The sequence below is a fragment of the Microtus pennsylvanicus genome, chromosome 1, assembly GCF_037038515.1.
Source record: "Microtus pennsylvanicus isolate mMicPen1 chromosome 1, mMicPen1.hap1, whole genome shotgun sequence".
NCBI lineage: Eukaryota > Metazoa > Chordata > Mammalia > Rodentia > Cricetidae > Microtus > Microtus pennsylvanicus.
The window spans coordinates 178,659,703-178,948,060 of NC_134579.1; the positions used below are offsets into that span (position 1 = coordinate 178,659,703).

The 288,358-nt window shown below is 39.1% G+C and overlaps 2 protein-coding genes across 2 annotated transcripts; one reads left to right on the forward strand and one right to left on the reverse strand.

Moving 5' to 3' along the window:
- Positions 1 to 29,758: 29,758 nt before the first annotated feature.
- Tbc1d32 (TBC1 domain family member 32) lies at positions 29,759 to 230,293 on the reverse strand. The gene is made up of 33 exons (XM_075945999.1): positions 229,808 to 230,293; positions 227,156 to 227,317; positions 221,709 to 221,886; positions 212,759 to 212,827; positions 204,362 to 204,487; positions 201,682 to 201,760; positions 201,454 to 201,557; positions 201,303 to 201,364; positions 200,273 to 200,417; positions 196,755 to 196,814; positions 191,002 to 191,092; positions 182,864 to 183,004; positions 178,012 to 178,104; positions 174,505 to 174,647; positions 170,254 to 170,381; positions 162,939 to 163,140; positions 161,937 to 162,019; positions 157,079 to 157,217; positions 151,882 to 151,969; positions 149,248 to 149,366; positions 146,598 to 146,714; positions 140,050 to 140,138; positions 111,929 to 112,051; positions 110,785 to 110,893; positions 109,980 to 110,073; positions 90,759 to 90,884; positions 85,095 to 85,178; positions 67,205 to 67,274; positions 63,705 to 63,820; positions 63,205 to 63,359; positions 53,693 to 53,833; positions 49,134 to 49,322; positions 29,759 to 30,399 (listed from the first exon to the last, which is right to left on the reverse strand). Exons 1-33 carry the CDS (start codon positions 229,960 to 229,962, stop codon positions 30,280 to 30,282), a joined length of 3,900 nt encoding a protein of 1,299 aa, XP_075802114.1. The 5' UTR covers positions 229,963 to 230,293; the 3' UTR covers positions 29,759 to 30,279.
- On the forward strand, positions 126,434 to 131,905 carry LOC142834022 (MSL complex subunit 3B). Its single transcript, XM_075945987.1, has 2 exons — positions 126,434 to 126,587; positions 129,874 to 131,905. Exon 2 carries the CDS (start codon positions 130,218 to 130,220, stop codon positions 131,331 to 131,333), a length of 1,116 nt encoding a protein of 371 aa, XP_075802102.1. The 5' UTR covers positions 126,434 to 126,587; positions 129,874 to 130,217; the 3' UTR covers positions 131,334 to 131,905.
- Positions 230,294 to 288,358: the final 58,065 nt, after the last annotated feature.

Below are 288,358 nucleotides of genomic sequence, written 5' to 3' on the forward strand. Positions count from 1 at the left end.
TTGCAAAGCTGATGATGCAGCCATGCCACAGTAATGAAGCAGAGGACAGTTAGGGGTCATCTTGGATAGTCAAGTTTGTTTTCTCTGGACTGCAACAGCGTTGGCTTCTTCTCACATTACATCTTGCTTCCTTTCTGCTCTGCCTCTCAGGCATACATACCTCAGTACTGGTTGCCATTTAAGCTCCCATTTTTTGCCTGACTTCTTTGGAACAATGATTCTGAGTTCTCTGAGACTGTACTTCCCAAATTATGGTTTCTAATATTACTGTAGCCAGCAGCATAATACTTTGTCCTAGATCCAAATGTTTACATGCATAGAGAGAATGAAAAAAGGTACGGATGTGTGTTCATATGTATGCATGTATATTCAGTTTGGGGCAAAACTAGGAAAAAATGAAAGCTTTAATCTGTCTCTGCTTGTTACAGAACAGAGAAATGCTAAAACAAAAGACAGGGAATATTCATGTGCTGACTCCTGGATGAGCTCCAGTTAAGAGAACTTATAGGTAGACTTTTGATGGCAGGACTCTTAGATAAGCCATTCCCATGTCCAATATGGTACTTCCTGCAGCTGCCCTAATTGCTTGGATCAGCATTACATTAAGTATTCAAAGAGAATCTTTTTACTTTTGCAGTTTCTGAGTTTGTATTGCTCAGCAATACTAAAACATTGAGCTCACCAGGAAGATACAACAATATTCTAAACATACAAGCATAAATTTAAATACATTCAGATTAAAGTTACAAAGAAATCATGAAAGAAAAAGGAAGAAATTAAATCCACCATTGTGGTGGGAGATTGCAGCAAAGCTTTGAATAATTGCTGTGGCATAAGGAAAAGGAAATATGGGAAAAATACATCGTAACAACTGAAGAAAATAATTGCACATGCACTGTAGGGGTGGAAAACAAACGTTTATCAATCTTTCCTGGGTTCCTTAAAACAAAAGAGTAACAAGAAAAAAACATAATTTTTATTAACATGCATACCTAAAATATATATTCTGAGAAAAATAAGTGATCTCAATAAGATGGCTTTGGGCTCAAGCTAAGTGCCATTTTCAGCTCAAAAGAAAGGTATTGCAGGATACTAATGTCATTTATGGGATGGTGGCCTGGAAAAGTACAAGGGCCAGGCTCAATAGATAAGACTTCTCATGGGGACCTAACATGGTGTGTGCCACACTGCAAGTCTCTATCTCTAACCACTGTGAAGTTGCCAGTGCCATGAAGAAACATCTTTGCAACTGAAAATACCTTCTGTTAGTGTAATTTCCCCTAGCGGAGGGGTGGACATTCTTCTGTTTTCAGAGATACTCCTGTAACTGCTCTTTATCAACCTGTTTAGCACAAAGTCATCCTTACTGAAAAGGCATATTCTGATGCTGAGCCCTCGGACTTTAGGCTAACATACGCACATGTGTGTACATAAGCACACAGAGAAATGTCCGATGCATTGATCACATTCTCTGATGGCAATAGCAGACCTGGAAGTTAAAGCCAGCAAACAGAAAGATTACAAGACTTGAGATGCTCTGTAATCAAACGACTGTGATGCCAGTATTAAAATGCATAGAACTATAAGCTAATGGGTGCCAACATATCAAATCTTGAAAGATGCAGAGAAACAGACCTTCAAGGAAAAAATTCTTGCATTAAATTTACATTATAAAGGAGAAATTATGAATGCCACATGGTGGCACAGGCCTGCAGCACCAACATTTTGTAACTAGATTCCATGTTGAGGGACATCTGCGCGACATAGTGAAGTATCTCAAACAAAGAGAAAGAAGAGACATATTTGTGAAAATTAACAAAGAAAATGGCACATGTAAACATACATGGAGTCTGGTATGGTGATACAAATACAATTCTGCCACTTGGGAGGCAGAGGTAAGAATATCAGGAGCTTGCATGGCTCTCTGCTACAAGGCAAGTTCTAAGCCAGCCAAAGCTTACTAACATAAAATGCCATACATTCCCAAAATAGGGAAAGACAAGTTAGGAGAAGACAGTTTTACTCTTTTTAGTTGAAAACAGGGTCAGTCACAGTGAGGATCTCCAAAGAGGGTGAAAAAGGTCAAAACTTGGTTCATTGAAAAGAACGATGCCCTGTCAGACATGGCTAAACCATAACCCATGGGTCACATCTTCATGCCATCTAAGATATCTCGAAGTACAACCCAACACAAATCATAAACTCACTTAGAACACTGTGGGATGGTTCTGGGAGTTTGGGGGCAGGGTTGTTGGTATTGTTTATTTGTGACTTGATAATATGGTTCTTGCTCCAGTGTGACTTTTTGGAGATGCCAAGTGTCCTTTCACAATGTCTGTAACTTGAAGGTGACTGTGACCAGACTAGAACTGATAAAAAATATCATTTAAAAAAAAAGAGAAAATAGGAGAAGCACATATGAAAAGCTTTCTGTATGAAAATAAGGACAGGACCGCAAAAATAAGATTCTTAGGGCAAGTGAGAGGGCTTAGTGAAGAAAGGTGTGTGCAGCCAAGCCCTGAGAAAAGATTAGGCATCTAAAAAGAAATATATCAAAAATTTCCTGGGACCTTATTGCTAAACACTACAAAAACATTCTGAGTTTCTTTAAACACCTAAGAAAGAAAAATATTAGAGGTTTCAATACCAGAAAACAATCAGTTCTTTTCCAATTCATCAATGCAGCCAACGTAATAGCAGGGGAAATTTTCAGTACGTGGACAGAGTAGGAATTGATGAGTTGGTTCTAAAATGTGTAAGTTGATGGAGGAAGGTCATTGGTTAAAAAAATAAAGAAACTGCTTGGCTGGCCCTAATAGGTTAGAACACAGGTGGGTGGAATAAACAGAACAGAATGCTGGGAGGAAGAGGAAGTGAGCTCAGAGACTCGACAGCTCTCCTCTCGGGAGCAGATGCCTCAGCAGAGACACCATGCCCGGCTCCCGGGCAGACACACGCGATGAAGCTCTGACCCAGGATGGACATAGGCTAGAATCTTCCCGGTAAGACCGGTGCTCACAGATTATTAGAGATGGGTTGATCAGGATATCAGAATTAGCCAGTAAGGGCTAGAGCTAAAGGGCCAAGCAGTGTTTAAATGAATACAATTTGTGTGTTGTTGTTTTGGGGCATAAGCTAGCCAAGTGGCTAGCCCCGCCACTCTTATTACTACAGTAAGTTAATGCAAGAACTTAAAAATACTCAAGGAACTTGAAGAAGACCGTGGAAGTCCCTGCTATTTTTCCAGTTGTTGTGATAAAAAAAAATGCCCCAACAGAAGTAACTTAAGGAAGGGTCTGTTTTATTTTATTTATTATTTAATAATTTTTAAAATTCGTGATCTCCACTTAGGCCCACTAGTAGATACAGTGGGCAGAAACTCAGCTGCAATACTTAAAAACATCCCTGATTTTAGGTTGCACTACAGAATTATACAGTGTGATATGGACATGAAAACAGACATCTTGATGAATGGATTATAGCTGAAGACCCAGACATATGGCTACCCGGGGTTATATATATATGTATATTTATATGTCAGATTTTAGAAGCCAGAGGATATGGATGATGCCAAGGAAACAGTTTTTCCCAGATATAACTGGATGGACACACATCTCAACTCAAATTCACGTGGCATTATAGACAGCACCTGCACAGGTTCAAGCCAGCTAGGGTCCTGCAACTGAGAGGGGGAAACGAACATGATCTCACATCTCTAAACTAAACAAGACGGTATCTTCAACTGACACTGCTTGCCAAATAGAAAGTTTGTTTTCTCCAATGGAGTCTCACTGGAGATTTAAGGGAGGGCCCCACGCTCAGGAGTGGATGGCAACACAAAATAAATTCAATGGCATTCTCTAAAAAAAAAAATTATTTTTCTTTGTTTGGGAATTTTTGTATTACTGATCTTTTATTTCATATTATGGTTTCTGGTTTTGTCTTTTTATGGGGTGTGTCTTTTGGGGGATTCTTCTCTTTAAATTTTTATGGCTTACTTATTTTTGTTATTGTTGTTGTTACTTTAGGTTTATTCTGCTGCTTGTTTGTTTTCTAAAAGGAAAGAAAGAATGCATGGACTTGAATGGGTACGATCTGGGAGGAGACTGAGCAGGAGAAACCATAATCAAGAATGCTGTGTATGAAAAACAGCACTTAAAATAAAATATTCAACACTAAAAGTAATTTTTTATAATTATGATATCCTTCCTTACCTCTTCTCCTTCCAGCCCTTCTATTTTCTCCATTTCAAATTCATGGGCTCTTTTTCTTTAATTGTTCCCTTATGTATCCCTAAATACATGAATGTTGCCTGCGCTGTCTATACAATATTACTGTTTCCATTTCAGAGCTGTGAGAGAACATCTGAGGAGAAGTAATTTAAGGGGGCTGGAGAGATGGCTCAGTGGTTAAGAGCGCTGACTGCTCTTCCAGAGGACCGGGGTTCAGTTTCCCGCACCCATAAGGCAGTTTATAACCATCTATAACTCCAATTCTCAAGAATCTGATACACTCACCCGTGCAGATACAATAATTTCTTTAAAAAAAAAAAGTAACTTAACCAGAGGGCTCAGAAGTCATGAGTACTTACTGCTGTCAGAGGATCAGAGTTCAGATCCTGGTACTCACATGAGGCAGCTCACAAACACCGGAACTCTATCCCAAGGGTTTTAACACCTCCTCCTGACCTTTGTGGTACCCACATACACAGACAGGCACTCTTACAGTAATTTTAAAAATTTCTAAGAACAAACTAACACAAAGGAGCAAAGGCTGATTCCGCTTACAGTTCCAGGGGACACAGTCCATCGTGGGCCTGGGGACAGAAGCTCAAAGCTGCCTGCACACACTGCTTCTTTTAGGCATAAAATGCAGAGAGACCAGGAAGGGAACACAACGAAATCCCAAGACCCACCCTCAGTGACCCACTCCTCCCTCAAGACTGCACTCTCTGAAGGGATTATGGCCTTCCAGAACAACAGCTGGAGACCAAGTGTTCCAACAGGTGAGCCCATGGGTGGCATTTCACAGTCAAACCACAGCTGCACCTTCACCCACAGAGCTTATTACCCACTGATTTTAAGCTGTGGTTAGACAAATAATTTATATGCCGATGTCAGTACCATAATATTCACAAAACTGAGAAAGGTAGGGCTCTCTCTTGGTGGCTTTTCATAGGTAAGAACACAGCAGTGAGTCAGTCAAATCGCTAAGATGTTTAAAGCCACTTTCAGTGGTAGCAGAGAAGACAGAAGGTGTTTCATTGTGATAAATGACAGCATAAGCTAAATCTATTAAATTCAGGAGCGTCGTGCTCGTCGGTGATTATTTCAAGCAGCGACTGCCCAGAGGAAAAGTGGTCTCACCACTTCAGAAACTCACAGAGCAATAGCTCTTGGCCACTGTACAGATTTACAACGTTACAAAAGCTCATTACTTGAGGCTTTTCAGTTCTTCCTTCAAACACATACAGAGAGGATAATGAAATTGGACTAACTAGCCAGAAAGGAATGAGGAATGGGCTTCTGCAAGTGGCAATTACAGGTAGGGTTCAGGTTCAACTGAATATGAAGACTTTTGTTGATGGACCTTGTGCTGCCCAATTCTCAAAACTTTAGTTTGAAATTTTGTGTGTGACATGTTTGTCTATGTACCTCTGACATGTTTATAGGAGTGTGTGTGTGTGTGTGTGTGTGTGTGTGTGTGTGTGTGTGTGTGTGTCTGTGTCTGTGTCTATGTGTGGATAGAGAGGTTTCTGTCTTCATCACTCTCTACTTTACTTATTGAGGCAGGGGCTCTTACTGAGTCCAGAGTTTGCCAAATTCAAATCCCACCTAATCTAGCTAGCTTATCTCTATGACTCCCCCATCTCTAGTTCCCAACTGCTGGAGATTACCCTGCATCCCAGCACTTATGTACTGGGTCTAAATTCCAGTCCTCCTGATTGCACAGCCTATACTTCACTCATTGAGCCATCTCCCTGCCGCCAATAAGGAGGTCCTATAAATAGAAATCTGCTTTAACTGTAGGAGTTTATAGCAAAGAAAATCCTGTCAAAATAGAAGTCTTAGATAATTATAGACAAATATGTGTTTTTAACAGCACTAGCAGTAACAGTAATATTTTCAGTTGAGGAAAGGTAATTCCGTTCAAGCAAAACAAAATATGACACACAAAGAGATAAAAAGCCCACATTCAATCAGCTTTTTACAATCATTAAATTGCTAAATTTTTGACTATTTTATTTTTTCCAATTTTAGCTTTCCTCTGAAAAATGAAAATAAAAACATTCCAAACAGAAAACCTAGCAGTAGGATCTTGTTTGAATTTCTACAGTAGCTTCATTTACCTCCTTACGTCAGCTGTGGGTAAACACATGTATAAATTCATCCTGTAATTCCAGGACTGAGGAGGCTGGGGGATCTTCAGGTGAACACCTAAATGCATGATTTTAATATTAATTTGCCCCAAGTTACGATCACCTGGGGGAGGTGTCTCACTTGAAGAACTGTGCTAACTCTTTTAATTGATGTGGAAGACTTACCAAACGTAGACAGCACCTTCTAGTAGCAGCCCAGATTTTAATAGGTCATGGAAGAAGGAAGGTGGCTTTTTGTTCACTTGGCCTCTTCCCTTTCCCTGCTGGGTTAACTTATCCTGTTACTTCTGCTGATTCCTTCTCTGACATCAGAACCAGCATTTTCAGGCTTCCCATGTTAACTAAGGACCAGCAGCTCTCTTGAAATCTGCCAGGTTTCCAGCACCAGATTTGGACTGTTGAGGTACCCACGCCCAGGATTGAGAAACACTAGTTTTTCGGCTGCTCAAGTGTAAGATTTAGTTATTTTTACTATTTCAGAGATATACACATACATACTATATCTAAATCCTAACAGCCTGTTTTTCAAGAGATCCTAATGCATCCATCTTGTCTCTCAAAGCAAAATGAACAAAGAACCAAGCATCCCTTCCTGACTGGCACTGCTGCCTGTTCACTATAATTGATCACCATCTGTTATTTGCCATAAACGTATCTTCCTATCACACCATCCTTCTTCTCAAAATCCCAGCTGAATAGAAAATGAGTTTTCAGAAGATTTAATCCACAACAGCTTTGAGGTTTGTAGATGGGCATATTACAAGACCATGGAGCATTTAATTTCTGCAAAGATGGGAGTAAAGGACTGCACTGTCTGAGAAATTATGTTTAGAGGGAATCTGAACATACTTACATTAGAACATATGTCAAGGAAGACAGACCCAGAACACAAGCGATTCTCAGTACAAGCATTAGGTACGATAGTGACTATAACAGAAACCAAGACTGATATTTCTGAAAAGAGCATCCTAAATTTAGCAAGAGTGCAGGCAGAGAGAGTGCTGGTAAACATTTCGATAATACACCGAGCGGATGAAGGTAGACAAATGGCATGTGTCTAATAAATATTTATTATAAAAAATAATAAACGAATAGCCAAAGACTGCTTCAGTTACCTGCCAGTAATGAGGAGACTCAGTCACCTGAAGTGTGGTTTAGAACTTGGCCCCGGCCCCACATTGGAAACTCTGTCTTCTCAAGTGAGAATTAAAAGATCTGAGCAGAAATCTTTGGCTTGGCTCCCACTGCATGACACCCACATCAGTTCCCTTCTGCCCCTGGTCCACACTCAGGCACACTGTATGGCTGCCTGGAGAAGCCTGACTCCTTTCCAGTTGTTCCTAGTTATTCCGTGCTGTGGGTACTACTTCAGTGTTTCAACCCCTCCTCCTCGGGGGACCATAATTCCTCGTACATTGCCAGGGGAATCTCTGTGTGTGTGACACCGACTTCAGCTGACCTCAGGTAATTGGCGGCTCTTTTGTACTACCTACAGCAGCCATCTTATGAAGGTGATGCTACCTTCCTGAGGGATCAGGTTGAGGAGCTCTTTATGTGACATTCCAGACCTCTGCCTACCATGGTTAGATTTAGTAGCAATTACTTTGTCACCTGAGGGGATGCATAGGTCCAGAGTCTGCAGAAACTTCAGCTGTGTTTTGCTTTTACCTTGCATGATCAAATGGCTCTGCTCGGTCTCACAGACAGATATAATTTTATGTTATATAAATCTTCGCAACAAATTCTCTCAGTCCTAATATTTGTACACAATGGTCAATTTTAATCTCTCCTTCTCTATCCCCAAATACCTAGAAAATCTTAAGCACAAAGCACTTGAATGGCCTGCTTACATGTCGGTCAATCCTTCAAGTGAATGATCGTCTAAGCTAGACAAAATGACATGAACACTATATTCTGCTCAATACACCAAAGTTTTTCACTTTGGTAACTTACTAGCTGTACTATTTTCTTTTAAAAAATATATTTATTCTTTGAAATTTCCACACATGTATACATTGTATTCTGTCTGTATCTTTTTTTAATTTATTTATTTATTAAAGATTTCTGTCTCTTCCCCGCCACCGCCTCCCATTTCCCTCCTCCTCCCCCAGTTAAGTCCCCCCCCCAGCCTGAAAAGCAGTCAGGGTTCCCTGTACTGTGGGAAGTCCAAGGAACCCCCATCTCCATCCAGGTCTAGCAAGTTGAGCATCCAAACTGCCTAGGCTCCCACAAAGCCAGTGTCTGTATCTTTTATTGACTCCCTCTTATTCCCCCCAGAAACACCGCCTCACCATGTCTCACTCCCAATTTCATGTCTTTAAAATTATACTAACACTATTTCTTCACTTCCATTATTGTAACATGAACGGGTCTTGTTTGTTGTTGGGGTTTCTGTCCTGCCTGGTTCCCACAACTGTTTGGCCCCAAAGAAAATCACACATAGGTCTCCATAAATTATAAGCTGATTGGCCCATTAGCTCTAGCCTCTCACTGGCTAACTCTCACATCTTGATTAACCTGTTTTTCTGATCTATGTTAGCCATGTGGCTCAGTACCTTTTTTCAGTGGGGCAGCTCATATCTTGCTGCTTCTGTGGTCTAGGCAGGAGTGGGAGGAATCAACTTCCTCCTTCCCAGAATTCTCCTGTTCTCATTACATCATTTCTGCCTCCTGTCTGGTTTTCCCGCCTATATTTTCTGCCTGGCCAATCAGCACTTATTTATAACATGATTGACAGAATACAGACAATTCTCCCGCAGCACATTATCTCTCTTCAAACCCTTCTGTATACCCTGCCCTTGATCACTTTCAAATTTATGCCTCTTTGGCTTTAATTGTTGTTGTTGTTGTGTGTTATACCGTAAGTATATAAGAATAACTTGCTCAGTCGATGTAAATTCATGGCTGCATAAGCATAACCTGAACAAGGACAACGCTAACAGGCATCTGTAGTACTGCTTGCTTTTGTGTGTCGACTTGACACAAGCTAGAGTCATGGAAAAGGAAAGAGCCTCAGTTGAGGAAGTGCCTCCATGAGATTCAGCTGTAAGACATTTGTTTTCTCATTCAATGATCAACGGGGGAGAGTCTAGCCCATCTCTGGGCTGCTGGTCCGGAGTTCTATAAAAAGGTGGACTGAGCAAGCCATGGGAAGCAGCTCCCTCTACGGCCTCTGCATCAGTTCTTGCCTACAGTATCCTGTCCTATTTGAACAGGGTCCTGTTCTGACTTCCTTCATTAATGAACAGCAATGCTGAAGTGTAAGCCAAATAAACTTTTTTCCTTCCCAACTTGCCGTCTGGTTCTGGTGTTTGTTTCATCACAACAATAGAACCCTAACTAAGACAGCATGCTCACTTGGAAAGGGGAAAGCCCGCAAGGCTTCAACTACACATAAAGGCAACTAAAGAATCCTAAGAACAGGAGAAGAAGGCTTCCCCAGAAGAAAGCACACTAATTGGTTGTCTTCTATTTTTAATTATTAGAGCCACTTTAGCAACACAGTCTGGACTCTGTGAATGTAGCTGTTAGCCTGGCTTATTCACCTGTTCCCCTCTTTACTTGTTTATTTCTTAGGGTAAATTTTCTCACTTTTTAAAAATGATGTTTCTTTTTCTTTTTTCTTTTAATTTTTCGACATTGTAATTTAATGATGTTCCTCCCTTCAAACTCTTTCATACACCCTTCCCTACTCTCCTTCAAAACCACAATCTCTTCTTTCATTAATGGTTGTCTCATGGATATACGTATTTTCATACACACACACTTAATGTAACCTGCTGTATCTATGTATTACTTATATGCATGTCTTTGGGACTGACCATTGGCCTCTTACTTAGCCTCCCTTATCTCAGGTTTCCCTTGTGTTTCAAAGGCCCAGGTTTTTCTGCCAAGCTGATCCTGTTGTATTTCTCCAAGACTTAAAAACTCTACCAGGCAAAACCAGGGCTCTACAGGCCAAAAGATGTGAGGATTTCTGTGATAGTGAAATTTGAGCTAAAATATTTGTTCATGCTATGAACTTTGTTGCTTGGTCTTTTTTCCTATTGCTATAAAGTCTTGTTTGTTTTTTTCCTGTTTTGGGTATGTATGTATTAATTTTTAGCCATGTTAAAATATCTGTACCCTCAGTTACATTTAAATTAATATCCTGTAATTATCTTATTTTGTGATTTTATGATATACTTGTTTACACACACAGGTTTTGCTTAATGTAACAAAAAGGCCCACACATATAGAGTTTTGCACTCAAGGATACTTCATGGCAATCCTCTACATTGGCAGATGAAATGATTAGTGATCTTCAGACGCATCATGACTTAGGTAGCCCATCTACTGCAGAACATCCATGTTTCCAACACTGCATTATCCCCATTGATGTTGCTATTGATATCTTGTATGGATGGCTTTTGAAGGCTTGTTTCCAGAACTTTATTTCTCAACCATCTACACATATTGCATATACTTTAATTAAAAATACTGCTGTATACGTTTTCCTTACTAAAATGTACCATTAAGGACTAGTGAGATGGCCCAGTGGTTAAAAGCACTTGCTGTTCACACAGAGGGCCTGGGTTTGGTTCCCAGCACTCACATGGTGGCTCACCATGTGACTCTGTTTCAGAAGGAAACTGATATCCTTTTCTGGACTCTGAGTGTACTAGGCAAGGGTGAGATCCACATATACAGTTGAAAATAAAACACTCATACACATAAAATAAATAAATATTCAAAACAATTTAAATAAAGCATTTAAAATTTTAATCTTTGGTGTGTGTGTGTGTGTGTGCGCGCGTGTGTTGGAAACAGTCTTATATATCCCAGGCTGACCTCAACTCAGTCAGTAGCAAGGATGACCTTGAACTTCTGGTCTTCCTGCCTCTCTACTTCTAGTGCTAGGATCCCAGGCATGCATCACCTGCTCTATGTACTGCTGGAGATGGAACACAGAACTCAGTTCCTGCTAGGCAAGCACTCTACCAACTCAGCTGCACCCTGGGCCTAAACTGTCAACCTTACTAAATTTCAAACATTTAGTACCTTGAAAGACGAATTTGCATTGATAATGTTGTGTTCCATTAAACACTATTCAGTTCAAATAGTAAAAATCAAAAGCACTATCATTTCTCTCCCAAGTCTGTTCTCCCAATATTGTCATCAAATAAGGAAAGCAAAATAACGTAGATAGAAGGCTTTTTCTACTGTTTTCTTGAGCAATTAATATCCTCAGGAATTCAGTTTTCTGCCAAAGTTCCTATAATGGTTTAAAGTATTGCCTAATAGTATTGAGGTAATAAAAAATAGATCCTCTTTTTACCCCGTGCTAAAACTGATTTTACTGTTGGGGTTTTGTTTACATTAAAAATACAAAAAAAACAGGAACAAGATAAAACTGCATAATAACCTTTTGGCTATAAGGCATTTTCTAATACTCATCAATATTTCATTGTTATTAACATCCAAAGGCAAACTGAGATGACATTTTTAATACCTGAATATTATTTTTGACCTATGAAGTAAACATGGGTAAATGATAGTTATAGGTCATATTCCCAGAGACTTCAAATGTGTTTCACTATTGTATCAGTTCAAGGATAGAACAACCATATTGTAACAAATTGTCTTAAACAATGTTTTTTTTAAAGGGAAGTATACCTGTGTTTATATAATGTTGTAAGTTTCTACAGATGAAATGTAGGCCTCCAGTTTGATGGATACAGCCATTTTAGTTATAATTGTCATCTTGTTTTATTTGAAAATATTACATATTATAATCTATAATATAATAAAGTTTCTGGAAAATCAACCAAGTATCCCAGGCCTGCCACTAATATCTAGACTTTTTCTTAAGCGATGCTTGATATGTCAATAGTTTTTGGAAAAGTCTCTGTACAGTGCAGGTATCCACAGGCTAACTTTATTTTACTTAGCATAAGACCCCTTCCTACTGCTTTGGCCTGTGAAGATCTTGGCCTGTGTTGCTGCTACTGAAGACATACCTGGGTCCATAGTCCCCAGTAATGTGCATTTGTGCAGTCCTGGATCTATCTGTCTGCCTCTTTCTTTGGTCTCTTAGTATCCTTGACTTGTGGCAGGAGCATTTTCCCTGAAATGTAATAGAAATGTAGTAGACTATTATCTCCAATATTAGTTCACATCACATACTCTTCCTAAAAAAAGTCCTTTTAGTGAAGAAGGCATGTGTGCCTGGCATTTCAGTTCTATAACCTCGTTTAATATGCTTATTACAAAAATCCTAATAGAATTTGGTAATCATCTAAAACTTCCAAAAGTGATCTCTGTCTATTCTAGATTATGCCTCATTTAGGCTGGATGCCGAGAGGTCATCAGCCATCCTTGTCAGATCAGTGGATATTGATGGCGGAAAGACATTCAGGTGATGAGATGTAAAAATTATGTATTCATAATACCAAGACCAAAGTATGTGCTTATTGACATTCTGTCTTCATGTTTGCCATGTGCAATGTAATAATAAGGCAAGCAAGCAATGGGATAGCTTAGCAAACTGGAACTCCATTTGACTTGGGCTATGCATATACCCTCTCTTTACAAAACATCTAGCCATCTACCATCCTCATTTGCATTGGGCTACTCAACTCTGCACTTCAAACAATGGATTAAGTTACTCCTCCCTATCAACTATTAGTAATTCCCCCTCTGGTCACATTTGTGTAAATGTATTCTACAGCATATCTTGTATCAGTGGCAGGAGACCAGTCCAACATGAACTAGTTTTGGGCACGTGTACAGTAAGGCAAACTGTGTCTTCTGAGGAAACTGTTAGGGGAAACCTCCTACTTACCATCTATGACTATGCATAATTAGACATACATATGATAAAAAGTCAGATGCATCATGGGAAAAGAGATGCACAGTAAGCTAAAATTTAGAGAAATCAAGCTTGCCATTCAAAAACAGGGAGCCATGAAGTCCATGACCCTTAGCAACGCTTTTTCCTCTTAGATCCTAGAAAACAGCCACAGAACTATGATGCTCTAACCCTGAGCTGGTTGCTTACTTGCAGAGTCTCTGATCTACATTACCGCTTCACTTTAATAAAGTTATCTTTCTTTCCATTTCTCAGTTTGTGTATGTGCCTTTTAGTTCTCCAGATAAGACCCTAAGAACCCAGAAACACCAGATCCAGATAGCATGCCCAATTAACAATATGATAAAATTTGAAAGGAAATTCAAGTTAAAGTCAAGTGTGTATCTGTGGAAACTAGGGGAGTCTCAGAAGGAAATCAGTAAGGATCAAACAAATTGATTCTCTACAGAGTATCACCAGCAAATAAAGAGGAGGTGGGCAGGCAATGGAGGGGAATATTAATGACAAGGGTAACAAAGCCCTCACCAGTGTTGATGCCAATCCTGCAGCCTCACAGCATTAAAATGGTAGTAAATGTATTCCTCCAATAGTGAGGAAATCGTAGAAACAGGGGCTTTCAAGGTTACAGACATTCATCTACGCTCTTTGGCTGTTTTACAGCAGTCAAAAATATTCTGTACGGGGCTTTATTCTAGCTTTGCTCTCATTAAGAGCTCATAAGCTTAATTACTAAATATTCCTTAAGAAACACAGCTTGAAATAATTACTTCATTAGAGAAACTTAGCAGCGTTCACTCTAACTATCTTTAATAGATTCTTATTTTAGAATTGCTGAATGTTTTAACTTGTCCTTTTGTTCTGGCTGCAAACTTCTTACGTTCTCCAGAATTCCATTTAAAATACGATTCAAGGGGAAATTTGAAAATCTGGTATGTAGTCTTACTTGAAAAGTCCTCTTAATTAGCATAACCCACAGTTTAAGAACTAGAAACATATACTATTGGCAAATACAATAATAAAGAAGAGTTTGTTTTTTAAGAAAAAAAAACTGTTTTCAGCTGGGCCAGTGGAGGCACATGCCTTTAATCCCTTTACTGGGAAGGCAGAGCCAGGTGAATCTCTGTGAGCTGGAGGCCAGACTGGTCTACAGAACTAATTTCAAGACAGCCAAGGCTACACAGAGAAGTCCTGTCTCGAAAAACCTATAGATGATAGATAGATAGATAGATAGATAGATAGATAGATAGATAGATAGATAGATAGATAGATAGATAGATGGATGGATAGATAGAAGAGGAAGAAGAAGGAGAAGAAAAAAGAAAATTTAACAACATTTGAAGAAATAAATGGAAAATGACTTCAAAGCAGAACATTTTTAAAGAGAATAAATTTAAATGAATAAACTAGGTCAAATGTAGCTACTAGTATATTCTGGAACTTGTTTTAAATTTTGAGATGAAGTATTGCTGTATAGTGCTAATCTACCAATATTTATAACCTATAGCAGAAAGTCTGGGCAGTTGAGCAGTTTTAGTGTTTTTTCTGAAATAAACCTCTCCAGCAATCTTGGGGCTTGTGTGACTGTCAACTGCTGCAGTCTTTTTTGGGCTGTTTTCATCCTTCTCCGTACCTGTGCATCTTCGGGACATCCTTTCCTATCCCTCCTATCCATTCCTGCCCTTTCAGCAAAAATCTTGCTTCCTTCACACCTAACCAGCTCAAAGTTGTGTCTCCTCCTTCTGATCCTTCCTATGATTCATCTTCCTTTTTAAACCGGCGCAGGGAAACAAACTTGTAGCCCTTCCACATGTTCTGCAAGTTCTTTCTGGAGGTGTTAGTCACATGCTCAGGCCATCAGTCCCCCTTGATAAATGCTCAACATTTGCAAGTTCCAGTTTTTACCCTTGATTTTTGAACCACATAAAATGTTATGATTGTAGGGCATATTATAAACTCTTTGATTGTAGAAGCCATCATATATTTGATGCCTTATGTAACTTTGTCTGGGGAAGAAATCTGAATATGAAGAAAGCAAGCTCAGTCCTGAATTCACCAGTACTTTAAAAACCCGATTCTTGCCAGGTGATGGTGGCGCACGCCTTTTAATCCCAGCACTCGGGAGGCAGAGGCAGGCAGATCTCTGTTAGTTCAAGGCCAGCCTGGTCTACAAGAGCTAGTTCCAGAACAGGCTCCAAAACTAAAGAGAAACCCTGTCTCTGAAAAACAAAAGAAAACAAACAAACAAACAAACAACAACAACAAAAAACGATTCTTCCCAAAGTGGTGGTGAGGGGCGGGGAGAGGAAGAGGATTGGCTGAGTATATAGCCTGTATCCTAATTTGGAGATACTGAAAAGATACACAATTTAAAGAAAATTCATCAGAAATATTCTGTATTTTACGATGTTCTCGCAGGCTATACTTGCATGTGCATTTTATGATTACAGCTCTCGTAGAAATGGTCATTTTAACATTCAGTCCAATATTCCTTACAACTGAAATTTAATATTTTTGTTAGGACAAATTGTTCTGTAGATAGCTTTAAATTCCTTGCTTATTTCTCATTAATATCATAGTACAATCTGATCAACATATAAGGCTATAAATACACGACAAATAAGAACTACGTGTTCTTTACACATTATAGAATTCCATGACAATCACATTTTAATCAGCCATTGAGTATTTGAAAGTCTAGTTACAAAGCTAGAAATCCCCTAAAGTCTATAATCGTTTCTTTAACTAGAGATATATGGATGGATTGAGCGGGCTCTTTCTGATAAGGCTTGATGGTCCAATAATAAGTTAGTGGCAGTGTAAGCAACTGAACTTTCTTGAATATTGGGCCATATTTTGAGAAACAGCTGACCAATCAGCAACCACTATTTCTAAGTTAGTGGTGGGTAGATAACACACATAATTGTAGAAGGAGCTGCGGGCGGCTTCCCGCCGCCCGGCTCCCAGCCGCCTGGCTAGCTTATGCCCCGAAATAACAACATAGAAACTATATTCTTTTAAACATTGATTGACCCATTAGCTCTAGCCTCTTACTGGCTAACTCTCACATCTTGATTAACCCATGTCTAATAATGTGGATAGCACCATGAGGTGGTGTCTTACCGGGAAAGATTCAGCATGTTTGACCTGGTGGCTGGCTGCATCACATCTGGCACAGAGAGGAGAGGCATGGCGATTGTCTCACTTCCCTCTTCCTCCCAGCATTCTGTTCTGTCAACTCCACCCACCTAAGGGCTAGCCTATTAAATGGGCCAAGGCAGTTTCTTTATTAACCAATGACCTTCCTCCATCACATAATATGCTTCTGGTAATATGGACTTGTTGCTCCTGGCAAATTACTATATTCTTGACTAAATAAACCAGGGTCCTGTTTTTATTTTATGCATGTGCAAATTACTATATCCTTGACTGAATAAACTAGGGTCCTATCTTTATTTCATGTGTGGTGTGTGACAGGGCCAGCCTGGCAATCTTTAGCCCAACTGAAATATTCCTTTTCTGTTTACACATCAAAATATTTTCTAATTCACGTTGATTTAACAGGTCCCTGATGTGTGTGTGTGTGTGTGTCTGTGTATGTGTGTGTCTGTGTGTGTTACTAAGAACTAAATTGGGACACCCTACACTAGGCAAAGCACTTCTAGCATTCAGCCATGTCTTCACCCCTCTCTGAGAACAGTTCTTACTAAATTTCCCAGGCCAGCTTTTCTATAGTCAGGAAGGCTTTGGACTTGTAATCTTCCTGCCTCCGCTGAGATTATAGGCTTGCACCACTAGACCTGGAATATATTCTTTTCATATAAAATACTGGGGAGTTCTTTTTTCAGTCTACAAGTGATCCTAAGTATTCAAATTTAAAAAATAGAGGTGTTCTATATGAACAGCTTATCATACACACAAAATGCAGTAGTATGGTCAATATAAGTTCACTGGTATGATTAGAACCTTAACACGGTGTATGCTCAACTCTCACCCACAGACACAGGCTTCCTGACAGCACATGAATTTGTACGCAAACGGAGTCCATCGTGTTCATAAACCTGGTAATAGGCAAAACTGCCAGAGAGACTTTCTGAGCTGAGTTTGTACCTGATGGCTTTGTCTCACCCATGTTCACTTAAAGCATCAATATGAAATATAATAAAACATGATAAAATTAAAATGTTGGCTATCTGGGCTCATTCAAGGTTATTCAGGAAAATAACAACAGGGATAGGATATATTCAATGCTTATAATTTAGTCACATCACGTAAGGCTTCTTTCTTTGGTCACAAGGCTTTGCTCTTCATGAATTCAAGGAACCAGGTTCCAAGGGCACCGAGGAATGAGATAAAAAGCTTACACAGTTTTCTCTCCCATCTTGGACTGCTTTTTACCTTGGTGGAGCAGATTACCTGAGAAAGTCACTTGATGACCACTACCTCAGGCTCTGCCATACCCACCATCTCTTTCAGTGATGGGTTCTGAGAATCATGTTACTAACCAAAATATTAGTTTGGTGAATCTACTCAGAGGAAAACTGTTGGGAGCCATGTGGCCTAGTTTTGGATCAGCATATGAACGTTTGTCTGGTGTGTCTCCACGAGATAATACCCATGGAGATGGTCTCTCATCCAGCAAAAACCAGTAGACCTTGTCACACATCAGAATACTGCCAGGACCACACAAACTGCATGCTGTCTTCTCTGTCATAATGTTGATAATTCTCTAGCAGCTTATAGTTTCACTTTGTAAGTCATGCAGGGGACAGATATAATCATTCCCAGAAACCCCATTTATTCTCAAATATTTTCCCCTAAAATTCTTTGGTAATTGATGCTGCTCAGGTTTCTTATCTGGAAATACCAGCTCTTACTCCAGATTCTGGGAACTTTTCTGATTGAGTGCAGACAGGCTGAGGCAATAAAAGCAAATGGGCACACACATATCAGAAAGCAGTGCAGGTAACATTAACTACATCTCCTAATTCTGGGGGGAAAACCACATTAAGATGGAAGTGCATTACCAAAGTTCACTCTTTAAAGAGAGGCTTATGCATGTAGGACCCTTTTGTAGGATGATGTAAGAATTGGAGAAATACAAGCTAGCTGTATGGAAGCAATTTATGGCAAATCACCTTTATTTCTGTAAATATGCTTTGTTAAGTTTTTATAATATTGTGGTTCTTGAGAATGCCTATGTGTATCACCTTTTAGCTTTGTAAGGACAAGATGTGCCTGGATTGATATTTAGCCAAGCTAACAAAATGCTGAGCATTGTTTTTGGTTTAAAAGTTGTTTTGATGTAAAAGTTGGGAATAAACATATTTGATTTTTCCAGAGGATAATTCTGGATAGTGGGAAAAACAAGCTTGTTTTTGAAGTACAAATAAAGACAGCTTGAGATATTGCAGGGGAAGGGGGCAATCATTTGTGTGAAGCTCACCTGGTAGTCAGACAGGTCCTTCTTCATGCCCCTTTCCTGTTTCAGGACTGAACCCAGCTGTGGAGGCACTGTGGCAGAAAATGGAAAGCTTGGGAGATATTTTGACCAAATATAATTTTGGTTTTCATTATATGATTTAATTCCAATGAAGCTACATTTAATTATATCTGTTGTAAAATGATGATTACATTTGAAAAAAAAGATCTAAAAAGGAACTTTGGTAATTTTAGGAAAGGACTAAATATAAACGTGTTATTTGATAAAAAAAAAAAATATAGCCTAGATGTCTCCTGATAATAAATCCATGTTTAAATATTGGACTGAATGATCCAACTTTAAAAGCCAACATTTTAATAACTGTCTCTCCCAATGTACCTCAAATACACTCTATTAGCAAACATGACAGTCCAATTATCTCCATGGTGCTTAGCATTTCATGGTGGCCTATTGCCAACAACAAGATATAGGGTGGGAAACTTGCCAAAGAAGCTAACTGATTTTAAAAGCTAAAATACTGCTAGTGCTGAAAATTCAGGGTTTATGTAAGGCTAACTCCCCTCCCCCTGCTTAAATTCATCATATAAGTAAATATGTTAAATAAATAAGCACCTACTAAAATGAATAACTCTTTCCTTTTATATCCCGCAAGAGGGAAATGGAACCCAATAGTTCAATTTTATTACAAAGAATACATTAGCAAAATTTATGCTACATACAAAAGAAATATTCATTTTCCTTATCAATGGAGAGCATAAAACAATTAAAATGCCTTGATAATACATTACGTACTGACCTGGTCTGTATCATTAAATCAGGAATACAAATAAATTAGCCATATAAAAAGGATATATGGGTAAATTGGATTTCTACAAAAATACGTGTCCAACCACAGGTCATACCAGAATTTAATTTTTGTCGGTAGATAGCAAGGACAAGAAATCAGCTACTCCTCTGAAAGTCAAAATGAGTTTAAACACTAAAGCAAACCTAACAATATCCCATTCACAGTAAGGATCTGATGAAAGTATGAGTGGCTATATGAAAGAATAAATAATATAAAGAGAAGAGGACTGAACTCAAAGTCAGAGTAACTAAGTTGCAGGCTTTGTTAGTCTCATCTAGCTATACAACAAGTTAGAATAGCCATTATTGATAATATTCCTTCAAAAAGATGTTACTCCTATCTGTCCTACACCTTAAGTTTCTAAGGTAGGTACTAATGTACCCATTTTATCCACAAGAAAATCAAGGCATAGTAACTTTCTGATGTCAGAGTTGGGATTCAAATTTAGGTAAGGTTAATTTCTTCAGGATACCCACCACATTCGCTATCCTTTATATATCGTCTTAAGGACACATCTGAATAGTATTTTCATCATTGGTAACATGGTGGGCTTGGATTGCATGTCCCATTCAGTCCCCTCTCTTTCTAAAATTGTTATTCAGTCATCATGAATTCAGATTTAAATGTAAAATTAGTATTCTAAAGCACGTTGACCGATTTTTCTGTAAAGGACCAGGTAATGAATATTTTAAGCTTTGTAAGCTTAAATATTTTGCAAGCTGTCACAAATATTCAAATCAATTCTGCCATTGTAGCACAAAAAGTAGACATGGTGAATATATAAACACTGAGCACATAAAACACTGATTGGATATGTAGTCAGTATTTGTGTACCTACCTACCACAAGGATTCAATCCCCAACACTACAAATACACAATACAAGACATCCTTATTCAAAAACAGTGTCAACAAGAAAGGTTGTACCAGGATTGAATGGAAGGCTGTAGTGTGCACACCGTGTCCCAGTTATCACCTATCACAGCAGATACTTAAGCTAGGATTAGCAAGGACAAATTAAGACTCCATAAAGCATTGTGATAGCAGAAATCTTGAAACATAAGGTGCTCAGGTTTTCCACTGTCATACCGGTTTCTTTAGAATATATGACTGTCTCTTCTACATCATTATCTGGGAAGCGTCTACATGGATTCAAATCCCAGATTGATCTCTGTCAGTTTCCATATAAGAAAAGCATACATTTGCACGCATGCTGTATATCAAAAAGTAACATCGTTTCCAAATTATGACTGAGTTTCCAGGCTAGACTGCAGTCTGTCAGATGCATGGTGTAGTCCAGATAATGCCAACATATGTTACACATGTGTATTACTCCTACACAGATATGTTGTAGCTAACAAATGTGCTTACATAAAACTGAATGCACTATTATTTATATTAGCAATGCATCCCATAATAAGTGAGTTAAAATATATTTGTCAAGAAAACTGGTCAGTTCTTAAGGCAAATTTACTTTTATTTATGTGCATGTATGTTACATGTGTACAGGGGTGCCCCAGAGGCCAGAAGAGGGCATGCGATCCCCTTGAAGCTGGGGTTATAAGTAGTTGTGAGCCACCTCACATGAGTGTTGGGAACAGAACTCAGGTACTCTTCAAAAGCAGTCAGTCCTCTGAACTGCTGTGCCATGCATTCAGGCCTGGTCTAATGTCCTCAGACTTAATATTTCAATTGTGTCTGTTCTCAAATTCAAAATCAAGTTCTTTCATTCTTCATACTCTTGAATATTCTGTGAATACTACTAAGCTAAAATTTTTGAAAATAATAGAATTGAATATTTTCTTGTGCTTGTTAATATTTATAGGTATTTGTAAATTTACAAGTATTACAAAAATTAAGTATAGATATGATTTTTAAAAGTGTTTACTAACAGCATAACTGAATAAAATGCTAGCATTAAATAACGTATGCATTAAAATAACTCAGAATAAAATAATTTTTGAAACATAATCAACTTTCAATAAATTTAAAAGCATTAAAATTATACCAAGAACATTATTTTTTAAAGATGATTTATGTGTGTCTGTATATGTGTGTACAGGTATCCATGGAATCCACAAGAGGGTCTTGGGGTCCATGTAGTTGAAGTTGCAGGCAGCTGTGCATTTCCCATTGTTGGTGCTGGGCATCCAGGTTTTCTGGAAGGGGAAGCACTCTTAACTACTGCCCCAAGAATGTTCTTTCTAGGATTATACTTGAAACCAATTATAAGAGTATTACTGAGAAATTAAAAATTACTTTGGAAACTAAATACCATATTTCTAAATAACTTGTGGGTCAATGGAAATATAAAGAGATATGACAAGGTTTTAAATAAATGAGAAGGGGAAAATATCCCAAATCTGTAATGTGGCTAAGGCAGAACACAAGGAATTTCACAGCCTTAAATGCTTAGGCTAGAAGAGAAAGACCTTAAGTAAATGACTTAAAGAAGAAATGAAATGAAATTACAGGAAACATCCAAGATCCCAATGCAGATCAACGGAACTGAAAGTAGAAAAATAAAGGATGGCAGAGTAAAAGCATCAAACAATCATAAACATCAGCTGAATCAATCATATAAAAGCAGTGACACAAATACACATTCCTCTTCTGGGTGGAGTAATAAAGAACTCTCCTGAAATACTTGGTGCCAATGGCAACTTATTTAAATTTTAAATTAAAATTTTTGAGTTAAATTAAAATTATGATGCTTCTCCTTCCCTTTGCTCCCCCCACTTCCTCTCAAATTGATGGCCTATTCTCTTTCATTATTCATATATATATATATATATATATATATATATATATATATATATATATATATATCCTGCTAAGCTGGTTAGTGTGGCTTTGTGTAGGGCTGACCACTTTCTATCAGGTAACCAACCACCGGCCCCATCCTGAGGCGAGGCTAATTTTCCCCCTCTCAGTAGTCATTAATGCCCAGCAATTCTTTGTCTAGGAGTGGGACCTGGTGAGATTTTCCTTTTCCTCCTTAGCACTGAAAATTAAAATGAAATGGACAAACTCAGTAAAAGAAAGGCTTGCCGAAGTTCACTTAAAAAATAACTTGAATAGCCCTGAAGCTATTATACAAATTAAATTTTTAGTTAAAAAACTTATCATAAAAATTATAGGTTTCCATAAAGAATTCTATTAAACATCAAGGGGGAAATCATATTACTTATATGCAAGCTCTTACCAAAGAAGGAGACTGGAACTTTACCATACATTCACTTTAATGTATAGACATTCCCCATATACCAAAACCACAGAACTACAGATTTCTCATGCACATAGAAAATTCTTCTAACATATTAAATATGTGAAATCGGTAAGATGTTGTGATTAACTGAAGCTAAACTCAAGAATGCAAGGTTAGTTTATCACTAAAACATCAATGTTAATACATTCAGATGAAAAGCAAGGAAGATCTTAGAATCATCCTCCTTTGAAGGAGAAAAGATTCACTTATTTTGTATGTATGTGTGTTTGTGTGTGTGCCTGCATGAATGCAAGTGTGTAATGTGTGCACAAGTGCGGTGTCAGATCCCTTGAACTGAGATAACAGTTTCCGGCTGCCTGGTGTTGGTGCTGGGAACCAAATTCAGGCCCTCTGCAAGAGTAACAAGTGTTCTTATCAGTGAGCTGTCTCTCTAGCCTCAAGAATAACTTTCATATGAAGCAACCGAGTGAGCCACTTTTCAATGGAGACAATAGCTGACAAACGTGAAGTGAGCCGGAAGGAATCTGATGTGGTTCCATGGAAACCCTCAGCAAAGTGCTTATGCTGAGAGTCCTTCATATGACATTTTTGTCAGATTCTCTTTATAGAATTTTGTTTTGATATAGTCAGCTTTATTAAGGTGAAGTTTACAGCCCAAACTTTACTCGCTTTAAGTATATGTTTCAGTTTCTTTAAAAACATGTAGAGTATGTAAATGTCTTTATGGTATAAACCCCCACCCCCACCAAGCTTCCATACAGCCAGTCTTTATCTTCCACCAGTCCTTGAGAGCCACGAACACTCATTCCGTTACTCCAGACTCCTCCTCTAGAGCTCATGAGTGGGATCATAAGGCATGTTTTCTCCTGTCGGAGTTTTCTTTTTTCTTTCTTTTTTTTTTTTATTGAGAAAAAGAAAAAAAAAAGTTTCCCCCTCCTTCCAGCCTCCCATTTCCCTTCCCCTCCTCCTACCCTTCTCCCCCTGTCCCCACTCCTCTCCCCCTCCCTCTCCAGTCCAAGGAGCAGTCAGGGTTCCCTGCCCTGTGGAAAGTCCAAGGTCCTCCCCCCTCTGTCAATGTCTAGGAAGGTGAACATCCAAACTGGCTAGGCTCTCACAAAGCCCGAACATGAAGTAGGATCAAAACCCCATGCCATTGTCCTTGGCTTCTCATCATCCCTCATTGTTCTGCAGCTTGCTCTCCTCCAGAATTGCGTGGAAACCAAGTGATGTCATCCATATTGCTGAGTTAAAATTCAGATAACCACTTATCCATTCATTATTGGAAAGAAATATGGGGTGGTTCTCATTTTGTACCTACATGAGCAAAACTTTGCTGCTGGTGTGTAAGTCTTTGTATTTTTGTTGGAGAACACCTGGGAGGGACATGCTGTATCATGTTGTGAGATATACATCCAACTTCATTACAGACAACTGTATTTCAAAGACAATTTCCATTTACTGCAGTTTTCAAACAGGAAATGTGAGCTCTAGAGTTCCAACTGCCACACTAGAGACTTTGCACGTCTTTTTGTTGAGAATCGTGCTATGCATTTGTTGCAGAAATTTCCATGACTATGGAGTGTTTATGGAATCTCCTAGATTCCATTAACAGTTCCATTAAAATAGTGATCATACAGCTGGGCTATGGTGGTGCATGCCTTTAATCCCAGCACTCAGGAGGCAGAGGCAGGCAGGTCTCTGTGAGTTTGAGGCCAGCCTGATCTACAAGAGCTAGCTCCAGAACAGGCTTCAAAGCTACAGAGAAGCATGTCTCAAAAATAAAAATCATGATCATGCATACTTTTGAGTGTTACTTGAATATGTGTTTTTGATAAAGTATCTGTTAATACTTTATTTTATATTGTGATAGAGATGTAACTCACTGGCCTAGCACTTGTCTAGCAGAGGTGGATTCCATTTCTAGCAGTGAAAAATGTGCACAATATGTTTATGTATGTATTATTACAGTTTGGAATGTGTAGGTGTATATGTGCACATATTGTTTATTCTCTTATTTCTGAGTGGCTAGAAGCTCGATATAAGCTGAACAGAAAAGTTTTTACTAGAAATGCTCTGACCATTTCTTTTCTTATTACTTAACTTTCACTAGACAATACCTTATGTAATACTTCATCTTTTCCTAGTCAGAATGGCCAATGGAAGAATAAATAAAGCAGCAACAACAAATGACAGCCCATGCTGGTGAGAATGTGGGGAAAGGGGAACACATGTGCACTGCTGGTGGGAGTGTAAACTGGTGCAGCTACTATGGAAATCAGTAGAAGTTTCCTTAAACAGCTGAAAATGGATCTGCCCAAAGATCCAGCTATACCACGGTTGGGCATATACCTAAGGTCTCTCTGTCTTACCACAGAGATATGGGCTCTTCCACGTTCATTGCTGCTTTATTCACAACGGTCAGGAAATGGAAACACCAGAGATGCCCATTGAGTGGTGAACTGTTACTCAATTTGGTAAAGTTACACAATGCAATTATTAATGTGGCAGAAAAAAAAGTAAAATTTTAAGTAAATGAATAGAGCTAGAAATGATTATACTGAATGAGGTCCCCAGGTGTAGCAGAGGCTGCTTGTTCATTTCCCAGCCACTCAGACTCCCGAAATAGCCACACAGAAACTGTATTATTAAATCACTGCTTGGCCAATTAGCTCTAGCTTCTCATTACCTAACTCTTACAGCTTAATTTAACCCATTTCTATTAAACTTTTTATTGCCACGAGGCTGTGGCTTACAGGGTAAAGTTCTGGCATCCCTCTCCAGTGGGGCTACATGGCTTCTCCTGACTTTGCCTTCTTTCTCCCAGCATTCAGTTCTGCTCCGCCCTATCAGGCCAAGCCAGTTTCTTTACTCATTAACTAATAAAAGCAACACATATATAGAAGGACCTCCCACACCAACCAGGCTCCAGAAAGACAGAGATTACATGTTTTCTCACATGTGAATGTTAGCTTTCTTTTAAGTTTTAATGAGAACATTTCATTTGGAATACTCACACAGTTTAGGTAACTAGAAAAAGGCCCACAAGAAAAGAGGGGTTCATTCAAAGAAGGGGAAATAAAATACAGTATTTTAAATGGAGAAAGGCAAAAAAAAAATGGAAAGGATTAAATTCCCTCCTTTACCCTGTTCTCCCACTCTCTTCTCCATTTGATCCTAATTGTCTATTCACTGTATGGTCCCACAAAGAAAAGGGTGGTGGTGGTGGGAACATACAGCTTTGCCAACTCATCTTACAGTCACAGATTCATAACTGTACTGTTTTTCCCAGTTCACTTACTGTCCTTGACATTTCTATCACATACTCTCATTACCTAGAAATCCTACGAAATTGTTTTTCCTGTAAATGCCTACTATACATCTGTGTTCATTTACTATCTCAAGCTACTTTGAATTAAATATCCAGGATCTCAGCAGATGCTAATACTCCATGCATGCCCTAAGGCTCATGATGTTCTCTTCTACCTAAATACAGGATTCGTTTTAGTTCATCCTGGGTCTAAACCGTCAAGTTCTTTTGTGTGCTTCATCCTTACCCCAAAGTAAATGTAGTTCTATTTCCTATTTCAAAAATAAAATGATTAAAATAATTATGTTTGCACTCAAGCCTGTGTTAACTACTACTTGTTTTCTTTTATTTTGCAGTAATCCTCTATTCTATTAAACTCAACCCAATCAGTCTTTATCACTTATTACCTTATCAAACCTTCCTAATCCCGGGGGGAAACGCTCTTGTCATTTTTATATTACCATAGTTTAAAAATAATGCATCTCATGAAGATGTTAAACCCTTAATAGTGTCATATCTCACTTGTCTTCCAAGTTAAAAATTTTAGACTTATTTTTAATTTTTTATTAAGGGGTTACATGTATGTATGTTTACTGTGTGAATGCCTGGTACCTGTAGTGGTCGGAATGTCTAGATCCCATAGAACTGGAGTTATGGATGGCTGCAAGCTGCTGGGTGGGTACTGGGAAGTTAACCTGGGTCCTACGCAAACCAAGGGCTCTTAACTGCTGAGCCTATCTTAGATTTTTTTGCTGTCAACTATATTTATGTGCAGTGCTTAACTTGCCTGTGTAAACGAAAATAAAAGAGACTCCTTTAACATCTGAAAAACAGACAGTAGGACTGAGTATGACACAGTACTACTCACTAATCACAGATTTAGACAGGCTATTTTAGACAAGTTTCAATACTTCCCCGAGAGTTACTGTGTACTACCTTGACAGATACTTTACTAACTATAAGTGTGTTTTCAAGTTCTGGAGATGGAGTCCACAGCCTTCTGCATCCTGGAAAGCATCCAACCACTGAGCTATTATGCTTCTATGTACTAAAAATAAAAATTTGGAAACAGATGGCCAGAGATTTACATACTAATAAAGTTCTCTCAAGACAATTTATATCATAAATTTTATTTATATTTAAATTCTGAAAAATATATGAATTGGCTCTTCACAAATAAGAGACAAAGTCTGTCCCAAGAGCTCATACTTAGTTACACAGTTGAGGCAGGGCAGTATTCTTTAAGGCTATTATTCTTAAAATAAGTAGAGACACAAATCACAAGGGTAGCTACACAAATAATACTTCATGTTTCCTTCCATGAAACTAATGTAAGTCATCTTCTTAAGACATTTCCTGTTTTTAATTGTGAATTGTCTTTTAACCAAAAGACAATTTTTTATTTGTTAATTACATTGTTCTGGTGGGGCAGGTGTGGAGGGCAGGAGGCAACTTGTGAGAGTCAGCGCTGTTCTGCTATGGGGTAAGGTCATGGAAATCTAACTCAGGCTTTTAGGTTTGACCTCAAGCACCTTTCTGTTGAGACATCTTGCCCAGTCTCATTACTTTTTACTTACATATTTTTTTTTATCATTGTTTCTGAGATAGGGTTTCACCATGTAGTAGTAGTTGGTCTGAAACTTGCATTGATGGCCTGATTCTTGTTTCTTGGGTGCTGGGATCACAGGATTGAACAACCTTGTCCAATTCTGTTTCTATTTTTGTCAAAGAGAGAAATGAAAACCACCTTTTTCCAGATGAAGTCGCTGTCTGCAAAATGTGACTATCATAATTTAGATATTACCTGAACTTCCAGTAAGTCATCCATCACCAACAATGCAAATAATGTCCATCTGCAATGCAAACGCTTTCACATGAAGGCAGGCTGCAGTCTCTTGGAGCTAAGAGCATCACTCAGGAAGAGATGGCAGCTGGAACCTTCTGCATGCACTCTGCCTCCACACAAGCACACAGCACACAAAGCATGCATTAGGGTCATCTACTTCCCTCACTCACTCAGTGGGAGTCAAATGTGCAATGTGTCTAATTAACTTGCTCAATTTACCATCCGCCAATTTACAACGCCCTTTAACAGCATCATCATTGGAAAGCTATTGCTGGCATGCACAGTACAAAACCTGACTTGGGAAGAAGCATATTTTAAATGCCTAACTGTCCCCAAATTGATAACTGTATTGCACCTGTTGCCTCACACGCTGATGAAAATAAATTTAGGCATGGCTCATTTGGGTAGAAAGTTTTTTAAAAAGTAGTATTAGTTATAAAATGTGTGGTTATATAAGCAAAAAATACAAAATAACCTATAGGATTTTTTTAAAAAAACTGAAATTGGTAAATTAATAACATATTTGAGTATTGGCTTTCAAACAGTAAATGGACAGATATAAGAAAAAAGACCCCCACATGTTAAATCTATGGGCACAGAGACTTCTGTTCAAATAAAACACAGTATGAATCATTTCAATTTAGAAATCTATTGTTCTTAATGCTTTCAAGTTCAGTACAAATCAAATCTATCACCAAGAAATACCAAGAAATAAGAGCAGAATACTTATCAGCATGAGGGAGACAATCTGTCTTCTAAATGAGCAATGTGAGCCCAAATTTCCAATGGAAAGTTAGAAATTGATATCAGTCCAAAAAGCACCTCCTAGAAAGACAATTATGTCTGAGGACAATGTCCTGGTAGATGTGCTTTGTTCCACCACAGGGAAAATAAGCAACTTGCTGCTGCCTGTGTTTTTCCCTATGTACAGCTGTAAAAATGAAGAAAATAGGCTTTTGCCCATCTCTATGGACTCTTTCTGGTACTCAGGCCTTTTCTTCCTTCCTTCCTTCCTTCCTTCCTTCCTTCCTTCCTTCCTTCCTTCCTTCCTTCCTTCCTTCCTTCTTCCCTCCCTCCTTCCCTCCCTCCCTCCTCCTTTGCTCCCTCCCTCCTTCCCTTCCTTCCTTAGTAAAATTGTCTCTTCTTCCCAAGATCACCAGAAAAACTATTACTACACAGTAGAGATGATGTAGGTTGGGACATTTCATTCTATGCCCATTAATCACTGAGCCATGTCAGGGGCTCCTCACCCCTCCACTACTTTCTTATAATCCCCAGGCCTTTTATACTGCTCATCCTCTTAGTTTCATGCCCCACGCCGCAGCTTCCACACAGGAGACAGAACATGTGATGCTTTCCTTTAGGAGACTGGCTTTTATCAGCTAACATGGTCTCCAATTCTAGTTTCCTACAAATGCTTCATTTTGGTCTTCTCTATGACTGAGTAAAACTATATTGTGTACCTGCACTATCTACCTCGACTGATTCCAAACGTGGCTATTGTGAATAGAGATGTACAGGGATCTCCATGATAATCTGACATACATTTATTTATTTTATCACATATATTGTGTGGCTAGGTCAACTTAGTGAACTTTTTTTTTTTTGAGAAACCTCCATACTAAGTTCCATCTAGATCAGTCTACATTATAAATTACCACTAACAATTTATAATGACCGGCATTCCTTTTCTTGATGATAGCCATTTTAGTGAGATAATGTTGTTTCCATGGGCATTTTCCTTATGGATATATAGGTGGTGAGCCTTTCTTCATGTACCCGTTTTTAATGGGTGCTTCACCATCTGAAGCGTCTGCTCAGTTCCCTGCCCAGTTGCTGACTGGAGTCTTTTTGTTCTTTTACTATTTTGTAGTTTATTTAGTTTGGCATATATTCTAGATATTCGCCCTTCTCGGGTGAGTCATGACAACTCTTTTCCCCGATTTGTACCCTGCCTTCCTTTTCTTATACTTTACAAGTATGTAGTACAATTGTCTCTGCTTGCTTTCATTCCCTGAGTTCCTGGGATCTTATTCAGGAGTCGCTGCCTATTTCAAGTCAAGTGTTTTCCCTCTTTTCCTCTAGCAGTTTTGGATTTTTATGTTTTACATGAAGGTCTTTGATCTTTTTTGAAGTCAAACACAAACTAAAAGCTAGGACTGCTACTACAAATTTAAAGAACGAAAACCTTGCAAAAATGAACTCACTTCATTTCACAAACTGAGCCAAGAGCAACATGAATATATTGTGTTCCAAATCTCGACACTGACTGACAATGCCTGGACACACAAAGCACATGCTGCCGATGTAGACAGGACGCAATCACGCCGCCTTGTCTCCTTTAAAAATGAATATAACATAAAGTTGGGGCCGCCCTCCTCATCTATGTGCTCTGCACCCTCAGGCTGCGCATGTCTCGCAGCAGCACTGGTCGGTAGTTTTGCTCCAGAGTCTCCATGTATTCAAAGTAGTTGCTCACTCGAAACCCACGGAGTGCTTCTTCCTGCCAGGAAAATAGGAAGGGAAGTTCATTTGCTTAGAGAAAGATACACAGTTCCAAGTGAATAATGTTTAAGTAGCTGGAGTATCATTTGTTTTCTGCTGTAGATGCTGGGGCAGTTTACATAGCTCGTAAATGTATAATTGCTTTTCATTTGGGGAACCGTGTCTGTACCTGTCAGGAATGAATCATGGCCTCATGGGGGCAAGGTTATTTTAAAAAACAAAACTGCTTTACCACCAACAGCAGCAGCAGCAGCAATAGCAGCAGCTCTTCCTAACAAATTACATCCCATTTCAATAGTTAACCACGTAACTAGTAATGGCTCTCAACTCTCTCTGTGATGCTGGGATGTACACAAAATCTGTGCTGCAGCCACTGCTCATAAACCCCCATCACCTGTGCTTCACAAGGCTGGCACTGTGCATGTCAGCAGGCACGTTTGCTCTAATGGCTAGTGTCCCAAACGAGGCACTCAAGAATAAGCAGCATGAACATCTATTTATTATTTTAAGTCTCTGGGGACAGGGTTTGACTATGCCTCTCAGCACTCTCAAATATTATCTAACGGAGCATCTATCTGAAAGATTTAAAAAAAATCTTCGAAATAGCTATTCTCAATTCAACACACCCATGTTAGCTTTTGAGGATATAAAAATTTTAGACAATTCATGCCCTCACAAGTTTATAATTTAAAGATGAAAAATAACATAAACACAATAGCAGTCCCAAAAAATGAAAGGCAATGCATATTATATGCCACCTAGTTTGTTAGCAGTGATATGAGAGATGCATCAATGTAAGGTAGCTAAAAATACATACAATTTTTCACATAATGGATGACTTTAAAAGCTTCATATGTACTCATATTATATATATAAAATCTCATATATATTCACTTATGAGTAATAGTTCACAGCATGCATGTAGTTATGTATAACTTTATTATTAGTGTGCCACATGGCGCTCAAAATCTACACCATTTGAAAAAAAGATATAGACAATCTAAAACATTATTATTCCTCACCAGGGCTGACAGATGCTGAAGAAACTAAATGGTGTTTACTGAGGAATCCACTACTAACTCATCCAACACAAGCGTGTGAATTCCACTTTTCATTGTAAGGTGAAGGACTGTCTCATCCATTCTCTCACTGTTCACTCGTACATTCTACTAGCATGTGTAAGCTCTTGGTTGTGCACACAAGACACCAGAGTGACTGAAGTAAGAACTGTATCCTAGACCGTTAACACCCAAGGCAAACCGTGGCCTCCCATTAATAAACAAGAAACTTGTCTTAGGGTTATTATCACTGCATTGAAATGCCACAACCAAAGCAACTTGGGGAAGAAAGGGTTTATTTGGATTATAGTTCAGCATTGCTGTTCATCACCGAAGGAAGTCAGGGCAGGAACCCAGAGGCAGGAGCTGATGCAGAGGCCATGGAGGGGTGCTGCCTACTGACTTGCTTGCTCACAGGGCTTGTTCAGCCTTTCTTATAGAACCCAGAACCACAAGCCCAGGGATGGCACCACCCGCAGCAGGGCTGGGTCCTTCCTCATTGCTCACTAATTAAGAAAATGCCTTGCATCTGGATCTTATAGAGGCATTTTCTCAATTGAAGCTCCTCCACTCATGACTTCCACTCATAATTTGTGCCAAGTTGAGACAAATTATTCAGCATACAACTGAACCAAACAGAAGAGGTTCCAGTGTAGGGATAAGTCCCGCCCCTTAGGGGGCGTGTTCGCCTCGGGCTAATGTCTGCCTATAAATTTGGCGAGCATGCTCCGAGCTGCTTCTTCTACTTTCCTGGTCTCCACAGGAACGGTGGTTCTGTAAGTCTATCTCTACATTAAAACTATATATATTTTTACAAACTGCATTCGTTTACGCCGCTACATTTTGGCGTCCAACGTCGGGCTATTTTGCCCCCGACTCAAGCGGGTAGCCCGCTAGCTAACACAGCACCCTCCTGGGTGCTGTTTTTCAGTTCGTGACTCCTGCCCCAGTGCCGAGTCCGAGACATACTCGGCCACACAGGCCCATTCTGCCTGCCTTGGCTAAGTTTTACAGCGGAACTCCACTGCCTGAATTAGCGGAAGCTTAAGTACCTGCGGTTTTGCAACAAAAGCTGCCACAGCGGCAGATTTGGTTTGACACAAAGTGACTTGGCAGGGCAGTGGTGGCGCACGCTTTTGATACCAGCACTTGGGAGGCAGGGCAGGCGGATCTCTGTGAGTTTGAGGCCGGCCAGGCAGTGGTAGCACACGCCTTTAATCCCAGCACTTGGGAAGCAGAGGCAGACGGATCTCTGTGAGTTTGAGGCCTGCCAGGCCGTGGTAGTGCACGCCTTTAATCCCAGCACTTGGGAGGCAGAGACAGGCGGATCTCTGTGAGTTCGAGGCCAGCCTGGTCTACAAGAGCTAGTTCTAGGACAGGCTCCAAAAACACAGAGACCAACAACTGGCAGGAACCGATCATTGCAGGTAAAAAATTTTTTCTTTTATAAATAAAATGTCTGAACACATTACTGTTCAAGAATTTAACAGTTTTTTTAATTGTACCATGTGGGAGATTTTACAAGAGGTGTCTATCATGCCACCTCTATGGATCCTTCTGGGATTCACAGTTTTCATTGGCACCAAATGGTTTGATAATAGAAATATGATAAAGTCTTTACGAGACGAATCCAGGATTCTTAAGGCAGAGATAGAACGCTTAAAAACGATTGAGAATGATAACAATCTTCTCAAGAATCAGTTTGAAGTTTTCCAGACTGATAACAATCTTCTCAAGAATCGGTTTGAAGTTCTCCAGACTGATAACAATCTTCTCAAGAATCAGTTTGAAGTTCTCCAGACTGATAACAATCTTCTCAAGAATCAGTTTGGAGTTCTCCAGACTGATAACAATCTTCTCAAGAATCAGTTTGAGGTTCTCCAGGCTGATGTTAAGGAGAAATTCATTACTATGGAAGAGGGAACAGCTGATTTGGACAATAAGATTCAGTCCCTTTCTGTAGGAAATGAAACATTAACTGAGAGAATCAAAACTGCTGAATGTGACAATCGGATTTTGTCTAAAGCTTATGACAAATTGATGGAAAGATTGTCAATACAAGAAGGCATGGTTTATGCCATAAAAATTATGTCCAAAGATGAGATGTTATCTCTAACGGACAAACTTCATACTTTAGAATCCTCAATGAAGGCTTTGGAACATAATTCTGGACAGGAGATTCAGACATTGCAGAAGGCAATAGTGAATAGAATTGAAAAGATTGAGGAATTTCTAAATTCTGATGAAGAAGAGCAAAGGGTAGAAGGGCAAATTTTAACTACATCTGTGGGTAAATCTCTCCGGGACAATTTCCACAAAGCTCCACCGACAGCTCTATCTGCCTTTCCAGTAATAACAACAGAGAAGGTGGTTGGTTCCAGAAACCCTATGGTCATCAAGGAGGATACATGGGAGCCTGTCCGTATGAATGACCTCAAGGAAATTAAACAGGCTGTCATGACTTTTGGGATGCAAGCCTCTTTTATTAAAGAGATGCTAAGATCTTGGGCCACGACAAACAGAGCAACCCCCTTGGACTGGCTCCAGCTGAGCTCTGCAGTACTTGAGAGTGGATCACAATTGAAATGGCAATGCTTATTCAGGCAAGAGGCTAAACTCTTAGAACAGCAGGAAAAAGCAAAGGGAATTGACATTTCCCTAGATAAAATTCTAAGTGAAGGGCTCTTTTCCGACCCTCAGGAACAAGCTAATTTGGATGAAAACACACTCTCCATGTGTACTACAGCAGCCTTAAGGGCTTGGGACAGGGTACAAGACCCAGGACAGAGAATAGAATCATTTGTCAGAGTTAAACAGGGTCAGAGAGAACCCTTTAGTGACTTTTTACAAAGATTAACTAAGGCTGTACAAATAGGGATATCTGACCCAGAAGCAAGACGTATAATGATTGAGTCTTTGGCTTATGAAAATGCAAATGTGGAATGCAAAAGGATTTTGGGGCCTTTAAAGCTCAGATCAGCGCCTTTGGAAGAATGGGTCTTGCATACACTCAATGTTGATACATTTGATTATGGCACTGAAGCATGGGTAGAAGAAGCAATTTCCAATGGTAAAAGGAGACACCAGAATACCAAATGTTTTAATTGTGGCAAAATGGGTCATATGAAAAGGAATTGTAGACAACGGATTTTAAGAAATAATAATAATAATAATAATAATAATAATAATAATAATGCATCTTTCAGAAATAATAATAATAATAATACATCTTCTAGAAATAACAGAAATAGGAGGACTCAGCCTTCAGGTTTATGTAGAAGATGTGGAAAAGGCAGACATTGGACGAACGAATGCAGGTCTACAAGAGATAGACAAGGCAACCTGATACAGTCGGGAAACGTGAGAGGGGGGGCCTCACAGGCCCCCATGGCAAACATGGTTCAGTCATATCCAGTTTCTGCAGAGAACGTGCCTCATCAGGACAATTAGGAAGCCCCATGCCTACTGTTACAAGCAATAATGATCAGAAAGATAAGTTACGTGTGTTTTGGCAAACTTCTATAAATGATCAAAGACCTAAACTGAGAGTGTGTGTAAATGGCATTTTTATTACTGGCCTGCTGGACACAGGTGCTGATGTAAGTATCATTACCCCAGAATCTTGGCATCTGTATTGGCCTCTTCAGAATGTAAATGTTCAGCTCCTGGGAATTGGAACCCTATCTCGAGTAAGGCAGAGCACGAGATGGGTTGAATGTATAGGGCCAGAGGGACAAATAGGAAAATTAAAGCCATATGTAGCCAATATCGCAATGAATTTATGGGGTCGTGACCTATTACAACAATGGAATACCGAAATTAACATTCCTGCTACTTCTAGAGCCTATAGTTCTGAGAATAATATTAAAAGATATTACAAACGGAGAAAACCGGCCATTCGGGCTGTACAAGAACAAGCAATTGATGTCCCTTCAGAGATACCAACAGCCTTGCCTCTAAAATGGTTGACTGAGAAACCAATATGGACAAAGCAATGGCCTTTAGCTGAGGAAAAGTTACAGGCTTTAGAACAGCTGGTACAAGAACAATTAGATGCTGGACATATAGAAGAATCTACCAGCCCTTGGAATTCTCCTGTATTTGTGGTTAAGAAAAAATCAGGTAAATGGAGAATGGTGACAGATCTCAGGGCCATCAACAAGGTTATTCAACCTATGGGCCCTCTGCAATCTGGAATTCCTTTGCCCTCTTTATTACCAAAAGGATGGCCTCTCATAGTTATTGATTTAAAGGATTGTTTTTTCACTATACCTTTGCAAAAAGAAGATAGAGAAAAATTTGCCTTCACAGTGCCTACTTATAACAATTCTCAACCTTCGAGGAGGTACCACTGGACCGTTCTGCCCCAGGGTATGTTAAATAGTCCCTCCCTGTGCCAATATTTTGTGAACCAACCATTGCAAATAATACGCAAGAAATTTCCCAAATCTATAGTATACCATTACATGGACGACATCTTGTTATCCGATTCAAACATGGATACCTTGAACAGACTGTTTGAAGAAATAAAGATACTTTTACCTAAATGGGGATTGCAAATCGCTCCTGAAAAGATTCAGAAGGGAGATTCTGTTAATTATTTAGGTTATAAAATAGGTTTGCAAAAAATTAAGACACAAAAAGCACAAATTAGGAGAGATCGCCTACGGACTCTTAATGACTTTCAAAGACTGTTAGGAGACATTTCCAGTCTACGACCAGCTATTGGAATAACACCTGATCTAATAATTCATTTGAACAAAACCTTGGATGGTGATAAAGATTTAAACAGTCCCAGAGAATTAACAGCTGAAGCAGAAAAGGAACTGACAATGATTGAGGAAAAATTACAACAGGCACACGTGGACAGGGTGAATCCAGAGCTCGATTGTATTCTTGTCATACTACCATCAAAAATTTCTCCTACAGGAATTTTAATGCAGAGAGATGATATTATTTTGGAATGGATCTTTTAACCACATAAACCAAGTAAGAAACTGAAAACTTATGTGGAAAAAGTCTCTGAGTTAATTATAAAATGCAAGCTGAGACTTCGTCAACTAGCAGGCATAGACCCAGCAGAAATTATAGTGCCCTTCACTGCTGATGAACTAAAGAAATTATGGGAAGATAATGAACCATGGCAAAGAGCTTGTGCTAATTTTTTGGGAGACATTAATAACAACTATCCAAAAAGCAAGCGGCTTAACTTCATAAAGAGAACTTCTTGGATTCTTCCTCGAATCGTCCGTGATGCTCCAATAACTGGAGCCCGTACATTCTATACTGATGCCAATAAATCAGGGAAGGCAGGTTACAAATCAGAAGACTTGGATAAGGTGGAACAAAGTCCATATAATTCTGTCCAGAAGGCAGAATTATATGCCATTCTTATGGTGCTAAGGGATTTTAAAGAACCTATTAATATAGTTACAGATTCACAATATGCAGAAAGAGTTATTTTACATATTGAAACTGCTGAATTTATACCTGATGATACTGAACTAACCTCATTGTTTCTCCAGGTTCAAGATTTGATCAGGAACAGGCTTTGCCCTATGTACATAACACACATCCGATCCCATACGGGTCTGCCAGGTCCTCTAGCACAAGGTAATGCAGAAATTGATCAATTACTGATTGGTAGTGTGCTACAAGCCTCTGAATTTCATAAAAAACATCATGTTAATAGCAAAGGTTTGAAGAAAGAGTTTTCAATTACATGGCAACAAGCTAAGGAGATTGTAAAGAAATGCCCTACTTGCTCTTTCTATAACCAAACGCCACTGCCTGCAGGGGCTAATCCAAAGGGCACCCAAAGGAATGAAATCTGGCAGATGGATGTGTTCCACTTTGCAGAATATGGCAAATTAAAATATGTTCATCACACCATTGACACTTATTCAGGCTTTCAGTGGGCAACTGCTTTAAGTTCAGAAAAAGCTGATTCAGTAATCACTCATTTATTAGAAGTCATGGCTATCATGGGTATACCTACACAAATAAAAACGGACAATGGTCCTGCTTATGTTTCTAGGAAAATGAAACGGTTTTTTGATTATTACAATATCAAGCATGTTACAGGTATACCATACAATCCTACAGGTCAAGCAGTCATAGAAAGATCAAATCGAACTATAAAAGACATGTTGAACAAACAGAAAGGGGTGGAAAACACCCCCAGAAATAGGCTACATAATGCTTTGTTAACCTTGAATTTTCTCAACGCTAATGAGAAGGGAACAACGGCTGCAGAAAGACATTGGATAATGGAAAAGTCTACTGAACTAAATCAACCAGTTTATTTCAAGGATGTGCTGACCTCACAATGGAAGCCAGGATATGTGCTACGTTGGGGAAGGGGTTTTGTTCTTATCTCCACAGGTGAGGAAAAATTGTGGATACCATCAAAATTAATAAAGGTTCGGTTTGAAGAAGAGAAGCCACTTGGAAAAGATAAATAACAATTCTTTCATAAGGATGGCGAACATACTGATGGTAAGAAATACAGATAGGTTTGGAGGCAGGGTTCTTTTCTTATCTCCACAGGAAAATACTCATCTTCAAAGAAATTGAGGGACCCTGAATATTTAATTACTGATGGATGGACACATTTTGTAAGTATTAATTTTTATTTATATATCTTATTAAACATTTCTTTATAAATATATAGAGCTGGTTTTGAAGTTGGACTCTGGCTCAGTCCCTCTCCAATTCCAAGCCTGTTAGTAAGAGAAAAACCCAGAGTTTCTGGAGTTTCTGTCTCATGTCAAGAGCCATGATATGGGACAGAAAGAAATATGAGTTTAGAAAACATCCTTGCTTTTCTTCATATCTATCATACTTTTCATTGAATATATATATCATGCCTTTTATTGAATATATATATGTATGTATATATATGTCTATATGATTAATGTTTAAGTTTTTCACAATGAACAATGAGTTTTTCCCGAAGTGACATTTGAAGTTTCCAGGAAGAAGATGGGGTCCCACAACAACAACTCTACCTGGTTGATATGACGTCATGATACTGATAGCGCTACTACAAGACCTGTTTTGGATACCAGCTGCACAAGACGATCCCAACTTGGTTAGCTGAAATGGTGCACATCTTGTACAACATTCTGGCCAGACCTCCACAAAATACTCAGAGACTATTTGCAATTTTAAAAGACATTGATCTTGAAATTTAACCATCATTTTACTTTCACAGGATCCCCCAGAAAGAACGTCGCCCCCATGACAGCTGGAAGTAATTCTAGAGGACGACGTCCCCTCTCCCAGTAAAGTTTACCCCTGGGTTTAGGGACATCATTTAGGGGTTGGGAGGTTGGGGGAGGAATTTTATAAGCTCAGGGATCATTTTGAAAAAAAAAAGAGGGAATGATGGGATTATAGATTTATAATTGTGAGTTACTGCTTTTAGACAAATATATTGGTATCAATTCTTGTATATTGAAACAAAGTTAAATTATATTGACTATTGTATGCATGCATGTTTCTATGTCTGTTTAAAACATTTTTATGTATTGACATATATTGTATTGATATATATATTGTATACATTTACCATATTGCAATGTACATTTCTACCTCTGATTAAGATACTTATATAATGTTTGTGTATTGATATATATTTACCATATTGCAATGTATATTTGTACAGTGTTTATATTTGGAGGTCATTATCCTCATTTGTTACACAGTTGTTTATTGTCTTAGTCTTTAAGTTAGATAGATATTGAGAATTATATAGATAGTCATCTAAGTTTGTCATTTATAATCAGACTAATCAGGTTCTTTAGATATATAGAGATTATACTCAGTATAGATAGATAATCTTCAACCTCTTCAAAGAGCTGTAGAAAATGGCCTTTAATCTAACTCAGAGTTTCGTGATAGTGAGACACAATTGCTCCTGGCAATACCACTCCATTCCCGAGAGAATGTTGAGCACCAAAGACACTCCACCTGGAGCCTTTCTATTTGGCAGAACTGGCCTTTGGGCAAAGAAATGCCTATACCTCAACCACTGACACAGATACAGAGCGTGCATCAATGGATAAAACAGGACTGTCATATCCTGCCAAGACAGGGTAAGATAGTTTTGAAAAGTTCCTTCCCTTTAATAATGGTATGTCAGTTATGTTAGGCCTTAGCCAAAATTGGTTGACTCAACATTGCAAACGAGACTTTGGGTGATTGCCCAGGTAGTCAGTTGTCTCTGTCAATTGTTGCACATTTTGGATATATCTCGTTTGTTGAGTAGTGTTTATTCCCTTCTCAGATCTTTGACTGAGTTGAAGATTATATAATTGTAGTTACTCTTTACATTATTTGGACTCCTTGAGATAGAATGTTTAGCAAAGCTTTTGTTCTCAATATTGTTTGTTATATTTATTATTTGTTGTTATTGTATGTAGTTGTATTTGGTTTGGTTCTGTCTTATTTAGACAAAAAGGGGAGATGTAGGGATAAGTCCCGCCCCTTAGGGGGCGTGTTCGCCTCGGGCTAATGTCTGCCTATAAATTTGGCGAGCATGCTCCGAGCTGCTTCTTCTACTTTCCTGGTCTCCGCGGGAACGGTGGTTCTGTAAGTCTATCTCTACATTAAAACTATATATATTTTTACAAACTGCATTCGTTTACGCCGCTACAGTTCCAGTGGGCTTAATCACACACACTTGTAATACTTGTCCTTAACAGACTGTCAGAAGAGGATAGTAGATTCAGTGTCATGTGGGCAACATAGTGAAGCCCCGACTCAACAAAGAAAACAAAACAAATAGATGTTTACTTGATTAATGGCAGAATATTGGGTCTATGTAAATTTCTGTCTATCAAAAGTACTTGTTCACCAGGGGGAAAAGGATCAAAGTAAGACCAACCTTACTGGACCAGAATTCATCTTAAATAGCTATTGTTGTAATGACAGAACTCTTACAAACTTACACATTTTCTTTAAAGTATATGAGTGACTTGGCTTTGATCATTTCTACTCTAAAAGTAACCTTAAGTTTGAAGGCAATTATAGCAACAGCTTCCCTAACAGAGAAATTGCAATGCTGTGAGAACTGTTATATGATGCATTCATGATTTTCAAATAAAAGCTTATTATTCATTCAATGCAACTTAACAAAGAGAAATAGCAGTGCTTGAACAATGGCTCTAATAATACTTTCCTGGCAAAAAAATAATGAAAAACTACTTAACATCTTTTAATTATTCTACTTTCATTTAAACATAAAGCTACATAGGGAAGCCACAGTTAATTACTTGGCTTAAATGTATTTCTATTTTAAATTTTGTTTTTTTTTCAAAAACTGGTTCCTCTTTTAGATATAAATTTTTAGGTTAAAAGAATACATTTTAACTATGCTGAAGAGATATCATAATATTAGCATAAAAGGTTACTGAAACGACACATTATAAGGGAAAAATTTAAATATACTTTTTAAATGCAATTGTGTAAATTGTATTGTTCATTGTTTTAAAAAAATTGCAGGCAATTTTATTTCTGAATAAAAATGTAAAGCACTCAAGTTTCACTTTTAATCTTTAAAGTAGAATATTTTTCATCTCTTCCTAGAGATTCTCTAACCCTCTTCTCAGGGCATAATCTTACTTGCGATTATGTCCATTTAGATTATTAGGCTATCATTTGAGTTGTGACTGACCATTTCTGCAAAGCATGGTTTCACTACAGTTTCTTTTGCAGACCTAGTATATTGGAACCACCCTGTTCTAAGAATCGGGAAGCATGTTATAAAGTGTTTTTTTTTTTTACAACCAAATTTTTTTAAAAAAAGTTTTAATGTTTTTGTAACAACAGTGAAACAGTTGCTCAAGTAAACACTTTAATAGGTTGTACTGCAATAATTTAAATTTGGTTTACAAAGTTCACTGAGAAAATGCTTTTTTTTATCAGTTTGCTTTCAATGACTGCTTTCATCAACTTTGGATTTTAGACGTTGAACTACCAAACAGCATTAGAGACTAACATTCCTAACCACAGCGCTGTGTGTGCTATCACATGATATAATATAAACACACCTTCTTTCTTTCCTTCAGACATAAAAGTTCAATTCCATCTTCTATTTTTTTTTTAGAACATTTGATCAGGATCCAGTAAATGTAGAATACTGTTTGAAATACAACTATACTAGTTAACCAGGAACAATTTGAGTTAATAGGATTTAGGTTCAGCCAAGAAAGATTCAAAACCTCTCCACATTAATTCTCAGATTACAAACTTATGTAAGCTTACTGACTATAAATCTTGATTTTTCATGTGCCAATGGGGACCACAGGGATGCCAAATATCAGATATTTAGATTATTATTTATAACAGTAGCAAAACTGCATTTATGAAGCATCAACAAAAATAATTTTAAGGATGGGGGTCACCACAACATAAGGAATTATATTAAAAGTCACAGCATTAGGAAGGTTGAGAACTACTGCTCTATGGGGATTCTTGCCTCTGCGCTTTGCCCCTCTAAGCTTTTATGCCCCTCTAAACTTGTATGAAGGGTTTCCCCCAGAGCTCTTCATAAGGTTTTTCTTCTAAGGCATTCATGGCTCTTCCCATCCTTTGGCATGGTCCAAACAATGTCTCTGACTCCCTCATTGTGCCACAGTGTCCTTCACTAAGAAGAATTATGTCGGAAATACTATCTATACTGTTTCTCTCAGCAGAATTTAAGAGCCATGTGGGACACAGACATTCTATCATGCCACTACACCAGTGCTTGGGATACAGCTGTTACAGAGAAAGTACTGGAATAAGTCAAAGAGTGAATAGCCAATACCTCTAAAGTCCTTTGCCCAGGGTCTCGCATTCAGTAAGGGCTTAGAGCATTAATGGTGGTCATAACAGTGTCAACCGACAGTTTTTAAAATGGTCAAGTTACGCTCTCCTGAGTACACATCAGACAACAGCAAAATGTGAGGGCAATATATCAAGGATTATTGACTTCAGCTTTTGCTCCTCAAGTCCTTGGCAAGAATATAAGAACCTCCCCATCACAGATACTCAGATATCACTGTCTTTTCTCCCGAATCCTCTGGGATATGCCTATGAGGGAAGGGAAGGTAACCTGCATTTCTAAAAGCTCTTTGTTATCAATTATAATTTTCAAAGATACCAGAGACTTATTTGTCAAAAATATTTTCTGCAAACAAAAATTCCATTAAGCATAATATTTTGATTTAGTGTTAAGAAGACACAAGGTTCAGTATGATTTTTATCACTGAGTCTATTTGCTCCCAAACATTTGATTATTAATGTGTTTGCAAGGTTACGCTAACTTTTCAAAAATTAATTTATAGAGAAAAAATCTTGGGTGAGTTAAAGTGGAAGAATGGTGATGTACTAAAACTGTAAAATTTAGGCAAGATTACTTAAATGATTTGCATTAATGCCAGACTCCATAAAAAGCATTTAAGAGGAGTGTTTTGTTCAGTTTAAATAGTTATTATTAAAATATACAAACACATGGGGCTAGAGAGATGGATCAGTGGGTAAAGATACTTGCCACAAAAATCTGATGACCTAAGTTCAACCTCTGGAATCCAGGTAAAAGCTGCGTGTATTGGCAAACCTGCAATCCAGTACCCCTACAGCTACACGGGAGAAAGAGGTAAGAGAATCTGCAGAAAACTCAATGCCTGTGTTATGTATATTTATTATGGGTCTGAGCAGAAGTTCAAATATATGATCCAAATAGCTAAGCAGCTGAGGTGAGTATTTCTGGAGAGAACTCGTTACTCAAGTCTTAGGAGAAGACATGTACTTCCTGCATATTTGAGCATGAAAGATACATGTGATGGTAACGGAGATGACAGTTCTGGATGGGTAAATGAGAGAATGGCCCTGACTGCATGCAGCCATAGAGTGTTTCTGACAAAGGTGGGACAGTCATATCCACCGCAGGCCTTACTGTGATGTCATATGCTAAGATGACACAAGTACTTGGTACAAAACAAACAGGAAAAAAAATCTACAAGACAAAAAGTACATGAAAGGTTACCAAAGATGCCAAAAAATAATGTCTTCTTTAACTGCAGATTTTCTCTAAACATCTGTTTACTAACAGAGAAATAAGAACAAAGGGGGCTGGTGTGGAGCCAAAGAACACCAATCATTAGTTTTCTTTCTGGAGCACTTGCTATGTGTCAGTCAATGTTCTAGAAGTATTTTTGAGGTATCTCACGTAACTGCTCAATACTTCCATACAATAGTTGTTGCCTCATCCCCAACTGCACAGATAAGGAAACTATGGTATGAAGAGATTAAACAATAAACCCAAGCTAACATGTCACTCGTGTCTTCAAGTGACAAACGGCACTGTAGACGCCATCTGAAAGCACACCTGAAGGTGAACGAGGCAGACTTTATTTATTCCCTGGGCTGAGCTGCTTTAATAGTAGTATTTCATCACTTTTTCTGTCTAATCTCCATTTTCTGCCCTGTCATTACCTTCTGATAACAGCAGCTGCAGCCACCAACAAAACATCCCTCTCAACAAGTTACTATTGAGTTAAAATCAATGTGATTTTTCTCATAATTATCAATTATTTTCTATTATATGCAGGATTCAGTGCAGAATTTTTAATTAAGTATTCTGAGCTTTCACAGCCTGGTTTCCAATGGAAGGTAGTCTTCCCCTTGCCTTGGCATTTCAGTGAAGTTTGTCCCCAGGGTGCATGGACAAATGGATGCTAACAATCTTTCTAGTCTATGAGCTCGTGAGAGGGGAAGAACGTGCAAGGCCAGTCCATGGTACACTGAGACTTCTCCACAGGACCCAGAAACAAAGATTCCAACAAATCTATGTGTACAGAGATGCTTTTTAACACTCATTATATAGAAGTCCACTAATCAAAATGTTCTGACAGGAGAAAATGGTTTTAGATTTTCTAGTTAGCTATGAAATTTGAGAACTTAATTTTGTTGGGTGTTTTTCTTTCTGGACTTGTGGCACTCACAGACTTCCAGTGGCTATTTCAGATAAAAATGTTTGAAATCTCTAGCATCCTCAAAGAGTAAACTGATAATGAATGAATAAAATAAAGGGATAAAAAAGTAAATATAGACCACTAGGTCTCAGAACTGTGCCTGAGTGCTTCATCATAGCTTCAAAAGGTGTCTCACTAAAGTGTGAGGCTGACGCATTTGACTGTCATAGTGGCATTTCATTTGTATTTTAATAAATAAGTCTTGCCTGAAGATCAGAAAAGTAAAACAGCCCCACTGGCCAGTCTTGCAGACTAGGCAACAATAACACACACTTTTAATCCCAGTAGCCATACTAGTTTGCATAGAAACCAGGCGGTAGTGGGGCACACCCTTAATCCCAGCACTAGAAAAGACTATAAAATGGGAGGAGACAACTCTCAGTCTCAGTCTCATTCTGAGATTCCTGGAACCAGGATCACCATTTCGGATTGAGATAGAGTTAAGAGGCAGTGGCTGGCTGTTTTGCTTTTCTGGTCTTCAGGTTGAACCCCAATTTCTGAGTTTTGTTTTTCTGTTTTGTTTTGGTTTTGTTTGGTTTTTCAAGACAGGGTTTCTCTGTGTACCTTTGTCTGTCCTGGAATGCACTCCATAGAGCAGGTAGGCCTTGAACTCACAGAGATCCACCTCGCTCTGCCTCCCAAGTGCTAGGATTAAGGGCAAGCACCACCACACCTGCCTCTGAGTTTATATTCATCATGCTTAAAGACTATTAAAGACTATCTAGCCCACACTGAGTTGTTATCTACAAGGATATTGAAAAAAACAAAACAACAAGCCAGGCACAGAAGTGTAAGCCTTTAATCCTAGTGCTCAAGGCTAGCCTGGTCAGCCAGGACCAAGTAGTAACTCCCTGTCTTAAAAATAAATAAATAAATAAAATAAAAAGCTAAAATCAAAGCAAGAACAAAAATGTAGCGAGTACTTGGCTTCCATTAGTTGTATATCCATATTTACTGACTCAGACAGTTTAGTGGTATAATGAGAATAGGAATATCAAGTATCCATCCAACCCCATACAACTCTCCCCATCCAACCCCAGTGCTCCAACAGTGAAGAAGGGCTGACAGCTAGTGTTACTCTCCACTGTCTGATCTGAGCCACCTCTGCTTGTCTTTTCAGTTTAGTGATTCAGAATCACCAAGAACTCTCCAGTGGGCTGTTAGCAATTCAGGCAAGAAGTCTAGACTCTCAACAGTCTGATTTAAAATCTTGAGCCTAAGCTAAAATGAATATGGATGGGCTGATATTTTCTCTATAGAACATATTTCACACAGAGTTTCATTTGGAAAGCAAGGCTTTGTCATGACATGGTCTTACTTTCAACCAATATATGAAACTTAAGTTGAGAAAAGAAGCACATATTTTCAACATTTAAGAGAAGAGTCATCTAGCTTTCTAGAGGTTCTTGGAATAGCTGGCAATAACTGGAGGGTTATTAGACACATCACAGGTTCTCAGTATTCTGAACACTAATTCACTTGTGCCTTGATAACTGAAACATTTATAACAGTCAAATGCTCATTCTATTTATTTTTACACATTGAATCATCATCCTTTCATTCCTTAAGTTACAATTCTGTGTGTGTACACCTATGCAGAGGTCAGACGACAATTGCCAGGAGTCAGTTCTCTCCTTCCGCCATCTGTGCTTCCTGGGATTGAATTCAGCTTTTCAGGTTGCACACTGAGCCATTACTTTGCCCTTTCATTATCTTTTATAGATAAAATATGGTTTATTTACAAAATAAAAATTTGAAGTTGTTTTAGTTCAACTTACTTTCCTTCAGAAGTAGTACCAGCAGATATTCAAACCAAGGAATAAACGATGGAACTGTCATTATAAAGGATATTAAGATAGCTGTACCTTCTTGTTTTATGGAGAAATACTATTAAGTTTTTTCTCCCTTTCAGCAAGTCTGAGTCACATGTTACTATATATGACTATATATAGTTAACTGTGAGAATTTTTGCACATATAGTCATATATTTTTGCAAGTAAGATGCTTCTATAGATGTTAATGGAGGTCAAATAATATATATGCATATGCATACATTTAAGAAAACTACAGCAAAATCTATTCTGCAAGAATAAAATGCCCATCAAAAGAGAAAAGGCTTCTGAGAACTATACACTGAAAGTTCAACAACAAAAATGAAGTCACAGTACCAGCAAGAAAAGCACCTTTTCCGAGTCTCTCAGAAGATGCAAATAACAGAATTTTAAAGTGAGGTTAGCGCAAGGACACATGCTGAAGTTAATTCCTTACCAACAAGGTCTTAGTTGGGATTTAACAGACTCAATTCAAATTCTAGTAATTTTAAATAGGAATTAGATGATAACCTTTGCACCATTTAAAACCCTTTAGGTTAAACTGAGAGCACTGTGCCCAGCACACAATAAGGTTAGGTTCACCTTTAAAATGGCCATCATTTTTACACCCTACTGCAACTGCCCAGGGAAAGATGCAGTCACCAGCATCAAACAAAGACACATAGAGACATTCTTCCATCGGAGATGACAGCGGGAAGCATTGCAAAAATTCAATGATGTTTGCGGCTCAGTATAAATAAAACTAGTTTGTTCACCTAAGAGATTTTCATACTTATTTTTTCAACAAATATTTATTGAGAAAGTGTTGAAAGTCCTTCACTAACCTAGACAGACCATTTATTTAAAGCTAAGAGTCATAATTGAAAGCTAAGGGGCATGTTGGAAAAGGAAGAATAGAAACATCTCAGATAGTAATAAAACTTATATAATAAACTAAACTCAAAGGAGTTTAAAGAATTACATGCTGGGGAAATTCCAGATAGTCAAACATTAAACCCTAAAATTCCAGTACCCAATCACCATAGCAGATGAAATGTCCCTGACTGCATGTGAGGCCACGTTGTCTTCAGAATAATCCCTATTAAAACGGCCTATTCTCGAGATCACCTCACATAAATCATTATTTGGAGCTCTGTCTTATTGTTCCTTCTGTATATATTCTTCTGTCAAACATTTTCTTTAGTAATAATGATTCTAAGACTATAATTCCAGTGATGTTTATAGTTTAAGATGTTTTGAATTCAAAATGTTTCAATGAGAAATGATTGACTGGCAGTGTTAAGTGATTAATGGCATTATCTTAAAAACATCACTCAATGGAAACTAATTCTGGCAAATACCCAATATTAAAAAAACTAATTTACAAAACATTCACATTTTGATGAATGAATATGTTTTGTGACTGTGAGATGAATGGGGAGATGAATCGCCAAAAAATGTCAAACTCAATTATGATTTCAGCATTAAACCAACAGCTGGATTTCTTACAAGTACAACAAGAACTACATATAGCAATGTATTTACATATCATGCCTGCTAATCGCCTAAACTTCAAATACATTAAACTGTAATGTAGAAAGTAAGCAAAGTTATTTTATTTAAGGTTACTATCAAATATTCTACTATTGCGAGTACAGTGAAAGAATAATGCAAACATTTTTGCCTTTTATTTATTTATTTTTATTGCTCTATTATTGATTTTTATTATAAAAATTTTATGTAAACATTTTATAAAAATGGAAAATTTAGAAAAAACATCCTGGAACAATAAATTTATAACTATCTGGTGTGGGAGAATTGTCTGTATTCTGTCAATCACATTTTAAATAAATGCTGATTGGCCAAGCAGGAAGTATAGGTGGGTCAACCAGACAGGAAGTAGAGGTGGGGCAATGAGAACAGGAGAATGCTAGGAAGCAGGAAGCCCATTCCTGCCCAGACCACCGAGAAGCAAACTGTAATCTACCCGGCTGAGAAAGGTACCAAGCCATGTGGCTAACATAGATAAGAACAATGGGTTAATATAAGCTACAAGAGCTAATAAGTAGCCTGAGCTAATAGGCCAATCAGTTTTATAACTTATGGAGCTCTCTGTGTGATTTTCTTTGGGACTTGCCAGCTGTGGGGTACTGGGCGAGACAGAAACCCCAACAAGCCAGCCCTCAAGTTACAGAATGGCAGGCCCCTCATGCTACAATTATCAAAATAAACTGAGCATTTATTGATCAAATACGATGCAGCAATAATCTGGCTAACTTAAAGCTTTGGATCCTTCTCTCCTCTAGCGAGACAGAATTTAGGCTTTAAGCAACTTAATTCCCTGCTCACTTTCCTCACTTCAAAAGTGAAAACAATATCTACCACTCAGAGCAGATTTGGTGATAAGGGGCTAGATAAGCATCTGATAATTGTGTTAGTGTGGGTAAAAATGACCTGCATTGGCTCTTATATTCAATGATTAGTCCCCAGCTGGTAGAACTGTTTGGGAAGGATTGGGGGTGTGGCCTTGTTGATGGACATTTGTCACTGTTCATTTCCAGTTAGCTTTCTCTGTTTCTTGCTTATGGATAAACATGAAAGCTCTCAGCTAGTGGCCCAGTACCATGCCTGTCTGCCTGCTGCCATGTTCCCTGCCATGATAGTCATGGCTTCTAACCCTTTGGGACTGTGAACTCCAAATTAAAATTGCTTTCTTTTATAAATTGTCTTGGTTAAGGTGTCTTATCCCAGCAATTGAAGAATGCCTAAGAAAATGATGAAGTGCTCCAAATTAGTGATTAACTTTTAACAACTATTCCCCTTAGACATGAGCATACTTACTTTGAGAAAGACTTGTAGATCTTGAGTCTGGGTATGTTGAAGAATGTCTCGCTGCAGATGCTTGAGAACAGCTATGCAGACATACACTTGATAATCAGGACCAAGAACAACACAAGTAGCAATATAATGGCATATTTCAATCCAATCTAAGTAATTCCAAAAACACTGAGTAATCCACTGCAGGCAAATCTTAAAGAAAAAAAAGGGGGGAGTTTATTTAAGAGGAATAAAAAGCATCACTTACCAATTAAAAAGTAGTAACCAGTAACACAAGACACCAATAAAAAGCCTTGTGTTTAATCAAAATAGAGAAGCATTCTACTAGTGGCCTTAAAAACCTGCTTGTTTGCTGCATGGGTAAAAAGATTTGTGGACTCCTGATTTGGGAGAGCCTAATGATGTCTGAACTGCTCATGCTCACACTGCCACATGGCTTCTTCTGACATACTGTCCTCCTCTCTCCCAAACGCCAGTCACTCCCTGCTACCAAGTGCTAAGAGGCTACCTGAGTTCAGAGATGTTCGTTGTTTCCCCATGCCACCTGTAATCACAGGTGTATAACTATGCAGATGACGGGCTGTGGAATCTTATATGCAAATGGACTCTTGCTGAATCAGAGAACAATTTAAAACAAATAGAACCAAAGAGCATATGAACTGGGAGCTAACACAGAGAATAATTCAAAAATGAGACTTTTACAAAAAGGCTTTCTTTTCAACTCTTTAATCGGTATATTATTGTTATGTATTAACTACCCCAATCTCCCCTCAAAAAAAAAAAAGTCAGCAAAGGCACCACCTCAGAACCTGACCTTACTTGGGGGTAAGGTCATCATGAAGGTAGTCAACTTCAAATGAATGTCAGAGTGAGTTCTGACCCAGTGTGCCATGTATTCTTTTGGAAGAGGAATATGCACAAAAAGATAGACATGTCCCAAGGGAAGACACACAGAGAGAACAGCATGGTTGGGCATAGGCAGGATCTGAGAGATTCAGGTTCAAGGCCCTGGGCTCCTCCAATGACTATGGTTAAGAGAGGAGAAAGAAGCAGAAATGGTGACTATCTCAACTTGACATAAGTATTAAGAATACAGATAGATGTGTTCTTTTTGTTCTATCACTTTGTCCATTAAAAACTTCAGTATTAAATCTAAAGGGTGCTTTTCTTCTTATTATTTAGCATGCTGATCTGCTTTCCTATGGCTAACATTTATTAATTTGTCTGCTAGGCCTTCCATAACAAAGAAGCAGAAACTAAGCAGTGAAAACAAGTAATCTTATTCAAGGAAAGTCTAGGTCACAGTGGTACTGGGACTGGTTTCTTTGCAGCCTTCTTTCTCTTCCTGTTTTTTAAACAGATGATGCTCTTCTCCCAGTCACACATGTGACCACCCTCTGTAGATGTCTCATCTAAATCTCTTCTTACTAGGGTACACTCTGATAACATATTTTAGGGTGGCTATTTCTCAGACACTGTATGTGTAACACAGGCATACTGTGATGTAAAGAAGGTTCTAACATCATCATGTGGTTACTGAGGAAACACAAGTCATCCATACCAGACTGAATCACTGAATTTTTGCTTCCTATATATTATTAATTATGTCAACTTCTGACCTTTGAATTCCAGTCATTAAGATCACATTTTCAAAAATCTCATCCTCTGCCACAGTGCCTTTTTAAGTAATGCTAACCAGATGGCAAACGAAATTTTAAGTTTTTAATTACATTATTAGGTATCTGTATGTTTAAATATCATTCAGGATCATATAGAAAAAACATCACTCATTCAATGTGCAAACTGTACTACAGTTTTCCTAAAACAATTGATATTTAACCACACTTAAGCTTATGCCAAATGGCATTAACATGCAGTACAATATTATTTTATATGAAGTAAATTATTTCTACTGTTATCTAAATTACATGAAAAATAAAGGAATCAAAAACATTCAAGTCAAAATAATTGATTGCATATATCTATGGAACTAAAACTAAGAATGATTTCTAAATGGTCGACTATTTTATTCGAAGACACTATTTTAGCAACTCTTCTGGCCTTGCAGTATTTGTTTTCACTACACACACACACACACACACACACACACACACACACACACACACACAGAAAAGAGAAAAAAATAGCTGAAGAATCAAAGTGGTTTTAAAGCCAGGCTTGGTAACATGAAGATAAAATCTTAGCATTTGACAGGTTGAGGCAGGAGGATTGCTTTAGACCCTGTCTGAAGTGTTTCTGAGTGATTCAATACAGTGAAGGCATTCACTCCATCACTCCTGAATTTCTCTAACTGCCATGAGATGAAAGCTCCAAACACATCCTCAAGCACAAACAGTGATTACAAATACTATATTTTTGTTACACCTCTGGAAGATCTGATTTCGGTGTATAATTTTACAGCTTCAGAAAGTACTGTGTCATAACACATGAAAGAGCTTTCTGGAGTCTTGGTTTCATAACAAAAGTAAAGGAACAGATGATGATGATGATAACTGCCAAATGGAGTGGCGTGCACTCTACACAGGAGGGTCAGTCAAGTTAGCCTGCTCCCTGTCACAGTGCTGTGTAATAATCAGTGCCATGCAGGATGGTGCCCCCAACGAATAGAGATGCACCATTAAAGACACATGGTGTCTTATAAGCCAAGAATGGGCAGAAAATACAGTAAGATAAATTTTCTAGCAAAGGATAAAGCTGTTGGAAAGTTAATTGGAATGTGATTTTATACTGCTTACTTAAAACAAGAATGTAAATTCCATTTCTGTTTCCTTTCCCGCTGCAGTTACTCTTAGAAGAAACTCCAATCAGCAAATGCGCTTTCCTAACCACAGTTAGTTCGGTGTGCTCAAGTTGAGCCTATTATTTTCACTCTAGAGATCTGTATATTTCATTTAGCAACCTTCCCACAAGTCCTTCACTAACAAGCCAACCCTCTTGTGCTAAAAAATACACAGCTTCAAAAAGCGCTGCTCCTAATTAGATCAAAATGAGTAAGCTTTGAAACACAAAATCTATACCCTAATAATGACTTAATCATGTATACCTATTTAGTTACTTATACCTGTTTTTATATTTTATAATTAGCAATAAAGCAGTAAATAATCAGCAAGCAGTGATAGGCACACTTAAGACAAGTGATTAGCTCACACCCAAGAGCTGCTGAGAGGCTTTCTACATTATTAAAAAGAATAATGTCACTGTTCAAAAACAATACCTTATTAAATAAGTGCACTGGTCATATACAGGCTTCTTTTATAGTTCTGTTTTGATTACTTGTTTATTTCTGATACAGGGCCTCACACTTAACCCAGACTGGCCTAGAACTTATTATGTATCCCACAGGCTGGTCTCAAACTCATGGCAATCCTGATGACTCACACTCTCAAAGGGTGCTAGGGTGGTATGCAGTTTATACTGATGAAGGTGTATCAGACTTACGCGATAGAACTGACAAATGAAGTTTTCTTTTAAAGATTAAATTAATAATGCAGGTCCTGAAATATTAATGCTCCCATGATCTTTGGTTATTCACTTCTAAATTAAAGAATATATTAGGGACTAAACACGATCAGAAGCATTAAGTGGTATACACTCTACCAGTCAACATTAGGACAGCAAATAGAAACTCTCAGGAACAGTGCTGTCAGCACAGACTTTTAGAAGATATGAAAGAATCAATCGTTATAAATTATAATAAATATACTGTGCTTTTTAAACATCTTCTTCCAATAGAGTTAAAATTCTTGGATTCAGTGTTAAAGCAGATGTTTCACACACTAAAGGCTAAACTTCCATTCCACCTGAATGGAAGTTCATGCTATGCTTAAATTTGCTAATAACTTCATAAGCAGCAAGCAGAATGCCTCACGTAGGTACATGTGATAATGGTGCGATCTTTCATCCGGGTAGGCAGAGAAGCACATATCATGTCAAGAAGTGCTTCTGTCTAATTAAGAGGGAGCTCTCTCGAGTAAGATAAATGCAAACGGATGAAAGCGCAGTTTACAATGAAGAAAGCTACCCACGTGTATAAAACTGATCCAATAAGCCATCGATTAAGCTATTGCTTACTGTAAAGAACGCTGGCATAGTTTTACTTGTTTAACTTCAAATTTGATTAAAAGAAAATGAAATGAACAAAAAAGTTTTTCCAAAAGTGATAATGGTTACTTTTTGGCAATATGTAGTTATTATCTACTGAGAAAATGGCTAATTTTTTTTACCAGTTTGACTATAAAATAATTCATAAAATATTTTTAAAATATAATATAAATAATATTAAATATAAAACAACTGCAATTTAGACTTATTTTTGACTAACTGGATAATTTAATAAAACAAAAAATAGCATATTAATTAAAAATAGTAGAAAAGAAAATTAATGTATGTAAATAAATATAATCTAATTATATTACTTATATATTACATTTAATATATAAGTATATTATACATATACATTATATCATATTTTAGGGGAAAGAATTTTCTTTATAAAGTTGGCTATCTGGGCGTTGAAGAACTAGAACTCCGCAGCAGATTACCTGTGATGGAGCAAAACCAGACATGTGGAAAGCTGAAGACACAAGCGGCACCTCAGCCTTCAGTAGCATTTCGATGTAGTGAGTGCTGCAAAAATATACGGGATGGATGCCAGTTTCGATGGTGTCAACGGGAAGGTACCTCTGCATCAAAGAGAAGTGGAAAAGAGTAAATACATGGATGATTTATAACAATCAAGCATGTACTTAGCTGAGTCTTTCTGCTTAAGCCATGGTTTGCTCCTTTCAAATTTATATGTTAGCTATAGATCAGTTGATAGCATGCATGCCTCAAATGCACAAAGCCCTGAGTTTGATATCCAGCACAACATAAGCCAGGTATGCTAGGTGCAAACCTGTGAACCACAAGTATCAGAAGTTCAAGGACATCCAAAGATAAACAGTTTGAAGTCAATCAAGGATTCCTGAGACCCTGCTTCAATAAAATAAATTAAAATTTGAGAACAAAATTGATATGGTTGTGTCTTACATTACAACAATTATAAATATGCAAATGTCAGAAAGTTAAACACTGTAGAGCAATAAACCTCAATAAAGGTAAGGTTATATATTTTTCCAAAACAGAAGAGTAGGGTAGTTTGTAATTCAGGAAACTGCAAAACCTGTGGATGAGAAGGGTTGAAAAAAATGAATAACAAACATGTGAGTAATGAATTTTACATATCAATCAAGGTAATATTAAGCATACATATTTAATAGTGCCGGTCTCTGCCAAAGAGCACATGTTAAAAAGCTCTAGTCAGCTCTTAGGGATGTTTGCCTGGTTCCATTTCATTTGTTGATTTTATCTCATATCTGGACTTGAGTTAATTAGAACACAAACTGAGAATGCCATGCTAAACTCACTTCTAATGGGGGAAATGTATAATGTTTACTCAAAAGTTTTCCATCACCCACTTTAATGGAATTATACATACACAAATATACATACATATATACACACATACTAAATCATGTATGATAATTTGCATACATACAGTGGACATGATAAAAATATATCTCTGAAGGTTGGGAATATCCCGTAATGCAGTGCTCTGACCTAATAGACATGAGGAGCAAAGTTTAATTCTTGGTTTTGATTTAAAAAATAGTTCTTAGGTGAAATTTATGATTATTAATGATTGATAATATTTTACTTGTTACAACTATAAATTCAATATCAACACAGAATCACCACTTATAAGAAAAGACAAAAAACTCAAAGATGTAATTGTGTCAAGAAAACTATTTTAATAGCAATTAGATCATGCAAAGTTGACACCTAGCCCTGAGACTACATAATTAAGAGCTAGCCAAAAGTAACTTTATGTCTTAACTTTACCTTATATTTTAACTTTTTCCCCAAAAATCTTATCTAAATTTTTAAAAATAAAACTTCTTGCTTTTAGATAAAACTAATAATACTCATAAAATTACATAAGGGCTAAATATGTGGACACAATTTTGGGCTTGTCGCTCTGGTACAGGCATTTAGTTAGGTTTAGGTAATGACGTTTCTGAACTCACAAGGCAGCTTTAACAGTGATTTTTCCCTTTTTGCCACTCATCAGAAATGATTTATTATTTTTCCAAATTACAGAAATTTATAGTTGCAGTGTAAATTCTGTCTTCTTTCTGGCAGGTTCTCTAAGAGATATTGCACACGAAAATGCTTAAATATTGATGAAGACATAGCACATTAAGTGGACATTATAGGTGGCTTTTATATAAAGATCAGGAGAATACTTTCCATTAGGTAATTCAATAGAATGCAGAGTATGAATTAATAGTCATTGATTTACTGCTTGTCAAACACAAAATGTGACTCACTATATAATGAATAAATCTAACAAACATAAAAAGCAAAGGTTAAATTACATGTTTATATGTTCAATATGAACTTACTAATGTTCTACAATATGCACAGAGGCAGTTTAAGGATAGAATATTCTGGACCTAATTTTCAAACAGCATTGTTCTATGCTGTGGCAGAAATACCTTTAGAACAAGTCTATGAAGAGATAAAGACAGTAGACATTAATTACACTGTCAAAGGAAACAAGCCATTATCCTGTAATAGGGTCCCAAAGACAAGACAAGAGTTCTTCTATTCTCATAAATCATACACTGGCAGGAGAGCCTTAAGTCACATTTTTTATAACCAACCAGCTCCAGATACCAAACTTGCCATATATAATACTGACGCAATAACAAGATTCTAACGACTGCACTTGTTATCACAGTGAATTCACTTATAATTAACATCTTGCTTGTCTGTTATTTGCATATCATCACTCTAATCTATAGTAGATGATATTCATAAAGCCAGAACAATAACAACAGATGGTTCATATGAAAACAAAAAAGGTCCTGTGAGCCATCAAACTACAATTTATACTTTCATAATCTGTATATTTTGCTCAACTGTGACACCCCAAAATAATAGCAACACTTTCAAGTTCAGAGAATGCAAAGACTAATGGCATTCAAGGTCATATAAGTATAAAAACCAGGCAGATTTAAACAAATAAAATCAGTAAACCAGTGGCTTATAAGATACTAGTATATGATAAGATAACTTTAGAATATATATATGCCCATGGTTAAAAGATATACACTTAAAAATGGGGCAGAATAGTCTTAGTTTTCGACTTTCATATTAAGTAATTCTGGTGAATCATTTTGTTCCTCAAACTATGAGAAACTGAGTTCTGTGTTGCAGCAGAAAGTAAAGATAAAGACTGTATTAAAAAGATTTGAAACTTTCCAATCCAACACAGACTGATCCAATGTAGTTCATACTCCGTATCTGAGTCTCTACAGGCAGAGGATCGGCCAAGCTTCACAGCAATATTGTTTGTTAATTTGCACAAAATGGAAAGGAATACAGAGAAAATTTAAGGATTTCTCAAAATTTTGAAATTATGATACCATAAAACAAACGTTTCTTCTTTCAGGAGAACAGGAAATGGAATCTTCAAATGTTTAGAATATTGAGATTCAGATATAAGAAAATGTGTTTTGTATGGCTCATTTTTCCAGTTGACCCACAAACAGGTTATGGGTACATTTTCACAATATGCCTGATATTGTAGATGTGTTTAAATCCCATTTAACACTGCAAATTTTTTTCAACACTAAGTATTTAACAGGAACAAATGAAGTCCATGTCCAGTTATACTATACAGCAGCTGCCCACCACCCTCCTGCTGGACTGTACTACTTCATCTGAGTAGAGTTATACTAGACAGTGCATGTCCAGCACTTTCCTGCTGGACTGTACCAATCATCTGAGTAGAGTTATACTAGACAGCCAGTATCCATCACCCTCCTGCTGGACTGTACCAGTCATCTGAGTACTGCTTTAGGTTGGTTTAACATCAGTGGAGTTCTGTTTGTAAATACATATAAGTTAATATTTCTTATTTCAATTGATGTGTTATCCTTTTATAACTTTTACCAAGAGGCAGCAAACATAACATTTAGCTTGATTTCCTAAGAAATTCCCTAAGAATTATTGTAGTATGATTTAACTTTTTTATAATACCTGAAGGTTAAAAAAATTCTTCTAGTCTAAAAAATGTTTAAATTACTCTAAACTAATAACTAGTATAGCTAGTTATAAAATTAGTTATAAAATATTTTTAAAACTAGTTATAAAAATAGTATAGCTAGTTTATAAAATTGTGAGACCTTGTTACTGTTTTCATTAACAGTTATTGCTTGTTTTGCTTATGTTAGCTTTATTTATAAAAACTTTTTTGATCTAATTTGCTTATATCAATTCCTTTTTTCATGGGGATTGAAATAGGGATCCTCTGTGTAGCTCTGGCTGTTCTGGAACTTGCTTTGTGGACCAGGCTGGCCTCGAACTCACAGAGATCCATCTGCCCCTGTCTTCCAAGTGCTGGGATTAATGGCCTGTATCACCAAATCTGGCTATAACATTCTTAAGAAGGCTGGGAATCAAACCCTTTTATTTTTAGTAATTTCTTTCTAGAGTAATGCATATTCCAATTTAAATATTTAAATATTAAATTTAAATAATTAATTCACATACAACATGTTTATGGAGTAAAGAAGCTATAGTTTATGTACAAAGGGGGTTGTATCAGTGAATAAAATAAAAACATTTTCCAGAACTAATAACAAAGAAGCTAGATAAGGGATCAGTATGAAGCAAATAACGCATTAGCAGATGATGGACATTATGGGAAAAAGTAAAAACTAGAACGGAGCAATGAGAACAAAGGTGACATTGGCTGAACAGGTTGCCAATTTTTTAGATTATGATTTTTATTCAATATTTTTGACAGTTATGTATACTGTGCATGTGTCTCTCTCACTTTATATCTTATATATAGCCTTTCCTATCTCCGCTCATAGCCGTCAGTCCTATTTCCCTTCAAGTCCCTTTCCTATATTCATATCCCTGTTTTGGTTTGTGAACAACTGAATTTAACCAGGGTCGTCTGTGTGACCATGAGTTTGGAACCCATGGACTAATCAATGGGTAAGCAAGTGAAGATTATGCTTGCCCCTTCCTTAGAATCAACTCATAGCCGATAGTTGAGCTGGGAGAATTAAGGTTCCATAAACTACCCCCTGATCCATGGTTGACTGATGATCAGTCCATTCTTGCGAAGGCCCAGTAAAAACAGCTCCAGCGGCTGTGAGATCCTGACACCAATGATCCAATGCCTGTATCATGGACAGAATATTGCATGCCCTTCTCTCTGTCTCCTGGCCCTTCATTCTTTCTACCCCCTGCTATGAACTTTCCTGAGCCTTAGAGGGAAGAAGTATAAATGTCCTGCTTAGGGTTAACCACTCAGCCATCACTTATTCTCTGCATGATAAGCAGAGAGTTTCTTCACTAACCACCATTTATTGAAAACAGAGGTTTCTCTGGTTAGATTAAAAGGAACATTTTATGGTATTAACATATATATATTTAGAAAGCCATTTTATACCATGTCAACTTAGCTAACAAGTGGTTGTAAAGTCCCTTGTTAGAGCCCAAGATCTCCTAATAACCATGAAGTTTTGATCAAGTTACAGTACTAGATGGGAATACTTTCCTGTGGCACAGGTCTTGAATCCTATCATAGAGCAGCTGATTACTTCAAGAAGAATTGTGACATCTTTGTACCACCGGGCACATGTTGCCAGGCAGATTGGAGTTATAGTTTATAGAAGTTCTTTTTAGTTAAAACATTGATACATCCCCTCTACCTACTAAAAGCTTTCATGGAACCTTCCATAATTAAGAAATCTAGCTATAAGAGAGGAAGCTTTAAGCTTACTTCCAGTTTGATTTCTCTGTCTTGCAATGAAGGTAATTGGAATCTTTGGCAATGGAGTCATACCAACTAGTTTTGGATGCTAACTGAGAAGAATGGCAATAGCCTTTATTGTTTTGGTAGCCTGTGGGGCTTCCCTGACCAACACAGATTGATTTTTTTTCCTTTGGAGAGTCATGTCAAGAATGTAATTTTGAGCTAAGAAGGCAGGCACATTGTGCTACTAACAGCTACTAACATGTCACAAAACTAAAGACTCTCATTTTATCAACCTACAAAGAAAATACTGACAAAATGTTTGAGAAAATGAAGCAAATAAAAAATGTCCTATTTTGTAAGTAATGCATTAAAACTATAATTAAAGGCACTACCCCAAGATAAATGGCATAGAGGAAACAATCAAAAAATTAATAAGATAAAAAAATTATACTATGGAGTAGTGGCTACTTGAAATATTATTATTAACAATAACTTAGCATTACTTGATAGGACATCTAAAGGGGAATTAGCAGAACAGAGATTACAAAGAATCTGTCTGTCAAGCTGGTAATAAAATAATCTGTTCAAAATTGAACAATGCTGAAGGAAGGGGCTGCCGAAAGCCACACTGACTGTGCTGGTGAACAAGCAGAAAGGGTACATGTTCACACAGATTCCAGGAAGACAGCTCTGCATCCTACACACAGAGCAGCAGTCCATATTCACTGACATCCACGTGGTAAACTGAACACAATCAAACTTGCTAGCATTTGCTTCTTTTCAAAAAGCATCACTGCACTAATGAAAGCTAAAAAGCATGTTACTAAAATGCTTGCAGGCTCAAAGAAATGCAATTTTAGGAAATAATGATTAAACAACGCATTAGTGGCTGCAGAGATGGCTCAGTAGTTATGAGTACACACTCCTCTTGCAGAGGACCTAAGTTCAGTTCCCAGGAAGCAGGTGGATTAGCTCACAACAGCCCGTAAAACAAAATACCAGAAAATTTTCTGCCCTTCTCTGGCCTTCATGTGCACTTTGCACCCCTGTGCACATACAAACATAAAAATATACACAGGTATACATAATTAAAAATAAAATTAAATGAAATGAAAAAAATTAATGATAGATGGTACCAAATAAAATGCTTTGATACCATCTTTCAAATACCTACTTTCAAATATTTGGTATAAAACAATGGAAGATAGCATAACAGGTAAAACATTAGTCATACAAACCTGATGATACCTAGTTTGACCCCTAGAATCCATGTTTAAAGGCCAGATAATTACATCATAATTCCACTACTATTGCAGTGAAAGAGGCAGACACTGAAAAATCTCCCTGAAACTCAGAGGTGCTAAGCCTGGAGTATGCAGTAAACAGAAGAAACAAGAGACCCTGCTTCAACAAGGTGGAAGACAAGAACTGCCTTTTAAAAGCTGTCTTCTGTATGTGTGTCCATGTGCATGTGTGCTCACACACATGCTTCCTAGTGTGTGTCTCTCTCATGCATGCACAGACATACATACACACACACACACACACAGAGAGAGAGAGAGAGAGAGAGAGAGAGAGAGAGAGAGAGAGAGAGAGAGAGAGAGAGAAAGAGAAATAGGCGGGACAGGCAGGCAGAGAGTATAAATATGAAGAGAAATCTAGGAGGAAAAAAGATCTGGGAATGAGAGAGGCAGGAGGAGGACCCAGATATACAACCAGACACAGAGTAAGAAGGGAAGAAAAGGTATACAGGAATAGAGAAAGATCAAAGCTCTGAGGCCAGATAGATGGATCATTTAAGTTAAGAAAGGCTGGTAAGAAACAAGCCAAGTAAAGGCTGGGCATTCATACCTAAGAATAAGTCTCCATGTGTGATTTATTTGGGAGCTGGGTGGTGGGTCCTCCAAAAAGCCTAAAGAGCCCAAAAGAATAAAACACCAAACAAAAAATGATAATAATAATAATAGTAACATATCAATAAGTCCTCAGAATAGACTTCTAAAATGTATACATATAGGTTTTCTCTTCTATAAAACAGGATTACAATTTCTATAGTAAATGCCTTTCTTATACTATAGCCTAACCATCCAGAGTATCTTACAAAGCAACACTAAAACATATTCAAAGCCTTTATATCCCTTATTTATCACTAAACAATGTATGATAACTTTAATTTTAGACTTCTAGTTTATTATCTTATTTCTATTTCATGAAAATGCTTCTATGATTAAATATCTCTCAGTCCATTAGCATTAAGTAAGATAACCTTCAAGAGAAAAGATCAAGTCTATATTTTCAAAGAGAATCCATCAAAAAGCATGCAGGCCATCCCAGGGCTCTGCTGGCTGTTCCCAATTATATGCCTCCAAATCTGAACTACAGCCGAGCCCTCCTCTACCTATGGAGGATCTCGATCTCCACAGATGGAAACTCCACAACCCCCACACATTATTGGTAAGGACTCACTCTTCCTCCTTTGGTCACACTACCTACCCAGGAACTCTTCTGCTCACACTGCCAACTGAGCCTTCCCCTTCCTCTCCCTAGGGCATTCCAATCCCATCATCTGCAGACCTACATCAACAACCTGCTAGCTCCGCAGGAACAATCAAAAACCCTCTGAAACCATCAGCTGTCCCTCAGCTCCATATCTCTGGCATTCGTCACCATCTAAAGACTTGGACTGCAGCATGTGCTAGCCCCACATGAAGTGGCTTTACAGACTTACCTAGTGGTACCTTGAGCTTGCTGAATCAGGACACTTGCTCATTCTATTCACCTGCTAATGAAGTTGAAGCTATGCTCTTCCCTGGATGAATGGGAATCACATTAGTAATTCCATACAAGCGGGCACCATGTGGAAACAAGACTAAGCTTTAAGTATTTCCTAGCTGATCCAAAACCTTACAAGTCAGAATAACAGTCAATACAGAGCAAATGCCTATGCCCCATGGGTGAGCCAGAAACTCATGTATACAACCAGTGCCCTAACTCCAGATGCATAGGTCTCATTGCAAAAACATAAACTATGAAAAAGAAGTCAGTATGTCCTTTCAAAATGTTACAATCCCATAGTAATGGTTCCAAATCAGAACAACTTAGTTGAAATTCAAGACATAAAATTCAATAGAACCAATATAAACACGCTCGAGGAGGTTGCTTTCCATATTCTGGGAAAGCACTATGTGAACTGCTGGAGGCTAAGAGGCATCTGCATTTACCCATACAGGAACTCGACAAAACCTGATCCTACCCTGCCAGCAAGATATGCCCACTGGTGCTACAGTGGCACAGCTGTTATAAGGGTAGTCAACCACCCTGATTGGGTTCAAGGCCTGCTCCACTTGAGGATATTCAAGCCTGGTACTATCCCGGGGAGGAATTTACTACTGTTGTTCAACTAAATTGACTAGAGTGTCAAACTGATTTATAAATATTTATGCTTATAGCCACAGAAAAATACTATTTTTAATAGTATCTCAGACTTAAGCTGAGAATGTCTTCCTTGCAATGAACGGTGAATAGAGAGTTTTATAGTTACTTGCCACACAGAGAATAAGTGAAGGCTGAGAGGTTAACCCTAAGAGGACATTTATTCTACCTCTCTAAAGTTCAGGCCGTATCACAGAACACAGGGCTTAAAAAGTGTAAGAGCCAGAAACAGAGACAGTGGCTATAAAACGCTATTTTTTGTTCATGACACCATCACTGCTATCAACATCTCACAGAAACTGTGATGGTCTTCACTAGGTCACTACAACACCAGGCCCATCAAAAGTCAATCAGGGGTCAGGAAAGGGCTTACGGGGCACTACCTGTTCTGGCTGAACTATTGACTACTAATGAATTCTAGGGGAAGGACAGTCATTTCTCCAATTGTACACCTACAGGTGAGCAATGGATAACTTCAAACCCAGATGTCCCTACCTAGGCCAGTATGTCAAAACAAAACAAAACAAAAGTCTATGAATATGGGAAAGAAACCTGAAGGAAGGAAGGGGTGAGCTGACAGGGTGGAAGGAGATATGAGATGAGTCGAGAGTAATCATAATACATTGTATATATGTATGAAACTGTTAAAAACAGATTTGATACAAGTCATAGTAATCTCATTCAGGTAGGAAAGTGAATAAGAATTATTAGGACACAGAGTATATATAAGATTATACCCTAGTAAAGTTAAATATGGTGTTTAAGTTCAACTCTCTTTAAAAACAAATTTTTACATCTTACAGAAATATGCAGCCTTGGCACCCAAAGGAAAGCAGAGGTCAGAAGCCTGGAGAAATGTTGAAGAAACTGGAATGTCTTCTCTTTATCCCCCAGCATTATGATGAACAGTGAAGACACAAACCAGTCATGGCCCGTGTAGCGCCCTTGCAGGCGCACTGCACAACAGTTAAGGAGCTTCCACATTATCTCAGGACATACACAATTGCATAAATACTCACTGTTAGGATTTTTATTTGGAAAGAGATATTAATTGTATGTATATAGTAAATCACTTTACTCAGTTTTAAGATTCCATGAGTACAACTGAGTCTAAGGATCATAAGTCAATTTATAAAAACGTATGTTCAAAACACAGATTAAAATCCTGTAAGAATAAACTGCAACAAAAAATCACATAGCAGCTATTACTTATTACAGATATGTTAACACATCCTTCGAAAAAACTATGGGAAGTATAGGAAGATAATTTGGTTCTGCATAAATCCACTCAAAAAGGATATGAAGAGAAGAAGTTACTGGTGACTGCTGTTGTTTCAGGAATCTCTCACAGTGCTTTAAGACCAAGGCAAGATCATTTTCTGCACCATCTTTTAACAAGTTGAGAAACTTGCCATACCTATGTAAAAGACACCCCCAAAAGACACAGAATGAAAACTATCAGGATCTTCACCCCACATTCATCTTTAGACATGCATCAAAATGTAATTCTCTTGAGACCTCAAAGTCTGAAGTTTAAGATGTTACTTCTAGGGTGACGACATTAGACAGGCACTCAATATTCACTCCTGACAGTTACAACACGGTCAGCAGCATTAACTGTTCCCATTCTAGGGTGGTGAAAAAGAAATGAGAAAACAAAATGACAGCAGACTACAGATGAGAACCATGTAAGACGTTTTTCTGAAATTAATCCAAAACACAGATTCCTGAGTTTAGGTTGATAGGATGTTAAGTCAAGAAGTTCCTGTGGAGGTCATCTACCAATACTGGATATCAGAGGGCTTTGGACATTTTGGGTTAAGATTAGGACAGTACTATAACATAACTTGAAATGTCTTGGTGTTTACATGGGTCAAACAGCAGTTTATAATTAGCTGAAACTAATTCAGTCTTATCTAAGTTCCTATATTTTAGATACACTAAATGGGTATGTTGTTTGTTTGATTTCCAGCTTCCTAAGACCTTACTTGGTCTGTATTTTCAGAACTCTCCTTCTTAGTGGTAACAGTTTAGGGCATTTATTGTTTTTGTTGTTGCTGTTATCTCAATGACTCCACAGGACGGTAGCTGCACTATCCCATAGTCTAGCCAAACTCTATACCATTATCTCAATGACTCCACAGGACGGTAGCTGCACTATCCCACAGTGTAGCCAAACTCTACACTGTTATCTCAATGACTCCACAGGACGGTAGCTGCACTATCCCACAGTCTAGCCAAACTCTACACTGTTATCTCAATGACTCCACAGGACGGTAGCTGCACTATCCCACAGTCTAGCCAAACTCTACACTTTATCTCAATGACTCCACAGGACGGTAGCTGCACCATCCCATAGTCTAGCCAAACTCTACACTGTTATCTCAATGACTCCACAGGACGGTAGCTGCACTATCCCATAGTCTAGCCAAACTCTACACTTTATCTCAATGACTCCACAGGACGGTAGCTGCACCATCCCATAGTCTAGCCAAACTCTACACTGTTATCTCAATGACTCCACAGGATGGTAGCTGCACCATCCCATAGTCTAGCCAAACTCTACACTTTATCTCAATGACTCCACAGGACGGTAGCTGTACTATCCCACAGTCTAGCCAAACTCTACACTTTATCTCAATGACTCCACAGGACGGTAGCTGCACTATCCCACAGTCTAGCCAAACTCTACACTGTTATCTCAATGACTCCACAGGACGGTAGCTGCACTATACCACAGTCTAGCCAAACTCTACACTGTGCATTATTTTCCATTTACTTTCTATGAATAAAAAACTACATTGAGCCGGGCAGTGGTGGCGCACGCCTTTAATCCCAACACTCGGGAAGCAGAGGCAGGCGGATCTCTGGGAGTTTGAGGCCAGCCTGGTCTACAAGAACTAGTTCCGGGATAGGCACTGTAGTAATATGGGCGGCGGGGCTGCGTCCCCAACACCCCAGCCGCCTGCCCGGGTAGCTCAGTCGGTAGAGCATGAGACTCTTAATCTCAGGGTCATGGGTTCGAGCCCCACGTTGGGCGCCATTATCTTCCCTGGAGCGGGGAGCATGGCGTCCCTCTCTGAGGCGTCTGCTCCGGAGAGGAGAGCTGTAGAGTCTGACCTCACTTCCTCTTCCTCCCGGCATTCTGTTCTGTTTACTCCACCTACCTATGTCCTAACCAATAAAATGGGCCAAGGCAGTTCCTTTATTAGCCAATGACCTTCCTCCATCAAGGCACCAAAGCTACAGAGAAACCCTGTCTCGAAAAAACAAAAAACAACAACAACAAAAAAAAAAACAAAAAAAAGGAAAAAAAAAGAAACTACATTGAATTAAAACATGTGACCCGTTTTGAAGTAGTTACTGTGTCCCAAAGTTGTGTTTAGTGTAGAACACAATTAAATGTTTAAAGATGACACAAAAGGATCTATGTATAATTGGACAAAGGGAGAATATATTGAGAGAGAACCATCATGAGCATATGAGAAGTGCATCTACAGAACAGTGATGAACTGCAGAGATGGTTCAGTAATTTGGTGTGCTTGCTGCTCTGGCAGAAGACATGAGTTTGGTTCTCAATACACACAGTGGGCAGTTCATAATCAACTGTAACTCTGGCTTTAAGGTATCAGACTCTTTCTCCTGGCCTCCATGGGAATCCATATGCATGTGGACATGATACACACAAGTGTACACACATACATATAAATTTTAAATGTGGCTGACAATGAGGGCTGTCTGAGAAGCCAATGATAATGGCACTGGGTTTTGATTCTACTGCATGGACTGGCTTTTTGGGAGCCTAGTCTGTTTGGATGCACACCTTCCTACACCTGGATGGAGTGGGGAGGAACCCTGACTGCTCTTAGGACTGGAGAGGGAAGGGAAGGGAGAGCGGGGGAGGTGGAGGGAGAGAAGGGGAGGGGAAGAGGTGGAAATTTTTAATAAAAAAATAAAAATAAAATAAAATAAAATCCAGGACATACTTCCAAAACCTTTAAAAAAAAATAAATAAAACATGTGACCAAGCTGCTTATATAATCTATAGGTTTCAATTAATTGGAAATGGAGCAGTACAGTATACTTTTATTAAAACATGTATATGGAGTCACATAATACAATCAAAACAGTTACCCTGGTAGAAGTGGATGATCCAGAATCCACGTTATGATTTTCATCACAATGGGCATTTATATAAGTCTCAAGTGTTTAATAAATCTCATAAGTACCTTCCTAAATATGATTCAAATAATGGCCCTCTAATTACAATGCGATAGTTAAGAACCTCTTATTCAATGAGGTTTGTTTAGAACAAAAGAAAAGAAGGTTATTATCCAGTTCGTGATGTACTTGTACTCACTTCTTTTGAAAATTAATTCATGAGCTTTAAAAACTCAAACTGACAATTTTGGTTTACTCATTTGAACTTCTCAGTCTGTCCTTAAAGTATGTTTGTCTTCATCGGGACCTGACAACTAGAACAAACCGTATTTTAAAAGATATATAACTGTGCCATAGCATTTTGATTTTTGCAATGCTGATTTTTTTTTTTTTGGTGGAAAACAACTGATAGTCATAGAGGAACACACTAATTAGCTTTTGGAATAGTAATGAACTGTAACTGATTTACAGCCGGAGGTAATTTAATCATGTGCCAATATCCTCAAAGATAACATTATTATTTTCTGAGTGGGAGACTCTGCATTTAAAGGCTACAAAATAGTTGGTTGTTAAATATTATTGAGCACACATCAGGTAGATGAATTCCAGGGGCGCACAGGAGAGACGCCTCCCCACATACCTGACAGCCGCTTCAATGCCAAGCTGCTGCACAGACGAGAGACTTTCATTCCTCACATCTGCATCAGTAGCTGACAACAATAGAAAAGGGAGCTATGAAAATGTAGAAAAGTCTGCATAATAATCACATCTTAATTGAAAATTGATGAAAGCAATATTTTTACATATTTTAATGTGAATTTTGAAAACACTGATGAATTTGTTCTTTTAGGAGCTGTCACTTACAGTTTCAAAGAAATTAACAGGAAACTTTTTACAGAAACTTTTATCCTGTAAAAATCATTTAAAACCTAGGAGTAGTAGAACATATACTTAGCAGCATAGGGAAGCCAGAGGTAGGAGGATTAGGATTTCAAGGCCATCTGTGGATATACTGGAAGCTCAAGGCCAGCCTGGGCTACATAAGACCCTACTTCCAAGAGAAAATGAAACCAAAAAGTATATAAAATGAGTAGTTCTTTGGTGCAAAACACTAAAAATGAACAAAATATAAAAAGCTCTAAATTATTTAAAAAGTGATCAAAAATATGTTTTCATCATGCAGCACTTAGGTATATGTGAACATGGCTCTATATTCCTTCCTGTCATCCATGGCGAAATCTTTCAGTAAGCCCTATTGCATGTGCTGCCTTCCAGACATGGCATGGCTACTTACTCACCGTTTCACAGCAGCTAGGATTACTTGCACAGGACCTTCACAAGATCAAGCCAGTCTGATTCTAGCACGGATGGGTGATGAGAGATGAAGCTTCACCCCTAGTGAAGGAACTATTGACAGTAGATGGTTTCTGAGAGAGAGAGTGTGTGTGTTGCTCTCTTTTGGGAACATGGCTGCTGGTAGGTTCTTTATGCCTGAGTAGATAGCCCCACACCCATGAACATATGGTATGGAAGCACTAATTGGACTTGAGGGATTATTGGTTACAATAATAAAAAGAGGACATGATGTTCACAAGGAACCAGGATGGGGCAAATTGAGAAAACTGGAGGGAGGGATGTAGATAGATATGATAAAAATACATTTTATAAATGTATGATGTATACAAAGCATAAATTTTTTTTTAAATCTTTAAGGGCTAAGATATATAGTTCCATGGTAGACTACTGGCCACTGGGTCCAATAGTCAACACCACACTCACCATCTTCAAAGCAGATCATACTCAACTTTTACCGAGTAATATTACATTGGGTTGAATTAATGGGGTTCACTTTCAGATCATATTTCCTTTGTGAAGTAAGAATTGTGATCACCCCAGAGACACAGCCCCAACTACACCAATCAGAGGAAAAGATGAGTAGACAACATAAGAACACACTCAACACCACATAGAGCAACATGACACCAACAAAAAACTATGGTCCTACAATAGCAAGACTTGAACACCCCAATACAGATGAAGCAGAAGAAAATGACCTAAAAATTAACTTCAGGAGAATGTTTGAGGACCTTAAAGAGGAAATGAAAAATTCCCTCAAATAAATGAAGGAAAAGACAAACAAAAATTTGGAAGAAAACAACTCCCTTAAAGAAAACCAATAAAAAAGCAGTCAAACAAATGAAAGAAATAATTCAAGACTTGAAAACCAAAATAGAGACAATAAAGAAAACACAAATTAAGGGAAGTCTGGAAATGAAAAATATGGAAAATTGATCAGGAATCACAAATGCAGCATGAACAGCAGAATACAAGAGATGTTAGAGAGACTCTCAAGTGCTGAAGATACAATAGAGGATATAGACTCATCTGTCAAAGAAACCATTAAATCTAGCAAAAGCTAAACACAATATATGCAGGAAATATAGGACACTATGAAAGGACCAAACCTAAGAATAATAGGGATAGAAGAAAGAGAAGAAATCCAACTCAAAAGCACAGAAAAAAACATTCAACAAAATCATGGAATAAAACTTTCCCAACCTAAAAAAAAGACATGCATAGGAAGATACCAGAAGCTTATAGAACACCAAATAGACTGGATCAATAAAAAAAGTCACCTCACCACATAATAATTAAAACATTAAACATACACAATAAAGAAAAAACATTAAGGAAAATGGTTAAGTAACATATAAAGGCAGACCTATCAGAATTACACCCGACTTCTCAATGGAAACAATGAAAGTCAGAAGGTCCTGATCAAGCGTTATGTAGACATTAAGAGACCATGGATGCCAGTCAAGACTGCTATACACAGCAAAACTTTCAATCACCATAGACGAACAAAACAAGATATTCCATGACAGAACCATTTAACCAATACCTAGCCATAAACCCAGTCCTACACACAAAGTACTAGAATAAAATCTCGGACCCAAGGAAGTTAGCTACATCCACAAACACACAGAGAATGGATTATCCCACAGCAGCAAATCCCAAAGGGGAAAACACACACAATAATATCACCAACTTTAAAAACTAAATTAACAGGAACTAGCAATCACTGGCCATTGATATTCCTCAATATAAATGGACTCAACTTACCTATAAAAAGACACAGGCTGCACCAAAGCTACAGAGAAACCCTGTCTCGAAAAACCAAAAAAAAAAAAAAAAAAAAAAAAACCCACAGGCTAACAGATTGGATATGAATCCACGCCTTTAATCCTAACACTCGGAAAGCTGAGGAAGGCAGATCTCTGTGAGTTTGAGGCCAACCAGGTCTACGAGAGACTTCCAGGACAGGCTCCAAAGCTACAGAGAAACACTGTCTCGAAAAAAAAGAAACAAAAACAAAAGAAAACAATATCCATCCTTCTGCTGCATGTAAGAACCATACTTTAACCTCAAAGATAGACATCACCTCAGAATAAAGGGTTGAGAAAAAATTATCCAATCAAATGGACCTAAGACACAAGCTGGTGTAGCCATCCTAATATCTAGCAAAATAGACCTCAATCTAAAAAGACAAAGGACATTTCATATTATTCACAGGAAAAATACATCAAGAGGAAATCTCAATACTGAACATCTATTCCCCAAATACACACCCTCATATGAAAAAAAAAAACTTCTAAAGCTTAAATCACACACCAAACCCTACACCCTCATAGTGGGAGACTTAAATGCCCCACTCTCGCTACTGGCCAGGTCTGCCAGATAGAAACTTAACAGAAATAAGGGAACTAACAGATGTTATGACTCAAATGGACTTAACAGACATCTATAGAACATTCCATCCAAACAGAAAAGAATACACCTTCTTCTCAGCACCTTATGGAACCTTCTCAAAAACTGACCACATACAAGGTAACAAAGCATACCTCAATAGATAAAAAAAAAAAATGGAATAACCCATGTATCTTATTGAATCACCATGGCTTATAATTAGAATTCAACAGCAACACTAATTTCAGAATGCCCACAAACATGGAAATTAAACAATGCTCACCTAAATCACCAATGGGTTGAGGAAGAAATAAAAGAAAAAAATTAAAGACGACCTAAAATTCCATGAAAATGACCATGCAACATACCCAAATTTATGGGACACAATGAAAGCAGTGTTAAGAGGAAAGTTCATAGCACTAAATGCCTACATAAAGAAGCTGGAAAAAAATCCCACAGTAGTGAGTTAACAGAACACCTGTAAACTCTAAAACAAAAAGAAGCAAACTCACCCAGGAGGACTAGATGGCAGGAAATAATCAAATTGAAAGCTGAATTCAACAAAATAGAAACAAAGAAAACAATACAAAGAATCAATGAGATAAAGAGTTGGTTTTTTGAGAAAATCAACAAAATAGACAAACTTTATCTAAACTAACAAAAGGCAGAGAGAGAATATCCAAATTAACAAAATCAGAAACGAAAAGGGGGACATAATAGACATGAAGGAAATCAAGAGAATCATCAGGTCATACTTCAAAAACTTGTACTCAAAATAATACACAAAATTGGAAAACTTAAAGGAAATGAACAATTTTCTGGATAAATATCACTTACCAAAATTAAAGCAAGACTAGATAGGCAAATCAAATAGACCTATAACTGCTAAATAACTAAAAACAATCATCAAAAGTCTCCCAACCAAAAAGTCCCAGGACCAGATGGTTTCAGCACAGAATTCTATAAGATTTTTCAGAGGCGAAATCAACCCAATACTCCTCAAATTGTTCCACACAATAGAAACAGAAGGAACATTGCCAAACTCTTTTCACGAGGCTACAATTACCCTGACACACAAACCACACAAAGACATTACTAAGAACGAGAATTGCATACCAAACTCACTCATGAACATTGTTGCAAAAATTAAAATACAAGCAAACCAAATTCAAGAAAACATCAGAAAAATCATTCACCATGACCAAGTGAGCTTCATCCCAGAGATGCAAATCAATGTAATCCAACACATAAACAAACTGAAAAAAACCCATTATCATCTCATTAGATGCTGAAAAAGCATTATACAAAATCCAACGCCCCTTCATAATAAAGGTCTTAGAGAGAGCATGGATACAAGGAACATACATAAACATAATAAAGGTAATATACAGCAAGCCAACAGCCAATATCAAACTAAATGGAGAGAAATCTAAAGTGATCCCATTGAAATCAGGAACAAGATATTCGTCAATATTGCTATAGGATAGGGTCATTTCAGGTTCCCTATCCTCAGCTGCCCAAGGAGCTAACTGGGGACATCGCCTTGGGCTCCTGGGAACCACTCTAGGTTCAAGTCTCTTACCAACCCTAAGGTGGCTCCCTTAACTAAGATTTGTGCTTCCCTGCTCCCCTATCCAACCTTCCTTTATCCCAATCATCCTGTTTCCCCAAGTTCCCCCCATCCTCCCCTTCTCATTTTTCTCTCCCTATCTCCCTTACCCCCATCCCACCCCACCCCACCCCCAAGATCCCAATTTTTTCCCCTGCAATTTTGTCTACTTCCCATAGCCAGGATAATTATATGTTTTTCTTTGGGTTCACCTTCTTATTTAGCTTATTTAGGATCACCAATTATAGACTCCGTGACCTTTATTTATGGCTAGAATCCAATTATGAGTGAGTACATCCCATGTTCATCTTTTTGGGTCTGGGTTACCTCACTCAGGATAGTGTTTTCTATTTCCATCCATTTGCATGCAAAATTCGAGAAGTCATTGTTTTTACCGCAGCATAGCCCTATCCTATAGCAATACTGATGAATATCTTGCATATCACCATAGAACTTTCATCTGGTGCTGGATGGAGATAGAGACAGAGACCCACACTGGAGCACTGGACTGAGCTCCCAAGGTCCCAATGAGGAGCGGAAGGAGGGAGAACATGAGCAAGGAAGTCAGGACCACGAGGGGTGCACCCAACCACTGAGACAGTGGAGCTGATCTATTGGGAGCTCACCAAGGCCAGCTGGACTGTGACTGAAAAAGCATGGGATAAAACCGGACTCTCTGAACATGGCGAACAATGAGGGCTGATGAGAAGCCAAGGATAATGGCACGGGGTTTTGATCCTACTTCATGTTCTGGCTTTGTGGGAGCCTAGCCAGTTTGGATGTTCACCTTCCTAGACATGGACGGAGGGGGGAGGACCTTGAACTTTCCACAGGGCAGGGAAACCTGACTGCTCTTTGGACTGGAGAGGGAGGGAGAGAGGAGTGGGAGGAGGGGGAGAAGGGTGGGAGGAGGGGGAGGGAAATGGGGAGGGGGGAGGCTGGGAGGAGGAGGAAATTTTTTTTTCTTTTTCTCAATAAAAAATTAAAATAAATTGAAATCAGGAACAAGACAAGGTTGTCTATTCTCTCCATATATATTCAATATGGTTCTTGAGGTTCTAGCTAGTGCAATAAGACAACAAAAGGAAATCAAAGGGGTACAAACCAGAAAAGAAGTCAAACTCTCACTATTTGCTGATGGCATGATGGTTTACATAAGAGACCCCAAAACTTCTACCAAGGAACTTCTAAACCTCATAAACACCTTCAGTAATGTAGCAGGATACAAGATTAACTCGAAAACTCAGTAGCTAGTATCACACAGATGATAAATGAGTTGAGAAAGAAATCAGAGGAACATCATGCTTCACAATAGCCACAAATATCATAAAATATCTTGGAACAACTCTAACCAAACAAGTGGAAGATCTGTGTGACAAGAACTTTAAATCTTGAACAAAGAAATTAAAGAACATGATACCAGAAAATGGAAGCTGTCGCATGCTCTTGGGTAGGTAGAATTAACATAGTAAAAATGACACTCTTGCCAAAAGCAATCTACAGATTAAATGCAATGCCTATCAAAATCCCAGCAAAATTCTTCACAGTCCTTGAAAGAATAACACTCTACTGCATATGGAAAAGTAAAAAACCCAGGATAGCCAATACAATCCTGTACAATAAAGGAACTTCTGGAAGACTCACAATCCCTGACTTCAAACTCTACTACAGAGCTACAGTACTGAAAACAGCCTGGTATTGGCATAAAAACAGACAGGAGGACCAATGTAACTGAATAGAAGACCCAGATATTAATCCACAAACCTTCAAACACCTGATTTTTTATAAAGAAGCAAAAAATATAAAACAGAAAGCATATTTAACAAGTGGTGCTGGCATAACCAGATATCAACATGTAGAAGAATGAAAATAGATTCATATCTATCATCATACACAAAACTCAAGTCAAAATGGATCAAAGACCTCCACATACAGCCAGCTACACTGAACCTTAGAGAAGAGAAAGTGGGAAATACACTTGAATGTACTGGAACAGAAGACCACTTTCTAAATATAAACCCCAGTAGCACAGACACTGAGAGAAACAATTAATAAATCGGACCTCCTGAAACTGAGAAGCTTCTGTAAAGCAAAGAACATGGTCGGGAAGACTAAACGGCAGCTTATAGAATGGAAAAAGAACTTCACCAACCCCACACCAGACAGAGGGCTGATCTCCAAAATATACAAAGAATTAAAGGAATTGATCATCAAAAGAACAAATAATCCAATAAAAAATGAAGTACTGGCCTAAACAGAGAACTCTCAACAGAGAAATCTAAAATGGCTGAAAGACACTTAAGGAAATGTTCAACATCCTTAGCCATCAGAGAAATGAAAATCAAAACAACTCTGAGATTCCATCTTACACCTGTCAGAATGGCTAATATCAAAGTCACTGATGACAACTTATGCTGGAGAGGATGCAGGGTAAAGAAAACACTCCTCCATTGCTGGTGGGAGTGCAAACTGATTCAGTCGCTTTGGAAACCAGTAAGGCGATTTCTCAGAAAACTAGGAAGCAACCTACCTCAACACCCAGCAATACCACTTTTGGGTATATACCCAAAGCATGTTCAATTATACCACAAGGGTGATTAACTATGTTCAGAGCAACATTATTTGTCATAGTCAGAACCTAGAAAGAACCTAAATGCCCCTCAACCAAAGAATGGATAAAGAAGGTGTGATCCATTTACACAATGAAATACTACATAGTGGGAAAAAATAATGATACACTAAATTAGCAGTCAAATGGATGGATCTAGAAAACATCATATTGAGTGTGGTAACAGACCCAGAAAAACAAATATAGTATGTACTCACTCATAAGTGGCTTTTAGACATAAAGCCACTTTATTATTTCAGAGAACCTAGACAACAAAGAGGACCCTAAGAGACATATACATGGATCTACTCTACAACATGGGAAGTAGAAAAAGACCAGATCACCTGAGTAATTGGGGAGCATGGGAACCATGGAAGAGGGTAGAAGGGGAGGGGAAGAAAGGAAGGGAAGCAGAAAAAAAATGCTCAATAAAAACAACTTAAAAAGAAATGAATATTTATTAAAACGTCCCCATAAAAAAGTATCATGATCACCTGTCAAAAGTAGAAAAGCGGTTGTGTGGCGCATCAGACAAGAGAAACTGAACGTTTGGTTTGATTCTTGGACATACTGAGCAAGTGAATGTAAACAAATGCATAGTTGGGTAATGTTCAAAAATGAGCAGAAATTCTCTACTTCTCCCTGAAGAAAGCATAGTATCCAGACACAGAAATGAATCGTGTGAAGGGGATCATTCACAAATCAAACAGTGGCAGGGAGGAAGAAAAGCTAGATTTTCTGAGTTCTAGTATTATTGGAGTTTTCTGAGCATTGCATGTTGGTATATCTCAAACTACTGATGTAATCTATTTCAACTGCAGACTCACTTACTTCTTGTAATAAATCATTTCTGATAAAGTGAGGAACACTGTGAAGAAGTCATAGGGACAAATGATAAAATGAAATATCATGCACTGAAAGAACTTTCCATGTAGTGTCAGAGATAAAATGTGTAAACAGATAACTGATAAAGGTGTTTCAAAGCTCTCAGCGGAAGAAGAATGGTACAGATAAACCACTGTATGAACACTCCAAAGAGGAAGAGATTACTTCTAGCGGTTTAAGAAGTGGCATTTATACTGAATCTTGAAATATGAGTAGACTTTGGATCTTCAGAGATGGACAAGAACAAATTAAACGTCATTGCTATTGAATACAGACTCTGTAGACCAGCAACAATTGATCTTCACTGTCTGCAGTGAGAGCAACTAATTCCCCTGGTCTGCCTGTGCAATTCATGGCATGAGTCCCTGAGAGTTGCATGCCACAGGAACCACTCCAGTCCTTAAAAACTAGACTGGATACTCCCCACACCTGGAGTGGCCATTTTCTTACAAGAAAATAAAATAGAAATAGAAATAAGTATTAATATGTAAAGGGGAGGCAATGTTGAGATGGTTCAGTAGATTTAGTGGTCATAGCACAATCTGGAGAATCTGAGATTGGCCCTGGAACCCAAGTAAAGGGAAGAAGGGAAAGCCTACTCCATTAAAACTGTCTCCTGACCTCCCTTCATGTGAGAACATGTGTGCCCCCATACCATAGAAACAGATATAACTCAAAACAGAATCCCCTTCTCTAATATGCTGGGTTAATTTCCCCTTAAAGTATAACTGAGTTGTATTTGTACAGTCTAATTAGTTTATTTTGTCTCTAATGACAGCAATTAGGTTGTAGTTCATATAGCTTAGCATTCTTGTTATTTATAATTCTCACTGAGTTGGTAGATACACTTTTAGTGGAAGAGACGATGAGCTCCACTCTTCTGGTAATAGATGATCAATCTGTGGCGGCAACAGATCACAGCAAGGGGAGTTATTCATTGGCATCTCTAAAGATTTCCAGCTCTTGTATGCCATGAAGCTGTAAAAAACCATCAGGTCTCTGGTAGCAGGAAACACATCTCTCGGAAAGGGAGGTGAGGTGGCAGTGCAAGGCTCGACGCTGCTCTATATGTGAGCTAATTTCCAATCCTTTTCTGGCAGGGGTAAAAGCTTGATTTCCATTTCCATTACTTGGTACCAAACACATATAAACAAACACATGCATGTGCACGCATGCATGTATAGATAAATACATATAAACACACATATTTGTGTGTATATACACACCCATACATATTGTATACATACACACTTCACTTCAATAGTTTTAGGGTCAACTTTTAAAACTATCATTGTTTATATATTAACTATAATTTCCAAGTTTCAGTTGATAATATGTTTTTTTTTTCTAATTTAGCCATAAGTTAAGTACATTCATATGTATACTTACTACAGTGTAATCAGGTTAGGCCCATGTAGAAACTAGGAAAATTCTTATGATTTGTGCACCTAAGGTTTATTTTTATGATGCACTATGTTTTTGCTTTCTACATTTAAATAATGTAAAGATTTAGTGCTGTGCTGTGGGTAACAATGTCTGATTTGGCAAATATTTAAGTTGTCTTGTGAAAATAAAACTGAGTATGTGAGATTTAAAATATAAAATTAAATTGTGATCATATGTGCTAATCATGAACAGATTGCTTGCCAACGATCATGTGGTACAGTGATAATAATATGATTTCCATAATAGCTCTAAGTTACACAACCCTCACAACCCTTGAAATTCTAGTATACATAGAACTGCTTTACCCAGCATCAGAAATAAAACTTCTCCTTCACTGACACTTGAAATAATGCTATCGCTTTCCCTCTGGAAAATACAATGTTTTTACACCAGTTTGAAGCAGGACCCCATTGTGTAGACTGGGCTAACACTGAGGCCCCACAAAAACTCCTGCTTCACAGCCTCCTGAGTGCTGGGATTACAGGTATTCACTACCTCTACTTCTTTGGACAGCTATCTTAACAGGAGGAAGTTTGCAGTGTGCTTCCCAAGCTTGTATTCTATGGGTCGTGGTGAATCCCACCAAGGCCTCCATATGAATGGAGAGTGTTGGCAGAGGCTGCTTTTTTGGTCCCGGCTGCCCAGACATGAAACAATCACACAGAAACGATATTATTTGCAATACTGTTTGGCTAATAGCTTAAGCATATTTTTAGCTAGCTCTTATATCCTAAACTAACGCATCTCCATTAATCTGTGTATTGCCAATGGCTGTGGCTTTAAGGGGTAAAGTTCCATTTGTCTCCAGTAGGGCTACATGGCTTTTCTCCGACTCCAACTATGGATGTTTGCCTTTGTTTAGAATGCTGGCTACAAGTTGTTATGGATAATGGTCAGTAGAAAAGCTAAACAAAGGAGATTTCATTCACAGTTCTTGTTTTAAAAGAATAGGGGGGGGGTGTAAAGTGCTGTACCCTATCAATTGACTTTTAATAAAATGCCAGTAGCCAGGCAGGAAGTAGAAGCAAGGTGACCAGGCAGGAAACAGAGGCGGGGCAAGGAGAAAAAGCAAATTCTGGGAAGAGAGTCAGTCTGCACTTGTCACCCAGACACAGAGAGGAAGCCAGACACAGAGCAAGAAAGATGTGACTGCCTCGCCAAAAAAGGTACCAAGCCACATGGCTAACACAAATAAGAATTATGGGCTACTATAAGTTTTAAGAGTAAATAAAAAGCCTGAGCTAGTGGGCCAATCAGTTTATAATTAATGTAGACCTCTGTGTGTTTCTTTAGGACTGAATGACTGCAGGACCAGTCAACATCCACCTATTTTCTCCCAGCATTCAGTTTAATTTTCCCATCTAGCTCTATTCTGTTAAGCCAGTGGTTGAAAGCAGCTTCTTTAGTAACCAATGGCAATTAAACATATTCACAACATACAGACGGGAATATCATATCAGGAGAGGAAAATGCAGTTAAGGAACAAGGTGACAGATGTTGCCTCAAGTGACTAAGCCACCAAATGCTACATGAGGATCATGTTCTGTCATTCCCTCCTTATGCAGTTAAGGTGTTTCAACTAAAAGGGGGCTTATTTGTACAGAGAGAAGTCCTTGACTTTTCTCTGGCTGAATAATTTACTTCTGAGGTCTATTTCTGTCCTGGATGTTTATAAGTGTATATTCATGTAAAAAAAAAAAACAAAACCTGCCATGTCCAAAGATAACAACCCCCAGTTATGGTTGTGCATCAACACTCCCTGATGAGCTCTCTAACAGTAAAGAGTCACAAGCTCTACTGCAGAGAAGTGGATTCAATTACAAAGGGGGAATCTTTGGTTGTTTTATTGTTAGACATCTACATAGTTATTTCTAGGGCTTAAAGTTGAGATCCACATTTTACACATGTAAAATTGAGATACGGGTACAAATGGACAGTAATATTTATTACACACTTTTTACTTTAATGAAGGTTATAATTAACCTCAAAAGGCATTTTAAATGAGTTTTAAGTTGGTGTGGAGTATATCAAAATGAACAACTCCTTGATTATTTTTAAAGTATTATTGTGGAAAGATTTTTTAAAAAACTTTGATATGAATAAAATCCTACCAAAATGTTTTTTCTACATTTATTTTTTTTCCTTAAAAAAAGTCTTCAATACAGGGATGAAGAAGCCCCTCCCCCAAAAAAGAAATGGTTTCAGAACATGCATTAAAGAAGAAGCTTCAGTTATTGACTTGTATTTGACACATATTGGACACATTTGTAAAAGGACATGAATATTGGCCTATAAAAGTTCCTATAAAAGAGACTTTCATGTACAATCCTGGATTAAATGCCACTTATTGAACAAGAATCAAAATCTTTAGAAACAAAATTTTAAGAAAGAAATGGCAAAATCAATAAGAAAATGATGATTAAAAATAGGTATCTTGAATCAGGTGTGGGATGATGCATTTTTGCAATTCCAGTCAGTAGGAGTCTGAGGCAGAAAGATTCCAGTCAAGACCACTCTGGGCTATAAGCAACTTCCTCAACAAGAAAATAAAGTGAAATGAAAGTCTTCATGGGATTCTGAAGAATAACATTTACTGATATGCACAAGCGAATACAGAAGACATAACAGGCATCTAACACTGAGTAAGGAACGTCCCCAAAATAAACCTCAGTGAGTGTCAACAGAAAGCTCAGCTCCAGATGTCAGACTCAGCCAAAGAGACCTAGTCCCAACACCCATGCTTGGCGGCTCACAACAGCCTGTACCTTCAGCTCTCAGAAATCTGATGCCCTCTTCTGGATCACGTGGGCATACATTCATGTGGCAAAGTCTAAGACATAGAAGAGGGATTGTCCAATGACATCATGCTTAAGGCCTTTTAGTTAACAATGTATCAAACTAATGTCTTAGTTTCATATAGAAATATTTAAAATAACCATTTTAGCAATAAATATACTCTGAAAGTAGAATAATGACGAAAATAACTTAATATGGACTGCAGTCTCTCATTCCCAGGGTGCATTCTCTTCTATTTTGGGCTTATGAAGCAAGCAGATATAGCTGGAATTTCTTTTAAGAAAGTAAGTCTTTTCTGCCTCATACTTGACTGACAGTGTGCAAATAAATAACTTTTCAGAAGAGTAAAGACTTTCTGCACTGGAGGACAAACCCATGGTTGGAGGAACCTTTACTGCACGGCTGCTTATGGAAACCCTGCTGTGTATATCCTAACGTCCCAGAACTCACCACCCCAAGAGCACAGCGTGCAACATGCCCTCTGCTCTCCCCTTCCTTCCCAGCGAGCCTGCAGGTGCTTTTGCTTATTTTCCAAACTGCAGTTGTGCTTCCTTCTCAGCCCTATAAATTCAGTACCTTGTGACCGAGCAACCGCAAGCACCTTTAGTCCAAGCTTTGAAGGGAAAGGGTGTTACTGTTTCCACATCTTGGTGGTACAATTACCCTTCTCTTTCAGCTCTGCTGCCTCACAGACAGTCATATTTTAGGTGCAGGAGCGATGACTCAGAAATTAAAAGCACCACTGCTGTTCTAGGTGACCTGGACTCAATTTCCAGCACCCATATGTTGCTCACAATTATCTCCAGTCCCAAGGGAGCTAACGTTTTCTCCTGGCCTCTGGGGGGCGCTGCACACACATGGTGTACATGTATGCATACATATAATCACGCAGGCAAAACACCAACACACAGAAAAACGTAATAATAAAAACAAAAAAAAATCACCCCATTCTTTTAAAAAAGTTACATTTTAAGGGCTGGGGAGATGACTCAGCAGTTAAGAGCTCTGGCTGCTTTTCTAGAGGGCCTACATTAGATTCTCTGTACCCAAATGACAGCTCCCAACTATCGCATGCCTAGTTCTGGCCTCTGTGAGCACCAGACATGCATGTGATTCATATATATAACACACATCCATAAAATAAAATACAACTGATTTCTAAAATTACATTTTAATAGCCAAAAGTGAAATGATGGTATCTCCAGTCTGTAGTTCTTAGTACCAGAAGAGATTTTTATGAATCTATGCCTTTGTGAGGAATATTCAATATAACACTGCAAAGAAGCAATTACAATATCAAAATACTTTGTGTGTGAGAGAGACTGAAGCTGATAAGAAATGAACATCTGTAAGGTTTGCGAAGATACCTACAGGGATGTACCACCAACGGTAAGTGTGCTGAATGTTTAGCTGTTTGTCCGTTCGTCTTTCTCTGAGAGGATAAACAATGAAACTAATTGGATTTTTCCAGATTTGCAGATTTTATAGTGAGCTCAGATCCTGAGGGAACTAACAACAGATGGATAATTGTGTTTTTCTAATTTCAGCTACCTTGGGGCTTAGAAAACTGTCATTTTTTAAAAAGACAATCGATTTCTCACTTTAAGAAACACAGAAAAGCAGTGAATATGTCCAGAATTTGTTTTGAAGCATCGTTTATATTAAAACATGGCTCTTTCCAACTTGTAGTAATTAAAGGTAGATTTTACAATAGCAGCCATTGTTCTACCATCGAGAAGACGTATGGGGAAGAGGACACTTACCAGCTCTGAAAGAAAGTACCACAATAATAAGTATCCAACAATCAGTCAACAGGAAGCCACTTTATTTCTGGATTTCCTAGAAAGCTCTCATGGATACCTGTTCAGCTGAACCCTTTCAATAAGTTAAATTCACATTCAGGGTGTATCTGACCACAAAGTGCATTCAGTGACTCCAACATCTGAAATTTCACTCAGCACAATTCAGAAATGTGACAGGTAGGAAATACATGAACATTACGTAATCAACCTTGATAAGTGTTTTGATAAGAAAAACACATCATCTTATTTTCACACTGTTTGTGGAATATATGATCCAGCAGAACAACGTACCACAGCGAGCTGCTGAAAGCGGAGGTGACTACCCTTCAGCCTGAAGGTCTCCAGTCAGAGCAGCCCACGCATTCAGAATCTTCCACTCAATTCCTACTTCAGGTGTCACTGCTAAACCCTGCTATGTTCGCAGGGAAGGTTTAAGACTTCTTCAGAAAATTACAATTTCCTTCCAAATTCATGTCTTCAAACATCTTCCCAATTTATGATTTCTCTCCTTTATGTCTCTGTTTCCTTGTTTTAAACATTAAGAGTTTTCCTGCTTCAGAGGGTTTTTCGAGGGTCATACAACATGATGTACGAAGACCCTCAGAATACACCTAAGCCGAACGGAAGCTCAGGGGCTATCTGTTCCCTCTGCCTAACTTCATCTTTTCAAATCCCTTTCCTTTTCCTTTTCATTGTCTTATATCTTCTTTTACTTTTCTCTCAGTTTGTCATTAGATGTAAACTATTGCTACAGAATCATCTGTGTGTTTATAAGTATCACTCTATTTGGACTTGTTATGAAATTAAATTCATAAGAACAGAGACACTTACTGTTTGGGCTAGTTTTATGTCTTCTTGACACACAAGCTACAGTCATCTGAGGGAGGAAACCTCAACTGAGAAATGTTTCTGTGAGATTGGGCTGTAGGCAAGCCTGTGTGGCATTTTCTTAATGATTTGGGAGGGCCGGGCTCACCCCATTGTGGGTGAGGCCACCCATGGACTGTTGGTCCTGGGTGTTACAAGAAAACAAGCTGAGCAAGCTATAGGGTGCAAGTCAGTAAGCAGTACTCCTCCATGGCCTCTATATCAGTTCCTGTCTCTAGGCTTCTTGGTTTGGTTCCTGTCTCTGTTTCCATCAACAGAATGTGATTCAGGATATACAAGCCAAACAAACTCTTTTCACCAAGGTGCTTTTTGTCATGGTATTTCATCATATCAGTAGAAATCCTAATATACTTATATAACATCATATATAAGAGAGAAACTTCTTCATTTTGCTGTATAGTCAGTGCATCCTCTCAGCAGGTCAGAACATTGACCAGAGTCCTCCTTTCTCTCACATCTTATAGTCAACCTATTATTTGGTCTGGACAGCCATATACTCACAATGTACTCAGCATCCAAATGCTTCTTCCTACCTTCACTATTGGGGCCCACATATGAGTTGTCGTAACTTTTTGTCTGGACCCGTCTGCTGTATCCCCTTTCCTCCTTCAGTTTTTTCTAACAGGAAAGCCATAGTAAGCTTATAAAATGCAAAGCACACAAATATTCATAACAAATAACTAGAAAGGTGTTAATACACAGCTATAACATGTGCTTGGTAAAAAATGAATATGCAGTTATCTGGAACAGGAGAAAGTTGGCAGTGGCGTTAACAGCGGTATTCAATAAAATAAATAAATAAACTCAAGTCATGGAGAGAAAGAGACGGTATCAGGAAAAATAAAAGAAGCAAAACAATTAAGAGTATAGGTAACATAAGAAGTTTAGACTCTACTCAGTAGTCAGGGGAAGAAGTAGAGGAACGAATAGATATAGATTTGCATGTCAAGGATCACCCTTACTATCTGCGCAGAATATCATTTTGCTGGGTGTGTGGCATAAATGTCTTATGACTATCCTAGGGAAGCTGAAACAGGAGGACAGGAAGTACAAGGCCAGCTAGATGCACTGTGAAGATCTGTCTCAAACAAAACACAACCCCAGAGACAACAATAATGTATGTGTTAAACAACGAGCTGAAAATTGAAAAGCATGCAAAGGGTCTTTGATACCCTAGGCAAGAGGTAATGCTGGCCTTAATTAACATAAAGAAGAATAATGAGGAACAGAATGGAATAAATCTGAGATGTAGCAGAGGTATAGTAAGAACACAGGAGTAGTACTGGAAAGCAAATATCAACACTGACTTCAGTTTCCCACCTGGATGCACCTCCTACCAAGACGGGACACATACAAAGACAGCATAGTCAATAGGTAAAAGGCAGTTATTGCTGACATGCTGAGGTTAAGGATGTCATGGTAGCCAGCATCCAGCTACAGCTCTTAATTAGCGACTAGAAGTGTGGCAATGAAGCTGACAAAGCCAAAACCTCTGACTAGAAGATGGAAATTGTAAAATCATTAATTTATATGAGGTAGGTAAATGCTACTGTTTAATCTCAACGTGAAGATTAGTCCCTAATGAGAGTTTTCAGAATCCAGATACTTAAGAGGAGGCAGAAAGTTTGTAAGTGATGGCTGCAAGAAAATAGCGTTTTCCAGAAAAAAAAAAAAAACAGGGAAATTACCCATGTGAATTCAGAGACTGTGACAGCATTCATGAGACAGGTACATGCTCAGGGCAGACAAACTCCCATCACAGAGAGAGGGCAACGGCATGAAGTCCTACCCTTAGCTAAGAAGCAATCGCCATTTGATAGCAAAGGGTAGAAAGGGTCAACTTCCTTTAACAGTGTAAGCCCTTGTAGGTCAATTCTCAGAGTATTTAAGAAACACAAATTGGACTCAATGTATTAAGAATGGTGGGCTATGTATATCTGGGAGTAGTCATGTGTGAATATGATCAAAATATACTGTAGAAAATAGTATTATTTAGAAGGGAAACTGAGGGACTGGAGAGATGCTTCAGTGGTTCAAAGTTTTTTTGTTCTTACAGAAGACCTGGATTCATTACCAGCGCTCACATGGTAGCTTACACACATTCTTAATTCCATTTCCAAGGGACCTAGTGCCTCTTTCTGGTCTCTGGGTACCAGACAGATAGACAGACAGACAGACAGAAAACAGACACACACCACATACATACAAACAGGCAAAACATATACACATGAAATGAAAATAATAATTATTTTATAAAGAGAAGCAAAAACTTAATGTGACTCGCCATTTTCAAGGCAGGCTCTTCAGAAGGCTATTAGGATTAGATGAGAGAAAGAAACGCACACACACACTGATTGATAGTGACCAAATGATATCACAGAGAGACCAAAAAGCAAGAAGGCATCACCAGTTACATTGCTTTGATGTTGAGACAGAATAATGGGTCAAAATAAACTTTTGCTATAACTTTCTTACAGTCTTACAGCAGACAAACACAGTAAGATAGTTATGAGTTGATGAGATCAGGGAGGGGAGGGGCATATGATAGAAGAGCAGGCAATGCTACCAAGAAAATGTTTGCACTGGAGACCAGAAGCAGATGAAGGTCACAGCATCCCAGGTTGTGAAGTGAGAGGACTTTCAGATGGGAAAGCTTGCGCATGTCAGCACTCAACACGCATGTCACTATAAAACAGCACCTACTTACAAGCTGAGCATCTTGCAAACATCACAATATTTAAAATGATACCTGTATACTCCACTGAAGGGAAGTAGCATTCAGAAGGGTTTTCGGTGAGATGAAGAACAAAATTTTCAAGTAGTTCTCCTAAAGCTGTAACAAACATGAGAGTAATTAGAATTTTAAAGGTCAAGAAGGAGCAATGCTTGACAGTGCATCCTGAGGTCATAGACTAGAGATGACATTCTCCTGAGGAAGAGCGGAGGGAGGAGACATTGTGGTGAGAGAAGAATTAAAAAAAAAAACAGTCACCTGAACTCCATAGTTCTGAGGAGTTCAATTGAAAAGGCAGACTTCTATTAATATTCTTGTTTCTGATTTCAGTTAAATTTTAATAACTTCTCTGTAGACTTATTCAGTATATAAAGAAATTACCCATCATACTTAAGATTACCTAATGATTACTTCAGAATTTGTTAAATGTTTTTAACGCACTCATTAGGTTATCATAAGAAAAACAGTGAACTCTCAGACCAGGATTACTGCACAGCTCATGCCACTTTCACACCTGTCCTATGATGCCATTTATACTTTGCAGCTGATGGTATCGATTTGAGGACCAGATCCAACAAAGCATGTGCTCTCTGACTCCGAAGCGACAACTTGTTTTTTTTTCTTCCTTTTCTCAATAAAAAAAAGGATATTTCAAACATATAATTATTCAAAGATCCACATGTAAAAACCAAATCACAAAAAAGGAATGGTGTGGTTGTCAGTAACCATAGAGAGCAAGCTATATAATAGAACATTTTGATGGCCAGAGATGAAGATGAAATGTTTTGATTCATTGAAATCTATTCATTATAAGATTCCAAAATGAAACAAGTATTTAAAAACATGAAAACTCAATAGCCATGGCTTAAGAAATACTCCTGTGTACAGATTTGAGTTTGCAATTGCTTGGGCTGGTTCTATGTTTACAAACACAGGCATGAATCTACCATATTTCTGAAACTATTTCAAATGTCATTCTTTTATGAATGCATATATAATATCTGCAAATGACAGTTTTTAAACATCTATGTATATAAACTTTTGAGACAGGTTTTGTAGAAGGACACTGTGATGAAGTTTATTCTTCATTTCATGGTAGGACTGGCAATCCAAAGTGCAATAAACACAGTAACAAATATTGCTTAGAAACATCATTTTCAATGGAAATGTCCATTTAAACCTTCAATTATAATGTAATTATCTTCATTGAGCTCAACTATATTTGCTGTGTGCTATGTATTTAAATACAATGTCTGAAATAATGGAAAAATCAAAGCATATTGCTAAGCAATTACTGGTGTGAATTCTCTATTCAAACCACGCATGTTTTCTTCAAACACCAGGGAATTTGCTGCTGTTTTTGCACACAGGCTCATACATCAATCCACATGTTTCTTTGAACCTCACAGCAGAAAGCACAGTATTTACCTGTGTGGGAGATATTAGATTTGCCACTGACACATGAGGTTGAGCAGGTCCAGGCCGGTTCAAAGGAGAGGAGAGAAAAGCACAAACCTGTATCTCTAGCTACAGTGAAAACAAAGTGAGACGGGAGATTCTACTTTCTAATCCTCCAGCTACCAGGGAGCAACTTCTAAAATCTTATTTTGGTTTTTGCATTTATTTTTAGAAATAATATTCTCAAAATGCCAGCAAAATCTCCCCAAACCAAAAAAGTATCTAAGGTCACCAACATCCTAGCTTATTGGTGAAAGATGCTAAAACTGAGGGTGCAAGAAGCAATTTTAAACAAGTTAACTAGAGAATATTGCTCGGAAAGCCAACTACAGAATACTGTTTTATTTAAAGTGTGTATTAATCTTAAATGACATATCTGAACTTTCTATAAAGAATTTTCAATTTTGGCCTTTCTACCTTTAATTATTCCTGATCTCTGGGGTCAGAACGTAGTTAAAAGACTCTAATATTCTATTTATATTATCTTAAAAGAGCACAGGGGTTTGCTTAGATGAAAACTGCAGGCAGAGACTGAGGAGTACTTAGGTGCTGGCTTCACTTATCTCTTGACCATGCCACACCCCAACCCTGATCCTACCATATGTTAATATTGCCCCAAATTCACATATTATAAGATAACTAATCCCCACTGTTGTGGGATAATCTTTTTGTACATTGTAGAGATGTGTCTTTGCAAAGGAGCATTCTAATTGGTGTACTAAAGAGCTGAATAGCCTATAGGTAGGCAGGAGAGAACAGGCAGGACTTCCAGGGGGAGGGAGAGGAAGGTGAGAAAGAATCTGGGTATGCAGTTTTGCTAGCAGGCTCAGAACAAATGGATGTGCCTCTTGAGGAGAGGGAACCGAGACACATGGCAGAGCGTAGACTTAATAAATATGGGATGACTTAAGTTATAAGAGCTGGTCAGAAACAAGCCTAAGCTAAAGGATACGCTTTCATAATTAATAAGTCTCCATGTTATTTGGAGGCTGGTGATCCAGAGTCCAATTAAGAAAGCCTGCTACACCCCACCAAGTCTAAGGCTGCTATGGACAGCTGGTCACAGCTGGGGGAGAGACATTCAGTTTTCTTCAGGAGAAGGGGAATCAGAGGGACAGGGGGAGGAGGCCAGCATAAGAAATTGGGAGGAAGGGGTAGTGGGGGGAGAGGAATGGGAGGTGGATTCGAACAAACATATTGTACAAATATTAGATAAAATGTATTTTCAAAGACTTGAAACATCTGGGAAGTACGCAAGCCAGGAGAGCCCTGCCTTTATGATGAGACCAGCACCTTTACAAAGTGGCTAAGGAGCGGCATGGCCCACTTCCATCAGGAGAGGAGGCAGCGAGCGCTCAGTCTCCGAAGCAGACAATGAGCCTGTGCCAGTCAGGATCTGCCTGAACCCTGACCTCTGTCTTCCCAGCTTTCAAAACTGTGAGAAATAAATTTATGGTTTTAAAGTTACCCAAAACTAAGTCACCATCATCACAGCAACTGATTCTGAAACAAGAACAACACAGTGCGTGCCAACATCTAAGCGTCTGCTGGATTCACTGTGCAGACACACTTAGAAATGACTGCATGACTGTGATCTCATCATAGCATATGTGAGCTACACTATCAGTTCAGTTTTCTCCCTATTAACCTGCAGGTAGAGACCAGATATTCTGTTCCTCAGACCCTTGCATGTTCAAGAATGTATTCTTTTCCCTCAAATCTCCACTCGCCAAAATTAGAATTCTAATTTTGTAATAACTTAGACTATACAACGCTATCTAACTTTTAATACAAATTATTGTATGCACAGCCATCCTGTGATTCTCAGTGTTTTCAAGTTGTTCATCTTCATCCTTTCATTTAAAAGTCTTTCCAATTTCCTATAATCACAGATTCACAAGTAGTAGGGAGAACAGAAGGAGAGAATGTTCTCTAGCCATGCTGTAGGGCGGCCTTGCTTTAGATGAGATCGTCCTGACCTCCCTTCAGTTTTGAGGGCAATTTCAGTGTGCTGATTAAGTTCCACTTCCAGCTGACCTCCATCTGTCAGGAGAGGTTAACTGTCCTCTGCATTGCATACTCCAAGTTGGAAAGGCACTGACTCTCTTGGCTTCTAAGACTTTCTTGGCTTGCTTTTGAAACTCTGACGTGGGGTTCCATGCGCTTCTCCACTTAGGGTCTCCTCAGGTTTTATAAGAACAGCTCTCTTAACAACCCAATCACCATTTCTCTGAGATCTAAACAGGATGTTACCCTTACCCTGGTTTCTTCACTTTCACTGTGCCTTTCTAAGAGTGTACAGCAGCCAACTCTCACCCCTGTGAATGAATACCTTATCTCTTCTAAATAAGGGACTTCAAGAGGCCAGCAGAGGCTGCTCTCTCAAATCCAGATTTAGGGTGAGACAGCCAGCAGCCAGTCCTGGGTAGAATGCAAAACATGGATGAGATTGATGCAGCCCTGGATTTTAAAAATGTGTCGATTGTTGGATTTTACATATATGAGCAAACCAAAAATGCCCAGTTCATAATCATTTCTCTCCGGAATAATATGTTTGAGATTTCAGATAGACTTATTGGAATTTACAAAACATACAATATTACAAAAAGCGTTGCAGTGAACCCAAAAGAAATTGCATCTAAAGGACTTTGTTGAACTTCTTTATATTGAAGATTGTTCACAGTTAAATTGCCTAGATTATTATTTCTAGGTTTCTGTCTCTAACAAATTTTAAGTTGTACATTTTTCTACATTGTGTGACAATTGGTTTCTGTTTTACTACTGATAATGTCTAAAACATTGTATTCATTTCTATATTATAAAAAAACAGTTTGCTTTAATTTTACAATCATGTGGTTGGTCTTTTCACCTCATGAATCTCAGGTTTAAAAATTTCTGATGTTAGGATTCCCCTCTGTAGGCTATGAATATGTTTTACTACCATTGGTTAATAAAGAAGCTGCTTTGCCTTATACCGGGGCAGAATACAGTGAGGCTGGAAGAGATATATAGAGAGAGTAGGTGGGGTCAGAGAGATGCCATATAGCTGCTGAAGGAGAAAGATGCCTCTCTTCCTGCTGCCTGCAGATGCAAATATAGAACTTTCAATTACTTCTCCAGACCCGTCTGCCTGCAAGTCACCATGCTTCCTGCCATGATCCCAATGAACTAAACTCCTGAACCTGTAAGCAAGCCCCAATTAAATGTTTGCTTTTATAAGATTTAGCCATGGTTATGGTGTCTCTTCACAGCAATAGAAACCCTAACTAAGACATTATACATATATAGTATCATATATATGTATGTATTTTAGTAAGGATTATATTTATATTTTTCAAGACAGGATTGCTCTGTAGCTTTGGAGTCTATCTTGTAATTTACACTATAGACCATCCAGGCCTCAAACTCACAGAGATGCACCTGCCTCTATTCCCTGAGTGCTGAGACTAAAGACATGCACCACCACTGCGCAGCAATACTTTGTAAATCTTCAGGAAGACTAAACGTGGTTTAGCTGCTCATTTATACTCATACTGTGAAAAATAATTTGTGATTTTGTTGCTACATAAATATTTTACTCATCTGTAAAAAGATCATTTTCCAGCAAGGTGTAAAGTTAATTTTTAAATTCTTGATTTTAATTTTTTAACAAATATGAAAATCTCTAAGTATGGGTGATGAAATGAAATCACTCCCAAATGACAGCTTTTAGGAAATCTATCTTAGAATCAGATCAAAGTTACAGCTTCAGGAAACTACAGCACATGTAAACAACTGAGGTTAAACTTGCTGATAAGTTTAAACTGGAGGCAGTCCTTCAAGACAAAGCTTCCTTAGGAATCAGTCAGTTTCTTTGGCGGACGCCTGGTGATGTTTTAAGATACTTACATTACTAGCACACTGGTAGGAGTTCTACAAAGATACAGCAACACCATATATGAAAGTGAAGACTGTTTAAATCAGATAAAGTTCAGCCTCAGGAAAGACGAGAACCTCAAACCTGCTGGCTACATGTACAGACAGTCCAGTCCTTAAAAATGCTTAGGAATTCTTTGGTCTTTGGCTCTTTTAGAATTACAGGTCCCCAGAGAAAGAGGGGGCAGTGGACTTTCCCAAATAGCATTATGTTTCCTGCATGCACAGGTAGAAATCTGCAGGAGCCGCAGTGTCTGCTAAAATAATTTTCTGCAGGCAGATCCCAGTAGAAAACAGCACACTCACCACCTCCACTGACTGCATCCGGCTTGGACTTCATTGTTTTACAGAATTGTCTTCGGCAGTTTTCTATCCACTCAGTTTGTTTATCAGACATTTTGAAGCAGGATAACAGTTTTCCGATATCATTGTCTAGTAAGAAAAACAACACAGTAGAATATTACAACTAGATAGAATCAAACATCCATACTGAAGCGAACAGGGTTAACAGTAACACTAATAACAAAATAAAGCAATGATAACTTCTTAAAAGGAAATGACAGCATTCCACTCTTCATACTGGAGCCATTGAGTAAGTTAACTGAACATCAGTAATATTATATCACAATTAACAATTATCAGAATGGCCACTAAATGGATACCAGGCAAACCACATGCACACATAGCACTACAGCACACAGCTAGATGGGATATTTCACATGCAGGACAGGAAAAAGTGAGCAGGAAACAGAGACCCTCATCAGATTACCTATAAAAACATGTGATTTACATATTATCATTTATTTAGTTTTGGAATTTCTTACTTAATACTTTCAGACTTTGGTTGGTACTGTGTAACTGACCATTAAAGATGAAGCTACAGGTAAGGACGAACTACTGCATTCCTGTACATGTGCACACACATACAACACACAGAGAAAACAGTCTGGGTGAGGTGTAGAAGGTCCATGATCTAAATTTTTAATTAGTCTTAAAAGGCTGACACATATCATCCATCATCCCACAGTTACCACAGCTAGGATTGTATTTTTATGCATAACTAATAATGGATAAGGATATTTAAGTTTACAAGGAAAGCTTTTTATGACTCCACTGTGGCACAGAGACTGTACTAAGCATGTTCCTGCCTCCGACTCCAAAGCACTAGGGCTATAAGTGTGTGCCTTCATGCCCAGCTCCAAATAAAAACGATCACCTTAGAAAATTAAGATGATATACAAGTAACTCCCTGCCAAAAAATATCCAATATTATCTTTAAAAATTAAAAGCAAAGCTGCAATCATCATGAAATTTAAAATGTGGCCAACATCCAAAAAAATATGAAAAAAGAACAATGTGACGTGTAACTAGTAAAAGAATCAATTAATGAAAACAGATTCTCAGAAATAAATGTTAAATTCAATGAGAGATTCAGAGAAACATAAAAAGGAAATAGTTAAATAGAATGTAGCCTGTTATTAAATATGGACCTCCTACTCAGTAAAAAGAAAGCAAATAGCATTTGCATAACAGCCTTTATAAATCTTGAGTCATTATATTGAGCAGAAAGAAAGAGGTACAGAGACCATATCCTATATAGTTCTATTTGGGTGAAATGCTAGCACTGGAAGAATGATCTTAGAGTAAGCCATGGTTCTCAGGTGGGTGCAGTTTTGCTCCAAGAGGGCACTTGGCAATAGGCATCTGTCACAACTGAGAAAGTGGAAGGAGAGACCCACTGGCACCTGATGGGCAGAGGTCCAGAGATGCTGCTAAAATCCCTACATGACAAAGTACAACACTCTGGCTCCCTCCAGAATCCCACTTTCTAAAATACTAATGGTGTTAAGACTGGGCTGAGGTTGAGAAGTATCAATCCACAGTAATGGAAAAGGACCACCCGTGACTAAGGAAGAAGAAAAGATGACTGTGGGTAAGAGAGGCTTGCTCTGAGGTCATGAGAAAACATTGTGTTTTGTTTGTGGTTATATAGTGGTTATATACCTAGAGATACTTGTCAAATTTCAAAGTATTTTCTTTAAAAGAGTGCATTTTATCATATATAAAAATTACATATCGTGTGGATGTGGATGTTTACAGATAATTAAAAGCCAATGACTAAGCAAATTGAATGCCACTCAAAAATTAGTAGCTCTAGGTCACAATGTGACATAACATTTATATTGGAACTGACTAATCTTTTATTAAAGGAACACACTTATATAGAATTCTCACTTACAAGAACATAAAGGAAGCCAGAAGCGAAAGCTCATGCCAATAATCCCAGTGTTCCAAGGACTGACAGCTAAGAAGTTACCGAGGATGTATCTTTCACTCATGGTCAGCTTTGGACCCTATCTTCTGTTTCCCCGATAATAACCAGAAAGTTAAACATCACAGTGGCACTTTCTTAATCCAGCATTAAAAACTGGAGATACACAGGCCTTACTGAAGCCCACTAAGGAAAAGCTACTCCTTCCTGGTCAAAAGAATAGAATTTGAGTTCTACTGCATGGAGACATGACATTCCAATCTACTGAAAGATTAGAATGTTACAGAGCATTGCCACCTTTTTTGGAAGCTAATCCATCTGGACCTGTCAATCTGCTGATTTACCTGAAGCTGTGCTACAGAGGTGGGAGGAATAATTATCCCCTTAAAGAGATAATGCAATCTGCTGGCTTGGTGGGAGCCTAGCCAGTTTGGATGTTCACCTTCCTAGATATGGACGGAGGGGGGAGGACCTAGGACTTACCACAGGGCAGGGAACCCTGACTGCTCTTTGGACTGGAGAGGGAGGGAGAGAGGAGTGGGGGGAAGGGGAGAGGGGTGGGAGGAGGGGGAGAAGAGTGGGAGGAGGGGGAGAAGAGTGGGAGGAGGGGGAGGGAAATGGGAGGCTGGGAGGAGGGGGAAATTTGTTTTTTTTTCTTTATTCTCCTTTTATCAATAAAAAAAATAAAAAATAAAAAATAAAAATAAAAAAAAGAGAGAAAAAAAAAGAGATAATGTGCCTTTCCTTCCCAGAGGCCCCTCTCCCAAGTTTACAGGGCTTCTGTTAAATAGCCCTGCAAAGTCTCAGTTTTTCTGAGTCTTGACTCAAAAAGCTTAACTTTTCCTTCTCATTTTTCTACCTCTTTTTTCGGGTACTGGCCAGCAGCCTCTGCACGCTTTCTTTACCACTCTGTGCTTTCTCAGTCTTTCCTGAAGTCTCCCCTTCCGCCACGCAGCTACCTGCCAACCTCCATTGCTGAATGTGTTGCACTGATTAGACCCTAACTTCCTTTCTCTTTCCCATCTCCCTCCTCCTGGCTGCTGCCAAGATTTAAAGGTTGCCTGGCCTGTAGTTTTGCTCCCAAACTTTAATAAATTTGTTCTTGAGCTTCTTTAAGAATTGAAATTCAATAATTAACAAAGAAGACTAAAAACCTAAAAGGGAACCCCAATTTCCTTGGCAACATCCATACTTCTGTGGCTGGTAGGGTTGGCCCAGGTTCAAGGCCATCCTAGAATACACAGTAATTCTCAAAAGAAACAAACAAAAAACCCAAATCTCCAGTAGCAGCAAGGAAATCCTTAATTATTAAATAACAGTAAATTAGGTTTTCAACCCAGCACTCACAGCTGTCCCTCCAGCCCTAAATAAATAAATAAATAATGTTTTCGCAAATACATTTTCTCTATCTCTTTTCAACAATTTACTTTTGAAGGCAGTGAATTTTACATGGCATGGGCTGGCCTCAGTCCTGATCTGCTTTACCTATACCTTCAAGTCCTGAGATTAGAAGACTGGGCCACTGTAGTGGTTTGAGTGACAGTGTCCCCCATAGGCACAGATGTCAGCATACTTGGTCTGGGTTACTGGCACTATTTGGGAAGGCTTAGGAGGTACGCCCTTATAGTTGGGGAGTGTGGCACTGTGAGCAGGCTTACAGGGTTTAAAAGACTCCTGCCATTCCCCATGCACTCTGCTTTCTGCTTGTGATTTAAGACATGAACATTCAGCGTGTTGCTTTAGCTGCCATGGTTGCCCCCTCCCTGCCGTGACAGACCGTTTACCTCTGGAACCATAAGCCCAAATAAATCCTTCCTTGTCATGGTGTTTTTATCACAGCAATAGAAAACCTAACCTAACTAGCTTAAGAAATTTGATAGTTAGAACATTTTTATAATTTTGGCTGATTTTTTGGTACAAGGGCCTGAAAGAAATTAATCTTAAAATAATATATACATACATACAAACATATGTATGTATATATTCTAAGTAACTCAGCATAAAAATTCCAATATTGACTTATACCATTTTAATAGCAGACAACTCTATGTAATTCTAATGCTATAATATTTCTAGAAACAGATTATCATAAATAGTAACTTGGTTGTTATAATTTAGCCCTGATAAAATCACCACAAAAACCTAACATCTTCTTTATCCAAAAATTAGTTTGGTATCGCTTACAAGATAGAAAGGGGATGTCCCTCCTCTCTACACTTCTTTAGACCAATAGAGAACTGGGTATGACTCTCCTCTCTATGCTTCTCAGACCAATAGAGGAAGCACATGTCCCTCTACTCTATGATTTAGATTAATATAATTCACAGCTACCTATGGAAAACTAAAAGAGAATAAATACATTTAATTTACTTCTAACTCTCACTAAAGAAGATGCAAAAGCAAAAAAAAAGAAAAAAAGAAAAGAGAAACAAAAAGTTCCAGAGTCTGATATACACCACTGACAACTGACATTGTTTCCTCTCTAAACTCCAGAGGTAGGTACAGTGAAGAGTAGAATTTTTCAGTTTTAGTAATTGGGTATATTATATATTTACCAAAAATATAATTAAAAGATTATATTTATCATATAAGGTTACAGATAATGGAGAAAAGCAGACTATATAATACAAAAATAAAAAATAAAAAAACATAAGCTTAATATAAATACAGAAAAACCCTACTGTTTACTCAGGAAACAAGCCTTCTTTTAATTTCAGTATATCATGAATCTCTATGGACAAAAATATAAACTGCTATGGAAGGAAGAGAAATATCAAGGTAACCACCAAGAGATTTCCTGTCTACTTCATACAGCCAGAATTGAATCATGAAACTTATTTGTAGAGTTATTGATTTCATTTGTATTTCTATTCCTTTCCTTCCAGTCGCATCAACACGGTCACTATTTTATATTATCCTTATTGTTGCAAGCAAGAGAAAGCACTAGAAGAGTTTCCAAGAAGCACAGGGGATACAAACAGACATTTACCCAACTCTAAGTTTGGAAGTTATAAATAATGTTTCCTCTTCCAGAATCATATTAGAATTATTCAAACAGGTTTCATCACAGCGTTTTCATAAATGTGTACAACATACTGTGGTGGTTTGAATCAAAATGCCCCCAGAGGCTCATAGATTTGAATGGCCACCAAGGAGTGGCACTATTAGGAGGTATGACCTTGTTAGAGTATGTGTGACTTTTGGAGGAAGTGTGTCACTGAAGATGGACTTTGATGTTTCAGAAGCTCAAACCAGGCCCAGTCTCTCTCTTCCTGTTGCCTGCCAATGGGGATGTGGACCTCTCAGCTACCTCTCCAGCACCATATCTGCCTGCATGCCACCATGCTTCTTGCCATGATGATAACGGATAAATCTCTGGAAATGTAAAACAGCCCCAATTCAATGTTTTCTTTTATAACAGTTGCCACAGTGGTGATGACTGTTTACAGCAAAAGAATAATGACAAAAACAGAAGTTGGTACAAGGTATTGGGGTACTGCTCTGATAGGCCTGACCCTGTTTCTTGGTGGACTGTGTCGAACACTTGGAGTAGAGCTTCATGAGCCATCCTAATAGGAACATGGAAGACAGTGGTGCTGAGAGCAATGTGGATTATGATGGCTGGCTCAAGAGGTTCCAGAAACAAACACTAATAAGTGGCCTAGAGACTGTTCCTACAGTATTTGGCAGGGGGGGGGGGGCTGTCTTTGGCCCTCGTCCAAAAAACAATCTGCCTGAGGCTAAATTGAAATGTTTTGGATTAATGACATTGGCAGACGACATTTCAGAACACAGGCTAGGATTGATAATGTTGCATAGTGCATGGTTTTTAGTGGTCAAATTTATGCAGATCTATATTGAAAAAGAGCAAGCTGGGCAACTAAAATATATTGTTTAAGGGGGAAACAAACACTAGGAAGTGTAATGAAATTAAGTTCAGTGCTCAAGGAGATAAAAAGTTTATAGAAAAGTCTGATCCTAAAGGGAATAAAGGAAGTGGTGAACTCAGGCCAAGACCCCACCCAGCTAAGCTTCCAACTTCTGAAAAGGTATTAAAAGCTTAGGACAGGGCATGATGGCACACAACTTTAATTCCTCAGGATTAAATAAAGCACTTGAGAGGCAACGGCAGGTGGATCTCTGAGTCTGAAGTTTGTACACTGTGGTGTACAGAGTGAGATCCAGGATAGCCAAGTTTAGGCAGTGAAGAAAAAAAAAAACAGAAAGCTGATGCAGATATAATCAAAAAAGCATGCTACGTTCCAGACCCAGTAAGCAGCAGAACGTGGCAGCTTCAGTCACCTGGTTCTAACTTTACAGTCAAATATGCAAGAAAAGGGTTTGACATCTCCCTTCACTGTTAAGGAAAGCGCTGAGGCCAGGCATGTGTCAGGAATGTCCCTGCATGGAGGCCCAGAGAAAACACTGGATGGAGCTGTGATGGTGAAACCCTGAATTGCCATGGAGACGCCAAGATATTGTAGATGCCAGAGTTGTGAGATGTTTGACTAGCAGAGCTGCTAACAGGGAATGGAACTAGCTCAAGAAAATGTGTAGCAGTCACCAAAACTAAAAGGAGCTGGATACCTTAAGAGCGTTTTTTTTAAAAAATATTTATTTATTATGTACACAATATTCTGTCTGTGTGTATGTCTGCAGGCCAGAAGAGGGCACCAGATCTCATTATAGATGGTTGTGAGCCACCATGTGGTTGCTGGGAATTGAACTCAGGACCTTTGGAAGAGCAGGCAATGCTCCTAACCACTGAGCCATCTCTCCAGAACATTCCTTTAATCCTAGAACTTGGGAGGCAGAGGAAGCCGGATCTCTGTGAGTTCAAGATCAGCCTGGTCTAAAAGAGCTAGTTCCAGGATAGCTAGAACTGTTACACAGAGAAACCCTGTCTCAAAAAACAAAACAAAACAAAACAAAACAAAACAAAAAGTGTTCTGACATCAGACATGGAGATGCAGAGTTTGAAGTTTGCCCAGATAGTTTTCAATCTTCATTTGGTCCAATATTTTCTCACTACGCTCCCTTTGCTCCTTTTGGAATTTGGTGCCACTGTGTTTTCTGTGTATGTGTGTATGTTGGAAGTATATGATCTGTTTTTCAATTCTGATATTGCAGGGGGTTACAAAGGTTAAGAGCCTTTGGACTTTTAAACAGAGATGAGACTTATATATGGGACTTTTGAAGTAGGACTGAATGCATTTTTGCATTATGATATGGCCTCAAGCCTAAGGGGGCCAAGGAGTGGAATGTGGTTGTTTGAATAAGAATGGCCCGATAAGTCATAAATTTGAATGCTTGGTTACCAGGGAGTGGCACTATTAGGAGGAGTGACCTTGTTGGAGTAAGTTTGGCCATGCTGGAGGAAGTACGTCACTGGGGCTTGGGCTTAGGGGTTTCAAAGGCTCAAGCTAAGCTTCCTCTCTTCCTGCTACCACCTGATCTGGATGTGGAACTCTCAGCTACCTCTCCAGCACAATGACTGTCTATATGCTCTATGCTTTCCGCAATTATGATAACAGACTAAACCTCTGAAACTGTAAGCCAGACCAAATCAAATGTTTTCTTTTATGAGTTGCCACAGTCACAGTGTCTCTTCACAGCAATAGAACACTGACTAAAACATGTACTTTGTTTATATTAACTTCATTAGCTTCCCTGGTCCCAATAATTTCCTTCCTCTTCCAAATTTATCTCCATTTTATTTTGTTTTCTTTTTAATATAGGTTCCATACATGAGGTATTTGTGACATTTGTCATTTTTAATCTAGTTTACTTCAATTACCACTATGATCACCAGCTCTATCTGCTTCATTGTAAACAACATGTAATGTTTTCCTAGTCTTTGTTAAGCAACTGCATGCCCTAAAGACAGAACAATTTCAAACACAGTATTCCTCTTCTTCAATTTATTACTTCAGTTTTCCATACTTGTTGGCTAAACATTTACTGAAGGAGATATTAGCAGAGTTTTGAAAAATAAGGAATCTATTTTTATTATTTTACTCAACAAAAGTAGCATATTATCTATTTTTAATTGATATGAGATATTTATGTTCAAATTTAAAGGGATAAACACATGCAAATTAAGCCTTATTCCTCAAAAGAAAATGAGCATGTTATAGTTAAAACTAGCTATTTTAATAGCTGAAGCCCAGAAAAGAAACCATGATCTTACCAGTCTCTTCACTTAGTAAGCTGATGTCAAATAAGACTCAGTACTTTATCTGTAAATCATAAATCTGAAGTCCAAGAATAAAAGTAATAAAGAAATAAAAAAGAATGAGAACATATTTATTTTACAAAAAGGACTAGATAAGTATATGAGAAAAGGAAAAATATATTGCTAAATATATTTATATACTTTGGTGTGTAAAACAGACTAGAAAACTTCTCTAACAAGAATAACTAATTTCCACCATCATGTTGCATGGCATTATACTCATGCCGTAATGTCTGTGAGCACTCATGTTTATGGCCCATACATTACCAGTGTCTGCTGTTTTTGTTGTTGTTCATAGAGTTGGTGACTGCACATTTTGTATAAGTCACCAGACTAACCATTATGGCAAGGTAATCTAGTCATTTGTTGTTTAAGTACTATCCATTACTCAATTAAAACATTACTGCAAAGATGGCCATGGTAGTATGCACTTGTAATTCCAGCACTGGGGAGAATGAGATAAGACCTTGAATTTAAGGTCAGCCTGGGATACACAGTAGTAGGACACATTCTAAAACACTCAAAATAAACAATACAAATCAAGACCTTTTTCCTCTACTAACAAATGAAAATCACAATGAATTCTGTTATTTTATAGAATTAATATATACTAATAGTGGCGGTGACCAGAAATACCAGCACTTCAGAGGTGGAAGCACAAGAGTCAGGAGTTCAAGGTCATCCTCAGCCACGTAATAAGTTTCAGGTCAGTGAGACCTTCATGTAACCCTATTTCAAAAGCAATTCCTTTCAGAAAAAAAAATCCTATTCTATTCCATAATATATAATTCACGTTATCTGAGAATTACACTTTTCTTCATAGTCTTGTCATAATGTGCCAAAGCAATGCAGATAACATACATGTAGTATGGCAGGAAACATGTGTTCACCAAGACATGCTATGGTTCCTGAAGACAACATACAGAAATTAAAGGTTCAAGCATTTGTGCTGAATTTATTCAGAACTCAAAACTTATATGCCGACAAGTTGGGCCTGGAATTCACTTATATTTTGTATTATGCACTCTGTCCTTGTATCATTTAATTTTTAGTTTAAAAAAGTAATTTCATGATAGGCGAAATTAAGAGATACTGTCATTTACAGTTATGGGTTATAACCTGAGCCATTTTCTTACATGGGAAGATAACAGAAGAATTTATCTGTATTTTTAATATGATCTGGCACATTGCATTAAAGAGTGGTTATCAATAAGGAACTTATTCTTTAAGTGGTAGTAAGAGAATGCTTTGCTAGACAGAAAATCAATTTCCCATCAGAAGACTAGAAATACGATGGAAGAAGCAGTAAACAGAACACTGGTGCTACAAAAGGCTAAATAATTTACAGTGAAAGGTTGGACATTTTGAGAATTTTTTTCTAATTCTGAAAAAAATGGGATAATGGTTAGCAAAGCATACATTTTTGCGTCATTAGAAATGACAGTGACATTTGGTAGATGAAACAGGAAGTGTAATAAAGTACCTAACTCAAAAAAGAAGTATAGAGAAGTCTTCTACAAGGAGCTTTCAACTACAAAGCTATGTGTGTTGTGGATGTTTAGTTAGATTTGAGGTTATTGCAGCTGAGAGCAAGATTTCTAAAGTCACATTAATTTGTAAATCATTTCTAGGGTCTAATGACAAAGGTGAGAAATAATATATTTGATGTTGGTAATATAAAAGGATATGAAATCTCATGTTCATTCTTCTGGTCATTGAATACATTGTATTTATTGCATACAACCTGTTTTGCTTAGATTTTTGATTCTGTGGTAAAACAGCAAAAAGAATACAGAATTCTTTGGTTCATAGTTTCAGAGGTTTTAGTCCAAGATTGCTGATTTTATCACTTTGAGGCTATGAATGGATATGTCCGTAAATATACTAAAAAATTAATATGTTCATAAATATACTAAAAAAGATGACAAATTAATGAATTGTCTTCTTTAAAAGGGTACATAATATGGCATATTAATTATATCTCAATATAGCTACTAATGAGAGTGAAAGATATCTGCATGATTAATCCAGAATATGAAGGATAATTACTCTAAGCACAGAGATGAAAGGCAATGAAGGGAAGGAGCAGGGAAGAAGTGAACGTGTTTACACAGGTGGTTTACTCTAGCTGTCACTCTACTTAGGTGCAAGCAAGTAAACCTTCTGGAAAGGCCTGCAGAGGAATGAACAAGCAAGGAGTGGTCACGAATGAGTTCCTGAGAACATTAAAAAACTTCCCTTCTGTAAGAAGTTACCACAATATTTGTAGCTTCTGACAAATGGACCACACACTTTTCTAAGACCCAAGAGAACAACCAGTGAGTTAGTGCTACCTCAGGGACTTATCAGTGGACTTAACAATATACGAGAGAGACAAATGGCATACTCTCCTCTTTGAGGATGCCAGCACCCACGGAATAAAATGTACATCAAAATAATATCACAATAAAAAAAGAATTCCACAATGTGTGGGAAGTCCTAAATGAATATGTATTGTTGACATGGACGTGGCCATGCCAAGATCCCAAAGCCTCTGACCCATGGGAAAATAGGCTTTCCCCCAAGGGTACGACTCAGAGGGATGGCAAAGTTTTCCTCCAGTCCACATGATAATGTTGATGGCATGTGCAGAACATGTTCATCATAGCTTCCTCTGCCTTGACATTTACATCCTGAAGACCACACCCCTACAGAGGCTGCTCCTACTCAGATTAGCTAAACCTGTCTCCTTGATGCAGTCGTATGCCATAAGCCCTGCCTCCTTGTTTGTCTGTCTGGAACAACACTGACTCTTTATCCAGCAGTATGCAATAATCTGCCTCTCGGTTCAACGGTATATAATAAGTATGCGGAAGCTTCTCCACAGGAGTTCAGACTACCCAATCACAGCTTTACTTATGTCCGTGTTGTCTTTTATCATTCCCTTGCTGCCCGAGGCAGGTCTGTTCCTGGAGTTATACTGGATGTGGTGCTACAGCATTGAGATACACGGAATATGAATATATTAGAGTTTGCTTATGTCAGTCACAGAAAGGCAATTTGTGTGTGTAGTCTCTCCCTGTAGCATATTTGTATGTGCCCAAGTGTGCAGGTGTTTTCTGCTGTGCAGACATGTGTGCAGGCCAGAGGTTGGTGTTGAAATGTCTTGAGTTGTTTCTCCATTTTCTATTTTAGATGTGGTCTCTTACAGAACCGAGATCTTGCCATTTAGGCTAGACTGACTGGCCAGTGAGTCCAAAGGATCTGGCTGTCTGTTTCCTCCACCATATGTGTGCCACTACATCCAGTGTTTATGTGATGGCCAAGAATCTGCACCTGTATCCTCATACTTGCTCAGCCAGTGTTTACCCATTAAAGTACTTGGGTAAAGCTCTGTCCAGCTGGGATAAAAGTAATTTTTAAAAATAGTAAAGATATACAATATAGGAAAACAGAAAATTACTTATTTTCTGAGATATTTCTCTTTAATGCCTTCAATATCTTGAGTATGTTACTCAATTCCTTGGACAATTTTTCAGTTTCACCATAGGAAGTCTACATTTCTCTCACCTCTTATAAAAAAAAAACTCTTCATCCTACATCCATGAAAAAAGAATAAAGCGGAGCAGACTGGCAAACATCTCATAACAACTCCTGAGGGAATCTAGCTTAGAGAATACAAAGAAGCAACTCAGAATACCACCTTACAAGCATCCTGTTGCGAACAGGAGGAAGGACACTATGAGCTAGCCTCCAGCAGTTCCAGCTGTGAGCTAGCCTCCATCAGTTCCAGCTATAAGCTAGCCTCCAGCAGTTCCAGCTGTGAGCTAGCCTCCAGCACTTCCAGCTATGAGCTAGCCTCCAGCACTTCCAGCTATGAGCTAGCCTCCAGCAGTTCCAGCTATGAGCTAGCCTCCAGCAGTTCCAGCTATGAGCTAGCCTCCAACAGTTCCAGCTATGAGCTAGCCTCCAACAGCTGCAGCTGTGAGCTAGCCTCCAGCAGTTTCAGATGGCAGCTCCTAACCTGCTAACCGGCACCTGCTTTATGGCATCACACAATCCCGTTTGTCTTCTGAAAGTGAACAGTACACTAGGATAGTTCAGGTATATTCCAAGTATTAATAACTGATAACATATACAATGTAATCTTTGCACTTAATGCTCCGTGCTAATATACAAGTATGTGTACATACAACATATACATGTGTGTACACATGCACATGGAAGTTATTCATCAATAGCTTTTATTTTTTCTGTTGAGCTTTTTTATTAATTTTATTGATTTTTCTTGAGCTCTACATTTCTCTCTGCTCTCCACCCTGCCTTTCCCCTCCCCTTCAGCCCTCTCCCAAGGTCCCATGCTCCCAATTTACTCAGGAGATCTTCATCAATAGCTTTTAAATGGCCACTTAAATTTTAATAATGTTGCATCAAAATGTTCATAAATAGATCTAGGGGGGCTAGATAATGTCTCCAAACTTGTATCTATAGAAATTAATCATCTCACAGCTTATACTGATGCCAAGAAGCTAACAGGAGACAATTTAACCTGTGAGGAGAGGCTAACTGTAGCAAGTAGGATAAATCTAGAAGCTGGGAGACAAATGAGGATAATTTTATCATGTGCACATAACTGACATGGATTTTTTTCAACAATGAAATAACATCTTAGAAACTTGTGTGGAACTGATGACTAACCTCACACCTGTCAGAATCAATGAGTCATTCCCTCTGAATCAGAAAGCAAAGAGAAAAACAAATGACTCCTGCTACTAAAAGGACCTTCTGTCTTAAAGCATGATTAGTTTGAGCACAATATTACAGTTAATGTTTACTTAACTGTTTCAATCACATGAGTTCTGATTTATACCTTTTAGAGCATGAACTTGGATCCATTTTTCTCATTAAGTTCACAAAACTATGATCACCAAACTCATGTCTGAGAAAAAACTGGACATAATTTTCAGTTCTTTTGGCACATTCTGTTTTTCCCCCTCATCTACAATTGTGGCACAGATATTAGGAGCATCAGAATGATATACAGAAAATATAAACTTAATATCTCTTTGCAAAATCTCTTCCTGAAGTATCTTCACATAATCACTGCTGCTTAGATCATTTTCTTCTTAATGAGAACCACAGCGAGTTCAGGACCAGTCTTTCTAGGATAATACAGCAGCTACCAAGGTTAAATTCGGACACATATTTGGTTCAAACATTTGTGATATTCACAACTAGAAATACAATACAAACAACTTCCAATTATGTGGGAAAATAAGAGGCTAAAGGATGCTAGAATGGCAACATACTTCTTAAAACACAGCATTGCCAGGAGGGTTGTCAGCATCCAGGCACACCGTGGCCCTGCCCCTTGGGAACGTGGCCCAGTGCTTCACACCTCTGCGCATGGCAAGCAGTACCCTGACTTTACACAGTGCAAAGGTCCCTTTAAAAAACAAGCTCTGCCCACCGCCCCCCCCCCACTGTCTCTTCCCACTGCTCTTCTGAAGACACAAGCAGGTCTTTGCCTCTCTCTGTCTCTCTCCCTCTGTCTCTTCCCTACCCTTTACCTTCTCTCAATAAACTCCACACTCAAACTCTGTCTGCATGGCATATTTGTCTTTTACCTGTTTGGCGATCCACTAGAGGCCCCACCTGGTGCCATTTTATAACAAGGGCTATGACAAAGCCACAAGCCTTTCAGCTATAAGAGAAAGATTCTGCGTACAAGAGTAACCTGATCCACCCTTTCAGAAGCATCGTTCAAGATGCCGTGTGAGAACAGACTGAACAGAGTCAGACTGGCTGAGGCAAGAGAGGTTGTATTTTAGATCGGCAGAGTCAAGAAGACTTACTGTCAGATTACTTGTGGGGCTTAAAGGCAGGGAAAACTCCAAAATAGCCTTTAGGCTTATTGCCTGAAGAAATGGAGGCACAAAAGTTGCCATTTCTGACATGGGGAAGAATATCAAAGGAACGGATTTTAAGAGAGTGTCAGGAATTGATCGCAGTCATGTTAAGTCTGGTACGCTTACCAACCTTCCTAGAGAGATGTCACAAAAAAACAGACACAGAAGCCCGAAACTCAAAGTGGAGATAAGAGCCAGAGATGTCAATCTGACAGTCACTGGCATACTGGACAGAACCTCAGTGACAAGACAAACTAAGAACTGCATGACAGAAAAAAATGGCCAGTAAACATGAGATCACTAAGTAAGTCCAGTCCACAGAAAAGTTTAAGCGTTTAAGAGATGAGAAAGATAAAGTTTAAAAAAAAGATATAAAGACATATTTGCCATAAATTCAGGAGGAAAACTGAACAGATAATTTTTCCAGAAGACAAGTCAAGTAAATATGTTTCAAAAGAAGAAAGGGCAGCAGAGTGTGTGTCGGGGGGAGAGGGGGGAGTACTGGAAGGTGGACAAGGGAAAGGGCAGGGTTTCCTGTGTCAAATAATGCTATTGCTAGGTCAAAATAGGAGGATTACACTGAGGTTGACACCGAGATGGAGTGCTAGGGAGAAAGCGTGATGATCAGCTCACAGCTGCATCCAGCGGAAAACAGCATATGGTAAAGAAAATGAAGGATGGAAATGGGATTTCAAATGTACAAATGGGAGAGTTCAGGCTTGGGAAATATCTCAGTCAGTAAAGTGCTCGCCTTGCAAGCCCAAAGACCTACGAGCAATCTGCAGAATCCACATCAAAAAGCTGGGCACAGTGGAAGGCTTGTAATTCCAGCATCTAGAAGGCAAAGTCAGTGGGATGCCTGGAGCTTTTAGGCCATACAGTGTAAGCTACTTGGCAAGTTCCAGGCCATTGAGGCCCTGCCCCTCACCCCTCCCATGGAAACATATACAGGGACACACACACATGTTTAGATAGACAGATAGATAGGTAGATAGATAGACAGACAGACAGACAGACTGGTAGGTAGGTAGGTAGATAGATAGATAGATAGATAGATAGATAGATAGATAGATAGATAGATAGATAGATGATAGATAGGTAGATAGATAGATAGATAGATAGATAGATAGATAGATAGATAGACAGATAGATTGGTAGGTAGGTAGATAGATAGATAGATAGATAGATAGATAGATAGATAGATGGTAGATAGATAGATAGATAGATAGGTAGACAGACAGATAGATTGGTAGGTAGATAGATAGATAGATGATAGATAGATAGATAGATAGATAGATAGATAGATAGATAGATAGATACATACATACATACATACATACATACATACATACATAGATACATAGATACATAGATACATGGGTAGGTAGGTAGACAGGCAGATAGACAAACATATAAGCAGTATTCCTTTTGGCTTATGGAAGTGTAGGCTTTAAAAAAGAAAAAAAACACCCAAGTTCTGCCACTGTGACAACATGGGTCAACCTCTGGGACTTTATGCTTAGTAAAGTAAGCCAGGCAAGGAAAGACAGATACTGCCTGACCTCATTTATTTGTACAATTTAAAACTTTTGAACTCTTAGATGCAAACTGGTGAATAATGGTTATAGGGGGTTAGAGGACAAGGGTCAAAAGATACAAAATTTCAGTTGTAGCAAAACTCAAGACATCTGCTTGTGGCCTGAAAATCAGTAGCGGAGGTGTGTCCCTGGAAACCATGGCCACTACAGCTTACATCTCTACGTCCCATCCTCCAATTCCAATGCCCCGATCTTATCTCCAGCTTGGTAGCAGATCAACTGCTGCACTCTCTCCACCCTCTCTGCCCTGTTCCAAAGGGACTAAACAGACCATCTTCTTTTGTCCCACAAATATTTCTGTTCTGCAAATTTGTCTCACCTGCCAACACTCAGGGCAGTCTCTCCCTGGAAACCTGCAGGCCATGCAGACCAGGGAATCACACTGACAATCTTCTCTCTCACACCTATCGTCAATTCTAATTTCCCCTTATCACTGTCACCCCTAGCCCTGCAGCAGAGCACCTGTGGTGTTCTGCATTGCCTCTCTCCCTTCACTCCCTGGCAGTCCCAATGTTTTCCCATTCTATAGACCCTTTTAGCACTCTGCCTTCTAGCCAACCCCCACTACTGCTAGTTAGCTTGTAATACCTAGAATTGAGAGGGGGTGAGAGAAAACTCTTAAAACGCTTTTAATGGAAATGTAAACTGGTACAGACACTATAGAAATCACTATGGAGGTGCCTCTAAATGCTACAAACATAGCTACCATATGATCCAGCTATACCATTCCTGAGTATATACCTACAAGAATTTAAGTCCGCATATTACTGACTTAGATACTGTATATCCATTTTTACCACAGAAACATTCACAGAAGCCAAGACAGAGAACATACATACCCACCAATAGAGAATATATACACAATGGAGTTAACCACTTAACCACAAAGAGAAACAAAACTAGGTCATTTACCTAGAAGAGGAGACCATCATGGTAAGTGAAATATACCAGACAAAGAAAGCAAGTATCTCATTTTATCTTAAATGTAGAATTTAGGTTTTTTAAAAAAAGACAAGAACGTACAGAGAAAGCTACTTGGAAGAGGAAGGAGACCAGAATGGAAGAGAAAGCAAGGGGAGGGATGAAAACTATCACAGCCCATAATAGGTATTTATGACTATGTCCTAATGAAAGTGATTATGTTGTTCAATTAATACACATTTATAAAACCTGTGGCAATTATAGGAGCATACTGATGAAGGCTGGAGAATGAATTTCATCCAACTATGCTGTAGATGTTGAAGGCATCCTCCCAAAAAATAGAATATATTCACACATATGTGTGATAGGGTCCTCCCGAAAAATAGAATATATTCACACATATGTGTATTGTGTGTATATTTATCTTTCCTTGTCTGGCTTATTTTACTCAACATCACATACACACACACACACACACACACACAATTTATCATAAGAATTGTTTCAGGAAATTATGTATGCTCTGTAGGTTCACAGGATATAGATCTTAAAAGGAGAGAAAAGGAAGAACTGTGCAGAGCACTCTCACTGAGGGGAAGCAAGGAGGACATGCAATTGGCTTCTGCAAATGAGCGAAGGCAGTTCCTTCACAGTCCTGACTGGAGGCCTGAACAGGCACTCCTTATAAACCCTTCTCCACCTGGCCCCTTCCTACAATTTCCTGTCAGCTAGTCACTGCCTCAGCCTCTGGATAGCAGGTGAATTTTATTTAATCAAACACATCTTTGCATCATGAAACAAATGTTCCAGAGCATAAAGAAAAGTAATACATCTTAAAATAATATTCTATAACAGAAGGATATTTTTATGCTTGGGAAATATCGATTCATAATACAATTTCTATTTTCATTTCCCTTGTTCAGGTTCCCAAAATATTTTGAAGAAACAAATTAATAAAGTGGAAATCAGCTAATAAAACTGACAATGACTATGTTATTCAGAAACATAGCAAAGAAATGCTTTCTCCAATGAAACTTAGCAAAGGAGACAGTGTTAAACATGTCAAGGAAAACTGACCAAGAAATGGTTGAGGTACTGCAAAAAAAATACGGGTATTGTTGCATTATTTATAAGTGATGTCATTTATAATTCCCAGGTAAGCTCCTTGCACTCAGTACTCATGAAACATACATTAGGGAAACAAGCAAGCAGGGTAACAAATGTTGAAACCTAAAAGATGAAAGATAGAGTATAAACAGTCTGATGGAAAGACTTGGAGCTGAGTAGGAAGATGAGAGCAAACACTTGAAAATGGTCTGGGTTCACTGCAGAATGGGAGTAAGTATGAAAACATCCAAAGGGCACCCCTGAAAAAAACCTCTTCCTGAAAAAGATATAATACTACTCCCAAGTCTCTGAGAAAGTGATAGATTTTGTCATGCAGGAATGGAACACCAAAGCCCAAATTTTAAAGTGCACTAAGTGACTGTGAAATCAATCTCTTACACATTATTTCTGTCCAATGTAAGCCCAACAGGATTATAAAGAACGGGATGGTGATGTGAGAATTGACTTCTAAACTTTATGAAAAGTCTGACAGTGGACCCTCACAATCATGTAGGAATTCCTTGGCCTGGGAACTCTTAGCATAGCCCCTGGCAGTGTGTGACGTGATCCTACATTGAACTTGGCTCCTCCATAGGAGTCTCCCCTCCTCTCTCTGCTGACTTCACCTTCACAACGCACACACAGCTCAAACTCCCAGTTCCTTGCATTGAACTTATTTCTTTCAGTTTTCCTGATGGCCCCTCTTCCAAAACTGTTGACCTATTGCTCAGAAGATGATGACGAAAGCCACACTGCTCTTTCTACACAAGATGTTGTTTGGTAAGGTAGTTGGCTTATATACTACCCTAGCAAGCTAATTTGTCTATTTTACTCATGTCACACTGGATAACTAAACAACTATCTATTCAAAGGTGGATAAAATACTTCCCAGTAAAACTCAGACCTTAAGTCCACAGGGTTTATATAACACAGCAGTCGTTTAAAAAAATACCTTAGTGAATAAAGAAAACTTCTACATGGGCAGAAATTAACTAGTCAGGAGCTACTGATTCAATTTTCTAAAAAAACAAGTTTGAAAGATGTATTTATTTTATGTGTAATGAGTATTTTGCCTTCATGTACCACATGTGTGTCAAATGCCCTGGAAGCCAGAAGTGGGAGCCAGAGACCATAGACCTGAAGTTACAGATGGTTGTGAACCACCCTGTGGGTGCTGGAAAATGAACGGGTCCTCTGCAAGACCAACAAATGCTCTTAACTTCTGAGCCATCACTGCAATCACTACTAATTCAGGCTCAAATAAAACATCTATTTTATTTTACTGAACAGAATTATAAGACCTTTACTCCAAGTAATATTTGTTTGCCATCATACAGATACTAATTAAACAAACAGGAGGGAACCTACACACTAAGAGGAAATGGGCAGAATGTTGAATGTTGTCCTCCACACATGCTGATTGAAAATCTACACTTACTGTCCTTACAGTCTACTTCTGAAATTATAAAGAGAACACTGGAGTACCGTTTGGTAGAAAAGACTTACCTTGCTTCCTATCAGCACTTGGTGGAACTGCTGACAAATAGCAGTGTGGCAATGGATACGATGAGAACATTGGCCAAGGATATGGGTCATCCCCCTACAAACACAACAACACAGGAAACTTCAGGAGGAGGGTTAAGATACTGAACTCCCATACTTTCTGGAATATAGTTCATTTAAATTGACATTTTTGTTCATACTTTTTGGTCCAATTATCAAGTTATTTGCTACTATATAATCCACTATTCCTAAAAGGCAATAAGGAAATGTAATAAAAATTTTAAACAAGTTGGACTACGAAAACTTACTCTTGTGATTTGAACTGATAATGATGGATTTACTTTTTCTCATGAAAGGGAAAATATAATCTTCAAAAGGCATTTCCCCACCCCCAAACTATTTTTCTTCTGCCAATCATATCTAGCTCCTCTTTTCCAGGGTGGCACTAACAGAAAGGAAGTTCTTAACAGCTACACTCCATAAGGACCCCACATACTCCGTACTGCAAAACATAAATAACATGACAGTGAAGGGTCAGGAAAGAAAAAGACTTCAGAACGCAAATACTCAAGGACACTCAGCAGAAAAGTCTGTGATAAAACAATAATCTATGGCTCCTGGACACTCAACAGCAACTCATGAGCTCTTGAAGGCATCATTGCTGTTTCATTTTGAATGTGTTCACCTGTTTTATAAGCTTGTCAAGCAACACAAATCGACCACTGGTACGTAGAAACTTGGGAAATGTGGTTTAGTGCCACTTCCGTTGTTTATTTCACTTTAAAACATCGCAAAACATTGCACGCACCTTCTCAAGCATCCTTGGAGGTAGAATCCGCTCCAAGGGTCCACCAATGAGATTAATCCTTACAAGAACATGATTTCTCTCGACTGACAATCCATCAATTATAAAGTCCCTGAAAGAGAATATGCATCAGTTTTGCTGTCTCCTTAATTGAATATGGTTTGATTTTTAAATCATGTCACTAGATTGCAAGGAGAAAAATAAAAGACAACAAAACAAACAGAAACGAAAGGTATCTGCAGAACACACTGGTCATCGGAATATTTACAATACAGAAGGCACCGGTCCTTTTTTTATATCGTCAATTTTTATTGCTTCAAAAAACATACTAAGACAAAGGGTATTTCCTTAATGAATAATCCTGTGCTTACAAAAACAAGATTAGGACATGTCTTATTTCTGAAGTAACGTAACCATCTTTAGAAAAGCTCCTGCTAGACTGGAGAGGTGGCTCAGTCATTGAAGACTAAGATTGTAACTAAGGCGACACAAGCTTCTCTATGATCTGGAGTCAGTGCCCAAGTCCACAGCACACAAGTTGCTGAAGAGCAGTTTCGTTTCTAATGCTGCTCTTTTCCTTCTATGTCAAACCTCAGCATCAAATGAAACGGCCTGGGAAGGAGGGAGGTGAACTACTATGTTCTGGATTACAAACACGAGAGCAATGGCAGATGCTGAATGTGTATTCTATAAATGTCAGCCAAACTGAGGTAATGACAACTGTGATTTATTAGTAGGAAAATAAAAACAATCAAAACCTCACTTGGTAAATAATTATAATGCATGACTATAAACTGACATAATTAGGAAACTGGGGACGGAATGGCTCTAAGAGAGATGTAAAATCAAGCATTTTTACTCAAAGGGTCACTGTACGAAGTGATGTGAATTTAAAATTGGAATGACTTTGGGAAAAACTAAAGAAAAAGTCCTAAGACAAAATGAACAAATGATAAATGTAGCACTCTCCAAAAACATACATCATTATCTTCCTGGGACATTCATGCTCAAATGGCTTTTTACTCTGTCATTTAAATGCAGTAATTCAGACAATATAAAAGTTATACAGAAAATTCATTTCAAATCACTTGTAAGGCAAACTGCTAATAGTATCACTCTAATGACACCTTTTGCTTTGTTTCCTGACCTGTGGTTCTCCGAGGTCTCAAAGGTATTTTCTTCCTGAGCATGTAGTAACATGTTGGATACTTGATACTGAGCCTCCAGTAAGAGAAGAGCATCCAGATCACAGCACACCACACTTAATAACCTACGTGAGAAGAACAGCAGTAATCATGTGAAGTACAGTGTGGACATTCTTAAGATTTCGAAGTAAAACCTGAACCTTGAGATCCCAATCTCATAAGCATGTCTACACACTATGTCAAGTTTGTTTTTATTTTCCAACATCTCACTTACAGCCCAAGTCAGCCGAGAACTCATTCTGAAGCATAAGACCGTCTCAGAGCCAGGCAGTGGTGGTGCATGCCTTTAATCCCAGGACTTGGAAAACAGAGATAGGCAGATCTGTGAGTTCGAGGCCAGCCTGGTCTACAAGAACTAGTTCCAGGACAGCTAAGACTGTTACACATAGAAATACTGTCTCAAAAACATAAATAAATAAATACATACATACATACATACATACATACAAGATGATCTCAGAAATGCAGCAATCCTCCTGCCTAGCTTTGCAAGTGTGGAATTATAGACAATAGCTACCACACTGAACTCTCACATATATTTTTAAATATTTAGAGCTGTAACATCTGCTTCAGAAGTTATTTTTAATTTTTAATCCAGACTTTTCAAACTTGCATCAATAACATCATGAATATGAGAATATTCTTCTTAGGCAGACTCATGGTAGGCGTCTGTAATCCTGCACCCAGGAGGCTGAGACAGGAAGACTGCCATAAATTCAAGACCAGATTAGAATATAGGAAAACCTGTCTAAGAAAAATAACAAAAACAACAAATACTTAAAGATTAAATAACTGTTACGTAAAGATTCATCAGGGAATATTAATGAGTCCATTAAAACTACAAATTACCATAAAGATTCAAAACAGTAATTTTACCACTAATCTAAAAAAATGACAGTATTAAAGTGGCAATATCAAAATTGATTTTATGGAAATGAAAAGCTTAGAATACAAGATGGAAACCTCAGAAATCAGTGTCTCAATCAACCCACATCAGAAAAACTTCCTCTTTCAATAGATGAGAATCAACACAGAGACCAACAACTAGGCAATGTTCAGAGAGTGAGAGACTTTGGGGTACTCAATTCTAAATGTATGTCTCCATCAAATCATTCCCTTGAAGGCTCAGGGATCCATGGAAAATAGGAGGCAGAAATACTGCAAGAGCCACTGGTGATGGATGACCCCAAGGCCACATCAGGACCGATGGTGCACACATGAACTCACAGAGACTGCGGCAGCATGCACAGACCAGCAGAGGTTCCAGCCAGCACTGAGATGAGGAAGTAGAAAAAGACTCCCACCCCAACCAAGAAGTTACCTGCATTTGATACCCACGGACAAAGGGGAGATCAGTTTTCTCTGACGATGCCACACTTCAAGGCAGGCCTCATGCCCAGGAAGAGTTGGCCAACACAAAATAGACCCCATGTTTTGTTGTATGCTTTTTACATATTTTGTTTCGGTTTAGGTTTTCTGTTTTTATTTTGTTTGTTTTGTCTGATTGGTTGTTGTTTTTAGTTCATCTGTTTTAGATCTTTGGCTTTTGAGGCAAGAAAGAGATGAAGAGATGGAACATAAAGTTGGTTGTATAGAGAGGTGGGGAGACCTGGGAGGAGGTGGAAAAAAGGAAAGAATATATACCGGAATCCCATGGTCCTGGGAGGTATACATACTAATGAGCTTTTGGCCTGATAGATACCCAAAGTTTCCCAAAATAACATAGAATATTGATGTAGTATGACTGGTATGTGGAGGTTCACTTAACTATTACTACCTTTTCATAGCTTTAGAAATCAAAGATTTCAGATTTGGGCACAACTACATGTTTTACCTGTTCAAAGCATACATAAATAAATTAAGATTTTTATCAAAAATAGCCATTTGATAACACTGTCTAGATCCTGGCTACGTTATTTCAAAGGATATATAAAACCAAAGCAAAATCCACCCCAACAATTTAGAAAAAGGTTCTGCTCAGTTTACAGACGTCAAGAGGTGAACTGCTATTACCATTTAGATTCGGTGCAGATAGAAGCAAGGGGAAGACTAGGCATCTAGTTAATTAAAGTTTGTGCTGCTCAAAACCAAAATCACGGAGGAGGAGGAAGAGTGCACAACATAAAGTTTTAAACCCAAAACAAGCTCAAGATCAGCCAATGGCAGAAAAAAACAGCACATACAGCAGGTAAGGAGATGTGCAATGGGGAAAAGGCTCTTCTCTTGAGGACCTGAGTCAAAACCCTGGAGCCTATGTGAAAACCAAAACCAAACAAACAAACAAAAAAGATAGTGCTTGTGCCTACAATGTGGTAGGGCCTGGAGAGAGAGAACTAGAACAACATTCCTGTAAAACCCTTGAAAGGAGCTTCATTAGAAGAGCTGTCATGTATAACATGACAGGCAGCCTGAAGAAGAAAGAGAACCTTTAGTGAAATCCCCCAAACTTTCCATCTTTTACAGTTTTCATAGGATGGTGATAAATTCTCCATCGCGTGATTTGATCTGTCACAGCCTTTATGCCAAGAAGCTGGGTACACAGGGTAAGACCATAAATTTGTTGTACACGTACAGAGGTTAGGGGAAGCTGGTTTTATGTTCCTATCCCACTCATAAACACTAACCTTTACAGCAGAGGCCTGTCAGCTGCAGAGCGGTATGGCTGAGAGGCAGGTAGAGGAGGATCTGTAATCTAACAAAGCCATGGGAATTCCTACTGGACTGAAGACATCGTGTAAAAGAAAGAATCAAGAATGATAGAAGATTTCTAGGTCAAACAAGCAAGAGGAACTTGTCATCAACAACACACACACACACACCAAAATAAAAAGATTTAGACAGAAACTAGCCAACCTCTTTCTTCTCTATGCCTACTAAGTCACTGAATTGATGATAAAAATGACCATCACTGGCTCTCTAAATTAATATTTAATATGAGAGGGGTCTTGGTGGGCTGTGAGGTAATTTGTATAACTGGAGAAACTCTATTTATGAACAAATTCGTAACTGAACCAAATCCTCATTAGACAATGAAGAATCAATACCACCAGATGATGAAAGTGTTTTTAAATCATGCAAACACCAGTAATACTTGAAAGTTAAAAAAAAAAATTTAACTGCACAGTAAATCAGAAGAATGTCATACTCAACCAAATACAGTTCATTATAGGGAGAAAATAGCAAATGTATTATTAAAGACTGCTTTATGATGTAAATGACATGAATATGTAACCCAGTAAAAATCATGCCATCATTTGACAACATTCCCATCAGGGTCACAAGAAGACAACAGTCCACTCTCCCCATTTTTAAGAAAAGGGGGGAGTTTTATTCTTTTCAAAGTTCTAAGAATTTACAAACAAGAACGTTTTGCTGTGAAACATCAATGAGGTAATAATGGTGGCCTAAGACTCACTCTAGAGCAGGCTCTGCTAAGCCAGGCTTCCCCAGGTTCTGACAAGATCTATCAACCTTCTGCCAAATCCAGCTGGAGGTGGATAAGAAAGCCTTGGGAAAGGCAGATGGGCATGAATATTCCCCGCCATTCCCATTTAAAACTGAAAACAGGACTGGGCATCCACAAGACAGAAAATAAAGCTAAATGCAAAGGAATTCAAGGCAGCCCAGAGCATCACCTTTCCTTCCATCTACTGCAAGGAACCGAATGGCTGGCTTCTAAAAAGAAAAGACAGAGGCCATCCCTGATGCCCCCATGGGGCTTAATTTATTAATTCTATCTGACAGATAAATACCTAGAGAAGGGGCACAGAATAGCTATGATGACCCAAGGACAAAATATTAAACTCCCTAGAACATGAGGATCTTTGTACTGATTTTTAAATTGTTTACTTAATTTCTGAGCATGAACAGCATCTGTATGTTCTCTCTATTTGTACATATGCATAGTACCAATTTTGTACTGGTGTGTGGCTTTCAGTGTGTGTTATCTCCAAGAACAAAGAGACAAACTGCCATCATCAGATGTTGCTTGTGCTTATGGCGACTTGGCAAATAAAACACAGAGACTATTAACAATGTTTTAACTTCCTAACAGAGGCAACAGGCATTTAATGTTACCTACAAAAGAGGTAAGTATTCTTATTTGAATATAAGGGTGCTTTCACAGTCCGGATGCTCCTTCTGCATCACTCATCATTTCCAAAACTACTCTGTTTCACCATCTATAGCCTGGGGAGTTACAGACATGGTAAGGTCTTGACTGGCGAGTTACAGAAACTATAAGGTCTTGAAAGAAGGTTGGAGAATAGGGCCATGGGCAGATACATCTAAAACAGTGAAGTACAAAAGTGGCTGCTACAACAGAGGAGGAGAAATGGATCGCTGTGGGATATCCACTAATGTGATTTGAAAAGAATCTTTACATGGCAACAAGTCAACAAAGAACAAAATAAGTCACAGCACTATGAGGGAAAAGTGTCCCAGTCAAAAGAGCATACGGCTTGGCTTAAATGCTCTTATGAGGGGAGCATTTATAGCACAATGGAACAAGTGTAAAGGGGCCAAAGTAGGCAAAGTGGAACAAAAAAGGAAAGGAAAGGAAAGGAAAGGAAAGGAAAGGAAAGGAAAGGAAAGGAAAGGAAAGGAAAGGAAAGGAAAGGAAAGGAAAGGAAAGGAAAGGAAAGGAAAGGAAAGGAAAGGAAAGGAAAGGAGAGGCGACCGAAGGAATAGTAGGGCTCCAGATATCCAGATAACATCAGTAACCATGATAGTTCCAGACTTGTCTACTGTAACCCATGTGTAAAATTCTAAAACAAAGGAAAGAATTAAAATAAAAATTTAATCAGTAGACAGGATTCTAAACACCCCTAACACAAATAAATGATACATGGTTCAAGTTGGATACAGCAATTTCCCTGATCTGACATTATATATTGTATAATGCATTAAAGTACACACATTACCCCATAAATGTGTATGAGTAAAATGTAGAATATTTAACATATATATATAAATAAGTATTTATTTAACATATATATAAATAAGTATATATTAACAACATGAGTTATCTGCAAAAAATAAAATAATGTAAGACACTGCAGTTATAAAGTAGAAATAACTCTGGTTGCTATTATAGAATAGCATGAAATTAGGTAGGGGCAGATGTGTAGAAATTAGTTAAAATGATATTATCATAATTTAGATAAGAAAGTGTTTTAAAGTAGTATACTGTAAGGGTTAACTTAACAAAAGAGCATCTTTCATAGATGAGTCTCACTCTTCCCATGATGCTCTTCAGGTGAGTGCAGACAGCACCTGTAATCTCCCTCTAACCACTGAGTATGTTAGGAAGAGTTGGCCAGATATTCTGAGTGGTATGATGTGATACAGTGTTACATGGCTTAGGACCTGTCCCGTATACATTCTACCCGCCCATTAGTCATGCCACAATTGGTTTGGTTCTTAGATCAATTGTCAGGTATCATAGTACCTGTGTTGAAGCTCCACTTACAGAGTAGTAGCTCAACTGTGGTCATCACATTTCACCTCAGCAGACAGGAATGATATCTGACCTTACATTATTATAAGAATGGTCAGAGAGGCACAATGGCATATTTCAAGAGAAGGATAGCATTCAAATACATCTTAAAGAATATAATTAAAATTACTCAATCTCATTACTATTAATCTCTTATAATTAATTTATAAATAAAATATTTATCATAGCATAAAAAGTATAGTAAGCATAGGCTTCCCTGCACATCCTGGCATGTAGCCCCTGAGGATGGAAGGAGCCACAGTAGAAACTCCAAGGTTAATACATAAGCAACCAAAAGTTTGATTCTGTCATTCAGTTGATAGGAAAAAAGCAGCTAGAAATTAGAGGAGAAAATTTACACACACACACACTTACATACATGTGTGTGTGTGTGCATGTGCTTATATCTACATATAGGAGAATTATGTAGGGAGGCCAGTAGCATAATACTTTGAAAACCCAATACATTTATTTATCAACAGTCAATTAAACATCACCATGAAAAAAGAAAGCATATAATGTCTTTTAAGACATGAAAAGCATAGGATTTATATGAAGACAGCTATTAGCATAAGACTGAAGAATGTATTACAGTAAGTGGGCACAGATCCTACCTGCAGGCTAAACTTAGCAAAAAAAATGTGAATCCAATTTAAATATATTATAATCATACTACTGTCACTATGGTAACAATGAATTAAAATAATTTTAAAGAATTAGTCAAATAATTTATATATTTTTATAATCCAATATATAATTCTCCTTATAAAGTGCTTACTGTTTTCCAATACTGGGAGAGGTGTAGCACATTTCACTTAGTGGCTAACTCTACAAACACAGTCACTGTCAACGTTTCACCCATCAGGAACCAGGAGTAGAGACGTTAAGGATCAGGGCTCACATCACTATTGCAATCAGTCACTCACGGATTCAACCACATACTGTAGTATACATGATTCATAAAACCCTATAAGATGAAAACAAGTCTCCCAAAGCTGTAAAATGGAGAAAACTATAAAACTTTAATGAGTATAATTAAACAATACTTAATGGAGATTTAATTAAATATAGTATGTTTATAGATTAGAAGATTTTGTATTATAGAGAAGTCAATTCATTCAGTATTGATTACAGAATGAACACAATGATAATTATAATCCCAGTAGTGGGGTCAGCATGACAAGCTGTTTTTAAATTTCATGTGGCAAGAAAAGGTCGGGAAAGGAAGCAGGATAAACAAAACAAACAAACAAAGCAAGCAAGCAAACAAACAAGCAAAGGTCTTTCCTTACCACTACTTGTAACTTAGCACAGAGGCACAACAACTAAAACTACTGGATATTTACACAAAGATGAACTAGAGTGTCGTTGAATAAAATAGGAAATTTTAAAAGACCTTTGTCTTGTCTGAGAATTATGTGACCACACATACACAGACATGCACACATATATATGTAAGTCATGTTCTACATGTAGTAAGAATTTTTAACAACATCCCAAACAGGAAAAACCTTAAATACATATTTAATGGCACAATATGTAGCCAAAACATGAAATATTTATATAATTGAATAGCATATAAATTAAATTATAAATACATGTAATATTAATTTTAATAACAATGTTGCATAAAAAGTCAGATACAATAGGAAATACAGTCTAAGCTATCATTTACATAAACCTCACGAAACAAATTAAAATGTTCTTTAGCAATGCATGTCTAGAGAACAATAGTAAAAATTATTTAAATACCATAAAAATCAAAATAATAGAACCATTGGAGGTAAATGCAGCAATGAAAAAACAAAGTCCAATAGTGCTAGTGAGTTCTTACTTGATTAGGATTGCTTGGGTAAGTGATCTATAACAATTTATTAAACTGCATGTTCAAATTTTATTTAATAATTATCTTTTAATATTTCATTAAAAATAAGTGTTATGCTACAGTGGATAATGAGGAAGAGTATATCATTATAGCCATATGTGACTCATAAACAGATGCAGAATACTAATAGGGGAGTACATTTTAATGATGATGCATACAGATTCTTGCCAGACTTGATATCAGCTAATGCCATTTGCTCCTTAATTATGCATTCATCTAATAAACAAATCTTAATGGCTCACTAATTATACTAGCATATTTGTATAAAACAGCAGATATACTAAACATAGAAGGGAACAGCACTTAAATAAAATAATATTATTTTTGCCAATGTGATATTAAATCAAAGTTAACAATGTAAATAAAAATAGACATGTTATTTTAGCATTCTCTCTCCAAAAAAATGACTAGCAAATATATTTCAAATCTTACATATGAGATTTATAAGCAACAAACCACCAGGTTTCCAATTCAAATTAGGGGGAATGCTTCTTTTAGGTTTAAAGCAACAAGGTTATATTCAAAAATATTTTTTCAGGAATGAGATCCTGCCAAAAACAACAAAACTATTCAGAAATTCATCAATTACCTTTCTTAAATTTGAATTCACTGGCAAATCATAAAAAATTGCAGAACTTCTTAGAATGAAAATAATACAAAAAATCCATTTAAAATAATGTTATGTTATCAACTGCAAATTAAACTTGAGTCTTAGAAGAGTGTATATATAAGAAGTCCTAACATGATTAGGAAGAAATGGACTGCTGCCCCCACAAAACCATCTTAGACAATGTTTTATTATGTCACTTTTGTTGAGAGAAACTTTTAGATACCAGAAGACAGACAGTGACTAAGCAAAAACCTTAGCTATTAATGTATTCTCTATTTCAAACAACACAAACAGGGTACAAATAAGGCACTAAATTATGACCTTGTGGTTCCCAAGAAGCCAGAGAGTCTAGTACCCTTGGGAGTGTGAGTTGCTGAATGAAGGTGATAAACACAGAAGCGCTTGTTTGCCTATGAAAAATCCTTATCAAGCATGGCATGAGCCTAAATGTGGAAAACCCAAACCCTTTTGTCACTAGGAGAGCATCTGGAGAGCTGTGGAAATGCCCAGGAAAATGGCTAACCTCAGCTGAATCACGCTTCCTGACAGCATCCCAAAATGACCTGCTCACCTCACTTTGGGTACCAAAGGTTGCTTCCTCATCTCCATTAGACACTGAAGCACCCATAGAGGTCTACTCTTTACACAGTCCTCAAAATAATTACATTTTTTTCTCCCTAGCTGTCAAAGACGGTCTTTTTATAAAGAAAAACAGAAATCTCTAAAGTATATTCCAAAATAAAACAGTCCCAATTCAAGAGCCATATTTGTAGCTACTGGAAAGGAAGGGAGAAATACAAGGTGTCAATGAGCAGCCAGAGGTTTTCCTAAGATTCCTCGTACAAGCAGAAGCTACTCACATCTTATTATTACTCAAAACCGTGTTACATGCTAAAAGCAGATATGTGCTGCAGTAAACAAACTTCTCATACCCAACTGGGGAACTGGGATATCTGCCCAATCTACTCAGTGCTAAGTTTTCCTAAGCCCAGTTAAAACACATAACACATCTGTAGTAATAAGGGCGGCGGGGCTGCGTCCCCAACACCCCAGCCGCCTGGCTCGGCTAGCTTATGCCCCGAAATAATTACACAGACACTGTATTCTTTTCATCACTGCTTAGCCCTTAGCTCTAGCCCTTACTGGCTAATTCTGATATCCCAATCAACCCATCTCTAATAATCTGTGAGCACCGGTCTTACCGGGAAGATTCTAGGTCAGAGCTTCATCGCGTGTGTCTGCCTGGGAGCCGGGCATGGCGTCTCTCCTGAGGCGTCTGCTCCCGAGAGGAGAGCTGTCGAGTCTGACCTCACTTCCTCTTCCTCCCAGCGTTCTGTTCTGTTTACTCCTCCCACCTATCTCCTAACCAATGAGATGGGCCAAGGCAGTTCCTTTATTATCCAATGACCTTCCTCCATCACACGTCTGTTCATCATGAGCAATGAAATACATTATCACATAAGCTCTCTTTACAAGAATGTGTCAGTGCAGTTTATATAATTGCACTGCTGATTTGGTCAATATATATACCAGAAGGTATGTGCTTCCACCGATCATGGACAGTAATGAAGCTACCATATTTTCCAAATTTAGAGCAAGACAGTCTCAAATGTGGTCCCACCTAAGAGGCCATCATGAAGGACTCTTCTAATGTTAACACAATAGCAACTGAGTGAGGAAGAAGTACCTTCCTCTAAATATCTCAATAGCTAGAGGGTAAGAGATGTTTAAAAACTGAGAGGCTAACCATCTCAGTAAAACCTCCAACTACTATTGGCAAAAAAAAAAAAAGTTTAAATAGTAACCCGAAAATGCTTCATAAGATGCTGAATCTACTGGTGCTTACCACCAAGACAGCAATGTGATGTGTAATTTTTACCTCTTTGACCTTTGAAAATGGCAGGTACTGTTTGTATGACTCTGAACTATGTATCAACTCTGCCAGTTCTGTGGGACCCAGGGCAGAAATAAAACCTGAATCTCAGTCGCCACATCCTCCGTAAGTCGGGTTTTCTAAGTCAACAAACTCAACACCAGTCCACGTTTCAGTGGCAGACTGAGGACTACCAGGATAACTGGAAAAAGAAACGCAAGAACTGCACGCAAGCTCCTAGAATTTACCAGTAAGTACACTTGCTTTTGTTTTTGTTTTTTTTTTAAATCCCATTTTGTTCTTATTTTGACAAAAATAACTGTGTGTTCTCATGGGGTCCTTCTGTCCACCATCTCATTTGGGCAGACTCCAGGGGAGCAGAGGAAAGGTGACCCATCACAACAGGGGTTAACTTTGCTGCCTTTGCAGAAGCAAACAGTCCTTTACTAAGAATTCACGTAAATGAATTCATTCATTTCACCTGCGGTGCTCAGTGTTTGAGACTTTCAGTCACAGGGGTCTCATACTTCCGTGGTTAAGCTTAATTCTAGCTTTCTTGTTTTCTTTTCTTTTGTTTTTTTTTCCTTGTGATTTCTTCCTAACACTTTTACTTCTAGTACATAAGAAATGCACTGATTTCTGAACAGTTAATTTAAAATCATTCTACTTTACTAAAAGTGTTTATCACTTCTTATTTTTCTGTAGATCTTTCAAGATCACTTAAGTATAGGATCATTTTATCTGCAAGACCAACCACATTCATGAGAATTAATATTGCAAAACTGCCTCTATTGACAAAAGAAATCTCCAGATCCAGATAACCATCACAGAAATTCCAATGACCTTCTTCACAGAAAAATCCTTACAAAGCTACAAGCAAACCATCATAAAATGTAGATGTACCACTCCTGGGAATATATCCAAATAAATCTAAGTCAGAAAACTACAGCAAAACCAATTCATCCATTTTCACTGTAATATTCACAATACCCAAGTCATGGAACCAGCCTCAGCAAAAGTTACCAGGTAAGAAATGTAGATGAACACAAATCTGGAATTTTAAGCAGCCATTAAAGAAAGAAAGAAAATACATCATTTGCAGAAAAAAATGGATGCAACTAGAGATGGTGCTAAGTAAAATAAGCTATACTCAAAAAAACGTTGTCTCTTAAATGTGGATCTCAGAGTATACTTTTATATTTATATATTCTGTGTGTGTGTGTGTGTGTGTGTGCGTGCATGTGTGTGTGTCTGTTGTGTGTGTGTGTGTTTTGGGTAAAAGGGATAAATGAGATGAAATAATCTGCGAATGGGAAGGAGACTAGAAGGAGTGGGAAGGGGAAAAAAGATGAGGATATAAAGATGAATATGGTCAAAGCACATTAGGTAACTTAAATCAAAACAGCTTCATCATCAATAGGCCAGGCAGTGGTGGCACAGGCCTTTAATCCCAGCACTCAGGAGGCAGAGAAAGGCAGATTTCTTTGAGTTCGAGGGCAACCTGATCTACAGAGCTAGTTCCAGGACAGCTAGGGCTGTTACACAGAGAAACCCTGTTTCAAAAAACAAAAAATAAAATAAAATAAAATAACCCCCCCCCAAAAAAACCCCTCATCAATAAATATGATGAATATACCAAGAAAAATGTGGATTACTCTCTGGGAGCCCTCTATTTACCTTCCCATTTATCATCACTTTGTATTTTTCATTTGCTCTGCTGTATGAAAATTTCATGTGGGTACATGATATAGATCCATTACTCGCTCCCCAATATCCCCCTTACCTCCCTCTTTCCTGTCAAGCCCCCATCCCTACCAGCCTCTTTCCTAGATTCATGGCTTTTGTTTTGTGATTTATTTAATCAGATCCCTCTGTACACCCATAGATTTGGAAACTATTCACTGAATCCTACTGGAGTTACCATCGTAATACATCTTATAATGATTGGATACTGAGCCCCTGACCATTCATTCCAGTCATCAGCCATGGCCCATAAAGCTGCAGAATTAATACCTAAATGCTTATCTTTCCAACAAAGTAAATTAGTAGATATTATACTTGAAGATTCCCCTCTTAGAAATCGACATGGTCAAAAGAGCAGCAGTTGGAGGTACAGCACATGGTAACAACTAGAGCCAGACTTAGTAATGTTTTCTTCTGTGGCTAAAGAAAATTTCACATAAACTAGTGAAAGACCCCCATACTTGAAAGACCCCCATGCCCATGTACTATATTAAACTTTGCTGAAATTTAACTGGGCCCCTCAGCTCAGGCGATGCTAAAACTGGATATCTATGGGTTGCAGACTCACTGACTAGGCTAAGGAGAGAGACAGAGTGCTATATCTAGCTTTGTGGTTTTTCGGGACTAAGGAGAAGGGATACCCCCCCCCCCAAGATATCCTATCTAAACTGTAAACTCGCTGCAGGGTGTTTTATCTGTCTTTATGGTTTTTTGGGGAAATTTGAGAATAGATATGGGCCATTCCCAGGATAAGCTAAGCCCACCAATTTGAGAGCCAATGGAATGCTTGTGCTATACTACCCTCTTATGTAATCATTTTTCCCTATAAATATGGCTGTTTGAATTTGCCTGGTGTGTGCAGTTGGCGTAAGCTACTGTTACACCCACAGGCGCCTGTGTAATCAATAAAGACACCTCTTGCTGATCATCTGTTGGCCTGAATTATTGAGTCTGGGGGAATTCTCCCACCGCCCTTGAAAACGAGGGTTTTTCACTAGAGATTATGTTGCGCATATAATTCCTATGTTCACACAATTTACTGTGTTCTTTGGGTCAGTTTAACCTTATCCTACAAAAGCACCACTTATTTTTGATAGCTGAGAGTATTATGCACAAACAATTGAAGATCTGATTATGTTTCTGCCGGGCACTTTCATGTCCCAGCCTTCTCCAAGAAGAGAGTGGGCAGACAGCAAAGAGTTCAAATAAGAAGTTCTCTGCAAGTTTGGAATTAACAACCTTTAAATGAGATAAAGCGCCTGAAAAAGGATCACCAGGAAAGATTTAAATGAAACAAGTTTGAACTCGCAATAGCAGGGGGTACTTGTGGAGAGGAGAGCCATTACAGGGAGGAAGTGCCACAGCTCTGGGAAGGGCTTAGGGCTCAAAAGCTCTCAGAAGGTGGAGGAGTCAGCTGAGAACAACCCCCTGCAGAACAAGTACACAAGTCAGGGGTATCAAACCACCTGGAAGCCTGGGACTGTGGGATGGACTGAGGGGTAGGGCCCCAGGTCTTGGAAGCCAGAGCAGCTACAAAGACAAATGTCTTTCTCTAGCTGTGCTGGTTAGCTTCCTTCAACTCAATACCAACTACAGTCATCTTAGAGGAGGAAGCCCCAACTGTGGGAATGCCTTCTTCTGCAGACAGGCCTGAGGGCAAGGCTGTCCTGAATTGTTCTGACTGAGGCTTGATGTGGGAGGGCTCAAGTGACTGGGTATCTGTGACACCCTTTGAACTGGTGACCCTGGACTAGTCTGAATAAGCCAAGAAAAAGACAGTAAGTAAGAGAGGCCCCTCTATGGCCTCTACTTCAGTTCCTGTCAAGGACTTTGATGTGGGAGTGTAAGGTAAAGAAACCTTCTTCCCCAAGCTGCTTTTGGTCAGGGTGTTTTTGGTCACAGCAAACTACTCTAGCAGCCAGGCCGGGCCTGGAGGCTTCAAGGAGGAAACAGAAATGAGTCTCTCTGCAGGTTAGGTACTGCAGGCTGGCTCCTTGTGCTCCCTGACGGAGGTAGAGACTTGGAGTGTTGAAAGCCTTCTGTGGGTCTGTGTCTTGTGAGTCTTGAAGACAGTCAGTCTTTCCTCTCTCCTGACCAAAGTGGCCAGGGCCAAGGTTCTGAAGTCCGATGGAGTCAGGAGCCTTCCCTTCTCCCTCCACTGGCCCATGCAACAACTGGCTCTAAAGTCCCAGAACATCCTTGATTGGTTGGGCGTAAGAATGCCAATAAAATAAACAAAAGGGAGAGGAAGAACCCCCAAGTTAGTCCTCCTCCAACTAAAAGTGGCCAATCAGGCCCACCAGTCTGTCTTAGGTAAGAAAAAGCCTAAGAAAGTCTAGGCCTGTTCTTGGTTGCTATGGTGACCTTGGCAGCCACCTGCTGCTTCTCCCACCAACCTACCAACAGTGCTTTGTTAGGCCTGGGCTTTAGTACTTCAGCCTCTTTTGTTTCTTTTCTTTTATTTTCTTTTCCCTTCCTTCCTTTCTTCTTTTCATTTATTTTCTGAGGCTGCTGCTGTACTCCAGCCTACCAGAAGAGGGCTGTGTGGCTCCTTTGCCCCTTAAATTTGAGCCTCTGAAAGTTTGAGTCAGAAAGCTCCTGGGGATTGGGGGTGACAAGACTTCCTACTCCCAACATAACTGTGTTTTAGAAAATAATAAGGCACTGTATCCTTCTACTAACAGTGGAGCCCATTCCTGTCCTTCGCTGTCGGGCCGCCCTGCCCTTCCGGGGTGGGTTTCATGAACCAGTCCTGGGGCCATTTCCTCGGAATTGAAACATTCCTCTAGGAGGGATGGGTGGGGCGCTAGAGATTCAGGAAGTAAACCGGAGAAATCCGGCGAAAACTGAAACTAACAAGATTCTCTAGGTCCGGACCTCCACCTCCAAGCTTGCAGAAGCTGTCTACTGCTGGGGTGAAAAGGGACTGCGGCCGGGGAGTGCTGCATTGAGCAGCAGAGGACCAGCTTTCCGGAGTCCTCACTGGAGCTGAGGTAGGCATTTCAGATGTGCAGCCTCCTTTGAGCCTCCGGGCTCCAGGAATCCCGCACTGGCCTGGCTCCTTGCATTTCCCAAGCTGGACTGTGGGGGGTCTGGATGCCGCGCTGGTGTCAGTAGCTGATGTCAGCAATGCTTTTCTAGAAAAGCTCACAGTCCTGAGAGGTATTCTAGAGTATTCCCATATGTAGAAATGTAAACGTTCTCCTTGTATCACTGAACCAACCAACAGGAAGGTAACTACTGCTAAGGGAAGAAAATGGCTAGGATCCATAGATTCTTTGGATCTCCTAAGAATCCTCATCTAGTGCCAAAAACTAATACAGGTTTAATACAGCTCACTGGGGCTCAAACCGCACAAAAACCAGCTTTAGACCAAGGTCTGAAAGCTAGATATAGAACCCTAAGCAGCTGCGTCTCTTTGAATACTTGTAATGTAGGAAAGTGAAAAATACCAGATAAGACTTCCCAGCCATATGGAGAGGCGAGAACTGTACTAGCCATGCTTGTCTCTGCGAAGTATTTCTATAGTAACCATCATCACAGGATGAGAAAAGTAATAGAGAGTGTGTGTGTGTGTGTGTGTGTGTGTGTGTGTGTGTGTGTGTATGTAGGATAACAGTAATGGGAACCTCAGCAATGCATGCATTGGACATTACAGTCTCTGGAACCAGTAAGCCCGGATTAAATTTCTGGCTGCACAAATTAGTAATATCATTTGAAGTAAATAACCAGATGGTGGGAACCAGAAAGTGGACACTAACAGAAGGAAGTAGGACAGGGAGTGTCTATGTCACCTGCGACCTCATCTTCTATGGTCTTAGCTGCCATCAGGTAAGCAGCTCTACTGCACCCTGCCCTTCCACGGAAGGACTGTGGACACTCAAGGCTGCTCGCCGAGATATTAGGAGTCAAAATAAGTCTCTCCTTTTTGTTTCTCACAGAAACAAACAACAACAAAAAAACACCTGCTAAAACTTAGCCTCCACCTGTCACATCCCCCCTGCCCTGCCTTCAGTCCCCCCCCCACTCTCTCCTCTTCCTCAGCTTGCTCCACACTGCCTTCTCTTTGTCCTTCTATCTCCCCCACCCCTTTTCTTCCCCCTTTCTCTCATTCACTGCTAGAAATAAAAATGTGAAATACTTGAGGTATCTGAATACAATCTGTAAAATTAGAAACCAACCCTTTTACTTATTTTACAATGTATATTTTAATAAAACTGATTCCTTATTTTAATATAGTGTATCCCTCAGAAGCTTTTGCATAACCCAAGCTAAATCTCTTAACTCTACTTTTAATTTTTAGAAATACTACATGCCTCTTTTTTTTTTTAAATTTATTTTTCGAGACAGGGTTTCTCCGTAGTTTTTAGTTCCTGTCCTGGAACTAGCTCTTGTAGCCCAAGCTGGCCTCGAACTCACAGAGATCCGCCTGCCTCTGCCTCCCGAGTGCTGGGATTAAAGGCGTGCAGCACCACCGCCCGGCTTACACGCCTCTTTTAAAACACTAGTTTTAAAACACTAGTGTGAGAAGGCAGGCTCTTATGTAGGGCAACAGGAGTGATTCTGTGTGGTCTGGCCTTGGGTAGCATGTCCTCCCCTCGAATATATTCTAAACGCGTTCTCAGTTTCCCCTCCCCATAGTCACAAGCCCTTCTCTCTCTGCCACATTCTCCTGCTCTTAATTCAGGTCACTGGGGAAAGAAGCACACTTCATTTTTACCAATAATTTAAATCTGTACATTCTCATAGGTTCTATAGTGTGTGTGTTTACAAACTCTAATCACATATTATAAATGTGTGTGTCACATAAATATATATTTGGATATTACCTCTTTTTGGGTGTGCATATATATCTTACTTAACCACATTTCGTTTCTTTGATATGAAAGTCTTCATCCTACAGCACTGGAGAAAACTATGTACCTGCCTAACGGTCAAACCCAAAAATGGGCCATGATTGATACAAACAGTAGCCATGCACACCAACCACACACACAAGTCTGAAGATCTGTAGAAGAGAGAAGGGGGCAGAGTCAGTTCCCCATGGGGATTCTACAGTGAAATGTGAGTGGAAACTCTGGGGAGTCTTTTCACTCTACTCCCAAATGCAGATATGAATTGCAGAAAGGTTCTGGGACCTCCTGCAGCTGCAGTTTAGTTTGGGCTTTTGTAAATATATAGCTTTAAAAAATATATAAATAAAAAGTATAGATTAAAAGCACACAGAGATTGATAAATTCACGCATTTTGCAAATGTTAATGTTCAATAGAAAGTGCTCAGAGCAGTGCTTCAGCCTGGGTACCCAGAGGCGGGGTTATGAAGAGTTGCCCACTGGCAGGTGAAATAGCACACATCTGTACTGCCCAGCACTTGGCAGTGAAGGCAGGAGGCAGGCAGCCTGGGCAACATAGCAAGAACACAGAAAAGAAACAAACAAAAACAACAACCATTAAAAAAGAAGAAGAAGAAAGAAAGCCTAGAACTGATCATTGAAACCCCTGTAGAGAGAACTGACGGAGGACTAAAAACCAACCTTTACAAAAATCAAAGGTAGATGGAGAAGAAAAATTCAGCGAAGAGAAAAAAAAAATCCCCAAATTAAAACAACATGCGACTCTCCAATAAAGCATAGTGCTTGGTGGAGACTTAAGTATTTCTTAAGTCAGTGAAAGAAATAAATTTCACTAAGTTGGCAGAATACAGGCAGTCACAAAGGATAAGAATCCCCAAGGTAAGAGGGTAAATAGAAATGTATAGTTTGAAAACCAGCCAGTCCTTTGGCAGCACCAGTACCAGTTCTAAATTTGTAATTAAAGCAATTATTACATTCACGAATTTATCTGTGGTCTTAATTCAAAATTTCATAAATCTTAATTTTATAAATACGGAAGAATCTACTTATACAAGAAAACAGGATTAATCCATTAGCAACAGATGATCATTTAAATTAATATAAAGAACAAAAAGTACTGGGTGTGTGTATATAGGTATCTACGAATGTGTGCACGCACGTAATTTTAAAAAAGGGAATTTGTAGTCAAGATTATATTCTAATTTCTGATACTAAAAATATTTTTATAAGTTAATTTGAACTATTTCTTATTACTAATGTAATGAAATTTAACTTTAGCAACTGGGTTACCGAGAATCCATAATTTGGTAATTTGCTCTGATGGAATATTAACACTCAACTATGTTTATTGCGTTAAAATAACCAATTTCTAACCTAAATTTATTTCTAAAATTAGTATTTTACTTTTTCTCCTAACGTCATATAGAGGTTGGTCCTTAAGAAAAAGGAGCAGAATTTCAATTCTACCCAGAAAGTGCTGCGCTTCCTGCTTGACCCCCGCCCGCCCCGGCGCGAGTGCTCCGCCGCGCCAAGTACGTCATGTTGTTGCTGGGGGAAGACAAAACTGGCGGAAAGTTCCAGGCGATCAGATCGTTTTAATGGCCGAGACTGGAGGTGGCAGCCCAAAAGCCGTGGCTTCGTGGAACAGATGAAGTCTCAGGTTACAGTGTGAACCAGCCAGAAAAGCCGCCGCCAGCCCGCGGAGCCCAGGCAGAAGGGGAAAGCGCTGCGGGTCGTCTGCCGGCGGGGACTGTCGGGAACGTGAAAAAGATGAGCTCCCTCGGTTGCGGCCATAAGGACGACGGTGAGGAGAAGGATGAGGACGTGGGTGAACATGGCGATACCGACCCAAAGCCCAAAGGCAAGAGGGAATTGGAGTCGCACGCGAAAAGGGAACCGGATGAAAGGGCCGTCCGCATCCCCATCCCGGAAGTGCTCCAGCAGCGGCTGACGGACGACTGTTACTACATCAACCGCAGGCGGCGGCTGGTGAGGCTGCCGTGCCAGACCAACGTGGGAGCCATCCTGGAGTGCTACGTGCGCCACTTCTGGGCGAGCGCGCTGGCCTCCGGGGACCGCCGGCCGCATCCCCAGCGCGCCGCGCCCGAGAGGAGCGTGGGCCTCTGCAGGGAGATGGCGGACGGGCTGCGCATCACCTTCGACCACGCGCTCCCCCTCGTGCTGCTCTACCCTCAGGAACAGGCACAGTATGAAATGGTGACTTCCTCCACCTTTTTCTTTCCGACTGAGGAAAAAGCCACCGAGACAGGCAGGAGCCAGGAGGCGCCCTGGCCGGGCCCATCCACCCCGCAGCCCTCCGAGAGCCAGCCCGTGGCCGGGCCCGCCGCCCACAAGAGGCGCAGAGCGGAGGCGGAAGTGCCGCGGGCTCCCAGGCGGTCCATGCGACACCTTGCCCACTGCCACTGGCAGCCTGAGGACCGGGCCTCACCCCAGGCCAAGCGCAGTGTGCCCAAGCTGTTCCCGCACTTGCAAAAGACACCTGTGCACGGCACATCACCGTCCCCCATTTCTCTCACTCCAGGGAAGGAAGGGAGTGCTATGTTTGCTGGCTTTGAAGGGACAGCAGAGGAACTAAATGAGATCCTCTCCTGGAAGCTTGTGCCTGACAATTACCCTCCAGGACACCAGCCACCTCCCCCCTCATACATTTATGGCGCACAGCATTTACTGCGACTGTTTGTTAAACTCCCCGAGATTCTTGGGAAGATGTCCTTCTCTGAGAAGAACCTGAAAGCATTACTGAAGCACTTGGATCTCTTTCTGAGATTTTTAGCAGAATACCAGGCTGAGTTCTTCCTGGAGTCTGCATATGTCTCCGCCTGTGAGGCCCACTATAGCAGCAAGAACCCCAGGACAATCTGTTAAAGTTTGATGGCTCTGTAAGCACCTGGCTTGGTGTTTTCTTTTCTAGGTGGGCCCACCCTGGGGGAGGAGGGGCTCTGAGAGAGGGCAGGCTTCAGGATTTGAGTTGTTCACATACTGTAGGGTTTTTTGTTAAGAATAACTTCCTGGGCTATTGTGGTTGTCATGCCTGTAGTTGCTTATTTTTTTAAAAAAAAAATGCATGCTATTGCACAGGCTGTGTGTGATAGCAAGAAGCAGCCACTGCTGTGTTCAGGGGGAACATTCATGAAAGTATACATAGGTTAGGCTGTTCTGATAGACATCACAGTGGGTTGTTGGCAAGAACCACGCTGTTTAGATATTTCTTAGCATTAAAATGTTTTTAAAGATGTTTAATGTGATGAGACTAGAGAACTCTGTTCAACACACTTGAGTTCATATTTGGACATAGCATCATCTCAAAATATTTTAGGGGAAAATGAACATTGACAGCAAAAGAGAATCTGCAACTCTAGAGTTTGTAACTGCTCCCTTTCTGTGAAACATTACTCTTGGTGATCTAAATAAAGCCTTTTTGTCTTGCTTGAAAAAAATCTTCATAAGTCTTACTATTCTCATACAAAATTTGCTATTGGTGGGTAATTGTAAAATAAAGAGAAAACCAGTAATTCATAAGCTGTTGCATGAAGTAGGTCCCTTAGTTTTAAAGAAAACTGACAATAATTTGATATTAGATATTACAGTCTCAAAGCAAAAGAAAAAGTAAGCTTTGGAGAATTACACTGACATTTGAAACTATATTAAGTTTAAATATATATTTAAGAATTACTACGTAAGATGTAATTTTTTTTGTGCTTCTGAACTCCTATAATATCATCAACTTACAATAGAAACAGTTAACACAAAACCAAACAGTGGAGTCCTCTGGAGTAAGCCTGCTCACAGGCTCAGCCTCTCACAGGGAAGCCGAGAGATGTCCTTGAATAAGGTCCCGAATGCGGGACAGAATGATCTCGTTGGAGCTGCTGCAATTTTCTGTAAATTTTGAAGTAATGTAATAGAGAGTATGTGGGCAGTGGAAGAGTAGAGAGAAGGTAAGCTCCACATACGCAGCTGTGGGAGAGCCATTGTACATACTGTGTGGAGACATTCCTGTGTGCTGCTTCCGGGTATCTTAGAGTTTCTGTTGCTGTGAAAAGCCACACTATGACCACAGCAACACTTACAAAGGAAAACATTTGATTGGGGCTGGCTTACAGTTGCAGAGGGTTTAGTCCATTATCATCAGGGCAGAAAGCATGATGGATACAGGCAGACATGGTGGTGGAGAAAGAGCGGAGAGTTCTACATCCAGATCAACAGGCAGCAGAAAGTGACTATGACACACTTTCTCCAACAAGGCCACACCTCCTAAAAGTGCCACTGTCCATGGGACTTTGGGGATCATTTTGACTCAAACCACCACAGTATCAAAACTCTTGTATCTTTTCAACCATGCTCAGTAAGTAAGCTCAATAAACTCAGTGGTTCCCCAGGGGGGGAAAAAAGATGTAAATTTTCAAAAGCATCTTACAGATTTACTAAAACAATTTGTAATCTGGTATAATGAAAAGAGTTAATACTGAGCGATGCTATATTATTTTTCTTTTTCAAGATAGGGTTTCTCTGTGTAGCCCTGGCTGTTCTGGAACTCACTCTGCAGACCACGCTGGCCTCAAACTCACAGAGATCCACCTGTCTCTGCCTCCCAAGTACTTGGATTAAAGACATGTACCACCACTGCCAGGCAGATACTGTAATTTTTTTGGCGTTGAAATAAAACATCCTAAGAAAAATATATTTCTCTAAATACTTCAGATGGCTAAGAAAACTAAACTGCTAAAACCTTCGGAAAGATTAAAGTGTTCAGGTAATTCTTTAATTTGCAAATAAATATTTTTAAAAAATGACTGGCAACAGGGCAGACAAGAAAAGTTCAGAATCACTCAATGTGTAGGAGCAACCACAAGGCAAAGGTCACAGGAAAGGGGCTCAGAATCTGCTGTGCACAACTGAGCCAGCTTTATCCTCCAGGATGCCATGCTGTGTGTCTGGAAAAGAGAGGAGGGTGCTTAAAGGCATTAGACACTGGCACAGAGCCTGTAAGAAGCACTGTGCTTCAGGGAGATAAGGTGTCTGCCTTCCTCAGAGTCTTAAAACTCAGCAAGTAGGAAATGATTGATGTACCCAGGAAAGGAGGGTGCAGACTAGAGGATGTTCTCCAAAAGTGTCGAGCCCTGTTTTCACAGGGAAGGGAGGCTTAATATCAATGTTTCTTTTCCCAATTAATTACCTCATTATCTTACTATATGAAACCCTTGGTAGGCAGTAGGGTTGGCGAGAGTAATTAGCACATCACCTTTCCTCTTCAGTGATTACCCTCACGTGGCACAGAACACAGCTCTTAAGAGTTCAGTGACCAGGAGCACAGTAAACAGTGGAGAAGGGTAATTTTTTTTATTATTATTTCGTGTGTGGGTGTTTTATGAGTATAAGTCGCCTTACTATGTGCATGCCTGTTGCCATGGGGCCAGAAGACAGCATTGGATTCCCAGGACATGGAGGTACAGATGGTGGTGATCTGTAATCTATCACGCTGGCACTGGGTATTAAAGCCAGGTCCTCTGGAAGAGCGGCACATGCTCTTTACCCATTAACTCTTTTACTCTCCAGCCCCCAAAATACAAATTTTGAAATTACAAATATCCACTCAGGAGTCAGAGGCAGGTGGATCTCTGTGAGTATGAGACCAGTCTGGTCAATACAGAAAAAAAAAAAAAGCAAGCAAGTAATGCTGGGTGGAAGTGGGGGGCGGGAGAGGGGAGAAAGAAAAGGCACATGTTATGTTTATATATAAAAGGCCCTCTACTGAGAGATTCAAATCAGCTGCTTCTCTCTTGGTAAAGAGAAGAGGATAGTGTCTGAGTCGTGAAGCAGGTTCAGAATTAGGCAAATCAGCTACCTTCTCACAGGCACATGGGAGGATAGAGGCTCATGGCAAGTGCTATGATTTGGGTGCAGTTTGAATGCACAGCCCAATGATTCATTTCGTAGGCGCTTGATAAGTGGTGGAACCTTTAACATGTAGGGCCTAGAGCAAGGTCAGGAGGTCAATGGGATGGCACCTTCAAATCTGAGTTCTCAGGGGCCCATTTCACTTCCCAATAAGACCCTGTTGGTTTTATTACAAGACCCTAATTGTAATAAAAAGCGCAAGACTGATTCAGAACCCCTACCCCAGCTTCCTACCCTGCCAAATAAGCTCTGCCTTCTGGGGCATGGTGGGTAACCTTTCTGTCTCTCCTTCACATTACAGCACAGCTAAGGGCTGTGGCTTGGACACCAGCACCATACTGTTCAGACCTTCCAGTCGTAAGAATCGAGAAGCAAATAAAATGCTACATAATTACCCTGCCTCAGGGACTTTGTTATAACAACATAAAACAGAGGAAGACAGATAGAGACAAGAGAAGTGGGAGGCCCGAGGAAGCATTAATGTCTTCATCATTCACAGTAGAGTCAATCAAGTCTGTCTGAAAATGAAATAGAATCCTCAAATCTCTTGAAGGGTTTTACATAATTTTACTTCTTAACCTTACAGGGATCCTGAGGAAGGTACTTACTGAAGTGGAAAAAAAGGAAAGTTATTTGAAATTCAGCAATTCCTTCCATCTCACTAGGGTGTCTTTTCCTTCCTGTAGAATTCATTTAGAATTTAAAGTGGCTCTCTTGATTCCGTCTCCATAACTGAACTTATTTCTGTGTGGGGATGCAGCCTACTTGCCAGCACACACATACAGTGATGCCTAGAATAATTTCCTTCAATGTTAATAATGACACTGTGAATTAAGAAGAATTTCACTTAATTTATTATATTTAATTTCTCATCTTGCTTAATTTAGTCATAATAAGATAAATTACTGTTTGAAAAACAATGAGAAAATAAAATGACTTTCAGACTGAAGCAACTAAAGAGATGGATGAGTAACTTAATGAGACAGAAACCAAATTTACTTTGTCTGTTTTTATTCAGGGGGGGGGGGGAAGACAGGAGATCCCAGAGTTAAATTTTTGACATATTAAGTTTTTGGTGCCTGAGAAATGTGTGAATTGAGATGTCAAATATGATTAGAACTAAAAACAGTATCGGGGAGTGGTGATTGGATAGGCTGTCCCAGGACCAAATCCATAGTATTGCATTCAGATACTTTTCTCAGAGAAAGATGCAGAAATTACAGGAAAAAAAAATTGTAGTGAGGCCCATAGCGGAGCACTGGGCTGAGCTCTAAAAGTCCAGTTCATGAATGGGAGGAGTGAAAATATGAGCAAAGAGGTCAAGACCATGATGGAGGACACCCACTGAAACAGCTTACCTGAGCTAATGGGAGCTCACCAACTTCAGCTGGACAGGGAAGGAACCAGCGTAAGACCAAACTAGACCCTCTGAATGTGGGTGACAGTTGTGTGGCTGGGGCAGATTGCAGGGCCACTGGAAATGGCACCAGGATTTATCCCTACTGCTTGTACTGGCTTTTTGGGAACCTATTCTCTTAGGATGGATACCATGCTTAATCTGGATATAGTGGGAGGAACTTGGACCTTCCCCAAAGCAATGTGTCTTACCCTCTCTTAGGAGGGGATAGAGTGCTGGGGCAAAGGGAATAGGAGAAGGGGAGGGAGTAAGAACTGGGATTGGTATGTAAAATGAAAAAAAAAAGATAGTTTTATTTTTAAAAAGATAAAGAAGTATGTAGTGTTACAGAAGCAAAAATGTATGTTTTTGTTTTTTGAAATAGAGTCTAAGATAGCTCACCCTAGCCTCCAACCCACCATGTAGCCAAGGATAGATAGCCTTAACTCCCGAGTCTCCTGCTACCCCTTCTCAAATGCTGGGATACAGGAATGAGTCACTATGCCCAGCCACAAAGACAATGCTTTATACAAAAAGAAAGCAAAACCCACTATTTTCAATGTTACCGAAAGTGACAACAACACAATGAGAATCGAATGTAAAAAGGGATGCACTGGAATCATTAACATGAGAGTGATGCTGACCTTGAATATATGGAATACGTAACTCTGGGAGGATGCAAAGTCAAGGTGGGAAGCAGAGAAGGAACATGGGTGTAGGCAGGGAGGAAGGAGGGCAAGGGGAGCTTCTTTGCAGTGTTTAGTGTTGTTCTCAGTGTGAGGTGGTATGTACGGAGACATTTCCCCCCTGCTAAGAGTGGTCCAGGATGACCTGATGGGCTGGAAGGAGCACAGGGCTAATTAAAGAGCATCTGCTTGAGTGAGAGAGGACTACAGTGTAAGATCTCTTAGGCCATCTTGGCAAATTAGACTCTCGAGTTCTAAGTAACATGGGCTGCTGCTAAGACGTGAAAACCCATAAACCACATTTCACTAAGCCTCATGTGTGTCCCACTGACGTGTTCGGACACAAGGTAGTTCAAATTTGCCATTTCTAGAGTTCTGAAGCAGAGAAAAGTAGAGGGGCAGATAAGCAACCAAAGTCAGACACACGCAGGAGGCTGTATCCTGCAGCAGAAGGCACATTGAAGAAGGTATGGTCTCAAGCACAGCACTGTGATTATAAGAAGGAAAGATCCTGGTAAAATTCCAGAACCCAAAGAAACACAAGCTTCATAGCCAATGCAATGCTAGGATCTACCGCCATGCGGCCTAAATGGACAATAAATAGCGGACGGAAATGACCTCAGATATTTCCCTCCAAACTACTGCTGGATGAGACAATGAGAATACAGTGGAAATACGCATTATTATGATGCTTAACATTCATTGTTAACTTGACGGGTTCTAGAAGCCCTCAAAAGATGAGCCTCTAAGCATGGCTGGAAGAGGTTTTCCTGGTTGGGTTCGCTGAGATGAGAAACTCGTTCTCAATGTGGGCAGCACCCTCCCATAGGCTAAAGGCCTTGGACTCACACAAAGTGGAAAGCTGCCTGAGCACCAGCGTTCACCTATAGCTCCCTAACTGAAAATACACTATGAACAGTTGCCTCTAGCACAGCCATAACGCCTTTCCCAGTGGGATGGAATGTGCCCTGAATCTGTAAGTCAAAAAAAAAAATCCTTTGTTCCTTAAGCTGCTTTTGTCTGTTACACCCAAGGAGAAAAAATAACGAGTACAATTATTAGAAAACAAGACAAGGGCTGGAGAAATGGCTCAGTGGTTAAAGAGCACTGACTGCTCTTTCAGATAACCTGGGTTTAAATCCCAACACCCACATGGCAGCTCACAGTTGTCTATAAGATCTGACACCCACACACAGACAAACATGCAGACAAAATACTAATGCACATAATAAAAATTAAAATTCCAGAAAAACACCCTCATCAAAAGAGCTGGAAAAATGGCACAATGGTTAAGAGCCCTTACTAGCCTTTCTGAAGACTCACACTAGGGTACTCACAATCATCTGAAGTCCAGTTACAAGGGATTTGACACCCTCATTCAGTCTCCATAAGCAACTGCACACATACATAGGTATACACAAATCCATGCAGGTATGCACATAGGCACACACTAAATAATTTTTAACGTTTCCAAAAGCAAAACACTAATTCTAAAAACCAGTCAAAAATGCCCAAAATTAACATACAAACTTTTCTACAGAAAGTACTTTGCAGTGTATAGGAGACGGCTGTCCTGGCAATACTTGTTTCATAACAAAAACAGAATACAGCTAGTTAAATACTAAAACACACAAAGTACTATTTGTTAATATTGGTTACAACCAATGTTTTTTAAGTGCCACACACTGTTTTAAGTCCTTTGGGTCGTTCAGATGTAATGCCTACTTCCCTGGAAGGATAATAATGTGAGTGTCATACATTTCCCAGCTGTGTGAATGCAGCTCCACCTCCTACAAGTACACTGTCCCAGGGCTCAGGACACAAACTGTGAGAATGTACCACTCTACCAGCAGTGGGGTAACAGTACACCAAGACAGAAAATTTTCTTTCTATAAGACAGATAATTCCATTTGTACACTGTAAGAAAGGACTCAAAAAATACTTATTAAAGCTTTCATTTTTATATTATTTTATATAACAAAATTTTAGTAGTTTCCCTTTATGTACAGTTGGAGAAATATCACAAAAGAAATGTAAGGTGAAAGGAGAAGAGGTAAGAAAAGAAGGAGGCATGTTTAGCATTTAAAGTCACTGGCCACCAAGCCTGATTATCTGAGTTTCATCCCCAAGAATCCATATGGTAACAAAGGAGAACCAACCTACAAATGTTGTCTCCTGACCTCTACATACATGTCATAGTGTTTGTGCACAAGCTAAATACATAAATGAACATACAAGGGGGAATATTTACTTAGTATATAACAAGAAGAAACCAATTACTTTTAATTACTCAAAAGTCAAATGAGAATTCTATTGAATATTTTAATCAACAATCCCCTTTTGCTTCATGCTATATGATATTTCTCATGTTATAAATTGAAAGTTAAAATTTCATGTGAAAACATGTTTTGAGATAAAGGTCCAATATCAAAAAAAAAACTGTAATAATTGCAGCTTCTTTGTATCTTCTTTTAACCAAGAAGTCAAAAGGTAAAGTTCAAGCATTAATGAACAGAAAAAATTAAGATGTTGAAGTGTAGGCTATACTCTACCAGCAAAGAGGCCTGCTTTTAGAGTGATACATTATCGCTGGCTTCTCTTACTACCGAGAAAGTTGCTTTGATAATACAAAGGGAAAAAAATCGTGAACCTATAAGCACAGAAATTCTCCTTAATTCAGCTGTTTTCAAATCAGTCATTTGTAGGTGGGAAAGCAAGCTACACATTTCCCTATGAGCAAAATACTGAGAGTTCCTAAGCCTCTGTATCCCTGCCAAACCTGCATTCTTCCCCATTTCAACATACTAACTAAAATGTCAAGGAATATGAACTCAACCAGTTTTAAACCCCAAGGAAAGAAGAGCTGATGATTACTGATCAATTCCAAGAAGCAAAATCTGGACCTCGAGACCAAACATCCATGTCTAGTCCTATTTTAAGGCCTTATTATAAAAAGGATCTAATTACAAGGCAGCGCAGGGAATCTTCATGAGACTCCTGAGAAAAGTCAATGAAAGTAGTCCTTAATGTGTCCCTATACACTGAGCAAAGGTGACAGCCACTAACCATGCAAAACCTAAATTCACACAAAGCCTATAGTATCAAAACCTAAATACTATACTATAGTATAGTATTGCTTTTACTATAATGTGTAGAATGACATCTTTCAATACTGTTTTTAAGTTAGCCCATTTAAGCACTCTTTGAAGTATATAGAATCAGGCTGTGGAGACAGCTCAGTGGATGAGCGCTTGCTGTACAAACATGAGGACTTGAGCTTGGTCCCAAGGACTCACATAAAAGTCAGACACTCGTCTGGACCCACAGTGCAGATAGGCAAAGCCACACAGATTCCTCCAACCTCACTGGCCAACCAGTCTATCTCAGGCCGTGAGCTCTAGGTTCACTAACAGGTCCTGTCTCAAAAAAGTGAGAAAGCCACCAAGGAAAACATCTGACATCAAACTCTGGCCTCCACATGTGCACATATACCATCTCATGCACACGTATAGACACATACTATATAGTCACACAGAATATATACAGAACAAATGCTTAATCTCCGCAGTTTGTAAAATATGCTTAAAGTTTAATAGCTTACCTTAGACCAAAGATGTGTGATTGTTCATAATTCAGTAACGAGCGAATCTTAGCTTCAGAGTTCAAAATGATAAGCCTATCAATTATATCCTAAAAATAACAAAGAAACACTGAGACTCTACGTAACAGAAGCTAGTCAAATAAATTAAAGCAATAAATACTCATTTAGATTCATGATTCCAAAATTTGGGTTCACACTGGAACTACCGGAAGTCATGAGATGCTGGGGTTAAAGATGCGTAGACCCATCCTAGAGTTTGTGAACTTCCTGGTCTAGGTGAGACCTGAGCATTATGATTTGGAAACGTTTCTAAACGGAGGTCAATGTTCACCCCAAGTGAAGAACCATGATATACACCTAACTGACAAAGCAGCAAGCAGAATGTATGTACAATAAAGATAAAAGAGCCCAAAACACAAACTACTGTTAAAAGCAAATATAAAATCTTCTAATGTGAAGCAAAAAACAATTGATTTGAATTTTTTCTCTAGTAACTACTTAAGAGTATGTGAATAGCCTCTCTAGTTTGGGTAAATAAGTGGTTTAGAATCCTGGGAAAATATTATCATCATCTAGGAAACAAAAACAGATGACTGACTAATAGATGATTGATAGGTAGAAGGGCAGACAGATGGAGAGATTGGTCTACTTAAGAGCAATTACAACAGTTGAGGTTCCAGCATTAAGATTCTTAAAGTTCCTTTAGATTTCTCGTTATGCAGCCATCCCTCGAAACTGGAAGCAACAAGCAGCCTCAAGCCCTGACAGCCTCAGTCCACCACAGTTTTCTCTACGTCAATACATCCATCTCCAAAAGCTTTGCTTTAATGATCTGCCTTTTGCCTGATGTCATGACCCATATTGCCTAAACCCAGGACTCAAGAGGTTAAGGTAAAAGGACTGCCTTAAGTTTAAGACTAGTCTGGGCTACAGGGTAAGAATATGTCTCAATTGAAAAAAAAAAAAGCACAAGTGTAAATGAAGTAATTAAAAAACAAAACACAAAACCCTGTTTTTGTGTATATTTTGAGTACAAATCCAAAAACTTTTTTTATATATAAATTCACCAATGGATTTAATTACAACATATTACTGTGGCCAATAAAAAAAAAAGGTTTAGGTAAGGAATGAAGTCAAATAAAATTTATTCATTCTATATGAATGATGCCATGGAAACAGCTCCAGCATATGAATAAGAGGTGAGAGATGAATTTATAAGAGAAAGAAGTAATAAATAATTCAAAATACATTCGAGAAATACTACTATAAGCACACACAAAAAAAGGTAAATTTATCCTAGCAAGATCTAAGGCTCAACACTTAAGAATGAATATACGGAGCCAGGGATATAGCGCAATTGGTAGTGTCTGCCTAGCATGCATATGGCCCTGGGTTTGATTCTCAACACAACAAAAACTAGGCACACTGGTTCATGCCTGCAATCCCTGCACTCAGGAGGTGGAGGAAAAGGACCAGAAGTTCAAGGGCCTTCTGGGATATACAGCAAATTCATGGCCAATTTGGGCCACATGAGAACCTAACTCATATATATGTCTGTATGTATATTATCTCATACATACCATAAATATACGTGTGTGTGTGTGTGTATCACAGATATATATTCACATTCACAAATCTATTGATAACTTGTACAAATGTATAATAATACATAAGTTTAGACTAGAAAATATTGATGAATAATGGGGAATAAAAAGACTCTTCTTAAAGTTCTGTCACTGTAGTCTGCAGTCTTCTTCTTAGCTGGGCACTCTGTTCCAATCATCAGGTAATGAAATAAACATACAACTCACGTTCATACGCCCAGCTGCAAAGTCATGTTCTCCACAGCTGTCCCCTCTGTCTTCATCACTTAGCACAAATTTGCACAGCTATCTGAATACAAAGCTAAGCATACTGATGGTGGGTGACACCTGGGAGATCTGAAGTTTTGGATCTGAATCGAAGAAGTAGATTAGGAAGAACAAAATGATGGGAAGATATGGTATTGCCAACAAGCTGATGGAAGGAGAGACTAAAACAATCCATCAACGATAATGCATTTTCAGACAAGAAAAATGTTATAGTAAATAATTTCTTCTTAAAAGAGGATTACATTGATGTAGCCCCACCCAGGGAAGAAGGCAGAACTCCTAGTAAACCTGTCTTATGGAGAGCACCATAACCATGCTGGTTTCTAAGCACTACAACATGTCAGGAAAAGAATTAGCTTCTTAAACAAGAATAAGCCAGCAAAAATCTAGTGGAAGGCCCGGAACTAGCAGTCTACAGAAATACTATTTCAAAGGATACTGTCCATGTTGAGAATTTATTCAGTAAGCTAGCAGTCAGTCTAAAACCAGGACTGGATAAACAAAGAATTCAGTATAAGTAATGTTGTAAAATATTATTTTAACTAGAAAAGATGTGTTATATTTGTTTATGCTGCAGAATATTACTTTAAATGTGTAAAGGTGTGTTATATTTGCTTAATTATGTAAGGATGTGTGTTTAATTATGAAAAGATATGTTGCATCGGTTGCACCTTGTCTGCCTAAAGCACCGAATTGGCTTAATAAAGAGCTGAAAGGCCAATAGCAAGGCAAGAGAAAAGATAGGTGGTGCTTCTAGGCAGAGAGAATAAATAGGAGGACAAATGTAGGCTCGAAAGAAGAAGGAAGAGAAGAAGGAGAGAAGAGAAAGGACACGCCTGGGGCAAGAAGTCAGGCAGACACCAGCTAGACAGACATAGAAAGGCAGTGAAAGTAAGATATACAAAAGTAATAAAGGTAATAAGCCATGGGGGAAAGGTAGATAAAGACAAACAGGTTAATTTAAGTTAAAAGGGCTAAGGCTGAGCATTCAAAGTTAATAGTCTCTGTGTCATGATTTGAGAGCTGGTTGGTGGCCCAAAAGAAAAAGCCTGGTATAAAGTAGGTATTTGAGGGCCCATCTAGTCAAGTGGTCCAGTGCCCATATTCATGCTATCTTGATGCTTTTAGGAAATGAACAAATACATGATAAGGAATAGGTCAAAAAGGCCCTAAAACTATATATTCCAAGAGTGGATTACCCTGGTTAGCCTGTAATGAAAATGAATCCCCATCGAGTTCCTTCCTTGGGACTTTTCATCGTGGGGAACTAGAGGAAATGACCACTCTTCAGTGGTCATACAGTGAGAAGGTTAAATACCAACCTCCTAAAAGTCTGTCTCTGTCGTAATCCCCAGAACTTGAATGTCACCCTGTTTGGACAAGGGATAGTTGAAGATGGAATTAAGTTAAAAATCTTAGTCATTTTAGGTCATCCAAAAGGACCTTGATAATCCAAGACAAATATCCTGAGAAGAGAAATATGGAAGATTCCAGTCAGGAAGAGACAACGGCCATGTAAAGATAGTTAGGCATGTAAAGAACTGGAGTCAGGCAGCAACAAGACATGAAATGCCTACAATACATTTATAGGATGGATGGATGGATGGATAGATAGATAGATAGATAGATAGATAGATAGATAGATAGATAGATAGATAGATAGATAGATAGATGATAGATAGATGATAGATAGATAGATAGATAGATAGATAGATAGATAGATAGATAGATAGATAGAAGATTGATAGATGACAGATAAAGATGAAAGATAGTAATAGATGGATAAAAGAAAGAGAATGGATAGATAGATGTTAGAAAGATGAACAGATCATTTAAATAGACTCATATTTCTGCCCAAAGTCATAGAATTAAGTGACAAAAGCCTAGTCACAGGCACTGTAAACCTTCCTCTGGGTTTTCAGTCAGGTACTCCAAGAGATTCCCAAAACAACATAGGCTTTTGTAGCTGCCTCCCACCATAAGACCCTGAAACCATGGTATTCTGGACATAGGACTTGGAGGAACTGAGCTGCAACTGATCTGAAAGCCTCTACCCTGAGGACACAGTATCAGAAAGTGCTATGCAAATTCCAAGGGAGAAAAGAACCCCACAGTTCTCATTAGATGTGAAACCTACAAGCCACAGCAATTATTGGCCTGGCAAAATATCCTTAATGGTGCAATAGTGGCACTTTTATATTGGAAGTGACCAACTGTCTAATTGGATTTAGGGTCTGCTTAACAGGATGGGGAAGGGGGAATCCATGTCTTCTATTGAAAACCCAGCCAACTACTAATGGCTGGGAAATCATATACTGTATAAAAGAACCTAAACTGTCATCTTCCTTAGATAATACAGTTTCTAACTATATTCTAAATACTTCTCCTTATATGCACAGATAAGTGCTGCTCTCACTCCTTACCAAAGAAGTTTCTTTCTGAGCGGACGGTGACAAGTGCAGAGTCTCATAATGGCTGCAACTGCAGAGAACAAGTGAAGATGAGGTGCACAACTCCAGCGGATGCACAGTGTACATCAGTATCCCGCTGATGCTGACAGACAGCCCTACACCTAGGGCTCAGGGAAAGTGGCAGAAGTGGGGACAAAAATATTTACTATCCAGGAAATCGGGATGTCAGCAGCATGAGAGCATCACCTGGGCTTGCCAGAGAAGCTGCCCCCATGAAACTTCAACAATGTGATTGTCTAAAGAAGACCTAAACAATGACACCAAGCAAATGGTGTCCTGAATAAAACAGTCAGCATGACAAAGTGGATGAGAGATACTGTACAAGGTCCCACTCCTAGCTGAAGAGCTACAAGCGATCAATGGCTGTTGAAAGAGAGGGAATCCATTTTCTCTAAAAAGCTCCCAAATACATTATTGAGCTGGACAGTTTTAGGTCAACTTGGCATCAGCTAAAGTCGTTTGAGAGGAGGGAACCTCAATTAAGAAAGTGTTTTTATAAGACAGGGCTGTTGACAAGTCATTAGGGCAGTTTCTTAATTAGAGGTTGATGAGGGAGGGCCCAGCCCACTGTGGGTGGTGTCATCCGGTCTTGTGGTCCTACAGCTTGTGCTATAAAAAAGCAGGCCGAGCAAACCAGAAAGAGCGAGCTAGTAAGCAGCACCCCTCCGTGGCCTTTACATCAGCTTCTGCAATACCAAATAGACTCAGTAAGGTAGGTGTGTGTGTGTGTGTGTGTGTGTGTGTGTGTGTGTGTGTGTGTGTGTGTAAAACAATAATAAAAAGAACTGTGAGTTTGAGAGAAGTTGGAGACATAATTAGAGTTTGAGGAAAGAAGAAGGTGAAAATGATGTGCATATAGTAATCATGTATGAACTCTTCAATAACAGAGTCCTGCCTAGATCCCTGAGAAGGGAGTTTAGCTCTAATGACACCTTTAATTATTCTATGACAAACTTCAAGTTTCCTCTCACCTTCTTTTTGAGTCTGCAAAAGACATTTAACACACATGTGCTCCACGAAGAAATTTTAAGTACATAATAGAGTGATATTAATTATAAGTATTTTGTTATACAATAAAACTTTAGGATATTTTTACTTGTGTAACCAAAACCTTGTCCATGGGGCTAGGACTTGGTTCTTTGCCCTCTTGCCCAGCCTTAGTCCTGGCAGCCAACTCTAACTCCTCGACTATTTTAGAGTCCTCACATTAGTGCTGTCACACAACATTTGTGCTTATCTGTGCCCTCTTTTGGTAGATGCGAAAATCAATATCTAACCCGTTCACAGGCACAAACCAGTCAAGCAGCAGAATAAGAAAACTAACCATAAAGTACGTAAGCAATAAGATAAAACTGAGCACAAGCAGATGGTACTGGGATAATTTAAGAAAATAAGAGACCCTACAGTCTTAAAGATCTAGTGAGAGACATATCTAACTTTACATTTTACTCCAAAATAGTTACCAAAACTTCCCCACAAGAGAAAGCAATTTTATGAATTTAAATGTTTGGAATTAACAAAAGTAAAAAGTATTAAAGAAGAACAATACCATTTCTAAAACCAATAATATGAAAGACAAAATGACAAGGAGATGTTTGGAATATAGAATTTCAGTATTCAGTAATTCCTTTCTAATCCTTGCGTATGTGTGTTCATGCACACGTTTATACATTCGTGTTTTATTCATAAACACCCAAAGACAATTAACTACATCCCCTTTAATAGTTAAACCAAGTCAATAATATGAGCAATTTTAAGTATAATTAAGCTTCAAATTAAATAAATATACATATACTATCCTCATGGACATAATACAAAATTCATTAAAACATAGGTTGAAAATACATTGGACTCTATGGATATAATTTATTCTTAATTATCCTAGTTAGTGATGGAGCAGCATAAGCATGGTTAATAAGCTACTGAGTCATCTAAAACCCATTTCTACAGACGTTTGTATAAATGCCAAGTTGCTTTCCTATAGAGGGTTAGCTTTGCATTCTGATAGGTAAAACAACAGTTCCATGGCCTGGACCAAAGTTTCCATGCATAGGTAACTCAAAAGGTAATATTCCAGGGATAAATAATGAATTTAGACTTTGATAAGCATGGGGGATTTTATGTATCATTGTCAAATTATGTCTTTGCTACCAATATCAAACAGTAGGCAAGGAGGAAAGAGAACAATTGAAAGAAAGTAACTTACAATAATATATGTTGGAACTTCACGAAGAGAATATTCTGCCTTATTGGGAAGTTCTTGATTGCCTGTTAGCTCATACACAGCAGGGTAGGACAGCAGATTCACCAGCGCTAGGAAGGACTGGAGCAAGGGACGAGACATTTTTCTTTTTAATACTGCACAGAAAGAGTCATTCATGTAAATGTTCCAGCCCTCATGCATGTCTATGAGGGGTAGTTTTAAAAATAAATCTACTGTCAGTGTGAGCTATCTACCCATAATAGGTTAAGAATAACAAAATGGCAATATTTTAAGGGTTTAGAGCGCTAATATAACAACTGTTAAGGAGCACATGTAAGAGCTTAAAAACATTTCCAAATGCTATGCAATTCCCGCAGTTAGATTCTGGTAAAAAATGAAAAAGCTCCTGCTTTCTCACTCCTTATACCATTGTTACTAACAAAACACAAGAGAGTAACGCTCGAAGGCAAGATAATAAAGTCTATATATTCTCAAGCTTAGACCATAAGATTGTCTCATACTCAACGAAAATCAGTAGAACCCAGACATTATAGTTAATTTTCAAAAGCCAGGGCCTTCCTATGAGAAGTAGCTCCTTTACCCCAGTCTGATCATACCAGGTTCACCTCTCCACAGCATTTGCAGGCCAAGTACATCTTTTCCATGACACTTTCATCTACTTAATAGCAACTAGACAGATTTTCCCCACAAAATCCTTTCTTACTCTTAGCTCAAAAGCATTCCATGGGTAGCCATCATGAGACAGTAAGGAGAACCAAGTTCTCTAGATGACTTTCAGGACACCTGATTCTCTTCTGCCTCTCCAAAGTCTCATTTCTCACCTTTCTCCAAAATGAAATAGCATAGTCACCTTCAACTGACTGTCACCTACACAAACTTCTCTTGTCCTGCTAATGTGCCCCACCTGCCCTCAACTGTACTGACGTCAAAAAGAAAGTTTGGCACTTTCTTTCCAGTAGCCTCCGTCTTCTTCCCAGAGTTCCACACATTACTAGTTTGTATATTACTTGTAATTATTTGTAAGCATTGTATTCTGCTTAACAGTTTGATATTTTAAAAATTCAATAGACAGAAAATTTGTGAATAAAATTTTTCACTATAAGAAAATTAAAATTTGAGAAAAATAAAAAACTACTTGATTTGATTTCTCGTTAATAGATGAGGAAATTTGAAGTTGTGATAACAACACATTTGTACAAGAACTAAACTACATTTTCCCTTTTTCTGGCTAAAGTTTCTCTCTGCAAATAAAAACATAGCTATCCGATACTATTTAGTAGGGACAGCCACTATCCAGTCCTTGTTTGTGAATAGAGAAAGTAGAGTCCACTTCCCATTTCCTCCCTTACACTCAATGGAGAGATACTTCACAAATTACAGTGCCATATGGTGAACCTACACAACATACAGTGCTCTGGAGCCATTGTATTTCTGGATAAAATGAACAAGTATTAAGTTTAAGGTATCCATATTTCCCCACCAGCCACAACCTGTTAAAAACAAAGATGAAATTGCTCACCAACTCTAATAACAAAAAGTAGAATTTAAACCTAATATATATTAGCATAACAGCAAAATTACCAAATAATAAATGTAATGGTTCAGTTAAAATTTACAAAGCATGCTTAGTTAAGAGAATACTATGCGGGAATACTGCCACTCTACATGAGTGTAGGAAAGAGGAGGGGAAAAGACTGGCTATCCAGGAAAGCATTTTAGAGAAATGTGTCTCTAAATTACAGTGAAAGGAACCACAAGGAAACTAGAGGGCTCATGGCTACCAACAAAACCATTGCATAAATAAATTCACCAAGCAGGTGTTATGCAGAAGGATGATTTGCAGATTTCAATATAACTTTTAAAAATTCATCTTAATATCTAGAGACTACATCAAAGGTAAAATGTAACAACTTAAAGTGCTTTAAACATTTCATGATATGAACCCATTAATATCTAGATATAATAATAAATTTCTTCTCTATAGTAATGGATTACAAATACAATTTATAAATTGAATAAATATCTACTCTGAAAGGAAATATATTCCTTTATCAAGCATATAGTAACATATTGAGGGTTTCTTATTATTTATACAGACAAGCTCTACACATGTTTATGGAATCTCTTTTCTAAGAAATAAAATAATTCTGTTGGTATGTAGTTTTAATAAATCTAATATGCTACTCTAAGCAAATCAAGTAGAGCTTCAGATGAAAACAATCCAATTATTGTATTTGAGAACAAATAACCTGCATATAATTTTAAAGAGACTTCAAGAAAATTTCAGATTACCCCAAGAGCAAACAAACACACTAGACATTTTAAAGGCACTGAGCATATCATAAAACTGTGATGTATTAATCATCCCTGGAACTGAAAACTATTTTCAATCAGTTCCCACAAAAGTACACTAAATGTGTTTGTGGTATCAAATATCCTAAAATTGAAACAGCACAAAACATTTATCTACCCATCAGTGTTTAGGACAGCCAGGGCTGCAAAGGGGAACCCTGTGTCAAAAAAACAAACAAACAAGGAAGTTTGCTGCTTATGAGTGACATTGGTCAAGTTTCCATGGAGTCCTCCCTGTGCGACCTTCAAATCTATGCATTATTGTCACACATCTTCTTACCTTTTGACAACTTCGGTCAATAGGATCCACTGGAGTAGCTCTGGGATGGGTCACCCTTACATCGTCTCTTCCACATTCAAGATTGGACCACAACTCAGTTATAAGCGCACTAATGAAGCCTAGAAAAAAGTATTACTTATGTCATATTTATAGCATAATTTATATTGTGGTATAAAATAGTATGGTCTGGCTTATGGAAGATAGCATTATTCTTATGAAAAGACTTATTTACTCTCACAGATGAAAAACATTTGCTTCTTACAAAAATAATAGTGTAATCTCTACTCTTGATAGAAATGGTATTTGCTATTTTTACTAAATGTTTATGATATTCCATCACTCTGTAACATTAACTAAATCATGGGAACATATTTCCCTGGAGACTGCAAAAAATGTGTTCGGGGGGGAGGGGGGGAGAAAGGAGGCACCAGCAAGTCGGGCAGGCATCCAAAGAATATGTTCACTTTATCCAATATTCATTTATAATTCCATGTTTAAAACAATTTTGAACTTTGCTTCAATGAGACCTTTAAATTCTCTTGAGTCAAATACTGTCTAACTACATTAAAATGAATATTAAAGCTGATTATTACATTTTTCAAATCATACACTGTGTCTATAAACCTAACATCAAATCATAAAGTCAGTACACCTTAATTCCTGATCACATTCTATATATTTATCTTTATACCCATAGCTGAGTGTAGTCCTCATTCCCCCAACAAGGAAACTTCTCTTTCCGACAAGTAGGGACTATTTCAGAAAGCCACAACCAATCAAAATGCAGAGTGATGAAGTCTCATCCCAGTGGATATAACTATAACACAAATCCCACTCCTAAGGCGCCGGAAACATAACAGAAGATGGCGTGCTAAGACTGTAAGAATATGAGGCCAGGGAGTTTGCTGTGAGACTGTGTCTCCTAGAAATGTCAGAGGTTACACTCATAAAATCTACCAACACAACTGCCTCAACATGAGCTGAACAAGGACAACAACAATTTGACAAAGTGGACAGGGGATAAAGCCTACAGAAGCCTCAACCCTACACTAAGAACTACAGGCAACTAAGAAATGCTGAGAGCAGGAAAAATATTTTTCCCTGGAGAAGAGCACACCAATTTGTTATCCAGTATCAAACGGTCAGCCCTAAAAGCATACAAGTAATGTTATAGAGACCAAGCAGATTGCATTTGTGATTTTAGGAATGTATATGAATATACAAATGTATGCAGCAATAACAAAAAAAGAGGCCATGAATTTTTACAGAGAGCAAGGAGTATTTGAGAGGGCCTGAATGAAGGAAAGTGAAGAGGAGGGCATAATGTAATTTTATCAAAATCTCAAAAAACAAATTTAGGTTAAACCAATATGCTTATAACAAAATAAGAGAAGTGTTTTCTGGCACAATTAAAAAAAATGCAGGCTCTAAAACTGAGAATATTGGAGTCTAATGTAAGAGTATAAATTAAGAGTTTATTGATCATTTTGCATTCAGAGGGTAGGGGGAGTCCCTCATCTTCTTCAAGACCTTTTAGTATTTGAGAATGGAAATTCCAGTGTTTCTACAACACACAAATGGGGCAGTGCATATGTAGGGGCCAATGCAATACCTGTAATGTAAGTAAAATAAGCTTGGGAATCTACAGTCATCCTAAGACCTGTGTAGAATTTCATTTAGCCACCTCAAGAAAAGTTTGGGAGGATAAGGTTCAAAAGCTTAACTACTCAATGACAAGCAGATCTGGGATTAAATCTAGACTTCAAATGGTTCTATTAATCTATTCCTGTCCACAATGCTACAGAAATTTTATTCTAAGTAAAAGAAAAATGTGACTCAGTTTACAGCCAGTTTTATCAAGGAAGCTATACAAAGAGCCCAAATTGGTTGAGAGAGAGAGAGAGAGAGAGAGAGAGAGAGAGAGAGAGAGAGAGAGAGAGAGAGAGATTGAGATTGGTTTTGGTATAAGTAGTGAAGCAATAGTGATCACTAAAACTGATATAATTCATCATCTCCAACTAGAAATTTCTCTTCTGTATCACAAGTTATGTGTTGCTCAGTGTCAGTAACTTAAACATGGGGCATATGACAATCATGGTGGCTTACTTCCCTATAAATCCAGCTGATATTGGAAAAGACATATGGACGGCAAACTTCAGAGTGTGTGAAGGCTACAGAGTGGGTGAAATGCTTTCTAGAGGGAGGAGGAATGACAGAAACAAGAAATGGTACAGACACAGGACTACTAGTACTAGTGCGCATTTGTATGGATATGCAAATCCACTAAACCAACACTGAGCCATTCTGTCAGGGATAATTAACTAGACCAAGACAGATGCCATGCATTAGGCTTATAAGGTGAAGAGGGATCTTCACTATTGAACAAGCTTTAGCACAGATAATTAGGCACCAGTGTTCTAAAAACAAAAGGGTAGATAAGAGTCTCCACATTCCATAAGAAAAGTATTCAGCACTGTAATTTCATGGAAGGCAGACACAATCCTGTAAACTTTCTTTTTCATGGTCACACACTGGAAAGAAGAGTTTTAGAGTTAGAGATGTTCTGGAGTTTTATCATGCTATTGCCCATTTGTTAACAATGATCACATTTTATCTGTGAGGAACAAAACTTGCCTGAATTTTGCAGAGCTACTGCCCCGGCTGCTGTGGATGCCACCTGGACAACCAAAACTTCATAGCCGAACTTCTTCTGCCTGTTTATCTAGCATGAAGAAGGCAATGAGAAGCAAGGAACAGGTCATGTTATTCTATGCAATACAAACTTACAGTACAGCTAATTACTACTCTTTAATTTGAAGATTAAATTTTTTTTCAGGTGCTAAAAGCAGAAAAACAAACAACAAAAGCCTCACAGGGACTTAGTACTAGTGTGTTATTTTTAAGCATTTTATTTCTGATCTGAGTTTAAGTCTAGCTCTTTGACTTTGTAAGGTCCCTTAGTAAGGTGCTCAAGTGAAGAGTCCACGGATAAGAGCACATTCTGCTCTTGCAGAGGGCCAAGTTCAGTTCCCAGAATTCAGTTCAGTTCCCAGCATCCATATCTCGAGACTCACAACCACCTATAACTAACTCTAGCTCCAGATGACCCAACACCTTGGCCTCTGTGGACAGCTGAACTCACACACATAAACACACACGTGTAAATATTTTAAAATATATTTTTAAAGAGTCACTTATTCCTGACCTACATTCCCTCATAAATAAAGGGACTTATTTCTCATAAAAAGGGGCTTAAATCAAGTAGAAAGAGGTCAGCTTCCAGTTCTAAATTGTACGATGTAATTATTACTAAATTCTATCATCCTATTATTACTAAGTTATATCATTCTATTATTACTAAATTATATCATCCTATTACTACTTTTTAGGTCACTTCTTCATTTATAAACTTTGACTGCCAGATTCTTCTTCTCCTTTTTTTGGGGGGGAAGGGGGGGTTGAGACAGGGTTTCTCTGTATAACAGCCCTAGCTGTCCTAGAACTAGCTCTGTGAACCAGGATGGCCTAAAACTCACAAGGATCTGCCTGCCTCTGGAGTGCTGGGATTAAAGGCAAGCACCACCACTGCCAGATACTGCCAGATTCTTAAATGGGTTAGTTGAAGAGAGGAAGGAGGAATCATACGAACTATAGGGGTTTAAGATCATGGTAGGGAAAACCACAGAGACCACTGACCCCAGTTGGTGGGAGCTCAAGGCCTCTGAACTGACAGCTGGAGAACCTGCATGAGACCAAACTAAGCCCTCTGAATGTGGGTGACAGTTATGTAGCTTGATCTGTTTGGGGGTTCCCTGGCAGTGGGACCAGGACTTATCCTGGGTGCAATGACTGGCTTTATGAAACCCACTTCCTATGGTGAGATACCTTGCTCAGTCTTGATACAGGAGGGTGGGGCAACTTGGTATGCCAGACTTTTTTACTCCCCAAGGGAGAACTTACAACCCCTGAGGAGTGGATTGGGAATGGGATGGGGGGAGGTGAGATGCAGTAGGAAGGGGAAGGTGGAGGAACTGGATCTGGTATGTAAAATAAAAAGACATTCTAGATAAATTAAAAAAAGACTCAACAAAATAATACTTTCTCCCTTAAATAGCTATTTCTAGAGTATATAATTTTTGTTGCTAAGGAAGACTTGCCCAATCCTAAACATCAGTACATCTGTGTCTGTGTAAAAGTCCTTCAGGATTTGTCACTGTACAAGATAAACCTACTTGGGGTGAGTGCAGAAGTGAGTCTATCTGGTCACATTCATCAGAATAAGGAGGGCCAGTGGCACTGTGCCACGCCCATCAGAGTTTGCCGAGCTAGATGTCCAACTTCTGGACAGAGTTAACCATTCAGAATTGCTACCTTAAAACATTTCCTTAAAAGCATCTGATTTACATTCAAACTCTTTAAACATAAGTTTTGAGGGAAAAGAAAATGTAGCTAAAAAGGAGTTAAACGACAATGCTGAAAAGTAGGTCTATTTCATCAATTTTCTATTTTCCATTCATTATATCTTTATAAGTTACCCTTGCTTTTCAATCCTGTTAAGCCATATTTCCCATTTTCCTTGAACTACAATCCACTGTTCTGCAGTGAGGGACACAGAAGTCCAGGAAGATAAACACCTATCCTCCATTCCCTGTATTCCTGCCAAAGAGCATCTTTCTCCTAAGTCCCTCCCACTAGCCTTGAAAATTGGAAAATTGGTAGCCACATGGTTTGTCCAATCCCCACTTATTCTAAAAAGGGGGGAAAAATGTATCGTAAGTTGAACACCTTATTAAACAAGGTGCGTCTTCATGCACACAGTCAAAAACTAGGAACGAAATCTGAGCTTTACCACTATACCTAGCCAGCTAATAGCTCCATAAAACACATTTCATGACTAACCTGGACTCCCACCCTCTCTTATACAAAATTAAGAAAATAGCTTAGCCTTCAGGCTTCTTTGAAAACTGAGGATGTAAATGATGAAAATATCTGGAATTGCAGTGCACAGTAAAGCACGATGAATATGCTAATGGAGAAGTAGTGTTGTAAATTCGGTGTCAAAGGAACAGTCACTTTTCTTGGCAAGCGAATGGAAAAACTAATGTGTTTTGAAATTTACAAATATAAAAACGGCATCTAATTCTAGATGTATCATGTAAAGACATGCCTGCCTGATCTGAAGCACCTGAGTGAAAAAGAAAATGTGTTTGAGTTGCTTGCAAGTCTTTGTAAAGAGAAACAGTATAAACAAAGCCTGAACAGTTACTTAGGATACAGGGACAGGTCAAACCTCAGCTATGGAGGGCTCAAAATAAGCTGGGACATTTGTAATAATATAAAAAGGGGGGGTGAGAAAAAATATTACATAGAATAAAATCCTAAACATGAGGTTGGGAAATGTGTACAGGGTGAAATGGAACTAGCAACCTGGAATGACCCTAGAATAAAATAAATAAAACAGAATAGGAACATCGTACGGAGGGCTGAGGTAAGTGTGCCATAAAGTGAAGGACAGGGTAACTACATTTTCTGTACTCACGGTCCACCTTCAATAAAACAAGATAAAAGCATATCAGCACATACACACCTAACCTTGACAAACCCATGAAAATACAGAGATATATTTTACTCAAGCAAAGAACATTAGGGGCCTACCTAAGAAATTATTTATTCTTTATGAACAGAGATAAGAAAAGAGGGTCTTTTTTTTTTTCAGAGACAAGGTTTCTCTGTAGCTTTGGAGCCTGTCCTGAAACTAGCCCTTGTAGACCAGGTTGGCCTTGAACTCCACCTGCCTCTGCCTCCCTAGCGCTGGGATTAAAGGCCTGTGTCACTACTGCATGACCCTATTTTCTTATAGTTTTAAGCAAATGTAGGGGATTAGAATTTAAGAGAGTAAAAGTTAAGTATTTGTCATCAGGAAACACAAAAACATCAAACACAATCGCTGCCGGAGATTTCGAAACAAAACACTGTGAAAGAACTGATACAGGACTGGGGACCTGGCTCTGTCTGTAAAATGCTTGCTGCATAAGCATGAGGTCAACTGGCCTGCATCCGTCCGCATTCGAGGATGGAGGGAGGCAGAAGGAGGCTGGGCTCAGCAGCACACACCCACAATTTCAACACTGCGGAAGAGAAGACAAGATTGCCGGCAATCCTCGGGGCTGGCCGGCCATCTAGCCTAGCCCCAAATTGGTGAGTTCCTAGTTGAAAGAAGATGTCTCCAAAAATAAGATGGAGCTCTTTGCCATCTTGCAAGATGGTGGGTGAAAACGCCGAGGAGTCCAACAGAAAGGAGAAGATACCTGCAGCCTAAAGGACTGAGGCATTCCCAAAAGGGTAACCCGAAAATTAAAAGGTAAAAGGGAGGCCCCATTGCAGCTGAGAGCCGGACACGTTAGAAGAACTGGAAACATTCCCAATGTGTCGTGAATCCCAGCAGTGTCCTGCACAGGGTAAGTACTCAGCTGCTAAATCCAAGGTTGAAAGAAAACAAAATTTAAAGGCATGGGAGGATCTTGCCACTGTCACAAAGCCAGCTGGAGGTGACAAGAATGGAAGTTTGGCAACACACCTAGGTGTTCTCTTGCCAAAGTCCCACCAGGGAAGGGGCAAATCCAGGGGAAGAAAGTCTTCCACCATCATGTAAGAAGCTGCACACCACACCATGCCCAGTCCTGACCATCTTCAATGGGCAGTTACGGAGCAAGAGAGTCTTCCTGGAACAGCTTGGGCACTCAGTGGTTTGCTGCCTGTGACTGGACGTACTTCCCTTAATCTCCTCTGCACAGAACACATTAGAAATCAGCCACTGCCCACCTCCATAAAAGCTGCTATCAGGGATGTTAATGTCCCCAAACACCTCACTGATGCCGACTTCAAGAAAAATAAACTAGGCAAGTGCAATGCCAGGGAGGCCGATCTTTGACAGGGAATGGGAGAAATACAAGATTACTGCACAGGGCAAGGTTGATCAGAAAGCTATGACTTGACAGTCTGCAAAAAGTCAAGCTATTCCTCAGCTCCAGGGAAGTGTGCAGTCCTTTGGGGCTCTAACGAATGGAATTCATCCTCACAAACTGGTGGTCTAAGCTTCTTGCCAAAAACCTAATTAAGCAACTGATACGTATACTAAGAAAAGAAAGTGGAAAGCAATTTAGGAAGGCAGTTAACATCAGTCTCCACATCCACTTAAGTGCGTGCACACACACACAGTACACTGTCATACACATTGCACACATGTGCGTGCATGCCTTGATCCTGGTCAAAAGGCTAAGGAGCCACATAGAAAAATAACCTCAGCAGAACATGTAAGATCCAAAAAAATCCCAGAAACTTAAGGATCTTTATTATGAGAGAAAAAACAATGTTGATTTTGAGTCAATTACTTTAGGCTATATGATGAAATACATTATCTTGTAAGTTTTACTTAACAGTATAATATAATCTCTCTAAAGGGAAGTCTGTGTCCTTTAAAACACCCAAGGCCTAAACCTTCACTGATACATATATTTAGCCTTAACAGGATTTTTTCCCCAGAAGTTCTTCCCAGTTTTGGTACATATGGATGTACTATATCATGCTTATAAAACATCTGGAAAAGTAACTGAAAATTTCAATTCCATCTGCTGCTTGCAATTTCAAAATACAGCCACAGACAGCAATATCAACTACGTAAAGCTTTCCTTTAAAAAAAATCAAGTGGTACAGTGCCAACAGCATTCTAACTGAAGCTTAATAACCTCATCACACACGGAAAGCAGAATGATGCTCTCGACAGCTTTCATAACAACAATTCCTTTTGCCTAGAGCAGATGGTTATTCATACCTGCAGTTTCTTCGCGTACTGGTTGAACATAAACGTCACACATTCATTGATGGCACCTGTTCTCTGAAGAAGAAGCAATCCTTTGGGAGTGGCAGCAAAGTTCAGTAAATCATCTAGCAAATTGTCTTCCCAAGCCACACTGGAACAGGGGAAGGGACGTTTAATACCCACAAAACTGAAAATTTGTAAGAGCAGCATGGACAAGAATTAAACTGACAGAGAATACACAAATCCCAGGTTGTTCAGCAGATATTATGAATTAAGATGGAAATCGCTTGCACTCTGACAGCGTCCCAGCACGGATGATTGCAGTGCATTTCGGGTGCAGCACTGAGACTAAGCCTCAACTTTATCCACGCTGGAATTTCCCATGGTAATTCCACTGCACTTGGATTCCCTAAACCTCAACTCTCCATTATTGTTGTGCCTTTTGTTTATTAAAACATTTTTCTTATGGTCTAGAGCATAATATGCTTGTTTTCTTTTATTTTCATAAATTTCTATTTTATTTGGAAGTGAATAGTAACATTTTTTCCTCAAAACACATTTTTGTTATAACAGAGAGAACACTTTATTGTTTTCATTTATTGACAAAGTCGAACACGAGACTGCATGCTACACAGCAGAGCTGCCCTTATAAAAAGTCCCTCTTGTCTCTGTGTGATGCTAAATGACAGAGACATATACGTGAGTGGACCCAATGAACAAGGCATTTATGTCTATAGACCTTCAGACTGTTTCCCTTGCAATTAAAAATAGAACTATGAGCAGCCAGCTCTTAACTATGTTCATTTTGTACCAGTCAAAATACATTTTTAAGACTGATAACTTTCTGCACAGATTTTAAAAAATAACAGAAACTGTTGTGGAATATTACTTTAAGTATGTAAAGATGTGTTTCATTTGTCTATGTTGCAGAATATTACTTTCTCTATGTAAAGATGTGTTACATTCGTTTATGCTGCATTTGTTTAACTATGTAAAGGTGTGTTGCTGTTTCATCTTGCCTGCCTAAGGTACCTGATTGGCCTCATAAAAAGTTGAACAGTCAATAGCTAGGTAACAGAGGGACAGGTGGAGCAGTCAAGCAGAAAGAATAAATAGGAGAAGGGGAAAGAGAAAGGAGGGAGAAGAGAATGAGAGAGAAAGAAAGGGAGATAGATGCTCAGGGCAAATCAGCCAGGTAGCTGCCAGTCAGACAAAACAGACTATATGACAGTTCAGAATAGGCCATACAGAAGGAAAGAAAGGCAAAACGTAGATGAAGAAAAAAGAGCTAATTTAAGCTATTAGAGCTAATGGGACAAGCATAAGATAAGGCTGAGCAGTCATGACTAATATTAAGTCCCTATGTTATGATTTAGGAGCTGGTTGGTGGTCAAAAAAAGCCTACAAAAGAAACCATAAGAAAAGAATTTGAAAAAATTCTATATTCCATAAATATATTTTATTGCTCAATTAAATACTGAGAATTTACTAAAATTGAGAAAAATATACAATCTGTGTATGAATTAAAATATCATCCAGAGTACTTAAGTAAGTTAACATAAATCACAGAGATTAAGCAAACTTAAATTACAAGCAAGAGCTGCCACCACCTATTAAACGTGGGCGGCCATATTGTAGATAACAAGACCTGTCAAGAGCCATACAGTCCAGAAAATACTGTAATGGCAGCTTCAAGAACTGATGAGAAATGTTTGCCTGCATCAACATTTCTACATAATTAAACTACTTAGGAATAAGAACATATGCTTAAAGTAGGAAAGACTGTGTGGTGGCAGTGTGGTTTGAAAGAACAAACATTTCTAGACATAATAGATTAGGTTGGCATGGCAGCATACACCTATAATCCCAGCACTTGACAGAGGAAGAGGTAGAGGCCGGAAGAGTCCGAGGCCAGCCTTGGTAACGTAACAAGTTATAGATCAGCCAGGGCTGCACAGTGATCACCTGTCTTCAAAAAAAAAAGACAGGAATGGAGGGAGGAATTAAAGTAAGAAAGAGAAATACATAAGAGAGGTAGAGGGAGGGAGGGAGGGAGGGAGGGAGGGAGGAAGGGAGGGAGAGAGGGAGGAGGGAGGGAGGGAGGGAGGGAGGGAGGGAGGGAGGGAGGGAGAGAAGGGAATTTAGACATAAAAGGCAGGAATAGTTCACCACCCTCAGAGCTTAACAAACAATCAAAGCAAAACTATATTTGGAAACTAAAAGGTATAAAGGTAAAAAATATGCTTATGTGGAGAAAAGGTCACAAGTTACAAGCTGTGGAATAAAATAATTACAAAAATGGTCAACAAGTGTAAAGCTTATCAGTGTAAAGAAGTGAATTAGGTATTAAAAGAATTCTAAATATCTACAACATTGAGGATTGTGGCATGTGTAGAAGACCACTGATGGATGAATATACATCAAACCCATATTGCACTTCAAAACACAACACAAACACCTAATGACTCTATACTTTCTTTCTAAAGGCTACAGTTAGTTAGGAGGTGGCTCCATGGTGCAGTGGACAGTGCATTGCACCCCTCCCCTGGATTCCATATTCTGACCTTCTACTTTAGAAGTGTTTGGCGTTACCAGAGACTAGGCAGGATCTAGAAATCCCAGACAAATAAACATCCCAGCCCCAGGTAAAACTTGTTAAAGCCTACCCAACAACCCCAGATTGTATGCCTTTCCCTAGGCTCCACACTAGGACCCACAGACCCAGTATCTTTACCAGAAGCCAGAGTGGTTCCAAGGGACTCCAGGGAAGATACCACCCACCACCTGCTAACATTCCTTAAAGAAGCCAAAATTATACAATAAAAAAAAAGAAAGCATCTATAAGAAATAGTGCTGCGCCCAACTGGATTTCAGCTTGCAGAACACAGATAGACCTATATCTATCACACTCACAAAACTCAAGTCCAAGGAAATCAAAGACCTCCACATAAATCCAGATACACTGAACCTGACAGAAGAGAAAGTGGGAAGTAGCCTTGAATGCATTGACACTGGAGCCAAGTTTCTGAACAGGACACAAACAGCACAGACACTAAGATTAACAATTTATAAACGGGACCTCATGAAAAGTTTCTCTAAGGCAAAGGACACTGTCAATAGGACAAAACAGCAATCTACAGAATGGGAAAAGATCTTCACCAACCCCACATCTGACAGAGGGCTGATTTCCAAAATATTTATATATTTTGAGTTCTTTATAGAACTCAAGAAACTAGACATCAACAAACCAAATACTACAATTTAAAAATGGGGTACAGATCTAAACAGAGAATTCCCAACAGAAGATTCTCAAACGGCTGAGAAACACTTAAGGAAATGTTCAACATCCTTAGCCATCAGGGAAATGCAAATCAAAACTTCTTTGAGAGTCCTTTAACACCTGGCTAAGATCAGAATAGCTAAAATGTCCTTGAACTCACTCTGTAGACCAGGCTGGCCTCAAACTCAGAGATCCACCTGCCTCTGCCTAGTAAGTGCTGGAATTAAAGGTGTAGGCAACCATTGCCCAACTAAGCATCAACTTTTCCAACACCCTGAACTCTAAAACAGTGTGAACCAATTCCCCTATGTTGATACATGAATCTAGCCTACTGATTCTCTCTAGATAGTCCTAACTAACGCAAACATGTATGTGTGTGTGTAAAGTTATATATATATATATATATATATATATATATATATATATATATATATATATATAACATATATAAACAGATATACATATATCACAAGCATAATATCTGGAATTTGGAAACCTCTTTTTCTGTGGCACTGTTTTTATGTAGAGTACATACACATGTAACACTGCCTCTGTACACCTACATATAAAACAAACACAAATCACAAAGGTAGGGCACTCTTGCACCAGCAGGGCCTCTTATCCAGGACACTCCCTCAACAGAAACAGCTCCCTGTAGCAAACATGTATTCTGTTCTGCTTTATATGCGATGACATTTGAGGACAGTGAGGTGTGCCTTTGAGGAAAGCTAAGGCTACAGGCTGTGACTAGACAAAGCTTGTCTAATTTTCCCACAATTTCTCAATGGAAAAAATGGGGGGGGGGGGGGAACAGCAGTTAATAGTGTTGGATAACCATATTAGAAAAAAATAGACAGGAAACTTCTAGAGAATGAAGTATCTTGAATCTTTACACTTTTCTTAAATTTAAAAAAATTAACTGATTTTGTAAGTTAAGTTCTAACCTACAAAAGAAAAAGAATCCAAAGTCAACACTTAGCAAAGAGCATCCCTGAAGGCTGTCCCTACTATGTTTTCATACTGTGCCAATACTCAACCATAGAACTAAAATAAGAACCTGGAACATGTAGGTCATGAAACCTTAGTTTAATAAAGTATCTTCCCTGCTAACCTGCTAGCACACAGATTAATATTTATAAAAGAGCATAAAGATATACACTGAAATATTAATTTACATAATTTTCAAATGCCAAACCATAATTAAACTGCACTTCTGCCATATTTTGAAAAACACGTAAAATAGATTTTACCAGCATTTGAAAACATTTTACTTCTACTGAACATGCAAGTTAATTTTCCAATTTTAGTATTTGATAATCCTCCAGTTTTTCTAAAAACTTTGCAATATACTAAGCTTCCTAACGAAAAACATAAATACACAATGAAGCAAAAGTTATCTAATATTTCTAGATTTGTTAATAGCTACAAGTATCACATAATCTATAAATAATAAGTGTAATTTTCCTTAAAGCTCTATACATACAGTTTAACTTCCTGGAAAATATTTTGCCATAGTTTTCCAATGAATTTCAATTATTTCTATATTATTTCAGCAAGCACAATAGAGAAATGTTGAACAAGTACACTTACATGTTGGGAGATTCCTGGCTCACTGAGGAAACTGAGTCTGAGCCCTCTACTGGAGTGGGGATCCTTTCCGATAGCAAGCTTGTCTAAAAGAAAGGAAAAAACAAAAACAGAAAATAAAAAAATATATTAGTTTGTTTCTCTGCTGTTCTAACTGATAGCACTTCTGCTTTTTTAAACTTAATGCATTTTAACACAGTTGCTTTCAAAATTCAATTATCTGTTTCAATAAAACTAAAAGATTAAGCAATCCCCTGGTCTATGCATGGCCGCTGCTCTACTATGTTCTTGATGTCATAACCTCCACAGAAGACAGTGAGTCTAGACACAAAGAATTCAGCTAAAGCTCCTGCTACCACAATGAAAAACATCATGGTAATCAAGTAAACCTTTAGAGCCTACCTCTACTAAAAGAGGAGGGTCTGAGGTCGTCCTGGGCCAAGCTAAGAAGCATGGAGAGCTAATACCACCCACGACAATGTGAAAGAAATGATACTTAGCCTGGCATGGTGGCACAGGCCTTTAATACCTGCACTCAGGTGGTAGAGGCAGGCAGATCTCTGTGAGTTCCACACCAGTCAGAGTTACATAGTGAGGCCCTGTTTCAAAAAAGGAAGAAAGGATGGAAGGGAGGGAAGGAAGGAGGAAAGAGGGGGAAGGAAAAAAACAGAAAAAGAAGGAGGAGGAGGAGTAGAAGAAAAAAGAGAAGGAGAAAGAAGGAGGAGAAGGAGAAGGAGATGATGATGAAGAAGAAGCATGTCCCATTAAAATATCCTATGAGTAAAGGTGGTAGCACACACCTTTACTCCCTGTACTCAGAAGGCAAAGGAAGGCAAATCTGAGTTTGAGGCCAGCCTGGTCTACTGAGAGAGTTCCAGGAAAGCCAGGGCTACACAGAGAATTCCTGTCTTGGGAGAAAAAAAAATCTGCCACAGTAGTATTTACAGTGATGCCTGTAAATGAAATAAAAACCTGCAGGCTGTGTGGGGGGATTAAAATACATACCTTCCTCCACGCCTTTGCTATAGATTCGTGTAAACCATAAGAAAGCAGCACCTGCAAGCCTTCACATGTGGCATATATTTGACGACACACAGAAATAAAAGCTCCTTTAACTACAGGCAACATTTCTGATCCACAGAAAATAGAAATATCTTCATCAAGAAGTTTCTTTGAAAACTTGGCTATTACATGAGCACCTGTAGGACTAAGAAGAGATCACAGATGTGATTCCAAGGCCAGGCAGCAAAACAGCCCATTTCCACAGAGCTCATTTGCTAGCTCTCTTTAGATAGCTCATAGCATTCACAAACAAGTCAGTATGCCTCATCCATCAACACGAGCATGAACGTTCCAGTGGAACATGGAAAAGGGTAGTTAGATAGGGGAAAACAGCCACATCTACAGACACTTAAGAGACACAGATGCCATGTGGTCAGGGTCACCCATGAGTGCTCTTGATTTTCCAGAGAGCGAGTCTTATTGTCTGAGCTGTTGCTACCTTCCCCATCACAATAACAACACAGCCGCCCTATCTAGAAGTTGGAGATTGTTTTCCTGGCAATAATAATAGCACAGACAGAAATGCTTCCGATGTAAAACCTACTGTTGCAGGTATTTTAATGTCCTCAAATAGTTTTTCCCAGTCTTTTGAAGTAGAAGCTTACAGTACAGTACATGTACAGATTATAGAAATAACTTGCACAATACCACACAGCTAATATTTGAGAAAGAAACAAGGTAACCTAGTATGTCTAACTGCAGAGAAAAGCAGTGTTACTACTTTTTCTAGATGTTTAGCACAATGAATTCAGAACAGAGGCAATAAGCATTAGACTCAGAGAACACCAAAGCCTCCAGTTACCTTTCTCCAACAGCATTACAAACATTTCACCATCCTTGCCTTGCATATGGATGCCAGTACACATCTCAAAATAACAAGATTCCTATTTTAAATGTAATATACCCACATGATAATTTTTATTATTATTAATTTTATTATTATTATTATTATCATCATTAGACATCCCACATCAAACTTCTCTGCATTCTCTTAAATATGTCATTACCTCTAGACACGTTTGTGTAAAGGACATTTCATACAAGTCTTATTGGTTGCGCCAGGGGATTTAAACCCTTTTTCTCCAGGTCAATGATTCAATGATTTTATATTTGAATGACTATTTTCCCATAGTATCTTCAACCCCACTTCCTATTTCCCCAAATGTTCTACAAGATAATAATTAGCTCTAGAGGCTTAAAGTTTGGTTATCTCTCTTTTTTTCTTCTTTGGTAAAATAACTTTGTGAGTGGTGTGTGTGCCTCCTGCATGAATTCAACACTAACCTGGTGGTCCCAATTTTGGTGATACTAAAAATTAGCTTGGCAGATGGCATTTCTGGCAAGAAAAGCTTTACACTTGATGATTTTAGCAACTATTATGGTGAGTACCAAGATTTTATGAAGAAATACCACATGCATCTTTTCTGCTTTAAGGATTTTGTTTGTTTTTACTAACTAGACTTCTTCCGCAAAGAATTTTTTCTATATAACTCTTTAAAATACAGTGTGTAAAGTAAAGCTGGAAAAATATTCTAACCTTTATCAATTTGCAAACTAATAAATACATTTGGCATCTTAGCAGACTCTTTAAGAAACTATTCAGCCCATTTTGCTTTATTTTTATTATTCTTATATTTTTAATATTTTTAAAAATCCATGTTTATAGAGCTAATATATTTCACCCTATTGCACCCATTATTTTTGAGCCTCAAGTTGCACATCTTAAAGAAAGTAGAATCTCCCTCGAGGTACTTTTGGCCCTATCCTGCTAGTTTTAAATAACTACCTTGACTTCTAGAAACAAAATCATGCAAGGGTGATTCTGTACACTTCTTATCCCTGACCTAGAAACAGTCATTTCTTCAAGGCTTCCTGTCTCCTCTTAGCAAAAAGAGCAGGAAACAGAGATACCACAATGCAGGTAACTGTTCACTGTCGATAATACCATTCCTTCTAGGCCTGTTCTATGGTGGTGATCTGAAAAGATGAAGCTTGTTAGAAGAAAAAGTAAGTTCATAAATGCATTTCCATTATGAATTAAATAGTCAAGATTTTACTTGTTTAATTTTATGCTTTTAACACTAAAAAAATAGTTCCTGATGTCATTACATATCCATTTATTATCCATAACAATTTCAAAATAACACTAATACAGCTTCTAAACATACCAGTACAACTGGCACTGAAGATTATTTCCATTACACCACTCTCTACAAGTTCAACGATAATGGGGTTACTAGATGAAATGAGTTTGTCACTAATATGACTGTTAAGTTTACTTACTCGCTTGCTTTGTAGATTTTAAAAACTGTGAGTTCTTTCTTTTGAATTTGTTTAACATTTGAAGCCTAATGCAGCTACTTAATTGTAAAGTAAAATCTAAGTATGACCAATGTATTGATCGTGTCTCCACTCTTCTCTTCTCTTCTGTTCCCTAAAACTATTTTCCTTGACTTTCGGGCTGTCATTAATAATTCCCTCCTAAGCGATAAGGAAATGGATGACCCACTGTCCTGTTATACAAAAGGCAGGGTTCTATAAACATATATCATCATAAAGGTAATGCCAAAGCACTTCATAAAAATATTCCTAAATTCTTGTGTGTCTGTGTGTGTGTTTATGTATGTGTATGTGTGTGAGTTTATGTATGTGCATGTGTGTGAGTGTGTGTGTGTGTGTCTATGTGTGTGTCTCTGTGTGTGTGTGTGTGTGTGTGTGCGTGTGTAAGTCACAGGACAACCTGGAGATCAGAGGACAACTGCAGGAACCAGCTCTCTGGTTCTGCCATGTGATTCCCAGGAATTAAACACAGGTCATCAGGCTTGGCAGGTGGCTTGTTTCCCTGCTAAGTCATTTTCTGGTCCCCTAATTCCTTTTTACAGTTAGCTAGCTGCTCACTGCTCCATTGTGAAAAACAAAGTTTAATGAGCCAGACTCTTGTTAATTGTACTTGCAAAAATTCTAGTATTTTCCCTAAGAAAACAATTGATACAAACTTTACACAATGATGATTTGGAAGGCACTTCTGGTAATTAACATCTTGTTTGTTCAGCTTCAATGTGAAAAAAAACTTTCTTTGAAAATAAATCCACATACACATCACATGTGACTGGCAGAACCCTGATTTCATCTAGAAATATTATTAATATTCATATAGAAACAGAAAAACTTACTAGTTTTTAAATTATTAATGCCAGGCATAATGGCACTCATTTTTTTTAATTTTTCTAACAAGTAACTTTATTTTTTAATTTTATAAACTTTTTTATAAAAAATAACAAATTAATAAAACATCACACATCAAAATTAAGCAAACTCAAAGTCCATGCAATTTAATGAACTTACATAGAGTTAGAACTGATTACTTGGAGGAATCACAGTTCAAGGCTGGCTTGTATTATTAGTAAGGTCTTATTTTTAAAAAAATGAAAAAAAATTTCAAAGGATTAAGTAATAGATAAGGAGGTCTTAGAATTCATGACAAAAGATAAATCTTCATAATTAAAAAAAATCATTATATACTTAACATCTCCAGGTAAATATGGCAAACTGAATGTATAAGGGAAGGGAAGCAAAGGGAAGATCAAATCAAGAGGACACACTGATGCTCATGATCCAGCCCAGCTTCCACTCAGTCTTCTGCTGAGAGGCTTGTGTTTTTTCAGGCAGGTAACTGCAAGAGGCTTCATTAGGGCTTTCCCAGAAAAATGTCATGGCATTTTCTACACAGTATAAAGACCACAAGTGACAACTGCCCTTGTAATGGTTACCAACATCTAAGGAGAAATAAAAGAAAACAAAGCAACAAATAAAGAAAAACTGGAGGGAAATGAGAAAGTATGGGATGACAATTTCATTATCCATGGAACTGAACAAATTTACTGTACTCCAACAGGAATAAGATGTTCTACTTCCAGCACACAATGTTGTCCTTTGATACCCACACATATATCAAAGTATGTGTACGCCTGTGAATACATGTATGTGCACACACACCACACACATGCAATTATACACACACAATCAACAAGATCAAGAATTGATTTTCTGGAAAAAGCCACAAAATTGTTAAGTTTCAAATTAGAACAATAATAATAATAATAACAACAACAGTGAAGTTAAAATGATTAGTACCAGAACAAGGGCAGAGATTTTCACCACTGGTAGCCCAGCAATAACCAGATAGCCAGAGCATATTACTGGCAACTCTAAACCATAAATAAGTAACTTCACCATTTCTCTGAAAGATACAACCTGTTAAGTTTCATACCAAAGGAAATAACTCTGAACAGGTCTATATATCTAATAAAGAAATTAAGCAACTAAAAGACTTAGATAACACCAGGTTCTCATTGTCTCACAAATGGATTCTATCAAAAATTTATAGAAATTATAACAGTTCTCCGCAATTCCTTTCAGAAGACAGAAACAGAAGAAATCATTTCTAATTCATGAAATAAGCTTGTAGTAAATATCAAAAAAAAAAACAAAGATATTGCGGTTTCAGCAGTTGATATTATGTGTCAGCATGGCAGAGAAACTCAAAGCCAAAATGGGGAAGAGGAATATTCATAATCAAGTGTAATTTACTCCCTGAATAGGCTGCTTGGCACTTAGAAAACAATTCATGTCAGGGCTGGAGAGATAGATCAGTGGTTAATAGAACTGGCTGTTCTTCCAGAGATCGTGAGTTCAATTCCCAGCAACCACATAGTGGTTCACAGACATCTGTAATGGAATCTGATGCCCTCTTCTGTCATGTAGGCATACATGCAAATAGAGCTCTCATATACAAAATAAATAAATATTTTAAAGCCCAATTCTTCTGAAAAACAATTAACATAATTCATCTTAGCAATAGGCTAAAGACTGCTGATTACAGTGTCATTTATGGAGGTAAGATCTGAGGCAGAGCCTGCTGTTAAGGGGAGGGGGGAATCTGAATAAATTAAAATAAACTAAGTAAGAACATAATGCTACAATAAAATGATGTTACATTCTGTATTCACCCAAGAAAATGCCCATGTTGTATTTAAGGACTGAGATTTAAGGTAAGGTACATAATGCCATTTTATTTTTCTTAATTTATTTATTTATTAAAGATTTCTGCCTCCACCCCGTCACCGCCTCCCATTTCCCTCCCCCTCTCCCGATCAAGTCCCCCTCCCGCATCAGTTCGAAGAGCAATCAGGGTTCCCTGCCCTGTGGGAAGTCCAAGGACCACCCACCTCCACCCAGGTCTAGTAAGGTGAGCATCCAAACTGCCTAGGCTCCCCCAAAGCCAGTACGTGCAGTAGGATCAAAAACCCACTGCCATTGTTCTAGTAGTCCTCATTGTCCACTATGTTCAGTTAGTCCGGTTTTATCCCACAGAGTAGACACATTTACAGTTTCACGGGTCTGCCCAAGTATCGTGCCATCAGAAGTACAGAGAAAGCCTAGAAGCCTAAATGCCACAACACTTTATCACTGCAAAGGAGGAGCTAGGACTGGGTGACAGCAGAGGAGGAAAGGGGGTGTGGCTTCTCCTCTGAATCTGTTTTTTTTTAACTTTCTTTTTTTTTATTGAGAAAAAAAACAATTTCCACCTCCTCCCAGCCTCCCACTCCTCCCCCCCACTAGTCTCCCCGTCCCCCCCCACTCCTCTCCCTCTCCCCCTACTCCTCTCCCCCTCCCTCTCAAGTCTGAAGAGCAGTCAGGGTTCCCTGCCCTGTGGAAAGTCCAAAGTCCTCCCCCCTCCATCCTGGTCTAGGAAGGTGAACATCCAAACTGGCTAGGCTCCCACCAAGCCAGCACATTAAGTAGGATCAAAACCCAGTGCCATTGTCCTTGGCTTCTCAGCAGCCCTCATTGTCCGCCATATTCAGAGAGTCCGGTTTTATCCCCTGCTTTTTCAGTCTCAGTCCAGCTGGCCTTGGTGAGCTCCCAATAGATCAGCCCCCACTGTCTCCGTGGGTGGGTGCACCCCTCTTGGTCCTGACTTCCTTGCTCATCTTCTCCCTCCTTCTGTTCCTCATTGGGACTTTGAGAGCTCAGTCCAGTACTCCAGTGTGGGTCTCTGTCTCTATCTCCTGGACCCAGCAATACCACTCTTGGGAATATACCCAAGAGATGCCCTATCATATGACAAGGGCATTTGTTCAACTATGTTTATAGCAGCATTATTTGTAATAGCCAGAACCTGGAAACAACCTAGATGTCCTTCAATGGAAGAATGGATGAAGAAAGTGTGGAATATATACACATTAGAGTACTACTCAGCGGTAAAAAACAATGACTTCTCAAATTTTGCATGCAAATGGATGGAAATAGAAAATACTATCCTGAGTGAGGTAACCCAGACCCAAAAAGATGAACATGGGATGTACTCACTCATAATTGGTTTCTAGCCTTAAATAAAGGTCAGTGAGCCTATAATTGGATATCCTAAAGAAGCTAAATAAGAAGGTGAACCCAAAGAAAAACATATAGCTATCCTCCTGGGTAGGGGAAATAGACAAGATTGCCAGGCAAAAAATCGGGATCTTAAGGGTGGGGTGGGAGGGGGGTAAGGGGAGATGGGGAGAGAAAAGTGAGAAGGGTAGGATGGGGAGAACTTGGGGCTACGGGATGATTAGGATAAAGGAAGATTGGATAGGGGAGCAGGGAAGCACATATCTTTATTAAGGGAGCCATCTTAGGGTTGGGAAGAGACTTGGACCTAGAGGGGCTTCCAGGTGCCCAAGGCGAGGTCCCCAGTTAGTTCCTGGGGCAGCTGAAGATAGGGAACCTGAAATGATCCTATCTTATAGCCATACTGATGAATATTTTGCATATCACCATAGAACCTTCATCTGGCGATGGATGGAGATAGAGACAGAGACCCACACTGGAGTACTGGACTAAATCTGTTTGACTGAACCCAACGACCTGTGGTTTCAGAAGTCTGGGGTTTGTCAGAGGGTCTTGGGGAACAGGTGAGAAGGTGTGGGTTCCCATCTGGAATGACGCCCGCTGCCCTTACTGTGAGCTAAGATTATATAGTAATCTTTGGAATTAAGTAGTAATGCTACCTTCAGGACATCCCACATCCTCTTCTACCCTCCAGGGAAGCCTGCAAGCACATGGTGCACATAAACTTGTGCAGGCATACACATATATACACGTAAAGACAATAGATAAATATTTTAAGAGATCACATCAAAGATGGCTTAATGTGCCGCTAGTACCTGCTTGGGAAACCTATCCACCCCGAACACAGGCTAACATGTCCACACACCTTTCTTCTTCAGAAGAGTTCATGTTTTCTCCATAAAGAAGCAACATAAGTCCTTCTTCTACAGAAGCAATTCTTGCCAAAATATCCGCTATGTAAATTAAAGCTGTTTCAGAGCAATCTGGAGCGGCCTGCACATTTTTAAAAAAACGACAAGACAAATCATATAATTTTATGATGTAGCAGGGGTGGAACGTAGTATAATAAAATTGTACGGCTACAACAACAACAGAAACCTTAAGGACTTCTGCTTGTGAAATAATATGTCTGAGTTAAATGTGTCATTAGATTATATTCTTTCACCAGCAGAGTTGATGAGCAAATAAATCCAAGATTTTCACCTAAGTCAGTTATTAAGAATCATGTCTGTATTACAGCTTCATGTGTAGTTCTGGATGCCTAATGCTGTAGCCCCCTCCCTATCTGCATTGTCTTGTACTTTTCAGGTACCATATTTCTGCAAGTTCTTCATGATATATATGGTATCTAATACACTAACTTGGTTATATCGGTACCATCCCCTTATTTACCTAACTGGACAAAGATTGACCAGAGACAGCCAGTTCATGAGCTCACTGATAGTCAATAATATCAACCACATGGACAACAAAGTTGATCAGTCATATCTGCGCACTTTAAATGGAATTGTTAATACATCTTAGCCAATATATAATAGCATAAAGAAAATATTGAAACCTGGAAATTAAGTTAGTGCTGAAGTCAACTTACAGAAACTCATGTTATTTTCAGGGTCTACTTATTGCTTTCTTCCTGCATGAACGCTAATGTCCATATTCTCTGTATTTTAAAACATGCATCTTACAACTAATACAATATTAAAATTTTCATGAATTCCACTAATGAATATGAATGAGGTATAGTCCCCTATAATTATATATGGTGGGGACTAGGAAGATGGTTCAGTGGGTAAGAGTACCTGCTAACAAAGCATGAAGAACCGAGTTCAAGTTCCCAAGACCCACACTTAAAACTAGGCATGACTGTACGTGTCTGTGACTCAGGAAGTGACGGGAGAATGCTGGGGCTTCCTGGGTAGCTCCAGGTTCCAGCAGAGTACCTGTCTCAATGGAATAATATGGAAAGGGGACTAGAAGGATACACAAAGTGCTCTGTGCTCCCCAAGGCACACAGGCATGCATATCTTCACATACATGTCTGCACCCCACACATACACATTACATTTACTGTGTGTGCAGGCACACGCGTGCACATGTGTGTGGATGAGGATGATGATGATTACTGTTCATTGTGAACTTGAAAGAATGGAGAAGTACCAGGCCTCGGGACACCTGCAGTGATTCTCTTCATTAACTGATGTGGTAGTGGTGATCGGTCCACTGAGGGGGGTGTCATTCCCTGGTTTGGATTCTGGAAGTGTAGAAAAGCTGCTGAGCGCAGCATGTATTAGTCTCTGTTTCTTAACTGTGGATACAGTGCAAACAGCTTTTATGCCCCTACCATGATGTATTAGGAGCTAAAGTAAACATGCCTTGTTCCTTTATAATACCCAGTGCAGAGCGCCAGTGTGGTAATGGGTCACTACATGACTCTAGATATCTGAAATTAGATATTAGATGCCTATCCCTTTCTCTTTTACATTATCTTCTTTAGTTATTTTGTAACACCAATAAGAAAGGAAAATAAGTACACATATCTATAGTAATTCCAGCACTAATAAGGCTAAATGAGGCAGGAAGACTGAGAGTCTGAAGTCAGCCTAGAGACCCTGCCCCAAGAAAAAAATATACATGTGTGTTGGTATATACCTGTGTATGCATGTTTGTATGTATATGTGTTTATGTATGTACCTATGTGTATATGTGTGTTTATACATGTACCTATGTATGTGTGTATATATGCGTATGTGTTTATGTATGTGTGTTCTGATTGTACATATGTATACAGAAAATATAAAGATGTAGGTACACACATGATTATCTCACAATTTTCATACATAATCTATTTTCATATAAACCACTTTTCTTGAAACTTCTATCTAGAATGTGTTACATATCTCACATATATTAAAGTTCTATTTGTACACAAATATTCTGTCAGACACACAGTTTTCCTATAGAACTTTCTGCTGCTCATGCTAAATATCTGCTCCACAGAGAGTGATCAGAGTAACCTTCTTACAGGCAATAGCATGGAACTGTTCTGTATATGTAACTTTACTAAGGTAAAGTAAAAACCTTCCTTTTATTTAGACAGAAAAGGGGAGACAATATGGAATTCCCCTCTGTATACCATGAATATGATTTATTACTATTGGTTAATAAATAAGCTGCTTTGACCTATGGCAGGGCAGAAAATAGCAAGGTAGGGAATCCAAGCAGAGACAGAGGGGGAAAGTGGCAGAATCAGAGAGCTTCCAAAGGAGAAGGAAACCAGAACCTTACCAATAAGCCACAGCTTCATGGAGATACACAGATTAATATAGACTTGGGTTAAATTAAGATGTAAGAGCTAGCTAGGAATATTCCTGAGCCATTGGTCAAACAGTATTGTAATTAATATTGTTTTGGTGTGATTATTCAGATCAGGGTGCCCAAAAAACGAAAGCACAGTCTCCCTTTACAAAAATATACTTAACTGTCTTCTGGATTATTAATATCTAAAACAGCACTGCCAGACCAGTGGCTCAGAAGATTATGCTGGATATCTTAAAATTAGGTACTAGATAGATGTTTACCGTGTATCAGTGAACTAGCCTATACTCAAGAAGGACAATTCAAAGCCAGCAAGACGGTATAGAGGGTAAAGACATTTGCCATCAAGTCTGATGACCTGAGGTCAATCTCTAAGTCCCACATGGTGGAAAAAGAAAAAAAAAGAATTGGACAAGTGATTACATGTACACCACAGTATGTGCATACCTTCCCAAATAGATATTTACTATACCCAAAACTGCAAATAATAATTTAAATACAAGGAGAACTGCAGAAGGACACAGCACAAGAATACAAGAAAAAGAAAAAACACCTTAGTCTGCATAGGAGGGATGTTTCCATGTGGGGCAGGTTTCATTTGGTGAAGGGGGACTTAATAAACAAAGAATACATAAACTTGTTTAGAAAATTTGGTAAACACAAAGTTTAAAACAGTGACATTTTACAGCAAGCAGCAGTCAACAATGTGTGGCCCAAGAGGGAGGAGAGACCATAAAAGATGCTACAAAGCAGATAACATACATGAACCTTCTCATGCACTCAAAAGTCACCAACAAGAAGTTTAAGTCAGAGAAGTGGACTGCTGTATTGGACACACGGCCATCCTGGTGAGGACAGCAGCTTCACCAAGTGTTGGGTGTCTGGTATGAACAGGTCACTTCCCTCGGCCTCAGCTTATTCTCCAGGGAAATTCTCTAGCACCAGGAAGCACACTGTGTAAGCTGTGAAGACAGCATGGCTGCTCAGCTCTGAGATCTCACTGTGTGAACTGGGAAGGCAGTGTGAGTGTGAACTGGGAAGGCAGCGTGGGTGTGAACTGGGAAGGCAGTGCAACTGTTCAGATCTGAGATCACACTGTGCGAACTGGGGAGACAGCATGGCTGTTCAGCTCTGAGATCTCACTGTGTGAACTGGGAAGGCAGTGTGAGTGTGAACTGGGAAGGCAATGTGGCTATTCAGCTCTGAGATCACACTGTGTGAACTGGGGAGACAGCATAGCTGTTCAGCTCTGAGATCACACTGTGTGAAAGGAAAGACAGCATGGCTGTTCAGCTCTGAGGTCACTGTGTGAACTGGGAAGATAGCGTGGCTGTTGACGGCACACAGTGTGAACATCTGTGAAGACATCAATTCTGGGGCTGTACATGCCTTTTTTTCTCACATTAGTTCTTTCTACGTGGCACAGTTGGCTCTTGAGGAAAACAATTGTATTTCCAAAAGCTATAAAACTGTCATTAAAATACATAAGACATTAACAAGATTTATTGCATTCACAAGACAAATGGCTTCTTAATAGAATAACTTTTTTCTAAGTTTTTCACACCAGCAGACCTAAGCTTGATTAAAAACAAAAATAAAATATAGTATGTGTATGTGCATTCCTGCCTCCTGTCATAACTAATGCATCAAATACCTGCATAAACTATGATTTAACAATGATCCATACAGCAAAGATTCATGTAAGAGCTATCGGTAAGAAAATATCTCAGCCATGTCAGAAATAAAGATCCCCTGAATATTGGCCATTGAAGAGGCTCCCTTCCTCTCTGGCGACACCCACCGCGGTTCCTTTCATCAGGTTATGAATGGGCTGGAGAAGTGTCTCTGTCACAGTGCTGTTGTACAAGCACTCCACGGCACATTCTTTCTGGTCGCAGAGGATCTGCAGGACATCAGTCACCATACTTGCCGGAGAGTAGTTCTCTGAGAAGCAGAAAGAAGGTCAGAGTCAGGACACCGCTCAGTGGGGCTTTTCACTGTGCAATATTTCCTGCTCCACCAAGTGTTCAGGGAATTCAGCTGTTCAAAGACCATACAACTAAAGCCCAAAGATGAGAATTAGAACCTGAAACTTCTTATCTCAATCAGCTTACTATCTCTTCAAGCTAATAAAAAAAATGACAAAAGACAATATACCATTTCTCAGTCAGACACCAAATGAAGCCTTGATATGGAAGATAAAGCTGAAAGACTCGACTTTTCCCTCCTAGAACACAAGTTCGTTATGTTCATTTTGTTCACGTTCTTTCTGTACTCGGGTGTATGAGGTTAGCAGAAGTTAAGTGAAGCATTTAGATAGAACTCTGAGCAAAAAGAAAGCACACAAGAACTGACACTTTCAGAAGGTGACACACTGCTATCCCAAAAGGCAGGGAGAACTGGGGCGTTCCTATGACCATCACATCCTTTAGAACAAGAGTTAGAAAGCCATAGGTGGAAGCACTTTTGTAACATGGCTGGAATGACCACTGAAATAAATGTGATGATTTAATATTAGATAGCTAATCTACCCTCATCACACTAATGTGATATGAGCGCCCTAAAAAGAAAGAGTACAAAACTACTAAGGATTTTAAATTCAGGTTACAGTAGTCTTCATTCCGTAAGCATGTTAACTTCGAGTTCACACCCGACCGAAAAAGAAAGGCGTTAGTGATTTTTCAATCAGTTCCAGATGAGAAACCCTGTTTCCAGTGAGAAACACCTATCAAAGAGCACTTGGCCACTCACACGATCAAGTAAACACCTATTGAACAATGCACAGAGCACTGCAGCCTGAGAAGAAAGACAGACAATCGACTAGACAATAAGTCAAAATATTGATTATTTTTAATAAGGAAAGACCATTTTCACTATGAGCAATGCTATAGAAATATACAGCAGGGGTCTTAAGCTAGTACACCATTTGTGTAAAGACAGAGAGAAACTCGGAATCCCAGTTAAGAGCAGCACACTTTATAACCACACAGAAAATACCGAATACCTGGTACATAGCTTCCATGGCTAATATGTAACCCAATCCATTTTTTCTCTTACTTATTCCACTTCCTCTCAGAATATGTTCTAGCATTTCCAAGCTAGTTCCCAATTTTAAAAGACTATGGTCTACATTTCTATTTCTGGTATTATGTTTTACTTTGGAGATTTTTATTACTATACAAAAGAAAAGTAGAAGTTATTTTAAATGGCAATAATATGAAACATTTTTATAAGCTGGTTAACATACATAAGAACAAATAGCAATTTAGAATAAAACATAAAGGACTTTTTTCTTTACACTTAACAAAAAAAAAATCCCCAAAACAACTAAAATTTAGATTTGAACCATATGATTGTGCCTTAAAGTATTTTATTTATTTTTTATTTGAAAGGAGCCCATAGTTGAGAGACTCTGAAGTTTAAAAGATTTTGGATTTTATTTTAAAGAGATTGAGTTTTTTTTTTATTATTTAAACTTTCTTATTTATTCTATATGTCTTTCACATCATGCATCTCAATCCCATTCATCTCCTATTTCTTCATATCCACCCTCTGCCCTTTCAACTTCCCTACCACGAAACTAAAATAAAATAAAATTTAAGAGAAAAGAAGAAAAATCTCATCATGAAAGTTATAATGTCCCATTGTGAGTCGTGCAGTAAACCCTCTTATCCACGGATTTTATGTGCAAGTGTACACTGCAAGGAGTCAGTGGTCTGGTTCAAGGCCTCTGGTTTCTGCTACACTATTGATCCTGGGCCCTCACTGGAACTGCTCTTGGATAGCCTATTGCTGCCATGTGTGGTGGAGATCCTACATCTTCGGGTCTGCAGGACAAGGCCCTTCATGTGCTCCAGCAGATCACAGATGGGTGCATGTTGGGGTAGGCCAAGTTATAACCCTGGATCTGGGCCTAGGAAGTTTCAGGGCTGGTCAGCCTGCCAGGTCTCCTGTCATCAATACCAGGGTGAGCTCTCCAGTATTGCCCTTGCTAGTTCATTCCTTGACGCTATGAGCAAGGGGCGGGGCCTCTTCTGCTTTCACTTCCTTGGGATTGGCTTTCCCACACATATATATACCTGTATGGCTAGCTCTACAGTGTTGCCCAGGCAAGGTGGAGAGGCCACTCTCCCAAGTACTGCAGCTGGTGAGGGAAGAGACTGAATTTTGATATGCTTAAATTTTTAAAAACTCTGGAACCTTTAAATTTTGGGATATTCTATATTGTGATGTTCCTACTAGTGTGAGATCTTGGGGATGTATGAGAAAGGAAAGGTTGTGCCTTAAAAGTGATGTTTGTGTGTCAAGTAGACAAGGGTTCAGTTGTGCCGCCTGGCTTTATGTCAACTTGACACAAGGTAGAGTTAATTGAGAGGAAAATGCCTCACAAAGATCAGGCTATCAGCAGAACTGTAAAGCATTCTCTAACTTGACTGATGTGGAAAGACCCAGTCCTTTGTGGGTGGGGCCACCACTGAGCAAGATGGTTCTGGGTTCTGTAAGAAAGCAGGCTGAACAAGCCGGTAAGGAGCACCCTTCCATGGTCTCCTGCTTCCTGGTTTCTGCCCTGACTCCCTGTGATGACGAACACTGATATGGAAATGAAAGCCAAATGAACCCTGCCCTCCACAAGTTGCTTTGATCATGGAATTTCATCACCTAAATAGCAACCGTGACAAAGACAAACCAAAAACAAACAAGCTAAACAAAATACCTTAGAAAGAGCAAAGGGTAGAAAATAATCAAATGGAAGCACATCTATCAATCAAATTCCTTTTGATATGACTTGAGAATCTTGACATTAAGAAAACATTAAAATTCTCAGCCAAACAGACTCCAAATTAAAACATTAATAGAATAGAGAAGTCTTTAAACATCTATGAACAAAACTGAACTCTATGGTTGACTTCAGAACCAATATTATGTCTTATAAATAACGCAGAGTCTTAATAAAACCTATTTATCTTTTTTTTTTCCCAAGATCTCCTGAGTAAATTTGGAGCATGGGGGTCATGGGAGAGGATGAAAAAAGAGAGGGAAGGAAGAGAGGGGAACAGAGAAAAATGTATAGCTCAGTAAAAAGAATTAAATAAATAAATAACCTATTTACCAAAATAGATAAGTCACTCAAAGCATCAAGAGAAAAGAAGACTCAGATGTTTATTGCTAAATAACTCAGAGCATCATGACAAGAAAATGTCCAAATGTTTAATTTCTTTTCCTCCATTTAAAAGAGATGCATCATGAGTTGAGTTTCCAGTACCACAGTTAATCAATCAACCAATCAATTTAGGAAGGGAGCATTTACCTGAATAAGCAACTGATGTCATCTTTGGACAACTTGGTGAATAATAGATGAGTTGAGTAAACAAAACCAGCAGATTTTTGAGAGATACTGAATCTTTACAAAAGAAAAAAAAAGAAGTAATTTGTAACATGCTTACAAGCTAAAAAACATTTATCTACATTCTACTCACTTGTAAGATTGCATCACTGTTTCAGTGTAAACCCACTGTGAACCCACTACTCCAGAACGCCATTAGAAGGCAGCTCCTACGCCAACTGTCATGCTATACTAAGGCATAGTTCTGCCATCTGTTTGAAGCTGATCATTTAAATCCATGACAGATGCACGAGTCTTAGCATGGCTATTTGAGTTAAATCAATTATCACAAGTAAAATTCAGCTTACTATATTGGAACAGCTAGCTTTTTTAGCATGGTAGAACAAGGTCAGCATTTTTTCCATGAAAGACTACAATAACTTAAGCCTTCTGTCCAAATCATCACAAGCACTCGGGCTGGCTACTGGAGCATGAGGTGGACATATACAATCAACAAATAAATGTTGAGTGAGAACCATGAGTACTGGCCATTCATGTTTTACACATGCCACAAAACAGTCACTTTTTTAAGAGGTAAAAGACATGTCTAGCTCACAGGAACACAAAGCAGATGGCAGGCCAGGTTTGGTCCACAGGCTACAGTTTACCAAGACTTGCTGTAGAAGCTTTCATGAAAACATTCTGGGGAAAAAATAAACTATATAATCTAAAGTTGATTGCTGGTCTCCTCATTCTCAAATTCAGTTTTGAAATGAGCTGTGATTCTAGATAGAGCAAAATACAGTCATTATAAAGAACATAAAATGCTAAATTTATTATAGATAAGAGGCATGTAAAGTTAAGATGAATACCTGCAAAACTATCAAGGCTATTCACTGGTCTTTCTAGTTCTGCAACATCCAGCAATACCATATGAAATAGTACCTCTGTCACTGAAGAGCTCATGATGTCCCCACACTGTCTTAAACTAAACGACACAGCCTTGAACATTGTAAGAGAAGTACATAATGTCCTGTCAGTTCTCAAGGAGCTCAAATAGATTAGGGCAAATAAAACAACTAGACAAGAGGGTTCACAACAAATAGACTCGGTAACAGCATCAATAAACTACAGTTCATATGACCAGATTTTGTAAGGCTGACAAGCTAAGAATGGATTTTCCGTTATTAAACTGTGTCAGAGGTCCTAAAACCCACGTTCTGATTTGATTAAGTCGGAAGACCCACAGGCCCCATACAATCATGATCACATGACACATTACAATAAAACTATGCAAAGCAAAATCAAAAAGAAAGGTTACTGAAGGCAAAATCCAGAGCTAATCAGGCACTAGTTTCTGAGGGCCTCTCCCAGAGGATCCATGCAGAATGCATTCAATTCCTCTAGAAAAGCCCACTAGAGATGCAGTAATCAAGGTTTTTCTTGGGGGGGTTGTGAACACAGACACACCCTCTGTCCAGTACATGTCTAAATTTTCAACTCCCAAAAACAAACCTGGTGTTTGGCATAAATGCCAATGTTGTACAGTTTAGGCACAGGGGGTAGTAAACACAGTTTAAGTACCTTCGTCAGTGCTATAACTAGCAGGAGTTCAATTCCCCATATGCCAACCAAGAGTCAAGCTTGCAAACAAGCTACTCTAAGAAAAGCAGTCTCAGGACGGCTGTGTTAACTTTCTATACAACCATAGACATACTATATTATCCAACCAGGCCATAATATTCACTGTCAGCTTTCAGAAAGTGTACTGAACTCTGCTCTATAATGCATTCTTAGTAGAGATAAAATAAATATCTGTGGAGAATAAAAGATGATAACTGATCTCAAATTTGCTAAATTAAATGAGACAGTAAAAACAGTATAGTAATACATGATATGATGCTCTCCCCAGCATCATCCTATGTGCTGGCTGTTTTGTGTCAACTTGACACAAGCTAGAAAATCACTTCAGAGGACAGAACCTCGGCTGTGAAAATGCCTTCCTAAGATAAGGCTGAAGGTAAGCCTGTAAGGCATATTCTTAATTCGTGATGGAAATGTGAGGAACAAGTTCATTCTGCATGCTGTCATCCCTGGGCTGGTTATCCTGGGTTCTTTAAGAGCGCAGGCCGAGCAAGCTATAAGGGCAAGTCAGTAAGCAACGATCCTCCATGGCCTCTGCATCAGCTCCTGTCTTCAGGTTGCTGTCCTGAGTTCCTTCCAGTTTCCTCAGTGATGGACTTAGAAGCTTTAAGGTAAAGTAAGCCCTTCCCTCCCCAGGTAGCTTTTGGTCATGGTGTTTATCACAGCAGCAGAAAACTGAATTAAGACAGAAATCCCCAAGTTGTCATATTAATATCCCAGTATAAAACTTAATATAACTTTAAAGGACCCACAGTGTTTAAAAATTCAAATACATTGGAAGTTTAGTGTCTTTAAGATATGCAAAATCCTAAAATACTCAGTCTCTGTAAAATATCTGATGTCCCTTTATAATGTCCAAAATATCTATAAAATTCTTAAGCCTCTCAAAAATTCAAGTCTCTCAACTGTGAGCTCCTATAAAAGACAAAATAAGTTTCACATTTTCTTACTTCAAGAAGGGAGACTCAGGAAGGACAATCATAATCAAATATAAGCACGGCAAACACTTGGTGGTGTAAAAAGTTCAATGTCTGATGTGTGGGACCCAGTCACAATCCTCTGACTCCAAAGGACTCCATTTGGCCAGCTCTGCCATGCACATCACAAACAGCTTGTCCTGGAGGCTGAGTGGCTCTCATCCACTACCATCGTGGAGGTAGTTCCAAGGTACTAGTCTCTAAAATACCAGCCTCTCTCCTGCAGCTGGGCTATATCTTCATCAATAGCTTCTCCAAGGCTCTCTTTGGTGGCCTCTGACCCTTCCACATGGTGTTACCCCTTAACCTCTCTCCATGTCATCTCCAATCTTGGGGCTCCTATAATTAATGCTGCCCCTTCACCAACGGGCTTCTATTACACTCTCACATGCCACACCTTGGCTGTTCTCCAGGACCCCATCACGCTTTAAAAACCAGAAACACCCAGTGGACTCTTGCTCATTACCAAGTTCCGCTGCCAGCACCAGGGACAGCTTTGGGCACTCTAGACCACAGCTTCTGTGTTCTGACCCTGAGTAAGCACATCCCCATAAGATTCTGCCTCACTGGTTCTCTTCCCTTCTAATCGCAGCTGATTCTTCAGTCCTAGCTGGCCAGCAGAGTAAAGGTTTCTTTTCAATGATTCTTAATTCAAACGATCACTTAAACTGTCCCGGTAGAATTGTTAAGGGACTCTGAAAAGTTACAAGCCAGGCTCCACTACCTGCATTGCTCTCAACATCCTAAATGCCCACTGAGCTTTGAGCGCTCAATGGCTTGACAAGCCCAAAGTTCCAAAGTCGATCTACAATCCTCCTCCAAACAATATGGTCAGGCCTGTCACAGCAACACCCCATGACCTAGTACCAATTTCTGGCTTAGTTCTGTTTTCTGATGCTAAGATAAAACACCATACTCAAAAGCAACTTGGGGAGGAAAGAGTTTACTTCACCTAAAGCTCCTAAGTCTGTCACTGAAAAAAATCATGGCAGAAACTCTGGGAAGCAACCTGGAGACAGGAGCTGATGCAGAGGCTATGGAGGAGGGCTGCTTACTGGTTTGCCCTTGAGGCTTGCTTAGCCTGCTTTCTTATAGAAGCTAGGACCAGCAGCCCAGGAGTGATCCCACCCTTCCCTGAAAGGTCATAGACAATCCTTAGGCTAACCCAAATTTTTAAATGGCCTTCTAGTTTCATATCCAGAATTGAATCACCAAGTATGTCTAGTCTAGAGTTTTAGAAAAATGAAATAAGAGAATAATTAAATACATATACAGTAATAAGCATATACTGATACTGAAAAGAATAAAGACAGAAAGAAAAAAAATTGCAACAGTACATATGACTACAAGGTATGTGGCTAAGAGCCTATGCTAGTTGAGTTTCCTTTGTAGGCTTAATACAAGCTAGAATAACCTGAGAGCCTCTATCAGATTGCCTATAGGCAAGCCTATAGGGCATTTTATTGCCTGATGATTGATGGGAGAGAGCACAGCCCATTGTGGGTAGCACCACCCCTTGGCAGATTTTCCTGTGGTGTATAAGAAAGCAGGATGAGCAAGCCAAGGGATACAAAGCCAGTAAGTAGCACTCCTCCAAGGCCTCTGCTTTAGGTTTCAGTATTGTGTTCTCCAAGTTTTTGTACTGAATTCCTTCTCTGATTTTCCTTCATGGAGGACTATAAGTTATAAGATGAAATAAAGCCTCTCCCCCTCAAGTTGTTTTTGATCACAGTATTTAATCACAGGAATAAAGAGCAAACTAATGGTGCCAAACAGATACTGTGGTATTCTCATAGATTTAAAAGCTTAATCAGGAAATGGAAGCATTAGAAGCATTAGGAGGTGTGGCACTGTAGGAATGGGTGTGGCTTTGTTGGAGGAAGTTTGTCAGCAGGGCTGGGTTTGAGGTTTTAAAAGCCTGATCCAAGCTGAGTGTCTCTCTCTTCCTGTTGCCTGTCTATCTGGATGCTTCTCCAGCATGATGTCTGCTTGCATGCCACCATGCTCCCAGCCATGATGACAATGAACTAAACCTCTGAAACTGTAGCAAGCCCCAATTAAATGCTTTCTTGTATAAGAGTTGCTATGGTCATGGTGTCTCTTCACAGCAACAGAACAGTGACTATGACAATACTAAGCCAAATTTATAAATATGAACCTGTATACTATAAATTGTATCATACCTTCACCTACTCACTTATTCTAATAGCACTTACCTTTTCTATTCTTCAGCTTTATGGGAAATAGTTTTCTGCCTTGTGTATATATCAACAATCTTCCTAAAAGGCACAGCGAGTGAATGAAATACATATACTGCAGCTCTTGTCCCGAGTAGAAGAAACTTTTTTGCTTGTCTCCTGAAAATAGAAGTAAAAAAGACCATTTACTTTAATAATAATGTATTTCACAATACTTGTCTTCAATCCCTCCTGACAATCAAACATGTTATCATCTATGCTGTAGAAACTGCTGATATAAACTTTTAATATTTATTTTCCTCAATATTTCCAATAATCTTGTACAGTAGATCAGAGGGAGAGAAGTCATTATAAAATTGGTAACCACTGTTGCCAGTGTTCAATCTAAAAATACCATCATACTGCCAAATTTATTCATCACCAAAGAGAGACTTCAAAAGAAAGCAACAAAAAAGTTATTTAATTTTTACTACTGTGCTGATTTTAACTGTCAACTTAATGCAACCTATAAACCCCTAGGCAGAGAGTCTTAATGAGAAATATCTAGATCAGGTTGGCTTCTGGGCATGTTTTAGGGAAATCATTTGGATTGCTAATTTATATACAAAGACCCTGGCCAAAGTAAGTGGTAAAATTCTCTAGACAGCGGTCCAGAACAGTGGGAGAGCAAACAAGCATGGATCTGCTTTTATTCTGTGTGTAATAAATGTGGATGTGCTACCTTAGATCAAATGAGCATAGATCTGTTTTTATTCTCTGTTATTAACTGTGGATGTGATGTTTTAAGTTCCTGCCTTGATGTCCCCCATAATAATGCACTGTAACCTGGACTTGTCAGCCTAATAAACTTTCCTCCCATCTGCTGCTGTTTGTCACAGCTACAGAAATAAAACAAAAGCAACCACATAAAAAGGCAACACAGATAAAGTTTATGGAAATGTCCCAATATTGGATAAAGACTAAAAATACATTGGGCATAGTTCTGGTCCCAAGCATTTTGATGAAGGGATATTTAGTTTGTACTACATACAGTAGGTCATACTGATTACAATCATGCTTTCAACTAAAATTAGAATCTCTAAAACAAGAATCATACATTATATATTCCCCATTCATTTATCCATCACCCATATGTTCAAACTATATTGAGCATCAATTCTATAAGATCCTAATCTATTCACTGGTATTTAGAATTATTCAAAAGGGCAAGGGAAATAATTTGGTTAATGAACTGTTTACCTTGAAAGAACAAAGAATTAAATTTCATTCCCAGAATACATTAAGAACAAACAGCAATAAACAGCATGCAGCACATGCTTATAATCTCAGCTCAGAGAAAACAAAGACAATGTGCTCCTGAGACTCCCTGGCCTTACAGATTAGCCTATTCAGCAAGTTTCAGGCCAGCTTAAGGTCCTGTCACAAGAAAGGAAGGTGTTCCCCAAGAAATGACATCTGAAGTTGAACTCAGGTTTCCACATGCACATGCACCCTCACACATGTACACCTACACCCACAACTCATATAAACATGCATACATGTACACACATATATACACTACACATATACATATACAGACACCCACAACTCACATAAACATGAATACATGTATACGCATATATACACTATATATACACATATACACACATCCCTTGAAAACTACAGTAAGTAGCATGAATCTTGTCTTTCTATTCAGTGTTCTATAACAACATGGTATAATCAGAGCTCTGGAGGACAAGTGGGAGAGCTCAGAGGATAAAAGTACTAGACCACGGAGGAATAAGGCACAGAGGGTATTTGAGACCATGGGGAAGATATTGGAGGGATTTTAGAAAGACAATGCAATTGAACATGAATTTTCAAGAATGGGCCATGATAGGGGGACAGAAAGTCGATGAAACAAGGTCAAAGTCTGAAGTAAGAAACTCCATTTCACAATTATGAACCAGGGGCTAGAGAAATGACTGAGGAGGGAAGGGCACATACTGTTCTTCCATAGGACCCAAGTTCAGTTCCCAGCATTCAGGTCAGAAGACTCACAACTGCCCATACGCCAGGTCCACAGGATCAGAAGCCCTCTTCTGGCCTCCACAGGCACACACCCCCATAAAAACACATGAGTGCAATGCACACAGTTAAAATTAAAAATAAATCTTTTAAGAATATATAAATAAAGGTATTAGCAAAGAGGAAACATACAAAAATACATGTTTCAGGAGATTAAATCAATACGACTTAGCAAGAATTACACAATGGCATCAAAAGAATGATAAAAGTAGAGAAAACTCACGTTCATAGCTTTGTGACAAACTTCATCGTATACTTTGAAGTAATTCTAATAACGAAAACAATAGGGTGAGAGAGAATAAACAGTAATTTGGGTCTCTGGTGTTAAAGCCCCTCAAGTGCTGATGTAACATTCCAACAGCAATGTTAAGTAACACCCAAGTGTGAAATTCAGGAAAATTATGTGCCCTTGAAGATTTCAGTTACCATTTACATTACATAAAATTAGGTAAATACCTAAAGCCATGAAACTCAATGGACTCTCCCAAAAGGAGAAGCAGAGTGTGGGGGCAGGGAGGCGAACAAGCAAAGTTTCTGGGAATGAATAAAGAACAGAGAAGCACATCTCAGGTGAAAGAGAACAGCCTATCAGATGAGGAGGAGGAATCCAAACAAGAGTGACAGTGTTCTGAAAAGGGAGAAGACTCAGAGGTTTAGTTTGTGAGGTGGGCAGAGAGGGGCAGGAAAACATGGACTCGGGAATGGGGAGGCCACATGGTACTGAAGGAGTAAGCTGCATTTCTGTGATAAAAAAGGACATCAGATGAAGAGCTGGAGCCTGAAAGAAAACGGACTTCTAGTAAAATCCTCCCAGATCAGAAGGCCGGCAGAGAGGTCATCCACACATGCAGCACAAACAGGCTGTTTTGGTTTCGTTTTTTAAATGAATAATATACACACATGAGCGTGATGTAGAGGAAGGTATCAAAAGGAAGTCCACATGGTGGCCCTGGGACGTGGTTCAGTGGGAGACAAGGTGTCTACCGTGGACAGTGCCCTGGGTTTGGGTCTAAGCACCAAATACAGAGAGATAGAAGGCCACAATACAGCAACTGATGACTATTTTTTAGAGCACACACAGACACTGCAACAGGATCAAGAGGGCAATCTAAAATAGCACACTGTCCTGGTTAGGGTTATAGAAACTGAACAAAATTAGAGGACAACCTGGGAAGAGAACACTGAGATTGAGAAGATGTCTCCTGAAACAAGCCTGTGGAGCATTTTCCTGATTGGTGTGGGAGGCCCTGGTCTACTGAGAGGAGTGTATAACAAAGCAGGCTGCCAAACCACAAGTAGCAAGCCAGGGAGAGCATTCTTCCATGGCCTCTGCTTCAGCTCCTGCTTCCAGGATCCTGAGGTGAGTTTCTGCCCTGACTTCCTTTGATGATGAACCACGATGTGGAATTGTAAACTGAAATACACCCTTTCCTCCCCAGTTGCTAATAACCATGGTGTTTTTTCATAGCAATTGAAATCCAACTAAAATGCCTCTGTATTATAGGCTGGAGAAATATTAGAGGCTGCAGAGTCTTACCCTCTAGCAAATATTCATATTATCCAAATACAAAGCATAAGGTTTCTCATTCATGACACTAGTCCCTAGAGTCCCTAGTGTCAAAAATTACCACGCCATTGCCTGTAGCTGCCAATGTCAATCTTCTCCACATGCATGAAGCTTCTCTCCTTAGCACACTGCATAGTCTTCATCTTTCTATTCCATCTTCTGATCACTCAAACTGGTAGCCAGAAACGGTAATAGTTACATATAACCTAAACACTAAGCTGAGATTTTGTTTGTTTAAAAATTTTTATTGAGATTATGACATAATTGCCTATTTCCCCCTTCCCTTCCCTCCTTCCAAGCCCTCCCACGTACTTCCCTCACCTTGCCCTCTTCCAAGTCTATGGCTTTTGTTGTTACATGTGTGTGTTTATATAAATATACACATATGTATTTATTTATTTCAAAATACCTAAATACAACTGACTCAGTCTGTATAATGTTACTTGAACGATTGTTTCAGGGCCGACCATTTGGTGTGCTCTTTCCTGTGGAAGACAATTTCTTCAGCTCGCAACATTCCTTCCCCCAAACATATTAGCAAATCTACTGGTGCCAGTCTTATTCAGGTCCTGGGCAGGCAGTCATATCGGTGAGACTTTCATGGACATAACTTCTGATATTTCCAGAAGAGAAATCTCATAGTAAATTCCCTGCTTCTCTGGTTATGTCATGCCATTTTTAAATATCCTCCACCAATAAATTGGTCTATTACCTTTAATTCAACCGCACTGAAATTTTCTACTCAGACAGAGCATAGCCCAGTTCTTTCCAGATGTTACATGAATGGCCTTTAACCAGGAACCTGATAACCTCCCTTGCCCTGTAAAACCCTGTAGGTATAACCCACATTGTCTGCATCTCTCCCAGAATTTCAGACCTGGGAACCCCCCGCTAGCATAGTCCGCTAAGCACTTTCTGCTGCCTTATGTTGCTTCTCCAGAATGCCAACATCTTACATATTCCTCCCAGAAATCGTGTTCAAAGGGACTAAGAGTCGCATGGCCAGTTTACCACAGTGATGAAACTCTTTCTAATACCTCCTCTTGATCACTGTGTCAAAATGCCTGACAAAAGCAATTTAATTGCAAAGAAGTCTGTGTTGCTATCAGTTTGGGGGATATAGCTCATCATGGCAGAAAGGTCATTAATAAGACAAGTCCTATCCAAGGCTGGTAAACCTATAGTCCAACTAATCAAAAGACTGACAAAAACGAATTAATAAAATCAAGAATTAAAAAGAAAATAGTTATACAAAAGATACCAAAAATTCCTAATATCATTATAAAACACATAAAATCTAAAAGAAACAAATGACTTTCAAGACAGAAATGATCTGTCAAAATTAAACTAAAATGAAATAAACTATTTTTAAGATATATTTTTATATTATGGGTGTTTTGCCTGCATTTTGGTCTGATGAGTGCCTGGTACCCTTGGATGCCGTAAGAGGCAACAGATTCCCTAAAACTGGAATTACAAATGGCTGGGAACCACTCTGTGGGGACTGGGAATTGAACCAAGGTCCTCTGAAGATCATCCAGTGATCTTAACCTGACTCTGTCACCTGTCCAGCCCCAAAATAAACAATTTAAAGAGATCTAGAGCAAGCAGTGAGTGTGATGCAGAGAAAAACAAAATCTCCCAGCTAAAACAAGTCCTGGCCATACAAATTCACTGTTGGATCTACCAGACCTTTACAGAAGAGCTGACACCTGTGCTTTTCTAACTATTCCACAAAACAGAAAGAGGAGGACAGCCATCAAACCCTTTGGACAATGTCAGTATTACTCTACAACCCATGTCTAATTAAGACACAACAATAAAAAAAAGAAATTATGGACCAATCTTTCTGAAGAACATTATATGTGGGCATTCTCAATAAAATGCTTACAAACTGAATAAGAGATAATTCATCATGATGAAGCTGACTCTACTCCATAGATACAGAGATGGTTCAACATATACAAACCAATAACAATAATATACTACATAAACAAACTTCAGAAAAATCACAAAATTATCTCAATAGGTATATCTGAAGCTTCTAAAATTCCACCATCCTTTCATGATAAAAGTCCTGAAGAGATTAGGAATGGAAGAAACATGCCTCAACATAGCAAAAGACATCAGTCATGCTCAGTGCAGAAAATAAAAAAGTACTTCCACTAAGATCAGAAAAAAGACAAGGGTGCCTGTCCACTTTTGCTAATTATATAATAGAGTACTTGAAGTACTGTCTGTCTGCGTTTACCAACTATTATACAATAGAACAGTAGCTAGAACAGTAAGACAAGAGGATACAAATAGAAGTCAATGTATCCTTATTTACAAAAATTACTGAACACATAAAGGACCCTAAAGACATCATAAGAAAACTGATGAACACTTTCAACAATATGACAGGACACAAAATTAACAAAAAAACAATCCACATAAAAAAAAATCCATAGCCTTCCTATTTGACAGAAAAAAAGCATTCTGAGAAAAAAATCAAGACAGCAATTCCATTCATAATGCCTCAAAACAAAGTCCTCCAAAGAAGTGACTGACCTCTACAAATAAAACTTTAAATACTGAAGTCGTAAATATAAAATGAAAATGGCTATATTACCAAAAGCAATCTGCGGGTTCAATCCAATTATCATCAAAACTCTGGTATTATTTGCCACAGAAATAGTTAATCTCAAAATTCACATGGAAGTACTACAGACCCTAGGGAGTCAAAGCGGTCCTTACTAAAAAGGCTAAGTCTGGAGGAACCTGATTTCTAAAGTCACAGTATCATAACCTATGGGACCAATGCAATTCAAATAAATACAATCACCTCATTTTTTTGCAAAGGGGCCAAAAAGACACACTGGAGAAGACAACCTGCTTACTTACTTAAATAGCACAGGGACAATTGATATCTTTGCATGTGAGTATGAAACTATACATTTATCTTTCAATCTGAACAAATAATCTCAAAATGGACCCAAGAACTCAAAATAGTACCTGAAATGCTAAAACTTCTAGGTAATAAATTGGGGAAGACACTTCAAGATAAACTTCTCAATAGAACTTTGCTGCTCAGGAAATAAAGCCAGCAATCAACAAATGGGGCCCCATATCAAAATGTCAGGACAACAAAGCAAGCAGTGAACTGAATGCCAACATCCTACACAACATGGGAAAATCTGTGCTAGCTACACATCAGACAGAAAATCAGTATCTAGAATACACAAGTAACTCCAAAAACAAAACCACAGGAAATCAAACACCCCAAACAGAAAATGAGCCAATTAAATGAATGACAGTTCTCAAAGATGAAAGAGAACTTATGAAAGAATTATGAAAAATTCAGCCTCACCAGCCATCAGAGAAAGGAAACTGACATTGACGGACACCAAGGGTCCATTTCACCCCAGTCAGAATGGCAGCCATAAAGGAGATAAATAATGAGTCGGGCTGGAGAGATGGCTCAGTAGTTAAGAGCACTTGTTGCTATTCCAACAGACCTGGGCTCAATTCCCAGCACTCCAACGATAGCTCACAACCATCTGTAACTCTAATTCCAGGGAATTCAGTGCCCTTTTCTGGCCTCCACTGATACCAGGCATGCATGTAGTGCACAGACATACGTACAAACAAGTAAATACCCATACACACAAAAGTAATAAAAGGATAGCAAGGTAGTTAAAAAAAAACTCAAAATAGGATGTAAATAAAAAGAAACCCTAAGATTGTTGCTGGAAATGTATACTAGCCCAGATACTATGGAAATCAATATGGAGGAATTTCAGGAAATGCAAACCAAGAGCAGCATATGATCCAGATATGCCATTCCTGGGTGTTGGCACAAAGAACTCTAAGCCTGTATATCACAGACTTGTTTACACATCAGTAATATTAAGACATCATTCACAATAGCTAAGTTATAGAACCAGCCAAGAGGTTCAACAACAAGGGAATGGAGATATATACACATATATGTGAGTGTGTGTGCGCATGTGTGTATCTGGGTGTATGTGTGTGCTGAATAGCATTTTCAGACACAAGAAAAAAGGAAATTATGTCGTTTTCAGGAAGATAGACTGAACAAGAGATAATGAATCATGTTAAAAAATTAAGCTAGTCTCAGGCAAAAGCATTTTCTCTCATTTTAGTTCCATGTCATGCACATAAAATTATATATATATATATATATATTTATATATATATGCACATGTTACAAATAAATCATTTTGTATATACATGATTTATTACACACATATATACATATATGTATATGATATTAAAGCAGAGGTCAGACTGTCTAGGAGAATAAAAGACACGGGATGGGAAGTAAAAGAGAAGATAGAGAGACATGGTAGGGATGAACTATATTCAACACATACAATATATGCACCTTAAAAGAAATACAGTATCATGTACAATGAATACGGTATATTTTTAAAATAAGATATTTAAGAAATGTAAGCCATTACTACGTTGCTAATAATGAAGTTAGCCATCTTAGCATATGTAATAAAACAACACTTACCACAATGCTTTGAATGTCCCCAAATGTCATCAGTTCTCATAGTCTCACACAATTCCAAGTACTGAACACACTGATGAACTGCTGTAGTTATCTGATTAAAAAAATAATAATAACAGTTGATTGGCTTCAGAAATACATAGCCACTGTGTCCAAAAATTCAAAAATTAATCAAGGCTATTAAAAAGGCTAATTATGTATATGTATGAAATACTATATAAGATCCTATCACTGAAATGCTGACCGTGAAAATTAATCTAAGAACATACAAATTGAGAAAACTACTCCATTAACTGTTAACTTATTGTTAAAATTTAAACTACAGGTACTGGGTAGAGGGATCAGGGGTTATAACAACACTTGTTCTTACAGAGAACCAGGTTCAACTCACAGCCATCTGTAACTCCAGTTCCAGACAATCTAAAAACCTTGAGGACTCTGCAGGCAGCAGGTTCACACATTGTGCACTGACACACATGCAGGTATGCATAATTAATTTTTTTTAAAAATAAAGTATAGTTATGGAAACAGACTATCCTTATGTTAGATGTGCAGATGCCTGACAGACTAGGTCTCTTCTCACCTCCCTAACTTGGGGCATTTTCTTCTCACCCGCCCAGTCAAATACCAAATGGATCTAACATTTGTCACCTCAATTATCAGAACTGCAGAAAACTAACTTTAATAATTCAAATTTCAGAGAAGAAAGGCATAAAACTGATGTGCAGCCCGGCTGTCCCCAAAGATCTCAATTATCATATCCCCACTCTCTACGACAGAAATTTCCAATCCCCTTCATCACAGACAGATTTCTTTTAAAATTTTATTTACCTATATTAATTACAAATATGTGACTGTGTGAGTTTCTGTGTACCATATGCATGCAGGTGCTCTGTGAGGTTAGAAGAGGGGAATGAGCCCCCTAAAATGGAGTGGTTGGTGGCTGTGAGATACTGTGTGGATGTTGGGAAGCAATCTTGCATCCCTTGCAAGAGCAACAAATGCTCTTAACCATTGAGCCATCTCTCCTGCCCCACAGGCATACTACTTATAGATGACTCTTAATTCTAATACCTGAAGAAAATAGACGCCCTGGTAAGTAAGGACTGGTGAGAGTTAACTTAGGTGATATAAAATTGTTGGTGATCTGAAAATGCATAGGTACCTCACACAAAGAACAGATTAACAGTAACAACTGGTATAAGATCCTAGAGCAAACCCACACTTCTCTTCCAAAGAGCAGGCCATGTTCATGCAGAAGTCACTTTTCTGTTATTGCTGTTTTGTTTGGTCAATATTCCTAAAAATAGGAAAAAGCTTTTCATATAACTAAAGTGTTTCTACAAATACAGCTGTTCATATTGCACATCTGTTTTCAATCTATTAATCTAAGATCCCAGACCAAATCAAGTAAAATAATCTGGGCACAGTCTCTAAGAGACTCCTCCATATACAATATTTCACTCAATCCTGGAAGAGGTAAGCTGGCCTGTGGGAACCCAATGGGGAAAAGACAGGCAGAAACTTACCCTCTCGTTAGACATCTGGATAGATCTTTTCTTTTTTATTTTGTTCCCTTTCATTTTAATACATTACAGCCTGAAACATACCTGCTAGATTCTAGGACTCCTTCCAGAAAAATCACCAAATCTACAAGTTGGTGGAAGAATCTTTCTCTACTTCCATCTTGCCTAAACCAAACTTCAGAGATCCAGATCTATGCCTGGTGAGATCTGCATTTCAAATGCAATAGACCCAAACCTACCACATCTAAGAAACTAAAAAGAGCCCAGGACCAGCTGGTTTCAGCTCAGAATTCTACAAGGTTTTCAAAGAAGAACTAATACCAATACTCCTCAAATTGTTCCACACAATAGAAACAGAAGGAACATTGCCAAACTCTTTTTATGAAGCTACAATTACCTTGATACGCAAACCACATAAAGACATTACTAAGAAAGAGAATTACAGACCAATCTCACTCATGACCTGTTGCAAGGAGAGAGGGCCTGACCTCCTACACCAATGAACATTAATGCAAAAATACTCAATAAAATACTGGCAAATTGATTCCAAGAACACAGAAAAATCATTTCACCATGATCAACTCAGCTTCATCCCAGAGATGCAGGATGGTTCAACACATAAAAATCTGTCAATGTAATCCACCATATAAATAAACTCAAAAATAAAAACTACATGATCATCTCATTATGTGTTTAAAAAGCGTTACACAAAATACAATACACTTTCATGATAAAGGTCTTAGAGAAAGCAGGGTTTCAAGGAACACACCTACACATAATAAAGACAATATACAGCAAGCCAACAGCCAACATCAAACTGAATGGAGAGAAACTCCCAGTGATCCCAGGGACAAGACAACGTTAACGTTGTCCATTCTCTCTAAATCTATTCAATATAGTTCTTGAGGGAAGTAGAAAAAGACAAGATCTCCTGAGTAAATTGGGAGCATGGGGACCTTGGGAGGGCTGAAGGGGAAGGAAGAGGCAAGGAAGGGAGCAGAGAAAAATGTAGAGCTCAATAAAAATCAACAAACAAAACAAAAAAAAACCAATATAGTTCTTGAGGTCCTGGATAGAGCAATAAGATAACAACAAAAAGAAAAAGATCAAGAGGATACAAATAGGAAAAGAAAAATCAAACTCTCACTATTTGCTGATGATATGATAATTTATATAAGCGATCCTAAATTATACCAAGAAACTTTTACAACTAATAAACACTTTCAATAATGTAGCAAGATGCAAGATTAACTCAAAAAACTCAGTAGCCCTCCTGTACACAGATCATAAATGGGCTGAGAAAGAAATAGGAAAAACATCACCCTTCACAATAGCCAAAAATAGCATAAAATATCTTAGAGTAACTCTAACCAAACATGTGGAAAACCTGTATGACAAGAACTTTATATCTTTAAAGAAATTTATGAAGACATCAGAACATGTAAGATCCCCATGCTCTTGAATAGGTAGAATTAGCATAGCAAAAATTGCAATCTTACCAAAAGTTTATGAATGCAATGTCTATCAAAATCCCAGCAAAAATCTTCACAGACCTTGAAAGAACAGTACTCAAATTCATATAAAAAAGCAAAAAAACCCTGGATAGCCAAAACAATCCTGTACAATGAAGGAATTTCTGGAGGCATCACAATCCCTGACTTCAAACTCTACTACAGAGCTACAGTACTGAAAACAGCCTGGTATTGGCATAAGAACAGACAGGAGGACCAATGGAACTGAACTGAAGACCCAGATATCAATCTACACATCTTTGAACACCTGATTTTTGATAAAGAAGCAAAAAAATGTAAAATGGGGAAAAAAGGCATATTTAACAAATGGTGATGGCATAACTTTTTTTAAGAGTCTTCCAGACGGTATTTTTTTATTTTTTTTCTGAGTCTGTGTCATTTTTGGTTTTTTTTTATTTATTTATTAAAGATTTCTGCCTCCTCCCCGCCACCGCCTCCCATTTCCCTCCCCCTCCCCCAGCCAAGTCCCCCTCCCTCGTCAGCCCAAAGAGCAATCAGGGTTCCCTGCCCTGTGGGAAGTCCAAGGACCACCCACCTCCATCCAGGTCTAGTAAGGTGAGCATCCAAACTGCCTAGGCTCCCACAAAGCCAGTACATGCAGTAGGATCAAAAATCCATTGTGATGGCATAACTTGATATCAACATGTAGAAGAATGAAAAGATATCCATATCTATCACCATGCGCAAAACTCAAGACCAAATGGATCAAATACCTCAATATAAAGCCAACCACAATAAACCTGAAAGAAGAGAAAGTGGGAAGTACACTTGAACACATTGGCACAGGAGACAACTTCCTAAACATAACCCCAGCAGCACAGACACTGTTAGAAACAATTAATAAATGGAACCTCTTGAAACTGAGAAGCTTCTGTAAAGCAAAGGACATGGTCAACAAGACAAAACGACAGCCTAGAGAATGGGTAAAATCTTCACCAACCCCACATCAAACAGAGGACTGATCTCCAAAATATACAAAGAACTCAAGAAATTGGTCATCAAAAGAACAAATATTTCAATAAGAAGAAATGGAGTACAGACCTAAACAGAGAACTCTCAACAGAGGAATCTAAAATGGCTGAAAGACACATAAGGAAATGTTCAACATCCTTAATCATCAGAGAAATGCAAATCAAAAACAACTCTGAGATTCCATTTTACACCTGTAAGAATGGCCAAGATCAAAAACATTGATGACAACTTATGCTGGAGAGGAGATGGGCTAAAGGGAACATGCCTACATTGCTGGTGGAAGTACAAATTGGTACATCCCCTTTGGATATCATTATAGAGATTTCTCCGAAAATTAGGAAACCTTCCTCAAGACCCAGCAATACCACTTTTGGGTATATATCCAAAGGATGCTCAATTGTACCACAAGGATGTGTGCTCAACTATGTTCATAGTGGCATTGTTTGTCATAGCCAGAACCTGGAAACAACCTAAATGCCCATTGACCAAAGAATGGATAAGGAAAATGTGGTACATTTACACAGTGGAGTACTACACAGCAGGAAAAAATGACATCTTGAGATTTGCAGGCAAATGGATGGATCTAGAAAACATCGTATTGAGTGAGGTAACCCAGAGCCAGAAGACAAATACCATATGTACTCACTCATAAGTGACTTTTAGACATAAATCAAAGAAAACCAGTCTACAATTCACAATCCCAGAGAACCTACAACAAAGAGGATCTAATCTCCATGGGAAGTAGAAAAAGACAAAATCTCCTGAGTAAATTGGGAGCATGGGAATCATGGGAGAGGGTAGAAGAAGAGGGGGAGGAAGGGAGGGGAGAAGAGAAAAATGTATAGCTCAATAAAAGAAATAAAGCATTAATAACAGCAAAAAATTCTATTTCAATTGTCCTACACCTTTTCCAGGACCACTGGCCTCTACAAATCAAGTCCCCTGCCATTAGTCAATGCTCCTCTCCCCTTCTCCAGCTATATATATTCTCTACATTGTCAAACACAAAATCAAGTTTTCCCATGGTCACTTTTTGCTCCATTGCTCAAATCCAAAAATTCACAATTTCAGGAATCCTCCATTCAAATAACTTATAGATTGAAAGTTCTGCCTCAATACATAAATAATATTTATTACCATCTTAAATGCGTTTTAAAATTACATGTTTTCATGTTTGTCAATTATTATCTGTTTTATTTATTTCTTTTCAATTCCTTTCAGTATCCTTATACATTATTACATAATAGCAATGGACATGGCTATTTGTGGTAAGACATTAATAGTATCTAGCTGTATTTAGTAAAATTCAGATCAATTTTTTGCAAACACAAAAAGCATTCCTCTCTGAGTCTTTTTCAGGCCACTTTCACACAGCATATCAGTATATTTTATAGAAGCAACTGCCTTATTAATAGCTGACCTGAGTCAAATTTCATGTTAATACCTAAAAATATGGCTTCTTTCAATTTCAAGCCAGTCTATCATTTAAGACAGCCCAATTTGCCATATACTTGCCTGTTTCCTAACCGTTTCCCTTATTGTACATTAAGACTCAACTTTTATCTCTTTACATTTCATAGAATAGGAGTTTATGATCACATTAAAAGGGATTGCCTCATTACCCAATATGAATCACTGTCACTCAACTTTGCATATTTAAGACACTAATACAGTACATAACTTTTTTGTGATATTATTTCTCAGCAAAAATACCAGACATGCTTACCAGAGATTTGTATTTCTTTTCAAGTAGTTTTAGTACTACAGTTCTGCTGTAATACGCATGCTAAAATTAAAGAGAAAAGCATTTAATGTTAAAGGTATACCATTTAAAATCCATTTCCTCCATCGTTTACAATATCATAAACCACACCATAACTATGGTTTAAAATATTATAATCAATGTCAAGCAGAGTTTACCTCTGTGCAATGAACTACAAGCATAGGAATCACAAGAATGCAAATTGCATAAAAGTAGTGTAGACCATTTAGTGACAGATTAAAGATGAGGGCAGCAATTCATTACCTACATCCAATTTCTATGCTAATTTGTTTAAAAAGAATACCTCCAAAGTAGTACGCCCAGCTAGCAGTGTATGAACCAAGGTGGGATAATATGTAAATGAGAGGGGCAAAGACCACTTATCGGATACTGACTACACACACAGAAATTTGCAAAGGTGAGATTCTCCAACAAGACAACATCTTTGCCACTCTATATCAATATTATTTTTAAATAAATGGCAATGCTCAAAATGTCTTTATTTCCTTTGGACCAATAATAGATGGAATTAAACACATACATAAGAAGCCAAGGATACGTTTTTTAGCTAAGCAACTTTAATGTTTAAATTTATTCCTTCATTTTATTTAAAAACAATAAAATAATTAAAACATCACTAAAAACTTCATCAGAATTCTGGTGATAGAATTTTTAATTCATTAGTCAGTGCTTTTATTCAAAGTTCACCAAAACCCTGTGTGATTTAGCTCTTTGGCTTAAAATCATTTCAATTAGTCCATTTCTCAGTATTAATAGAGAACATATGCTGGCATATAAATGAAACCACTTTAGTATTACCCTATTCTGTCAGACATGGTGACTGAGAGCTATAATCCCCAGCATTTGGGAGATGGAGGTATGAGAATTAGAATTCAAGTCCATTTCAACTACATAATGAGTTCAAGACCAGCCTGGTTCAAAACAGAAAGTTCAGCAAACTATAGCCCTAAAACAAAATCTACCCACTATGAATTTGTATAAATGTCTTATTGGAACAGCCTGTATCTTTAGTAATAAGAGTGGCGGGGCTGCGTCCCCAGCACCCCGGCTGCCCACATGGCTAGCTTATGCTCCGAAATAACAACACACAAACTGTATTCATTTAAACACTGCTTGGCCCTTTAGCTCTAGCCCTTACAGGCTAATTCTCACATCCCGATCAACCCATCTCTAATAATCTGTGAGCACTGGTCTTACGGAGAAAGATTCAGCATGTCTAACCTGGCGGCTTGCTTCATCGCGTGCATCTGCCCGGGAGAGCAGAGCATGGCATCTCTGAGCTCACTTCCTCTTCCTCCCAGCATTCTGTTCTGTTTACTCCTCCCACCTATGTTTTAACCTATTAGGGCCAGCCAAGCAGTTTCTTTATTTTTTTAACCAATGACCTTCCTCCATCATGTATCTGATACCATTTAGACTGAAAAGCTGCAAAAAACTGTTTAGTGCACAAAACTAGAAACACTGACTGCCCGGCCCTATCCATTAAATGTCTGCCAACTCTTACCTTAGACACAAATGGTACAGGGGAATGAGATAAATTCCTGTTGCTTTAAGGAGCATAAATAAAACAATTAATTTAATAAATTTTTAGTGTTTAATTTTGGTGATCTGCCTCATTCACTTAATGAAAATCAAAATGTTAAGTAAAGCCGAGCGATGGTGGCGCACGCCTTTAATCCCAGCACTCGGGAGGCAGAGGCAGGTGGATCTCTGTGAGTTCGAGACCAGCCTGGTCTACAGAGCGAGTTCCAGGACAGGCTCCAAAGCTACAGAGAAACCCTGTCTCGAAAAACCAAAAAAAAAAAAAAAAGTTAAGTAAAAAGGCTTTGCAAACAGTTATTAGAATGTAATTTAATTTTTGTTTAAAACACTTAACCATATTGATATATATTATGTAAATATGAATCTATATAAACCTAGGATGTGGATTCCCCTCTGTATGCTATGAATACCATTAGTTAATAAAGAAGCTGCTTTGGGTCTATTACAGTGCAGAATAGGGCAAAGTGGGAATTCCAAGCAGCTAGAGGAGGAGAGAGTAGGCGGAGTCAGAGGGACACCATGTAGCCACCAGAGGAGAAAGACGCCCACTCCAGTACCAGTAAATCACGAGCCTCGTGGTAAAATATAAAATAATAGGAATGGGTTAATTTAATATATAAGTGCTAGTCAATAAGAAGTGTGAGCTAATAGACCAAGCAGTGATATAATAATACTGCTTCTGGGTAATTATTTCGGATCTGAGTGGCCAAAAAAACCAATGAGCAGCCTCTGCCTACAATCTAGGACTTAATGGTGACCTCTGTTTTATAGGGTTTTCTTTAATATGCTTTTATGCTTTATGCATATTGCCTTCAATGAAACTAGTTTGATCTTTGAGAAAATTAAAAAGCATCAGATGTAGGGTACAAAAGATTCAGGTTAATTAAACTGATTTAATTAATACTAATAAATTTAAAGACTACCAAACAGTACTACATAGGTTATATAAGGTCATGCACACTACAGAGTTGTGCTCTAATGAACTGGGCACATATCACAGACTTTCAACATCCGAAGACAAAGTCAGCTTTCAACTGGTCTGCTGAATTCAGAGAGGGTCACACTTGCATGGTAAGTCCCTGTCCCCTCCCTCTGCTTCAGCGAGACAAAAACCCAGAGCTGGGTAGACAATGTGCGAGAGAAAGACTTGAGCACAGAAATCAGCGTTGCTGTTGCTACAAGATAGGGACTCCGCTACTTCACACCAGCTGGCGGGTGACAGTACAAAGATCGCTTTAACATGACCTCCAGTTTGAGGATGTCATAAGCTTCACTGGAAACTGCCAGATTCAGGCATTAGACATATCCCCAAATATAGGGTCAGGAAGCAGCAAACAAAACTGATTCTGGGCATTAGCCTCTAAATCAGTGGTTCTCAAACTGTGGGTCTCAACCCCTTTGGAAGCCGCATATCAGATATTTACACTGCAATTCAAAACAGTAGCAAAATTACAGTTATGAAGTAGCAAGGAAATAATCGTATGGTTGAGAGTCACCATGACATGATGAACTCTGTTAAAGGGTCTCAGCATTAGGAAGTGTGTTGAAAACCAATGCTCTGAACCTAAGAAAAATGAGCCCTGAATCCTCGTACCTGCCACAGTTATTTATATTTTTATAGGCTTAGATTCATGGATATTAAGATCCATGATAGATCATTCATCTCGAATAGACTCAAATAGATCACTTCATAAAAATCCCATCCTGACTTTCACTATGCAAAACATTCTGAGCAAAATATCTTCCCCATGCTTTATATCTGACACCCCCGAACAGGGCACTGGCCCCTACCACCACTTCCATCTGTGTACAGGTAAAAGGATTAACATATGCAGAAAATCAATTAGAATTCAGCATATACCAGGCACACAAAGCTGGCCAGTCACTAAATTCATAGAGAAGAACCAATTTTTCCTTACCATCCATTTTTTGAACCACACAGCTTTAGTATCAACTAATGCGAGAAAATAGATGGGATCCAAAATCTTCTGTGAGACAAGATGGCTTTGATCATGTTTTACTGATAACAGGGACAAAGTGCTCTCCACAATTTCCTCCATATACCTTAGATTTGGGGGAAAAATCATTTTAAAAAGTAAACAAACAACGGTTAGTGTACATGGGAACAGTGATGTTCTTATCCTTCTGGAATAACGATGTGGAATGTAATCTTTAGAATTTCTTTTCTTTTTTATTTTCTATAAAGGGTAGAGGTTAACAGTCACAGTCAGTTTTTCTGTTCTAAAACCCTACGTTCTTTCTACTTCAATACTCAAGTCTCCAGATGTACCTTTCAGTTTGAGACTCGCAGATGCTCTTACAATCCTATCAGAATATTTTAAAAAACTTGTCCAAAGTAGCAAACGTCAGTAAGAACCCAAGATCTCAACATCCTACTTTCACAATGTTGTTGGTAACATAAAAACAATACTTGGGTAGGACCATTTGTATAGCTAAGAATGCATATACCAAAGAAAAACTGTGTTAATACCTTCTGTCCTAGTGTGTGTCTATGTTGCTGTGATAAACAACCATGCCCAAAAGCAACTTGAAGAGGAAAAGGTTCACATTTGCTTACCAGCTATACTTCATCAAGACATGAACTTGAGGCAGGAGCTTCAGGTAGAAACCATGGTGGCGCTTTTTACTGACTTGCCTCCTTGAGTCTGCTTCCTCTGGCTCATTGCACACTTCTCTTACACAGCCCAGTCCCACAGCCTAAGGAAGGCCCTGTCCACAGGAGGCCCTCCTGTGCAGTTAAGAAAATGCCCGTAGGCCAATGTGATGAAGGCAATTCCTCAGCTGATGGTTTCCTTTCCTGGGTGATTCTATTTTGTGTCAGGCAGACAAACCCTACGCAGCACACTGAACCACGTAAGTTCCCTTCTGTCTCTGAAACACCTGAGGGGCACAGCCCATGCCTTACATCGCCTGAGTTGAGGGACTTACTTCTCTGGGTGTCGAATCCAAAAGGATGGAGCTTCTTTCTGATACTCATTCAGAAGGCGAACCTGGAAGACGTGTACAAAAGCTCTCAAGATACTGTAATTCTGAAATAATAGATCTACCTTTCATAGTGTGCATTGTAGTAAATGGATACCTTTTTCAGTAAGCGGGTCACATTGGGACTGCTGATGTCTACTCCACTTGAAAGAGTAGGAATGTGATTTTCTCTAGAAAGAAAGTATAACTCCAGATATTTAGCTGAAAAGAAAGATGAAAATATATAGTCATTAAACAACATAATGTTTCTGGGAAACGTCATTTCTTATGCATTTTTCTTGAGTATACATAAGAGAAAACATTAGAAGTGATGTAATAAACATACCTAAGCTTGTATAAATTTCCTTGGTCATGTGTAACGGTGAGAGTGTAAAAGTCTGCGCATAGAACTTTAAAATCCGGTCCTACAGAAATGAGACAGCACATTCTTACCTAAGCTTTTTACAACAGCACAAATGAAACACTTTATACATTTAAATAGAAAATAAACACAAAATACGCTATGCAAACCCAGGTGATGGGCATGTCTGTTTTAAAAGGCATATTCTTGTTCAATGCCCAAAAGTAAAATTAACCACAATTAATAGTAAAAACAGATGATAAAAACGCATGGCTGTGAAACCTGGTAACAGCAAGGGCAAAAAGCTGGAGGTCAGTGGGTACTGGGCATGAGGCTGAAGGCTTGCAGGGAGGTCCCACAGCCTTTAAGTAATGGTGTCATTGAGCAGTAGGCCCATAGGCAACACTGCATTTCAAGACCTCATGTTTCCAAATCCGGGAACCGTTTCCTTATAGTTAGCAAACATTTGAGAGGTTTTCTGGGAATGGTGCCTATTCATTAGAAAAAAATACTACATAAATTTTTAACTTTCAATTTATCAAAACTCATGAAGAAAAGTACAAAAGAAAAAAAATGAATAAGAACCAAATCAAGTTAAAATGTGTCTGACACTAGCAGGCATTACAATGGTGCCCATCCCTTCATTTTCTTATAAACCACTAAAGTATCAGGGGAAGAGTAATTTTACGAGCGAAATACAAGGTGCCATTAAATAAAAACAATCTTGCCTCACATTTTCTAATCTACAGGAACAAAATTAATAACCTTGTTTATATCACCCAGGCTGATATTTTCACAGGAGATAGGTCCCCAGATATCTTCCGATATCTCTAAGATATCCCCAGATATCTTCCGATATCTCTAAGACATTCCCACTGAACAAAGGCTGTTAAGCGTTTGAAGTCCATGTTCATAGCTGCAGAAACTCATAAGAATCTGTCATTTTTCAAATGCCACAGGCTTCAGGCAGTTACACACAACAGTTCTATAGAACAGCAATGATGTAGCTGGCAATTTAGATGCAGCAAAAACTTGAAACAAAAGAAAGTCATATTTGTCGAAAACGATTTGATCCTATCCACAGTTGACTTTCTAACAACTGTTTGTAATTTGTGAACCCAAGTAATGAGATGAACCTTGCTACACAGTAACTTTACCATGTTTATAAAGTTATCATTTTTAAAATAAAGAAAATATATTCAGACATGATTCTATTCCCTCACATATGGGGGGGGCAGAAGACAGGCAAACTGACAACTGTATTTCTTCTTAGCTTTGAAATGCTAAAGGTAACCCTAAAATATCTCTTTTTTCCCCTTGAAGTTCTCATATCAAAGTTTTTATAGAAGTGTATAATACTTTTTTGGATTTGTAATTTTGAATTGCATCTAAATATTAGACAAACATGTTTTTTCCTTTTTTTTCTCAAGACAGGGTTTCTCTGTGTAACAGCCCTTGCTGTCTTGGAAGTCACTCTGTGGAAAAAGCTGGCCTTGAACTCACAAAGATCGCCTGCCTCTGCCTCCCAATTCTGGAATTAAAGGTGTGCACCACCACTGCCTGGTTACATCTTTCTGTTTTGATATAAATAACAAAAGTGTTTCCGAATCATTTCTGTCACTAGTCTAATAGTATCCCCACTGATGGAAGAGTGTGATTTAAAACATACAAATGTATCCGGTACCCTGTTTTCCTATGGCTGCCTCTTGTCTTGCTTGTGATTTAAACCTTAAACTGAAGTTAAATGGCTGAGCTACTAAGGAAAATGATGAAATCCCACTTGGGTAATAGCCAGAACCCGGAAACAATCTAGATGCCCTTCAAAGAAAGAATGGATGAAGAAAGTATGGAATATATACATATTAGAGTATTACTCAGCAGTAAAAAACAAGGACTTCTTGAATTTTGCATACAAATGGATGGAAATAGAAAACACTATCCTGAGTGAGGTAAGCCAGACCCAAAAAGAGGAACATGGGATGTACTCACTCATATTTGGTTTCTAGCCATAAATAAAGGACATTGAGCTTATAATACATGTTCCTAGAGAAGCTAAATAAGAAGGTGAATCCAAAGACAAACACATAGGCATCCTCCTGAATATTAACCTTCATCAGGCGATGAAAGGAGACAGAGACAGAGACCCACATTGGAGCACTGGACAGAAATCTCAAGGTCCAAATCAGGAGCAGAAGGAGACGAAGCACAAGCAAGGAACTCAGGACCACGAGGGGTGCACCCACACACTGAGACAATGGGGATGTTCTATCGGGAACTCACCAAGGCCAGCTGGCCTGGGTCTGAAAAAGCATGGGATAAATTTGGACTAGCTGAACATAGCGGACAATGAGGAAGAATGGGAACTCAAGAACAATCGCAGTGGGTTTTTGATCCTACTGCACGTACTGGCTTTGGGGGAGCCTAGGCAGTTTGGATGCTCACCTTACTAGACCTGGATAGAGGTGGGCGGTCCTTGGGCTTCCCACAGGTCAGGGAACCCTGATTGCTCTTAGAGCAGATGAGGGAGGGTGACTTGATCGGGGGAGGGGGAGGGAAATGGGAGGCGGTGGCGGGGAGGAGGCAGAAATCCTTAATAAATAAATAAATTAAAAAAAAAATAAAAAAGAATTTAAAAAAAAAGAGCAATTCATGGCTGTCTCCTTACAGTGAACAAAGGATCTGGATCGGACAGAGACGTGGTGAGTTTTTCACAGAGAGTGGTCCAGTTTTCACAGTTCAGGACATCGGATGGAGGGGCTGAGCACAGCGTCTGTAAAGCTTCGTATCTCACCTGCGGATTTTAAAATAACAGCATTAGTAATGCTGGAAGAATGTCAATTCTCCAAGATAATATTAAACACACTACTAAAAGGAAGAGCCAGAGGAACTATGTGTTGATGAGTTGCTTTTGAGAATCTGACACCCTTTTATAAAATAACTCGGGGGAACAGTTTTTGTCAACTAAGTGCTAAATAGAGAAAGGAAAAGCAGGCTGTCTTCTGTAACAAAATCTGAAACCGAACGTGCACTGCTACTATGTCACAGCCAAGAGAAATGAATGGTGGCTGCTTTGGACTCACCGAGCAGCAGTTTCCAGGAGCCTCATCCTGGACATCCCCCATCCTCATAGGCCTCCCAACTGGAGCTTCTACAGTTTGCCAGACTTAATTCCAGCGCACTGCCCGCCGAGCCCCTGGAAAAGCATTCCTATCCCAGCCTCTGTGAACAGCTCCCAGGGAACAATCTCATCAACCGTTTTCATCTTCCTGCTGGACCATACTTCCTGGCCTTTTAGCCACTGAAGTAGAAAAGCTAATTCAGCAGTAAAGTGCAAAACTGAATTTCTGCCTTCCCCCAAAAAGGCTATTCCTAATCATCACAGAATCCAATCACAAACCCCCCGCCCAAACACCATGACCCAAGGGACACAAGTGGAGAAGGTTCCGCTTCAGTAGAACAAAGCTTCAATTGAAAAACTCAAGAACAATGGCAATACTTGGAAACAAAGGAAACCTCCACAGATACAAAAAAATATCAGTGTCCACCTGTGTCCTATCTGATCACCACGGATTAAAGTTAGAAGGCAACAACAATGCTACCCACAGAAAGCCGACAAACTCATGGAAACTGAACAGTCAACTACTGAACCACACCTGGGTCAAGGAAGAAATTAAGAAAGAAATTAAAGTCTTCCTTGAATTTAATGAAAATAAAGAGACAACATACTCAAACCTAAGGGACACAATGAAAGCAGTGCTAAGAGGAAAGTTCATAGCACTAAGTGCCCACTTAAAGAAAATGGAGAATGCATACATTGGGGACTTAACAACGCACGTGAAAGCTCTAGAAAAAAAAAGAAGCAGACACGCACAGGAGAAGTAGAAGACTGGAAATAATAAAACTGAGGGCCGAAATCAACAAAATAGAAACACAGAAAACAGTCCAAAGAATCAATGAAACAAAAAGCTGGTTCTTGGAGAAAATCAACAAGATCGACAAACCCCTATCCAAACGAATTAAACGACAGAGAGAGAACACACAAATAAATAAGATCAGAAATGAAAAGGGGGACATAACCACAGACACAGAGGAAATTCAGAGAATCATTAGATCTTACTACAAAAACCTGTATAACACAAAATTGGAAAATATAAAAGAAATGGACACTTTTTTAGATAAATACCATATACCAAAGTTAAACCAGGACCAGGTGAACAATCTAAACAGACCTGTTAGTCGCGAAGAATTAGAAGAGGTTATCAAAAACCTCCCTACCAAAAAAAGCCCAGGACCAGATGGTTTCAATGCGGAATTCTACCAGAACTTCCAAGAAGAGCTAATACCTATACTCCTTAATGTATTCCACAATATAGAAACAAAAGAGTCATTACCAAACTCCTTTTATGAAGCTACAGTTACTCTGATACCAAAACCACACAAAGACTCAACCAGGAAAGAGAATTACAGGCCAATCTCACTCATGAACATCGACGCAAAAATCCTCAATACTGGCAAACCGAATCCAAGAACACATTAGAAAAATTATCCATTATGATCAAGTAGGCTTCATCCCAGAGATGCAGGGCTGGTTCAACATATGAAAATCTATCAATATAATCCACCATATAAATAAACTGAAAGAAAAAAATCATATGATCATTTCATTAGATGCTGAAAAAGCATTCGACAAAATTCAACACCCCTTTATGATAAAGGTCTTAGAGAGAATAGGGATACAAGGATCCTACCTAAATATAATAAAAGCTATTTACAGCAAGCCAACAGCTAACATTAAATTGAACGGAGAAAAACTCAAAGCCATCCCACTAAAATCAGGAACACGACAAGGATGTCCACTCTCTCCATACCTCTTCAATATAGTGCTTGAAGTTCTAGCAATAGCAATAAGACAACATAAGGAGATCAAGGGGATTTGTATTGGAAAGGAAGAAGTTAAGCTTTCGTTATTTGCAGATGATATGATAGTATACATAAGTGACCCCAAAAATTCTACCAAAGAACTCCTACAGCTGATAAACACCTTTAGTAATGTGGCAGGATACAAGATCAACTCCAAAAAATCAGTTGCCTTCCTTTACACTAAGGATAAGGAAGCAGAGAGGGAAATCAGAGAAGCATCACCTTTCACGATAGCCACAAATAGCATAAAATATCTTGGGGTAACCCTGACCAAGGAAGTGAAAGACCTATTCGACAAGAACTATAAGTCTTTGAAGAAAGAAATTGAAGAAGACACCAGAAAATGGAAGGACCTCCCTTGCTCTTGGATTGGGAGGATCAACATAGTAAAAATGGCAATTCTACCAAAAGCAATCTATAGATTCAATGCAATCCCCATCAAAATCCCATCAAAATTCTTCACAGATCTGGAGAAGACAATAATCAACTTTATATGGAAGAACAAAAAACCCAGGATAGCCAGAACAATCTTATACAATAAAGGATTGTCTGGAGGCATTAACATCCCTGACTTCAAACTCTATTATAGAGCTACAGTATTGAAAACAGCCTGGTATTGGCATAAAAACAGAGAAGTCGACCAATGGAATCTAATAGAAGACCCTGACTTTAACCCACAAACCTATGAGCACCTGATTTTCGATAAAGGAGCTAAAAGTATACAATGGAAAAAAGACAGCATTTTCAACAAATTGTGCTGGCAAAACTGGATGTCAATCTGTAAAAGAATGAAAATAGATCCATATCTATCACCATGCACAAAACTCAAGTCCAAATGGATTAAAGACCTCAATATCAGTCCGAACACACTGAACCTGATAGAAGAGGAAGTAGGAAGTACTCTACAGCACATGGGCACAGGAGACCACTTCCTACGTATAACCCCAGCAGCACAGACACTAAGGGCATCATTGAATAAATGGGACCTCCTGAGGCTGAGAAGCTTCTGTAAAGCAAAGGACACTGTCACTAAGACAAAAAGGCAACCCACTTACTGGGAGAAGATTTTCACCAACCCCGCAACTGACAAAGGTCTGATCTCCAAAATATAAAAAAAAATCAAGAAACTAGACCGTAAAAGGCTAATCAATCCAATTATAAAATGGGGCACTGAGCTGAACAGAGAATTCTCAACAGAAGAACTTCAACTGGCCAAAAGACACTTAAGGTCATGCTCAACTTCCCTAGCGATCAGGGAAATGCAAATCAAGACAACTTTAAGATACCATCTTACACCTGTCAGAATGGCTAAAATAAAAAACACCAATTATAGCCCTTGCTGGAGAGGTTGTGGAGAAGGGGGTACACTCACCCATTGCTGGTGGGAATGCAAACTTGTGCAACCACTCTGGAAAGCAGTGTTTCGGTTTCTCAGGAAATTCGGAATCAACCTACCCCTGGATCCAGCAATACCACTCTTGGGAATATACCCAAGAGAGGCCCTATCATATAACAAAAGTATATGCTCAACTATGTTCATGGCAGCATTGTTTGTAATAGCCAGAACCTGGAAACAACCTAGATGCCCTTCAACGGAAGAATGGATGAAGAAAGTATGGAATATATACATATTAGAGTATTACTCAGCAGTAAAAAACAAGGACTTCTTGAATTTTGCATACAAATGGATGGAAATAGAAAACACTATCCTGAGTGAAGTAAGCCAGACCCAAAAAGAGGAACGTGGGATGTACTCACTCATATTTGGTTTCTAGCCATAAATAAAGGACATTGAGCTTATAATACATGTTCCTAGAGAAGCTAAATAAGAAGGTGAACCCAAAGAAAAACATATAGACATCCTCCTGGGTATTAACCTTCATCAGGCGATGAAAGGAGACAGAGACAGAGACCCACATTGGAGCACCAGACTACAACCCCAAGGTCCAAATCAGGAGCAAAAGGAGTGAGAGCACGAGCAAGGAACACAGGGCCATGAGGAGTGCACCCACACACTGAGACAATGGGGATGTTCTATCGGGAACTCACCAAGGCCAGCTGGCCTGGGTCTGAAAAAGCATGGGATAAATTTGGACTAGCTGAACATAGAGGACAATGAGGAATACTGAGAACTTAAGAACAATCGCAGTGGGTTTTTGATCCTACTGCACGTACTGGCTTTGGGGGAGCCTAGGCAGTTTGGATGCTCACCTTACTAGACCTGGATAGAGGTGGGCGGTCCTTGGGCTTCCCACAGGTCAGGGAACCCTGATTGCTCTTCGAGCAGATGAGGGAGGGTGACTTGATCGAGGGAGGGGGAGGGAAATGGGAGGCGGTGGCGGGGAGGAGGCAGAAATCCTTAATAAATAAATAAATTAAAAAAAATGGCAATGGGTTTTTGATCCTACTGCACGTACTGGCTTTGTGGGAGCCTAGGCAGTTTGGATGCTCACCTTACTAGACCTGGATGGAGGTGGGTGGTCCTTGGACTTCCCACAGGGCATGGAACCCTTATTGCTCTTTGGCCTGACAAGGGAGGGGGACTTGATTGGGGAAGGGGGAGGGAAATGGGAGGCGGTGGCGGGGAGGAGGCAGAAATCTTTAATGAAAAAAAAAAAGAAACCAAATATCCTTAGAGAGACAGGAATTACATGAACTAAATCTCTAATATATCAGAATTCAAGAAAGTCATCAAGATTATTAGAACTGTGCCAAAAGAACTAAAAAAGTTCCTAATCTAAGACAGTTAGTTTTAAAATAATTTTAGAATGGGAAGAAACAAATACGTCTGAATCTATGATCTCATAAAGGCGGTAGGCATTTTCATCTCATATAATATTTTAGAGTTTTGTGATTAACATAATAATTGTTCTTATTTATGAAGTACAATGTAATATTTCAATTCATGTGTACTAATAAAATCAGGACAGCATTTCCAAAAAAAAAAAAAAAGAAAGAAAGAAAGAAAACCCAACACAGCAAGGCCAAGCTTCTATGCAAACTCTGGTCACTTGATCCAAATCAACCCAGGGAGTAACAGAGAGGCAGCAGAGACCTCCATCACAGACTCAACTATTTCAGAGGGGGGAAACGCAGAGTGCTAAAGAGTCCCATGGGAAAAACTTTCAAACACACCCATGATAGGCATTAGCAAGATTAGAAAGAAACATTCTGATTGAGAAATTGGAAGCACCCAATGTTAAGTAATTTCTCATTTCCTGGTAACTTTTTGAATAAAATCCCATTAAGAATTCACTACTTGAAATTTATCCAGAAGAAAGGTCTCTTAGCAAGAATATATTTACAAGTAATCAATTTAAATTAAAGACAAAATTTGCAATTCATAAAAGTAGTTTAATCTCATATCTAATTTCATTTAGTACTTTTGCTAATAATCAAGAAAATAAAGCAAAATGCCAAAAGGAAAATAAAGTATTCTCTGATATCTTTTATTTCAGTAGGATAAATTGGAATTATTCATTTAAAAAGAAACATTTCTGGAAAATAATTCATTTGAAAAATTGAGACTAAATAACATATCCAAAGATATACCTAAAGCTATACCCAAAAGTCTAAGGTTTAAAAAACCTTCAACCAGGACACATCCCCAGATGACCTGCCTCAAGCGGCCTAACCAGGAATGGACTAACAAATGCTAGCGTAAAGTTAATCAGAAGAGCAGCTCTCTGCAGTGAACAGAGGTCAATGCAGACACCCACGGCTGCACAAGATACTGAGAACACGTGGCAGCAGAGATCAGTCCTAAACAAAACATCTGCACCATATCAGGAACCACCACATCTGGGGGCAAGAAAGCAATAAGATGAGGAGAAGAGCATGGCACAGCCACGGAAAGAAATTGCATGACCTCTACAAGACCAGCCCAATTAGTCCTGATTTTCTATTTCCATACGCAATTGTTCTCCTGCTCTTGCAAAACACGTATTTCCAAAATAATTTATGTGTACTGGTTGTTGTGGTTTGAATGAGATGGCCCCCAAAAGTTCATGAATAATTCTTGGCACCCAGTTGTTGGAACTGTTTGGGAAAGATTTGGAGCATGCTAGAGAAGGTATGTCACTGGGGGCCAGGTTCGATGTTTAAAAAGATTACTGTGATTAACAGTGATCCCTCTCCTTTCCTCTCCTCTCCTCCCCTCCCCTCCTCTTCTCCTCTTCTCCTCTCCTCTCCCCTCTCCCCTCCCCCCCCTCTCTCTCCTCTCTCCTCTCTCCTCTCCCCCCCCTCCTTTGTGATGTAAAAACTCAGCTGTTCCTTCACTCCATCATTATGAACTGAAACCATCAGCCAAATCAAATACTTCCTTTTGTAAGCTGCCATGGTTGTTTCATCACAGCAATAGAACAGTAACCGCACTTGTCTTCCATTCCTGCTGTGTACTTTTACGGCCTTACAAACAAATATTTTAACTTGAGTTACAGCCCATATATTTTTCTTCTTGGGCTAATTTCTTTTTTCATCTGTTCTTGCACACTGCTGTATTTATCAAAGCTCAGTTCACCTTTTATCCTCTTGCTTTGATAAAATTTGTTTTTCCTGATCAACAACATAAAAATCAAACTCCCTCATGGGATTTTCCATGATGCTAGTCCCAGGAAATAGTGCATGCAAACCTCTTTGTTTCCTTCACTAACATAGTTTTTAAAATGAAACCATATTAAATTCCCTTTAATAAACTAAATGTAAGCTTATTTTTTCCATGAAATATTGCAAAATATGTGATTAGAAACACTTAGAAATAAATGTTTACTATGTTATCACGTTTAAAATCTTATGTAGTTTCTAATTCAAAATGACTTTCTAATAAAAACAAGACATCAATAAATAGTGGTCTCTAAAACCTTTCAAAATATGAACAGATAAAATTTAATATAATTGCTTCCTCAATTTTTTTTTCTTTTTAAATGTTTTTCATTGTTTGTTTGCTTGCTTGCTTACTTAATGTGGGAGAGTGGATGTGTAGGGGTGTGGAATTGTGCACAAAAGCCAGAAGACTTACAGGACTCAGCTTTCTCCTTCTACCATGAGGGTCCAGGGACTGAACTCAGATTATCAGGGGTCTTGACAAGCGATTCACTTGCTGATCCTCCCCAAAGTCTTTTTTCTAATAAACGGCTAAACTTTCATGCATAAGAACTGGTGAGATCACTGTGAATATCGTTTGCAATGAATAAGTTGGTGAGATCTATTGTACAACCCAATGTATATGTATACAATATTCTAATCATAAAAGTTTGTCAGGAAACACTATAAGCTATTCAATCAAAAATTTTAAAAAGGCTAAGTATGGGCGGTAATATATATGCTTACTATCTTAACATACTTATGCCAGTATGTACATATTTCAAGGCATTGTACATGATCGTATACCACGTTACTATTGTAAACAATCTTTAAACGGATGCTCACATTTTCTAAAAATGAAGCAAGCCCTGGGGTTTCTTAATGATAAAATACTAAAAATGGATAACAGCCACACAGCTTTGTCCCTTTCAAACTGAAGCTAGGGGAAAATGGTACAGAGTCCCCGGGACCCACATAAAAGCCCAGGCACAGTTGTGCATGTCTGAAATTCTAACATTGGGGGTAGAAGGGCAGCAATGGAGGAAACCAGAAGTTCGCAGACAGTCAGTTCAGACAGTCAAGGAGATCCAGGTTCAGAAAAAGACTGTCTCAAAACTAGATAGATAGATAGATAGATAGATAGATAGATAGATAGATAGATAGATAGATAGATAGATACAGACAGATAAGGTGATAAGCAATAAAGAGTGACAAGTGATGCTGACCTAAAGATTGCACACACGCACACACACGTAGCACATGCACACACACACACACACACACACACACGAGTCCCACATGCACCTAGAACACACAGGAAAAGAGGGAAAGAAGGGATGAAGGAAATGAGTGAACACAACGTGAGTGTCCAGTTCAGACAGAAAAGCTAATCGTGGCTACCAACCCAAGATGCTTCTAATAAGAAAGGTCTAGCACCTAAAAACACAAACAAACAAAAAACGCCATCACTATCACAACAACCAAGACAGACGGCTACTGCTGACTGCAGTAAGACTATGCATGGTACTCCCTGAACACAACAGCTCTCCTTTAAGCTTACCTCTTTCGGTTGCCCAAAATCCAACTGATCTAAAATCAGCTGCAGTTTTCCTTGGCAGAATTTGTAACTCTGGAAGACAATTAATAGAACATAGAGTTATTTATTAGACTTCCGGAAGGACCATGTAAATGACTGTGTTAACCTTACTTCAGGCACACTATGGGCTCTAAACAAGACAAAGGTGATCTATTTAGATTTGCAGAAACGTGTAACTTTTGTTTCCAGTGGTTTTGTAATCAGAACTGAAATTTCCCTATAGAATACTGACACTTCCTGTATATGAGTCTGTTGTTGAGCTACCACACTGTACAGAACATTTTAAGACTCAAAAGAGATTTGAAAAAAAAAAACACATCATATACCCAGAAATGTGATATGATTAAACCAAAAATACCACACAGCAAACAGTACAAAGTCAGGAACAGCATAGCTGTCACAGCCGCACAGCTGTCACCCTCCCGTCTCACAGCCACACTGATGTCACCTCCTTTGTCACAGCCGCACTGATGTCACCCTCCCGTGTTACCCTCTTCTTCAGACTCTCCTTTGCCTTTGTATTGGTGAAAAAATCCTGAAGTAAAACCCTCCATCTGGAAAAAGGTTTATAATACACCGACAGGCTTCCCCAGAGCTCTGCCCACTTAGCACTTAGACCTCAGCTCAAGCAGGTTCTGGAAGAAGCATTCCCTGATGACACGGTGGTGATCTATCTGCAATAGCCACCACCCTCTACACTACCTCTCTGTGACGGCATGACATCATTGCTGGCAGTTCAGAAACTGCTACAATCCTTCCTCCCTCTCTTCACCAGGATTTCCTGAGCTCAGCCTAATGTCTGACTGAGGGTCTCGGTATGTTTCCATTAGAAGCCTCTTAATAACTGGTCTAGCCTAAGACCCATGCCACAAGAGTAAACCCACCCCTGCCACTCCCTGGAGCATCAGGACCACAGGCTGGCTGTTCCAAAGACCTGGGATAGAACCAAACATGATTGGAGAAGAAAATAATGTCAGTGTAATGATGCCTAATGATACTCTGCTACACTCATAGAGTGGTGTCTAGCCCAATACACATCTATTAAATGAGAGTTCATAGTCAATTAATTCCACTGTATCTGTCCTCCTCGATTCTACCTGCATTTGTCTTTTTCCCACTTTATGAAGTATATTAGAAAAAAAACAAAACCTGGGACTAGAGGTGAAGGTCGGTAGCACAGCCCTTTCCTATCATGTGCAAGGCTCTGGATTCAGTCTTTAACACTACATGTGCAAGTACACACGAGTGTACACACACAAGCACATACGCATACACAAAAGCATACAAAGAAAAAAAGGAAAAGGCATAACATAGTTTAAATCTGTTCCCAACTCTATCAAATTTCTTTGTCTTCCTAAACACAGCCATGTTTCTCCTGAAAAAAATGCTTTTAAATATTATACAACTCTTTGTTATAGCATTCATAATATGTCTAGTGCCTGACTTAAAGCTGACCTGCACTATATTAAGCTCTGTATTTTGTATTATGTCTTATCATTGGATGGATATAAATAGCCACAGAGACTCACTAGAATGTACTTAACCAACCCATGTGAAATGTCTGCTACAGTACATAAGCGCTGGGTTTTCGGTGGTTCTATATATTCCCTGGATGAAAACCCCTGAGGGTATTAAAGCAGTACCTGTGGGCTGATCTGCAAAGGACCACATGGATCTGTTGTTGGTAACAGGTATGACCGTAACAACGTAAGAAGCTTCCAAGAGGAATTAAGATGTGTTTGTATGTGCTAAAGCAGAAACTGAACAAATCATTTCTGAGCATAGCATAAAGGAGAAAAGCAAGAACAAAAGATGGTCAAAACTCTTGGTCTACAAAGGCCAACAGTGTTTAGGCTTTGTCCTAGCTTTTACTGTCAATTTGACACAACCACAATGAGAGTCATCTCAGAAGAGGTAACTCTGAGGAGCTGCCTCCATCAGATTCGCCAATGGGCATGTCTATGAAATATTTTCTTAATTGATCATTGGTATGAAAGGACCCAGCCTGCTGTGGGTATCACTAGCTTCACGGAGGTACCTGTAGACACAAATCTATAGAGAATTTTCTTACTTAGAAATAGATGCGGGGGTGACTGGCCCATTGTGGGCACTGTCACCTCGGGGCAGGTGGCCCTGAGTTGAATATGAAAATAGGCTGAGCAAGCCATGAAGAGCAGGCTAGTAAAGAGCATTGTCCCATGGCTTTGCCTTCAGCTCCTACCTCCAGGTTCCTGCCCTGGTTTCCCTCCCTGATACAGTATGACTTGAGAGCTGCGAACTGAATCAAGGCCTTTCTTCCCCAGATTGCTTTGGGTCCCGGTGTTTCATCACAGGAAGGGAAAGCATAACCAGGGCACCGGCAAAACACTCACCCACACTAAGTAAAAATAAATATATCGTTTTTAAAAAATTCAAAAAGAAAACTGAGACACAGAAGAGGTTAAGAGCCAAGGTCTTAGCTCACCGATGGCACGGCCATTGATTATTTCAGGACAGACTGACTTAGTTCAGGACAGATTCTGAATGAATGAGGCTCACCTGGAGCAGTTTCTATGAGTACCTCTAAAATTTTTGATATGTGCATCTACTTATAATTAAACCAGAAATACAGAATAAGGTAATTTCAAAACAAAGAAAAATGGTTTTTTTGGTTATTTTTGTTTTTTAAAGAGAAAGGATTTATTTGGATCACAGTTCTAGGATGCAGTTTATCATTGCAGGGAAGTCAAGGCAACAGGCACTTTGAGCAATTGGTCATATTTTATCCATAGTCAGGAACAGAGAGCAATGCATTAGTACACACAGCATACTTTCTTCACTCTTATACAGCTCAGAATGAACTAGTTAAATGTTTATTTTATTTAGAAGTGTGCATGTGCATGTGTGTGTGTGCATGTAAGTGAACGTGAGAAAAAAATGTTTTGATGTTTTCAGATTTTAAGCTTATTCTAAAATTTCCTAGCTGTTTTAGTTATAATGACTAAAACAAAGAAAATGCACTTTCCTTTAAAAGTGCAAAATTTAATAAAGTCTGTCTATTAATAACTCAAGCTATGAGGACGCACTTAAGTATGCATAAAAAGAAATATTAACATGGCTAATCAAAGTAATTACTTTATTTGTCTGGAAACAAATTGTTTCAAGGGAATAATACCAAAACAAGCAAACAGGCAAACACAAGCTCACACCTGCCCTACCCAGGTTTTCTCCCAAACTATCTATTTTTCTCAGGCTGGACAATAATATTACTCTCATTCGTAAAAATTTCACCTACAGTCCCCTTTCATATTTATATTTTTATAAATAATAAGTCTATATTTTTAAGATTTTAGGCTGCTGCTTTTCTCTCCTTACCAAACAATTAGAAAAAGGAAAAATGAACTCATCAACCAGAGCGGCCAAAGCTGGTGGAATCTGCCACAGGTCAGTTGTGCTACGACTGACCTTGCTGCTTTGACAGCTGAAAACTGTGGTCCCCATGCCACCGTGGAATCCTCTCCAGAACACTGCAAAGTCTGGAGGATTCCAGAAGGTGCCAAAAAATGAGTTAAACTCAAGATATTAAAACTTGAGGAATTGTGGCAAAATAATAATAATATATTAGGAGAGCTGAAAGCGCACATTCTGAAAAACAGAAGAACAGCTGTATTCCCAGTATAGGCAAAAGGAACACAACAAAATTCTAACTGGAAGAACATAAATCCTAGAACTATTGCCAGGACGGGAAAATAATCCATTCCCTTGCCTTTCCCAGTTCCTAGAGCCTGTCTGGTTTCCTAACCACGTCCTACTTCATCTTCAAGCCAGCAGTCACATGGGCCCAACCCTGGCGGCCTGTATGTTCAGCCACTTGTGCTTTTCTTACATAAACCCCTGTGATTTCCCAGGCCCAGTGAACCCAAGTCATTTCTCCACATGAAAACCCTTAACTTAATAGTTTATCAGTAACGGGGGCTGGAGAGAAGGCTCAGCAGTTAAGAGCACTGGCTCATCTTCCAAAGGTCCCATGTTCAATTCCCAGAGCCCACAGAGCCATTCACAACTGTCTGTAACTCCAGTTCCAGGGGCTTTGGCATCCTCACAGAGAAATGCAGGCAGGCCATACCCCAATGGACATAAAATAAATAAATCTTTAAAAAAATAATATCCATAAAGTCCTATTTGCCCAGATCCCATGTTCACAAGTTCTAAGGATTAGCACATGGACACATTAGAGAGGGCAATTACGCTGCCTTCCACATTCACCAAGTGATGGCTCATCACCAAGAGTAAGCTCTTGTAAAACAAAGGAGAAAAAGCCTTAAACAGGTAACAATGAAATAGCGTGTCAGAGCAATGGATGACAATTACTATGGCGCACCTTCTTCATATAAAGTACGCCTCCTGAGGTTGGTTTCCTTTGGAATATAAGAAGACAGCTAGCCCATTACAGAGCAGTGTAATACTGGTTCTGCACTATGTTAAATGATGGGGGTAGCAGAAAGAAAGAACATTAACTGTAAAATATTAATTTAATTGGGAGGAGCATTCCAATTTCCCAGTTCGAAATGGCCCAACACCAAACTCTTACATTGTTTTGTCCAAAATTATAGTTCAAAACTATTATAAGTGATTCATTCTTCAGTATCTTTAAATCTACATTTACTATTAATAATCTCCCGTTTTTCAATAATAGATTAAAATTCCAGATACAATCAAGTTACAGTACTTAAAATAATGAAAAAATAAAGACTATTCCACTCACAAAAAATTGCAACATCAAAAGTATAGTACAATCACCAGAATGAATAAGTGACCTAGAGAATGTAGGGGCTTCATGACTAAAATTAAGTGCAAAATTAAACACACATAAACTCACCCAATCAATGAGTGAGTTAATAGACCAAATAGACAGTTCTCAGTAAAAGAAATATAAATGGCCACTAAGCATTTAAGACAATGTTCAACATTCTTATCTATCAGGAAAATGTAATTTAAAAATGCTTTGAGCCAGAGTCTGGTTAACCCCAGTTGGAATGGCTACCATCAAGAAAACAAATGGTTTTATAGGGAAAGAGATCATTTACACAGCTGGTAGAAACGTAAATGAATGCAATCACTATGAAAATCAATACGGATTTGAGTTGAGGTTCCTCAAACAACTGAAAATAGAACTATGTGTCCCACCTATACTACTCTTAGGAATATTATGTATTCAAGAACTTTAAGTCAACATACCACAGAAATACTTTGTATCTTCGTGTGTATACATGTTAACTGTTGCTCTATTTTAATAACTAAGAAATGACTCACCTTGGACATTTATCAGAAGATGGATAACAGAAAGTAGTGTACACAATGGAATTTTATTCAGACATAAAGAATAAATAAATAATGATACTGAACTGAAAGCCTTTGTGTTAAGAGTGATAAGCCAGACTCAGAATGACAAATGCCACACTTGATTTCATTTGCAAAATCTAGATGCAAATTTGTGTGCGGGAAGGTCATGAGAGTGGAGGAGGGAAAGTAGAAGAGAAACTATTTGAGAGAAAGAGAAAGGAGGGTACGAGCAAGAGAAAGGCACAAAGGATGCTGAGGAATAGGGGTAAATAAGAACAAAGTATAATGACATGTGTATGAAAATGTCAAAATGTAACCTATTACTTTGTATGCTAACTTTACATTTTAATTATAGAAAAGAAAAATCCAGATACAGTTTTCAGCCCAGAGCAAGCAGTGATCTTGAAGTCGTCAATGAGAATGTAAGTATTTAATGGAGTTGTTACAAGGCAAAGAGTAGATCTCCTTGCTTCCACAGTGAAGAATCCGGTGTCCAGCAGCAAGCAGTGAGTGGTAACAGGAGCAGCTCTATTACAGTGAGCTAGCAGCTGTAAAGGTGAGGACCAGCTAGACTAATCAGGAGGCTGATCTACGGAGACAGATGACTTAATGGTAAATAACGTCTAACAAACAGAGCTTTGTGGTCAAATGATGAACCTCTGACCCTAGTCCCTGAGAAAAAGATACTTCTCAGTTCTGCAAAAGTCGGGAGCAAAGATCATCATTTCCTTAGTCTATTCTTGTCACTGACTGGTAATCCCTGGCATATATAAACTGGATGGACTAGAGCAGGGAGCTGCCCCAAGGCCCTCCCACTAATCTTCAACCTCACAGTCATAAAAGAGCTGATCACTGGGGAAGATTGGGGTCAGGACCCTGTCAGAGAAAAGTCTCTCTTTACTAAGCAAAGGCATACCCACACACCTCTCCAAGCTCATACCTCTGAAAGAGAGGTCTGGGATGTTCCAACACTCATACATTTGTTTCAGAAACTTCATGCATCTCACAATGTCCTCATGGACAGAGTTCACTTCCAAACCAATTAGTCTTTTCTGGAATAGTCGTATTCATTGAGTAGATGCTAGAAGGCTAGACTATTGCCTGTGGGCATCCCAAAGGAAACCACAGATCTGAAGGCATAGTTTCTTCTGAGGAATCCAAACCAAACAAAATTAAAAGACAAAAATATTTTAAATTGTGACTCTGTTCTGTCCAAACCTGAAAGATCTGTTATTCCCGTCACTAGTAATAACCAGTATTTGGGAATTAGCAGCTGATGAATTCCTCGTATTTGATTATGCTTAGTTAGGCCTAATACTTCCATTTGAGGAGTGTATTAACAATGCTTCGGTTTTTTCTTCTCCTGGGTTTCAGTATATTAAAGGGGTTCATTAACCAAGGAATATCATTAAATAGTGTGCTCCTGAGTGAACTTCACTAAAGTTTTCTGTCTTTTCATTTCTTAAGAAGCTAGGTCAAGCAATTAAGCCAACCCCGCAAAGGCAATTAACTAATTTTCTTCCCACGAGCTCATCAACAAGAAATTATCACGGCCGTAAGATGGAAAACCCCCAATCTCCATCACATCCTCTGTCACATCACACAGTCAGTCTAGAGTGTGAAGCTCACAGCTTGACACAATCTCCCCTGACCAGCGATGCAGTGGCAACTAAGCATGGCAACTCCAGGTCTGCCTGGGCTACTTCCAGTCCTTCCCGCTCAATGGTGCAATCCAAGCAGAGGCTGCTATGCATCTTCTATTCATGTTTTATCTGAACTCCTCAAGTCAGTTTTGGAAAGATGCTTATGGTCTAATTTCTAATTATACCGCTCCTTCTTTGCAGCATTAGCCCAGTCCCCAAGTCACGTTGGCAGGCAATCTGTATCCACCGCAGAGGCAGGAGCCTTCTCGCTGGTGGAGACCTGTGACAAAGGATGCAGAGCTGATCCTAAAGGCCTAGACTTGCTTTTCAGTTCTAAAAATCTCAAAAACAAAATTATTACAGGCAGACGAACAGACAGACAGCGTTCAGCCTGGATGCCTGCCAGGGGCTCCTGACACATGTCTAGCTCGTTTCCTTGTCTTCCATTTGGACTAATTTAGACTTAAGCCTATCTTTGTCCAGTTTGACTGCAGTCGAATGGCAGGTACTCCTACCTACATCCTAGTTAGAGAAAAATAAAGTCCTCTGTTGTAGTAATAGGAGCGGCGGGGCTGCGTCCCCAGCACCCCGGCCGCCTGCTAGCTTATGCCCCAAAATAACAACACACAAATTGTATTCATTTAAACACTGCTTGGCCCTTTAGCTCTAGCCCTTACTGGCTAATTCTGATATACCGATCAACCCATCTCTAATAATCTGTGAGCACCGGTCTTACCGGGAAGATTCTAGCCTACGTCCATCCTGGGTCAGAGCTTCATCGCGTGTGTCTGCCCAGGAGCCAGGAGCATGGCGTCTCTCTGAGGCGTCTGCTCCCGAGAAGAGAGCTGTTGAGTCTGAGCTCACTTCCTCTTCCTCCCAGCATTCTGTTCTGTTTACTCCACCCACCTGTGTTCTAACCTATGAGGGCCAGCCAAGCAGTTTCTTTATTTTTTTAACCAATGACCTTCCTCCATCACTCTGTCCCGGTTTCTGTTGAGGTGACAAAATATCCTGATATAAAGCAACTCGGAGAAGAAAGTGCTTTACCTTATAATTAGAGGTGACGGCCCACCATGGGTGGAAGTCACGGAAGGAGGAAGTGGAGCTGTGAGTCACAGCACACACACAGGTGGGAGCAGAAAGGACTAAGTGTACAGCTTACCTGTGCTCAGATCTGCGCCCAGATGGCTTTCTCTGCACTTACACAGTCCAGGATCCTCTGCATGCAGAATGGCACCACACACAGTGGCCTGTATCTTCTAGTATCAGCTAACATCCGTATCCAAGACAACTCTCCACAGACATACCCATAAGGCAATCTCATCTAGACAACCCCAGGTGACTCATGGCTGTGTCAAGTGGACAGTTAAAACTAACCATCACAATCTCGAACTTTTTAGTTGCTTTTTGTTTGTTTTTAGCTCCTAGGACAGGGTCTCAGTATATAAGGCGGGTGGCCTCAAACTCACAATCCCCCTGCTTCAGTCTCCACAGGGCTAGGGTTAGTTCTCTGCCCCACACCAGACTGGTTAGCCTCAAACTGCTTTACATATTAAGACTTTAAATGTGCAAAACTGACAATTCGCAGCCACTTTCAACCCAGAAATGCATAAAAATCATCAACGTTTTATCTCCACCTCTCAGTTAGTTACACTTTGATAAAAATTGACAATAAACTTCTTTGATTAATGCTTAAAGAGATTTATTTCAACCCTTATTATTGTTGTTGTTATTAATTCAAAACATAATCCTGACTAAAAATTATCTGAGATATGATTATTTATTAAACAAACAATTCTGTAAAATTTCATCGACCAAATAGATTGTTTTATGCTTTACTTTTTCTGAATCTTAAAATTGGAGAACAGAAAAAAAATGAGAAAGCATACATACAAGCTAGTGATGATTAAAGACTGTTTTAAGACAAGACTGGGAAACGAAGAGCCCACCTGATTGAAGGAGGAGTCACTGTCAGAACAATTGTCCGTGCAGCAGCTGCCACGCTCCTCCTTCTGCAGTCGCTGCTGCCTGTCCTGACTCCGGGTCTCATCTTCCTCAAACTTGTTGATCATGGTCTCTACCACCACCATCATGATATTCTTCAGGGAATGCATCATTTCCTTGTACCTTTAAATTCAATGTACACCCAATAAGTAGACTTACAACTTTTCATCTACGAAGTCATGCGATAAAATCAGCATAATTCTAAGCCAAGCTGTCCCGGTGGCACGCATTCCTGTTGTCAGCAACATACCCACATGCTCACAACATAAAGCCAGAACCCAGTTCACTTCTGTAGCTCATCTCATCTCTACCTCTTTTCTCTATCTTCCAGGACACAGATCTCTGAAGTGAGACTTAAAACTAGACATTCTCTAGATTCCCTCAGCTCTGCAAGTCTCCAGACGTCTCCACGAGAGAAAACTTATCATTTTAGAAAATGTATAATTTTATTTTTACTTTATTATTTTATGTGTATTGGTATTTGCCTCCATGTGTTTCTGTACCTATGTGTGCAGTGCCTCCAAGGAAGGAAGAGGGGGATGGGTCCCCTGGAACCAGACTGTGTTACTTAGTGAGCTCAAGGTCAGCCTGAGATGCACAAGAATACCCTACCAGAAGGAGGGAGGGACGGAGAAAAATGCTCTGATAAAAATAAAGATCTGTCCATCAGAAGCTGTTCTGGCAAGGCACAGTGGTACATCTTTAATCCCAGAATCCAAGAAGCAGAGAGAAGGATATTTCTATAAATTCAATGGCAGCCTGGCCTACAAAGGAAGTTTCAGGCCAGTCAGTGCTACATATTGAGACTCTGTCTCAAACAAACAGAAAGCTGCTCTCTCCTTTCATAGTAATTGATTAGTAGCTAAACTATACTCTCAGCATCCTTTGAAGTTAGGTATGTTGACAGGTACTTCATGACTTCTCTATTTCTTTAAAATTTACAATTTGGTGATTTAGCCAGATCCAGTGAGGTATGCCTGTTATCCAGCCCTCTAAATGGACACAGAAAGATTTAGTTCAAGTCTGCATCAAGAGAAGGTAAAAGAAGGAAGAGAAGGAAGATTAAAGAGGAAGGGAGGGAGGGGAAGTGATGTGGGACTCCCCTCTGTATGCTGTGAATACCACTGGTTAATAATGAATCTGTTTCAGCTAGTGGTTTAGCAGAGTAAAGCAAGGCGGAAAAAATAAACTGGATGCTGGGAGAAAAAAGGCGGAGTCAGAAAGATGCTGTGGAGATAGATGCCAGAGGGGAAAGACACAGAGCTGCCAGCTGGAACCTTGCCAGTAAGCCACAGCCACATGGAGACACACAGATTAATAAAGATAAGTTCACTCTAGATGTAAGAGCTAGCTAGCAATACTCTTAAGCTACTGGCCAAACAGTGGTAAATATTATCGCTTCTGTGTGATTACTTTGGGTCTAAGTGGCTGGGAATGAACGAGCAGCCTCTTACTACAGGGAAAGAAAAAGAGGAGGAGAAGAAAGAAGAAACAGCAACCACGAAAAAAGGAAGGAAAGGAATTTTGGTAATTTAATGAAGAAGTATGAAAAGTAAAACGTGAGAATTATTTAATCCAATGAACATCTGAAATTTCAATATGGACATAAATGTTTCTAATAGGAATTTTTTAAAGGACGACCATGAATTCCTCTGTAAGAACTATCATAAAAACAGACAGAAGGGAAAATAAGAGTAATAATCTTTTACAAACCTAAGTAGCTGATCATCCATATCAAAGGTTAAATTAGCCAGAATGCAACAGTAGCCACTGTAGCTTTTAGAAAACAAAGGGAAGCAGATACTATCCACACATTCCTATAATGCTTCAAGAAATATTCAAATAGGAAAATAAAAAGCTTCAAGGAAAGAAAGCCAGAATAACAATGGAAATCTGCCTAAGTGCTTCCAAACTCATTAAATAACAAGAGAGAGCCTAAAAGGAAACTCTTCCACATATCAATATTGAATAAATAAACATCAAAATGTTTAATTAGCGATATGGCTTGTACTTATTACAATAAAAATGTACTGTTGCCACATGAGCACTGAGTAACTTTTCAAGAAACTTCGAACAAAATAATACTCCATACAACTTAAAGTCTATCGTCCACAGTTCAAAAATCACAAGACAAATATTCATTAAGTCTTTTTGAATCTTGGTGGTTATTACTGTTTTAAATTTTACGCATGGATGAACTTAAGGACAACAGAGTTAAATAGCTTACAAAGAACTTTTTTGAAAGTAATTTCCTAATAGGATCATATAAAACTCTGCACTTATCACTAAAATGCTTGCGTGCCTCTATTATCTGATCAGGTTTAGCATTCTTTTTGGAATAAGCAGCTAAACACAGACTACTAGGTATTTAAATAGTGTCCAAATATGGACACAACTCCTTTATTTTTCTATAAAATAAGAAACTTTAGCCAGGTACAGTGGTGAATGTATTTAATCCCAGCACTCAGGAGGCAGAGGCAGGTGGATCTCTGTGAGTTTGAGGCCAGCCTGGTCTACAAAGAGAGTTACAGGGCAGCCAGAGCTATTACACAAAGAAACCTTATCTCAAAAAACCAAAAATTAAAAAAAGAAATTTTAACTTTATGGACTTTATTCCATATGTTAATGTCTGAACTATTTATGTCTATATATTGTCATCTTATTCCAATGAGTAACAACAATAAGTAATAGTTCTCATAAGAGAAACAGAATTCCTGTCCAGACTAATATTTTTAAGCTTAGTTTATAAATAAATTAGAATTAATTTTCTTTAATAGATAATAAATACTCAAGCAGAAATTTGATTAACTCTGATACTAGGGTTGGCAGAATATTATCTCTGATGGTTTAAAACAGAATGGCCCTCATGGGCCATTTGAATCCTTGGTCTCTAGTAGTTGTAATAAAACTACAAAAAGCAATAAAAAAGTAATTAAGACATTATTTTATTGACCTAAATTGACTTTCCATTAAATAAAATTTAACTATAACCCGTGCACATTCTTTCCATTATATATGATCTATGGCTGTTCTCATATTGTTGATAAAATATACAAGGAATAAAACCTAAAGTGTTTATTGTATGCTCCTTTATAAGAAACATTACCATCCCCTGCCATAAGGGATGATGGAGTAGGATGGTGAAAGGGACCCAGAACCCTGGACGGGAACCGTGACAGACCCACCCATGCATTCATCACTTTCATGCTCCAGGGGGAAGTTAATTTCCTTTGGGGCTTGTGTTTACATGCTTCTTTGTTATAAACATTCATTACATATTTGGACTAGTATATTTCTTCCTTGATATTTCCATACAGCCTTTTGTATATATCATAGCACAGAACACACTGAATTGAATCTGTTTCATTTCCATTTCAGAACAGTATTAAACTCTTCTCTTTACACTGTAGATTAGTGAAGGGTGGAAAACACTCCCTTCCTCTTTACAGTACACCATATTGTAGCTGCTCGCTCAATGCATGAAGACTAGCTGACATATAAAGGGAAAAGAGCTACTGCCAATGACACAGCACTTTCAACAATAGTCTGCTTTCCTTGCTAAAACTGTACTTGAGCCTAGGTACAGTAATGAAGAAAAGAAGCCTATCTCATAAGTTTGGGGGATCACAAGCTTGCATTAGTTTCTGCCCAGCTCTGGTCCATACCTCATGGTAAATAGCACACAAATCACAAGATTGCTGGAGAAAGGGATAGACAAGACCAGAAGCCAGGAGGTAGGGAGGGGACTGTTGCTTTCTAACATCTGTTTATCTCTTTCTCTATGGCAAGCATGCATGCTTGCTCTCTCACTTACTAGAACTAAACAGGGTTAAGAACTGCCTTAATCCCCGCTGAGACTCCGTTTTCAATGACCTAATTTTCTTGTATGTAGCTTCTCTTTAGGGATCTATTGCCTCCTAATTCTGCCACATTGGGGACCAAGCTCCTAACATTATTTGAGAACAAATAACATCTACAGTATTGCAATTTGTAACATAAAACAGATTCGAGTTTAATTATAACTCAACAAAATTATAATTAATTATAATCATACATTATAATTAAATAAAACACTTCAATTTTATTAACAAGTCTCTATTAAGCATCTATAATATACAAGGCACGTTCAAGGCATTAAAGATACAGAAATTAAAAAAAATAGGGTACAAATTTATCTTTGTAGATCACCCATCCTATCAATGAAATACTGAAATAAAAGAAAAAGATAGATATATATTGTATCCTTTCTTAGTGACAAAAAGATGAAAGGAAAATAAAGCAAAATAGGTAAATATGATGAAGAGAGAAAGGCTATTGGTTTAGGCAGAATAGAGAACAAAATGCCTTAAAATGAAGACAGTGAACTAAGATGCTCCCAAGTTGAATGTTAAATCAGATAATCTATGGAAAGGACACTCTACAGCAATCCAACATGAGGACAAACCTGAGAGATGTGCCTGCCTGAGTGTTTAATAAAGAGCTAGACCAATGTGGTGAGATTATGGGAAAGAAGGTGGCAAATATGTTAGGAGAGTGTGCGGAAAGCTCATGGACAGCCTTGTGAACTACCTAGAGAGCCCTGAGTTTGCTCTATAGAATGTGAGGGGTATGGCTTCGGGGTACTGTCAAGAAATCCCAATGAGGTATTAGTGTTGGAAGAGCAGCAGAAACTGGAGGGAAGTGTGCTCCTTACATCTGCCTAGCCTGCACAGGTGCTGAGATCCAAGGAAACTTCAAAAGAGGACTTATAACCTCTCCTCCTCCCATGCCAGAAATCCCAGAACACGGAGGCTGCAGGGACCAAAGGGTCCAACTCCCCCTTCTGCACACAGCACCATATGGAAGCTGCCATAGCCAGAGGGAGCTGAGACCCTCACCCATCAGATCAGGGTCGGCGGGCCAGCAATTCACTCATTTTGGTTTTTATCCTGTGCTATTTACCTTCCACTTTTGTGGATGCCTCATGATGCTTTTGCTTATACAGGGCTCTGTTGAGTTTGCAGACTCCTGCTGATGTTTCTCCACCCAGTTTATCCTGCAGATACATCTCCCAAACTCCCGCACATATTCCTACCTCTTTTCTTCTTTCTCCATCTTATCTTCTCCTCTTTTTAACTCTTAGCCAAAACCTCCCACAGCTTTAACAATCTCTAAAATCTGTGAGCCCTACCAGCATCCCAACTTTCCCTTCCTAGCTAGTTTACCCACCTCAAGGTTTTTCTTTTGAAAGGAAATCCAATAGTTAATCTTTATCTTTCTATATATCCTACTTCCCTACCAAGCATCTACAGAGGTCAGGAATCTAGAAAAATCCCTTGAGAAAGGAAGTCAAAGGGCTTGCAGGGTGAGATCTAAATTATACACACAAACATAATTATTACGCCGTACTCACTCCTTAGACTCCTGCGTTCTCTTGGTGACGTGCTGTACAACAGTGTCATAACCGGATTCCTCACCCTGGTTATCATCAGATGTGCATTTTTCCATCTCTTCTTCGATCATAGACCCCAACGTGTTACATATGTGCTGTCTAAGGTATTTCACAAATTCATAGCTGAAACAAATAGAGAAATGAAACGGAGCAAATATCAGTGCCATTGATTAACCAGAGCCAAGGAATTTAGCACACAAAGGCCTGTAACATGCGAAAATCTCTTGCCTTGTCATTAAGAAAATAAGTAACAAATGCTGGCAAGAAATCTCTAAATCTTTTGTCCTGTTTTATTGGAAAAATGTAGGTCAGGCTGGCTTCAAACTCAAAATCTTTCTTCATCAGCCTCCTCCAGCCTGGGATTATGGGTGCATACCATCATGCCAGCAAATTTTGATTCTCAGATTGACCAGTCTCCCTAGTTAAGTAAAATACCTGCCCAAATGTTTGTACCAATATTCTGAGAAAGCCACAGGTTTGCCATGGAAAAACAACAATAGAGTTTTCTTGGAAAATGGAGGTAGTAACACTAGAGAAGAGTGGAAATGTGAATGTCTTTACTTAATTTTAGTAACATTCAGAAAAAATACATACAGCTTAGAGAGAAAACCAGAAGAGGCCACTAAAGGAAGGGACAGGTTAACATCTCCTCATGACAAATCTCCATGACAGCATTACCTATATTAGTTTCTCCTCCAATGAGCACACTGTCTCCCACTTGGGTTTATTATACCTGAAATTACATATTTACTGACTCAAATGTCTCCAATGCTACCTTCTTATAAAAATGCTAACAACCAAGAAACCCAGAATCCCATATAAGTTTTTTCATATGTGGACTCATAAAAGGAAGATATAACTGCAGACCTTGGAAATATTAAGGTAACAGGATGTTAATGAAAATCTTTATGTAAATTAGTTTAAAATCTAGATAAAACTGAAAAATTCCCAAAATACACTGCTAAAATCACTGCCTTATTTACTGTTTTTGGAGCACACATGTGCCAGGGTGGTGGTGTACACCCCAGAGGCCAAGACGAGGGGGATCTCTGTTAGTTCTAGGACAGCCTCATCTACACAACAAGCTCGAGGCCAATCAGAGCTGTATAGTAAGATCCTGTCAAAACAAAAACCAAGCAAATGAGTTAGTAATAAATTTAATTTGGGGGAAGATGCCAAATTTTCTATACTGAGCTTTTTAAATAATAAACCTATGACCAAAGAGAAACCTGATTCCAAGTATGTCTAAAGAATAGTGCCATAGCCGGGCGGTGGTGGCGCACGCCTTTAATCCCAGCACTCGGTAGGCAGAGGCAGGCGGATCTCTGTGAGTTCGAGGCCAGCCTGGTCTAGAAGAGCTAGTTCCAGGACAGGAACCAAAAAGCTACAGAGAAACCCTGTCTCGAAAAAAATCAAAAAACAAAAAGAGAATAGTGCCATCCAATAATTGAGAGTAGCAGTGAGATACTATGGAAATAAGTAACAATGAAGGAAGCCATAAACACAACCATAAATTTTAAAAACTCAAGCTGGGCAGGATGGTGCATGCTCCCATCACTTAGAATGTTGAAACATAATAGTAACTTTCAGGCTAGCCTGAGCAACACACCAAGCAAGTCTCAAAATTTAGTATTAAATGCGAAACTCTACAGTGATTCTTTCTACATCTTTTAAAACTTCCCTTGTGAACCTGAGGGAATTATAAGGGACAACCCATAAAACAAGTAAACAAATAACCTTTAACACAGAGCATCAAAGGCCTGAAGGAACCCCTAATGCCCATTTTCAGAGAAACTGAACTTCAAATTATCCAAAAGTCAATAAAAGCACCATAAAATGTCTCCTGTCATTCATGAGACCCTGGGTTCCATTCCCAGCACCAGAGTGAATTAAATAGATTAGCAGACTAAAGCGACATCACAAGAAACAATGACTGTGAGACCAAATAAAATGCAAACACTGGATTTGAAAAAGCTACAACTCATCATAAACCGAGAGCCTGAAGATAGACTGTGACTGAGAGGCTTAACTTGGTGTATGGATAAACTCCAAAGAAAGGATTAGCTCTCTAAAGATATTTAAGTCTAAGGTGTGTTTACATTTTTAAAGACCATTCTGGTAGCACCTGACAACTTTCTTTTTTTCCTCCATACCTGGCATCCTGCCTCTTGTCACTGGAGTCAGGGCAATTGCATGGGCGCCCTCCTGCTCCACAGGCACCCAGAGATACTTCAGCATGGGAGCCCTTGCAGTGTTGAATGGCTAACTACAGCAGGTAATGAAGCAACAGACCAGTAAATAGGGATCTTGGGAGCCACTGCTTTTAGGTAAAGTGAAAGGAATCCCGAATTTCAGGGATTAAGATTGCTCTTTAAAGTACACGAATGGTTTACAATTGATGTAACAGCAAAGAAAAACAGGCAGAAGAAGCTCTGGAAAACGAGTTTTAAAAAAAATAAAGAAAAAATAAATTCGGCACTGGGACAACTGGTAGACAAACTGAATCACCAATTAGCTATTTTAACAAAAATCAAATGACTCTCTTTATCCGAATCATTTTCACCTTCCCTGGACCAGTGGTTTGTTTGCTTAAAAACTTAAACTCGACTTTACTTGTGGAAATTTTCGTCAGTTTCCTCCAGCCGCAAGAGGATCTCCTCTGCGCACTCCAAGGAGGGAGCGCCGGTGATTTTCTCCTTCACACTCTGGAACAGCTGCCGGAGCATCGCCTGCAGCATCACCTCATCGTCGCTGGAGAAATGGGCCATTCCGTGCAGCAGTCAAACCTCGGCACCCTCCGCGGGGTCGCCACCAACACAGGCCACCACGCACGCGCGACCCGGTCCAATCGCCGTCGGCGCGCAGCGTCGTCCCCTAGGAAACCACCGCCAGCGCCCAGGGGGCGGGGCCGAGACTGAGCAGCTCTGTCCCGTTGGAAATGAGGCTCTGGGTTTGAAGACCAGGCGTGGACTGAGGCCGGCGAGGCGATAGATGCTTGCAGTTCCGCGGTACCAGCAGAGCCCAGGCAGCCCCCGACCTTCAGGCTCCGCTGGGAGAGCCTGACGGGAACGCCCCGGCTGCGCCTGACGTCAGCTCGCCGACGCGGCGGGGGGAGGGGGGTGAATCCAGGAGGAGCCCTTTCTGAACCTCGTCCTCAGGGAGGGAAGGGAAAGAGTGGCAAGAGCTAGTCAATAAAAGCAGAGCAAAGGAAGCCGGAGTGTCATCTGGAGAGTGGATAGAATTTTTAAAATGTTCTCTTTCAACAACTAACACCTGCTGAGCGCCTGCAGCTTACCAAGCGCTGCCTACCTGAGAAGATGGCCCTTCCTAACGTGACAGAATAGAAATTAGCAATTCCCTACAGAGCAGTTAAGGGCCTTAGTACAGAATGCTAAGTAGATAAAGTTTCTGGGAGTTGGGGAGTAAGTTGCCATTAAGAGTGTGGCCATGCTCCAGAAGATGGCCCAACATTCCATGACACTATCGACTGTAGACAGCAAAAACTAAATTTGATGTGTCTGTTTGTTTTTGTTTTTTAGTAAAAAGCACTACTGGCTGCTGCCCCAGAGGGCCCAGGTTCAATTTCCAGCACCCACATGGTGGTTCACAGCCTTCTGTAAGTCCAGTTCCTGATGCCCTGTTTCTCCTCCATGGGCACTGCACATCTGTGGTTCACAAATGTACATGCATGCAAGCACTATACTCATAAAATAATTTTTAAAAGAAGGAGGGGAGTAGGGGAGATGGAGTAGCAGGGGTGAATATGATCGAATACATTGTACACATGAAATTACAAGAAAATAACAAAAATATATTTCTGTAAAAGAAAGGAATGGTGGTGGTAGTTGCTGTAGAAACCTAGGATTTCATTCATAATCCAGTGGCGAGTTTAAAAGAAACAACGTATTGGACATAAAAAGCATGGCAGCTTGAGCATATACAATATTCAGGTGCCAATAGCTACAGAACAGCCCCCAAACAATCGATGTCATTAAACTTCCCAAATCTGGTTGTAGTCTATCCTTATTCAGATTCACATCTCAGGATAGCCAGATTCACTAATTCTCCTGCCCGTGCTAGAGCATCCGGGAAAACGGACATTTCATTTCAGCTTTGGCATCATATTTGTTCAGAAAAATAGGTTCTTTGCATTTTACTATAAAAATGAGCTTTCATTTTTTTGTTCTTTAACAATTTCATATATATATATGCATCCCTATTCCCTTCTCTTATCAATACTCTTCCCACTGAAACACTTCCTTCTGTTTTGATGATTGGTGGTTTCCTATTGACCCACTGAGTTTAATTACAGTTGCCTGCATGAGTATTTGCGGGGAGGGGTTGTTTAGTGAAATATTGGTAATTTATCAGCAGCTATGCCGCTGAAGAAATTTACACCACCCCTTCAGTATGCATTTACAGCACATAGACCCTCAGTGAGGGGTAGGGCCTCCTGAGCTCCTTGGCCATGCAGGATAAAACCAGCAGAAGTCCAATTTCATACAGCTCTTGTGCAAATAACCACAGCTTCTGTGAGTTCCTAAGTCCAGTGGCTATGGCAAAGAGACACTGTCTTAAAGAAATCCTCTCTAAACTCTGGCTCTTACATTCTTTTTCACCCACCTCCTCTGAGCCAGTCCCTGAGCCTTAGCACAGGAAGTGATATGGATGTCCTCTTTAAGGTCAAGGACTCCACACTGACCAGTTGTACTGTGGAATAATGTGTTTGTACACTGTAAAGATTCGTCACTCATATTGGTTTTAATAAAACCATGATTGACCAGTAGCCAGGCGGGAAGTATAGGTGGGGCAACCAGACTAAGATAATTCTGGGAAGAGGAAAGTCAGAGATGCAGTCACCAGCCAGTCAGAGGAAACAAGATGCGAATGTCTCACTAGTAAAAGGTACCAAGCCATGTGGCTAAATATGGATGGGAATTGTGGATTGATTTAAGTTGTGGGAGCCAGTTAATAATAAGCCTGAACTAATGGGTCGGACAGTTTATAATTAATATAGGCCTCTGTGGGTTTCTTTGGGACTGAATGGCTGCAGGAGTGGGCAGGACAGAAACTTCCATTTACACAGTTGTGAGCCTCTGCATTAACAACTGCATACTGTAAAAAGCAGTTTCTCTGATACTGGCCGGTAGCAGCACTGATCTATGAGTGTGAGCGTAAGTATTTACAAAGCAGTTCAATGATTTATCCATTTAGCAAAATGACAATAATAGGTTCTCAGCGAGAGTTGATGACTTTGCTATCCACAGGGCTTGTGTCAGGTTTACAATAGCAGACATAAGTTTCTTCCTGTAAAGCTGAATTCAATCAGAAGACAATTTGTTTTCCCCATAACTTGCAGGCCATTATTACACCAGTGGGTGTATCTTTCTAGGAAGGCCCGAGGGCTCATCAGGGCCACAGCTGGACTATTGATGACATTTCTCCCCAGGAGCGTACTTAGCACCCTTTCACACTATGAAAGCTGGTCAGCATGGCGTAAACATCCAGCGAAGATCCAGTGTGATTTCTTTTTAATGTCCTGCAACCAAGTAACGGAGTCATAAAATACGTTCTTTATCTTATAATTGTGTCACCTGTTAAATTAATTAATAAAGACAACTTGGCAAAGTAGCTACAGAACATTATTACTGGGTGATGCTATAAGCTCAGTACATATACATGTATGCATGTGTGTCCATGTGCACAGAGTCGCCAGCTGTGAGTAATTTTGATAACATTATCTCACTATATATTCCTGTTTGGCCTGAAACTTGTTGAGCATCCTCCTGCCTCTGACTTTTGAAGATTAGAATTTCTGTAGGTGTATGTTACCTATGATTGGCTTCTATGGAATAATCCTTTTGTACACTGTAAATATTTGTCCCTGTGACTGGCTTAATAAAGAAGCTGACTGACCAATAGCTGAACAGGATAAAGTTGAGCAGAAAAGCCAACTTGAAAATTCTGGGAAGGAGAAGGAAGGTGTCAGGAGTCGCCAGATGCAGAGGGAGCAGAAGATGAATATACCATGCTAATAAAGTTAGCACCACATTACAAAGCATAACTAAGGAATATAAGTTAACATAAAATATAAAAGCAAGCTAGTAATAAGCCAGAGCTATTGACCGAGTATTCACAATTAATATAAGTCTCTGTGTGGTAATTCAAAAGCAGTTCCTGGGGAGGGAAAACTCCGCCTACACCTGACTGATGTTTGGACTATCATATGGATAGAATGTTCATTTCTCTGTGGAAACTTCCAGCTTTACACTATAGCAAAAGTATTCTACCTTACACTTCTATTAATGGGTTATTATCTCTATTAATGGGATTACAACTCTTTCTCATTCATATCTCTCCTGTAACTATAATACTGCCTGGTACAGAATCTAGACTATTTGTTGAGTGGGTGAATAAATGAGCACAGAAAGGATTCGGAGATACTGTTCATTGATTGTGAGTTTACCTAGAGATGTACATGGTTCTGAGTTCAATCTCTGACACTGTAAAAATTAATTAATTAAGTTTTACACATCAGAACTATCACATCTAAATGATGAAGAGAGATAAAACTAAAGATTGATACTTGTAGGACAAGAATTCATGTTTGTACAAGAATTTTCAACATTTTTCCAGTAAAAATCCAGTAGAGGGTTTGCCTAGTTCTCAACATATGGGTTGTGTCCATTTTGGGGGTCAAATGACCTTTTACAAGGTCACATAATATCTACATATTCTGATATTTACGTGATTCATAGCAGTAGCAAAATTGCAGTTATGAAGTAGCAACAAAAATAATTTTATCCTTGAAGGTCACCACAACATGAAGAACTGTATTCAAGAGTTACAGCATTAGCAAGATTGAGAACCACTGGCCTATACATACATAATTTTGAGTCCAATCTCCAACATTGCAGAAACACTAATCAAGTTGCTCACCTCAGGAAAATTACATCAAAAGGATAAAAAGAGATAAAGCCAAAAACTGGTGCATGCTATTGGCACTTGAAAATTATATATGTAATCAGGTCTCCATGTCTACGGATTCCATTCCCATGAACTCAATCAACTATGAAAATATTTAGTGAATATTCAGAAAAATAACTGTGTCTGAAAAAGTAGACTTCTTTTTATGGTTACTCCTTAAAATACAACAAAAATATCCATTTATATAGCTTTCACACTGAGTTATATCTAATACATAATGTAGACATGATTTAAAGTACACCAAAGGATATGTGTGGGTTGTATACAAATGCTATGCCATTTTATATAAAGAATGTGGATATATACATATTTTGATATATACAAGGGATCCTGCAATCAATGTTATACTTAAACTGACGAAGTATATACATATTTTGATAGCTACAAAGGATCTTGTAATCAATCTCACACATAAACTGAAGGATAACAATATTAAATTCTAAGCCAAGTACTTTATTTGAAATAAATTTCTTAATTATGAAATGACCACATATAATGATGTAAAATATTACATGTAAAATTCACAACTTTCATGTCTATACAAGAAGGAACTCTCAACATCCTTCCAGTAAAAATCACTAAGTAGAAGTTCGGTATTTCTACCAAACCATATTTAGTATCCAAACTTTTACAATATTTATTCTCCTTTTTAACTTTTGTACTAACAATGATTATCATCCAACCAACACATTGTATAATGCTTCCTGTTCGAAATGAATCCTTGGGTAATGAATCCCTCTGTGTATAGTATTCTATGACCTGCTCCATTTGTATATGCACAGTTGTATAATTCAACAAAGAGAATGTGTAGCCACCATTATTTGTTTTTCTACCAAAAGTTATTGCCAATATTTTTCAAAAATTCATTCTTGACTGGCATAAATGCTTCTATTTTATCATTATAGTCAAAACCATTAAAACTATACAAAATCTTAAATTGTTTTTATATTCAACAATGTAAGTAGTCCATAATATTTTACTGTTATCCCATTTGAATCAGCTGCAAATAATAAATTTCAGTTCTTTTCTTTTCTTGTGTTATTTAGTTGAGCCCCAGAGAAAGAATTGCTGGGGACTCACCCTTCCCCAACAAGAAATTCTCAGCTCTCAGAGACAAAGGAAAAATGTCTTTAATCAGTGCATAGCTTCTAGGTATTGCTTAAAGAGACCCAGTGGTGGTTTGAAAGGAAGTGGCCCACAAAGAGAGAGGCATTATTAGGAGGTATGGTTTTGTTGGAGTAGGTATGGCCTTGTGGAAGGAAATGTGGGGGTGGGTTTTGAGGTCTCCTTTGCTCAAGCTTTGCTCATTGTGACACTCAGTTCACTTCCTGTTGCCTGCTGATCAAAATGTAGCTCCTTCTCCACTCTCAGCTGCTTCTCTAGTACCATGTCTGCCTGCATGCCACCATGTCCTGCCATGATAATAATGGACTAAACCTCTGAAATTGTAAGTCACCCCAATTAAATGTTTTTTTCTTTATAAAGGTTGCTATGGTCACAGTGTCTCTTCACAGCAATTGAAACCCTAAGTAAGACACGCAGCCATGGTCAGAAATAGTTCATGGTTTATATAGGGTTAGGCATTGTCATAATCATTTTTCCCAGAACTAAGCATGTGTTACAGAAGTAGAAATTCACTGGTTTCTGGTTAAGATGGTTTTATCTTTAGTTGCTTCTCAGGGGAGAAGTGATGTGGCCCATTTCAGAGAAGGGACTGGCAAGCAGGCATGCAGAAGCAACTGGTCTTAGCTCTTGTGTGCTAGAGCTGAGATGGGTTCCTTATTCTGTTTTTCTATTCCTGTGTATTAGTAAGTTCATTTTACCCCTATTCATTTTTTATTTAAAAACATGTTATTGTGTAGTAATAGGGGGAGTGGCGGGGCTGCGTCCCCAAACACTCCAGCCACCTGCCCGGCTCGGCTAGCTTATGCCCCAAATAATTACACGGACACTGTATTCTTTTAAACACTGCTCTGCCCATTTCTAATCATCTGTGTAGCGCCCCTAGGTGCGCTTACCGGGAAGATTCTAGCCTATGTCCATCCTGGGTCGGAGCTGGGGCATGGTGTGCATCTTCCCTGGAGCAGGTAGCATGGCGTCTCTCTGAAGGCGTCTGCTCTGGAGAGGAGAGCTGCGGAGTCTGACCTCACTTCCTCTTCCTCCCGGCATTCTGTTCTGTTTACTCCACCCACCTAAGGGTGGGCCTATCCAATGGGCCTAGCAGTTTCTTTATTGCTTAGAGCCAATGAAATCAACAGATTGATATATGACACTCCCACATCACTTCCCCTTTTTCTGTTTAAACAAAAAAGAAAGGCTTTAACTTTAACATAGTAAAATTACATATAGCAAAACAGTTATCAAGTAAAGTTACATCAGAAACATTTATACATATAACAAAATTGACCGTAAATCTCTATCAATAAAGCAAAATCTATACTAATGCAAATTATTCATATCTATATCATATCCCCCTTTAAATGTAAAAGAACATTTATAAACCATATTTGGGAACATGGGCGCAGTTTTTCTCTCCAAACTGCTTCCTGCTGAATGGGGGCGTCGTTAATTAGGTCTTTCTTGGTATAACCTGTGTGCTAGTTTCATCTCAGTTGGCAGTTGAGCGAAGCAATTTTCTGAAGATGTTCACAGCAACCCTTCAGGAGGACGTGGTCCATCATACCAAATCGGAATAGAAGAAATGAACAGGGTCTCATCCTCTGTGAAAACAAAAGAAGACTCTCTCCAAAGCATCATATCCTTAGACCCAAATTCTGAAATCGTAATACCCTTATATCCATTCTGGTTTAGCTTGGCAGCCCATGTAATGAAATGTCTCTCTGTACTTAGCTCCTTTACAGTCAAAAATTTTAAAGAAAACACAATGTACATAATCCAGACTCTCTGTGAATTTTCCATCTTTACGCGGCTTATTTTTATTTATATCTATAACTATCTGTACTCTGTCTCTTTAAAGACTTTACTTTTACTTTTTTCTTTTTAAACCATTAACTTTATTCTCTATATTCTTTTTCTTCTCTCTCCCAAGCCAACGTACATTCAGTGTGATTCATTTAGTGGTCTGAATCTGTCCTATTGTGAATCTGCAATTTTTTACTATCCAGGAGCACTTTTGATTTGCGCCTTTAAATCATTAGGCGCTTAAGAATCTAAGCTGAGACATTCCTAAGTTAACTTTTTGCTTTTTGAGCGTATATCTGTGGACCAGGCTGTCTTTGAACTCTCAGAGATCCGCCTGTCTCTGCCTCCCAGGCATTGGGATTAAAGGTGTTTGCTCCTACACCTTGAACTCAGAGATCTGTTCGTCTCTGCCTTCTAGGCACTGGGATTAAAGGCGTGTGCTACAATACCTTGAAGTCACAGAGGTCTATCTCCCTCTGCCTCCCAAGTGTTGGGATTAAAGGTGTGTACTAGGACACACAACAACTCTCTTCCTTTTTCTGTTTTTTGCTTTAAGAACTTCAACTTTCAGCTTGCATATATTTTTAACACACTTTAAACCATTCAGAAATTTTATCTGTCTTTGAATCTCTCTTTACTGTATATCTCTCTTTTTCTGACCACAAGAGCCTTTACTTTACCAAGCAATATCAGTAGGACTAAAGGCGTGGCTTTGCCAGCTAGATCCAGTCCATTCCTTAGCTTTCCAGCCTCATGGCGGATATACAGGCTGCAGCCATGTTTATAGCATTTCAAGGTCCCTGCCAGCCAGCAAGCTACAACAGACGACACTCAAGTCCTCTCTCGGTAGCCGGCCCTCCTGCCTCAAACAGTCAGAGTTTGCCCTGGCAGGATGGCCCAGAAAGCCGGCATTTTTAAACAGCGCAGCTTTTTTCCTGCTATGGCTGAAAACCGAAAAGCATGCGTTCAGCTTTTCGTCAACACCGTTTAAGTGTTTCATGGCAGGACCTCTTAATGAGCTGCAGGCTTTGCAGCTGAAGCTGAGTCAGGAAGCCTCTCTTAGATGAGGCAGCTTGCTTGCCTCTAGCAAGCAGAGCAGACCCAAGAAGTTGCCATAAGAAACATGCTTTACTCTATTCTTTTCCAAGCTTTCTCAGGCTTTCTGTGGACTCAGTTAGCCCCACGTTGGGCGCCATTTGTAGTAATAGGGGGAGTGGCGGGGCTGCGTCCCCAAACACTCCAGCCACCTGCCCGGCTCGGCTAGCTTATGCCCCAAATAATTACACGGACACTGTATTCTTTTAAACACTGCTCTGCCCATTTCTAATCATCTGTGTAGCGCCCCTAGGTGCGCTTACCGGGAAGATTCTAGCCTATGTCCATCCTGGGTCGGAGCTGGGGCATGGTGTGCATCTTCCCTGGAGCAGGTAGCATGGCGTCTCTCTGAAGGCGTCTGCTCTGGAGAGGAGAGCTGCGGAGTCTGACCTCACTTCCTCTTCCTCCCGGCATTCTGTTCTGTTTACTCCACCCACCTAAGGGTGGGCCTATCCAATGGGCCTAGCAGTTTCTTTATTGCTTAGAGCCAATGAAATCAACAGATTGATATATGACACTCCCACATCATTATTGTCTACCTACCCCTCATCAGTTTGAGACTTCACTGTGGGTTTAGCTCATAATACTCCTGATAAGCAAGTTGGTTATTGTTGCCATTTTCTGGGAAGAAAGGTAGAAGCAAAAGGTCAGCTCTAGCTCATGCTTACACATTGAGACATTTGATAGTGTAATTCCATTGGGGGAAGGGAGGGAATGCCCCGACAAGACTCTCCATTGCAGATAGGTCTTAGCCCTTGTTTCTTGTTCTGATACCTGTTGAGACCCTAAAGAAATGTGTCTGGAAAATAAGCCATTCCTGTGTCTCAACGTGCCTTTCTAGTTTGCTTTCTTCACTCAAATAAGTGCCTGAAGTTTTATTATTTTATTGTTAAGTTATTGATGTGCTTAAGAAAATTTATTAGCCAGTGGTAGTGGCACATGCCTTTAATTCTAGCACTCAGGAGGCAGGGACAGGCGGATCTCTGTGTACTTGAGGCCAGTCTGGTATACAGAGCAAGTTCCAGGAGAGTCTCCAAAGCTACCGAGAAACCCTGTCCAAAAAAGAAAGAAAGAAAGAAAGAAAGAAAGAAAGAAAGAAAGAAAGAAAGAAAGAAAGAAAATTCTATTAAATATGTTTAGTTAGAATTCTCACTTTTCTAACTAGACTCTTAGTAAAACAATTAAGCGAGTTTTGTAACATCACTCACTTTTCTGTATATGTCCTTGAAGTAAAGTAAATTATCTGCAGGTTTGTCATTGTTTTTTGTTTTGTTTTTGTTTTGACACAGGGTCTCTCATTATGTAGCCAAGACTGACCTAGAACTCACAGAGTTCCCTCTACCTCTGCCTCCCAAGTGCTTGAATTAAAGGTAAGCACCACCATAATCAGTTTCCTAAGATGTTTGTTTTGTTTTAAGACAAGATCTCATTATTAAGCCTAGCTTTGCCTCAAATTCATGACCCTACATGGTCCACAAACAGATTAGGAAAATGTAGAAAGGGGAAAAAAGGATTAGCATTACATGCTAAAAATTACATCTTTGTGAAAATCCATTACTTTTTATGAAAAAAAAATATTTCCTTGCTGACACACGTTACATCAGTAAGTTACACACAGGCTTATCTTCTTTCATTGTTAGCTCACCTTTGGTTTGATTTTGGTTTGGTTTCTTTAAGACTATCTTGGCGGAATAGACTTGACCTCATGATTCTCCCTCCTCCACCTTCCAAGTGCTGGAATTGCAGGCTTGTATGACCATACCTAGTCCACATATCAAGGTATTAACACAAACACCTACACCAAGTTCACCATTGTTTGGTTGTTACTTCCAAAAGTTACATAGTGATTCTCCTTCCTTCCTCAGAGATTGCACTTATCTTTTATAGCCATTTAAGTCTCTAAAATGCAAAATAAGAAACACATGGCTCTTTTCCAGGCAGACTTTCGTGCAAAACAAAATTGAGATCATTCAGTTATACAATTCAGCTAATTGGAAAGGTGTTTGTGTAAATTTAGAACAATGAAAGGTATTTATAAAATTTCATTTCTAATTTATTGTGGTTATTCTGTGTGTGATCATTCATTGCTTATTTGTTTTTTCTACTTAATTAAATATTTGGGGGAAAATGAGGATTTTGATTCCTATTTATTTATGGATTCGCTAAAGTTATCGGACTTGGCTCACAAATTTAGAAAAGTGTCATGGTTCCTAATTAAATGACATCAATAATGAAAATTTTTAAACAAATTGCATTGTTTTAAAACAAACAAAATATGTCAGTTTCTAGAAGGAAGAATTTTTTATAACCATGATTTTTCAGAATTAACTAACATACTGCAAAGCTAAACACTTATAATAATAAGTAATAATTTAGAGAGATATCAAATACATTTTCTGAATTATAACAGAATGCTTTTGAGTTCAATATATTTGTGTTCATATGTCAGCAACATCTATAATTAACTTTCTATAATTAACAAATAATCATCAATTTCCTAATCTCAAAGGTAAAGTGGTACCATTAATTCTCTGTGTGTGTGTTGGATTAGATCTAAGGTCCCATGAACATCAAAATACAAGGATGCTCATATATGATGTGTGACATTTCTATATAGCCTACACCCATGCCCCTATATACCTTAAATCATCTCCATATTATTTTTAGTACCAAATTATAAGAAAAATTCTCCGGAAAGTAGGTGTATTACTAAATTAATTAAGGAATTACAAAAAGGAATCTGTAGAGAGATAACTAGTCCCTTGGTTTCCTTTAAATATATTTTAAGTACTGTAATAGTTTGAAAGATAAATGTCCCCCAGAGTGTCTGGCATTTGAATGCTTGGTCCCCAGTTAATGACTTTGTTTGGAGAGGCCTGGGAGATGTAGCCTTGCTGGAAGAAATGTATCCATCTCTCTGTTTCCTGCTTGAGCTTTGAGATGTGAGCTTTCAACTGCTCCTGCCTCCGCAGCCTGGTGCTTACTGCAACATTTTCCTGTGCGATGTGATGAACTGTAACCTTGTGGACCTGTAAACCCAAAATAAACTCCTCCTTCTGTAAGGTGCCTTCTATATGTCTTCACAATGTTCTATTACAGCAATAGAAAAGCAGCTAAGTTAAGGACAGACAACACCAAGTCCTAGAAAGCTAGCCTGGGTTATAAAGTGCTGCCTCCAAAGTTTCCCTTACAGGTTAAGCAGATTGAATGGCACACCAACAGCTAGCACAGTGCATGGCACAGAGCTGTTATTCAGGAAGAGTCCCTTTCAGAAGCACACTTTGGGATTTACCACATCGGCATTTGCCACTGAAAGCACAGTCCATGTCTGACTTCCAGCATGGTTCTTCTTTAGGTTCCCACATTCTGCCATCTGACTATATGACAAGGAATTGTTATGAGCAAGAGAGGTTATTATGATAAAACCCCTATTTTATTCACTAATTACATACTTGACAATGGCTTTCTTAATGGTCACACATTTCAAAATTAAAGTACAAATGTTTTTTTAGCACTAATCTTTAGAACTATGTTATAATTTCGGTGGTTGTTGATATGGGATGTTTAATATACTGTTTGAGATTTTGTGATTCAAGCATTATTTTTATTGATTTGGAATAATATAAAATATATAGTCTGAAAACTGGAAAAAATATAACAGATTGAGACAGTAAGCACCGATAACACATCTCTGCATTACTCCCATAACTAATTTAATGTAATTTCTTTTTGTTTTGTTTTGGTTTTGGTTTGGCTTTTGAGACAGGGCTTTTTCTGCCCTGGTTGTACTGGAACTAGCCCTATAACCCAGGCTGGCCTTGAACTCAGAGATCTGCTTGCCTCCTGAGTTCTGGGATTGAAGGCATGTGCCACCACTGCCCAACTTAATGCTGCTTCTTAAACTTCCAGTAACATAAGCTAGTCAAGAATCATGCATAGCACATTCAGATCAGGCCCTGTACCTCGCCTGGGCAGCGCAATAGAGCCAACCCTGTTGTTTGACAGAAGAGTGATAGGAACCCCTCTCCCATGCTCACAACTTCAGGGTTGGCTCACTCGCACCTCCGCCAACAGGGTCAACTCACTGTGATACCTAGGCAAGGTACAGTGTCCACTTTCAAGAATGTTGCAGCTGGTAAGGGGTAGGATTAGCTTCCTTGCCCATCACAGGTGGCAGGGTCAAGGGGGCGGGGGGCATCTTTCCCTTGCCCTCACCACCACATGGCAGATGGGTGGAGTGTGACCAATTATTCCTTCTCACAGTATCAAGGTTATCTCACCCATACCTCTGCCAAAAAAGCTGTCTGTCTTGTGGAAGCATAGGTGGGGTAGAGATGCCCCCATCACACATCCCAACCTCCACCCATCAACACCTAAGGCAGACGGAAGAGCTGGACCTGAGGTCATAAGAGCAGGAGAGCTGCCCCTGCCCCTTGTAAGATGCAGCACTCAGGAAAGTGGCCGCTACACCTCACATGAGCAATACAATAGAGCTGGCCCTATAGGCATAGGTACCAGTGAGCTAGTCTTGCTCCTTGCTCATCATTGCAAGAGGTGGACTAGCCACGACAATGCTGGAGAGCTCACCCTGGTGGTGAAGACAGGAAAGAGCTGAAGGGCTGACCAATTCTCCGGCTACCTAGGCCCACCATCAGGGTTACATCCACTCCATCTGTAACCTGCTGGAGCATGGAGGACCCAGCATCGATGGTGTAGCAGAGACCAGGGGCCTTGTACCAGACCAATGATTCTTTGCAATGAATGGCTCCATGTAAAAATATATGGATAAAGGGGTTTACACTGAGTCACAGCTGCTTCCATGATGAGATTTTCCCTTTCTCCTCCCTCTTCTTTTTCTTTATTTCTCTTAAATTTTATTGTGTTTTATTCTGGGGAATGGAATGGATGGAAGGGATAGGGAGGCATGATGTGAAACACTCAAAGAATAAAAAACACCAAAATGAAAAATTGTAAATAAGCAAATACAGATTGCCCAAAAAAAATTCTTAGGACAGTGGCACCAGGATTTATCCCTACTGTTTGTACTGCTTTTTTGAAGCCTGTTCTCTTTGGATGAATACTGTGTTTAGTCTGCATATGGTAAGGAGAGAGTTAGACCTTCCCCAAAGCAGTGTGCCTTGCCCTCTCTGTGGAGTATATGAGGAATGGGGTGGGGATAGGTGAAGGGAGGGAAAGGAGGAGAGGAAGTGGGAACTGGGATTGGTATGTAAAGTGAAGGAAGGAAGGTTGCTTTCTTTTTAAAATAAATAAATAAATAAAATCTAAAAAATTCATGCCAAGTATGATGGAGTTTCTCAAGGTAAATAACTCTGAAGAGAAAGTAATTTTCAAGTTTTAAATATAAGCACAAACTATTAACTGTAGAGGTGGAAAAAAGACATTTTCATGTAATTACATGGTCAAAATATTTACTTTCTGTAAAGCAATGGAAGATGTGCCTTGCAAATTGAAGTAATATGAATTTTATTTTATTTAATTCTAATGGCATCATAAGTAAAGAGGTCTTGGAAGTCCAAAATACGATAATGAAAATGCATTGGATGAAGATGAAAAATATGTTAAAACTTGCACTATTAGGGCTGTCAAGATGACTCAGTGAGTAAAAGATGTTTGCTGTAGAGGCTGAAAACCCAAGTTTGATCCTCAGAAACCACATGGCAGCAGAAGAGAACCAACTCCTGCCAGCGATCCTCTAATCTCCACATGTGTGCTAGGATTTACACATGATAAATAGATAGGAAGGAAGGAGGGAGGGAGGGAGGGAGGGAGGGAGGGAGGGAGGGAAGGAGGGAGGGAGGGAAGGAGGGAGGGAGGGAGGGAAGAAGGGAGGGAGGGAAGGAGGGAAGGAAGGAAGAAAGGAGGGAGGGAGGGGGAAGGAGGGAAAGAGGGAAGGAAGGAAGGAAGGAGGGAGGGAGGGAAAGAGGGAAGGAGGGAAGGAGGGAGGGAGGAGAGAGGGAGGGAGGGAAGGGGGAGGGAGGGAAGGAGGGAAGGGGGAGGGAGGGAAGAAGGCCCAAAAATGTGAGCCTATTGCCACCTTGTGTGATAGTCAGAGAGTTTGGAAATTGCTCAAAATGCTTGACAAGTGTAGCTACGCACCCTGACTCAGGATGTGTTTACTTGGTTCTTTTGGCATTAAGATAGCGCATATAAGTAAATCCATTCCATCCTGACATACAGTTAGGATATGCAAGCATAGTTTTGCTCCTTCTACTGTTACCTGCAGAATGGCTGCCTTTAGGACATTTGGATTAAAGTGACTTCACAGCCTAAACAACAGAATGCTAATGACTTCATGCCTCAAAGTGTTAAAGCAATTCATTGTTCAAGCTGTCCTTTGTATCATGTTAAAGAAGTCTTTTGCTGTTTTTCTCCCCCTTTTGTATTGGGGTATAAAAGCATAAAATTAAATGTGGATGATTTCAGTATTCACTAGAACATCCTCCCGGTACTGTTCTATGATTTCTGTTTTATTATTTTTCATGTGTCTTCATAGTCTTTACTTCTATTCCTAAATCCCCATAAAGCTACCCTGGCAAGAGGTATTTTTGTCAAGATTGGTCCCTGACAAATAGAAACTCTGTGAGTTCAAAGCCTACTAAGTCTACATAGCAAGTTCTAGGCCAACTAAAATTGCATAGTGAAACCATGTTTCAAAAAACAAAGCAAAACAATAACAAAATAATAGCACCTTTATGTTTTACATAGTTAACGGCAGCATATCATCTATTTAATATGTAATAGGTGTCTTACTGACTTTTTGTGGAGTTCTAATTTTTTTCTACCAAGCCATATACTACAGCAATGTTCACTGATTACTTATTACAATGTTGATTACAATAGAAACAAGGGCATGCTACTGTAAATGTTTCACTAAAGGAGGTGCACACAGCAAAAGAAATAAATAAAATGGGAGCACAGCAGGCAAACAGGGAAAAGGTTTTCAATATACAAAAGCATGGTATTACTTGCTTATTAACTTAGGAATTGTAGTATCTAAAAAATTTATTTTATTTTATTTTATTTATTTATTTATTTATTTGGTTTTTCGAGACAGGGTTTCTCTGTGGTTTTGGAGCCTGTCCTGGAACTAGCTCTTGTAGACCAGGCTGGTCTCGAACTCCCAGAGATCCGCCTGCCTCTGCCTCCCAAGTGCTGGGATTAAAGGCGTGAGCCACCACCGCCCGGCTTAAAAAATTTATTTTAGAAAGTATTTAATAATATGACACTAACAACCACTATGATACACATATACATCAAATAATCATGTCATATACTCTGAACATACACAATTCTAACTTATAAATAAACTTTCTTTTTGTCTTTTTAAGACAGAGTTTCTCTGCGTAGCCCCAGCTATCCTGGAACTATCTATGTAGACCTGGCCAGCCTTGAACTCCCAGAGATTCATCTGTCTCTGCTTCCCAAATCCTGTGGTGTGCCATCACTGCTTGGCTCAAGAAAGTATTTTTAAATTAAATAAAAAGGTATCTGAGTATACTGAGTTCAAATATTTTTTAAAAAATGTAAGCACACAAAAATGTTTCCACTAATTTAATTGCAACAAATGCAAACATGAGCTGTTTTACCTAATGCCAAGTAATTTATTCTGTCAATACTTCATTATTTTTCTTAGCTTAATGAGTTGAGAAAGGTGTTTGTAATTCATATAATATTTGAAAATGTCATTAAACTTCTGTACTTTTTCTAATAACCAGTGATCTAAAAGTATGCTATTTTCCAAATTAGTAATAAAAATAAGAATGTTTTGAAGCTGGAGAGATTGTTCAGTGGTTGGAGTGCTTGCTCTGCAATCATGAGTAGCAGAGTATGGCCCCCAGCACAAGCTTCCAAAGGGCAGTGACAGGAATGTCAACTGAGTGTGTTGGCTTTCAGTCTGAATGAGAAAGTACAGCCCCTAGATTCAGGAGGAAACCCTACCTCAAAAGAAGTGGAACGAAAGTGATAGGATGCCCAATACCATCTTCTGACCTCTGCACACAAATGTGTGTACATACCCACATAGATACATGCATGCAAACAGATAGATAGATAGATAGATAGATAGATAGATAGATAGATAGATAGATAGATAGATAGATAGATAGATATAGGAGATAGGTAGGTAGGTAGATAGATGATAGATAGATAGATAGATAGATAGATAGATAGATAGATAGATAGATAGATAGATAGACAGATAGATAGACAGATAGAGATAGATAAATAGATAGATAGATAGATGATAGATAGATAGATAGATAGATAGATAGATAGATAGATAGATAGATAGATAGATAGATAGATAGATAGAATATTTTATGTATACTTCCCTTAATAGCAAGCCTGTATCTGAGCAGATCTGAAGAATGGAGCAGAGAGCTGAGGATGAAGCTTAGTTGGTAGAGTACCTGCTAGATACATGAGGCCTCGAGTTTGATATCTGGCATTACATAAAACTAGACCGAATGGCACATGTCTGTATTACCAGCATTTGGGATACTGAGGCAGGAGGATGAGAAGTTGAAAATAATCTTTGGCTACATGTGAATATGAGACCAGCCTGCATTACACAATTTTTTTGTCTCAAAAAAAAATTTAAATAGTGAAAAAAATTGGAATAAAATTCTCATCAAGAGAATACTTTGCCATCAATTACTATGTTATACATTTTAGAAGAGAGCAGACAATCTCAAGGGCTTGTGATTAAAGAGTAAATGACAACCAGGATTTTGCTCTTCTTGATTCAATATCTTGCTGTTTGGTTTTCTGCAGAACCAAAGCATATAATTAATCTTGGTAGTTGAGAGCTTACAATTGCCTCTCTTTACTTTATGTTGAGCTCTTTTCTTTGAATAATTCAAATAAGTAATTTTATATGGATTAAAAAACAGCCAATAGAACAGAACCATAAATAAGTTTATGAACTTGTGTCCTGTGTGTAGCCATTCCTACAGTATAGCCATGATTTATGATAGGACTGTATACTCTGCATAAGTCTTCAGAGGTTAAGCAACCACAGTGACAGGAATTTAAAATGAGTTTGCAGGTCTTAGCATTACTTGACAGTTACTTTAAAGAGGAGCAGAAGTCTCTAAAATCCCTGGAAATTTCTAGTGGTGCTCACATAAGAACTTATCCTCCTGAATGACCTTCTAGGGCAGCATTAATGTTCTCCTGGGCAAACCTCTCTACAGTTAAACTCCATTACTACATGTACCTACCAGAGGCTGCTATCAGAGAGTTGGGATGGCTGCACAGAAGTTCACAACTCGAAACTGATTGCCTTTTTAAAGCAAAAATTTAATCCTTATATTTACTTGAAACCAATTTTCAAGGGGAAAAAATCCAAAAATTAATACTGACACCTAATTGTTAGGCTTTGAATAGGAGAAAAATATAATGATTTGCAGCTAATGGCTAAAAGGCTGAGATCAAACATTTACTATTGAGTATGTATATTTTTATTTCAGAAGAACAGGGAATTTCAGAAAAATATCACCTGTCGTTAATAATAACAGCATACCACTCATAACTTCCTTTCAAATAGCTAAATGAACACCTAGGAAAAAATTGAACTTGGCCTTTTGATAACCTCCTTATAAATATAAAGCCCCAAAGTATAACTTTCATTCTTAAGATATCTTTACGTGTTAATACAAGGAATATAAACTGCCAATATTGATTTATTTTCATTTAGACCCCAGGCAGTTTTTCAAATAACTATCTCAACTATAATGTATGTCAATGATTATTCCTAACTTGGAAATACATTTTGGGGTGTTCTCGAGACAACACTGTATCATTTGGTGATTATATGATCTACAGCAGAATGTGTTTGCAGTAACACCAGAGGAAGTGAAGAGCAAGCAGATCTCTGAAGCCCAGTGCTGGGCGGGATCCATGCTCTGCTTGGCGACATCCACTCACTGCTCAGTGGCACCCACGCTCTGACCTCCACTTCCCTTTCACGATCCAGTGAACCTTACACATCAAAGGAACCCGCCTGCTTCAATTTTCTGAATCAACTAGCCATACATTATCCCAGTTATGAACAGGATAATTAATAAAGGGATCCTTGATTTTTTAAAAATCCCAATATTCAAAAAGAAAACTATACAAATAAGCAAAAAATTACAAATGTTAGTATTATTTTTAGCAAATTTTGGAAGCAAGGTAACTATCTAAAACACATGATTAGCTGTGTTCACCATTAATATGCAACTGCTTTAAGGCATAACAGTAATGTTGTTCTGACCAGAATCAATTGGTCTTCAGTTTCTTTCTAATTTTGAAGTTAAGAAGGTTTCCCTGTACCTAGAGAAGCCATAAGTTGTAATTTCAGCTAATTTTTTTCATATATTTATTTTTGTTGTAGAATACTTAGAATTGAAAAAAATAAGTAAATGGTCATTATTTCCATATGTGTCTCTATGTATTTTTTATTTTTTAGAGCCCTTTGTTGAAAAATGCCAACCTATATTTAACCCTCTAATTTTCTTGCCATTTTTGAATAAGTTGTCCTGTTATTGTTCTTAAAGGTGCTGATTTTATTGAGCAACTCCTGGTAACAAATGAGAGGAGAATTAAGAGACAGAAAAAACAGATTGCCTTTATATTGGCAATGATGAGGTCACTTCCTGAAGAGGACCATGGGTGCTGAAAGAATGGAGGCTCCAAAAGCTAAAGATGAACCAGTCTTGCTTTAAGGAAGTTAAAGGGCAGTGGGAAGATGAGCGTTTGATGTATAAATTGCTCTGCTGTGTGATGCCAGCAATTAGGAGGGTGACAAGGGAAGGTTCACAGAAAGTCCTCCATGGTGTTTGTGGGAATTGCTTGTAAATCAAACTTTCAAACCTTTACAGATATTGTGGAGTCTTTTGGTTTGCTGTTGCTTTGTCCTCAGGCTGACTTCAGAAGGAGCCACGAGGCTCAACTTGACACGGGTTGCCAAGCGCATTACTCTCCATCATTCTGCAACTTCAGAGAAATTAATTTTCATCTTCAGATTCTTCCAAGATTTTCTGTGGGTGATTATGAAGTAAAACAATCTTAGAACATAATGCCTGTTAATCACTCTAGAGGTGCTGGGTCCTGGGAAAACAGAGCCAACAAATAGTGGTGGGGGAGGGGGGACTAAAGTCTCATGCAATAGCCATCTTTAGCCTTGAGCTATTTATATTCTGAGGGTTAAGAGTGTCACCTGAGTAAAGTGTACAATCACAAGGACAGGTTGCATGCAGCGGAACATGTGTTTTTCCATAGAGGCATATAAAAAAAAATAACAACAGCCAGTTGTAACGAGTAGTCTGAAGGTTCTCACTCCTACCCCCTACATCTGGGAAAGCATGGAAGCACATTCCAAGAACAATTCTGTGGGGTGCTGTTGTTGCTGTTGTTTTTAAGAAACTGAAGTCGTTAGACTCTTGCCTTGCTTCCTTGGAGTTCTCTCAGGAGTACCCAGGAATCTCACATGACTCCATTCTTGGCCTTTGCTCCAACGGCGCCTTTAGGTAACAAAGTACACCAGACTATTTGGAAGGAGCTCCCTTTCGGTCACAAGTATCCACAGGCCAAGCATTTCAAACCAAGGTGTGCTGCCGCACAATTCCAAACAGATTGAGGTATGACCAATGCTCCACAACCTATAATTTACATCTCTCGATGTGGCAAGACTTTTCCTAAGCATCTGGCTACATTAACTATTTTGATAGGTCCATCAAAACTTTCTGATGTAGAAGTACTTTCTGCACTCTTTTCCAAAGAGGAAACAACAGATAACATGCTCAGAATTGTATGCTACCAGCTGGTAGCCAAGGGATCTGGATTCAAAGGCAGCCGTGAGGTCCTTGAACCTAAATCTCTTATTCTCTATATTTTCTTGTTTCCTAAATCAAGGTTTATGTTTAATTTGCATTCAATTTTAAACAAATATTGTATTATTTTATCAAATAGAAACAGTTGTCTAGGTTATCTTCCTGTGGCTGTGATAAGACTCCATGACCAAAGCAATTTAAACAAGAAAATATAGAGAAAGGGTTCATTTAAGTCCATGATCATCACGGTGAGAAGAAGGGCGGGCAGGCATGGCCATAGAGCAGTAGCTGAGAGCCCACATGTCATTGAGAAACATGAGGCAGAGTGAAAACTAACTCTTTAAACTTGAAAGCCCACATCCAGGAACATAGTCCTTCCAACAAGGCCATGCCTCCCAACCCTTCCCAGACAGCTTAAAACAAGTAGGAAACCATTCTTATTCAGAGCACCACACCTGTCATCCCAGGATTTGGGAGGCAGAAACAGGATGATCACAACTTCGAAACTATCCTGGACCACATAGCAAGGCCCTGCCAATAGCACTAATAATAATAATCTGAAAATATTTCTTTTTAAGTTGAAAGGAGATTTTTTGCATGTAATATGTTCTGATCAGTTTCCCCCTCCCTCATCTCATCCCTGTTCCTCCCACCTCTTTACCCGTCCAACTCGACTCCTTCTTATTCTTCTTTAGAAAACAAGCAGGAAAACAAACAAACCAGAATATAGCCAAACACAGAAAATGAAAACAAAAGAAATGCAAAAAACAAAAATAAAAAAAATAGCATGAGAAGCACGTGCATACTCAGACGTGCTCGCACACGCGCATGCACACACACACACAGAAAATTCATAAAAACCCAAAATTGTAAACTATAATATATTATCAAAAGACCAGTAATGTTAAAAAAATACTCAGACAAGGCATAATGAGACAAATAAATAAATAAATAAATAAATAAATAAATAAATAAATAAATAAATAAAATTTTAAAAAAGCCTCCTCAAAAAACCCCTGAGTTCATTTCTAGTTGTCCATCTACTGCTGGGCATGGGGCTGCCCTCAAGTATGTTTTTTATACACATTGAGAATCCACTGGGGAAAACCAGTTGTTCCTTTGTGATTGGTTGTTAATTTGAGATAGCTTCTTGATAAGTGAGAGAAAACCGTGTCCACATATCCCTCTCAGTACTGGAACCCTCTCCGTCTTAGACCTATAAATGCCCTGTGGATGCTACCACCATCTCTGTGAATTCATCTGTTCCTTGGTTCTGTTGTGTTTAGAAGGTACTGTTTCTTTGGTGTCTCTTGTCCTTACTGACTTATGGGAACCGGTCGAAAACTAGTGTTAATGCTACAATAGTGTGCTCTAATGGGTGTCATGGGTGTGCTTCCCCAGTCTGCTGGCTCACTTTGTTCTCTGGGCAGAAATATCTATGTTATCAATACTGTGACTCACTTGGGAAAACAATAAAAACAAGGTTATCATTTGGTATTATTTTCCAAAGGAAAGAAGAAAATAATATATCAGCGTATTTCAGATTTAAAAGCAAACCTTGAATAATTGCTTCTAGAAACATGGAGTTTCTGGCCATGTGTGGTACAAAAGAAATCTGTCTTCAGAGAGTATTGAAAAGGACCAATAGGTGTACAAAGATGTGTTAAATATTTAACATATACATCTTATATTTAATATAGATTGCCTGTATTTGGGGAAACAGACTGTTGAATTTGGGTTGCTTCTGGAGAAACTTAGATTTCATATATCTTCATTGATGCTCAGAAGACCAAATACCAAACACTGTGAATTCTAAGGACACATTAAGAATGGCAAGTCTTAGAACTGCATACAGTGGCCCATGTTTAACAAGTGACCCATGCCTGTGGTTCTGGTACTGGGATAGCTAAGGCAGGAGGATTCATATTTCAAGGCCAGTCTGGTCTATATATTAAGAACCCCTTTGCAAAACCAGTGATTTCATAAGGAGTATGGTATGGAAATACATGGTATGGAAATGTAGACATGATTCCTGGGACCAGTCTGTGCACAGACACAGTCAGTGATCACCATGGCAACAAGCCTAATGGACTAGCCATAAGTAACCTTTCCATTTTTAGAAAGGCAGTTGCATCTGGGGTGACCAGAACTAAAGCTTTAGCAAGATGATGGTGTTGGTGAATACAGCCAGCCACTTTCTTGTAGTAAACTGACTTTACTGTGGAACAACCTAGGAAGTCACTTCAAAATATAGTCATTTTAGGGATAATCTAAAAGGGGTAACACTTCGGGAGAATTCTAAGCTGGTCTCATAATCACCCAAGCCAGGCTGGCTTCCCAGACAGTCAACTGTGGCATTCCATAGCACAGCATAGATGTGGGATAGCTCTGAAACTTTGTCATGCTTGGATGCGTTAGTGTGTCTGCAAAACTCTGGCTTATTCTGAATATATTTTCTACTTGTTTTATAAGGTGTTTTGGTGTTTGGTTTGTGTGTGTGTGTGTGTGTGTGTGTGTGTGTAGAAGTGACTTCTTAGGAAAACCTTTAGAAAAATACCCCATTTGGGGAACTTGAAATACCTACCATGGCGACATTCACATCCGCAGTGAAAAAATCCTCAGCTCAAAGTGTATTTCTGTCCCCCACACCAGCCTCCTTTGGGCTTCCTGATGTTGTTTTTATATTTCTATGGGAGAATAAGGGGAAACTTGACCTCTGTGCTCCCAGTGAGGTAAGAGGATTATGGGTGGAACTCGCTGAGGGCCCACAGTTCCTTCCCAGAGGAAAGCAATCAAAGGGACTGGAACAAGTTCAGTTCTCTGATATTAACAGAGACCCACTGCGGAGGCCCTGCTGGTAAGGTAGAGCAAACCCCCCACCTCTAGAACTTCAAACCACTTCAAAAATTAGTCTCACCTTCAAACAGAGGGCAGGAGCTGTAGAAGCCGTATCTGGATATTGTTTGGCACTGTTTTTTAAAAATAGAATAAAGATGCTATAAAACTTTCGTGTGTTGGTTTCTGTATCCTGAGAACTTCTCCCTCCTTAACAAGTTACAGTATACCTTTGATGAGGCCTGGAATATACCAAACCTACCAAACTTTTGATTAAAATGCTGCAAAGTATTACACCACTTATGTTTGAAAGTGTAGGACTGAAACAGCACAGTGGCTTTTTAGAAAGTTCACATATCAGAGAGAAGATACAGAGTATGAAGGGGTGATGAAACTTAGGAAGGATGTAAGAGTTTGCAAGGCTAGAGGCAAAAAGAAAGTCCATCATCACAGAATCCTATTTCATTAATAAAAAAAAAGAAAGAGATAGAGAGAAAGAATGAATAAACGAAGGAAGGAAGAAAAGAAAGGAAGGAAGGAAGGAAGGAAGGAAGGAAGGAAGAAAGAAAGAAAGAAAGAAAGAAAGAAAGAAAGAAAGAAAGAAAGAAAGAAAGAAAGAGTTTCCCTGTTAGCCGTGTGTTAACTCAGCGCGGAACCTCTAAAATATGTTACCATGTACCTCTCTTTTATGCCTCAGAGAGTTTTACATAACCTTGCATATGTAAATATGTAAAATATGTACACAGATGAAACACTTGCTGGCACTAAATCATAGAGAAAGTTACTTTAAAACAGTTTGATCATACATATAATTTTACATTTATTAAAGCTAAGAACAAGTCTGCATGTGAATAAGATGGTTGTGCTTGCTTATTTTTACATAAAGATTAAATATTGGCCAAATAGCTGATGCCACAGGATGAACATTTTTGCCATTTTCATGGTTGATCAATATTTTGATTCTATAAACACCGGTGTTAAGAGTGTCGCTTTGCATAAATACATAGTACAAAATGGCAGAAGTATGTTTAAGTCCATTTCAGAAATAGCTGGAAACCCTGTCTTAATTCTGAGCCAAAATTCATTTAAGCATTTTCTTTTTTGAAACTGGAGTCAGCAACTCAAACTGCAATTTTTAAAATCAAGCATTCTAACACAATGCAAAATCATACATACTAATTTGCGACTAATCTACTGAGGAATGGTAGTTGGAAAACATAAAGTCTTTGTTTGCCGTAATTAAACCGCCAGGCTTCTGTAAGAGCAGAAAACTTTCCGCACACAGTAAAAACACTACAGCCTGCAGAATGCAGTAGTCTTGATCTGAACGGAAGTGTTCCGTGAGGTCATCATTCCCCTGTGGGGTAGAACAGTGCATGCAGTGCAAAGGGGACCTGTCCCATGCTCAGAATGGAGGCTGGAGGGAAGCTCTCCAAGGTGACACCTCAGATGCCTTCGGGGTGAATTTGGAACTGATTTTGTTTGTTTGTTTGCTGCATACACACAAGTCTTTCACTGTTTCTGAAGATTTCATGGGCCCATATTGATTTACCTGACCCCATGTGAGTGGATCACCCACAGGGTAGGAAGCTGTGGTTCGTGGGGCTGGAGAGAAGGCTCAGGCAGTAACAGGCCTGCTGAGCACACTGAGCACCCAGACTCATGTGAAAATGTCAGACATACCTGTGATGTCTGTGCTGGAAAGGCACAGACAGAAGGATCCCTGGAGACCCAGACCCCCAAACAGTGAGCCCCAGGTTCAGGTGAGGAGATGACTGAATGACATCACCCACTGCCTTCCACATGTACAAAAACAACAAACGAGCCGGGTGGTGGCAGCACATGCCTTTAATCCCAGCACCTGAGAGACAGGGACTGCAGATCTGTGAGTTTGAGGGCAGCCTGGTCTACAGAGTGAGTTCCAGGACAGGCTCCAAAGTTATGGAAAAACCCTGTCATGAAAAACCAAACCAAACAAAAACAAAACAATAACAACAACAAAAAGCTAAAATTACAAAGGGTTTTTCTGTTACAGTCGGAATTCGTAGGTGAACAGGGAAAGAGCACAGGTCCATGTCAGAAGGGTTAAAGTTCAAAACATTGGAAAAAATTCATGCTTCGGCTCGAAGTCATGGAGCACACCATTAGCTCCAGTGTCAAAGGCAGGTGGATTTCTGAGTTGGAGGCCAGCCTGGTCTGCATAGCAATTCCAGGACAGACAGAGCAACACAGTGAAACTGAGACTCAGAAAAGAAATTCGTGTTTAGCTATGCATATGTGTAGTGGCATTTCAATTTTATTTTAATAAATAAAGATTGCCTGAAGATCTGAGAGTAAAACAGTCCCACTGGTCAGCCTTACAGACCAGTAACTTATGGTAGCACACACCTTTAATCTCAGTAGCTACACTAGTTGCCATAGAAATCGGGTGGTGCATGCCTTTAATCCCAGTGCTGCACACCTTTAATCCCAGTCCTAGAGAGGAATATAACATGGGAGGAAACAGCTCTCTACACACAGTCTAATTCTGAGATTCCAGGAGACAGGATCGCCATTTCAGACTGAGGTCGAGGTAAGAGCCAGTGACTGGCTATTTTGCTTTTCAGATCTTCAGGTTGAAGCTCAATTTTTGACCCTGAGATTTTATTAATTATGCTTCACATATGATCTTTACATGCACAAATGCATTCATACACACACACATATGTGTATGTGTATATATATATATATATATATATAATGGATTAGTACATACACATGTATGCATTTCCTTGTTCTAGCAGCTAATGGAGCCAGGAAGCAATGATGTCAATAACGCAAAAAGTACATCTTGCATCCAGAGCAAGATTTTAAGATTATTTTCTATTGCTCAATGAAAGGATCCAGGTACTCTTGGATTCACGACTGGTTCTTAGACTTAAAAAGGCAACATATAACACAGTCTAGATCATCTTGTGATGTTAGAAGGTAAGGGAATGCCCCAAATAGATGAACACTCATCATAACAGAGGTATAGCAAGAATAAACAGCAGCCAGACAAAATATGCCCATTGGCCCAAACTAGTACTATCCAAATGACAAAATTAAAATTAAAATTGTAAATCAGTGTAGAGTAACTATCTCTGAGTCTACACTAAAATAGGAAGTGGCCCAGTAGTCAAGGAGAAGAGGCCAATCTCTCTTAGAGAAGTGTTCCAAATAATTTAGGTAGATCCTCTGTCCTTGAGACGGTATGACACCCATTGTCCACCATCAACATCTTTACAGTGACCTCCCTTCCAAAATGTATGGGATAGAAAATAGACTAATGTCACAGTGGAGAATCCTCACACACAGGACCAGGTTAGACGACCAAGGTCAGCAGCAACAGCTTATGCCATGTTGACAGTTTGCAATCTGGCGTAATGTGATGGAACAAAACGTTTCAGGGCCAGCAAGGTGGGTTAAAGGGTAAAAACACATGCCATCAAGACTGAGGACCTGGGTTCAATCTCCTGAACACACAGGGTGGAAGGAAAGAAGTGACTCACACAAATCCTCTGACCCCACAAGGGCACTGTGGCTGACATGTGCACACGTAAATACTAATTAAAGACCTGTAAAAAATATCTCTCAAAAATAAAAAGTGAGGAAGAAAAGAAAGGGAGAAAAAAGGAAAAGAAACACAAAAACTTCGCTTCAACAGATGTTTCTCTCAAAACCAGTAACTGTGGTCTAATACAAGAAAAACACATAAGGAGAGAATAAGAGAAACTGGAAGAAAGTGTGCTCCTCACATACACCAACCTGCAGGACCAGACGAGTCTGCCGTGGTGTGTAGGTGCCCAAGGGAACTGCCAGGAGAGGACTTCCTGTCCCCACACACCAGAATTCCGGGAACACTGAGGCTGTGGAGATGAAGAGTCTTAAAAATGGACGTCATTAAAAACAAACCTGAAAATCTTATACCCAATCAAATCGTAAAGCCGGGCATGGTGGTACACACCTGTAATCCCAGTACTAAAAGACTAGAGTGGAAAGATAGTGAGTTCAAGACCAACCAGGATTAGGTAGTGAGTTCAAGGCCAACCTGTACTACATAGGCAGCACCCCCTCCACACACAGAGAAAGTCAGGATGTGTGAAAAGTATGTATGTGTAAGATGACATGCTGGATGGGACCCCAGAAGTCAACAGAACAGTAGAAAAAGTTTCAGACCTGAATGAAGATAGTATATTTTTATAAACTTTAATAATATATACATGTTCGCTCATTAATTGTATCAAAAGTGCCATACTGATTTATGATGTGAGTAATGAAATAAACTAGGTGCATGTAAAGCATATGGTAATTTTCTATATTATCTTTGCTAATATTTTGTTAACATAAAACCCTTTCCAAAATAGTTCATTAGAAAAAATGCAGATATTACTGTGTATGTCTTATTCACTTTCCATACTTTTGCAATCACTGGTAGCTATTTCCAATTTAACTTATTTTTTAAATGCTTTGCTAAATTAAGAGTTTAAAATTTAAGAAATTTTAATATGATTTTAATGATGAAATGATTACTGTGGCTGATGAAATAATACAGAGGTGTATAGCTATACAGTTCATTTTCTGGGTAGCTATCAACAGTCAGGAATATTTCATTTATGATCTCCATATTTATAAAACATGAATAAACATAATCTATTTTAGTGGAGTATAGTACACACATTAGTACAAAATTTTCATTTGATGCCTTATGCCACACTGTGCATGAGTACTTTTCTAAATCAGAATATAGTCTCCCCTCTCTAGATAAATTCACAACATTCCATACCATGAATCTATGACCACGTATTCAACCATTTATGGATCTACCTTGATGGATCTTCTTCAGGTTGTGTCTTAGTTAGGGTTACAATTGCTGTGATGAAACACTGTAATCAAATGCAACTTGGGAAGGAAAGTGTTTATTTCACTCACTGTTCCATACAACAGTTCACATCAAAATCAGTGAGGACAGGAACTCACACTGGACAGGAACCTGGAGGCAGGAGCTGACACAGGAGCCAGGGATGGATTGCTCAGTCTGTTTTCTTATAGAGCCCAGGACCACCACCTCAGGGTGACCCCAACCACAATGGGCTAGGCCCTCCCCCATCAATCACTAATTAAGAAAGTGCCCTATAGGCTTGCATTGCCTTTTCTCATTTGAGGTTTCCTTCTCTCAGATGGCTTTAGCTTGTGTCAAATTGACAGGAAACTTTCCAGCACAGGTTGTCTCTAGTTTTTACTTCTCTAACTCTCTTACACATATCCTGATTAAATTCAGCTTGGGGGAGGAAAGTGTCAGTTCAGTTCATTACTACTGTAATTGCTATGGCTAGCATTCTCTCTCTAAATATGTTCTGTCTTCTGTGTTTATGTGGCATGTGGTTTCTCTAAGAGCTGTATTTAATTTAGGGCAGCTAACTGTTTACAGTTCTTTTCTGTGTCCTCGATGTTTAGAAACATTTTGTCTAAACTCAAAAAAATCCTCCAGGCTAATCGGCTGAATAAGTTGATTCCAATAATTTTATCTAGTAGTGGTATGGGACAATTGTCTATATTCTGTTAATTGTGTTTTAAATAAATGCTGATGGCCAGTAGCAGGCAGGAAGTATAGGCAGGACAACCAGACAGGAAGTAGAGGTGGGTCAATGAGAACAGGAGAATTCTGGGAAGAGGTAAGCTTCCTCTGCAGTCCTGTCCAGACACAGAAGAAGCAAGACATGACTACACTGCTTAAAAAGGTACTGAGCCACATGGCTAACACAGATAAGAATAATGGGCTAATGTAAATTATACGAATTAATAAAAAGCCTGAGCTAATGGGCCAGTCAGTTTATGGTTAATGTAGGCCTCTGTGTGATTTCTTTGGGACTTAACAACTGCAGGAACCAGGCAGGACAGAAACGTTAGTCAACATAGTAGTTCTATTGCTTTTATTTTAACATCTTCTTTCTTTTGTTTGTTTTGTTATGCAGTCTAAGCTGGCCTCCAAAGTGCTGGTATTGTAGGTATTTTCCACTATGGCAAGTTTAACATTTGGTTTGTAACAAACTTGTAATTTAAAGTATGAGTTGGGATACAGCTATTCTTTTTTTGTTTTGAGGTGAATAGTTCATTGCATTAACATTAATTATTAAATAAGTAATTATTTACTCAAATAACTGACATTGACGTTGTAATCAATTGCTTTTCTGCACCCCTTCCCATCTGTATGTGAATGCCTTATTCCATTTCCCTAACTCATTCTTCACGTGACAATACCTTCTTCAGCTATTGTCATTCTACAGCAAATCTCAACACCTAGCAATTTCGGCATATGGGTTCTTTTTCACATTTGGGATGTTTACTCCTTCCACTTGAAAAATGTTTAATGCCTTGTTTCATGTAGGTAATTTTCAGAGGGTAAAGGGTTACTTCCATAGCTGAGGGAGGCGTGATTTCTGTGTGTGTTTTGGGGCGCCCAGGCCAACTTGAGTACCAGGCTCATCCAGCACAGCCAACTCTGTCTTATCCTCAAGTCACTCCGTTACTGCTATTCTATGTTCTTCAAAATTAACTCTTTGCGACCAAAGCCTTGCCTTGTCTACCAAGACCTTGTTTGAGGGAGACACAAAGAAACTTTATTATTTTAATAATGAACAAACAAACAAACCAACATAAAATAAAAATGCTCCATATCCTTAAGTTGCCCTATGGTAGCAACTTTAGATGCTGTGACATGTACTATCTTTCCATTAGTTTTACAAAGTTGTTCATAGATGTTCTAGAAAGTTCAAGCCCATCACTGGGAAGGTGAGACAGGAGGCTCCCTAGAGTTCACTGGCCAGGCAGTCTAGCAGACTCAGTTTTTTATAACAGATTAGAGAATCTAGCCTCAAAATATTTATTTTAAAAATTCTTTTTTTGTTGTTTTTTACTTAAAGAATATGATTAGTTTTTTTTAAATTCCACATATTTTAAGAACAGAATGTGTAGGGATGATGAGATGGCTCAGGGGGTAAAGGTACTTAGCATGCAAGTCTGGTGACCAGAGTCATAAAGGTGGATGGAGAGAAATGACTCCACAAAACTGTCCTATGATCTCCACACATGCGTGCACACACATGCTTACATGTGCATATGTTCATATAAATAATAATAATTACATTTTAAGTAGTGTGTATGAAGTTCTTGTCTGGCAAACATAAGGGCCTGAGTTTGGATCCCAAATATCTACATTTAAAAAAATAATCTGGGTCCAGTGGTATACATCTCTAATCCCTTCATAGGGAAGGCAGAGCCAGGAGGCTCCTAGAGTTCTTGACCAGCAAGTCTAGCAGACTCAGTGAGTTCTAGGTTCAGGGAGAGATGCTGCCTAAAATGATAAGGTGTAGTGCCTGAGGAGGACAGTCGGCATCGACCTATGGATCCCTCACGCATATGTGTTAAATAAGAGGATCTCTTTCCAAGTCTATCAAAGGGAACTTGACATTATTTACATCCTGCCTATATGCAGTCAATCTATGTCTGCCTTATTTTATAAAACGTTAAATTTAAAAGTCATATTTTGATCATTGGCACCTTTCTCCCTGTGTATGTCACTGAAACATAGCTTGGGATACACATTTCTGTGACAGCATTCCACAGCTTTACACAGCCAGCACTGCACAGCCTGGGGTTTCCAGCTCTTCATCTATCTCTTGCCATCTGCTGCCGTTGGCTGCTCCTATGCCTGCTGTGGTTTGTCTTCATCTTGTCTGAAACATGTGGTGCTCGATTGTGTCCCCACAGTGCAGAGTCCTGTCTTTACTAAGAAAAGAATTTCACACAGTTCCTAGTGATAACATCCACAATTATGGTCTTCTTTATGTTTACTAATTTTATTTTTTTACTTATTTATTCATTCACTCATTCATCCATCCATTCATTCATTTTGCCTTCCAATTCCTTCCTGCTATCTCGGCATGAGCAATTGCCTTTTCTTCCCACGTCTCTTCCTCGCGAACTGGTAAACTCTAAGCTGTTCCACCACATTTTATCTTCTTATTTCTAACAAATATAATCAAGCTATTTCCCCCTTATTATATCAGTATAAAATAGCAGCAATCACTTCCAAACGGTTTATTAGAATGACCTCCATGATAGGATGGTGTCATTGGTCTTTTTTCCTCTTTGGGGGCCTGCCACCCATCTCCCAGATGAATACACAGAGACTATCCTATTGCCTTGCCTTGTTTCTAGCCGACTTTTCCAACTTTGATTACCCTGTTTCTCTTTAACTACATTTTGCCTCTGAACTTTTTACCGCTCTTTATTCTATATATCTTTCTTTCTGTCTTACTCTGTGGCTGACTGTGTGATTGGTTGGCTGGCTACCGACGTCCTTTTTCTCACTCCTCCTTTTCTCCGTTTTTCTCCCAAGCCTAAATTTCTCCTTCTATATATTCTCTCTCCTGCCTGTCCTTCCTCCTGCCTAGCTATTGGCCACTCAGCTCTTTATTAAACCAATCAGGTGTTTTAGGTAGGCAAAATAACACAGCTTTAAAAAGTCAAGCAAATGCAACACACCTTTTCAGCATTAAACAAATATTCCACAGCATAAATGAACATAACACATCTTAAACTAATATTCTACAACAGGATGGCATATTCAGAAGTGTTTTTAATGCTCACTGCTCACTGCCTTGTTTCCTGCTTTGTCCAGGCTGATAAAAACATTGAGTGTTTTAACTCCCTAGCTCTGCATCTGCCCCATTGACACTTATTCCAATTATAGTTTATACTTTGGAGTATAAACACAAGTGAAGTTCCCCTTATAATTTGTCTCTTCTGATTCAAAATACCTCCTTAATTATGTCACAAAGGCTTTAAGATCTTAGTTGTATTTATTTTATTGGAATGAACCAATAGTTTCAATTAGGAATGTCATAGAAGCATGCTAAGGGGTCATTTAGAGTGTTCATATGAGCGTAGGTACCTGTTCAGTATTTTTAGATCTTTAACCCTCTGCATGAGACTCATTAATTGTATCCTGGCACACTTGATGACACATGCCAGTAACTCTAGGACCCAGGAGGTTGGGGGTCACCTTATTGCTATGTCAATTACATAGAGAGGCCCTGCCTCAAAGCAAAAACAGAAACAATAATAATACTTAAAAATAAAAAAAAATTGCTCTGTTTTTCCCCACCTCTGTTTTTTTCAGTTTTTAGTGTCTGTACTTTTTCTCGATACTTGTCAGGTAGTGTATGTAGTGGCTATCCTTGCTGAATTCTTACAAACGCAACTTCCTTCTCATTGCTTTCTACAAACAAATGCCATTATTGTCCCCTCAAAATATCATTGTCATTATTGGCATTGTGCTAGTTTCTACTATTATAGATGAGAGGTCTGATGGTGCTTTGGTAAATTACATTTCAGTTTCGTCTGGAGAGAGCCTTATTTACCTTTTGAGTACAGCCATCCCACCCCATCTCATTTTGGCTGAGGCAGGGATTAGTTGGCCTGTGTTCTTTTATCAGTTGAGGAAATTTCATTTTCACTTATTTGTTACTTTTCTGCCTGAATTCAGTAGTCTAGATTTTGTTGTTTTGACTGAGAAACAACCCTGTGATTTCTGTCCTTGTGTTTTATTTTGTTTCTAATGTGAGTTCTTTTTTTTTTTAACTAAATCTAAAAGACTGCTGATTGGGCTCTCAGCAAGGATAAATTCTCTCAATTAGTCTAATGAGATTTATTTTTGAAAGCCATACCTTATAGCCCCAGCCGTCTTTCTGGATATGCTCATATTGCTATGTTATCCAGGAAGGCCCACTGCTTTTTTTTCAAGGGTTTATTCTGCCTCTCCCATCACTTTCATCCAGTGAGACCTGTCAGGCTTTAGCTTAGTTTTCTGTTTTCTCATTGCCAAAGCCCCTAGTGACCAGCCTTTTCCTTTGCTTGCTCACAGTTGCTCTCCCGGCTCTTTGGTTAGTTGGTGAGTCAAACAAGCAAGCGCGGTAGCTGATGTGTTTGTTCTGTTGTTAATCCGCTTTATATTGTTTGCCAGTCTTTTCTTTTTCCATCTTTTATTTCATTGGAGTACATATTAATTGCGTTTCATTAATACATCTGGAATGCATTTCATACATCTATAATGCAATTCGATCACCTCCTCCTCTCCCCTTATCCCTTCCACTCATCCCTTTATTTTCCCAACTCATTCCCTTTCTTTTACATTTTTTTTAATAATGGACAAATTTATTCTGTTGAGGGCACAAGCCCTCTGATAGCAGTGAGAGGGGAAGAAAGGAGCTGTCACCAGTACCCAAAGCCAGGATGACTCTTACAAGACTTTGATGCTGGGTCATTTGTATTCTCATTTTATACTCTATAACCACAAAGGTGGGGCAGGGAGCAAACATGATTTTTTTTTTAAAGACACAAAGATGGTAGTCAGAAGGTTGTTAAGGGTCACAACCCAGTGTTTCTGCTATTTTTTCTGGGTCATTCTATTCCAGGGAGCAAATGAAGTCATGTTTGACAAATAAGCAGGACAAGCAGTGTTTAAGTCAATCACAAAATAAGTGAATAACTCAGTGTCTAATAATTGGTCCTACTTCAATTTCATTCTGGTTTCTCACTGGAGCTTAAGTAGGGGCTTGGCTATAGACCAGGCTCGTTACCAGTGACTACAACCCTGAAGAAAATATCTCTCCCTCCCCAGGGACCACTAGCTGCCTATAAATTCTCTGGGAAAGGTGTGGCCTCCTGAGCTACTTTTTTTTAGATTTAATTATTTATTATGCATACAACACTCCTTCCTTCCATTTATGCTTGCATGCCAGAAGGAAGCACCAGGTCTCATTATAGATGGCTGTGAGCCACCATGTAGTTGCTGGGAATTGAACTCAGGACCCCTGGAAGAGCAGTCAGTGCTCTTAACCTCTGAGCCGTCTCTCCAGCCCCTCTCTTGAGCTATTCTTATGAGGGAAAAGAGAAGACCATCTTGGAGCTTTGGTCTCATCATGTGCAAACAACAGCCCTGTTCCAAGCTCACAAATAGTGACCAAATCACAGACGTTCATTGTCAGAACACTTAGATTTGACACATCTCCTTCCTGTTCCTTAAGGGAAACCATCCTTGGTTTGGCTGCCTCATGGCATGTTCTTCTTTGTGAGGGTGTGGACACAGGCTTCTTCCTCTTCTGCAGCTAGCTTCCTGAACTCTTGCCTGGAAATAAATTCTCCTGCCTAACCCCTTCTGTATTGGCTTGCTCAGCCAAAGGCACAGGTAAGGATGGCTGCAGAAAGAACCTGCAGAGCATCTAATGGTCGCAGTAAGACCCCAAGACCCCTACACACACACACCGCATGGTTACGGCCTCAACAGTATAACTTACATGCAGGCTATGTACCAATCTAACTCTTCAAGATCTACAAGTCCTGATGCTTCTGTTTGACTGAATTTTCCCCCCTCCTTTTTTTTTTTCCTGCTGCTGCTGCTGTTCTCTAATTAAACCTGACTTTTCTAGGGTTTAGGTAAAGATGAAGGGCTCTGGAATGGCAAACGTGGTGCCGGTAGGTTTTACCATTTCCCGTTTCCCATCCACTCTCCCTTATTAAACCTTTAGATTAAGTTCCTAAAGCTGGCCACCAAGGTCTAGTTCCTTATTTGGCCAGTTTGTTTGTTATGTGTGACTCATTCCTGAGGCTGATCACAAAGGTCCAACTACCAAAACATCAAGGTTCGCCAATCAAAATTTATTATTTTGACCATTATTTGACCTAATTAAAATATCCAATCAGAACTTGCCAACTCATCCTAGCTCATCCCAATACAGACGTCCCCTTTTCGCCTCTTAAAATCAACTGTTGCAGAGCTATTTGCTGCTGTTGCTGCCCAACAATTCAATCGCTCTGCCGTTTTGCCTTGCTTAATAAAGGACCTATTTGTGTTTGGTTTCTGTTCAGAAATTGGTGTTTGGGTGGGTCTGTGCCTAATCTGGGATCCAGAAGGGAGCACACAGTACCTGGGTTCCTTCAAAAGGTGATTAGTGGGGTGCATTGTGGGGTCCTGTGTTCAGTGCCAACCTCCCTTTGTCTCACGAAAATGATTGTCCTAAAGTCTTGACCAGTTTCACATCTGGTCAGGACTTTTAAAAATTATTTATTATTTTATGATATTGGTATTTTGCCTGCATGTATGTCTATGCACCACATGTATGCCTGGTGGAGTTACAGGCAGCTGTGAGTTGTCAGGCAGGTTCTGGAAATCAAACCCTCATCCTGCTTTTAGCTGCTTTTAACTGGTGAGGCATCTATCTCTTTGGCCCTTACTTGTCAAGATTTCTAAGAACTTCATTTTTAATTTGTAATAAAACTTTCCAATTTGGTATTTAAAGACTCAACAAGTATGACTGTGCACCTGTTATGCTGGTACTTTAAAGACTGAGGCAGGAGCATTGCTAGTTTGAAGCCAGCCTGGGCCACATAGGAAATTTGAGACTAGCCTAGTCAAATAGGGAGACCTAATGCCAAAGATGGAAGAGGAGAGAAGGAGAAAAAGAAATCAACAACCTGCAAACACCTGTTAGTGACGGTCTTAAATGATTTTTTAAAGTAGTCTCTCAAAGAGACCTTTCCTGTTCATTCTACACAAAATAACAAACCCCCATTCATTTCTCTCAGGCTGTTTTACTTTTCTGTTTCCAGACCTCACTGGCCAAAGGTTGCAGTCTATCCTGGCCTGGCAGTTCTCTCCAGAGCCCGACTCCCTCCCCAGCAAGGTTTCCTGCTTTCTCTGTGTCCTTATCTGGAGAATGTCCCTTGGCCCAGAGGACTGACCTTATCTGGAAGCTGTCTCTAAGCCAGGTGCCTGATTTATCTTTAGCTTGACCTTTGGCACAGATCCCTGCTGGAAGTGCTTCCTGCTGTATGTGTGGTCACTAAGATTTGCTGCAGCTACAAAGCCTTACCCGGCAGGAGTTTGCCACTTAATGCAAATTAAAGTTTGTTCCCTGGCTTCCAAATCCTATATGTTTTCTCTACGCTGCAGTAAAGTTGAGCTGATTCACCGAAGTCATTTCCCAGAGGGCTATCTCTGTCGTACCCACAGCCATCTGAACTCTATTCCCCTCTTCTGCTCCTTCTTCACTCACGGGCCAAATGCACCAACGTTCCCCAAGGAAAAAGGAGACCCACAATTTTTCTTTATAGCAATTGCCTCACTTTTCTTACAGTCTGTCTCCTTTTACTAGAACACAAACCTACATGAGCAAAGGCCTCTGAATTTTTTTAATCACTAAACTCCTTTCACCTAAGCCAGTAGCCACAATGTTAAAATTACTCAGAATGTACCTGCTGAATTAAAAACTAAACGAGATTCTAGAATAACCTCTGACCTCACATGCAGCTTCTTGTCTCTACCAGCTTGCAAACCTGGATGTTTTAATATTTCATAGGCTGTGTTGAAAGGAGGGGAAAAAAGTCAAGATGAATGCTCAGGCCACTTCCTTTGAGAATATTCGGCACTGTGGGTCATGCAAACATTTTAATAACCTAATTGCTTTTATTTTCAAAGGGATAAAAAGTGTTTTGCGAACCTCCAGCCAAAGGCAGCATATTGGATACTTGTACATATTTCTATTTGCTCTTTAAGAGTCACGATAAAATGATGAAGAATAACTTTCCAAACATAAACTAACAAAAAAGCAAGGCTAGTGAGTGCAGAATGCCTATTAAATTTTATAACCTAGAAAAATAGATGAACATAAAACTGCTCTGAAAAACTAAGAATAAAATAACTTGAAAACAGTAGAGAGAGAAGGCAAGAGCTAACCTGGCCTGGCATGCTGATGCACAACTGTAATTCCAGGGCTTGGGAGATTCAGACCGGCAACTCGAGAGTTCAAGAGCAGCCCCAGCTATACAGAGTGAGCTCAAATGAGCCTAGGTTACATGACACCTCTTCTCAAAAATGTCAAGCAATTGTAGGTGGAAATTAACCTGATTTAGGTCACAGGGCTGCCCAAATGCTCATGAATTAGATATTCTACATATTTTATTTATTTGTTTGTTTGTTTTATTTTACATCCAGACCACATTTTCTCCTCCCTTCTCTTCTCCCCTCCCCTTCCCCTCCCCTTCAATCCACTCCTTCTCTGTCTCTGTTCAGAAAGGGACAGGCTTCTCATGGGAATCAACAAAACATGGAACAACAAGTTTCAGTAAAGCTAAGTGTTGTGGTAAAAATAATATGGTGTTCCCCGTTGGTGGGTTTTTGGGGGGATTTGTGAAAACGTAAGTTTTAAGACTATGAAAGGCAGCATAAGAGAGAAATTTGATAACTTGTATTTGTCTTCACACTTTTATAACTTGCAGGTACTCACCTTACTAACTTAAATTTGTGTTTTACTAAAATTTGTTTGGTGAGGTTCTTTTAAACTGACAAAACCTCTCAGCTGTTAAACTTTGAGAAGGATAAAATTTTACTTGAGTTATTGACTAAAAATGACAGAGAAGTTACTTGGTGGCACCTAGGAACTACTCCTCAGGGTCCTCCATGGTTGCTGAGGGTCGTATTTTTCTTTTGATGTTTAGCACAGGGCCTGCCAGGCTCCATAAGATCCTGTGGGCTAAGAGATATGTAGGAAGACAAGCCTACCTTGACCTGAGCAGCGATTGCAGCTATTCTGTCCACTGTCTGGAGAGCTTCAGCTTAGATGAAAGGCAGTTTAGCCCAATGGTCAGTGCTTGGCAGTTGAAACAAATTGCGTATGGATGTTGTTGTGTGCCCATTTGTCTTCTGTCTTCTTTGGAGGTAATAGAGTGCTGCTAGGAGCCAACCTGTCTGTTATAAAAAGTCTTTCAATAATTAAATATTTAAATGGCATATTCCCCAGATCTCTGAGCAACTGAAGGCTGTTTACCAGGTATAGATGAGTTATAACTACAGTACAGAATCTGCCCGGAGAGCTGGGTCCAAGCTTGATTGTACTGGCTCTCAACTTAACAGTAAAGCCAGGTTGGATTAAGAGACTTAAAAGTACATACCAATTTAAAACATGAGAGTTATTGCTTTGTAGTCTGTAATGAGATACAACGAACAGGCAATAGGTGCACGCACACAGTGAACAGGAAGTGGGCGGCTGTCACTTGTTATATGGAAAAGCCATGTTTTTTTGAGCCACAGGAGTTTTAAATATAATAGTATATAACCAATATATAATTATACATTAATTATATTATTTATATACACACATAATTACATATTAATTATATACATGCATATAAACAGGAAGCTTCTACAATAATAGATTTACATATGCTTCCTCAAATAGCCCTGAGTATTAGTTTTCCCTCCCCATAGTCCATCCCTTACCTCCTTTCCCTTCCCCCTCTTCGTTTAATCATCCAGTGTCAGTCTCCACCTGCTTTTCCATAACTATATATGCTATTTCCCTTCTTTGGGAGACTCTCCCATTCTCCCCAATCCTTTACTCTATATCTAACCACTGTATATGCACAGATTGTAAGATGCCTATCAAAGACTTGACATTTGACATACACATACAAGAGAATACATATCATAATTGTCTTTTTGTGTATGGGTTATCTCACTCAGGATTATTTTTTTAGCTCAATACATTTACCTGAAAACTTCATGATTTTGTTTTTTTAACAATAATATTTTATTATGTAAAAGTACCATACTTCCCTTATCTATTAATCTGTTGATGGACATCTAAACTGTTTACAATTTCTGACTGTTATGAATGAACTCTGAACTTGGATGCTCAAGTTCTCTGTTGTAGAATATGGAATCACTTGGGTATTTATACAAGTGGTTTAGCTGGCTATCGAGAGAGTTCTACTCCAAACTTCCTGAGCAGTTGCCACACTGATTTCCACAGTGGCTGTATAATTCTGCATTCCCACCAACAATGGATGAGTGTTCTCTGCTGTGGGATGGACAATGCTCTTGTATACTGTAAAGATTTGTCACTCATATTGGTTTAATAAAACGCTGATTGGCCAGTAGCCAGGCAGGAAGCATAGGCAGGGCAACCAGACTAGAAAAATTCTGGGAAGAGGGAAAACAGAGAGTCAGTCACCAGTCAGACACAGAGGAAACAAAATGAGAATGCCTTACTGAGAAATGGTACCAAGTCACATGGCTAAACATAGATAAGAATTATGGGCTAATTTAAGTCATAAGGACTAGTTAGTAATAAACCTGAGCAATAGGCCAAACGGTTTATAATTAACCCATGCCTTTGTGTGTTTCTTTGGGACTAGATGGCTGTTGGGGGTGGGACAGAAACATCTGTGGACAGTTCTCCTTTCCCCATATCCTCCCCAGCATGAGCTGTCATTTGCTTTATTGATCTTGGCCATTTCTGACTGGTGTAAGATGGAATCTCAAAGTAATATTATTTGCAGTTCCCTGATGACCAAGGTTGTTGAACACTTCAAGTGCTTCTCAGACATTTGTGTCTCTTCTTTTGAAAACTCTGTGTATTTCTGCAACCCAACTTCTAATTGGGTTGATTTCTTGATGTTCAGGTTTTTTAGTTCTGTACATATTCTAGATATCAATCAGTCTTTTATCTGCCATGTAATTGGTAAAAGTCTTTTCCTGTTCTGTGCCCTGCCTCTATATTTGGATGATAATGTCCTTTTATCATACAGAAACTTCTCAGTTTTGTGAGGTCCCATTTATTAATTGTTGGTCTTAGTATCTGTGCTACCAATGTTCTGTACAGAAAGTCTTTTCTAGTGGAAATAAGTTCAAGACTATTTCCCACTTTCTCTTCTACAAGATTTGGGGTATCTGGTCTTACATTGAGGTCCTTGATTCATTTAGAGTAAATTTATGGGCAGGGTGATAAATACAGATCTACTTGCATTCTTCTACAGGCAGATAACCTGTTTGACCAGCACCATTTGTTGAAAATGCTGTCCTTTTTCCCTCTTATTTGTCTTCATTATCAAAAATCAGGTGTTCATATGTGTGTGGATTTCTGGTGTAGTCACTGGACATTTCAAGTATAGTGTTTCTAAGTGGATCAGCAGCTAAAACAAGGCACCATTTCCAAGTTTCGGTCTTATTTTCATGGGACTTTGATTCCCGTAGAATACAATGCATGAACACACAGATATATGTGTGTATGCATGTATGAAAACTAGAGAATTTAAAATGATTTGATAGTTGGTATATAGATATAAATACATAGGGCAGTTGAATATTACAAGAAGTTGCTAATAGCATTTGCTCCCCTGAGAATGGGAAGCTAGTTGGCTGTTGGAAAAGAAATATGAGAAAAAAAACTTACATTCCTTTTTGAATTACTATTTTATCGCTTTTGGATTGTGCGCAGTGCATATATTAACTATTTTTAAATTTATTAAAAATCAATACAACATTCCCCAAACCCCAAGAGACTATCATAAGGCTTTTAATAACCAAATGGAAAACAGAAAGCTATAAAATAATACCTTTGTTTTTCTGAAGGGAAATTGTTATCACATGGACTTCCTTACATAATCAAACTGTAAAGCATCAAGTAGAATAAGATTATTTATATATTTCTGACATAAAGTTTGGAATATACTTTCTACTATGATTTCTTGTAAATTTACTAGAAAATGTCCAAAAATGGGCCCAATGGCCCTAAAAGCAGAGACTATGGTAAAAATCTAGAAAACTTGAGTTCTTTGTATATTTGGTCTGATCTCCAAAATATACAAAGAACTCAAGAAATTGGACACCTAAAGGTCACATAATCTAATTTTAAAAAATGGAGTACAGGGCTGAAGAGTTGGCTCAGCAGCTAAGAGCATTGTCTGCTCTTTCAAAGATCCTGAGTTCAATTCCCAGCAATCACATGGTGGCTCACAACCATCTGAAATGAAATCTGATGCCCTCTTATGGCCTGCAGGCAGACACACAGACAAAATATTGTATACCTGATAAATAAATAAATATATATTTTTTTTTAAAAAAATGGAGTACAGACCTAAACATAGAACTCTCAACGGAGAAATCTAAAAATGGTTGAAAGACACTTAAGGAAATGTTCAACATCCTTAGTCATCAGAGAAATGAAAATCAAAACAACTCTGAGATTCCTTCTTACATACTTAAGAATGGCCCAGATCAAAAACACTGATGACAACGTAGGTTGTGAGGAAAAGAACACTTTTGCATTGCCTGTGAAAGTGAAAACTGATGGGGGAGAGTCTTCTGTTTTGTGTTAATTTCATTGGTTAAATAAAGAGACTGCCCTGGCCCTTTAATAGGACAGAAAATTAGGTAGGCGGAGTAAACAGAACAGAATGCTGGGAGAAAGAAGCTGAGTCAAGGAGTCGCCATGATTCTCCTACCCGACACAGACACAGGTTAAGATCTTCCCTGGTAAGACACCTCGTGGTGTTACAGGGATATTAGAAATGGGTTAGATCGTTATGTAAGAGCTAGCCAACAAGAGGCTGGAACTAATGGGCCAGGCAGTGTTTAAAAGAATACAGTTTCCGTGTAATTATTTCGGGTATAAAGCTAGCTGGGTGGCAGGAAGCAGCCTGCTGCTCCTATTACAACAGCAAACTGGTATGGCCCCTTTGAATTTCAGTGTGGCAATTTCTCAGAAAATTAGGAAAAACCTTCCTCATGACACAGCAATACCACTTTTGGGTACATATCCAAAGGTTGCTCAATTGTGCCACAAGGACATGTGATCAACTATGTTCATAGCAGCATTGTTTGTCATAGCCAGAACCTGGAAACAACCTAAATGCCCCTCAACTAAAGAATGGATAAGGAAAATACGGTATATTTACACAATGGAGTACTACGCAGCAGAAAATAGTAACAGCATCTTGAAATTTGCAGGCAAATGGATAGAGCTAGGAAATAACATATTGAGTGAGGTAACCCAGACCCAGAAAGACAGTTATCACGTGTACTCACTCATAACTGGTTTTTAAACATAAAGCAAAGAAAACCAGCCCATAAATTACAATCCCAGAGAACCTAGACAACAATGAGGTCCCTAAGAGAGACATACATGGATCTAATCTACATGGGAAGTAGAAAAAGACAAGATCTCCTGAGTAAATTCGGAGCATGGGAACCATGGGAGAGAGTTGAAGGGGAGGAGAGAGGCAGGGAGGGGAGCAGAGAAAAATGTAGAGGTCAATAAAAAAATCAATGAAAAAAAAACCTAGAAAATTTAGTCTAGGAGAAGGAAGGCAATCCTTCTGGGAAGGATTAACCCAAACCTAAAAGGTGTATAGTCCATGGAGAGCAGGTTAGACATCTTCCACAGAAATTCTTCCAAATGTGAAGAGAGTAGAGCACCCATGGGCATGATAGAAAGCTGCCTTGTGACATTCCTGGGTCTGCCTGCCCCCAGATGTTTCCCTCATTGGTCCCAGCTCTCCATTTTCAGTAGAAAGGTGCCAACAGGCAGTCTTTCCCGGCCTCCTGTGTCAGCACACTGAGCCTGAAGACTGCTGGCAGCAGCGTGGGAAAAGCTATGGCAAGGAAAATCAGTGTTCTCTTTATTTCTCTGCCTTGGATGCTTCTTTAGCATTTTCATTGTTCGCTTTTCTACTTCCAGCCGTCCTTAGACACGAATGGCATGGCTTCAGACACTGGGGCACAGAGATTTTACCTGTCTCTCTTTTCTGTCTATTCCTCAAGATGCTGCTGCTACTGCATTAATCACTTCGTTGCCTCATTTTAGCTCCCCAGCTGCTCACTGAGTTCCAATGCTGTGTGACAATGGTCTGTATTCTGTCAATTATATTTTAAACAAACGCTGATTGGCCAATAGCCAGGCAGGAAGTATAGGTGGGAGGACAACCAGACAGGAAGTAGAGGCAGGTCAATAAGAACAGGAGAATTCTGGGAAGAAGGAAGCCCATTCCTCTGCAGTCCTGACCCAAGCCACAGAAGAAGCAAGATGTGACTGCCTCGCTGAATAAGGTACCAAGCCATTTGGCTAACATAGACATGAATAATGGGTTAATATAAGTTATAAGAGTTAATAAGAAGTCTGAGCTACTAGGCCAATCAGTTTATAACTAATGAAGACCTCTGTGTGAGTTCTTTGGAACTTAATGATTGTAGGAACTGGGCAGGAGAGAAAACCTCAGTCAACATTTCAAATCTTTGCTTTTGATTTCCTTCCTTGTTGATTCTTGAAGTAGTTTCTGCTTCTCCTTATGAGCACTGGTATGTGTTTGAATTGTAGAAAAGTGACTAGGAATCTAAGAATAGCAACAAACTAAAACAACAGCAAAAACCAAAGGCAAGAAGGAGCTGCTGCTCATATTTCATTTTGCAGTTAATAGCTACTTTTTTTTAAATGAACAAAATAATACAAATTGTTATTGTTTCTGTAAATAGGAAACCACGTAAGGCTTCTATTAGTGTTGATCTGAAGACTATGAAACTCATCTGTTTACCTAAACCCGACAACATGAGAGACTGGGTCGTAGGAGTTCTCCTACGGAGCAAGAGAGACTCATGTCACTTTAAATACCAAGGCCGAGTTCCCCATCCATCAGCAAAGGTAAAGGAAGAGAATGAGACTGGGACATCATCTGTCCTGCTGTATTTCTGAAGTCCCCTTTTCCCAAGGCAGTCGGGACGCTGAGGAGAAAGCAGATAGATGGGACCTTGCTCTGCTCCAGCTTCGGCACCCTACAAGGAGAGCGACTCTCAGAAGCGAGACAGAAGCCATCCAGATCAACCTGGCAATCGCTGTGCGTTCTAACAGGGAGCTTGTGCGGGCTGGGGTGGCAGCTGGAGAAATCACAGGCTTTAGATGGATTTGATGGACAGAATGCCTTGAAGGAGCCTGGAGTGTTCAGAAAGCTGTAAGGAGGACCCAGGTGGAGTTAGTAGAGACCAAGATAGTGAGAACTAGCTCATTGCTACAAAGAGCCCAAGGCCAGCTGTGAGATAAAACCGACAGCGCAGTGCTTAGCCCTAGACGGGAGCCAAGAAAGTCCCACTCCCAATTTTCTCATCAGCCCCCTCTAAAGGAAACTTTAGTTTCCTCCCCCACAAAATGCCAAGGGAGGTTGAGTAATCCCAACTCTTTGCAAATGATGTTACATTGAAACGAACCGAGCTGGGAAGCAGAATCTCCAAATATCTTAAATTAAATAAGATAAACTGTGGTACCCCCAAGAGAAAAATTAACTTGCAGAATCCCACCGACTCAAACTGAATTGGGTTCAAATGAGTTTCACCCTGTTTACTGACTCTCCAGGAGGCATAATGAAGCCGGGTTTTCTTGCCCATTGGAGTTATGGTGGCGTCAATTCGCAAGCTCACCTCACAGAAGTTTTATTATAGAAGCAAAGATCTTATCTGCAAGACAGCTGAAGCATAGGGCGCTTAAATGTCAGCGTGGAGGTTAAAATTGAAAATAGGACAATTTTAACCACACTTGACCTTAGAGGAAATCTTGTGTCTCAGGAAGGGCTTGTCTCCCTGCATTTGGACTCTGGCTGCTGCTCCCCCTCCCAAACGTTAATGACATCGTACTACACTTCTCTCTCTCTCTCTCTCTCTCTCTCTCTCTCTCTCTCTCTCTCTCTCTCTCTCTCTCACACACACACACACACACACATACACACAAAGATGTTGGATGCATATTACAGACATATATGGCTTGTTCAGATTATGCTTGAAATTGTAGATGGCTCAAAAAAGGAATTCTTTCACATCAGACCATTTGTAAAGTCAAATCAAAGTGGAAACCCCTGTGGACTCTGAGTGAGTCCCTTTGCCCCCCCCCAGAATAATCTCAGTTGCAAATTTCTAGTACACCTGTTACAGTTTACCTTGAAGAATCATGACAGTAAAACCCTGATGACGTGTGCCAGGCGACAAGAGAGTACTTTTGCTAGGTACGATGAAGCACGCCTATAATCCCAGCATTTAGGAAGGTAAGCAACATGAGTACCATGAGTTTGAGATCACCCTGGACTACAGCAGGGATACACAATCAAGCGTGTGGGGTTGGGGGAGTATTCTCAATAAGAATGACTCAGAATTCAGCACTGCATGAATCTGTGCGGGGTCAAAAGAGATGATGGACCAAAGGAATGTTCTCGCTCCCATGGCGTGGCTACCTTTTATAATTTGAGGTGGCCCCACATATTCAAGACCTAATTGTTTTAGCAATTGCCTTTCCTCTGTGTTTTCAAATAACAAACTGGGTTTCTGTTCCAGCGGGCCCTCACCAAAACTGTGGGGTCAGATAATTGTACTCTGCGGGGATCAGATAATTGAACTCTGCAATCTCTAACTTTCTTTAGATAGATTCCTCCCTGTCATTCACACAATGCTCTGTGCGATTGAAGGCACGGAGGAGAAGCTGTGCTTCTGAGAATTAGAGTGACCCTGCAAAGTCTCATTACCCAGACATGAGGAGTTGGGACTCAAAACCAAACCTTGCATCTGCAAATTCCTTTCCACTCTAGCTCCTCCCTGGATGGATCTGATTTGAAACAGGGCAAGGATTCTCTAACCTTAACTCTGCCCCAACAGATGACTTGTGCTTTTCTTTATGATTGAAAAGTAGTTTGTCAAGAATTACTGTCAAAACCCCTTACACTGGTAGATTTCACTGCCCTTCTAAATTTAACTTTCTACCAAATGATGACGCGCAGAGAATCCTTGGCCCACAAGCTTGAGATTCTGAAATTTTTGGTAGTGCTTGACAGACCTTTAGGAACTCATAATATCAATGATATTGTCTCAAAGCATGCTTCATGAATAAACAGTGCCATGTGATTGAAGGGATCAGATGTGACATGAGGCAATCAAAGAAACAACTGATGCTCTCTGGGGTTCAGTAAAACAAAGTCTCCATTGCTAATGATACAGATGCTGTTATGGGCTCCATTTTCCCATCAGAAAGGAAAAGAAAAACAATATGTGTAAACAGCATGGTGTGTGTTCCCCTCCCACACAGACAGAAAGCTTCTCTGAGTGTTGGAAATCTAATATTTCCATTGCATTCCAAAGCCAGCTCTACCCAGCAGGCGAGGTAAACAACGTATTTTAGGATATAAAATATTTATCTTTACTATACACACGAATGAGGACATTATGAAACATTCAATATGTTACATTAAAAAAAATAAGGATTTTAATAAATGTGAGATATAAATTATATTCTCTATTTTTACTGTACAAAATAATAGTAATATTTTTAAGGCATTTTAGAAGCTGTATTTCTTTCAAAGTAGTCACATAACAATACAAAGACTATGACTGTTTCTTTAAAAGGTCTTTTTATTGAGTTTTACCTCATAATGTAGGACCATATTTTATTTTATTTTTTTTAAATTTATTTATTTATTAAAGATTTCTGTCTCTTCCCCGCCACCGCCTCCCATTTCCCTCCCCCTCCCCCAATTAAGTCCCCCCCCCCAGCCCGAAAAGCAATCAGGGTTCCCTGTCCTATGGGAAGTCCAAGGAACCCCCACCACCATCCAGGTCTAGTAAGTTGAGCATCCAAACTGCTTAGGCTCCCACAAAGCCAGTGCGTGCAGTAGGATCAGAAACCCATTGCCATTGTTCTTGAGTTGTCAGTAGTCCTCATTGTCCGCTATGTTCAGAGAGTCCGGTTTAATCCCAGGCTTTTCCAGACCCAGGCCAGCTGGTCTTGGTGAGTTCCCAGTAGAACATCCCCATTGTCTCAGTGTGTGGGTGTACCCCTCGCGGTAGGACCATATTTTAAATGTCCTAATATATTGAGAGTACAGTCCATTTTCTCTCGCTGGGACCTCATTGCAGTGCTCCTTATCTCTGTGACCAAGGTATACCTGAAGAGTCTGCCTACTAGTTTTAGTTCAAAGATATATAAAATAAAATGAGGTACATTCAGCACACAAATCATCACTTTCTTAGTTTTTCATTATAAATTGAGTTAGGTAACACCTTAATATTTAAGTATTTTGATGTAGAGAATAATATTTTATAATTAACTTAGTATTTTCGAAGACAATCTGGGGTGTTTTATTTGCTTGGGGTTTTAAATGTTTTATTTATTATTGGGAGTGGGGAATGCAGGCCATGATGCACACATAGATGCCAGAGGAAAATTTTGTGACCCATTTTCTCGATTTACCTAGTGATGGAACTCGGGTCCTCAAGTTCGTATTGCTAAGCGCTTTTAACCACTGAGCCACCTTATCAACCTTGTTTTTTGTTGTTTATTTTTGTTTATGGATACAACATTCCCTACTTAGCCCCAGCTTCCAAGTTTTAGTCTTCCCACCTCCACTTCCCAGGCTGGGATTACACACAGGTGCCACCATGCCTAGCTCAATCCAAGTTTAAAAACGTATACCTCTGTTTTTCTTTTTCCCATTTCTTTTTTGAAAATATTTGTGTTGTGTGTGTGTATACACCTGTGGATGGGCATGAAGGCCAGAAGACGGAGTCGGTCTCCATCTATTACTGCAAGGCAGTGTCTCTCCTGGACCTGGAGCTCAGTCTTCTTGCGTAGGCTCTAAGCCAGCCAGCCCAGCAATATCTTGTCGCTGTCCCCCTCAATGCTGGGGTTCCTGACACGCAAAGAGCTTTGTGCACAGAGCACAGGTGCCAGGACTACAACTCTCGTCCTTATGATTGCGCAGTGGGCTCTCTTAACTGCCAAGTGCAGTGCACGATGCCCGGTCTGCGCTCTATGCGCCGCCATACCGTTTGTGAACCGGGCAAGGGGCTGGAGATTGGAACACACAAAGACACACAGAGGAAGAGAGACACAGACACGGGTCATCCTTGATGCAGGAATGCTCCAAGAATGCCCCCTATATTGTGTTCAGGGGCAGCTTATATAGAAATAGCCACGCCCCAGCCAAAGGCACCAGAAACCTCTCTCCTGCCATCAGGAACTCCTAAGGGTCGCGTGCTCAGAGCAGCTGTAGGCACTCAGATCAGGGGAAAACAAGTTGTTTACAAGAAATTCAGGATCTGGGGGCTCACTGCTCCCGACAGCTGAGCACGCTCCTCCTGGTCTCTCTTATTTCTTATACTCGGCCTGTTTTACTTTCCTCTCTTCCTCTTCCCCCCTCTCCATTATATTTTTGGAACCAAAGAAACCCCAGAATGTCAGTAGCTAACTCTTATAGGTCGTTCTTCCAGGCTCTCATGAACTTAGGAAGCTTTTCCCAGAGGCCACTGGACTAGGAGCCCACTTTGTGTGACTGCATGGCCTTGGCCCTGTGGCTAAATGTCTATGTTCCAGGCTTCTTGCCCCTATCCATTATACAGCACACCTCAGGAGAAGTGGGTGAGACTTAGTCTGAGCACCATTTGTACCAGGGGACAGAGCTGCACACATCCACAATACTAACAGAGATCAGCTGGTGTGAACACCCCAGAACTATGTTCCTGGTGATCCAAGAGCCTCGAAATACTATTTAAAAAAAAAAACAATATAGGGCTTTGAATTCATCTCTGGAAGAGGTAGACTCTGTTTGGTGTGGGGGTTGTTCTTGTCATTTGTCTTTGTTTGTGGCCTTTTATGTTAGTCTAATATTTCCCTGGTGTTTATTACTGTGGGCCACCTGCTTGCAAGACAGAAGCTGTTTCTGGTCTTCCATGAGGTTCAAGAAAGAGCACTTCCCATAATTACCAAAGTAACCCAAGTTCTTTGTACTAAGAATATTTCTATTTGTTAGGAAAGTTTGTATTTAAATCACTTAGCTCCTAAAAGGAATCACTGCAAAGAATGAGTCCATGGCTTCTAGAACAATGGCCTAAAGGATGTTGGTGTTAGCAATGGAGACAAAATATTGGCAAAGGAGGTTGGGAGAGAAAAAGTGTGTGAAGTGTCTTAAAGAACTTATCAAGCCTTTCCTGTCTGTGTGGATACGTCCCAAGAGATTTTTCCCATGGGGAAACTGTACGTTTTAAAAAGTTACTTAAGCATGTATTAACTACTAAAAACAATGGATTCACTTACGACATCTTCTTACATGTTTGTAATATGTTCATCCCCTTTACCTTTTGTCCTCCGCTCATACCCGTAATTCCCTTCTTCCCCACTATTCTCCCTTCTGCTTTCAGGGTTTTGTGTGTGTGTGTGTGTGTGTGTGTTTATGATGACTCAGTGACTTTCCTTAGGGTTTTTTAAAGAAGCGTGAGTCAAGGGTTATTACAGAACATGGGCACCTCACCAACACCTATGCCACTGGGAAAAAAAGCCTCTCTTTCCCCAGCAAACATTAGCTACCTATTAATCTGCTAGAAGGGATGGGGCCTTGCGATCCCCTCCTAATCTCCAGGATGGAGTGTTGGCAGGCCCACGCTTGTGTGGGTCCTTACAGGGACTCAGCTGCTGAGTTCATATATGCTATCTCATGTCATGGAAGTCACACTCCAGGGTACTCCAGGCCTTCCTCTGGCTCTTAGTCTCTGTCCCCTTGTCTCCACATGTCCCTGTGTCAGGAACCGCTTTTTGAGCCTTGTGATTCTAGCGTGCCAGGCATTGTCTATAGTCCATCCATCCCATTGGATCTAGTTCTGACTCCCCTCTTCACTTATAAAGCAATCTTACTTCCTTGCCTCTACGCCAGGTGTCGAGATGCCAGCTGCCTTTCAACACTATACAGAATGGGATGGGACCTTTGAGTAGAGGATCTCAAGTCAAGAAGAGCCTCGCATTTCCTAGGCACCAGGAAGAGAATAGTTTTTGTTTACCTCCTACGTCCCTGGTGTCAGAGATCTTGGCTCCCCTAGTGTCAAGTTTTCTTGACCAGGGCATAAGTGGCAATGTGAGGAATTCTTGGTTGTTGTGCTGGACGAAGAGACTGTTGGTCATGTCTAGTGGTAGAAGCCAGGGGTTTTGCTTGGTGTCTTGGAATGCATAGAACAGCTCCAGCTAAATCTTGCTTTGTAGTTCTGGCTACACCAACTGACCTTCACCACATGGCCCAGGCTGGTGTTGAACTTGAAATCCTCCTGTATCTCTTTGCCAAGAAATGTTCTGTTCCCTTGGTGATTGGAGGAAAACTGGTGAAGATCATGCATGACGTAAGAGGGACACTGGAGAAGATGCAGGTTGGGTTGCAGGAACCCACAGTTGCGATGGCATGCATATTTATGCAGCTATCAAAGCCTCCATCAGCTCACCACGTTACAATGGAAGTGTCACCTTTCTCTCCACAGTTGAGCATGTTTTTTATTTACCCAATTGCTCTGAATTAGTTAGTAGGTTGTTTAAGAAATAAACACTTGACTGGGCATAGTGCCACACACTTGCAATCCCAGCATTTGGGAAGTGCAGGCTAGATATGATTCATTGAAAGTGCTCGTCTTTAAATAATGAGGAGAGTGGGCTGCAGGAGACCTTTTCGAAACAGACAAACAAAAGGAAAAAAATAAATTCATGAACAAGTAGGTAGAAAAATAAAATAAACATATAAAACATAGCAAAGTAAAAGAAGTGCTAACTAGGGCAGAGAAAACCACTATAGGATGCTAAGTACGCCAGCCTTTCTCACTTCACAGGCGCTTCCCATCGCTGGCAAAGCCACCTCTTTCAGATAGGAAGACTCCTAATTTCTTTTGGCAAGGGCACCTGAGATTTATGCCCATTCCTGCTTGCTGGCAGCAGTGAAGAGCATCAAGGAGCTGTAGGAAGTCAGTTACCGCTTGCAGTTGCGCTCTGTGGTGTGCTCCCTCCCTCTAGTGGTGCGTGTTTGAACTGCAACTGACAGGGCAGAGTCTTACTACCCCAGTAATCTCTACAAATTACTTAATCCCTCCCTGCCACCTCTGTTTCCAAGAACTTTGACAACGATACGAGGTCATCCTGAGAGAAATCTTAATTATGCAGTAGCAGTTCACAGTTATTATACAGTAGTAGTCAGACGGTTTTCAAGAAGACAGAAACAAAAACTCTCCAAAGTGGAATATAACTCATCTGTGACTCTTGGGCATGGTATTTTATTTTCATATTGTTTTTAGTTGAGTTCATTCAAAGTAATATATAAAAGCTTAAATTCTGTACATATTGATGGCATACCGTGCAATGTTCTCATGCATGTAAAAATCGTTATCTTTCTCACGAGTAAGTGGGTGATTGAGTCTTTATCGTCAAACTTTCAAAACACTTTTCTCTGGTCCTCTGGAAGTTCCCTCCACTCCACTGTCTCTAGTCACATGATTCTACCCTGTACCAGAATGGCCCACACCAGCTAAGGCCATCAGACTTGACATCTCCTCATGCTGCCTTCAGAGACTTAGAAACTGCATCTGCAGCTTGAAACATAAACTCAAGGACAAGATCTACCAATGGTTGAGATCTTGGGTCAATAGTTTCTCAAAGCATCAGTTCTTTCATACACGCACACACACACATATATGTGTGTCTATGCATACATACATACATAAACATACACACATATATATATGAAAAGTGGTATATGATCATGTATAACATAAGAGGAACACCGAAGAAGAACCAGGTTGGGTTGCAAGGACCCGAAGTTGCCATGGTGTGCCATGTTAAGATGGTAATGTCACTATTCTCTCCACAGATGAGCAGATAAACATTGTGTGTGTGTGTGTGTGTGTGTGTGTGTGTGTGTGTGTGTGTGTGTGTAAAGATGATTTGGGAGGTCCTTCTGTCTATGTGTTGCTTTTATTGGTTAATGAATAAAGAAACTGGCTTGGCCTGATAGGGCAGAGTAGAGCTAGGCTGGGAAAACTAAACTGAATTCTGGGAGAAAGCAGGCAGGGTTAGGGAGGCACTGGGGATGGAACTTTACCTGGTAAGCCACAGACACGTGGCAATTTTCAGATTAATGGAGATAGGCTAGTTTAGGACATAAGACCTAGCCGATAAGAAGCTAGAGCAAATAGGCCAAGCAGTGATTTAATTAATACAGTTTCTGTGTGATTATTTCGGGGCTGAGAAGCTGGGAACTAACAAGTGGCCTCCAACAATATAAAGATTCCTCATCTGTGTAACAGTACCCTCTCCACCTCCCCTCCAGGGGTGTGAGAGGAGTTGTTGCAATGGCGTTTGGAACCGCGACAATGGGAGTTCGAGTGAGTGTCAGGCTATCTGGGCACACTAATTTCTGCTTCAGAAAGGAGCAACACTTGTCACATTTGTGCTTTGCCATAAAGGCGGAAAGGATGAAATAGCCAGTGCCTCTCCTCTGACAGACTCCAAAACCACCCTAAGATATTGTGCCTGCTTTGTGTTTCTCTGTAGAAAGTCTTCAGCCTGATTCTGTGGTGCATACCTATAACCCAGCACCAGAGAGGCTGAAGTGGGGGGAAGGGGAGGACAAGTGCTTGTTTGGAGGTTCTAGCAGGGGAACACAGCTATCCATGTCTCCTTGACCTAAGTCATGTTCTACTCCTCAGTGGATGCACCCAGTGAGTGACAAAGGGGATCTAGCCAGTCAGATCAGCAGACCCAGTGTGTTGAAAGATACTGCCTTCATATCCTGGGAAAGGAAGAGAAAAATGAAAAAGAAGCCATGATGATACTTCCAACACTTGGGAAGCTGAGGTAGGAGTGGGTTTAAAGCCAGCATGAGCAATGCATTAAGTTCCAGGTGAGTCTGCAGTGAAACTCTGTCTCTAAAACAGTATCAATTATCATTAAGTTGTCCAAAAGAAAGAAAGAGAGAGAGAGAGAAAGAGACGATGAGGACAAGGGAGGAGTATTCACTGGGTACCGTCAACAATCTCAAGGGGGCCCAGGGGAGTGGCTGCTCCCCTCTGTGCTGACTCCTAGCCAGGAGGTTATTGGATTGTTATATTGGTTTCTGATATGGGTACAGCTCATAAGTCACCGACAGGGAGGGAGTCATGACTACTTCAAGCAGGCTTCACTTCGTGAACGTATTCAAAGCCATCCAGCTGCTGCTGCCTCTTTGTGACTCAAGAGATGCAGGCACCTGTGGTCTAATTCATAACCCCTTTCCATGGAGAGAGGAAGAAAGATAAGAGAGGAAAGTCTGTTTGATGTCAACGTAGTAAAAACGACATAGAAAGAGAACGGTTGTAATGACAACTGTCTGCAGTCACTGTAATAGGAAAGGAAGGGTGCATGACGCTTCTGACATGTAACAGCTCACAGACTCGGCACTGTAGAGGTGGAGGCGAGAGGACATTGACTTCAAGGCCAAACTAGTCACATGGTGGCAAGGGAAAGGAAAGAGGGGCAATGAGGTGACTCAAAGGCACTTGCCACCAAGCCTGACCAGAGGGGCTACAGGCTGAGAAGGAGGGAGAGAACTGACTCATGAAAGTTGTCCTCAGACCTCAACAAATGTGGCATGGTACACACAGACACAGACACAGGAACAGATGTCTTAAAAAGGGGAAAGGGATGGATTTCTGAATTTCTCATAGTACAAAAGTTGATTTTTAATTACTTATTCCACTGTACCAACATATTACATAATCTTTTCTATATGTTTATTTTATTCACAATTAAATTAATAATGTACTTTACTGTTAATCTTCCTTGATTTTTACTCAGGATAATACAATTGTAAGAAAAATGAAAATGGAAGCCACTGTTGTGTATAATTAATATATGCAAATAAAAAAAGGTTGAGCATCAAAAATTGAGTTTCTTAGCAGACTGTATGAGGAAACAAGCTTAAATATTATTTTAATGTATTTTGCTTATGTTTTTCTTTTTGTACATATCCAGAAGTAAAATATAATAAAACTTAGTCCTTAAAGGAATGAGGAGTATACCTTATTGATAGAGCATATTTTTCTTAGCAGGGGTAAGGGCTATGGTTCAATGCCCAGCAGCAGAAAGAGAAATGAATTGGCATTTAAATCCAAAGCAAACACTTTAGTGAATAGACTTTTAAAAAGGAAGAAAGGCCTTGTTCATGCATCTATTGGCTCCTGTGGCTATCACCCTGACTGATAATGATTCAGTCAGCTGAAGTCCCTACACAGAGGGCCTTAGGGCCAGTCTGCATTTTTTCTTAGTAGTTTTAGAAGTGCTGGCATATGGTTTGGCCACAGGCGTCCCCTCTAAAGCTTGGACACATGAACAATGTCCTTTCATCAAGCTGAAGTTTCAGAGGGGGGCAGCCACAAATTCTTAGCACAAAATCTTTATCCAAAAACCTTTATAACCTATTACTCTACCTAAGGCAACAGATGAATTTAAAATTATCCTTAAGTGAGTATTAATTCACCATTGATAACATATTCACACATTAACAAGATTCAGTACTCTTGAATTTTTACAAAAAGACTGCCATTGTGATTTGTCTGTTTTACAAAAGTTCATTACAATGAACTTACAGGCTCCAAGACACCAACCACTTCATAATAGCTATAGGTGTGTGAAGACGCAACAGCAAGGAATCCAGATGTTTAAGTCACCATCATATCAGGTACAAGGAACAGTGTAATCTGAGACTGCTTGTTCGTTTCTTAACTGTCCAGACATGAATAATCACACAGAAACTATATTAATTACAGAACTGTTTGGCCCATGATTCAGGCTTCTTATTAACTAACTCGTAGATCTTAAATTAACCCATTTCTATTAATCTGTGTATCGCCCCAAAGCTGTGGCCTGCCAGTAAAGGTTCCAGGCATCTTTCTTCTTCAGCAGTTACATGGCGTCTCTTTGACTCCACCTACTCTCTCTATATATCTCTCCCAACCTGGCTATATTCTGTCTTGCTATAGACCAAAGCAGTTTTATTCACTACCAAAAAAAGCAACACATGTATAGAATGTCATCCCTCATCAGATGTGGGTTTAATTTACTTTTCTCCCGGGTTTAATTCCAGCTGTGGTCAAGGGGGGCTCTCTGTGTCCTTCATGTTTATTTTCCCACCAGCTCCTTGACCCGTTTTCTGCTTCATGGACCTCTTGCCACCTTCATGAGCCAAGCTAGTATCTGCAGCCTCTTCCCTAAACCTAAACCTGGATCCTGAGCCCTAAATTACTTTTATGATTGCAATTAAATGCCATCTTACACAAGTGTAATTTCTTCTCTCCCAATAGTCCTGACAGCATAGGTGGCATCATATTGTTCCTCCCCTAACAAAGAATGATTGGCGTATCCCAATCACTGCAAAAGCCTTTCTACTGACCCATGGTAATTCCAAATCTTTCTTACTTGCCTAATTTTCAGATATTCCTTTGGGGTTTATTTTTTAATACCTACAGCAAATCATGGTGGTTGGATGAATGAACAGATGAATCACTCTGTCAATCACGGGTGTTATTTATGGCTCCTGTAGAAGAATAATATGCTTCAGAACAAATACACCTGACAACAGATTTTATGAGATATGTATTGAAAGAGTGTTCCTTCAACTGCTGTACAAAGATGCTTGAATCATGGTCAGAATTTAAGTAGTTATTAGAATTTCAATCAGAAACTCCCTCAGCTGTGTATGATAAACATATGTAAAAATATGGAAATTATGAGGAAAATAATAGGATAAGACTCCAAAAATATTCATTTTGTGAATATTTTAATTCTGATAGATTTTTGAACTAATCATTATTTTAATAGCTTTTTCTAGTTTTGCTTCCTGTGTTTTTAAACACACACACATGAGAGAGAGATTATATTACATTATATTTTGCCCTCATTTCTTTGTATTATATAATATTCTTTCCTTATAAACACTAAAATCTACTTTAAGCCATTCACTTAATAGTCCCTTAATACATTTTACATTTTTCAAGTTTACAATTCTTGTACTATGGACAAGAGGATTATTCAGGTTGTTTTGTTTTGTTTAGGATTTTGAACAAAGTATTATAGTCAAAGCAATAATTGGCATTGGGATGGAAATCTTTGCACTTCCTGTTTCTTCACATTGTCTTACAGGTGTTATAACAGGTAAAACTGTGTTGTGTTGCTATGCTCATTTTCTGACTAGCATCATTTTCCTTTCTCGTGGTGATACCACCTCACCCCATAACTCATGCTGGTTTGAGCAAGGCCAGGTCCAACTCCAGATCCAAAGCTTGTAAGAGGACTTGAGTGTGGGCATCCATGGTGCTGTGACCTTCCTCCTGTGATGGGGGAAGAATGAGAAAATGAGCCCCTTCCTGGGATTTTTCATGAATTCTGTGGGAACTTACTCCCTTTGAGCTAAGGGTGGCCACTTATGGAAACTAAATCAATTATCAAGCAGCCACTGAAGAGAGACAGGCTTTTCATGAAGTCAACACAGAAGAAAGACAGAAGAAGCCAGTGATGGCAGAAGTTGAATTCCTACTAACATTATCTAATAAATGCTTCTTTTTTTAAGTTAAAGATGGGGTATTTGGTGTGATGGTTCATATCCTCAATCTCAGCACTCAGGAAGCAGAATCAGGTGGATCTCTGGGAGACTGAAGCCAGCCTAATCTACACAGAGAGTTCCAAGTCAGCCAGAGCTACATAGTGAAGTATTGTCTCTAAAATAATATGATATAATCAGTTGTATAGTATAGTATAATAAATATAAAGACTAGGTGAATGACTCAGAAATTAAAGGTGCTTCTTGCTAAGCTTGATGACCTAGGGACCAACACTGTGAAAAAGGAGAACTGATAACTGACTCCCTCAAGTCTCTCTCTCTCTCTCTCTCTCTCTCTCTCTCTCTCTCTCTCTCTCTCTCTCTCTCTCTCTCACACACACACACACACACACACACACACACACACACAAATAATGAAATTTAATGACATATAAGCAAAATTTGAAAAGATAAGGGGGTTATTACAACAGACTCCAACAAAATCCAGGATATTTTTAGAGAATACTTTGAAAACTTACACTTCAAAAATTGAGAAAACCTAGAAAAATGGATGAATTTATAAATGTATATAACCTACCAAAGCCAGAAGATATCAATAGCTTAAACAAACCCATTGTCAGAAGTGAGATCAAAACTGTAATCAAATCTGTTCTCAAACAAAAGCCAGGACAAACGAGGTAGACTCACTACTGGATTTTATCAAACTTTCAGGAAGACTGGTATTACCCAATACTTCTTAATTTACTCCACAGAGTAGAAAGAAAAGAAACACTACCAAATCCATTCTATGGAGCCAGTGTTATTTCAATACCAAAAGAAGGAAAGAGACAACCAAGAAAACTACAAACTGATTCTCCTGATGAACATGATTGAAACTTTCTCAAGAATTTGTTGAACCAAACTTGGTAACACACATTAAGATTATACATCATAAAAAAGAAGGCGTCAAGCCAGGCGGTGGTGGCACACGCCTTTAATCCCAGCACTCGGGAGGCAGAGGCAGGCGGATCTTTGTGAGTTCGAGACCAGCCTGGTCTACAAGAGCTAGTTCCAGGACAGGCTCCAAAGCCACAGAGAAACCCTGTCTCGAAAAACCAAAAAAAACCAAAAAACCAAAAAAACAAAAAAACCCCAACAACAACAACAAAAAAAAGTGGGCTTCATCCAGAGATGCCAAGTTGACTTAACACACACAAATCTGTGAATATAATATAACACATCAGCAAACTTAAGGATGAAAGTCACATAATCATCTCACTAGATGCCGAAGATTCTTTGACAAAGTTAATCATGCCTTCATGATACAAATACTGAAGTGATGGAGGAAGGTCATTGGCTAATAAAGAAACTGCCTTGGCCCATTTGATAGGCCAGCCTTTAGGTGGGTGGAGTAAACAGAACAGAATGCTGGGAGGAAGAAGTGAGCACAGATGCCATGCCGCCTCTCCTCTCTGAGGCAGACGTGAAGAAGCTCCAACCCAGGATGGACATAGGCTAGAATCTTCCCAGTAAGCACACCTTGGGGTGCTACACACATAAATAGAAATGGGAAATCAAGATGTAAGAATTAGCCAGTAAGAAGCTAGAGCAAATGGGCTAGGCAGTGTTTAAATGAATACAATTTGTATGTTGTTATTTCGGGGTATAAGCTAGCCAGGAGGCCGGGAGCTGGGTGGCAGGAACTGGCCCGCAGCTCTGTCAACACTGAAGATATTAGGAATAGATGGAACATACTTCAAAACAGTAAAGGCAATATACAAACCTATAACCAACAAAGTACTAAGTGAAGACAAGATAAGAAGACTTCTTCTAAAATCATAAATAGGATGAAGATGGCCACTCTCGCCTCTCGTACTCAATATAGTACTCAAAGTTTTAATATTGCAGTAAGATGAAAGAAAGACATACAAGGCATGAAAATAGAAATGGAAGAAGTCAAACTTTGCCATTTTGAAGATGACCTGATCCTATACTTAAAAACATTATAGGATCTACCAGACAACATGGAACTCTCATAAACACTAAGTGAAGTGGTAAGATACAAAATCAGTATTTATTTATTTGGTGGTTTATTTATTTTCTTATTTATTTATTTGGGGACAGAGTTTCTCTGTGTAGCTTTGACTGTCCTGGAACTTGCTTTGAGATAAGAATCTGTCAAAGTGGGGAAGCATGACAACATGGTGGTGGAGATAGAAAGCTGAGAGCTCAC

Coding starts and splice junctions, on each gene's coding strand:
- LOC142834022 (XM_075945987.1), top strand. CDS start 130,218: ATGAGCTCCCTCGGTTGCGGCCATAAGGACGACGGTGAGGAGAAGGAT.
- Tbc1d32 (XM_075945999.1), bottom strand. CDS start 229,962: ATGGCCCATTTCTCCAGCGACGATGAGGTGATGCTGCAGGCGATGCTC. Junction 146,715..149,247: donor TTGACCGAAGTTGTCAAAAG/GTAAGAAGATGT, acceptor CCCTTGCTCCAG/TCCTTCCTAGCGCTGGTGAA. Junction 30,400..49,133: donor ATCTACAAGTCTTTCTCAAA/GTAAGTATGCTC, acceptor TTTTCCTGGCAG/GAAGAAGCACTCCGTGGGTT.